The 288358-nt window shown below is 45.4% G+C and overlaps 1 protein-coding gene across 12 annotated transcripts; it reads left to right on the top strand.

Annotated features, from left to right (window-relative positions):
• Positions 1-59128: 59128 nt before the first annotated feature.
• On the top strand, positions 59129-286637 carry rgmb (repulsive guidance molecule BMP co-receptor b). 12 transcript variants are annotated; one of them, XM_038805198.1, is made up of 9 exons: positions 59185-59315; positions 79423-79487; positions 149051-149189; positions 150105-150127; positions 192580-192638; positions 269049-269086; positions 279890-280062; positions 281096-281634; positions 283803-286637. In XM_038805198.1, exons 4-9 carry the CDS (start codon positions 150112-150114, stop codon positions 284463-284465), a joined length of 1488 nt encoding a protein of 495 aa, XP_038661126.1. In that variant the 5' UTR covers positions 59185-59315; positions 79423-79487; positions 149051-149189; positions 150105-150111; the 3' UTR covers positions 284466-286637. The 12 variants fall into 12 exon arrangements, with proteins under 12 accessions (XP_038661127.1, XP_038661125.1, XP_038661136.1 ...); XM_038805197.1 differs by lacking the exon at positions 79423-79487 and having other exon boundaries at positions 59131-59315; XM_038805208.1 differs by lacking the exons at positions 79423-79487; positions 150105-150127; positions 192580-192638 and adding an exon at positions 276507-276641 and having other exon boundaries at positions 59131-59315.
• Positions 286638-288358: the final 1721 nt, after the last annotated feature.

The following is a 288358-nucleotide window of genomic DNA, read 5'->3' as shown; positions in this document are numbered from 1 at the left end:
TGTGGGGCCAGGGTTGGTGCGAATTTCTTGTAGAAGTCCACTGGAAACCTGTCGTATCCCGGCCCCGTCCCCGTCTGCATGGAACTGGTTCTCTCCATGATCTCTCCCAGTCCTATCAGTGTTTCCAGCTCCCTCGTCTATCATCCCACGTGACTGGCAAATCCAGCCATTCGAGGAACTGTTTAATCCCTGCGTCCCCATCAGGGGGTTCGGAGGTGTACAGTCCTCAGTAATAAGTCTCGAACATTCGGTTGACCTCTTTTTGCTCGATTACCAATCTGCCTCTGCTATCCTTCACCTGGGTTATCTCTCTTGTCGCTGCCTGTTTTGTCAGCTGGTGAGCCAATAGGAGGCCAGCTTTCTCCTCTGTTCGTAGAAGGTCCCCCATGTCTGACGGAGTTGGTGCACAGCTTTCCTCGTGGTTAGCAGGTTAAAGTCCATCTGTAAATTTTTCTTCTCTGCCAGAAATTCTGCAACCGGGATCTCGGAGTACTTTCTGTCGACCTCCAGAATGGATTTTGATCAGTTATTGCCCGGCCTCCCTCTCTTCCCTATCTCTACCTGCATTGTAGGCTATAATCTCTTCCCTAATCACCACCTTCAGCGCCTCCCAGGACGTGGAAAGTGAGACTTCCCTGTTCCGGTTATTTGTAACATACTCGCCCATGGCTTGTGATATTTTCTGGCAAAGACCTTGTCGGCCAATAAGTCCATGTCCAACCTCCATGTAGGGCTTAGCCTGTGTCCAACCTCACATCTACGTAATGTGGAGCATGGTCAGAGGTGACTATCACACAGTATTCCGCCCTTACTATACAGGAATAACCATTTTCCCCACTGCAAAGAAGTCTATCCATGAGTATGCTTTGTGGACCAGCGAAAAGAACGAAAATTCCTTCTCACCGGGGGTAGGAATCACCATGGGTCCACCTTCCCTTTCTGCTCCATGAATGTTCCCAGCTCCCTAGTCATGCCCACCCTTTTCCCCAATCTGGGATTTGATCGGTCTGTCAATGGATCCTGTACGCAGTTGAAGTCCCCCCCCCCCCCCCCCCCCCCCAATGATCAGTCGGTGTGTGAGAATGTCGGGGATTTCGGTCATGGTTTTTTTAATGAAACCTGTGTCCTCCCAGTTGGGTGCATACACATTTATCTGGACTACCGGTGCCCCATCCAGGACACCGCTGACCATGACGTACCATCCTCCTTGGTCCGTAACTATCCTTGTTGCAGTGAACCTCATCCTCTTACTAATCAGTATGGCTACTCCCTTGCCCTCGTCCCATAGCATGAATGGTATGTCTGTCCTACCCAGCCCTTTCTTACCCACAGTTGGTCCTTCTCCCTCAGGTGTGTCTCCTGCAGGAAGATTATGTCGGCCTTCAAACATCTTAGGTGGGCGAAGATTCTGGATCTTTTCACTGGCCCATTAAGTCTCCTGATATTCCAGGTGATAATCCCAGCACGAGGGAACGAGATTAGCAGAGAAGGGAGAGCAAGCGAGAGGAGTGCAGGGTAGGATGGAGGAAGAGCGAAGCAGAAAACCGTAGAGGTCAGGCGAGGTAGGGGCAGCACAGTTGCATAGTAGTTAGCACAATTACTTCACGGCTGCAGGGTCCCAAGATCGATTCCCGGCTGGGTCACTCTCTGTGCGGAGTCTGCACGTTCTCCCCGTGTGTGCGTGGGTTTCCCCCGGGTGCTCTGGTTTCCTCCCACAGTCCAAAGGTGATATGGAGATGCCGGTGTTGGACTAGGTTGAGCACAGTAAAAAGTCTTACAACACCAGGTTAAAGTCCAACACGTTTGTTTCAAACACTAGCTTTTGGAGCACTGAAAGACATAATTTCCTGCAGCATATGAGGTAGACAACATTGGCCGAGTTGCACGAGTATGTACCCCGTACCTGGAGGGTGGTGTTCTTTCGTGTAACGGTGGTATCCATGTCGATGATCTGGCACGACTTGCAGAGATTGCCATGGCAGGGTTGTGTGGTGTCATGGTCGCTGTTCTGAAGGCTGGGTAGTTTGCTGCAAACAATGGTTTGTTTGAGGTTGTGCGGTTGTTTGAAGGCAAGTAGTGGGGGTGTGGGGATGACCTTGGTAAGATGTTCATCTTCATCGATGATGTGTTGAAGGCTGTGAAGAAGATGTAGTTTCTCCGCTCCGGGAAAGTACTGGACAACGAAGGGTACTCTGTCGGTTGTGTCCCGTGTTTGTCTTCTGAGGAGGTCGTTGGGGTTTTTTGATGAGTCGAGCGCCATATCCCGTTCGTACAAGGGCATCTTTCAGCGTCTGTAGATGTCTGTTACACTCCTCCTTGTCTGAGCAGATCCTGTGTATACGGAGGGCTTGTTCATAGTGGATGGCTTCTTTACTGTGTTTAGGGTGGAAGCTGGAGAAGTGGAGCATCGTGAGGCTTGCGGTAAAGCGAAGTGCTGAGGTGACCGTCCTTGATGGACACACTCATTGGCGAGACCATGCAAACGCTGCGAAAACGAATGAACGGACATCGTGCGACAATCACCAGCAGGAATGTTCTCTTCCAGTCGGGGAACACTTCAGCAATCCAGGGCATTCATCTCCGGGTAAGCGCTCTCAAGACGATGTTCAGGGCGTGCGACAACGCAGAATTGCTGAGCAGAAACTTATAGCCAAGTTCCGCACACATGGGTGCAGCCTCAACCGGGACCTGGGATTCATGTCGCAGTACATTCATCCCCCACCATCTGGCCTGGGCTTGTGAAATCCTACTAACTGTCCTGGCTTGAGACAATTCACACCTCTTTAACCTGGGGTTACCCCTATCTCTGCATCTGAAAAGGTTTAATTACCTGCAAATGCTCGCATTCTAAGCATTGTCTGGCATCTTTGACTTTGTCTATATATATGTTTCTGGAACATACCTCTTTATTTCACCTGAGGAAGGAGCAGTGCTCCAAAAGATAGTGTTTGAAACAAACCTGTTGGACTTTAACCTGGTGTTGTAGACTTCTTACAGTCCAAAGATATGCAGGTTAGGTGGATTGGCCATGCTAAATTGCCCTTTGTGTCCAAAATTGCACTTAGTGTTGGTTGAATGGGGTTACTGGGTTATGGGGATAGGGTAGTGTGGGCTTGGGTGCTCTTTCCAAGAGCCGGTGCAGATTCGTTGGGCCGAATGGCCTCCTTCTGCACTGTAAATTCTATGTCTATGTCCATGTCTATGTCTATATCTGTGAGGGAGAAGTGAGACAGTAATCCCGAGAGGGGGTTACCACACTAGCAGTAAAGCTAGCGACAAAGCAGGGCCACAGCGCGCTCCAAACACAGGGGACGGTGCCAGGCAAGGGGGGGACCACTCAACAGAGATAGGAGAGCAAACGGATTTAGGAGCAGGGGAAAGAGGGAGATAAGGGAGGTATACGGGAAAGGGGAGAAAAAGGGGGAGAAAGGAAGGGAATGGAGGGGGGGTACACAGGGAAGGAGGGACAAACAAGGCTAGAAAAGGAATGGCAATAGCGTTACAAAATGCCACAACCAAGGGCTCGGAACAAGGAATCGCTGCAAGCATCCACACAGGACAGTCTCTGGGTGAAGGTAGACCCCAGAGTACAGGAGGCCACCCGCATGGCAGGCGCACAGTGGGTGACCATGTCGGGTGCCCCCTGGACAAAGGGAAACCCTGGAGCGCAGGGACCGGACCGCATGGAGAGAGCAGTGACAGTGGCCATCCTGGACGGCCCCCTAACAAAGGCAAACCCCGGAGGGCAGGTAAGTATGGTTAATCCCACAGGAATGAGGGGACAGAAGCCCCCCCATCAGGATAGTCACATGGAATATAAGGGGACTTAATGGCCTAGTGAAAAGATCCAGAGTCCTCACCCACTTAAGAAATATGAAAGCCGACATAATCTTCCTCCAAGAGACACACCTGAAAGAGCAGGACCGACTGCGAGTAAGAAAGGGCTGGGTGGGGCAGACCTACCATTCCTGCTATGGGACGAGGGCCAGGGGGATGGCCATACTGATCGGCAAGAGGACGATGTTTAGGGCTACAAAGGCAGTTACGGACCCAGGGGGACGGTACGTCATGGTCAATGGGGCCCTGGATGGGGCACCGGTAATACTATTGAACGTGTATGCGCCCAACTGGGATGACACAAGCTTCATCATAAAAACCGTGGCAGAAATCCCCGACGCAGCGACGGACCGACTAATCATGGGGGGGGGTGAGGGGAGTGGGGGACTTCAACTGTGTATAGGACCAAACGACTGACAGATCAAGCTCCAAAATGGGGAAAACTTCAAGCATGGCAAGGGAACTCAGTCACTTAATTAAACAGATAGGAGCGGTGGACCCCTGGAGGTTCACCCACCCGGGGAGAAGGAGTTCTCTTCTCCCCAGTGCACAACGTATACACCAGAATTGACTTCTTTGTGGAAGGGAAAACGGTGTTTCCAGGGATAGACAAATTGGAATACTCCGCAATTGTGATATCCGACCACGCTCAACACTACATGGACGTGAGGCTTGAGACGGGCAGGGCCCAATGCCCCACATGGTGATTGGACACTAGCACTCAAGGCCTTCAACGAAAATATATCACAGGCCACAGCAGAGTACATGGAGAAGACGCGAAACGGGGAGGTCTCACCCTCCACGTTATGGGAAGAGCTAAAGGCCGTAGTAAGAGGGGAAATTATCGCTTTCAAAGCTCAAAGAGATAGGGCGGAAAGGGCGGCTAGGCAGCAGCTGGTCAACTCCATACTGGAGGGAGACCGTAAAAACTCCGAGGCCCCAACCGTAGAGCTCCTCGTGGAGCGGAAAGAGTTACAAAGGAACATTGATCTGCTCTCCACCAGGAAAGCGGTTCACCAACTCCGCCAAGCATGTGGGACCCTATACGAACATGGAGACAAAGCCAGCCGCCTGTTGGCACACCAGCTGAGAAAGCAGGCAGCCACCAGAGAAATTGCACAAATCAGGGATACCAGAGGCACATTAGAAACAGACCCGGAAAAGATTAACAAAACCTTCTACCAAGGGCTGTACACTTCAGAGCCCCCAATGGGAGAGTCTGGGATGAAACGATTCCTTGATGGACTGGACATACCAGTCGTGGGAGAGGGCAGAAAACGGGAACTGGAAGCACCACTAGCACTGGGAGAGATCATGGACAGCATTAGCTCCATGCTGGCGGGGAAGGCGCCGGGACCGGACGAGTTCCCGACGGACGTCTACAAAATATTTGCGATAGCGCTGGCCCCGCACCTGCGGGGGATTTTCACAGACTCACTAGCAAGGGGCACACTGCCATCACGCTAGCACAGGCCTCAATCTCGCTGATACCTAAGAAAGATAAAGATCCAAAGGAATGTGGGTCACACAGGCACATCTCACTGCTGAACGCAGGTGCCAAAATATTGGCCAAAATCCTAGCCAAAACGCTAGAAGACTGCGTGCCAGAAGTGGTCGCAGAGGAACAGACGGGACACTGGCAGCCAGGGACTTATACACAGATGGCAGGGTCGCAACAATGGATGAACTGACGGAGAAATTCCAGCTAGCCAGGGGGAACGAGCTAAGGTACCTGCAACTCAAAAACTTCCTATGAAAGGAGACAAGGACATATTCACAACCGCCACGACAGACATTACTGGAAGACTTACTGGATGCAAGCATCCTGGATAAAGGGAACTGTAGCGACATGTATGACCGACTGGTAGAAAGGGCCGACACTGTACTGGACGTAACAAGAAAGAAATGGGAGGAGGACCTGGGGATCGAGATAGGGTGGGGATTCTGGAGCGAAGCACTGCATAGGTCAACTCCACCTCCACGTGCGCAAGGCTCAGCCTGGCGCAAATAAAAGTGGTACATAGAGCCCACTTGACAAGAACTCGTATGAGTAGGTTCTTCCCGGAGGTGGAGGATAGATGTGAACGGTGCCAAGGAGGCCCATCCAACCACGCCCACATGTTCTGGTCTTGCCCCAGACTTGCTGGGGGTGAGGGTGGAGCCATGCCCGAAAGTGGCGGTCTTCGGGGTTTCAGACCAGCCAGATCTATTCCTGGGGTGGAGGGCAGATGCCCTTGCCTTTACCTCCCTGATCGCCCGCCATAGAATCCTGTTTGGCTGGCGGTCAGCAGCACCACCCAGAGCTGCAGACTGGCTGTCCGACCTCTCAGAATCTCTCCAAATGGAGAAAATCAAATTCGTCATCAGAGGGTCAGACGACGGCTTCCACAGAACGTGGGAGCCATTCATGCAATTGTTCCGGGACTTGTTTGTGGCCAACGAACAAGCAGAATACTATCCAGGTAGACAAGAATCAGAGGAAAGTAGCCGAGGCGGGGGAGGGTGGGATAGACCGGGGGGAGGGGATGATAGCAGCTAAACCTAAGAGAAAAGAAAGGTGAACCACAGGAGAAGGGGAGGGAGGAGAGGGGGTGGAAGAGAGAGGAGACAGGGAACAATAGAGGAGATCCAATAAGGTGGGGGGTAGGCAAGAGAATGACAGCAAAGCGGAGGGCATGGGAGGGCATGGGAAACAATAATAAACTTGACATCTACAGGAGCAGAGAACAAGGAAAATCCAGGTGAAAGACGGGACGAACAGCCGAAGCGGAGGTGATCGCGAGACGACAACGGCAGTGAAAACCATGCAGGAGAAGCAAGTGACAACACCAACACCAGATCCATTTGCGTATTGCCCTCTGTAATTGTTCTGTACTTGTTTCCCCGGCGCCCAAATGTATATGTACCCCCCCCCCCCCCAGTTCTCCCCCCAATAAACAGATGCCTACATACGTGCTAAAAACAATACTGCCAATTGTATAGAGCTGCTGGTGTTGAGCTAGCAAATATTACCCTACCAGTTATTTTATTCTAACGTAATTTTTGTTGTTGTTTGTTTTGTTTTTTGTGCGTGGTCCCTTCTCCTCTATGTATATATATATATATATATATGTGTATTGTATTTTGTGTACATAATGGTAAATATACTTTATTCAACAACCCAATAAAAAACATTTATAAAAAAAAGTATATAAGTGATTGTTAGAGTCTGGTGACCTCAGAATAACTGAGGAGCTGGGCGAGAAGTTGCTTGTGCATGTTCAGACTGTTATTCATCTGTTATATATATTTGACCCACAATTAATGTTAATAAATCATTTATAGCTTTAGCTACAAATGTTCTTGTAATATAGAGTATAGATGTTTACAGCATGAAAACAGGCCCTTTGGCCCAGCCTGTCCATGCTGACAATATAAATCAGGCCATCCGACAAGAACATTACATGGTACCAGGGTTAGATGTTATTAAACACTGAGAAAAAAACCATAAAAGGTGGGAAAATTCCTTCAGCTCCTCGCACACCAACAAACAGGTTAAAATCAGGACAAAGTATTTCTGTGTAAAGGATGTGGTCAAAGGCACAAATTAAGGAAGTGTCCAGCATTTAGCAAGTTTTGTTCCAGAAATAAAGGAAAAAAATCACTTCGCTCAGAATTGTTACTCTAAGCTCAAATCTATATCAGTCAGCACAGTGGAAGACACAGTCCCCAGTGATGAAACATCATTGTTCAGTGGAGTAATAACAGAGAAGAATATTTTTTTGGAGAATCAAAACATTCTCCAGCACGTAAGAAAATGCAAACAGATGCTCCATTTAAAATAAATATGGTTGATGAGGACAAATAACTGCTGCCACTTGAAGTGAATGGTACAGTGATCCAATTGAAGTTAGACACTAGTGCCAAAGCCAATTTCATCAGCATGTCTGATTTTAAAAATCTAAAAATTCAGCTGATTGGAAGAAATCACAAAATATCTCTGAGAGATTATAATGGTTCAAGCATTAAATGTTATGGTGCTTGTGACCTGCATATGGTGGTGAAGAACACAGATTATTCCGTCCCTTTCTGTATTGTACCCGAGGGCTTGGATGCATTATTAGGTAATCAGTCCTGTGAAGAATTAGGTCCAGTACAATTAGTATATAGCATTCACAAAGCATTGGATCAACAACCCAACGATTCTGAGAACATTATCAGCACATTCAGCGATGTGTACACTGATTTTAGTGCACTACCATTCACCAATGAGATACAATTTAAAGAAGGTGCATTATGTAAAGCACCGATATAAACTATTAGGAGTGAAATTGCTGAAGATGTAGATCTGCATGTCAATCTAATTTCTACCCTATCACATGCATCAGACACGAAACCACAAGTTATCAAGAAGATAGAAGAACCTACCAGTGGGGTAAATGCCATGGTTTGTGAAACAAAAAAATGGTAATGCTCGTATAAGCATGGATCCCAAATATCTTAATGAAAAAGTGTACATATTGTAAACAATCATTACAGAAAGCAATGGACAGCCAATCTGATCCATATCTTGCAAAACCCCATGACCAAGCATTACCATTGTCACATGGTAGATCACCAGCCGAGTTACTCAAGAAAAGAAGGTTGCATACTTCCATAGTTGGAAAAGAAAGAGGAGAATGCAGTGATACTGCAGGAAATGCAAAACATTAAAGCAAAACAAAAGCAGTTCCATGATAGAGTGTCTAGAACGTTACCACCTCTGAGTAGTGATGACACTGTGAGAACAGAAGATTCAGACAATTGGTTAAGAAAAGCCATTGTACCTGAAGAAGTAGCACTTCATTCCTACAACGTACAGACAGAGGAAGGTTTGGTTTTAAGAAGAAATCATTGCACACTCTTGAAAACCAGAGAAGACTTTCACAACAACATGATAGATGCTGAATCTACGTCAGAATCAATGTCAGCTGCAGTGTCAGATAGTTCAGCAGTTACGGAACATGAGAATGTCATGGAGAACATTGAATCTACAAGTTTCGCTTTGGCCAGAGGGCACCGAACATGGCCGCCAATTGTGCGTACCACGTGGGTACGGCCCTGAACTTCAGGATCGCCATTTGTCCAGGGACCCTCCAAAGTGGCTGCTTGCGGCGCTATCTTGTTTCCTCAACCTGTCCTCACCCGCCGAAGCCCATACAAAAACTAATTCATATTTCCTGTTCTGTTCCTTTTGTGCTCTTCCCCACCCTGCTACATCCTTTCCCTGTGTCCCCCCATGCCTTCCCTTGCCTCAGCCCTGTGCCCCTCCCCCCTGACCAGGCGCTCCTTCTCTGCCGGGAGGTGCGGCACGGTCCCCCTTGCTTTCTCTCTTCCCGTGGTCGCTATTTCTGCTAGTGTAGTGGACCCCCCCCCCCTTCCCAGGGCTGGTCTACTCCATTCCTTGTGCCCGCTGACTACCCATTTCCCCTGTTTAAACCCTCATCTACCTTCCCTTGTCCTCGCTTCTTTCTATGACCCAGTCTTCCCTTTCTAATCAGAGCGAGACATTGCAGTCCCGCTCAAATGTGCTCACTGTCCAATGAGTCTTTGGTCCTTTCACAGTCTTTCTCTGCACAACCCTCATCATTGCCTTGCCTGTCCCTTGCCCAGGCTGTTGGTTCGGACAAATTCATTTGCTTCCTCCAGGGTGTTAAAGTAAAGTTCTTTCTTCTTATACATGACCCAGAGACTGGATGGGAACAGTATACCGAAAAGTATCTCATTCTTGAACAGGGCCGACTTTGCCTGGTTGAACGTGGCCCTGCAGTTTACTAGATCTGCCCCAAAGTCCTGATAAATTCAGATTTTGTATCCTTCCCAGGTGCTCGCTTTCGTCTGGCGTGCCCACCGCAGGATCCTCTCACGATCCTGATATCGGTGGAACTTTGTAATAATTGCCCTCGGTTGCTCCCCTGCTTTGGGTCTCGGCCTGAGCGACTGTGCTCTGTCGAGCTCTGGGGGTTTGGGGAAACTGTCTCTCCCAGCTAGGTTGCCCAGATTTGGGCAATGTAGCCCGTCGGATTTCTGCCCTCGATGCCTTTCAGCAGACCCACAATCAGAATATTTTGCCATCAAGATACGTTTTCTTGGTCCTCGACTTTCCCCTTTAAGTTCCCCTGGGCCAACCTTTTCACTTCTGTTTCCAGGACAATGACACTGTGGCTCTGGTCTGTCGACGCTACCTCCAGGTCAAGGATCGTCCTCTGCTGAGTCTATACTTTCTTCCCCAATCCTTCAAATGTCTTTTGCATGGTGGCCATCGCCTCCGCTACCATCACCTTAACCACCACCTGGTTTCGGATTTTGTATCCTACCCAGGTGTTCGCTTTCATCTGGCGTGCCCACCGCAGGATCCTGTCTCTGTCCTGATCGCCTCCTTCATGGCGGTCAGCTTCTTCATCCTTCTCCAGATGGTGGGGGAGAGGCTAATGCTTGAGTCATTGGCTGTCCTCGTTCCTGGGTGACTGGGGCCCCTTCACCTCATGGTTCTGTTGTTTCGTCCGCCTACTTCTTGTTCTTTCCACTTCTGCCATCTCTTTGGCTCCTCCAGCTCCTGTTAGCTGGCATTCCTTCTTGGTTATTCTCTTCTTGCTGCTGAGGTAGTTTTGTCTTCAAAATTTGGCCAAAATCTGACTAAAAGTGCCTTTTTGGTTCTGGTTTCGAGGACAGCCACCTGGTGTGCTCAGCACATCACCGTCACCGGAAGTCCAACTGTCTGAATTTATAACGTCAGTTATTTGAAGTGGGGGGAGAAGGGATAGCAAGTAAAGATTGTATTGCAAATAATTATACTCCATTGGAAGGAAGGAAAGTTTCTATTGAGAAGAAAGGGGGATGTTGTATTATGTGACAGTGTGCCATTAAATAAAGGAGCTTGAGAGAAAGCGTTCATGTGCGACCGGCGAAAAGCACCACCCATGGAATGAAGTATCTAGACTCGGAGAACACTCCAGAAATAGTCTGCATGGAGCAGCACCGTGCACGGCAATATCTGGGGTCCGTAGAATGTTAACGATTAACAATAAATGGCTAATGCTTAAACACTCAAGTCTCAATATCTCACTGAGACACCATAAATGAACCCATAATGCAATATGATGAACAGTAGAGACACACCTGTGATTCCATAGGATAAATCTTTGTTGAAGTGACTATTTAAAGTTAAATTTATCTTTTTATCTGAAGTATCATTTGCTTATTAATCCATATTTAATTTCCATTGGTACTGAATCATTAGAAAAAAATCTTGTTGGTAATTTCTGCATTCTGTTCTTTCAGTAGATTGGATTATTTTGGAGTATGATTTCCGAATGGGAATCATAGCAATGATTATAACAGTAGCTTAACATACAAGCATGGTTTGCCTTTTTTCAAAGAACATACTGCTACTTTTGGGGTGGGATTCTCCCCTAACCGGCGGGGTGGGCCATACCGGCGCCGAGGAGTGGCGTGAACCACTCCGGCGTCGGGCCGCCTGGAAGTTGCAGAATCCTCCGCAACTTCAGGGGCTAGGCCGGCGCCGGTGGGGTTGGCGCGGCACCAGCTGAGGCCGAAGCGCTTGGCCCCACGCCAACCAGCGTCTCCGCCGACCGGCACAAGTTGGCTCAAGCGTGGGAGTGCCAACGTGTGCTGGCGCATCCTAACGCATGCGCAGGGGGGTTCTTCTCCACGCCGGCCATGGCAGACCGTTACACCGGTCGGCACAGAGGGAAAGAGTGCTCCCACGACACAGGCCCGCCCACGGATCGGTGGGCCCTGATCACGGGCCAAGCCACTGTGGGCCAACCCCCCCCACTGGGTCCAGTTCCCCCCCCCGCCCCCTGAGGACTCCGCAGGCCGCTCGCAGAGCCAGGTCCCGCCGGTAAGGACCTGGTGTATTTCACGCCGGTAAGGACCTGCCGAAAACAGGCAGCCAGTCAGCCCATCGCGGGCTGCTGCCAACAGCCCCCGACCGGCGCGGCGTGATTTCCACCCCCGGCGAAAAACCAGCGCCGGAGAATCCGACAGCCAGCGCCGGGGCGGCGGGGCGGGATTCACGCCGCCCCGCAGTGATTCTCCGGCCCCGCGGGGGGACTGAGAATCCCGCCCAAGATGTGTTCTCCAATCCCGCTTTAGTTGTCCAAAACAAAGTGATATAGTAGGAACCATGGCCGGGATTCTCCCCTACCCGGCGGGGCGGGGGGTCCCAGCGTGTTGGAGTGGCGTCGCACTCCAGCGTCGGTCCGCCCCAAAGGTGCGGAAGTCTCCGCACCTTTAGCGGCCAAGGATTCATATTGAGGGGCTAGGCCCGTGCCAGAGTGGTTCCCACTCCACCGGCTGGCGTGAACGGCCTTTGGCGCCATGCCAGCCGGGGCCAAAAGGACTTCGCCGGCCGGCATAAGTCCGCGCATGCACAGGAGCGTCAGCGGCTGTAGACATCATCCTGGTGCATGGCCAGGAGAGGGGGTCTCTTCCGCCTCCGCCGTGGTGAAGACCATGGCAAAGGCGGAAGAAAACGACGCAGGCCCGCCCGTCGATCGGTGGGCCCCAATCGCGGGCCAGGCCACCGTGGGGGCACCCCCTGGGGTCAGATCGTCCTGCGTCCACCCCCCCCCCCCCAGGACCCCAGCACCCGCCTGCGCCGCCTGCACCCACCGGTAAGGTAGATGGTTTAATCCACGCCGGCGGGAGAGGCTTGTCAGTGGCGTGCCCGCCAACCGGCGTAACGCAATTCCCGTCCCTGCCGAATCTCGTGTGGCGGAGTGTTCAGGACACAGCGGGGGCAGAATTGACGCCGGCCCCGGGCGATTCTCTGACCCGGCAGGGGATCGGAGAATCCCTCCCCATTTATAAGATATTGGGCAGGATTTTCCAGTTCCTCACACCACAGGACTAAAAATTACTTCCCAAAGTCAACAGACCTTTCACTGATCCGCCAAACTTTCCCTCCCACTTGCAACAATTCCCATGGTGGACAGGGCAATAAAAGCCACCCCCCCCCCCCCCCCAACCCCCAACCCCCATTAGTCCCAAATCCAGTTATGATTTTACAACAATTTGAAAGTTTCATGGTTACATTTTAATGATACCAGATTTTTATTTCCAGATTTATTTTTAACTCATTACAACTTCCCAGCTGACATATTATGGGGTCTGAACTCAAATTTTCCGGATGGTTAGTTTGCATTACAAGTCCAGTGTTATAATCATTGCACTATCATAACCGTGTTACATTGACTTTGTGGTTATGTTGATAGCCAGGTAAGATAAAAACTATTCAGAAATAAATTGAAGCTGTTTTTCAGGCAAACAGAGGTTGCTTTTCATAGAATTTACAGTGCAGAAGGAGGCCATTCGGCCCATCGAGTCTGCACCGGCTCAATTTGCATAAGTGTTGTTTTCATTGATAAATTCATGAATGAGCATCTAAAATCAGGGTTAGGCCCTTTAAATATGTTTTTAAAAATAGGGAAACAACCCTCATTGACCAATTAATCAGCAGTATGTAGGGCAAGCTTTGGGCCTGCTCCAATCAAGATTTGCGAAGGGTCCCAGCAGTCACCAGGAAAACATTCAGTTTTGTTTGAAAAAACTGTGTCAGGAGGATCAGCATGGTTAAATAGTTACTCTGGAGTTCAAAGTTTTTTTCTCCTTTGAACTCTTTCAGAGTAACTATTGGGGTAAAACAGGCAGATGTTAGCCTTCTAGAAACACCTGAAGTTAGCGATTCAAACCACTTCTGTCGGATTGTTTCCAGTCCAGCGCAGGTGTCCAGAGGAACTTAGCGTTCCTGGGCAATTGCCAGGTAAACCCTTATGTGGGAACATCCAATAGGGATTCCCCAGAACATCAATCGGGATACGCCCTAAATGCGACATTGGGGAACCGAGAAGTTAATGGCCTGCAATATTTTGGCTTCAACTGATTCCTGTGTAGTCCTGATGGAATGTTATAGGTTTCATGGAGATCACTTCTCATTCTTCTAAACTCCAGCGACTATAATGCTAACCGACTCAATTGCTCCTCATTTTTCAGTCCCGCCATCCTGGGAATCGGTCTGGTAAACCTTTGCTGCACTCTCTCTATTGCAAGAACATCCTTTCTTAGATAAGGAGACTAAAACTATACACAATATTCTGGGTGCAGGCTCACCAAGGCCCTGCATTACTGCAGCAAGATATCCCTGCTTCTCAGCTCGAAGGCCAGCATACCATTTGCCTTCTTTACCGCCTGCTGCACCTGCATGCTTACCTTCAGTGGCTGGTGTACGAGAGCACCAGGTCTTGTTGCACATTCCCCTTTCTCAATCTATCGCCATTCAGATAATAATCTGCCTTCCTCCTTTAGCTACTGAAGTGGATAACCTCACATTTATCCATTTTATACTGTACCTGCCATGCATTTTCCCACTCACTCAACTGGTCCAACTTTCCTCATAAGTCAACCCATCCATCACAGGTATTATTCTAGTAAACCTTCTATGAATTGCTTCCAATGCATTTGCATTTTTCCTTAAATAAGGAGACCAATAGGAAAGGTGGACAGTGGGATGTTATTTTAGAGACAGGAATCAAACTTTGTCAGACAATGAGGAGCAGCAGAGTTCATCTCACAACGAGTCATCATGATCTTCCTCAGTCCTGTGGGCAAGACCCGCTTATCCTACGAAGTCAGGGCCAACACCCTGTGGTGATGCTAGTATGACCCTCGAAGGGGGGAGCTTTGGTAGTGGGAAGGAATGGAAGGCTAGAGGGAAGCTGGAGTAAAGGACTAAGGGGAGGGAAGTCTTTTATTTTATTTCTTCACCAAAATCCTCCAAACTTGCAAATCGTCCCCTAAGAAACAAGTCCTTCATTTCCTTGATTCCCCTCTTAACCCATCTCCGAAACCTCGCATCCATGATTCCCACGAATTGGCATCCCCCCTTACCCTGTCCCAACTTAAAATGTTGCCAGACCTTCAAAGTGCCCATCACCACCGGACTCACTGAGTACTTTCCCGGAGCCATTAGTCCCTCTTCCATCATCGCTCCCAGTCCATCCTCCCACTTCCCCTTATTCCCCTCCATATACACCCTGTCCTCCTCCAGGATCCTCCCATAGATTGCCAAAACAGCACCCATCTCCAGCCCTCCCTTTGACAAAACAGTCTCCAGCAACTAGGAGGCCGGCACTATTGGGAAGGTCGGGGAAACCTTCCTTGCAAAATTTCCAACCTGCAGGTATCTAAACCGTTCCCCCTGCGCCAACCCATACGTCTGTCCCAGCTCCTCCAAATGTTACCTAAACAACCTCCAGATCTTCAAAGTGGCCATCACCGCCGGACTCACCGAGAACTTTCCCAAAACCATCGGGAATGGCGCCGTTGCCAGCATCCGCAATCTCGACACCCTACATGAGCCCTCCTCCACCTTACCCATCGAGCCTCTCTCTCCTTTGTCCAGCCCCACACCTTCTCCACATTCGCCGACCAATAGTAGTACAGAAGGTTTGGGAGGCTTATCCCCCGCTTGCCACCCTCTCTGCAAGACCACCCTCCTAATCCTGGCCACCTTCCTCCACCCTGCCCAAATAAACGAGGAGATCAATTTGTCCACCTGCTTGAAGAAGGATTTTGGTAGAAAGACAGTCAGGCACTGAAATAGAAACAAAAGTCACGGTAACACATTCATTTTAACTGCCTGCACCCGTCCCGCCAAAGACGGAAGGAGGTTGTCCCGCCTTGACAAATCGGCCTTCACCTTACCCAGCAGTTATACCTTCGGTGTGAGGGGTCTCTGACAATGCTGTCCGCCTTCCTGAGGCAGCGGGAAGTGTAGACAGAATCAATGGGGTGGTGGCAAGCTTGTGTGATGCATTGGGCTGAGTTCACCACATTCTGCAGGATCTTACATTTAACTTATACCCAGAGAAGGCACCTCCCTAATAGGCTGGATTCGCCATCAGCGGGATCCTCCTTTTCACCATGGATTTCCCGACAGCCTGGGGGTGCCCACAATGGGAAACCCCATTGGCCGGCTGCCAGGACGCAGAATTCTGCTGCTGGCGGGTGGGCGTGGCACCAGAGAACTGGTGCGGCAGGACGTAGAATCCCACCCCACATGTCCATTATTTTCCCCATGCACTCCAACAGGTTTGAGATGTATAGTAACAGATAGTCCACACACAATGACACCCTATGCTCCCTGCCACCCCTTACAATGCTCTTCCACTCTCTTGACGCTGAGAGCGCAATAGCCAAAGGCTCAATAGCCAGAGCAGCAGCAATGGGGACAATGGGCATCCCTGCCTCGTACCCCTATGTAGCTGAAAATATCTTAAACTCATCGTATTCATCCTCACACTTGCTGTGGGGGCGGCAAACAGCAATCGTACCCAAGAAATGAATGCCAGCCCAAACCCAAACCGCCCCAGGATCTCAAACAAGTACCTCCATTTTACCCGGTCAAAAGCCTTTTCTGTGTCCATTGAGATAATAACTTCCGGCACCTTTCCCTTAGATGGAGTCATCACCACATTCAACAGTCGTCTAATGTTGCTCGATAACTGCCGCCCCTTAACAAAGCCTGTCTAATCCTCAGACACCACCTCCAGCCAGCACCTCTCCAACCACCTCTCCAACTTCACATCGGTGTTTAAAAGGGAGATGGGCCTATAAGCACCACACTCCACTGGGTCCTTATCCTTCTTCGGAATCAAAGAGCTCAATGCTGAGCCAGCAGGACAGGCAGCTCCCCCTGTGCCGAGTTATTGTACATCCCCAGCAAATGGGGCGGCGACACTGCTGAAAATTGTTTATAAACTTCCACAGGAAAACCAGACCCCAGTACCTTCCCCAATTGCATCAGCCCAATGGACTCCAATATCTCTTTCAGTCCCAGGGGCACCTCCAATCGGTGTCCCTCCCCCCTCCCCACCTCTGGGAATACCAGCGCATCTAAAAGGTGCCCCATCTCCGCTTACTCTCCACGGAGCCCGGTCCTATACAGCCCCGATAGAAGGCTTTGAATGCCTCGTTAATTTTATCTGGTGTTGTCACCAACCCTCGCCCCATCCCTCACCTGCACTATCTCCCGATTCCCCTTTGCCGCCCCATGCCCAGAGATGATGTCTGCCACCATCATCAAAGCCCTCAACACCATCTTCGCTCTTCGGTTTCCCCGCCTACGTCCACAGCAACCGGGGATCTTCATTCATGAGTGATGAGCTGCGTCAGTTCCTGCCCAACAGGGGCATTACCTCAAGCAGGAAAACCAGCTACAACCCCCGGGGAAACGGGCAGGTACAGCGGAAGAATGGGACGGTCTGGAGGGCTGTCCAGCTGCCCCCACGGTCCAGAAATCTCCTGGCCTCACGTTGGCAGGAGGTCCTCCCCGACGCACTTCACTCCATTCGGTCGCTCCTGTGCACCGTGACTAACAAAACCCTCCATGAACGTCTCTTTGCCTTCCCCAGGAAGTTAACCTCCGGGATTTCGCTCCCAACGTGTCTGGCAGCTCCAGGACCTGTTCTCCTCAGTAGGCATGTGCGACTCCACAAGGCGGACCTGTTGGTTGAGAGGGGTACAGCTACTCCATACCAACCCGCAGTATGCTTACGTAGCGTACCCCGATGGCCGCCAAGACACAGTCTCCCTCAGGGACCTGGCACCATCTGGTTCCACACACACCACCCCCCCCCACCCTGCCTTGGTGTCAACCCCCCCCCCCCCCCTCCCCCAGCGCACCCCATCGCAGCCCCCGCTCCAGGACAATCCGTCCTCCCCTTGCTCCCACCCGGAGATGAAGAGGATTTCGACATGCTCCCAGAGTCACCAAAGACCAAGCCGCCGCCTGAGTCACCACCAGCACTGCGGCGCTCTCGACAACAGATCAAGGCACCAGGCCACCTAAATTTGTAATATTCTCTGTGATTTTAAAAGCACATTGTCTGTAGATAGTTCTCCACCATCCCCGCTGGATTAATTTTTTAACAAGGGGTGAAGATGGTATTCACCACTGATGTATATACTGTATATATATGGGCTTTACGGTAAGGCCCCTGTACTACAGGTATGGGAGCAGATCCCTGCCTCCTGGCTACGCCCAGTGGGCAGAGTATAAATATATGTGCTCCCCATACAGCAGCCATTTCGTCAGCTGCTGCAGGAGGCCACACATCTCTGTGTAATAAAGCCTCGATTACATTCGACTCTTGTCTCATCATAATTGATAGTGCGTCACTCCTCCCTACTCCCTGACCACTCTCAAAGCCATCTCACCCACACTACTTCAGTTTACTCACATCCCAGCTAGCATGGAAATTCCCACCTGTAGAACTACTCAAAGGACCCCACCAACACCACCCAAACCACCCCTCCCCCCACTTCGCCTCTCGCGCCTTCGCCTTTTGGAAAGCCCCTACCCAGCACCCGCCCTCCCCTCACCGCTGGAGGCTAGAGCCTCTCCCTCCCTCTCTCCAGCAGGAGAAAGAAACTCAAGACTTTGAACCAACCCCCCATTGACCACAACACAAGAAAGACTTACATGTGCAAACACTTACAAACATTGTAACTACATATGCAAACCAGAATTCCCACCATTAGTTCCCATCCACAAACCATGCTTCTTGACAAAGTCATTTGCCTCATCTGGATCGTGAAATAATGTTTTTTGCCCTTAAAAGTCACCCAGAGCCTGGCTTGATACAACATCCCAAACCGGACATTGGTCCGAAAGCCTTGACCCTGTTAAAACCACCCCACTGCTTGGCCAGGTTATCCCTAATGTCCTAGTAGATCCAGATCCATTGACCCTCCAAACTACAGTCTCATGTCAAACCCGCCGACGCCAAAATACTGTCCTTCTGTTGAAACTTATGCATCCGAATGATTACCACCCACGGAGGCGCCCAGCTGTCAGCCTCTGTCGCAGCGACCAGTGGGTCTATCCACCTCCTGAACTTCTTGAAGACTCCCTCCTTGACCAATTTTGCAAACATCCTCGACACATAGTCCTACTTAGGTTCTGCTGTCTGGACCGATTCTCTTGATCGTCCACCTTGGCCTTCAACACCTTGCAGGCCTCTCCCAGCATCGCTACCTCCAACGACACAATCCGATCGCTGTGATCAGTTACCACCCTTTCCACCTCATGGATCGTCGCATCTTGTAATTCCAAACATTCCACCCAATCCAGAGTCCCAAGAAGACTACTGCCCCCTTAATCAGCTTGGACCTCTTTCATCTCTTGCCGATGATGCCTAAACTACCCCTTGATGAACTCCATCAACCACTCCACAGGCAGTGGATGATGGCGCTCCCGAATCCGCCATGCTTTCAGTTGCTCCTCCACCTCTTGAGCCAAGGCTTCACCCGACGATATTCCACTTTGGAGGAGAAACCAACTCCCTCCAATTATTTTGCACATTTTCCAAAAAAAACGCTTATTGACAGGGTAGAAAGGGCCAAAACCAAAGCCTCCAGGCAGGAGCCACCTTGTGTGTGACCAATCAGCTCATGGCCACCGCCAGACATCATCTGCATACTAATCTATTGTGATTCATGCATCAGGACACTCAGATCCCTCTGTACTTCAGAGTCTGCAATCTATCACCATTTATGTTTCTTTTTTTATTCTTACACCAAAGTGGATAATTTATCATTTTCCCACATTATGGGCGGGATTCTCTCATCCCAGGGCCGGGCCGGAGAATCCCCATGACTGGGCCACGCCCCCTCGACGCTGGCACGTCATTCTATGCAGAGCGGAGAATCAGCGGCATTGGCGCCGGTGCGGTTGGCGCGGTGCCGGTTGTGGGCCGCTCTACGCGGCCGGCACGGCGATTCTCAGCTCGGGATGGGCCGAGCGGCCGTAGTTAAAATGCTGAGTCCCGCCAGCGCCATCCACACCTGATCGCATCCGGCAGGAACTCTGCGTACAAGGGTCAGGTGGCGGCCTGTGGGGGGAGGGGGGGGGGGGGAGGTAGGCTCCGACCCCGGGGGGGGGACGGCCTGGCCTGGTGGGATCGGGGCCCACCGATCGGCGGGCCGATCTCTCTGTCCTCCGGCCTCTTTTCCTACGGGCCAGCCCCTGTAGCCCTGCGCCATGTTGCATCGGGGCTTGTGCGTTGAAGAAGGCCAACGCCCATGTGCACATTGGCGCTGGCACCACTGCGCATGTGCACGTTGGCGTCGGTGCCACTGCGCATGTGCGGATCCCGCGGGGCACAGTTCATGCCGGGGTCAGCAGTTGGAGCACCGCAAACCGCTCCAGCGCCGTGCTGGCCCCCTGTAGGGGCCAGAATTAATTACTCCTGGCAGCTGCCCGTTCACGCCGTCATATTTACAACGGCATGGACACTGCCGTGGGATGGGAGAATCCCGCCTTATACTCCTGTTTCCAGATTGTTTCCTCAACATATCTCTATCCTTTTGTTGCCTCTTTGTGCCCTCTTCAGAACTTGTTTTTCAAATCATCTTTGCATCATCTGCAGATTTGGCAACCATACTTTTGACCCTTTCAATTGAGGTCCCTTCAATGATTCCTGTCACACACCATTCATTACATCTCCTTGTTTTCCACTACTAATTCCCCAGCCTCACTTTCTACAGCAATACTTCTTGACAACTTTTAAACACCCATGCCTAAAATGAAATCCTTTTGTAATGACATACTGGTCAAAATATATATTTTCCCTTATTTGTAAGCATTTTAAATGTGACTGCCCATTGGTGCAGCAATTTTGGAATATTTTAGATTATGCTTAAGTTATAATAGTTTCTGTTGTTCAATTCTGTGGTGATTTAGAAATATATTTACCCGAATCTACGCTGCACAAGAAATCCTGTGATATGCATTGCTGCATTCCCCACTTGCCATTTCTCATGGCATATCTTTCTGCCAATACTGCCATGGATGGGCCAGGGTTAGGATCAGTACAAAGCTTGACTAATAAAACTCTTGGGAATATATAAACCTCGTGCATTGCTGAGTTCTCCACCTTGGAGGGGCATGCAAGTGTTATGGTGTCATTATTTATTTTAAATAACTCTTATTTTTTTGATCAAAGGCATTGTTCCAGTGACCTGACATAGAACCTTGTCAGAAACATATTGAAATCAGGTGCTGTGTATTAATTCAGCTGCATAAAATAGGTCATTGTGTTGTTGAACATTCTTGAATCACATCCCATGGAACCACAGACTGAAACACATGGAAAGGAATACACTTCACCCTCAGTAGTCTTTGTAATTGAGTGCAATGATTTTTTTTAAAGGCTTACTGTGTTTTATTTAAACTTGAAGTATCTTTTGACTTTACTCTCTAATTCTAAAGGATGAAAAAGCAACTCATATGAACAAAACATGATATCCAATACCTCCTACTCCACCCTGGAGATTCCTCTAATTAATTCTGTTTCAGATTGAACCCCAAGTGCTTTCTGGAATAAGGATGTGACACCATTTGACAGTTTTGTTGTTTTGCTTTTCATTATGAAGCACTGACATGTACCAAGAAGCAATTATACAGCAACTCACCTGGTTTTAAATTGGATATGTTTCTGTTCCCTGCAGTCATCCCTCAACAGCACAGATGGCTGAAACACTTGCTTTATAGGCAGTGTGTGGCTTCAACTATACCCAGCAGGCTGCCAGTACAGGCAAATAGGAGAAATCTGTTTGGTTTTCTTTCCTACGCTCCAGCTGTACTGGATTGCATAATACTTGAAATCCAAATATCTATTAGTTTGCACATTTTCTGTTTCCCGTTCTATCTCTTCCACAAATTCCAGGGCTAAATTTGTGATATTCCTGTCCTTCTTTCATTTGTGTCTTCGTATACTCTATTTTGCGTGTCACTTATATTATTAAATAAAATTAAAAGCTCTGTGCCATCTTTATCATTTGGAGATTGGTTCTACAAAAGGTTTTAGAAAGGCCAAAGCCAACAGTAAAGAACACCACCAAAGCTGAAAAACCTAAAGGTCAATCCAGCATTCCCATTAGGATAGGGTACCTGCAAGGTGCGCATCACAGAAAATCCAGGGCTGTGCACCGATGATTCTGTGAAATTGGCCACTTTAAGTGCCAATCCCAGCTGGAAACATGGGAATGCAGCGGTGGTGCGCAAAAATGACGAGATAAATCACAAGGCAATTGAGGCAATTCTGTGGTTGCATGTGCCCGGAGCAAGTCTCGCTTTGTCGAGAGAATTCCAGGAGAGGCTCGAAACAGAATTTGCACTGGGCACCAAACAGTTTCCGATGCTCCTAGACGTTCCAGCTGACATGTTCTGGTTCACACACTCGCTGCGTGTGAACCATATAAGCACATTTAAATAGTTTGTTAAATATGCAGGATCCGTTTTAAGCTGGATTCTCCCAGTCCCGCTATTCTTCCACCTGCTAGCGCAATGTGAAGCCAGCGCGAATCAGTACTGGTCTCCACTATCACTGAGACATGGTTAAGAGAGGGACAGGATTGGCAGCTCAATATCCCAGGATATAGAATGTTTAGGCGAGATAGGAAGGAGGTAAAGGGGGAAGAGGGTCTCTCAGGCCACTGGAGCCCTCTGGGTGGTCAGGGACAAGGCAGGGTGGCACCCTGGCTCACCCTTGCACTGCCAGGGTGCCTGGGTGGCACTGCCAGGGTGGCAGTGGCAGGGTGGCCGGAGGCCAGGGTGACACTGCCATGGGTTGGAGTCTGAGGGGGACTATTCCCATATTGTGGGGGTGACGGGAGTATGAAGGGTGGGGGTGAAGGTTGGGGCTCTTGAAAGGGGCGGTAAACATGGCGTTGGAATATTTTAACTATTATCTAGCACAATTTTAAAATTGAAATTAGGGTGTTTGTCATTAAATTTTATTTTGAATTGGCTTAAGAAACATTGCATGTGTGTTACAGTTTTCTCAGAAGCACAACCTTTGCACATTTTATCCTCTAAATTCTTCAGGTTTTGTTGTGCTTTTTACAGTTTTCCAGTGCTTTGAATTTGTTTAAAATTGTTTTGGATGGGCGGCACAGTGGCACAGCAGTTACCACTGCTGCCTATGGCGCTGAGGACCCAGATTCGATCCCGGCCCTGAGTCACTGTCTGTGTGGAGTTTGCACATCCTCCCCGTGTCTGCGTGGGTTTCACCCCCACAACCCAAAGATATGAAGTGTAAGTGGATTGGCCACGCTAAATTGCCCCTTAATTGGAAAAAAATAATTGGTTCCTCTAAATTTATTTTTTTTAAAGAAAAAAAATTGTTTTGGACAATTTGGATATGTGGCATAGTCACTAATCATAAAAGGATAAATATATTTTTAGGCATCCTGAAAGAAATGTGTTTTACTGTTTGCTAGGTCACTAGAGAGCCAAAGATAACTGAACTATTTTCACGGCATGAACAGCACAGGAAGAGATCAAAAAGAGAGAACAATAAAGAAGCCCTTCCAGTACAAACTTCCTCAAACGCTCAGAGTGCCGTAAGACATCAATGTGCAAGATATAAAGTTCCATAGTGATATAAGGCAAAATAAATAATGGATTAGTCTTGGACATTACATAAAAAATGCATTTCACAAAAGAAAATTCTCTACTGGAGAGAGTTGGGGATGTTCAGATTTGAGTATACTCAAGATTGAGATCAATAGATTCTTGGGTGCTTGGAGAATCAAGGGATGTGGGATAGGGTGGAATTGTGGAGTTGATGTAAAAGTTCACCAAGATCTTACTGAATGGTGGACTCTGGTCTAATCCTGCTCCTATTTCTTCTGTTATTAGAGCTGAAATGGTACAAGATGAAAGAAGTAAGGATATCAGCAGATATTAGAGCCGCATTGGCCACCAATTTAACCTGCAGGCTTTGGTACAATTGCCTGCCAATGACTGAGAACACTTGTTTTCACGGATTCCGGGTCAAAAGGGAACCGAGTGCACAGCTTATCATCTATTATTAGGATAATCACAACATATCTGATCAAAAGGACTACACTGGCAAAGGCAGTCAAAATATCTCAACTTTTATACTGTTAATTCATTCCAGGTGAGCTTGGCCAGCCCTGTAACCTATTTTCCCACTAAAAAATGACAAAGGCCCGGCACAGTTCTCTAATTCAACATTCCGGAATGTTCTTTTGGGTATCCACCCAACCGGCAACTTCCTGCTTCACCTAGTGCTGCCTCTCCACAGTCATTAACTGCATTCTCTGGGATGTGCACAACTGTTGTTCGTTGATGGCTTCAAAGTGGCAAAAACTGACCTACTGTTTCAAAAAAAGTTGACACTGCACTCAAAAAAGCAGACAATTGCATGAGTACAATTGCATAAGCCATTGACATGTGAACACAAATAGTGACATAAGTTTGTAATTTAAGAGGTGGGCACATCCAACATTCCTTCCTTTATACTGGAGTGAAATAAAAATATAAGCACAGGAAAGCCTGAGGGGGAAATAAAGGTGTTGAAGACATAAAATGTATTTGCTATCGGGTCTGGAGCCGTACTGGAGCTCACTCAGAAATAATTTTTGCATTTCATTTGGTGGATTTTCCACTAAATTGTAATCTACAATGAGCATGGATATTTCATCCATAAAGGTAGGAACCTTTGCTAAATTCAGTGAAACCATTTTCTCTTTCCCATTTGGGAATGTATTGCCGTTCATTACAGTTTATAACGGCTGGGAGAAAACCATTTTAATTAACTTTCTTCTTATCTTAAAAATAGGGATCTCTTTCCTGGTGATATGAGCCATGTTGCCATGCAGGCAGATAAATAGGCTTAAGTATCTTATCTAAAGGGCGCATACATGGATTTTGCTCAAGCTGCAACCAACCTTCCATATCAGTAAATGATCATATATGATTCTGTTAGGTTATTTTGCACTAAATTGATGTATGAAGCCCTTTGGAAGATATAAACGTGCAGATCCTTTCAATTTTCAGCTTCATTGTACACCATATGCATGCATGAGTTGCAATAAAAGTGCTATGAAGTTGTATGGGGGCTTGATGGCTGATCAGTAAACATGGAATAGGTTGATAAGCAGTATTACATGGCATGGAATGCTGGGCCATCTACCTGTTACATTATTTTGTTGTGTAATCTTTCCCAGACAGATTCATTAAGATTCTGCTCTTTTTCTGCTGGTCCCAGAGTCTGCAGATGATACTGAGCCTGACTATCACTGTCCAGCAAGTATGGAATGCTTCCCTTCTCTAAAAAAAAAGGGCCTAGAATGTCAAACTGAGCATTTCTCCACATGGACACCTCATGGTGCAACACCTTCACTTCAACACCAAATGCTCCTTCATTTGTCCCCAGACACCACTTAGTGCATCTACTGTGAGTTTGCTCGTTGATTTTTGCCTGCCACTTCTTCAGCCCATTCTCCATATAGTCTTTTCAAAGGATGTCAACCACTGAAAATCAATTTTCAGTTTTATATTTTCCCCCATATGCTGCAACTTTCCTTCAAGTGGTACAACATATTAAGTTTGAGCAGCGGTTGAGGTGAGAGTGACTTGATATGAAGGTTGCATTTGACCGAGTATGGCATTAAGGAGCCCTGGTGAAACTGGAGTCAACAAGAATCAGGAGGAAAGCTCTCCGCTAGTTGGAGTCATACCTAGCACAAAAGAAGATGTTGTGATGTTGGAGATCCGTAATCTCAGCTCCAGTACATCACTGCAGAAGTTCCTCAAGATAATGCCCTAGGTGCAACCATCTTCAGCGGCTTCATCAATCATAAGGTCAGAAGTGGGAATGTTGCTAATGATTGCAGAACATTTAGAACCATTCGCAATTCCTCAGATAATGAAGCAGTCCATGTCCAAATGCAGCAAGACTTGGACAATATCCAGGCTTGGGTGACAAGTGGCAAGTAATATTTGCATCACACAAATGCCAGGCAATGACCATCTCCATAAAGGGAGAATGTAACTTTCGCCCCTTGACATACAATGGCATTACCATCACCAAATCCCCAATTATCAACATCCTGAGGGTTACCTTTGACCAGAAACTGAACTGGACTAGCTATATTAGTACTGAAGCTGCAGGAGGAGGTCAGAGGCGAGGAATCCTGTCGCAAATAGCTCACCTCCTGACTCCCTAAAGCCTGTCCACAATTTACAAAGTACAAGTCAGAAGTATGTTGAATACACTCCATTTGCCTGGATGAATGCAGCCCCAACAATACTCAGGACAAAGCAGCCCACTTGATTAATATCCATTCCACAACCATACACTCCCTCCACCACCGGTGCAAAGTAGAACCAGTGTGTACCATCTACAAAGGGTGCTGCAGAAACTCACCAATGCCCCTGAGACAGCACCTTCCATACCCATAACCACCACCATCTTGAAGGGCAAGGGAAACAGATTAATGGGAACAAGACCCCTGAGAAGCTCTCCTCCAAGCCAATCGCCATCCTAACTTAGAAATATATCGCCGTTCCTTAACTGTGACTGAGTCAATATCCTGGAACTCCCGCGCCAACAGCACTGTCAGTGTATCTAAACCACGCGGACTGCAATGGTTCAAGTAGGCAGCTCACCACCATTTCTCAAGGGCAATAAGGATGGGCAATAATGCCAGCCTAGCCAATGAAGCCCACATCCCATGATTGAAAAAAAAATGGTCCAATCGCAATAACTATGGCTATTGGCTGACCTCAGAAGATAGAGCAAAACTGGACTGTGAGGTTTTAATGAGCCACATGCTTGAAGTCATCCACCTTTTATCTCAGTGTCGAAGCAGCAGGATTGGAATGCTGCAAACTTTACATATGCACTAATCACAAGCAGACAGATTGTTTGGGTTGGCTTTAGTTTCTATTCAAAGTGAACGCCCAGTCTAAACTGAGGTACATTCAGGAGTTCACTGACTATGTATTGAGAAATATTGCAGTACTGGCCTTAAAGGGCAAAAGCTGTGCATAATTACATTCCAGAAAAAAGTGGCAAAATTATGGTGCTTGCTCCAAAATGAGCTAGCCTAAGAAATGCTCGCCATTTCCTAGTTTGGCGTTGGCTAGAAAATATCAGTACTTACCATGCATCATCTCAGATCCTCACACTTCATTGCAACAGTTAGAAAGATAGCTGAGATTTCACCTCATGACTCATACTTCATCAGTGAGTAATATCAAATGGTAGAACCATAGAATTCCTGCAGTGCAGAAGGAGGCCATTCGGCCCATCGCGTCTGCACCAACCCTCTGAAAGAGCACCCCATCTAGGCTTATTCGTCCACCCCATCCCTTGACCCACCTAACCTGCACATCCCTGGACACTAAGGGGCAATTTAGCAGGGCCACATAGCCTCCACACCTTTGGACAGTGGGAGAACATAGAACAGACAATGCAGAAGGAAGCCATTCGGCCCACCGAGTCTGCACCGGCCCCACTTAAGCCCTCAGTTCCACCTTATCCCCATAACCCAATAACCCCTCCCAACCTTTTTGGACACTAAGGGCAATTTAGCATGGCCAATCCACCTAACCTGCACGTCTTTGGACTGTGGGAGGAAACCGGAGCACTCGGAGGAAAGCCACGCAGACAAGGGGAGAACATGCAGACTCCACACAGACAGTGACCCAGCGGGAAATCAAACCTGGGACCCAGGAGCTGTGAAGCCACTGTGCTATCCACTTGTGCTCCTGTGCTGCGAGTATGCGCACAAATTGCATCAGCTCGGAATACTTTTCTCTCCACCGTGGGACTAGGCAGTGATGTCCTATGTAACCCCTGTTGTTTCATCTCGCGACTGAGCCATTGGCCATCGCGTTCAGAAGTTCGAGGATATGGAAAGGGATAGTGCGGGGGTGGGGGGGTGATAGAGCATAGGATGCCCTTATATGCCGATGATTTGTTGTTATACATGTTGGAACTGAGTGTGTCAATAGGGGGAATATTGGAGCTGCTTCGGGTGTTTAGGTCTTTCTCAGGTGCAAATTAAATCTAGACAAGAGTGAATATTTTGTGGTGTCTCAGCCGGGAGTGGGGGCAGGGGTGGGGGGCTGCCATTCCGTTGGGCAGGGACTCACTTTAGATACCTGGGAGTGCAATTGCTCGGGATTGAGGGTTGCTCCATAGGTCCAACATTTCTAGTTTGGTGTGGAGGGTGAAAGCTGATCTGGAAAGGTGGGATGGTCTCCCTCTGTCACTGGAAGGTCGGGTACAGGCGATTAAAATGAACGTGTTGCCGCGATTTCTGTTTATTTTCCAATGCCTGCCATTTTTCCTGCCAAAGGCAATTTTTAGAGAGATTGAAGGAATGATTTCCTCTTTGATATGGGGAATTAGAAAGGTGCTACTACAGAGAGGAAGGCAGGCAGGAGGTTTGGGTCTTCTGAACCTGATGTATTATTACTGGGCGGCGAATGTGGAGAAGGTATGGAGCTGGGTCAGAGGGGTTGACTCTCAGTGGGTCAGAATAGAGGAAAGTTTGTGCAGGGGGTTGGATTGAAGGCACTAGCAACAGCGCCGCTCCCGACGGCCCTGGGAAAATACTCAGGGAGTCCGGTAGTAATAGCTTTGTTGCGAATTTGGAGGCAGTTTCGCGAGCACTTCGGGTTGGGGGCATGGTCAAGAGAAATGCCAATTCGGGGGAACCATAGATTTGAGCCAGGGCAGTGGGATGGAAATTTTCAGAGATGGGAAGAGAAAGGAATTAGGACATTAAAAGATTTGCTTCTTGGAGGTCGGTTTACAGGATTGAAGGAGCTGGGAGCGAAGTATGGGCTGGAACAGGGGGAAATATTAAGATACATGCAGGTTCGCGTCTTTGCCAAAAAGGAGATACAGAGCTTCCCGGTGGAGCTGGCCTCCACATTGCTGGAGGAGGTGCTGATGACAGGGGGACTGGAGAAGGGGGTAGAGTCAGCGGTTTACCAGGCTATTATGGAAGAGGAGAAGGCACCGCTGGATGGGATCAAGGCAAAGTGGGAGGAAGAGGGTATGGAGGAGGAGTTCTGATGTGAGGTGCTCCAGAGGATGAACGCCTCCAACTCGTGCACAAAGTTAGGGATGATACAGCTGAAGGTGGTATATAGAGCGCACCTCATACTGGCGAGGATAAGACGGCTCTTTGAAGGAGTAGAAGATGTGTATGAGCGTTGCTGGGGGGAGGGGTGGTGGGGGGGGGGGGGGGGGGGGGGGGGGTGCCGCAAACCACGTTCATATGTTTTGGTCCTGTCCAGAGCTGGAGGATTACTGGAAAGAGGTATTTAGGGTATCTCTAAAGTGGTGCACTTGAAACTGGATCCGGGTCCTCGGGAGACCATATTCGGGGTGTCGAACCAACCAAGGTTGGAAACGGGTGCAGAGGCAGATGTTGTAGCCTTCACCAGGGCCTCACGGTAGCATGGTGGTTAGCATCAATGCTTCACAGCTCCAGGGTCCCAGGTTCGATTCCCGGCTGGGTCACTGTCTGTGTGGAGTCTGCACGTCCTCCCCGTGTGTGCGTGGGTTTCCTCCGGGTGCTCCGGTTTCCTCCCACAGTCCAAAGATGTGCGGGTTAGGTGGATTGGCCATGCTAAATTGCCCGTAGTGTAAGGTTAATGGGGGGATTGTTGGGTTACAGGTATACGGGTTACGTGTGTTTAAGTAGGGTGATCATTGCTCGGCACAACATTGAGGGCCGAAGGGCCTGTTCTGTGCTGTACTGTTCTATCTATCTATCTACCTCGTTGATCACCCGACGGCGGATCCTGTTGGGTGGAGATCAACCTCTCCACCCAGTGCCCTGTCGTGGCGGGGGGACCTACTGGAACCCTTGACTCTTGTGAAGGTCAAATATGAACTGAGGGGATGGATGGAGGGGTTCTACAATTCATGGACATTATTCATCATGCACTTCGAGAATTGGATTACATCGAACATGAGGGGGGGTTCGGAGGGTTGTGAGGAGGGGTCTGTATGTGTTAATGGTGACTGTGGATGATTCCTGATTCCTTTTTGGTATTTGTTTATGTTAGCATGCAGGATGCTGTTTGGGGGTTTATTGATAGGATGGAATTGTTGTTATAGATATGGGGATTGACATTACATTCGTTACTGATTATTGTTTAGTGTTGGTGGGTGTAAATTTGGGAGAAAATGTGAAAAAGGAGAATTAAAATATTTATAATAAATAATTAATGAGCTTCCTTCCAACATAATTTCGGATGTGGGGATGTTCTTTGATGATTGCACAATGTTCAGCACCATTCGCGACTCCTCAGACACTGAAGCTGAAGACTTGCAAATACGGCAGGACCTGGACAATATCCAGACTTGGGCTGACAAGTGACAAGTAACATTCGCGCCATACAAGTGCCAGGCAATGACCATCTCCAACAAGAGAGAATCACCCATTGAAATTCAATGATATTACCATCACTGAATCTCCCACTATCAAATCATCTGGCTACCATTGACCACAAACTGAACTGAGCTAGCCATATGTATATTTAAGTACAAGAGCAGGTCAGAGGCTAGAAATGCTGTGCTGAGTAACTCACCTCCTGATTGCCCAAAGCCTGTCCACCAGGCACAAGTTAGGAGTGTAATTAAATACTCCCATTTGCCTGGAACAGTGCAGCTCTAACAGTACTCAAGAAGATTGACACCATCCAGGACGAAGGACTCCGCTTCATTGGTACCCCTTCCAGAAGCATTCACTCCCTCCACCACTGATGCACAGTTGCAGCAGTGTGTATCATCTACAAGATGCACTGTAGGAACTCACCAAGGCTCCTGAGGCAGCATCTTCCAAATCCATGACCACTCCCATCTAGAAGGACAAGGGCAGCATATATATGGGAACACTACTACCTGGAGGTTCCACTTCAAGTCATTCACCATCCTGATTTGGAAATATATCGCCATTCCTTCAGTGTTGCTGGGACAAAATCCTGGAATTCCCTCCTGTGGTAGGCTATATTAGGGGTATCGCGGTACTTAGGTGGGATGTACCTTATACTGTAGTATGAGTGGTAGAACCTGCCTGCTGGTTCCGTCCAGCAGGCAGAGCATAAGAGTCTGTGTTTCACCCACAGCAGTCATTCTGTACCAGAGCTGCTGGGGTAACTACTTGTTCATCAAAGCCTTCAATTGGACTACAATCCCGCTTCAGTAGTGAGTGGTCGTGCATCACCTCCCGAACAGCACAGTGGGTGTACCTACACCATATGGACTGCAGCAGTTCAAGAAGGCAGTTTACCATCACCTTCTCAAGGGCAATTAGGGATGGGCTACAAATGTTGGCCCAGCCAGCGAAGCCCACATCCCATAAAAATGAATTAAAAATAAGGAAAGCTTTCTAATTACACATGGGTATAAGAGGAAATGCCGTGTTGTAAAGTTTTAATTCTATAATAGAATCATAAATTAAATTTTTATTTGTTTGCACCACTTATCCATCTTGCCCATTCTTGTTGGCTGTGCAGCAAATCACCTTGTAATCTGCTTGATGATGAATGGGAAGACGTCAACTGACCAGGCCCAACGCAAGGGGAAGGGGTGGGGGATATGCATCTCAGGATTGTTTTGTGTTAATGTTATTAAGTGGAGCGAGAAGAGTGGCCATCACATGTGCTTCTGAAATCTTGTACAAACTTATTGAACCTTACAATAATAAGGGCAACCCTGGAAGTAATGTAAGTAGGTGCTGCATTACCCTCATCATTTTCCTCCTCCTTAGAATCAACTGCAGATGATCTGCAGTTTGCACCTTGTTCCTCCTGCAAATTTAAACCTCACTGCTGTGCAATGTTGTGTGGAGTGCAGCACATCACAACTATCCTTGATGCTCTGGCCATTGTGTAGTAAAGAATGTCTCCAGATCTGTTCAGGCACCTAAAGCACAACTCTGGGATGTAAATGGATTGCTTGGTCATGTATGGTCTTTATTTTAGCACTGTTAAATCATATTGGTCAGGTATCTGACTGATATCGTCAGCCAAATTGAATTGGCTATGCCTTGTCTCATAGTAGCCACATATTGGGTGTTCTTGCAGGTGCAAAGAGAGTGAGGAGCTTATCCTCCTGTGAGACCAATGCATTGTTGCAGCTCCCTCAGAGCTTTGCACAGGTCTGCAGAAATGTTTTTCTGTTTTTGCATGCTGGCTGCACATTGATGGAGTGGAACCCCTTGCAGTTAACAAATACTCATGATTGATCATGGGATCCACAGATTGCCCAATTTGTGCAGTTGATGATGCCTTGCAACTGGCCAGCAAATGTTCATTCATTTTGGCAGGCATTATTGCAGGCAAAGTTCATACCTGTTGGCTCTAGCAAACAACCAATTACTCATCTATCTAATGCAATTGTGGGCTGCTGACTGGGAGATTCTTGATGTGATTATGGCAGAGCTTTGAAAGGATCCAGCAGCTAAAACGTTGAAGGTGATGGGTACTTTGACAGCAACTGGTAATGTGTGGACATTAGGTCCAACAGGGACCAAGTCTTCTAGATGGCTGCAGATGTCTGCTATCACCTGATTCAAGAACCAGTGCCTCTTAAAGCACCGTTTTCCCAACATAGAGAGAAAAGTTAATCTCTGCCTATAATCTTGTGTCATGGGCGGTGCCTCCTCCGAATTAGTCCCCTGCTGCTCCCCTTCTGCTGTCAGCTGCATGTTTCTCAACAATAAGCTGCTGATGCTCATCCTTGGTTCAATGTAAGGCACCACCCATCCTGATATGATTCTGCAAATAGAAAAAACTCTTCAAATTGTCAGCAAAAGAAGTGTGAACAAACATTCCCGTTAGGAGTTAAGAAAGCAAATGAATACCGAGTATTTACTATAATATTTCCATGGGTTTTAAATAGTCACCTTAATTGCATTCTCTCCTTGTCTTTACTAATGAGCACCTTTGGGTGCTGTATTAAATTTGAAAATTGTGTTAAGATATCGCTCCAATTGAGTGATTGCCGTATATTAATGAGTAAACTGTCTCTCCCAAGGAGATTGTGTGCTTGTGTGCAATCAGCCTATCACGCTTGGTTAAAGGTAGAAATTAGCAGGTTGGAACCAAATTCCCAATGTACTTCTATTTTTGATTTAACCCCTTACTTGCACCCAAGTCCAGGTTAAAAGCACAACACCACCACCACCAACATGCCTCCCCTCCCCTCGCCCCCTCCCCTCGCCCCCTCCCCTCGCCCCCTCCCCTCGCCCCCTCCCCTCGCCCCCTCCCCTCGCCCCCTCCCCTCGCCCCCTCCCCTCGCCCCCTCCCCCTCCCCTCGCCCCCTCCCCCTCCCCTCGCCCCTCCCCCTCCCCCCTCCCCCTCCCATCGCCCCCTCCCCTCGCCCCCTCCCGTCGCCCTCACCCCTCCCCTCCCCTCTCCTCACACCACCCCTCCCCTCTCCTCACACCACCACTCCCCTCCCCTCACACCACCACCCTCAATGAATTTGCTTTCTAAAAATACTGGGCTAAATTTCACTACACATATTAGGCATGTGGTGGAAGAAAGTGAAAATCAAAAGTCCAACCCTGAGCAAGGCATCTACCATGCCTGTGGTCTTTGGAATAGGCCCAGGTCAGGATTTTCATGTGTGCATTTCATGGAAGCAGTTATCCCACTCGTATTTAAAGGCTGCATTGTCACTCTGGGGTTGGGAACATATAGTTGAGACATTTCCTGGCTCTACAAACCCCACATGGAAAATAGTGCTCCCAAAAGTCAGATTTTATTCCAGGATGGCAGGGTTCTCTGGGACTCTGGCCTATCACTCCCGGAACAAGTGTGAGAAGGTGGGTAGGCAGGTGGCCTTTCTTTGTGCCCTGACATGGTGTCCAATATTTATTTTTAAAAACAAAAAAAGAGAACCCCTCATCTCCCGACACCTCCCATGCCCCAACCACGCCGCTTCATCCTTTCTAACTACTCTCTGTGGCCCCACATACCCTCCATGCCAACCTATGCCCCTCTACCCACACCCCATGGTCCCCCATAACCTTCATGTAAACCTATACCCATTCATCAACTCTCCATGGACCCTCACCCTCAATGACAACCTGTACTCTTCTACCCAGCTTGCAAGTCTCTTTATAGCCCTGATACCAACTCATAGAGTCATAGATATTTACAGCATGGAAATGGGCCTTTTGGCCCAGCTTGTCCATGACATCCAGTTTCTATCACTAAGCTAGTCCCACTTGCCCGCTTTTGGCATAGAGTCATACCAACCCACGCCCAACCTACCATAACCCTTTACTCTTACATCTACTGCGCCAAATCACCCAATATCCACCATGTGTAGACCTTTGGGCACTTGATGAGATCAAATTAACCAAAAATAAATTACGTTTGCGGTGATGTCTGGATATTACATTTAAGGAGATGTGAACATGGAACATGCATGATAGTTGTCATGTCTGTATAGTTGAGATAGTCTTTCCCAGTGAAATAGCCAATAATAGGGGAGAACATGTGCACAATTCTCAAGAAACAAGGTATATTAAAAAATAGTTCAGCATTACTTTGTCATCCTGTTTAACTAGCGATGTCCATCATGTGTAAAGATGTTCTGCTGAGGGAGTATGAGCAGCTAGGGTATAAATGAAAAACAGAACTCAAGGGTAATAATCTACAGATTATTACCTGAGCCAGAAGCAAATTGGCATTGGGTAAATAAGATTAGAGAGATGAATGCGTGACTCAAAAATTGGTGTGTAAGAAATGGGTTTTGATTCATAGGGCACTGGCATCAGTACTGGGGGAAGTGAGAGCTGTACCGTTGGGACGGTTTACACCTGAACCATGTCAGGACCAGTATTCTGACAAATCATATAACTAGGGCGGTGGATAGGGTGTAAAATAAACAGTGGGAGAAAAGGATGACATGAAAGGAGGAGTAGTGATGTAAAGGGAAAGAGCAAAGTAGTGGAGCCGGGCAATCATTTGGGTAATGATCACCAGAGAGTGACAGGAAGGGACAGAGCATATGATAATAAGAATGCAGCAGCAGATAAGGCAGGAGATTTCAAAAATGGTCAAAAAAGACAGTTTACTGTCCTGAATCTGAAATCATGTGGCATTTGTAACAAAATGGATGAATTGTTCGCACAGAGATAAATATCTGTTACCTGATAGGCATTACAGAGACATGGTTGACAGGTGAGCACGGTTGGAACCTAAATATTGATGGGTAATTTGACATTTGGGAATGACAGGAAGCTAGGGAAAGATGGTGGGGTAGCTCTGTTAATTAAGGATGGCATTAATTCAACCCTAATCCACTGAGAGATGATCTTGGCTTGAAAGATCAGGATGCAGAATCAGCTTGGGTAGAGATAGGAAATAATAAAGGGCAGAGGTTTCTTGTGGGAGTAGTTTATAGGTCCTGTAACAGTAGTTACCTTGTAGGACCTAGAGGAAACAACAAATAAGGTATGTAAGAAAGGTACCACAATAATCATGGATGACTTCAATCTACATTTCGATTGGAAAAATCGTATCGGCAAAGGTAACCTGGAAAATGAACTCATAAAGTGTTTTGAGGACAATTTCTTAGAGTAGTACCAACCAGGGAGCAGGTTATCCTACACCTGTTAGTATGCAATGAAACAAGATGAATCAATAACATCATGGTATAGATGCCTCCAAATGATAGCAATCACATGATAGAATTTCATGTTCAGTTTGAAAGTGAGAAATGTAGGTCCATGACTAGTGTTTTGAACTGAAATGAAGGTAATTGGCAAAGCTAAACTGGGAAACTAGGTTAAAGGGGGACAGTAGAGTTGCTGTGGCAGACTATTAAGGAGATATGTAAGAACTCTCAGCAATGATTTATCCCAGTGAGAAAGAAAGGCTCTTTGGAAAGGATGTATCATCCATGGCTAAATAAGCAAGTCAGGGATCAGATTAAATTGAAAGAAACATTACACAAATCTGCAAAGATTAGTGGTGGGGCAGAAGTTTGGATAGATTTCAAGAACTAATAAAGAATGACTAAAAAGATAATAAGGAGGCAGGAAGTACAGTATGAGAGAAAGCTAGCGAGTAATATAATAACAAACAGTAAGAGTTTCTACAAATATTTGAATAGGAAAAGTGCAACTAAAGCTAGCGTTTATCCTGGAAAACAAAGAGATGGCGGAGGTATTTGAGGAGGTATTTTCTGTCTGTATTCACCACAATGGAAGACTTAGAAAATTTCCCAAAAATAATTGAAATCAAGACGTGAAAAGGAATAATGAATTTAAAAACAATCATCATCGGGTAAAATTTGCTGGGAAAACTATTATACCGAAAGACTGACAATTCCCCATGTCCAATGTGCTGCAGCCGTGGGTCTTTAAAGAAGTGGTTGATTAGGTAGTAGATGCATTGGCTATAAGCTTCCAAAATTCTTTGGATTCTGAAAGGGTTCCAGCAGATCAGAAAAGATGATGTGATGGGCGGGATTCTCTGACCCTCCGTGCCGGAATTGCACCCGGCGCGGAGACAGAGAATAACCGTTCACGCCGGAAATCCGGCGCTTCCGTGATTCTCCGCGCACCCACCAGGTGCGTGCCCAGGTGGCGTGGCGCCGGTCGGGGGCCATTGAAAGCGATGCTCCGTGCTCGACCGGCCGCGTGCCCGCCGAGTCCCACCGGGGTGGTTCACATGTTCACATGTGGTCCCACCCGGCAGGAACTCAGCATTCTGGCTGCGGGGGCCTTCCTGGTGGGGGCGTGCCGGGGGGTCCAATTCCGGAGGGGGGTCCTCCATGGTGGCCAGGCCCGCGACCGGGGGCTACCGATCAGCGGTCGCGCTCATTCCAAAGTAGGAAGCCTATGTTCCTCTGCACCGGGCCCCTGTAAGACTCCGCCACGTTGCACGGGTGCCAGCGTGAAGAAGGGACGCATGCCAGGGCCCTGCTAGCCTCCTTGAAAACGGAGAATCATCCCGGACCTTAGAGGAAAAAGTCCGGCATGATTCTCGCCCATTTTCCAGTGGGCGTGGGGATTTAATCCCCAAAAGGTATCCCACCCCGGTATTTCTATCATGCTGAGAGAGGACTATGGCATGAAGAATACGTAAACCAGCAGTGGTTGCTTAGCAAATGGGACCTTGTAAGTTAAAATATTTTTTATTCTCCTCCTTTTTCACATTTTCTCCCAAATTTGCACCCAACAATAAACAATAATCAGGAACGAATGTAATGTCAATCCCCATACCAATAACAACGATCCCATATTCCCACCAAACTCCAGACATTAGCCTGCATGTTAACATAAACAAATGACAAAAAGGAATCAGGAATTGCCCATAGTCATCATTAACACATACAGTCCCTCTCCCTCCTACCCTCCCAGCATCCCCCCCCCCCCCCCCTCTAGTGTCCGATGTGATCCAATTCTCGGAAGTGCACAATGAATAATGTCCATGAATTGTAGAACCCCTCCATCCTTCCCCTCAGTTCAAATTTGACCTTTTCAAGCATCAAGAATTCCAGCAGTACCCCCTGCCATGACAGGGCACAGGGTGGAGAGGTTGATCTCCACCCTAATAGGATCCGCCTTCGGGCGATCAACGAGGCGAAGGCTACAACATCTGTCTCCGCACCCATTTCCAACCCCGGCTGATCCGACACCCCGAATATGGCCTCCCAAGGGCCCGGATCTAGTTTCACATGCACCACTTTAGAGATCACCCTAAACACCTCCTTCCAGTAGCTTCCAGTTTTGGACAGGACCAAAACATATGAACGCCGCAACATTCACACACATCTTCTACGCCCTCAAAGAGCCGGCTCATCCTCGCCCTTGTAAGGTGCGCTCTACACACCACCTTAAGCTGTATCAGCCCCAACCTCGCACACGAGGTGGAGGTGTTCACCCACCGGAGCACCTCACACCAGAACCCCTCCTCCATACCCTCTCCCAACTCTTCCTCCTACTTTGCCTTGATCCCTTCTAGCAGCGCCTTCTCCTCCTCCAAAATAGCCCTGTAAACCGCTGATACTACCCCCATCTCTAGTCCCCGGGGTCTTGTAAGCTAAAGAAGCATTTAAGATTTTGTTTAGCTAATTTGATTGTAGTTGAAGGTAGGTAGTCTGAGAGAAGGCACTCACAGCTCGGCTAGAAGCAGTTGATTTAGAAGGCAGGAGAGGGGGCATCTCTCGTAGCTTTGCTAGAAGAAAAGCCATACCATAGAGTAATGGGTAATAAACCAAGTGCAGTAGTCTGAAGAGCAGCTATTAAGGGAACAAGAGAAATTAGGAAAAGTGTCCAAGACATCTTGAGTTAAGTGAAAAAGAGACCAAGATATGGTTCAGAAGAATTCAAGGAAGAGTAAACAATAGTTAAAGAGACAATTGCAGTAACCATATATAAAGTGAGCCTTCAAAGGTAAAACAAACATCTAATGTCATTTTAATATCATTTGGGAATCGAGAGTTTAAAGCATTTGTGAACAGTTTTTTAATCATAATTTTTATTATCGCAAGTCGGCTTACATTAACATTGCAATGAAGTTGCTGTGAAAAGCCCCTAGTCACCACATTCCGGCACAGAGGGAGAATTTAAAATGTTGAAATTACCTAATAGCATGTCTTTCGAGACTTGTGGGAAGAAACCAGGGCACCCGGAGGAAACCCACACAGACAAAGTGAGAGCTTGCAGACTCCGCACAGACAGTGACCCAAGCTGGAATTGAACCTGGGACCCTGGTGCTGTGAAACCATAGTGCTAACCACTATGCTACCATTCTGCCCATTGCACTGCAGTCTTGACAAAGAAATCCTAAAGGGGTTGGTGTGAAATCCTGCACTGGATTTGCTGTTAAAAGTGGAGCCAGAGCTTTGTTTAAAATGTCATTTGGAAAATCTGGTCTGGATTTCAGAATGCAAACCATAAAGGGAAAGATTCTCTCAGCCCCCGTTGGGTCGGAGAATCATTGGGCTGGGCGCGATTTGCGTGACCGGAGAATCGGCACCATTGGCGGCAGCATGGACAGCGCAGCACCAGACGGGGGCCGCTCTGCGTGGCCCCTCCAGCTATTCTCCGCTTGGGATAGGCCGAGTGGCCGCCCAAAAAAGCCCGAGTCCCGCCAATGCCACTCACATCTGGTCTTACCCGGTGGGACCTCAGCATCCATCCTGTCTGGGGCGGCCTGTTGTGGAATGAGGGGGGAGTCCGACCCCGAAGGGAGGGGGGGCCTCCACCGTGGCCTGGCCCGCGATCAGGGCCTACCAATCGGCAGGCTGGCCTCTCGTGGTGGGGCCTCTTTTGCTCCACGCCGGCCCCTGTAGCCCAACGCCATGTTGCGCCGGGGACGGTGCGGAGAAGGAGGCTACCGCGCTTGCATGCATTCACGCCAGTCGCAGTGCGCATGCGCAGACCCGTGGCGCCCATTTGACGCCGGTATCGGCAGCTGGAGTGGCGTGGGGTGGTTCTGAGGAAACATCCACAACATTAGAGTTCAGAGTGGAGAGTGTATTTTCCCACAGTCATCTTGTGTGCTTAAAAGATTCTTCGTGCTACTGAGATCATTGTAGATTAAGATGTACTTTGTAATCCTAAAATTTATCTGGAGTTGCTTTAACATCAACTGGGATCGTAACAGAACAAATATGATCTTGAAAGGACTGGCTCTGGTGGATCAAGGGGGATGTTTCTTCTTGAAAAAATTTTTTTTAATCGCTTATTGTCACAAGTAGGCTTCAAATGAAGTTACTATGGAAAGCCCCGAGTCTCCACATTCCGGCGCCTATTCGGGGAGGCTGGTACGGGAATTGAACTGTGCTGCTGACCTTGATCTTCTTTGCAAGCCAGCTGTTTAGCCCACTGTGCTAAACCAGCCCCTAGATAGAAGAATGAGAAGTGACCTTATTGAAACTGTTAGGAAAACAAAGGAAGTTTTAAGGGATTTATGTTTGTATTGGTAAACATTAAAAATAAGGTCCAATTTTAAGTGATTTTAATTTAATATTTCTGTGACTGGAAAAGTAAAACCTAGAGTTAAATTCATGCTGGAAAAAGATGATTGCGTGTGTGGGAGAAACTAGAACTCGGGGCCATAGTTTAAGAGTAAGGGGTCTGCCTTTTATGACAGACATGAGGAAAGAAAATTCTCTGCACAGGGCACTAGACAAGGATGCCCACTGTCCCCGCTGCTGTTCGCCCTAGAGATCGAGCCACTAGCAATTGCGCTCAGAGCGGCAAAAAGCTGCAGGGGGATCCAAAGGGGCGGCAGAGAGCACAGAGTCTCACTCTGTGCAGATGACCTGCTCCTCTACATCTCGGACCCACAGAGCAGCATGGACGGAATCATTGCGCTCCTGAAAGAGTTTGGAGCCTTCTCGGGCTACAAACTCAACATGAGCAAAAGCGAGATCTTCCCAGTACACCCGCAAAGTGGGGGGGGGGGGGGGGGGGGCAGCACTAAAGGGGCTGCCGTTCAAAGAAGCCCGACAAAAATTCCGCTACCTGGGGATCCAAATAGCCCATGACTGGAAAGGGATCCACAAATGGAACCTCACCAGTCTGACGGAGGAAGTAAAAAAGGACCTGCAAAGATGGAACACACTCCCACTCTCCCTCGCGGGGAGAGTCCAGGCGATCAAAATGAACATACTGCCCAGGTTCCTCTTCCTGTTTAGATCTATTCCGATCTACATCCCCAAGGCCTTTTTCAAAGCGCTGGACAAACTAATCATGGCGTTCGTAAGGGGGGGGGGGTAAAAATGCTAGGATCCCAAAGAAGGTCCTACAAAAAACAAAATCCAGGGGGGGGGCTAGCCCTCCCAAACCTGCAATTCTACCACTGGGCTGCAACAGCCGAGAGAGTAAGGGGATGGATCCAGGAGCCAGAGGCCGAATGGGTGCGTGTGGAGGAGGCCTCCTGCATGGGGACCTCCCTCCGGGCCCTCGCCACGGCAGCACTCCCATCCCCACCCAAAAAACACTCCAGCAGCCCAGTGGTGACAGCCACCCTCCAATCCTGGAACCAACTGCGGCAGCAATTTGGCCTGACCAAAATGTCAGACAAAGCTCCCATCTGCAACAACCATAGGTTCACACCAGCACTGACTGACACCACCTTCAAAAGGTGGAGGCAGGACGGAGGGACACTGACGGACGGCAGTATCGCAACACTGGACGAACTGACAGAGAACTTTCAGCTAGCCAGGGGGAATGAGCTACGGTATCTGCAGCTCAAAAACTTATTTCGAAAGGAGACAAGGACGTACCCACAACCGCCACAACAGACACTACGGGAAGACCTACTGGACACAAGTATCCTAGAGAAAGGGAACTGTAGCGACATGTATGACCGACTGGTAGAAAGGGCCGACACCGTACTGGATGCAACAAGAAAGAAATGGGAGGACGACCTGGGGATGGAGATAGGGTGGGGACTCTGGAGCGAAGCACTGCATAGGCTCAACTCCACCTCCACTTGCGCAAGGCTCAGCCTGACGCAGCTAAAAGTGGTACATAGAGCCCACTTAATAAGAACCCAAATGAGTAGGTTCTTCCCGGAGGTGGAGGATAGGTATGAATGGTGCCAAGGAGGCCCGGCCAACCACGCCCACATGTTCTGGTCCTGCCCCAGACTTGTGGAGTACTGGACTGCCTTCTTCGAGGCAATTTCCAAAGTGGTGGGGGTGAGGGTGGAGCCATGCCTGAAAGTGGCGGTCTTCGGGGTTTCAGACCAGCCAGATTTATTTCTGGGGAGGCGGGCAGACGCCCTTGCCTTTCCCACCCTGATTGCCCGCGTAGACTCATGTTTGGTTGGCGGCCAGCAGCACCACCCAGAGCTGCAGACTGGCTGTCCGACCTCTCGGAATCTCTCCAAATGGAGAAAATCAAATTCGCCATCCGAGGGTCAGACGACGGCTTCCACAGAAGGTGGGAGCCATTCACCCAATTGTTCCGGGACTTGTTTGTGGTCAACAAACAAGGAGAAGAATAGCCAGGTAGCCAGGAACCAGGGGAAAGCAGCCAAAGCATGAGAGGGTGAGATAGAATGGGAGAGGGCGGGGGGGGGGGGTAACAACGCATTCAAGGAGGAAGGAAAGGCGAACCACGGGGGGAGGGGGGTGAGGAGGAAAGGAAAGGTGAACCGCGGGGGGGGGGGGGGAGGAGGAGGGAAGAGACAGGGAACAACAGAGGAGAGCCAGGCAGGTGGGGGGGGGGGGGCGCGGTGGTGAGGGGGGGGGGGGGCAGGGAAACCTTAACCAACCTGACATCCACAGGAATAGAGAAAAAGGAGAACACAGGCGGAGGACGGGAGGGCCGGATGAAGCGGCAGCGCGCATGAGAAGACAACGGCAGCGAAATCCGACCAGGAGAATCGAGGGGCAAAACCGGCACCAGACCCACTCGAGGATTGCCCTCTGGAAGTGCCTCGTTGGCACAAACGGATGCCTACTTACACATATAGAGATATATCATATCCTGTGTACATAACGGCAACATATACTCTGTGCAAAAATCCAATAAAAAGGAAAGAAAATTCTCTTAGAATGTCATTAGAATGTGAAATTCTCTTCCCTAGGTGATAGTGGAGGCTAGGTCATTAAAGTTATTCAAGGCTGCATTAAACAGATTTTTGTTAGACAAGAGAATCAAGGGTTGGGGGCAGACAGGAAAGTGAAGCTGAGACCACAACCAAATCAACCATGATCATCTTGAATGATGGAGCAGGCTTGAAGGGCAGAATAGCCTAATTCTGCTCATATGTCCTCTGTTCCTGTGTTCCGATCAATCACTGTTATAAAACTAGACCAAGATTTATCTTGGCTTTAGATTGCCCAATATGTTAATTTCAGTTTTAGCTGATTATGTGAAATTAGCTGAAATGTTTGCTGAAATTCTCTTTCTGAAAAATTCTTGATTAACTTAATTCTCTTGAACTGAAAGCAACTGGCCCACTAATAAGTGTTAAGGACGCCTGGTCAGTTCTTAACAGTGGCTAAGAGACTTGACCAGAGTCGCAACTTTTTTAAGTTTTACGGCAGTGCGGAAAGATCGATTTGTTCCAGGAGTGATAATATAAGAAATAGGGATTGGTTATTTTACAAGCAGACTTTATTTAATCTTTTATACGTCAACTCTGACACTAACCGATTACATGTAATATCTTAACCTTAACACCCTAGTTCCTATTAAACAGCACTTTAAATGAACATGAAGGTCTCTTTCCACTTACCCAGACAGGCAAAGGAAATTCTTGCATTTACAAAGCAACTTTTCTTCTGTTGGGGACATTCATTCTAAAAGCTTTTCCAAAGCCTGCCTCGTTGACAGCTTTCATGACCTCTCGGTGAATTTCCAAAGCCTTCTCCCATACCTGTTCAAAACAGGATTATTTTTCTCTCTCTCTCTAAGCGCCACCCAGCCCCTCAAACAAAGGTTCCTCTGGGGTTTGAACCTATCATCGTTATCTCGGCTATTTGATTGCCCACTCCCATTTATACAAAAGAACAGAGTCATACAATTTTAACCTCCAAAGAGGCCAACAGAATCTGTAATGGGCTAATAGCTGGTCAGACAGGAGTGTCCTGAAGGAACATGGATCTGGGGCACCTGTGTTTTCCCACTAACAAGTTTCAGTCGGACTGGAACAATGTAACTCGGCCAGGTATGGACGTATCCCTCTGACTCTGTGCGAACAGTTTTTTTTCCTCAGCCTGTTTAACCCTTAAATTGCCTGTTACATCTTCAATCTCATTTCAGGACTTGAAACAGAACTCCAGACCTCACTCCTCACTCCCCCTCACCCCCCCCCCCGACAGCTCCCATGCCCCAACCATGCCACTCCGTCCTCTCTAACCACTCTCTGTGGCACCACATACCCTCCATGCCAACCCATGCCTCTCTACCCACACCCCATGGCCCCTAATACCCTTCATGTAAATGTCTACCCCTCGACAAACTCTCCATTAATTTTCATCATATCTCCATTCTTTTGAGTTAATAAACTAAAGACCTGACCTTATTAGCTCCAAACAGCTGACCCAACTATACCCCAAAATATCTACCCACCTCATGCACCTGCCACCCCACCCATCTACCACCCTACACAGCTGCCACCCTGCAACCAAATCGACCTCCCACCCTACTCCCTTAGGCAATTACTTCACCCACCCTAGCCCAAACCCATCCTCACCCAATGCCCACCCTACAAACTGACCTTACCCACCCCATCCCTTACCCACTTACCTTCTTTCCTTAGCTCTTCAAAGAAGCTTTGGCATATTTAAGCTCTTCACTCTGCTTGTGCCATACAAAGGGTGAGTGGTTTGTCTTCCCCTGACAATACAACGCTAAGAAGGAGCAGTTCCATTTCAGTTATGTTCACCATTTCTGGAGAAACAAGGACCAGACGTTTGGAGCTCCAGCATGGTTCATAAAAGTAGGGGCAGAGTGGCAATCCATCAGTGATTGCCACCCTCAGAAGTTTTGGACCATTATTCTGCCCTGCAGCAGTTTAATATCATTAATTATTTATTGCCTCTGTAATAAATTTGATATTTTTATGATCTGCCACTGCAAATAATAGGCTGATATGCAAATTAAAGGCCAGCAATGGAACTGGAAACAGCTATAGCATTAGAAAGGATCTGAGAAGTCAGGAAGAGAGCTCTTAATTTAGTGAAACAGAGATGGATACATTGCTGAAAAATGTGTGGGCAAAAAGATTAGGACTGTTTGGCACAAGGGGAAAGTGGCTATCTTGCATCATAGTGAAGGAAGGTGCCTGAAACCATTAGTGCCACCTTAACAACCGTTTCTAATCCCAGTATAGATCATAAGGGAAGTGATAGCTCACATGTACATGGAGGCCTTGGGCATCCTTCATTCTATCAAGCATAGAGCAGGCTTTTGCAGCTGTGCCAGGTTATCTTGGGTTTTCCCACCAGCTCGTCAATGATTTATCGTAAAATGCATCCAACCGACACAGCTTGGCAGCTGTGACTTCACAGCAAGCAACTTTCTCTCAGGAATTCAATTCCAGTAAAATAATTTGTCAGATCTTCCCAAAACCTGAACATGCTCATTTGAAGCAGCAAGCTGGATGAGGTTGGTTGTCTTATTGCTAGAATTGGGGATGTATCCAGCCAGAGACTTCAAATATCCCAGCTTCAATACACAGAAATCAGTCTTATACCTAAAATTATTTTCAGTATTGTTAAAGATTTCAAGGTACATGGAGTCAAGAAGGAGATGTGCTAATAGTGATTATCAAGCACATTCTATAATGTTATACAGGTGCCATTGTAATAAGCTGCAGTGACTTTATCATTTTGATTTAATTCATGTATAATGACATGTCCTGTGGGAAAGGAAGGTATTTTTCTGTATTGAGCAGCTGAGGTTCCCACAAAAGGTTGGTTGTTTTATTCAACATAGTGAATAGGTGTAGCCATGAATTTCTGAGGATGTATGGGCCTTTCCATGAAAGAGGCCTGGATATTTGCAACAATGGAGAGTCTCTCATTGTGAAAATAATGGAAGAGACTGAAAATCAGAATTCCTACACCTACCATTTCCATGGGAATGGGCTCAGGTCAGGATTTGTGCATATACATTTTGTGGAGGCAGCTTCTCACATAAATAGGCAACTCCGCAAGTATAATTTTGGTGACACAGATGTGTGAAACACGACGTGCGTAGATTAGACCAGGTAGAAGAAGATTTCAACTTTGTGCAATCCTTTGTCGAGGTGGATACCCTTTTGGGGAGGTAGGGTACCAATTTGCATGTGGGCCTGGGGCGCTTCTGAGGGAGATCGTGGGAGGTCATTGCCCCTTGTTAGAGTTTAGGTGCCCCATGAGATTATCAAAAGTGGGGGTGAATGTGTCCAAAAAGTGCAACAATTAATTAACTGTTAAGCTTATTGAAACTGTCAAAAGTGCCAAAATGAACTGTCAAGATGTCAAGGCATTTTAAACTCCTGACCTTTAAATCTTTGGGGAAAAAAGTCTGAGGTATTTAGAATAAAACACTGCTTGCTATTTCACTCTGTCTGTTGACAGAAGCCTGAGGGCTTGGACTACTGGATTACTGCTACATGACTGATTTCACAATCTTCTTTTTATAAAAATATTTTATTGAGGCATATTTACACATTAAACACAGTCACTAAACAATACAATCCAAAAGGGCTGCCAATAACCAAATCAATTAAATATCGAGCAATAATTTCACAATCTTCTATTGTCATAATTATCCATTTCACAATTTGATTGACAACTCCAAATTGCTACACACTGTTTGAAATTGAACCATTGAATGATGTGAAGCAGGGCTGCATTTTAGCACCAGTCCTCTTTAATCTGTTCTTAACCTGTGCCCTTAGCCAAGATGTCAAGGATCTCAAAGAGAGAATGTACCTCTGATAGTACCTTGATAGCTCATGTTTTGATCCACCACACCTTTGAGCAAAAACAAAACTTCCAAGAAAATAATCCAGGAAGTCCTTTTCGCCAATGATGGGTTGCAAAACACAAAATTTGCAGATCACAGTTGACAGATTCTCAGAGGCTTCCAAGCTGTTTGGATTGACTATCAGTTTTGGAAAGACTGAGTTTCCATATCAATTCTTGCCAAGTTTTAGCAAGGTTCAAATAGACATTTCCATCAATGATACAAAGTTGAAGCCTGCTGATAGCTTCAAGTACCTTGGAAACATTCTCTCCAGCATGTGATAGATAGAATTACGTGATCCCACAACCAACGGATCACATCTAACTTCTGTTGTCCCACCACATCCAGTCATAAATGGTGGTAAACAATTAAGCAAGACACTGATGGAGGAGGCTCCACAAATACCCCATCCTCAATGATGGGGGAGCCCAGCACATCAGGCTGAAGCATTTGAAGCTATCTTCAGCCAGAAGCACCAAGTGGATCATCCACATTGGCCTCCTGGTGAGGCCCCCAGCATTGCATCAACCAATTTGGTCATTCCATGTGACTGCAAAGGTTGTTGGCCATGACAACATTGGGCAATATTACTGAAGCTACAACACTGGCATCTTCCCGGCAATGTGGCAAACTGCCCAGGCATGTCTTGTCCACAAAAAGCAGGACAAATGTAAGGAAGACCTTTTATATGCAGTGGTAGAGCGTAGTGGAAGTCTGGATTTCATTGCCCAAATTGGTGGTGAAAGCAGAGACCCTAAACTCTTTTATAAAGTGCCTGGATCTGGACCTTAAGTGCTGTAAACTACAGGGTTATGGACCGGGTGCAGGAAGGTGGGATCAGAGAGAGCATCTGGATGTCCTCGGGCTGGCATGGACAAGATGGGATAAATGGCCTCCCTCTGTGCTGTAACCTTTCTATGATTCTAAATCCAACCTGGACAATTAGCGCCTCATCAGTCTCGTCTCAATCATCGACAAAGTGATGGAAAGTGTTTTTGACAGTGCTATCAAGTGGCACTTACTGAGCAATAATTTGCCCACTGATATTCAATTTAGGATCCAGCTGGGCCACTCAGCTCCCGACCTCATTGGAGCCTTAGTTCAAACATGGTCAAAACAGCTGAACTCAAGAGGTGAGGTGAAAGTGACTACCCCTGATATCAAGGCAGCATTTGACAAAATGTCGCACGAGGTTCCTTCCAAATGAGAAGTCAACAGGAATCGGGGCAAAAACTCTCCATTTATTAGTCATGCCTTACACAAAGGTAGATTGTTGCAGTTGTTCAAGATCAATCATCTCAGCCATGGCATGTCACACCACGAGTTCCTCAGCCTGGTTTCCTAGGCCCAACCATCTTCAGCTGTGTCATCAATGAGGTTAGAAGTGGGGATGTTCACTGATATTTGTGCAATGTTCAGCACCATTCATGACTCCTCAGTTATTGAAGCAGTCTGTGCCAATATGCAGTGAGATCTGGACAATATTCAGGCTTGGGCTGAATATTTGCATCAAACAAGTGCCAGGCAATGACCATATCCAACAAGAGAAAATCTAACCATCTCCCCTTGACATTCAATGCCGTGACCGTTGCTGAATCCCCCACTATCAACATCCTGGGGCTTGTCATTGACCAGAAACTGAGCTGGACCAGCTGTATCAATGCTGTGGCTACAAAAGCAGTGAGAGGTTGGAATTGTGTGGAGAGTAACTCACCTAACTTGCCAAAGCCTGTTCACAAGGCTCAAGTCAGGAGTGCGATGGCAACACCACCACTTCAAGTTTCCCTCCAAGTCACACAGCATCCTGACTTGTAATTATTCCTTCACTGTTGCTGGGTTAATATCCTGTAATTCCCTTCCTAATGGCTTTGTGAGTGTTCCTGCAACACATTCCCTACAGTGGTTCAAGAATGCAGCACACCACCGCCTTGTCAAGAGAAATTAGGGATGGGCAATAAAATCTGATTTAGCCAGCAACACTCCCATTCCATGAACAAACAAAGATAAATTCCTATTTATGACAGCTTGTCTGCTGCATTTCCTCTGATACAGCAGTGGTTTTACTTCAGGAAAGTACTTAACTGGCTTTAAAGTTCTTTGAGAAAATGCTTCTTTTAAAGGAGCATTCCTTAACCCGCAGGTATAGAGACATTCTCTGGCCTCTGTGCATTGATTGTAATTAGCATCCAGATCCCCCCCCCTCTCCCCTGATAGTCCTTCCTCCTTTATACCAGCAATGTAAAATATAATGTGCTCAGAAGCAGGTGCCATGCTTTCAATCTCCTGAGAGTGATTCCCCTTTAAGAAGTAGGTTGAACCCTTTTAAATCTCCTCTCACTTCAGTTCTCATAAACGATTGAAATGCGTTAAGTTGAAATAATAGCACCAGCAGGCAATATAATGTGAAATAACCTCCCACTCCAAAACAAACCACGTTATGATAATAATAATCTTTATTGTCACAAATACATTAACCATGCAATGAAGTTACTGTGAAAAGCTCCTAGTCGCCACACTCCGGCGTCTGCTCGAGTACACAGAGGGAGAATTCAGAATGTCCAAATGACCTAATAGCACGTCTTTCGGGACTTGTGGGAGGAAACCGGAACACCTGGAGGAAACCCTCACAGACATGGGGAGACCATGCAGACTCTGCGCAGAGAGTGACCCAAGCAGGGAATCGAACCTAGGACCCTGGTGCTGTGAAGCAACAGTGGTAACTACTGTGCTACCGTGCCGCCCATCTCCCCTCCCTCAAAATGACCTGCATTTATATAGCACTTTTCACAACCAAATCTCAAGACATTTTACAGCCAAGGAAGTACATTTTTAAAAGTGTAGTCACAGACTTAATGTAAAAAACATGGCTGCAAATGTGCATCCAGTAAACTCCCACAAACAGAAATGTGATAATGCCCAGAGAGTTTTTTGTCTCATATTGATTGAGGATAAATATTGGTACAGACATTAATGATAACTCTCTGCCCTTCTTTGAAATAGTGTCACAGGACCTTTGACATGCACCCGAACATGGAAGATAGGGTCTCCATTTAACGATTCGTCCTGAAGACAGCACCTTCGACAGTGCCGTACACCCTCAGTACTGCACTGAATTTCAGCTCAGAGTTTTGTGCTCAAGCCCCGGAGTGGGACTTGAACCCAGAACCTCCTGACTCAGGGGTTTGAATCTGACACCAGCATGCTTTTTCTGTCACTCGTTATTTGCATTGGACACCCCTGTTCTGATTGAGGTCTAATATAATTAAGGAAACGGTGAGAGAAATGTATCAGACAAAATATTCCTGCCTTCATTCCCATTGCCTATGTTGCCTGACCAACAACTCTGCATTGCACTTCGACCAGGGAGATGGAACATTTGGTCGGGCAATATGAAAATCGCTTATTGTCACGAGTAGGCTTCAATGAAGTTACTGTGACCACATTCCGGTGCCTGTTCGGGGAGGCTGTTACGGGAATCGGACCGTGCTGCTGGCCTGCCTTGGTCTGCTTTCAAAGCCAGCGATTTAGCCCAGTGTGCTAAACAGCCTAATATGTGGTCAGAGACTTAATAGGACACAATCTCAAGGTTGTCATGGCTGTTCTGGTTTTCAGCTGTATAGGGGATTGAATATCCAGGCTAACAGAACTTTCAAAAACCATGAAATACAACCTTTATATGGAAAAAAATAGAAAATTGAGGATATAGCTAATCATTATGGTTACTGAAGTCAGTGTTCAGGCAGAGGACTGTTGAGTGACCAGGCAAAACATTAGATATATTGAGCTTGAATGAGACAGTGTACAAGGCTAAAGGCAAAGGAGTCACAGCACGAACAGGAGTTATGGAAAAATATTGAGTTCAGAGTCACACATCTAAACAGTTAATGGTCTCCATCAAAGCTGTCCACAAATCTGTGTTTGATCTCCCCGGTATAGGGAAGACTAAACCAAGAATGACAGATTGGACAAATTATATGTAAATTTCCCTATAATGTGCAATACCAAAATTTCAAAAGGCATCTGACAAACATTTCACAGCAGAAGCTATTAGATAATTCTGAACTGTGGAGCTTTGTGATAAATTTGGGGAATGCATAAGTAATTGGTTGAAGGGTAGAAAACAACGAGTACTTATTAGAGGAGTTATTTTGGTCAGGGAAAGTACTGAATGGAATGCCTCGAGGCTCAGTTTTCTGACCAGTATTATTTCCAACTTCATCAATGACTGTGATTCAGTAATTCAGTGAAAAATTAGTCAAACCTGCAGACAGTAGCAAACTGGAAGGGACAGTGAAATTGAAGGAGGCAGCAAAGCAATTTCAACAGTGGACAAAACCTCGATATGGGAAGAAAAATTTTGCAATAAGGGGCTTTAAAATCTTTTTGGATAGGTGAATTAAGATGGGCCGAATGGTTCTTCTCACCTGTATTTATCTTGCAAATGAGTGAACACAGGGGGCATGATTTTTTGCCTTGGCTGCAAATCATGTTATGGCTGCTAAATCTCAAACTAGGGCCACAATGGGATTTGTGCAGGAGAGATCTCATTTTGAGATTTTCCCTGCCCCACACCAGTGACGTGATTAGGTTCATGCCAGAAAGGGCCAGAATCTGACTACCATTAATTTGCATTGATTTAAATATCATTAAATGACCTTACACCATAGTGTCCGGCCTTGTGGAATGTTTTATGCTTACATGAAGAGGAGTCCACAGCGAGTTGAGCGGAAGAAGAAGGTTAGTTTCTGGAGCTTCTAATACACGGCTGTCAGTGAATGAGAGTGAGTTCACGCAACTGAGTGAATGCTAGCTGGTCCCTGACTGGCTGGCTTTATAAGGTCACCCCAGCCTCTTAATGTGAAGCGAGTATTCCACCAAGGACTCTGGGATTATGATATCTCCGACTCCATAAGTTTTGCATGGGTACAGGTTATTACAGAATGCTCCCGCCTAGCAGCCTTTAAAAGCTGACCCAGACTGGGACTGTGGCCTCATTTGGAATCTTGGAGTTGGAAGTCGCATTGCGACCTTTACTTTTGTTGTCAAATTAAACCTCTTTTGGGTTTACCTTCTAGGGCCTCCTGAGCTTTTATACTGGTGAGGAAAACAACGGCTGTGACCCTGGATGTCCTGATCACTCCGGAATTCCCCAGCACAAAATAAGGGGCGGCGGGATTCTCTGATCCTGAGGCTAAGTGTTGACGCCGTCGGAAACGTTAAGAATCTGTTATCCTTATTTGGGGAGCTCGTATTCAGCAAGATCCTTGGAGTAGTTAATCATCCCTACCCCATTAGAGCCGTGCAAGTTATAAACTGGGCAAGTGGTGGAAGGGGAGCATTTCAGTGATAATGACCATAACTCTGTAAGATTTAAGAGTTATGGAAAAGGACAAAAATGGACCAGAAATAAAGGTTCTCAGATGGGGGAAAGCCAAATTTAATAGGATAAGACAGGATGCGGCTAAAGTTGACGTGGAGCAGCTACTTGTAGGAAACTCAGAAAATGGGAGTTATTCACAAAGACAATAGAGAGAGTACAGGGCCAACATATTGCCATAAAGGTAAAGGGTGGGACCAAAGGGTCCAGAGAACCCTGGATGTCAAGGGATGTGCAGAATTGGATAAGGGGAAAAGGAGGCTAATGGTAGATACAGGGGGCTCAAAACAGTAAAAACCTGAGAGGCATATAGAAAGTGCAGAGGGGTACATAAAAAAATAAATTAGGAGAGCAAAAAGGCAGCATAAAAATACACTGCCAGGCAAAATAAAGCAAAACCCCAAGGTGTTTATTCATATATTAAGGGCAGTAGGGTAACCAGGGAAAGTGTAGGGCGCATGAGGGAACAAAGTGGAAATCTATTTGTGGAGCCAGAAGATGTAGGCGAGGTTTTAAATGGGTTTTTGCATATGCGCTCACTATGTAGAAGGATGATAGAGGTATAGAAATCAGGGAGGGAGACTGATATAATTGAACAGATTATCATTGAGAGGGAGGAGGTTTTAGCAGTTTTAGCGGGCTTAAAACTGGATAAATCCCCAGGCCCAGACAAGATTCATCCCAGGCTACTTTGAGAGGCAAGGGGGAAGATAGAAGGGGCTCTCACTCTAACTTTCAAACCCACCCTGGCCACAGGGGAGGTGCCAAAGAACTGGAGGACAGCTAATGTGGGAATACTATTCAAGAAGGGAAGTAGGAATAAAGCAGGTAATTACGGCCAGTGAGCCTAACATCAGTGGTAGGGAAACTATTGGAACGAATTCTGAGGGATAGAATTAATCTTCACTTGAAGAGGCAAGGATTAATCATTAAAATCATAGAATCATAGAATTTACAGGGCAGAAGGAGGCCATTTGGCCCATTATGTCTGCACTGGCCCTTGGAAAGAGCACCCTATTTAAGCCCATGCCTCCACCCTATCCCTGTAACCCAGTAACTCCACCTAACTTTTTGGACACTAAGCGGCAATTTATCATGGGCAATCCACCTAACCTGCATATTTTTGGACTTTGGGAGGAAACCCAAGCACCTGGAGGAAACCCACGCAGACACAAGGAGAAAGTGCAAACTCCACACAAACAGTTATCCGAGACTGGAATTGAACCTGGGTCACTGGAGCTGTGAAGCAGCAGTGCTATCTGTGGTGAATGTAATTCACACTATTGTATTTCATAGTATTATGTCTTTGTGGGCTCTACCTGTGAGCTGCTGCGCGGCTCTGCCTATAGGGGGAGATGAGGAGCTTGTACAGGGCTCCACCCTTGGCTCTGCCCATGGCTCTGCCAATGGCCCCTCCCACTACTGGAAGTATAAAGTGCTGCAGCCATGTGAGCCTGCCCTCCGTTCTTCTGGTCGCAGGCAGGCTCAGTTGTAAGACTATTAAAACCACAGTTTACTTCCAATCGTGTTCCGAGTGAATTGATGGTCCCATCAATTTAATAGTCTTAGCAAACTTGAAGAAAACTACTATGGAATCAGCCCTCAAACCTGATTGACTAGAACTCGACCCGCAGGCTGCAGAGGCGAAGGAAATCTTCCTACACTGGCTCCGGTGTTTCAAGGCCTATGTGGCTGAATCGAGCACCTCCGAGACTACAGAGGAGCAGAAACTCAACCTACTGCACACAAGGGTGAGCCATTGCATCTCTACACAACTCAATTGTACCACCTCCTATACTGAGGCCCTTGCTATGCTCGACCGATTGTACGTGCGGCCGCTAAATGAGGTCTACGCGCGGCACATTTTCACTACCCGCCGCCAGCGCCCCGCAGAGTCGCTAGTGGACTTCCTGCGTGACTTAAAAGCCTTTGCTCGGGTCTGCAACATTCAGGCTGTAACTGCCTCCCAGCATATGAAACTCGCTGTCCGTGATGTATACGTTGCGGGGCTCCGGTCTAACTATGTGCGCCAGCGACTGCTCGAGAAAGGGGCCCAGAACTTAGAGGACACGCTGCTCCGCGTGGCCACCCACTCACTACGGAGCACCGGCGTGCCATTTTTGTGGCCAGCCCCAACACCCACGGCAGCACTGCCCGGCCTGCAATGCGACCTGCAGCAGCTGCGGTTGCAAAGGACATTATGCCAGAGTATGCTGGCGAAATCGAAACCCTCTAACTCCCCCGCAGTCCAAAGCACTCGCCCCCTCAACTCGCAGGCCCGCAGACCCCATAATGCTGCAGCGTGTCTGCCGACTCCGCCTCCGCCCGACAAATGCGACTTATGGGGGCCGCCACCTTGGCAATCCTCCCCCACGCGGCTGTCCATGTGCGAGTTATGGGGGCCGCCGTCTTGGACGCCATCTTCCTCGCCGCCCGCCACGTGCGATCCACGGGGCCAGCTATCTTGGGTGCCATCTTCTCCATCATCCGCCACGTGCGATCAACGGGGACCGCCATCTTGGCCATCAACCGAAGTTCACCTCGATGACTACGACCTCCGCAGACAGTCATCACGGGGCCACTCCAGCACTGCTGATCGAGTCGCCGACCACCCGCAACTCAATGCAGTCACGTTGGACCAGCGCGTCCGAAGCACACCCAGAGCTCGATGATGTCCATTCAAATCAATGGGTACAGGACATCATGCCTCTTCGACCCCGGGAGCACCGAGTGCTTTGTACATCCTGACCTGGTAAGACGCTGTTCACTCCCCATCTTCCCTGCACGGCAAACTATCTCCCTCGCCCCGGGCTCACACTCGGTCCACATACAAGGGCGCACCGTCGCGACCTTAACGATTCAAGGCGCCAGCTACTCTAATTTCCAGCTGTACTTACTCCCCGACCTCTGCGCCCCACTCTTACTCGGGCTCAATTTCCAATGTAATCTCAAGAGCCTCACACTCAGCTTCGGCGGAGCCCTACCTCCACTGACTATATGCAGCTTAGCGACTCTATAAATATACCCCCCTCCACTCTTCGCTAATCTAACGGCCAACTGTAAACCAGTAGCCACTCGCAGCAGGCGGTACAGCCTGCAGGACAGAGTATTCATCAGAGCCGAAGTCCAGCGGCTCCGACATGAGGGAGTCATAGAGGCCAGTAACATCCCCTGGAGAGCTCAGGTGGTGGTCGTCAAGACCGGGGAAAAGTTCCGGATGGTGGTTGATTATAGCCAAACCATTAACCGGTTCACGCACCTCGATGCGTACCCCCTCCCCAGATTGCATACATGGTGAACCAGATCGCCCAGTACCACATATTCTCCATGGTGGATCTGAAGTCTGCTTACCACCAGCTTCCAATCTGCCCAGAGGACCGCCACTACACGGCGTTTGAGGCAGATGGCCGCCTCTTCCATTTCCTTCGGGTCCCCTTTGGCGTCATGAATGGGGTCTCGGTGTTCCAACGAACAATGAACTGAATGGTGGACCAGTACGGGCTGCAAGCCATGTTTCCGTACTTGGACAATGTCACCATCTGCGGCCATGATCAGCAGGACCACGACGCCAACCTCCACCGATTTCTCCAAACCGCCCAGAAACTCAATCTCACCTACAATAAGGAGAAATGCGTTTTCCACACTACCAGACTAGCCATCCTTGGCTATGTCATGGAAAACGGAGTCCTGGGCCCCGACCCGGACATTATGCCCCCTCTTACAACTCCCTCTCCCTCATTGTCCCAGGGCCCTCAAGAGGTGCCTGGGATTCTTCTCTTATTACGCCCAGTGGGTCCCCCAGTATGCGGATAAAGCCCGCCCACTATTTAAGACCACACTCTTCCCACTGTCAGCTGAGGCCCGCCAGGCCTTCAACTGCACCAAGGAGGACATCGCCAAAGCCGCCATGCGGGTGGTGGATGAATCCGTCCCCTTTCAGGTGGAGAGCGACGCCTCAGAGGTCGCTCTCGCCGCCACTCTGAATCAGGCAGGGAGACCAATAGCTTTCTTCTCCCGGACCCTCTCCGCTTCGGAACTTCGATACTCCTCAGTCGAAAAAGAAGCTCAAGCCATTGTGGAAGCCGTACGGCATTGGAGGCACTACCTCGCAGGTAGGAGGTTTACCCTCATCACCGACCAGAGATCGGTTGCCTTCATGTTCGACAACTCGCAACGGGGCAAAATAAAAAACGATAAAACCTTGTGGTGGAGGATCAAACTCTCCACCTATAATTATGATATCATATATCGACCGGGGAAGGTCAACGAGCCCCCAGATGCCCGGTCTGGCGGCACCTGCGCCAGCACGCAAGACGACCGCCTGCAGGCTATCCACAATGACCTCTGCCACCCGGGGGTCACCCGGCTCGCCCACTACGTCAAAGCCCGAAATCTGCCTTTCTCCACCGAGGAGGTAAAAGCCATCACCAGGGATTGCCCGATCTGCACACTTCTATAGACCAGACAAGGCCCACCTGGTAAAGGCTTCTCGGCCCTTTGAACGCCTGAGCATCGACTTCAAAGGGCCACTCCCCTCGTCCAATCGGAATGTGTACTTTCTCAACGTCATCGACGAATTCTTCCGCTTCCCTTTTTCCATCACGCGCCCCGATATGACCTCCCACAGAGTCATCAGAGCCCTGCACAGTGTCTTCACCCTGTTCGGTTTCCCCAGCTCCGTACACAGCGACAGGGGTTCGTCCTTTATGAGCGATGAGCTGCGTAAGTACCTGCTCGACAAGGGCATCGCCTCGAGCAGGACTACCAGCTACAACCCCAGGGGGAAAGGGCAGGTGGAGAGGGAGAACGCAACGGTCTGGAAGACCGTCCTACTGACCCTCGGGTCCAGGAATCTCCCGACCTCCCACTGGCAGGAGGTCCTCCCCGACGCACTCCATGCAATTAGGTCCCTCCTATGCACCGCCACCAACCAGACCCCTCACGAATGATTATTTGTTTTCCCCAGGGGCACTACCACGGGGGCTTCGCTCCCATCCTGGTTGAGGACACCGGGCCCGGTTCTCCTCCGGAAACACGTCCGGACACACAAAACGGACTCGCTAGTAGAGAGGGTGCTACTGCTTCACTCGAATCCCCAGTACGCCTTTATTGAATACCCCGACGGCTGTCAGGACACCGTTTCCCTCCGGGACCTGGCGCCTGCAGGATCCACCACTACCACCACCACCACCGCCGAGGTACCCCTCACACTACACCCCACCCGACCCCCCAAGCCCTGCGCCCCCACGCCTATAGGTTTCCTGCCCATGCCCCGCGCCCCACGCCTATAGGTTTCCTGCGCCCCCCTTCGCCCGTCGCACCGGTCAGAAACGAAGCTCGGACCGAAACACCCCCGGAGTCCACCCTCATACCCACACCGATCGTCACCACCCAGCCACCTGAAGAGGCTGCAACCCCGGTACTCCGCCGATCCCAAAGGACGACTCGGCCACCGGACTGGCTCAACCTGTAGACCCGTCACCCCTGCCGGACTTGATTTTTCTTACAGGGGGTGAATGTGGTGAATGTAATTCACACTGTATTGTATTGCATAATATTATGTCCTTGTGGGCTCTGTCTGTGAGCTGTTGCGTGGCTCTGCCCATAGGGGGAGATGAGGAGCTTGTACAGAGCACCACCCTTGGCTCCGCCCATGGCCCCTCCCACTACCGGAAGTATAAAGTGCTGCAGCCGTGTGAGCCTGCCATTAGTTCTTCTGGTCGCAGGCAGGCTCAGTTGTAAGACTATTAAAACCACAGTTTACTTCCAATCGTGTTCCGAGTGAAGTGATGGTCACATCACTATCTACTGTGCCACCGTACTGCCCCGTTAGATCATGTCTAACAAATTTGACTGAAATTTTTGAGGTGGTGATTAGTTGCGTAGATGAGGGAAGTGTAACTGCTGTGGTCTACATTGATTTCAATAACGCATTTGACAAGGTCCCAAATGGGAGATTGGTCAAGAACGTAAGGACCTATGGGATCCAGGGCAATTTGGCAAATTGGATCTCAAATTGGCTTAGTGGCAGGAGGCAAAGGAAGATGGTTGAAGTTTGGTTTTGTGACTTGAAGCTTGTGTCCAGTGGTTTTCAACAGGGATCGGTGCTGGTTCCCCTGCTGTTTGTAGTGTACATTAGTGATCTTGATGGAAATGTGGGTGCTTTGATTATTAAGTTTGTTGATGACAAATAAAATGGTGGTGCGGTAAATAGTGTGGAGGAAAGCCTTAGATTCCAGGATGTTATGGAAGGGCTGGTCAGATGGGCAGAGCAATGGTAAATGGAATTTAACCCCTACAAGTGTGAGTTAATGCATTTTGCAAGGACTAACAAGGCAAGGGAATACACAGTGAAAGGTACAATGCTAGGGAGTACAGAGGATCAGAGAGACCTTGGGTGCATGTCCAAAGCTCCCTGAAAGCAGCACGATAGGTAGATAAGGTGGAAAGCATGTGGAATACTTGCCTTTATTAGCTGAGGATATGAGGATATAATGAGGATAGAATATAAGAGCAGGGAGGTTATGATGGGGCTGAATACAACGCTCGTTAGGTCACAGCTAGAGTACTGTGTGCAGTTGTGGTCGCCACACTGTAGGATGTGATTGCATAGAGAGGATGCAGAGGAGATTCACCAAGATATTGCCTGGGCTGGAGAATTTCAGCTGTGAAGAGAGAGGCTGGCTAGGCTGGTGTTGTTTTCCTAAGAGCAGATAAAGTTGATGGGGGACATGATCGAGGTGAACAAAATTATGAGGGACATAGATAGGGTAAATAGGGAGAAGCTGTTCCACTTAAGGTCAATAACCAGGGGACACAGATTTAAATCATGGAGCAGGCAATATAGAGGGGATTTGAGGAAAAATGTTTTCACCCAGAGGATGGTAAGAATGTGGAACTCACTACCTGAAATGGTGGTAGAGGTAGGAAACCTCACAACATTGAAGAAACATTTAGATGAGCACTTAAAACACCATAGCATGCAAGGCTACGGACCAGGTGCTGGAAAATGGGATTGGAATAGATTGGTGTTTGATGGTGGTGCAGACACGATGGGCCAAGGGGCCTCTTTTTTGTGCTGTGACACTCTATGACTCTATTAAAAGCGCCTTTGCCTTATGCCCATGACATCTTTGTCAATCTCTCCTGAGCTCCAATCTATCACCGACTTAAATTCTACCCTACACCCCCCTCGCCAAGTATATAATTCATCTCATTTCCATCCCTTCTCAGCTCTGTAAGGGGGTCAGACGGATTCAAAACATTATCTGTTTCTCTGTCCACAGATGCTGCTCAGTGTATCCAGCATTTTCTCTTTTTATTTCACATTTCCAGCATCCACTGTATTTTGCTTTCATCAAAGATATTGTGTGTGAGCTGGCACTTCTGAAATAAAATAAATTTCACTCTTCCAATTGGAGCTCACTTTGGCAATGCCCACAGCAGGAGTGCGGTGCAGTGGCAGCTGTGCAGTACGGTGTGAGAGTTGTAGTCCGGTTGGGACGAACTGGCGGAGTCGCGTCTTGTTCTTTAAAACATATAAAACTACAGCTCCCGCCATGCCGCTCGCTGCGCAGGCGCATTGAATGGTTGTAACATGGCTGCGCCCGTTATGTTGTTGAGAAGGATCTGAGCCTTCACGATCAGAGATGAAGCTGCAGCACTCCCCAGGTTAGAGTGGAAAAGAAACGCGCGAGCAATGCAGAGGTTGCTGCATACTGTTCGGTTTCTTTGGGAGCCTGTATTCCGAACATTTCTGACCTCCGATGTGGTAAGTTTTCATTCAGTTTGGGCTGTGTACGTTACAGCAGATTTACAATGTGTTCCTCAACAGATGCACAAAAATGGTTTAAGAATGCGATAAAACCTTCGATCAATGTCACAGATTATTCGCTGCAGTATTGGGGCTGAAAGGTGAAGAATGATGGGAGGCATCTTTCGATGTGATGTTGGGATTCTCAGCTTTACTTGGAGGGACAGAGGCCTCGAGCTGTGGACATGTCTTGTGATAAATAATAATCTTTTATTAGTGTCACAAGTAGGCTTACATTAACAATGCAATGAAGTTACTGTAAAATTCCTCTATTCACTTCGGCGCCTGTTCGACTACACTGAGGGAGAATTCAGAATGGCCAATTCACCTAACAGGATGTCTTTCAGGACTTGTGGGAGGAAACCGGAGCACCCGGAGGAACATGGGGAGAATGTGCAGACTCTGCACAGACAGCGACCCAAGTCGGGAATTGAACCCTGGTCCCGTGAAGCAACAGTGCGAACCACTGTGCTACCATGAAGTGGGAGTTCTGAGTACCGGGTGCGCAGAGAGTTCAGAGTCGGCAGTGCCAGTGCTGACATGAGGGGGGAACAGGTGGGCGACAGGTAGAACCTGGGCAGCTCTGGATTGGCCCAACAGTGAATCCATAACATCACTGCTGACCTTTGTGATGTCACCGAGCTGGTGAGCCAATGGGGGAATCACTCACTGGAGTGATTATTGTTGTTTACACTGGTCACAGTCTCAGGATATGGGTGTGGTGGTATGATTTACATAGCTGTCTGCCATTGGTGCAGAACACCGGCTTACCATTGGCCCTGGTTGGTCATGTGCCTCTCGACCGATTGGTTGAGACCAGTCATGTGACGGCTCTCCGATTGGTCGAGAGGCTGAGTTAACCACGCCTCCAGATCGAGGTCTAAATAGCCAGAAGGCCCGGCGGTCGTCCATTTACTGTAGTTGACCGCATGGCTAACTTCTAGCTTATTAAAGCCTAACTTTTGTACAGCAATGCGTCTCGCGTTCGATTGATGGTTCATCAATTTAATAAGCTAGAATTTTGAAGATGGAGCTCCGGATCAAGCCCGAATGCCTCCGCATCAGCCCGCAAACTCAGAACGCTTCAGAAATCTTTCAACATTGGCTGGCATGTCTCGAGGGATACCTGGCGTCTGCAAACAGCCCCCCCACCATGGCACAGAAGCTTCACATCCTCCACTCCAGCGTGGTCACGGCAGCCTACGCGATGATCAGGGAAGAAAAAGATTACGATGCGGCCATGCATAAGCTGAATGGACAGTTTCTTAAACCAGTCAACAGAGTATTCGCCCGACATCTGCTGGCCACCAGACAACAGCTCCCCGGTGAGTCATTAGACCAATTTTACAAGGCCCTCGCTGTCCTGGGGAGGAATTGCTCCTGCCTCCAAGTTTCAGCCACGGAGCACATGGAACTTCTGATCAGAGATGCTTACGTGGCTGGGAAGCAGTCTGCCGCTATCCGCCAGCGGATGCTGGAGAAAGACGACCTCAGCTAACTGAGGCACGGACTCTCTCCACCTCCCTGGAGGTCGCCGATTTAAACGCCCGCGCCTATGTCCCCAGCCGCGCTGCATCACCCTGGGCCTCCTGGCACGCTTCCCCACCGCCATCCGCCGCTCCCGACCTCCCTCAGGCCTGCGCCGCGGGATGCCCCGACAAGTCCACGGGGCCCTGCTGCTATTTCTGTGGGTTCACGAAACACCCTCGCCCGCGCTGCCCAGCCCGCTTTGCCCTCTGTAAGAGCTGCGGGAAGAAGGGCCACTTCTCTGTCTGCCAGGCCAAATCAGTCGCTGCTGAACCGCGCAACGACCGGGGATCCCCCCCCTCCGGGCCCTTGCTGGCACCTCCAGTATGCCGCACCAATCTCTTCCCCCCCCCCCGCCCCCGGGCCTCTGCGCCCGGCCTGCGTACCTCCCCCTCTCCTCCGGGCCCCCCCAGCGCACTGCGCAACTCTCTCCTCGCCGCCCCCGGGCCCCTGCGCCTGGCCTGCGCGCCTCTCTGCCCCCGCTCCGGTCGGCCCGCCGGCACCGCTAACCACGAGGGCACCGCGGGCGCCGCCATCTTGGGGCGCTGACTCCACGTCGGGTCCAGCTACTGCCAGTTCTGCCAGCTACTACTCGGGCGACGACGACTGTGATGATGGTTCTTCTCCACGGCTCGCGGCCATTCAACTCGACCAGTCACGACCACGCACACTCGCCAAAACAACAACGCTGATCCACCTCAACGGCTACGAGACGGGCTGCCTGCTGGACTCCGGGAGCACGGAAAGCTTTGTTCACCCTGCCACGGTAAGACGCTGCGCGCTCCCTGTCCATCCTGTAAAACACAAAATCGGGTTAGCCTCAGGTTCGCACTCCGTCCGCATCACCGGCTGCTGCATCGCGGACCTCACGGTCCAAGGGAAGGTTTTAAAAAAATTACAAACTCCTTGTCCTGCCTGACCTTTGCGCACCGGCACTCCTAGGACTGGACTTCCAGTGTAACCTGCAGAGCTTGACCTTCCAATTCGGCGGCCCTATACCCCCCCTCACTGTCTACAGCCTTGCGTCCCTCAAAGTGGACCCCCCCTCCTTGTTTGCTCATCTCACCCCGATTGCAAACCCGTCACGACACGGAGCAGACGGTACAACGCCCAGGACCGGTCCTTCATCAGGTCCGACGTCCAGAGGTTGCAGACGGAAGGGGTCATCAAGGGCAGCAACATTGCCTGGCGAGCCCAAGTGCTGGTGGTCCGGACTGGGGAGAAAAACCGGATAGTCATCGACTTTAGCCAGACCATCAACCAGTTTACGCAACTGGACGCGTATCCTCTCCCCCATATTTCCGCCATGGTAAACGATATCGCGAAATACAAAGTCTTCTCCACGGTGGACCTTAAGTCCGCTTACTACCAGCTCCCCCTCCGCGCGAGTGACCGCAAATACACCGCGTTTGAGGCAGATGGGCGCCTCTACCACTTCCTTAGGTTTCCATTTGGTGTCACAAATGGGGTCTCGGTCTACCAACGGGAGATGGACCGAATGGTCGACAAGTACGGATTACGGCCTATCTTCCCGTATCTCGATAATGTCACCATCTGCGGCCACGACCAGCAGGACCATGACGCCAACCTCCAGAAATTCCTCCAAACCGCAAAACTCCTTAACCTCACATACAATAAGGATAAGTGCGTGTTTAGCACCGACCGTCTAGCCAGCCTCGGCTACGTAGTGCGTAACGGAGTGATAGGCCCCGACCCCGAACGCATGCGTCCCCTGATGGAACTCCCTCTCCCCAATACCCTCAAATCCCTCAAACGCTGCCTGGGTTTCTTCGCTTACTACGCCCAATGGGTTCCCAATTACACTGACAAGGCCCGTCCTCTCATTCAAACCACGACCATCCCACAGTCGACAGAGGCCTGCCAGGCCTTTAGCCGCATCAAAGCGGACATGGCAAAGGCCATGATGTGCGCCACCGACGAGTCCCTCCCCTTCCAGGTCGAGAGCGACGCATCAGAAGTAGCTCTGGCGGCCACCCTGAACCAAGCGGGCAGACCCGTGGCCTTCTTCTCCAGAACCCTCCAGGCTTCCGAACTCCGCCACCCGTCTGTGGAAAAGGAAGCCCAGGCCATAGTCGAAGCTGTGCGACATTGGAGGCACTATTTGGCCGGCAGGAGGTTTACCCTCCTCACAGACCAACGGTCAGTAGCCTTCATGTTTGATAATGCACAAAGGGGCAAGATTAAGAATACAAGATCTTACGGTGGCGGATCGAGTTGTCCACGTACAACTGTGAGATCTTGTATCGTCCTGGGAAGCTCAATGAGCCTCCTGATGCCCTGTCCCGCGATACTTGCGCCAGCGCGCAGATAGACCGCCTCCGCTCCCTCCACGCGGACCTCTGCCATCCAGGGGTGACCCGTCTCTACCATTTCATTAAGGCCCGCAACCTGCCTTTCTCCATCGCGGAAGTCAGGACAGTAACCCGTGACTGCCACATCTGCGCAGAGTGCAAGCCGCACTTCTACCGCCCCGAGCGCGCACATCTGATCAAAGCATCCCGCCCCTTCGAACGTCTCAGCATTGACTTCAAGGGGCCCCTTCCCTCTAGCAACCGCAACATTTACTTCCTGACGGTGATCGATGAATACTCCCGCTTCCCCTTCGCTATTCCTGCCCCGACATGACCACATCGACCGTCATTAAGGCCCTCCTCTCCATCTTCTCCCTGTTCGGCTACCCCGCGTACATACATAGCGATCGGGGGTCCTCATTTATGAGTGACGAGCTGCATCAATTCCTGCTCAACAGGGGCATTGCCTCTAGCAGGATGACCAGCTATAACCCCCGGGGTAACGGACAGGTCGAGCGGGAGAATGGTACCATCTGGAAGACCAGACTACTGGCCCTCCGGTCCAGAGATCTCCCTATTTCCCGATGGCAAGAGGTTATCCCCGATGCCCTACATTCTATCCGCTCACTCCTCTGTACCGCAACAAATCAGACACCTCATGAACGTCTTCTTGTTTTCCCCAGGAAGTCGTCCTCCAGATCCCCTCTCCCGACGTAGCTGGCCGCCCCCGGACCCATCTTGCTCCGGAAGCATGTGCTGGTGCATAAGTCCGACCCGTTGGTGGAACAAGTCCAGTTACTCCACGCTAACCCGCAGTATGCGTATGTGGAGTACCCCGACGGTTGGCAGGACACGGTCTCCCTCCGAGACCTGGCACTCGCCAGCGTGCGGCCTTCCACCCCCTTCACCACAGACCCCCCCCCTGTTTTTTTCCCCCTGGCCACCCCTTCCTCGTCTACGGCGTCTCCACCACCAGCTCGGGTGACGGAGAGTGTTCAAGGACATTGCTCTCGGACTCCAGGACGTCAGCGGAACCACCACCATCGGCTGAACCGTCGTCACCTACTCCACTGCGGCGGTCTGTCAGAACGTCACGGGCCACGAAAAGATTGATCGAATCGATTTAATTTACAACAACTCCATGGACCTTGTTGGGACATTTTGTAGTATTGTTAATTGTCTGGGTCAGTGGGAAGCCAAAAAAAAAATAAAAAGATAAGAATTTTTTTTTGTCCCTTCTCTAGCTGCTACTCATACCACCAGTTCTCTCTCTCTTCCCCCCCCCCCCCCCCCCCCCCCCGGGCTTCTTTCTCCGCAAGGGGTGAATGTGGTGGTATGATTTGCATAGCTGTCTGCCATTGGTGCAGAACACCGGCTTACCACTGGTCGGTCATGTGCCTCTCGACCGATTGGTTGAGACCAGTCATGTAGCAGCTCTCCGATTGGTCGAGAGGCTGAGTTAACCACGCCTCCAGATCATGGTATAAATAGCCAGAACGCCCGGCGGTCGTCCATTTACTGTAGTTGACCGCATGGCTAACCTCTAGGTTATTAAAGTCTAACTTTTATACAGAAACTCGTCTCGCGTTTGATTGATGGTTCATCAATGGGGTTCATCATTTAGGACTGAGCTGAAGCGCAGTTACATCATTCAGAGGGTTGTGAATTTTTGGTATTTTCTACTGCAGAGGGTTGTGGACGCTTCATCATTAAATATATTTAAGGATGAGATGGACAGATTTTGGTGTCTGCGCAACTCGGGATATGGGGAGTAGGAGAAACTGGAGTTAAAGTCCAAGATCAGCCATGATTGTATTGAATGAAGCAAACTCAGTGGACTGATGTTGCTCCTATTTCATGTTCTTGATTCACTGACTTGGTGACCCAATGGAAGATCATTCCCTAATCTGATGTCACTGAGATAGTGAGCCAATGGGAGATCATTTCCTGGTCTGATGTCATGGGAGTGATGAGCCACTGGGAGATCACTCCCAGTTGTGATGTGAAAGAGTTGCTGATGTAAGGGAATGATATTCTATGCTGTGGCATCTGGATGTGTATTTCCCCTTTGGCTTCTGTTTTCTTATGCTTTCATTTCACAGTGAATCAGAGAGGATGAACAGGTTGCTTCTCTTTTATCCTAAAATGACTGAGGGATGGCCTATTGGAGGCCTATAAAATTATGATCCAAGTAGATACAAAGCGTGTGTTTCTACTTATAGGTTATAATTAGAGACTATCAGAAAGTCACCAAAAAATCAAATACAGAATTCAAATTAAACTTCTCCACCCAGAGAGTGGCCAGAAAGTAGCTGAGATTAATAGTATAACAATGTATTTAAGGGGAAGCTAGATAGGCGTATGAGGTATGCAGTTGAGGATTTTGCTGATAGTTACACGAGGAAGGATGGGAGAGTCAAATATAGGCTGATAGTACTTTTTAATCAAGTATCTTTAGGAGAGAGAGCTTCTTTCCTGACTAGTCTCTAGATGTGGTTATTTACATTCACTGTTAACTTTTCAAAATGTCCATAAATGCTGCAAGGAAAAATGGCAAAATGATGTGAAGAATAGCCACAATTAATTTTTATTCTGATAGGTAATGGTGAGTTTTATTTATTCATGCTATGTGACTATCAATGGCCAAGCCAACATTTATTGCCCATTCCTAATTTCTTTCAAGGTGGTGGTGAGCTGTCTTTTTGAACCATCCATGTCGTGCAGTTACAACCATACTGTGTTCGGGAAGGAGTTCCAGGGTTTTTGACCCAGTGGCAGTGATATAGCTCCAAGTTAGATTGATATTGTGGCTTGGAGGGGAAGTTGCCGGTCTTGGCATTTGCATGTGTCTGCTGCACTTGTTCTTCCAGGTGATAAAGTTCATGGGTTTGGAAGGAGCTTTAGTGAGTTACTGTAGTGCACCTTGTAGATGGTATATACTGCTGCCACTGTGTGCTGCAGTTAAATTACATTTAAGATGGTGGATGAGGTGCTAATCAGATGATCTGCTTTGTCTTAGATGGTATCAAGCTTCTTGAGTGTTGGAGCTTTATTCATCAAGGCGAGTGGAGAGTATTCCATTGTGAATATATATTCACAATATATATTGATGATTTGGATGAGTAACAAAGTTTGCAGGTGATACCAAGTTGGGTGGGAGGGTGAACTGTGACGATGCAGAGATCCTACAACATGATCTAAAGAGTTTGGGCGAGTAGGCAAATCTCAGTTTCACTATCTAACTGTGAAATGAAAGCATAAAAAAACAGAAGCCAAAGGAGAGCACAGGGTTTCTCTCTTATGCGCATGACTTGCTGCTTTATGTTACAGACCCGGTCGGGGGGATGACCGAAATCATGGCGGTACGAGGGGAATTTGGGCGATTTTCAGGCTGCAAGTTAAATACGGGAAAGAGCAAGATGTTTTTGATCCAGGCAGGGAGGCAGGAAAGGAGACTGAGGGCGTTACCTTTTAAAGTGGTAAAGGGGAGTTTTAGATATTTAGGGATTCAAGTGGCTAAAGAGTGGGGCAGGTCCACAAGTTAAATCCGGGCAAAGCAGTCGACCAAATGAAAAGGGATTTCCACAGATCGGACATGCCCCCGCTGACGCTAGCGGGAAGGGTCCAGACGGTGAAGATGACAGTCCATCCAAGACTGCTTTTCTTTTTTCAAAGCATTCCGATTTTTGTCCCAAAGGCTTTTTTTTAGAAAAATAAACGTGGCGATTATAGGTTTTGTATGGGTGGGGAAAACCCCGAGAGTAAAGAGGGCACTGCTGGAGTGGGGTCGCAGAGAGGGGGGCCTGCACCTCCCGAGCTTTATTAATTATTACTGGGCGACCAACATATTGACGGTCAGGAAGTAGGTAGTGGGGGAGGGATAGTGGGGGGGGGGTCGGCCTGGGAGCGAGTGGAAGCGGCATCCTGCAAGGGTATGAGTTTGGAGGCTTTACTAACGGCGCCCCTGCCATTTTCCCTGGCCTGGTACTCTACAAGCCCTGTGGTGGCGGCGGCCCTAAGGCTGTGGGGGCAATGGAGGCAGCACACTGGATTGGAGGGGGTGTCAGTGTGGTCTCCGATTTGTAACAATCACCGGTTTGTCCCTGGGAGGCTGGATGGGGGCTTCAGGAGGTGGCAGCAGGCAACGATTGAGAGATTTGGGGATTATTTATCCAGGAGGGCTTTCCGACCTTGAAGGAACTAGAGGAGGAGTTTGAGCTACCGGGCGGGAATGGGTTTCAATACCCTCAAGTGCGGGACTTTGTACAAAGGCAGGTTCCAAGCTTTCCTCGCCTTCCTCTGACGGGACTGTAGGAGAAGGTGATGTCAAAAACTGGAGTTGGAGACGGGAGGATTTTGGAGATGTTGATGGAGCGGGCAGGGACCCTGATCAGGGAGGTGAAGCGGAAGTGGGAAGAGGAGCTGGGAAGAGAGCTGGAAATGGAAAAGTGGGACAAAACCTTGGAAGAGAGTCAATTCATCCTTGTCCTGTGCCAGACTTAGCCTGATCCAGTTCAAAGTGGTCCTCAGGACCCACATGACGGTCGCCCGGATGAGCAGGTTCTTTGATGAGGTGGAGGACAGATGTGGCCGGTTTGGGGGGTAGCCTGGCTAACCATGTACATATGTTCTGGGCATATCTGAAGTTGAGGGGATTCTGGCAGGGATTTGCGGACATTATGCCAGATGTCCTGGAAGGGAGGGTAACTCCGAGTCCAGAACTGGCAATATTTGGCATTTCGGATGATCCGGGGGCCAAGGGGGGGGCGGGGGGGGGGGGGGGGGGGGGGGGGGAGAGAAAGGGAGGCCAATGCCCTGGCCTTCTCCTCCCTAGTGGCCCAGAGACGGATTTTGCTGGGGTGGAGGGACTCGGAGCCCCCGAAGTCGGGTGTGTGGGTCAGCGATATGGCAGGCTTTCTCAGCCTGGAAAAATATGAAGTTTGCATTGAGAAGATCAATTTGGGGGTTCGCCCAGAGATGGCAACCATTCATCGACTTATTCAAAGAAAATTGAACGTCAGCAGTAAGGGGGTTGGGGGGGCGAAGAAAACAGAAGGCATGGCAGTGTTAGATATGGACAGGGAACTCAGTATACGGGTAATTAGGGAATAGGACGGCGGTGGTTGGGGACATTGTTTTTTAGGGTTTTTTTGCGGCTGTCAGCCCACGTGGTTGTTTAAGAAATGTTAATGTGTTAAACTGTGAAAATTACAAATGCTTCAATAAAATATTTTCTCAACAAAAAAGAATATTGTGTGCAGTTTTGGTCTTCGTTTCTGAGGAAGGATGATCTTGCTCTCGAGGAAGTGCAGCGATTCCAGGGATGGTGGGACTGTCATATCAGGAGAGATTGACTAGGTTAGGATTTTTCTCGCTGGAGTTGAGAAGAATGAGGGGCGATCTCATAGAGACTCATAAAATTCTAACAGGACTAGACAGGGTAGATGCAGGGAAGATGTTCCCGATGGTGGCCCAGAACCAGGGGTCACAGTCTAAGGATTCAGGGTTTAACCATTGAGGACAGAGATGAGGAGACATTTCTTCACCCAAAGGGCGGTGAGCCTGTGGAATTCATTACCACGGGAAGTAGTTGATGTTAAAACATTGAATATATTATCAAGAGGTGGCTAGATATAGCACTTGGGGCGAATAGGATCAAAGACTATGGGGAGAAAGCGGGATTAGGCTATTGAGTTGGATGATCAGCCATGATGGTGATAAATGGCGGAGCAGGCTCGAAGGGCCAAAAGGCCTCCTTCTGCTCCTATCTTCTCTGTATCTTTGTAAACTCCTGACTCCTGCCTTGCAGATGGTGGACATGCTTTCATGAATCAGTAGGTGAGTTACTACAGAATTCCCAGCCTCTGATCTGCTCTTGTAGCCACAGTATTTATATGGCTGGTCTGGTTAGGTTTCAGTCAATAGTAAACCCCCAGGATGTTGATGGTGGAAAATCTAGTGACGGTATTGCTGTTGAATGGGAAAATGGTTAGATTCTCTCTTGTAGGAAATGGTTATTGCCTGGCACTTATTTGATGTGAATTACTTGCCATTTGTCAGCCAACGGGCGAGTATTATCAAGGACTTGCTGCATATGGACACAGATTGCTTCAGTATCTGAGGAGATGTGAATGATACTGAACATTGCAAACATTAGTGAGCATCTCCACATCTGACTTTGTGTTGGAGGGAAGGCCAATGACGATGCAGCTGAAATCATTTGGACCTAGGACTCAACACTGAGGGACCCCAAAGCAATTTTACAGTAGCAACTTGGCTTGATATAATTAACTAAATATCTGAGTCAACAAGGTATAACCCTGATGGTTCTTTTTCAAAATGAAATCTGGCTTAGAATTAACTGAATGCCAGGAGAAAGATCTATCTGTGCTTTAGCCAAGGCATATGTGAAGTTTTGGGAATCTGATTTAGGGAGTGGTGGGTTTCCTTCCAAATATTATAGTAGTGAAACTTTGCATTTATATATTTTGTCCACAACATTTTAAAGCAGGAATGATAGGTTAATACGAGAGTGTTAGTCTGACAGAAGTATTAGGGTGGAAGCTTTGATGTATTTGCTGGAACAGACTTCAATCATGTTTTTTCTATTTATTGGTTCGTGGGATGTGGGCATCATTGGCTGAGCCAGCATTTATTGCCCATCCTTGAGGGGAATGTACCACATTGCTGTGGGTCTGGAGTCACATGTAGGCCAGACAAGGTAAGGATGACAGTCGATGAATGGTTGCCATATCTGGGCGAACCCCTGAATTGATCCTCTCAAGGCGAACTTGATTTTTTTTCCAGGCTGAGAAATCCGGTCATAGTGCTGACCCACACACCCGACTTCGGGGGCTCCGAGTCCCTCCACCCCAGCAAAATCCGTCTCTGGGCCACTAGGGAGGAGAAGGCCAGGACACCAGCCACCTCAAAGCCTGTATATGTTTGCCTAAACGGGCAGCTAGAAGCTGGTGCAGGAAATGGAAAAATTCCCAGTGATGCAGGTGTACTCGTTGGACATTGGCGTTAAGGTCTATTTTGGAGCAGAGAATGTTTGTTTTACTTTTCACGTGCTCATGCACAGCCTAGTCAAGGATAGCACAATGCTGTCATTGTGCCCCAAAGGAGAAAATGTTGTTACCTCGCAATGCTTGGATCCTATTCCTTCATGAGCAGAAAAAAAGTCAAAACATCTTTGAGGGTGCTAGAAATATTGAAGAGAGGACTGCGCCGCTGAGGACCCGGGTTCGAATCCTGGCCCTGAGTCACTGTCCTTGTGGAGTTTGCACATTCTCCACATTGAAATTGGCCGGTACGATGTTGTGGGCATCACAGAGACGTGGCTGCAAGGGGATCAGAGCTGGGATCTAAATATCCAAGAATATATGTCCTATCAAAAGGACAGGCAGATGGGCAAAGGGGGCGGGGTTGCATTATTAATAAGGAATTAAATCTATAGCAAGGAGTGATATAGGATCGGAAGGCATTGAATATCTGTGGGTAGAGTTGAGCAATTGCAAAGGTAAAAAGACCCTGATGGGAGGTATGTACAGGCCCCCTAGCAGTAGTCAGGATGTGGGGCAGAAAATAAATCAGAAGATAGAAAAGGCATGTAAAAAAGGCAATGTTACAATAATCAAGGGAGACTTCAATATGCAGGTGGACTGGGAAAATCAGGTTCGTAGTGGATCCCAAGAAAAGGAATTTGTGGAATGTCTAAGAGATGCTTTTTTGGAGCAGCTTGTGACGGAGACTACTAGGGAACAGGCAATTCTGCATTTGGTGATGTGTAATGTGGCAGACTTGATTAGGGAACTTAAGGTGAAGGTACCCTTAGGGAGCAGTGACCACAATATGAAAGAATTTACCCTGCAGTTTGAGAGGGACAAGCTGCAATCAGATGTATTACAATTAAATAAGGGTAACTACAAAGACATGAGGGAGGAGCTGACCAGAGTTGATTGGAGAAGGAACCTAGCAGGGAAGACAGTGGAACAGTAATGGCAGGAGTTTTTGGGAGTTATTAGGGAGGCACAACAGAAATTCATCCCAAGGAGGAGGAAACATGCTAAGGAAAGGACAAGGCATCCATGGCTGACAAGGGTTGTCAAGGACAGCATAAAGGCTAAGGAAAAAGCATACAAAGTGGCGAGGATTAGTGGGAAACCAGAGGATTGGGAAGCCTTTAAAGCGAGCAGAGGACAACTAAAAAAGCAATAAGGGGAAGAAGATGAAATACGAGTGCATGCTAGCTAGTAATATAAAGGAAGATACGAAGAGTTTTTTTCAATATATAAAAGGTAAGAGAGAGGCAAAAATAGACATTGGATGACTAGAAAATGTGGCTGGAGAAGTAATAATAGGAAACAAAGAAATGGCAGACAAACTGGATAGTTTCTTTGCATCAGTCTTCATGGTGGAAGACACCAGTGGGATGCCAGAGCTCCAGGAGAACCAGGGAGCAGAGGTGAGTGCAGTGACCATTACTAAGGAGAAGGTTCTGGGGAAACAAAGGTCTGGAGGTGGATAAGTCACCTGGACCGGATGGACTACACCCCAGGGTCCTAAAAGAGATAGCTGAGGAAATTGGAAGCATTAGTGATGATCTTTCAGGAAGCACTGAAGGCAGGAAGGGTCCCAGAGGACTAGAAGGTGGCTAATGTAACACCACTGTTTAAGAAAGGAAATTATAGGCCGGTTAGCCTGACTTCGGTCATTGGTAAGATTTTAGAGTCTGTTATTAAAAATGAGATCGCGAAGCACTTGGAAGTGCATGATAAAATAGGACTCAGTCAGCACGGCTTTGTCAAAGGGAGGTTGTGTCTGACAAATCTGTTAGAGTTCTTTGAGGAGGTAACAAGCAAGTTAGACAAAGGAGAATCAGTGGACGTGATTTATTTAGATTTCCAGAAGGCCTTTGACAAGGTGCCGCATTGGAGACTGTTAAATAAGTTAAAAGCCCATGGTTTCCTATTATTACTTCTCCAGCCACATTTTCTAGTCATCCAATGTCTATTTTTGCCTCTGCTCTTACCTTTTTATATATTGAAAAATCTCTTCCTATCTTCCTTTATAATACTAGCTAGCTTGCACTCGTACTTTATCTTCTCCCCCTTATTGTTTTTTTAGCAATGGTGTTAAGGGTAAGACCCTGGCATGGATAGAGGATTGGCTGACTGGCAGAAGGCAAAGAGTGGGGATAAAGGGGTCCTTTTCAGGATGGCAGTCGGTGACTAGTGGTGTGCCTCAGGGGTCTGTGCTGGGGCCACAACTTTTGACAATATATATTAATGATCTGGAAGACGGTACTGAAGGCACTGTTGCTAAGTTTGCAGATGATACAAAGATCTGTAGAGGGACAGATAGTATTGAGGAAGCAAGGGGGCTGCAGGAGGACTTGGACAAGCTAGGAGAGTGGGCAATGAATTGGCAAATGAAATAGAATGTGGAAAAGTGTGAGGTTATGCACTTTGGGAGGAGGAATCTAGGCATAGACTATTTTCAAAATGGGGAAATGCTTCGGAAAGCAGAAGCATAAAGGGACATGTTCATGATTCTCTTAAGGTTAATGTGCAGGTTCAGTTGGCAGTTAAGAATGCAAATGCAATGTTAGCATTCATGTCAAGAGGGCTAGAATACAAGACCAGGGATGTACTTCTGAGGCTGTATAAGGCTCTGGTTAGACCCCATTTGGAGTATTGTGAGCAGTTTTGGGCCCTATATCTAAGGAAGGATGTGCTGGCCTTGGCAAGGGTCCAGAGGAGGTTCACAAGAATGATCCCTGGAATGAAGAACTTGTCGTATGAGGAACGTTTGAGGACTCTGGGTCTGTACTTGTTGGAGTTTAGAAGGATGAGAGGTGATCTTATTGAAACGTACAAGATACTGCGAGGCCTGGATAGAGTGGACGTGGAGAGGATGTTTCCAATTGTAGGAAAAACTAGAACCAGAGGACACCAGCTCAGATTAAAGGGACGATCCTTTAAAACAGAAATGAGGAGGAATTCTTTCAGCCAGAGGGTGGTGAATCTGTGGAACTCTTTTCCGCCAAAAGCTGTGGCGGCCAAATCACTGTGTGTCTTTAAGACAGAGATAGATAGGCTCTTGATTAATAAGGGGGTCAGGGGTTATGGGGCTGAGAAAAAATATCTGCCATGATTGAATGGCGGAGCAGACTCAATGGGCCAAGTGGCCTAATTCTGCTCTATGTCTTAAGGTCTTATGTCTGCATGGGTTTCACCCCCCACAACCCGAAAGATGTGTTGGTTAGGTGAATTGGCCATGCTAAATTGCTCCTTAATTGGAAAAAAAAATTATTGACTAATCTAAATTTATTTTAAAAAAGAAATATTGAAGAGCACTGCATGTAGCAGTCACTGAAATAATGAAGCCTGCCAATGCTAACCTGGCTCTTTAATTGTATATGGGTGAGAACATGGAAATCCTAGGTCACTATAGTGAAAATGTGATATTTCAGAAATATTGATTGACTCGACCTCGCTAGCAATTTGAAACTCATTAAATGTGCAGTTTTGAACACGGCTTTAATGCATTCAACAGCAAGTGCACAAAACTGCTTCATTCCCTTGCTGGAGAGCATTTCCTTTGAATTATTAACAGCACATATTAAGACTGAACCAACCTCCTCCAGGTTTTTACTCATGGGGAGGCAAGAGTGAATTGAAACCCATATAATAGTGGCAGCTTTTACCAAGCCTACACATTTCAATTTTGCTGCTAGATTTTTTTTAAATTGATCAATTTTCAACAAGAAATGCCAGCTCTTTGTGTTGCTTCCTTGAGGAATATTAAGATGCAGATTACGTTTAGAAAGAGGATTTTTTAAAGGTGTTGATCATTTTGATACCCTTGTCAGATTTTCTGTGTAAGGCTATATGGATAAAGTAGCAGGAAAGGTACTTGAATGTTATTTTCCATACATACCATTGTTCGTGAACAAGGTGTTTAATTTGGGGAAGAATTTCCCTCCATTTACTAATATATAATAGGTACCACAATGCAAGAGGAAGGCTGAAAAGCAATTGAAACAATATAGTTTTTGATTTCAGGTTTTTGGGCTAAATTTTACATAAATGATAGAAGTTTTGCCCGATGTCTTGAACTGACGAGAGCTCCGAATTGCCTACTTTCAGAAAGGCCCACAGCATTAAATGCCAAACAATCACTTAACTGAGCAGTGGTGGACCTTCACCAAGGACAAGGGGTAGATGGCCTGCCTGCTGAGAACTGCCTGGCATTCGTTTCTCGGCAGCACCACCAGTGAGGCAGTGGCTGATGCCGGTAATGCACTGAACCATGGCTTAGGATCACCAAGGGATCCATACCAAAGTTGAGTGATGGGGGGAGGGGGAAGGAGAACGGTGATTGGCATCAAGGGCAGGGGTGTACCTGAGTGGGCTTCTCTCTTTTTGATGCTATGTCCCTTGATCAGGAACTGAGGGCCTTTGAACCAGGGACCCCTGCTCTCACCAAGAAAACCCACAAACAACTTCTGAAGTGGTTGGGGTGGAGCATGATGGTGGGAGTTGGGGTCGGTGGGGCCAGACAGTTTTTTTTTCTATGAAAGCAGAAAAGCAGGTGTGCTTGACTCGACATTTGGTGAGATTGCCACTACGCCAACCAACCATTGCCTGCCCCAGCACTTTAGTCTTTTCCAATCCACCTTTTACCTTTGGGCTGCTTCCAATGAGATACAGAATTCTGCTTTTATTACCTGCAATATGCGAGTTACCTGTGAGGGCACTACAGGTCACAGCAGCTTCTGAACAATATCCTAATGCACGATATTGTGCCAATCTCAGGCCTCTTGTTTGCAGCACTGCTTCTCAGTTCAGATGAAATTCTGTGTCCAAATGCGGGGGCTTGGAGGTAAGAAAGGGGGAAAGCTGTTTTAAATTAATGGGGACCACCACTTCAATAATGCAGTGGTTATGTTGCTAAATATGGGATGAAATTGTTGTAAATGCTCGCAGTTTGCACCTTTCTCTGTCTGGTAGCAAGTGAGCCACAAGTCATTTCAGGGTTTGTCCCAATTTCAACATTTACGTAATGGTGCAAGGCATTCCTTTAAACTCCGAATGCCCTCTTGATTTTTTTCTTTAATAGGCATGTGGACAAAATATTGCAATTTATTGCAAAGATTGAAATATTTGACACTGCAGATGTGTCATTAACTTATTTTAACTAGAAGAACAAGTTCTGAGAACAAGTAGTACAACTGACTATAGTTCAGAAAATTTGGGTTTAAATTGAAAATGAACATTGAAATATGATGCTACTTGGTGGCCTTTGTTAATTGTTGGAGTACTTCACAGCTATAGTGTGTTTAACTTTAGTTCGATACAATGTGCTTTATTTTAGTGCGTTTGGTGTGCTTTATTATAGTGCACTATAGAGTTCTTTATTTTAGTGCACTATGATGTGCTTTACTTTAGTGCACTATAGAGTGCTTTATTTTAGTGTGCTTTATTTTAGTGCGCTATGGTGTGCTTTATTTCCTCACCTGAGGAAGGAGCAGTGCTCCAAAAGCTAGTGTTTAAAACAAACCTGTTGGACTTTAACCTGGTGTTGTAAGACTTCTTACTGTGCTCACCCCAGTCCAACGCGGCATCTCCACATCATGGCTATCATTGACACCGCAAACTGCCGGCTCAAAGTGGAGAGGATCTCCAGGAAGATCGCTTATTTTACTGGGCTATAGTGCACTATAGTGAACTTTATGAAAAATTAAAATCGCTTATTGTCACAAGTAGGCTTCAAATGAAGTTACTCTGAAAACCCCTAGTCGCACATTCTGGTGCCTATTCGGGGAGGCTGGTACGGGAATTGGACCCGCGCTGCTGACCTTGTTCTGCATTACAAGCGAGTTGTTTAGCCCACTGTGCTAAACCTTTATTTTAGTGTGCTTTATTTTATTGGGCTGCAGTGTGCTTTATTTTACTGGGCTTTGTTTTAGTGCACTATAGTGTTCTTTATTTTGCACTAGAGTGTGCTTTATTTTAGTGTGCATTGGTGTGCTTTGTTTTAGTGTGCTTTATTTTACTGGGCTATAGTGTGCTTTATTTTACTGGGCTATAGTGTGCTTTATTTTACTGAGCTATAGTGTGCTTTATTTTACTGGGCTATAGTGTGCTTTATTTTACTGGGCTATAGTGTGCTTTATTTTACTGGGCTATAGTGTGCTTTATTTTACTGGGCTATACTGTGCTTTATTTTACTGGGCTATAGTGTGCTTTATTTTACTGGGCTATAGTGTGCTTTATTTTACTGAGCTATAGTGTGCTTTATTTTACTGGGCTATAGTATGCTTTATTTTACTGGGCTATAGTGTGCTTTATTTTACTGGGCTATAGTGTGCTTTATTTTACTGGGCTATAGTGTGCTTTATTTTACTGGGCTATACTGTGCTTTATTTTACTGGGCTATAGTGTGCTTTATTTTACTGAGCTATAGTGTGCTTTATTTTACTGGGCTATAGTATGCTTTATTTTACTGGGCTATAGTGTGCTTTATTTTACTGGGCTATAGTGTGCTTTATTTTACTGGGCTATAGTGTGCTTTATTTTACTGAGCTATAGTGTGCTTTATTTTACTGGGCTATAGTGTGCTTTATTTTACTGGGCTATAGTGCGCTTTATTTTAGTACGCTATAGTGCGCCTTATTTTAGTGCGCTATAGTGCACTTTATTTTAGTGCGCTTTATTTTTTTACACTATAGTGCGCTTTATTTTAGTGCGCTTTATTTTGCGCTATAGTGTGCTTTATTTTGCGCTATAGTGTGCTTTGTTTTAGTGCACTATAGTGATTTTTAGTGCACAATAGTGTACTTTATTTTAGTGCGCTACGGTGTGCTTTATTTTAGCGCGCTACGGTGTGCTTTATTTTAGCGAGCTACGGTGTGCTTTATTTTAGCGCGCTACGGTGTGCTTTATTTTAGCGCGCTACGGTGTACTTTATTTTAGCGCGCTATGGTGTGCTTTATTTTAGCGCGCTATGGTGTGCTTTATTTTAGCGCAATATGGTGTGCTTTATTTTAGCGCAATATGGTGTGCTTTATTTTAGTGCGCTATGGTCTGCTTTATTTTAGCGCGCTATGGTCTGCTTTATTTTACTTGGCTATAGTGTGCTTTGTTCTGGTGTGCTTTGTTTCAGTGTGCTTTGTTTTAGTGCACTATAGTGTTCTTTATTTTGTGCCATGGTGTGCTTTATTTTAGTGAGCTACGGTGTGCTTTGTTTTAGTGTGCTTTATTTTACTGAGCTATGATCTTATGGTCTCATAGATAGGTTCTTGATTAATAAGGGGATCAAAGGTTATGGGAAAAGGCAGGAGAATGGGGATGAGAAAAATATCAGCCATGATTAAATGGCGGAGCAAACTCGATGGGCCAAATGGCCTAATTCTGTTTCTATGTCTTATGGTCTTATAGTGTGCTTTGCTCTAGTGTGCTTTATTTTATTTTATTGTGCTTTATTTTAGTGTGCTTTATTTTACTGGGCTATAGTGTGCTTTGCTATTGTTTGCTTTATTTTAGTGTGCTTCATTTTACTGGGCTAAAGTGTGCTTTACTTCAGTGTGCTTTACCTTAATGTGCTTTATTTTAGTGTGCTGTACTGCGCTGTGCTGTGCTTTACTGTAGTGCGCCATTGTATGATTTGCTCTACTTTAGTGTGCTGAACAGCGATGGTGTACTTTACTTTGAAGTGGGGAACTACTGGGAATTTGTTTTCCTTTTCTGAAAATATTGATCTTTGTAAAATAAGTTGCCACCGTTGTACTGTCTTCTTTCCTTTTCTCTCTCTCAACAATCCCGAGCAATTGGGGATGGGGAGTAAAAAGTGACTTTGAATGTGATGCTCACATGTCATGAAATAATTAAAATATATGTATCTGGCTGTCCAGCCAGTAAGATCTTTTAACAATCCCAACTGGGCAGTTCGCATTCTTATGGTGCACCTCAGCCCAGTCTGTGGTTAGAGGTAGCGATTTGTCACAGTACGAGACCAGCCCCTGAACAAAAACCACATGGTTATATGGTGTGATGATTTTTCTTTGAGCTGCCAAACTTGACACCCAACATGTGATGGACATTTTAGTAGACTGTTCCCTTTAGTTAAAGATAGTTTGGAATTGGTATAAAATAAATAACGTGTCCTGGTCAATGTTGACCCACCAGGGAAAGAAAAAATTAAGAATAAAAGCAGAAAATGCTGGAAAAGCCCAGCAGTTCTGGCAACCAACATTTCAAGTCCAATATGACTTTTCCGGAACTGGAAGAAAAAGGTTGAACTAGTCATTCGCCTCTTTGCTGTTTGTTTTACGTTGCTGGCGCTGAACATGGTGTAATGAAAATGCAACTAATTCCGCCCCTTAAATCTGTATATTAACCCAATGCGAACCTTAGCTCAAGTGAGAAAGAGTATTGCGAGGCTGCGGAGCTTCCAAATCTTTCTCCCGGAGCTATGATATAATAAATTGCTTCTTTACTCATTAAAAAAGGCCTGCATGTGAATATTTTCACCTCTAACCATGTTTGCTGACTTAATAGTCGTTATTCCACTCCAGACATGCCTGGAATTATAACGTGACATAGAACTGAAGCAGTCCATTTGGCCCCTCATGTTTGCTGATATTTTTCTTTACGTTCCCCAAGGAGCTTGAAGGTTTGGCAGTTTGGGTAGCAGTATTTAATAATCACACCATTGGATTGGGAATCTCATGTTGCGACAGATCACTAGCCTTAATCATAGATTGGAAAGTGCATCATAAGAGTATTAACCATCTAATTGGGCTTGTTACAAAACCCGTCGTACTGTCATGCTGGCAAAACTGCCAGTGTGTGTTGGGAACTCGGTCTTTGTTTAAGTTGAATTGTTACTTTATTTTGGCCATGGTTGTGAAAGGCTAACTGTGATTTTGGAACTTATGCCCATTTTACCACCAGCTCTTTTGCCACACAAGGCCTGTTTTTAGACCTATTTATCTAAGTTGTCCCATCTGTTTGGCTGAAGTTGAGGATTTCTATGTGAGGGAAGTTGTGAACTGACATAACAGTTCATCTTACCATGAGGAATGTTTGCCGAGAATTGGTGCTTGCCTCTCTTTTAGATATGGTGATAATATAACTTAACATTCTTTTGCATGATTAGTGGAAATTAAGGTTGTTTTCGTTTAACTGATTTACTCACAACTTCCCTATTATTTCCAGGCAGTTTTCCTGTGATAAATCACCTGACCTCCAGTGATGGTTTGTCCGGCTTCTGTTCCTTGATTGTGAGTAGTCAGTAGTCATCCCATGCGGCACCCTTGCCTGGTTACACCCACAGTGACTTGACCTAAACTAAAATGGCAGGATTTTTCAAAAGACCTCCCACCACTGTTTCCCGCCCCTACTGTGATAGTCAAGTACTGTTCTACCATCTGGGGAACAAATTTAAGTCTGAAAATTTTTTAAAGGTTACAAATAGTTTAAAAACAGCTTTGAATGGTATGGAGTAAAGTGACTATTCAGGGCAGGCTGGCATGAAGGCAATAAATATTGAACTCGCAGACTGACCTTTGCAGGCTCTGAGTAAGGTCACCTGTGGGTTGTGAGGTCAGGTCACTTGTTGAATATTTATGGTCTTTAATGAGTTTCCACTGTGCCACTGCAGTGTTACCACACTTTCATTACTGCTGGTGGATCTGGCACAGGCTGCTTGTGTTCCACTTGAAAGCTTTTTGCAGTTGAACACATTGGTAGCATAAGATGTTTGCTTAAGCCCCACAGAGCTCACTGTCACATTATGCCGCATACAGAAAAAAACTCACTGAACTGAAACAACTTACTCTCAGGAAAGAGCTAACCCAAATGTAACCACTGTCTTTATCATCACCATGCACCCAGTGTTATTTCTATACTGAATATAAAGTGGTATGTCTTATTTCCAGTGTTGAAAATTTACTAGTTTGATGTACCTGCTTGTGTTTGTGCATTGGCCAATAAGAAGTATCAATAAAATAACTCTTATGATCAATATGTAATCTTGTGATACTGCCGCACTTTATTAGATATCAGAGTGACTGGCAGGTGATGCTTGAATATTTGAATATGTTTCCAAATCCTTTGTGGGCTAACTATAGATATTAGTAACCATGGTAACAAAACATGCACAAGATTCCATTATCTAGGCAGCATCTGTAAGGCATTTTGTCTTCATGGATAATGATTCCACTTCCAAATTTTAGTTTTTAAAGTAATGACCGAGTTGCTATATCCTGAGCTTGTGCAATGTCTTTCCTGTGCTCCTTGTACAAATGCAACCAGATGCAGACTGAAGCTATTTTCCCATATTAATCAACAGCACCCATTCTTCTCCATCTTCTAGTGTAATGGCATTAAAGAGAAAGAACAGAAGAACTTGCATTTATTATTATGTCTCTAAGGACTTTGTATCTAATTAATTTCTTAAAGTGAATTATTGTTATGTATTGAAAGTGGCATCCATTTTGCACCTTGAAAATGTTAGTGTAATTTGCTGCATAAAAAGACCATGTCAGATCAACATAATCGGCCATTCCAGCTCAAATTATAAATAATGCAACCTTACAAAGCCTGCAAATAATGGAGGGACAGGTACAAAGTAAACATTATTTATAAAGTTGGGTGACAGTACGAAGGGATGTCTGATCACTGAACTTATTTGTAACCCTACACAATAGGCAGAAACATAAATAACAAATATCCTATTTCAACTGACATAGTGCTATGCCATGGCTGGATTTAAAAAATATTAGCCCACAAGTGTTTTAAGATTACATAGCTCCCAGACAGTGCTTGCAAAGCATGTCACAGATTAATAAAACGTTGTTAACTTTTATGATTCTCCTTCTGGGAGTTCTACTCGAAATAAAGAATTTGTATTGATCTATCAATTTTAAATATTTATTTATTTGGCACAGTATGTTCAGACCGTGCAGGAAGGCTTTAAAGATTTAACTAAGGCAGGAGTTATGCTTAATTTTGTATTCAAGCCGTTGCCAGACAAATCTTTTAAAGAGCTTGCTGACATTCAGTTCTTATTTCAATAGACCTAAGGAAGAAAGGGTTCACATTCTGTGTTGCTCTGTATCACTGAGTGTGTCTGCTTGAACAATCAAAACATTACTGGTACTTAAGACTTGGCTGAAGCTGTCATCTGTTCATTCACTTTCCTTCTCTGAGGGAATGGACATCAGTTGCAAGAAAGAACAAAGCAAAGCTAGAAATATCCACGATAAAAAGCAGACAAGCACTCGAGTACACAGCATTTAGAAAAATAGAACCTTTCATAGAGGTACTGGTACATTTCTAAATGTATATGTGCTCATTCTGAATTTTGTTTAACTTTGCCAGAGAATACCAATTGACAAGTCAAATCAAAAAACACTTGTGTTAAACCTTATTTAGATTAGTTTAGAGTCTGACTTTACAAATTAGACATTGTGTGAGAGCTAGAGCCTCATTTCCATTCACGGACTTGTTTTCTTTTTAAAAAAGCATGGGAAAGAATTTCCTCCATTGTAATTAGGAAAAAGAGGAGAAAGGTTTGGAGCCCCATTTGCCTTAATTTTAACCCTTGATGACGGCTAGGAGAGGTCAGGAGTTCAAAGCGAAAAATTGGAGAACGTTTCCCTGACCCATTGCCATTTATTTCCGTGATGAATGTTTTAAGGTGCTTAAGTGTCCTGCTGTGGGGAAATGGATCCTTATTAACATTTTAAAATCAGGTTTCCACAGAGCTTCGAGAGCCTGATTTATAATTACTGGTGCTCTGAGGGTTTCCTGAGGTTTGAGAAACCAGGAAGTGAAAGGGAGGCAGGGCTGCTGGCTCTACAAGGTAGTGCTTTTAATAGCCATTCCAGGAGGAAGGGGAGTGCTGTTCCTGGCACCTTTCAGAAAGTCTTTAGCCTTGTCCACCCAAGGTTTGATATCCTGTCTCTTTGTTTTGTTGTGCTGTCCTTTCTACTTTCTGTGCCGCCATCATTGCCAATCTATACCCCACTCCTCCCCCAATTGCCAGAGATCATCCCCAGGGGACCCTGGGGTATACCCCCTCCCAGTGGTTTACCAACTAGCTCCAGGAATGCAGCTGCTCAGCTGGAAAGGGAAGAAAGAAATGCTAATGAGCTGCTGCTTTTAACTTTGGCAGGAGATCTGTGTCCCAAGCCGTAGCCAGATTCTATGGCCTTTCTTGTCCCTCCCCCACACCCCTCTCGCCTCTTAGTAACAGCCATTCTGTCAGCCCGACCCTCATACAGGCCTGAATTTTCCTGAGAGGAATTGAATGAAGCATAACTGGGCCTACAGTAGGTTGAAGGCACAGCATTGGAAATTAAACAGGACAGGAAGGACTGTTCCCGTGTTATTTTCTCTATCCATCCAAGGAATGTCCAATAAAAGGCACCTGAAATAAGAAAGAGTGGGGTCTTTGCCAGGCCCTTCTTGGGACTATGGGGTTTGTGGGCACGATGTGGGGTAAGGTTGGAGATGGGGCTGGGAGCAACCCAAGGATAGAAAGTAGCTGTACATATGCCACCTTTTTTTCTCAGCTTGGATTTTTTAAATCCAAAATTGTACTTTGTTCATAGTAAAACTACATTACTTAATGGTTCAAATTTGATATTATAGAAAGTATGAAACAGATCAGTTTCTTTTGACATGATATATGAAGTGTCTCACTACACTTAGGGGCTGGTTTAGCTCACTGAGCTAAATCGCTGGCTTTTAAAGCAGACCAAGCAGGCCAGCAGCACGGTTCGATTCTCGTACCAGCCTCCCCAGACAGGCGCCGGAATGTGGCGACTAGGGGCTTTTCACAGTAACTTCATTGAAGCCTACTCGTGACAATAAGCGATTTTCATTTCATTTTCATTTCACTTGCCATTGCAGGTTATACTTACCATACAAATTCATGTCCAACATTCTTTCACTTGTGCATACAGTTCGTGGGGTTCTACACAGGTTCCAGTCCCTTGGTGTACTGCAGCTGCAGAGCTTTAAACAGTAGCCTTTCCCCATTGGGCCTTTGTGACGGCTTCCCCAAGCTTTAGTGTGTCCTTCATCTGGTACTCCTGCACTTTGGAATGTGTCAGCTTGCAACATTCAGTTATCAACAGCTCTTATAAACTTGAAGACAAGCAGGTTTTCGGCATATCAATGATCATCCTTCACCAAGTTAATGGTCCACCAGCAGCAGATGACGTGTGTTGCTGACAACAGCCTATAGAGCACTGAGTCCTGCATTACTGAGCAGCTCAGGATGTGCCACAGCACATTCCATCTTGTTGGGGGAGACTGTAGAAGTGAAGAGACGATCTGACAGATAGAGCCCTTCTCGTTACCAGTCATGCTTCGTCTTGGAATTTCATGCTGATGTGGCAGTTATTTGCCGAAAACTGCCTATTGGATTTCTGATCAAAGATGTTCATCTGCGCAGACCTTTCCATGAGGGGCAGATGATACTGCATGGTCCAACTGACTGGAGCATTCTCTGACAACGTAGCCAGACACAACCATTGCAAAACCAGGGACAAATAGAACTTCAGCATCTTGGTGTTTTCATACCGAGGGTCACGCACTGCATGAGGGTTATTCAGTCAGGCCCCACATTCTCAACCTTGCCCCTCGCCTGAAGTGTTGTGACCCTCAGATTAAATCCTCATTAGTCAGCTCTCTTTCAAAAGGGGAGAGCAGCCTATGGTCCTTGAGAACTTGGTGACTTTTCACTGTTTGATGCAGCCACGCACCAACGTAGCCATCAGCATCAGGTAGCTCTGAAGAAAAGTCATACGGCTCAACACCTCTTTACCTATCCTTAGGTGACAGATCTGCTGAGTCTTTCCAATTAAAAAAAAAATTAGGATCAAGATGAGGTTGGGTATGCTTTTTGCCCCCTAAATCTAGAAATTTGTATGTTGTGTCTCTGTGGACACTATCCATATTTGGTCCCTGAAGTGAGAGATGGCTCAAATAACTGGGGTATGAGCATACCTGTGCAATGTAGAGCAGCAATGAGAGAGTCTCTTGTCTGATAACCAGGTTCTTACTTACACTGGAGAGGGAACATCTCCAGTTTCTGTTTCACCATGCTTTTACACTCCTTCCAGTTTTTTTACGTATACCCTGGCTTCTCCGAACCAAAGCCCCAGCACCTTCAAGTAGTCTGACCTGATAATGAAGGGGGCAAAGGATCGCTTGGCCCACTTCCCAAAGAATATGGCTTTACTCTTACCGTGATTTACTTTGACCAGTTCAAATTGAGTGCAGATGTCCATCAGTCAACAATAGATCACAGCAGGAACCTTGTTCGCCACCAGCAGCCCATAGTTCCAAGTTTGGCAGCCAGGTGCACACCTGTTTGTGGTCCGCTAAGCTTTTGATAATATTACTAATTATGGGGTTTTATATTGGTCTGAAGTAACATTTATGGATTTTACCATAACAGCCTTTCAAACAGTTCATTTTGAATTTCTGCTAGTCAGACAGTTTACAGATAAGCAAACTCTTTGCAAGGAACGGGTGTTAATGGATTTTGTTACCTTAAAAAAAATCTTTTTATTCTCTCTCTATATTTTCAACCTTTTCATCAAATAAACAACAAAAGAAAAAACAAACAGAACAACAAATACAGTAACGATCCCCCAAACAAAAACAGCAGCCCCCTCAATATACAGACCCACAAAATCCACCTGTGCCTTCCAGGTTAAAAAAAACAGTCTATCAGTAAACAGTGTATTCACAAACAGCAATAACCCCGCCACCCCACCCCCCCCCCCCCCATGTTAAATGGCAACCAATTCTCAAAAGTGCACAATAAACAGTCCCCATGAATTGTAGAAACCCTCCTTCATCCCCCTCAACTCAAATATCACCTTCTCGAGAGTCAGAAGTTCAAGTAGGTCCCCCGTCACGCCGAGTAAAGGGCGGAGAAACTGACCTCCACCGCAACAGTACCCGCTTCCGGGCAATCAGCGACATGAAGGCTACAACATCTGCCCCGCGCACCCGTTTGTTGCTCTGGTCGTTCCGATATCCCGAAAATGGCTTCTAGGGGCACTGGTTCCAAGTTCACGAGATGATACTGAAAATCACCCTCGAATACCTCTCCAGCTTCGGACAGGACCAAAACATATGTATGTGATTTACGGGGCCCCTCCCACAGCGCTCACATTCGTCCTCCACTCCCTCAAAGAGTCGGCTCATCCTCGCCCTCGTGAGATGCGCCCTATACATGACATTCAGCTGTATCAGCCCCAACGTTGCCCATGAGGTTGAGGCGTTTACCCTCCGGAGCACCTCACACCACAGACCGTCCTCCATAACCTCCCCCAACTCTTCCTCCTACTTGACTTTAATCCCCTCCATGGCTATCTCGTCCTCCCCCAAAATCCTCCCGTAGATCGTTGACACCACCCCCTTCTCCATTCCTCCTGTCGTCAATACCTCTTCCAACAATGAGGGGTTGGCGCTATCGGGAAGCTCTGAACCTTCTTCCCAGGAAAGTCTCGGATCTGCAGGTACCTAAAACCTTCCCCTTGCCCCAGTCCATACTTCTCCCCCAACTCTTGCAACCTCGCAAGATCTTTTAATACCCTGGTCCCCCTCTACTTGTCCCTCCGAATCCTCCCATCTAGCCTCACCGGCTCAAACCTATGATTCCCCCTGATCGGCATCTCCCCAACCCAGCCCCGAACTTAAATTGTTGCCTCAACTGCCTCCAAAGCTTCACTGTTGCCACCACCACCGGACTCCCAGAGTACTTGCCCTGGGCCATCAGGAGCGGCGCGTTGCCAGCGTCCTCAACTCCAACCCCCTACACAGACCTCGCTCCATTCTAACCCACCTTGCCAAGTCTGCAATCCGCTTTCATCCTCCCCACCAAGCTAGTAAAATTGTACCTAAGAGATCCCCCACCCCGGCCAGCGCCACGTGCACCCCCAAATACCTGAAGTGGGTTGCCACCCTGCGAAACGGCAGCCCACCCAGTCCCACTCCATAAAATATTCACTTCCAGGATCAATTTATATCCTAAAAAAGACCCAAATCTTCGGAGAAGTTCCATTATGTTCCCCACCGACGTACTCGGCTCTGATATCATCAAATACCCCCATTCTACTCTATCAAATGTCTTTTCCGGGTCTAGTGCAACCACCACCTCTGTCTCCTTTCCCTCAGGCAGCGTCATGATTACATTTAATAACTTCCTAATATTGGAAAATAGCTGCCTTTCTTTCACGAACCCTGTCTGGCCCTCCACGATCACCTTTGGGAGGCACTCCTACAACTTAGCCAACAGTACCTTTGCCAGAATCTCTGTGTCACCATTCAATAGCGATATTGGCTTGTACGACCCACATTCCATCAGGTGCTTATCTTTCTTTAACAACAGAGAGATCAAAGCCTGCCCAAATGTTTATGGTAGCACCCCCTTCCCAATCGCCTCCTCAAACATCCCCATTATCAAGCGGCGCCAATTTGTCTTTAAATTTCTTGTAATACTTCACTGGGAACCCATCTGGTCCTGCCACCTTCCCCACCTGCATCCTCCCAAATGCCTCCTTTACCTCCTGTTCCCCCACCGACCACTCCAGTGTGGCCCTGTCTTCCTCCTCCAACCTTGTATACTCCAGTCCGAGCAGGAACTCTCGCATCCCCGTACCTCCCCCGGTGGCTCTGATCTATACAAATTTTCATAAAGCACCTCAAACATCTTATTAATCTGGTCTGTGCCACCACCAATTTCCCTGTCCTATCCCTACTTGGACAATTTTCCTCGCCATCACCTTCCTCCAAAGTTAGCCTGCCAGCTTGCCCCGCCTTCTCCCTTATTCGTAAATCGCTCCCCTAGCCTGCTTCAGTTGGTGCACCGCCTTACCCGTAGACAACCGATCAAAGCTAGCCTGAAGCTCCCTCCTTCTGTCCAAAAGGGGCGGATCTGCATAACCCACATACCTCCTGTTCACCTCCAACATCTCCTCTATAAGCCTTTGATGCTCTTCCCTCTCCTCTGTATCCACCTTGGCCTTAAATGATATCACCTGGCCCCTCACTATCACCTTCAGGGCCTCTACCACCTTCAGGGCCTCTCATACCACCGCCTCTGATACTTCCCCCTTGCAGTTAAAACCCACGTACTCCTCACTCACCTACACGATCTTCTCACAGAAAATTTGTGCCCCCCCCCGGCTCTTGCACCAGATTCCAATCCCTTCCCACTAATAGCTCGTGCAAATCCAAGTCTGGAATGGCCCCAAGCACCTTCCTCACAAATCCTGCATCATCCCAGTTGGGGCCATACACACTTGCCAAAGTCACCAACCTCCCTTCGAATGCCCCAGTTACATATCTATCCCCATGGTCCGCCACCACCTTCTCCATCTGGAACCTCACTCTCTTACCCACCAGCACCGCTACCCTCTGCCCCCTACTGTCAATTAAAAACTTGGCTCACCCAGCCCTTCCTCTCAAAAACACCTCACTCAATATCGGTGTGTGACCGCCCCCCTCCCCGTAAGTCGTGGATTTTCTTACTTAAAGGTACCGTAAACTGTGGGTTCAAGGAATTGTATTTGTTTTAACTGCACAGCACAATGGAGAGCTTCTTTCTCCACTTTAAAGAAATAACAAAAAATGTTGAGCTCAGCAGCTTGAATTTAGTTTTACAACTTGGGGTGAATTCTCCACCTCCCCAGCTGTGTGTTTCTCGGCAGTGTGCTGTTGCTGGCACGGGATTCTCCATTCCTGTTCTGCCCAATGGGACTTCCCATTGTAGCCACCACATGCCGCCTGGAAACCCGTGGGCGAGGGAACAGAGAATCTCACCAGTGGAGAATTCACCCCCTTATCTTTAAACAAAACCATATGTTATTAGATTTAATTGATTAACCAAATATGTAGGGCAGAACATCTATCTGTATTCGAGGTAAACATTCTTTTTCTGACATTATGACTGGAAGTGTCATCAACATGTGTTCTTAATAGCTTAAGTATTCAAGGAACTTGGACTAAAATATGTTGTGTGAATGTTTACAATAGGTTAGATTATTGATGAGAGGATATAACATTGTACAACTGATACATATCTCCAAGGGTGTACCATTTTTTCACAGTGGAATGTACCTCTGGAGTCCCAGGAAATAAGGGATGGAAATTTATATTCCGTCAACATGACTCTAGTTATGGCGGTGGGGGTGGCACCAGATGAATTTTACCTTAATCCAATGAAAGAGGGTAATTTGGACTTTTTCCAAATAAAGGGTGAGGAGTAGTCAGAAGTAGGGCTGAAAGTTGAAAATCAAAGACTTGGTTGGCACAGTTTTACCACGGCTTCTGTCATATGATTCTTCTGAAACACATCATACCTCAAATTTATACCTCAAAACCCCCTGAAACTTGCAACACCGTCCCCTGATCCAGACATTCCAAATTTAGGGCCTGCAATGACAATGACCCAGGCATTTTCTCCTCTGGTAAACTGCAAGTCCAGCACAGAAGGAAGGGAGTGGGAGTGTATTTGACCTGAAAAAGCCTAGTGCTTCTTTCAATTTTTCTTCTTACTTTTTTGATAGTACTTATGCAGATCAGGGTAGTGGTTACCTCGTGTAAATTAATGAATGTATTGGATCTTAGTTGTTCAATTATAAAATTAGTACAATGAAAGTAAATGACATTTAATTTTAATGCTTTTCTCTTGAGCCCACTTTGTAGCTCTAAGCTTTAAATCAGCTGTTGTTGATTTTCATGCATAATACATTAAACCCATGTGGCCATTTGTGGTGGCAGGACTCCAGGGTAAGGATGATCCCATGTTTCTTGCTGTGGTAAGGGTGAGATGAAGCAAAAAGGGGAAGAGAAGAAAAAACCTCAACATTATCAGACTGCAGGAAAAGCTATAATAAACATGTTACCTAGGTGATGTTTAGCCACTGCGAAAGCTGCTTTCTGTTTTCATAGAATCCCCATAGAATCTATGGCACGGAGACGGGCCCTTTGACCCAAACTGTTCCATGCCAACCAAAAAGCCCATCTAAGCTAACCCCATTTGCCTGCATTTATAGAATCATAGAATTAGTTATTTGAATAGTTGTTCATAGAATAGTTGTTTGTGGAACTTTAACAGCTCAGTCTCTGGAGAAGCATAGAATTAATGATGCAATTTCTTCAAAATTATTTATTTTTCGTCATTTGTTTAGACGAGGAAGAAGTTCCCTTTCGGTCACAAATGCCCCTTTTTTGGGCTGCCTGTTCCACTTAAAAGTTTGTAGAAACCATTGTGCTTTCCATTGCTTCAGACCTGTTGAAATGTTTAACAAAAGCCATAGTAATATGCAGTGCCAGTGGTGAAGATTATTGTGCTGCCTTAGCTCTTCTGCAAGGTTTTGTGTTTGCTTATTATTGAGATGATTGTGTTTTTTAAAAAACTTAGATGAACCTTGCAAATTGGAGTAATGTAATTCACATCCAAAGTCATATCACTTTCACTTTACTGAAAATGTATCTCTGCAGGAGAAGCAATTAATAACAGATTGTATGTTACATTATTGTTTAGAACTGATTTCTTCTTGGGATTTTGGCTTCTAACAGTGGTCAAATCTTCCAGCAAACCTGACCAATGTCCTTCCTTAGCCATTAGATCTCATTGTACATTGATTTGAATAAAAAATAACTAACATCATACAATCTTGAATTATAAATTCATTCGGTAATGCAAGTTGTTAAATGCCAAACAAAGGATGGTTGCATTTGCTTGTATTTTGTTTGACAAAGCAGCTGCTAAAGGCAAAACAGCTACACTAGGACATATACCTCATGGATTTTAACTGGAGCGAGAGAGAGAGATAACTGTCCATTTACTTTGTGTGGCAGTTTTATTGTTATCTATTCTCTGATGTTTTGAGGATGAAAAGCTGCATTGGAGAGACTCCAACATAGTGTTTTGTGACGACGATGGGTGATAGGACTACTGGGGGAAGAGGAAAAGACTGGGGATCTCTGCCTCAAGTGACCTTTTCTGCCAGCTGGTCTCCGAGGAAGATTGATGTTAGCCATGGGATACTCGGGGTCTGTAAGGACGAAGCATTGCAAAGATGAGGAATCAAAATAGAATTTTGGCTGCAGGTTTTAAAAATTTTGTTTTTTAAAAATTGAAATAAAGGATTATTAGAAAACAGTATTAGCTGTCATGCAATGTGAGATTAAGAAGGTTAATATAAATTGGAAACGCAAGGTAAAATAATCAGAAATAAAGGACATTACCTTGTTGTTGCCCTTTATGAAGCTGAAGCATTTATCATTTACTCAGTTAGGCACCAAGTGCAGTTGCACTTATGTGGTAAAACTCCTTTAAAATTATGCTTTGTTAAGAAATTAAAATGTCGTCATTATTATGCAATTAACATATCTTCGACTGGGATGCTTTGTATGGAAGTCATTTGCAAGCATTTTCTGGAATTTGGGGTCCTGAAGCAAATTTTCCATCTGTGGAGCACTTGAAACGGACCGATGAGACCATTCCATAACTTTAACAAGAGAGGCAGCTGTGAAAGCAAACCTTTTGCAGTGGAGGTCACTTGGATAAGTTGATGTTTTAAATGTCTGAAGCTACAGACATGATCACTTTGTTTTCTTTTTTGCGTTTTTTCTTTTAATGGAAATAAGTAGAGAGCAGCAAGCTAGTTACCCGACAAAATAATTTTCCATTCCCAGCTGACCCAGCACTGTAACACAATACAATTTTTTTTACATCTAAAGATGCTGACCCAGTGTAGTCAAGTGCTCAGTTATGTAGCTGACTTTTCCATAGTTTTACTTGGATGCCTACCAGAAATACAGACATAAGAGGTTGTGATTCAAAAATGTATTTATAAAGATGCAATTTTACACTTGGGGTAACCTGATAGTTTAGAATTATTCAGAAGATCATGTGTTTAAGATAGATGGAACTCTCTTCATGTTTGCAATTAGTAAGAATTTGAATTACTACAAACTCTTGTAATTAAATGTAATCATATGTATATTGCACTGATACTAAATAGTTAGATGAGTAGTAATACTATTTAACCCCCCAAAATGTATTTCTAATTAAAATCATTCTAGCAGCTACTTATACTGTTCCAGTCCTGACATAATAATGCAAAATGATGTATGCACTGCATTCTAAATACAGCATTGCTTCAGAAGCAATGTTACAACAAACTAAAGAGATTAAGTGCTTGAGCAAATGCCACAAACACATCTGCAATAATCATTGTCATATCAGTTTGGAAAAGCTCTGACCATTAAGCTGGAAGATTGTGTTTTCAACGACTTGAATATACGGATATACAACAACAAAATCAGTTTAAACGTTATAATTTGTGGGCAGATAGGGTAAAGAAGGGTTAAAATGCCCTTAAGTTGTAGTTAGTTGTAGTGTTGAAAGTAAACTTTGAAACTAAACTTCTCTTAGTTTGAAAATGAAAATTTATTTGAAAATGTTATTTCTTATCCGGTGCTAAACAATCTTGAGTAGTAGGCCATTGAATTCCTGAATCTCAGTCTGCCATTCTTGCTGATCTGTATCTCAGCTTCATCGATCCATCTCTGATGCATATTACTGATTCTCCCTAATGCATCTTTAGTAGATGAGGCTAAGATTTGTTCACAGCGCCGTGCAGAATAGGTTGATCTTATTGGGGCAAGCCGGTCTTTTTCAATTCTATCAACAAAGAATAGTGTGCAGTTAGAAGTTCGTGGCATTGTCTGCCACTTGAAGTGGAGCTATGGGAACATGTTTTTTTACCCCCCCTATTGAACTCAGTCTTAAAAATGTGAATTGTCTTGGCATCCACTGCTTTTTGGGAAGGGAGTTTCAGATTCCTGCGATCCCCCTGTGAAGGATTCATTGTTTTGCTTTTGAAGGCTCAAAACTAATTTTAAGTTTGCAGCCATTGTTCTGGATTTTCCTGCAAGAGGAAAAAGCTTTTCTAGATCTGTCCTCTGTTGTAGCCCTTCCAAAGTCAATAAATCCTTTCTAAGTTACCGTGGCCAAAACTGAAGGCTGTTCTATAGATGGAGTCTGACAAAATGGTTAGCACAGGTGCTTCACAGCTTCAGGGTTACTGTCTGTGTGGAGTCTGCACGTTCTCCCTGTGTCTGCGTAGGTTTCCTCCGGGTGCTCTGGTTTCCTCCCACAGTCCAAAGATGTGCAGGGTAGGTGAATTGACCGTGCTAAATTGCCCCTAGTGTCCAAAAATGTTGGGTTGGGTGGGGTTACTGGGTTGCGGGGACGGGGTGGAGGTGTGGGCTTAGGTAGGATGCTCTTTCCAAGGGCCGGCGCAGACCTGATGGGCCGAATGGCGTCCCTGTGCACTGTAAATTCTATGATTCTATGACAGACTCCGTGCACCTGAAGATAACTGCTTCCTTTTTGTACTTCAGCCCCCTTCATATAAAGGACAACATTTCATTAGCCTCTTTGATTACATTTTGTTCCTGTGCACACTAGCTTTTTAAGATTTAAGAAATAGGAGCAGGAATAGACAATTCAGTCCTTTGAGTCTGCTCTGCTATTCATGAGATAATGGCTGATCCTGCTTCAACACTATTTTCCTGCACTATCTCTGTATCCATTGATGTTTTTAGTATTTAGAAAACGATTGATCTCAGTCTTGAACATACTCAATGAATGAGCCTCCACCCTTTGAATGAAGAAATTCTTCTTAATCGCAGCTTGTTATTCTGAGACTGGTTCCAGACACCCCAGCCAGGGGAAACATCCTTCCTGCATCAATTCTTTTGAGCCCTGTAAGAATTGTATATTTGAATGAGACTACTCATTCTTTTAAACTCCAGAGAATAAAGACCCAGTCATCCCTCATAAAACAATCCCTCCGTCCCAGGAATTCATTTTGTAAACCTTCATTGCACTCCCTCGAAGACAAGTGTATCTTTACTTGGGTAAGGAGACCAAAATTGTACACACTACCCCAGGTATGGTCTCACCAAGGCTCGATATAATTGTAGTAAGACAGCTTTGCTCCAATACTCAAATCCTCTTGCAATCAAGGCCAACATACCATTGGCCTTTTTATTTGCTTGCTGTAGTGCATATTAGCTCTCAGTGACTGGTGAACAAGGACACCCAAGTGTCTTGAAGATCAACACGTTCTAGACATTTAGGGGCCATGGGGCTGTTTAGCACACTGGGCTAAATCGCTGGCTTTGAAAGCAGACCAAGCAGGCCAGCAGCACGGTTCGATTCCCGTAACAGCCTCCCCGAACAGGCGCCGGAATGTGGCGACTAGGGGCTTTTCACAGTAACTTCATTGAAGTCTACTCGTGGCAATAAGCGATTTTCATTTCATTTCATTTTTCATTTAAGTGCTTCTCTGCTTCTCTGTTCCTCCAACCAAATGGATATCCTCACATTTCTCCACATCTGCCAAATTCTTGCCCACTTGTTTAGCCTCTCTAAATCCCCTTGAAACGTCATTGCATCCGCCTCATAACTCACATTTCCACCTATTCTTGTGTCATCTGCAAACTTGGAAATATTACCCGTAATCCCCACATCAAAACCATTGGTCTAGATTGTGAATCGCTGGGGCTCAAACACTGAACCTTGCGGTACCCCACTAGTCACAGCCTGCCAACCTGAGAATGACCCATTTATTTTTACTCTTTTTTTTTCTGCCCATTAACCACCTCTGAATCCATGCCAGTATATCTTCCCCAATTCTATGTGCTCTAATTTTGTTTACCAACTTCTTGTGTGGAATCTTATCAAAAGCTTTCTGAAAATCTAAATTTACCACATCCATCGGTTTCCCCCTTATCTATTCTACTAGTTACATCCTCAAAAATCTCCCATTAGGTTTGTTAAACATTATTTCCCTTTTATAATTCTATGTTGACACTGCCCAATCCTACCATTATTTTCTGCGTGTTTCTGAAGAAAGGTCGTAGCCTTATGTCTTGCACTCGTCAAGTTGTTTCACAAGAATACTGATATAACTGGAAAACAACAGTTAATACACAGGAATAAAAACAGAAAATACTGAATAAACACCGGTCTGACAGCATATGGGTGAGTTTCGAGTCCATGTGACTCTTATACAGAGCTGAAGGGGGCTAGAAATGTGATGGGTTGTATAGTTGGAGAGGGGTTTGAGAAGGTCAGAAAAGGTCAGAGATAGGTTGGAGCTCAGGCGAGACTGACAAAGATGTCATGATCCAATAATAAAGGGAGTATTAATGGTATCATTTAAAAAATACATTTTTTTATTGAGGCATTTGAGGGCAGCACGGTGCCACAAGTGGAGAGCACTGTGGCTTCACAGCACCAGGGTCCCAGGTTCGATTCCCCGCTGGGCCACTGTCTGTGTGGAGTCTGCACGTTCTCCCCGTGTCTGCATGGGTTTCCTCCGGGTGCTCCAGTTTCCACTCGCAGTCCAAAGACGTGGAGGTTTGGTGGTTTGGCCATGATAAATTGCCCTTAGTGACCAAAAAGGTTAGGAGGAGTTATTGGGTTACAGGGAAAGGGTGGAAGTGAGGGCTTAAGTGGGTGGTGCAGACTCGATGGGCCGAATGGCCTCCTTCTGCACTGTATGTTCTATGTTCTCCACCTAACCTGCACATCTTTGGACTGTGGGAGGGAACCGTAGCACCCGGAGGAAACACACACAGACACGGGGAGAATGTGCAGACTCCACACACGCAGTAACTCAAACTGGGAATCGAACCTGGGACCCAGGAGCTGTGAAGCAACAATGCTAACCACTATGCTACCGTGTTGCCCGTTTTAGGACTAAAGAAGGTGCTGATTGTGGCATAAAGGTAAGATAGCAGAATGTGTAAATAGGAGAACAAAGGCCAGTGCTCAGTGAAAGTAAAACCAGACAGAAGACCCTATAAAGGAGGAGGTGGGCTGCTTTGGGATAAACAAAGAAAACAAAAAAGTGGTTAAGATGGAAGATTCACGAAATTTGTTGAGCTCACTGTTGAGTCCAGAATGGACATGTGGACATGAGAGCAATATGGTGAATTGAAATGGCGAGCAATAGGAATGTTAGGGTCATGCTTGCGGAGTGAGCGAAGGTGGAGCATGACTGAGCAAAGGTGTTATGCAGTGCAGTCACCTAGGTTATGTTTAGCCTCCCAATGTAGAGGAAACTGCATTGGAAGCAGCGAATACAGTAGACCAAATTGAAGGAGGTGCAAGTGAAATGTTGCTACATCTGAAAGGAGTGTTTGAGGCCTTGGATGAGGCGGGAGGATATGAAGAGGCAGTTGTTGCACCTTCTGGGCTTGCATGGGAAGATTCCGTGGGAACGTGTTGAAGGGTGGACCTGGGTGGCACGGAGGGAGTGGTCCATGCAGTATACTGACAGGGGGTGAGCCGAATATGGTGGCATCTTGCTGGAGTTGGTGGAAATGGCGAAGTGTGATCCTTATGGTGGCTGTTAAAATGATAAATGAGGACCAGAGAAATCCCATCATGGATCTGGGAGGAGTGAGGGAAGAGGTGCGGAAGATGGGCCGGATACAGTTGAGTGCCCTGTCAACCACAGTGGAGGCAGGTGTGGAAACTTGGTTGAGGAAAAAAGCAGACCTGTCAGAAGCGCTGTTTTTGATGGTGGCATCATCGGAATAGATGTGGAGATAGAGAAACTGGGAGAATGGTATAGAATTCTTATAGGGCATGGGATGTGAGGAGCTGGTATTGAGGTAGCTGTGGGAGTCCGTGAGTTTGTAATGAATATTGGTAGTCAGTTTATCACCAGAAATGGAGACAGAGAGGTCAGGGAAGGGAGGGAGGTGTCGGAGATGTACCATGCGAAGGTGAGAGAGAACTTCCCATCCTGTCTTTGACCCTTTTTTTCCAGCAATACTCAAGTTCTGTACTATCAAACAACTGTTTAGTAAGTACACGGGGAGTCCACACCGAGGAAAAATAAGAACAAAGTTTTATTAACAAACGATATATGTACATTTCCCGGTAGACCCGGAACATACACTGGGTAATTGAGATACCCCACCTCTAGCAGGGAGCTCGCACTCCGCAAGCAGCATGGGGAAGGCGAGCATTCGACGTCGAACTGGGCAACGTCCTTGCAAATCTTGGTTAAGACGCACCTTTACACCGATGTCCGGTAGAATCAAACGCAGCCATGTACGAAGTCTACGAGCCATTAACAGTTCAACGGGGGCTACCCCAGTTAATGCGTGTGCCGTGGTTCTGAGAGTAAAAATCATGCCAGTCTTGTATCCATCGAGCGGATATCTGTTTCCTGAGCCCCCCTTTAACTGTCTGCAGGGCCCCCTCTGCCAAACCATTTGATGCCTGATGATATGGGATGGTGCAGACATGCCGAATCTGTTGCTCTTCACAAAAGTGGCAAACTCTACACTCGTGAAAGAGGCCCTATTATTGGTCACAAGTACCTCCGGAATTCCGTGGGTGGAAAAATAAACACGCAATTGCGTGATGGTGTCGCCCTGGAGGTGATTGCCATTTTTTGGCTGTTCACCAGGACGAGAAACATTGAACACAAGATGAGAACGGCAAAATTGGCATGCATGTGGGTCCATGGGCACCTCGGGCACTCCCAAGCGTGTAGGGGTGCCGCCACGGGTAGTTTCTGGTGCTCTTGACAGATGGAGCACTGCTGGGCCAACGTCTTGATATCCGTGTCCAAACCTGGCCACCAGACGTAGCTTCTTGAAAACATCTTGATTTTGGACATTCCAGGATTTACGCTGCAAAGGTCCTTTAGCACAGCAGCCTGTCCCTTAGCCAGGACAACCCTGGTGCCCCACAGGAGAATACCATCCTCCATGGTCAACTGTGAGAATTTTGAGGAGAAAGCCTTCAACTCCCTCGGTAGCTGCCAATGCTGCACACTGTTTAGCACCAGATGACGCACCTTGGCAAGTACAGGGTCGGCTTGCATCCAGTCACGAACACGCGAGGCAGTGACGGGCAAGGAGTCCATGAAATTTAGGACAGGAATCACTTTGTCCACTGGAGGACAGTTCGCGGATTTGATCTGCAGGGAAAGATGGCCCAATGTATTAGCATGCGCAATCTGGTTCCCTGGGCGGCATTCTTAAGCAGCCAATGACAGAGCCCGGCACCGAATCCTTACAGATGCTATTGGTGGGATTGCCTTGTCTTCACAGAAGAGGCCTAGCAATGGCTCATGATCATTGATGATAAAAAAAAGTGGTGGCCATAGACATAATGATGAAATCGCTTTACACCGAATACGAATGCCAGCCTTTCCTTTTCGATCTGGGCATAATTTATTTCGGCCGTAGCCAGTGTCCAGGAGGCAAAAGCAATCGGACGGTCACGACTGTATCCATTCAATGGGTTAAAATTGCCCCAATGCCATACAGTGAATCATCGCAAGTGACATACGATAGTTTGGGGGAGTCAAAATGTGTCAACAGCTCAAAGAGGACAACCACCACTTCACCATGTTAACCGATGTACTCTGGGCCTTGCCTCAAACACATAGCTAGTGCTTTTATAATGGCAAGTGGAGGGGGGAGGGCGAGGATGGTAGCCAAATTCGGAGTAAGGTGCCCATAACAATTCACTAATCCAAGAAAAGAGCGGAAGTTCCATGGCGTCTCACTCGGTTCTATATAAGAGACAGGCAAAAAAGAGCACACTCAGTAAGCTTTGTGCACGTTGGAAGTCGAGACATCTTGAGCGAGAGATGGCCAGAGTGGGAATTGGAATTTGGTAATTTGGATCAGTGTGGTAATTCGGTGCAGAGTGGGGGGGATGTGCTTTTTCCCTTTTTGGTTTGTTTTCTTCTTCTGGCTTTGTAACTGTTAATCTGCAGGGAGAGATCCAGAGAGCATTCTGTAACTGTTAATCTGCAGGGAGAGATCCAGAGAGCATTCTGGGAAGGTAAGTGATACAAATACCTTTTCAAATTGTAGGGGGGAAAAAGAAAAGTGAAATCACAGTAAAGCTGTGACCTGATTGGCTGGTTGGAAATCTATTAAACACTGAAAAAATAACTTAATTAAAACTTATCAATAAACTCGGTAGAGGAGTAACTAAACCTGATGGCAGAGATTGGTATTTAGCATTTAATTTTACAGTAAAAATCTAGCATCAGGGCCATATAGTTAATTGTAACTCAATCTAACAATAATTCAAGTATCTGTTTTAAATGAATTAACTAATGCTTAAATGTCACTCAGCGGGGTGCATTGCTCCAACTGTGAGATGTGGCAGATCTGTGACGCTTCCAGTGTTCTGGTTAACTACATCTGCAGCAAGTGTAAGCAATGGAAGCTCCTCACAGACCGGTTGGAGCAGCAGTTGGATTCACTTGCGAGCATGCAGGTGTGGAATGCATCATAGATAGGAGTTATAGAGACATGGTCACACCCAAGGTACAGGCAGATAGATGGCGTCCTCCTCTCTAACAGGTATACCGTTTTGGATACTGTTGAGGGGATAGCCTATCAGGGGAAAACAGCACCAAGGCAAGAGAAACCTGGTTATCGAAGAGAAGCTGACGATGCTCTTCAGTGAAAAACTGTTCAAGTTAAGAAGCAAGATTGAGAGTGACCTCTCCGGCCTGTTCAACGAGCGTAAAATTCCACATCCTGTGACTGCTGAAGCCAATCTGGCACGACTGTTTGAAAACCAGCTGTCCCTACCAGCAAAATAGCTTAATAGTAACTTGCAAAGTGCAGGAGAGTGATAGTTATAGGGGACTCTATAGTAAGGGGCACAGATAGGCGCTTCTGTGGACGTGAAAAAGACTCCAGGGTGGTATGTTGCCTCCCTGGTGCCAGGGTCAAGGATGTCTCCGAACGAACACAGGACATCCTGAAGGGGGAGAGTGAACAGTCAAGAGGTCATAGTACACATAGGTACTAACGACATAGGCAGGAAGAGTGAGGAGGTCCTGCAGGAGTTCAGGGAATTAGGCAGTAAGCTAAAAAGCAGGACTTCTAGGGTTGTCATCAAAGGATTACACCCTGTACCATGTGCCAAGCTAGAAATAGGAGGATAGTGCAGCTAAATATGTGGCTAAACAGGTGGTGTAGGAGGGAGGAAGGGTTTCAGATTTTTGGACCATTGGGATTTCCTCCGGGGCAAGTGGGACCTGTACAAGAAGGAGGGGTTGCATCTAAACTGGAGGGGTACCGATATCATGACTGGGAGATTTACTAGATTCACTCGGGAGGATTTAAACTAGTATGGCAGGGTGGTGGGATCCAGAATGTGAGCTTAGAAGGTGTAATAACTGGAGGGGAAATAGAGAACCAAAATAAAAAAACAACATCGTCCTCAGGCAGAGCAAAAAAGGTGAAAAGTGTGAAAAGTTCAATGCAGGATTGAGGGTATCGTACCTTAATGCGTGCAATATATGGAACAAGGTAAATTAACTTGTTGTACACACTGAAATTGACCGGTATGATGTTGTGGGCATCACAGAGACGTGGCTGAAAGTGGATCAGGGCTGGGAACTAAATATCCAAGGATATGTATCCGATCGAAAGGACAGGCAGAGGGGCTTGCATTGTTAGTAAGGAATGAAGTTAAATCGAAAGCAAGGAGCGATATAGGATCAGAAGGCATAGAATCTCTGGGTAGAGTTGAGGAATCGCAAAGGTAAAAATACCCTGATGGGAGTTATTTACAGGCCCCCGAGCAGTAGTCAGGATGTGGGGCAGAAAATAAATCGGAAGATAGAAAAGGCATGTAAAAAAGGCACTATTACAATAATCATGGAGACTTCAATATGCAGGTGGACTGGCAAATCAGGTTGGTAGTGGATCCTCAGAAAAGGAATTTGTGGAATGTCCAAGAGATGTTATTTTGGAGCAGCTTGTGACAGAACCTACTAGGGAACAGACAATTCTGGATTTGGTGAGGTGTAATGAGGCAGACTTGACTAGGTAACTTAAGGTGAAGGAAACCTTAGGGAGCAGTGACCACAATATGAATTTACCCAGCAGTTTGAGAGGGAGAAGCTGCAATCAGATGTAACGGTCTTACAATTAAATAAGGGTAACTACAATGACATGAGGGAGGGGTTGGCCAGAGTTGATTGGAAAAGGAGCCTAGCAGGGAAGACAGTGGAACAGTAATGGCAGGAGTTTTTAGGGGTTATTCGGGAGGCACAACAGAACTTCATCCCAAGGAGGAGGAAACATGCTCAGGGGAGGCCAAGGCATCCGTGGCTGACGAGGGAAGTCAAGGACAGCATTTAAGCAAAAGAAAAAGCATACAAAGTTGTGAGGATTAGTGGGAAGCCAGAGGATTGGGAAGCCTTTAAAAGCGAGCAGAGGACAACTAAAAAAGCAATAAGGGGAAGAAGATGACGTATAAGTGTAAGCTAGCTAGTAATATAAAGGAAGATAGAGATTTTTCAATATATAAAAGGTAAGAGAGAGGCAAAAATAGACATTGGACCATTGGAAAATGTGGCTGGAGAAGTAATAATAGGAAACAAAGAAATGGCAGAGGAACTGAATAGTTACTTTGCATCAGTCTTCATGGTGGAAGACACCAGTGGTATGACAGAGCTCCAGGAGACCAAGGGGCAGAGGTGAGTGCAGTGACCATTACTAAGGAGAAGGTTCTGGGGAAACTGAAAGGTCTGAAGGTGGATAAATCACCTGGAACGGATGGACTACAACCCAGGATTCTAAAAGAGACAGCTCAGGAGATTGGAGAGGCATTGGTGATGATCTTTCAGGAATCAGTGGAGGCAGGAAGGGTCCCAGAGGACTTGAAAGTGGCTAATGTAACACCCCTGTTTAAGAAGGGAGGGAGGCAGAAGACGGGTAATTATAGGCCGCTTAGCCTGACTTCGGTCATTGGTAAGATTTTAGGGTCCATTATTAAAGATGAGATTGCGGTGTACTTGGAAGTGCATGATAAAATAGGACTGAGTCAGCATGGCTTCGTCAAGGGGAGATCATGTCTGACAAATCTGTTAGAGTTCTTTTGAGGAAGTAACAACGAAGTTAGACAAAGGAGACCAGTGGATGTGATTTATTTAGATTTCCAGAAGGCCTTTGACAAGGTGCTGCATCAATAAGTTAAGAGCCTATGGTGTTAAAGGTAAGATGCTGGCATGGATAGAGGATTGGCTGATACAGAGAGTGGGGATAAAGGAGTCTTTTTCAGGATGGCAGCCGGTGACTAGTGGTGTGCCTCAGGGGTCGGTGCTAGGACCACAACTTTTCACAATATACATTAATGATCTGGAGGAAGGAACTGAAGGCATGGTTGCTAAGTTTGCAGATGATTCAAAGATCTGTAGAGGAGCAGGTAGTATTGAGAAAGCAGGCGGGCTGCAGGAGGACTTGGACAGGCTAGGAGAGTAGGCAAAGAAGTGACAGATGGAATACAATGTGGAAAAGTGTGAGGTTATGCACTTGGAAGGAGAAATGGAGGCATAGACTATTTTCTAAATGGGAAGATGCTTAGGACGTCAGAAGCACATAGGGTCTTGGGTGTCCTTGTTCACGACTCTCTTAAGATTAACGTGCAGTTTCAGTCGGCAGTTAGGAAGGGAAATGCGATGTTGGCATTCATGTAAAGAGGGCTGGAATAAGACCAGGGATGTACTTCTGACGCTGTATAAGGCTCTGGTTAGACCCCATTTGGAGTATTGTGAGCAGTTTTGGGCCCCGTATCTAAGGAATGATGTGCTGGCCTTGGAAAGGATCCAGAGGAGGTTCACAAGAATGATCCCTGGAATGAAGAGCTTGTCATTTAAGGAATGGTGGAGGACTCTGGGTCTGTATCTGTTGGAGTTTAGAAGGATGAGGGGGGGGGGGGATCTTATTGAAACTTACAGGATACTGCGTGGCCTGGACAAAGTGAACATGGAAAGGATATTTCCACTTGTAGGAAAAACTAGAAGCAGAGGACACAATCTCAGACTAAAGGGACGATCCTTAAAATTTAGGGTGATGAATCTGTGGAATTCTTTGCCGCAGAAGGCTGTGGAGACCAAATCACTGAGTGTCTTGAAGACAGAGATAGATAGGCTTGTGATCAATAAGGGGATCAGGGGTTATGGGGAGAAGGCAGGAGAATGAGGATGAGAAAAATATCAGCCATGATTGAATGGCAGAGCAGACTTGATGGGCTGAGATTCTGCTCCTATGTCTTATGGTCTTGTGTCTTTGCCCTACTTATGTTGGCAAGCTAGCAGCTTAAATGCCTTTTTAAAAAGTAGCAATGGCATCTCCCTTTAAAATAAATTTGGTTCCAAATTTTAATGTAGTTATCAGCCAAGCATTTTGCACCTGTCTCGGTGTTAATTATTTTATGTGTCTGTTAGTGTTAGCGTTCTCTCTATTATTTACAATTACTTTCTCAGTGTTCAAGATGTTTTACCTATCATAGCAGTGGCCCCAGCCAATTGCAAATTAGTGAAGGGAAAGAACGTAAATGCTGACTTTTAATTCCATAATCTCTATTAGAACCAGGGCTACAACATGATCAATAGCAACAGGACAGATAATTATTTTTTATTCATTCGTGGGGACATTTATTGCCCAGCCCTAGAGGTTTTCCATTGAGTGGCTTGCTAGGCCATTTCAGAATGTAGCCCATTGTATTGGCGGGAGGAACCCTGGTTTAATGGAATACTCTCGACTTGACTGGATGAGTGCAACTCCAACAACACTCAAGAAGCTCGACACCATCCAGGACAAAACACCCCGATTGATTGTTGTCGCGTCTACAAACATTCAGTCCCTCCACCACCGACGACAGTCGCAGTCATGTGTACCATCTGCAGGGTACAGTGCAGCAACTCACCAAGGCACCACCTTCCAAACCCACAACCAGTACCATCTAGAAGAACGATAGCAGATACTGTGAACCCCACCACCTGTTGGTTCCCCTCCAAGTCACTCAACACCCCGTCTTGGAAATACATCGCTGTTCCTTCACTGTCGCTGGGTCAAAATTCTGGAACTCCCTCCCCAACAGCACTGTGGATGTATCTACACCTCGGGGACTGCAGCGGTTCAAGAAGGCAATTCACCACTACCTTCTGAAGGGCAACTAGGGAAGGGCAATAAATGCTGGCCTAACCAGCAATGCCCACATTCTGCAAATGAATTTAAAAAAAGAATCTGGTAGGTAGGTGTTGTTTGGGAACAAAACTAATTCTGGAGGCCTGCTTATGGCCTCACAAATATTCTCCCAAACAAATTTTCTTGTAATTTTTCTGAAGAGGTCTCCAGTGGTCCCTTTTAGGACAGTTCGTAAAGGTAAGGTTCACCTGAGCGCCTGGTGCAAATGGGTGGAGAATGCACAGTCCACACTTCACCCACCCATTGATACCTGAAGTTTTCAGTCAAGGTTGTACAGCCAGAAGAGGACTCCAAAAAATATATGCAAGTAGACTTGAACCTGATAAAAGGTGGGCAGCCTGCTTGTCCATTTATAACCCTTAACCTCACCTTGATTTCAACTGCTGACAGCCAGTTTACACGGAAGTAATTGTGGTTACCACTGCTGCCTTACAGTGCCAGGGACCCAGGTTCAATTCCAGCCTTGGGTGATTATCTGTGTGGCGTTTGCACTTTCTCCCCTTGTCTGTGTGGTTTCCTCCAGGTGCACATGGTCCAAGGAAGTGCAGGTTCGGTGGATTGGCCGTGCTAAATTGACCCTCAGTGTCCAAAGGTTAGGTGGGGTTACTGGGTTATGGGGATAGGCTTGGGGCATGGGCCTGGGAGAGGTGCTGTTTCAGAGGATTGGTGCAGACTCAGTGGGCTGAATGACATCCTTCTGCACGGTAGGGATTCTATGGTTCTATGACTGGGTAGCTGTCAGTCGAGTATCGTCTTTTGGACATCTTTCATGATATTGCCTCCCCATCTGATTATGGTATCATCATTGCATAAAAGGAAAAGTTGTTCGTACTTGTTAACTTTGGAAAACCACTCTTGGCCAGAATTTGCATGGAATATTTCAATTTTGATATTTTGCATCAATCTTCACAATGGAGGATCCAAGTAACATCCCAGAAGCAGTTATACTGAGGAAATGGAAGGGAGGGAGGAATTCAGGAAAGTTAGTCACCAAAGAAATGGTACTAAGTAAATTGTTGGAGCTGCGGCTGACAAGAGCCTAAGTCCTGATAGGCTTCATCCTCCGGTCTTAAAAGACGTGTCTCGTGAGATAATGATGTATTGGTTTTAACTAGATATAGGGAAGATCCATTAGATTAGAAGATAGCAAATGTAACTCCATTATTCAAAAAGGGAGGAGACAGAAAGGGAGAAACTACAAGGCAGTTCCCTTGCATATGTCTTAGGAAAAATGTTAAAAGATATTACTAAACATAAGCTCAGGATAATCAGGCAGTGTCAACATGGTTTTGTGAAAGGGAACTCATGTTTTACCAACTTATTGGAGTTTTTTGAAGAAGTAACATGTGCTGTGGATAAAGGGGAACCAGTGGATGTACTGTACTTAGATTTCCAGAAGGCATTTGAGAAAATACCACATCAAGGTCATTGTGGAAAATTAAAGCTCATGGTACAGAGAGTAACATATTGGTAGGGACAGAAGATTAACTGGCTAACAGGAAGCAGAGAGTAGGCATAAATGGGTCTTTTTCAGATTGGCAAGATGTAACAAGTGGTGTGACACATGGACCTTTGTATATGATACCGCAAAGATAGGTAGAAAAGTAAGTTGTGACGAGGACCATAAGGAGGCTACAGAAAGACAGATAGGTGTATAATGTGGGAAAATGTGAAATTTTGGGAGCATGAATAAAAATACGATTATCTAAATGGTGAGAGATTGCAGAGCTCTGAGGTGCAAAGGGATCTGGGTCTCCGAGCACATGAATCACAAAATACTAGTATGTAGGTGCAGCAAGTAATTAGGAAAACTAATAGAATGTTATCATTTACTGGGGGGGGGGGGGGGGGGGGGGGAGAATTGAGTACATGTTGTACAGGGCACTAGTGAAACCACATCTGGAGTACTGTGTACAGTATTGGTCACCTATTTTTAAGGAAGGATGTAAATGTGTTGGAAGCAGTATAGAGAAGGTTTATTTGACTAATACCTGGAATTGGTGGGTTAGCTTATGAGGAAAGATTGAACAGGCCAAGCTTGTATTCATTGGAATTTAGAAGAGTAACCTGTCACTTGTTTTAAACATAGAAGACCCTGAGGAGTTTTGATAGGGTGGATGAACAAAGAGGATGTTTGCTCTTGTGGGAGAATCTAGAACAAGGAGTCACAGGGTCGCCCGTTTAAAACTTATAAAATGTGAGATGAAACAAAGTTTTCTCATGCAGAGGGTCCTGAGTCTTTGGAGCTCCCTTCCTGCCAAGGTTGTGGAAGCAGAGTCTCAGAATATTTTTAAGGCAGAGGTGGATGGATTGTTGATAAGCAAGGGGGTGATTCGTTAATGGACGTAGGCGGGTTGCAGATTTGAGGTTGCTATCAGATCAGCCATGACCTCATTAAATGGCAGAGCAGGCTTGAAGGGGCTGAATGGCCTCCTCCTGCTCTTTGTTCTTATGTTTGTAATTTTACCAGTATGAAATAAATCGGAGTTCATTTGTTCATGCCATTAGAGGTCTTGATTAGTGATGGTACTTCAGGGTTTCTGCCAAGCAGCTTGGTAAAGGATGAAATGGTGATGCAGATAAGAATTAGTGTTGTTCATCTAAATCATTTGGCTCTGCGTTCAATGACCAGGTGGTCCAGAATGAAGAGCTATCCAAAAAGTTCTAGAATAAAAGCAAAATACTGGGAATGCTACACACATTAACTCTGGTTCTCTCCCCACAGATGTTACCTGAACAGCTGAACATTTCCAGCATTTTCTATTTTTATTCCAGAAACCTCTAGCTTCCCTTTTATTTTTTTAATATTGTGCTGAATCCAGTTTTGTTTTATTCCCTCTACGCTCATCATTGATGGCCGGCATGGTAGCACAGTGGTTAGCACTGTTGCTTCAGGGTGCCAGGGTCCCAGGTTTGATGCCCGGCTTGGGTCACTGTCTGTGCGGAGTCTGCACGTTCTCCCTGTGACTGCATGGGTTTCCTCCCGGGTGCTCCAGTTTCCTGAAAGACGTGTTTGGTAGGTGGATTGGACATTCTGCTTTCTCCCTCCATGTACTCAAACAGGTGCCAGAGTGTGGTGACTAGGGGCTTTTCACAGTAACTTCATTGCAGTGTTAATGTCAGCCTACTTGTGACAATAATAAAGATTACTATTATATTGTCAACAAATGAAAATCTCTATATAATTTATTGATAATTAAGCATGCATTACCTTCCAATGAAATGCACTATTAGCATACAAGCATTAAAGAGCTTTCATCAGAAATATGATTTTTTTCTACAACAAAATTCCGTTGGGGATAATATGACTGCTAAAACATGCTAAAGAAGTCAAGACATTCTCGAAATGTTGACAAATAGAACTATATGGAAAAATCTGAAGCAGTAGCAGCGCACATACAAACCGGTCATTATGTGGAGAATAGAGAAATGTCGGTCAAACAAAGTTTTCTTTTGAAGCAACCTAGCAATGTTTCTCGACACAGAGATCATCAAAATCTTTTCAAAGATCATTCATTCCCAGCTATTGGAAAGGAATTAAAAGATTTCTATGTCCTGTTTATCTAATTCTGTCTGGTGACTAGTGTGATGTTTATTGAGGCAATGGAATTAACCATATCAAAAGTAGTTTTGTTCTTGTTGAGATTTATGAGGAGGATGCAAGATGTTTTGGGGTTGCTCTGTGCCTTCTGTCTTCTGTTTTGTGTGGTGCTCCTTCCGCTGTAGGACGTACTACACTAATTCAATTTTTTTCTGCACATTTGAGTGCTCTACACACTAGACAGGGTTTTGCAAGGCTCAGGCCAGAAAGCCGGTTAGGAGAACACAGACATCAAGGGCTGGATTCTCTGATCCCCGACGGCGAAATCGCATTCGGCGAGGGGACAGAGAATCCCCGATGATGCCAAAATTGGGGGGCGGTGCCGCTTTTGCGAGACTCCGCCCCCTGAAAAGCCTCGTACCCAAGGAGTACGCTGCATGTTGTATCCTGGACTGAGGCCCGCCCCGCGATGCTCCGTCCCCGACTGGCCGAGTTCCCAACTGCATGGGACACGTGTGGTCTCATCCATCGTGAACTGAGCGTGGTGGCTGCGGACTCAGTCCAGCACAGTCACTGTCTGGGGAACGCTGACCTGCGGGCAGGGGGGGCTTTATTCGGGGCTGTGGGGGGGGGGGGGGGGGGGTGGGAGGTGGTCCAGGCGCGAGGGCGGCTGAAGGGGGGGGGTCTATTTTGCAGTCTGTGTCCGCGGGCTGCGTCCGCCATGAAGCACGGCGTGGCCGCTGTAGGCCGCTGCCGTGCACATGCACGGACCCGGCAATGCTCGGGCCATATTGGCAGCTGGGCTAGAGTTGGGAGCTCTACGCTGCCTCCCTGCTACCCCCCCCCCCCCCCCACGTTTTCACGCCGGCGTGGGGGGACTTTATCTCCCAAATGGAGAACCAAGCCCCATAACTGCCTACTCCCTCTTGTCTCTTATGTATCAGACCATCTGAGGCAAACTTCATTCCATAGAATTCCTACAATGCAAGGAGGCCCTTCGGTCCATTGAGTCTGCACCGACCCTCTTAAAGAGTACCCAATCTTGGTCCACTCCCCAAGCCATTCTTGTAGCCCATAACCCCACCTAACCACCACATCCCTGGACACTCTGGGACAATTTAGGATGGTGAATCCATCTAACCTACACTTCTTTGACTGTGGCAGTCATCTTTCCAATTCTTCTATACGGCTCAGAAACTCAGACTATGTACAAACGCCACCTCAATACCGTGGAAAAGTACCATCAACGCTGTCTGAAATGGGTTCTCCGCATCTGGGAGGAAAGACCATGTTCAGATCAAGAAAGCCCGAAACAAAAGGAGTGCAAAGGAAGTGCTTCAAAGACACCCTGAAGGCCTACCTCAAAAAATGCAACATAGATGTCAACGCCTGAAAAACCCTTGCTCAGAAGAGTCCTAAATAGAGGAACCGCCTGATTGAATTGACACAATTCTTCACGGACAGCCGATGGCAAGTGGAGACCTGGAGAAGGAACCTGAGAAAGGAATAACAGCGATCTAGAGTCTAAGGACCCGCCTTCCACAAACACCTGCCAAGTGTGCAGACATAGGTGCAGGTCTAGGATCAGGCTCATCGGCCATGCAAGGACCCACAGAACCTATGACTAGTAACACAGAGTTTCTTAGGTGATATACATTCTCATTGGCGAGTGATCATCAAAGACAAGAAGATAGGGGGATTCGTATTGAAAACGTCCTTGCGAATAACTTATTACGCTAAAGTGAGGCTGGTTTCTCGAGGATTTGAAGAGTAACCGCGTTCTGAAGTATGGGGATGGGGAAATCACATAAAATGGCTTGGACGGAATTTCCTCTGAGATCCCACAGTTTTAGGGTGGGGCTGACAGGGCCTCGGACAGAAAGACTGCCTATTCACCAATTAGGTACCTTCAGTGGCCATTTTCCCACCCAGCGTCAATTTTTAGATTATTGAGGGTGGGCGGGGCACAGTGGCTCCATTGAAAGACCCCTTCAAACTGGAGGTGCCCTCCCTTCACAGACAAGAGAACTTCGACCCTCCCTGCTCCCTCCTCCCTGGCTTACCATCCCACAGCAAGAAAGAGAGAAAGGAAATCTCTAAAATTAAGTGGTTGGATACAATTCATCAACTGTCAGATTGTTTCCTAAAATGGAATGCATGTACAAATAAATTGTTAGGACTTCTAGAGGAAATGTGTCTCACAATATAATGCTTTGTGAATTAATTTGTTTTGAAATTTTGGTTGTATGTATAAACTCTAATTTTTATTTAAACAGGGAGTCTGTTGGTTTATATTGATTAATGTTTAATTGTATGCAAGTGGTGGGCACCAACTGGACATTTATTTGTGCTCCGGTAAGTAGGAACAGACTAAAATTCTAGTTGCATTCGGAGGTACATGATCAGAGGTACATGCTTGTAGCATGTGTATCCTTGTAGATAAAGGCTTGTAAATGTGCGTTAAGATAGGCTCCAGTTCTATCCTTCGCCTCTTTCTGGACTATATGATAAATAAGCTTCAGTCAGTGATGCTATTTGCTTTGCGCAACAGAGCCTGAGTCGAGTACATTTGTAATACGAATCAAGAAGCAATCCTAAAATAACGGCAACTTCATGCTCAAATAAAGTTTTTATTTTGAAAGGTTAGCTTTTATTGATTGATGTTTGAATAAAAGGATTGTTAGGGTGCAAATTGATTTAAAGAAAAACTTCTCAGTTAAAAATAGCTATTTTTACTTAAGGACTAATTAATTTCGGCAACAATATCAGTAATTAAAAAATAGTAAGTGCTATGTGAATTTAATGTAATGTTACAAGCAGACCTGTATTTGGAATGTACTGTAGTTGTATGTATTTCTAAACAGTAGTTTGTCAAGGGAGATGAAAATATCCTAATAATAAAATTTGTTTTCCAAAGTGAGAGATCAACTGATGTTTACATCATCATTAGAGATCATTAGATTACAGTACATTAGTTTTATTCTTAGTCGCAGTACTTGAGAGGCTTCACTGTCCAATATTCATAATCTTTCATGCAATGAGAACATTTCCACATATAAATCACAAGCACAGTAGTTAGATCAGAAATTTGAGACTGATTGCATTAAACTTTCTGTTCCATCATATAGAATAATGACTGTATTTTTTGTTCTCTCAACTATAAATGCTTAATTTTATAAATTACAGGGTGGAAGCTGTTGCAATCAGCAATAACTATTCCGTGCAATGTACAATTTATTAAATTCCCTCAGGCAATTCATTTTAAATTAAGTGACTGTTTGCAGAATTGGTAATAATCCTTCCCCTTGTTTGTCCCAGTCTGCCTACATATGTCACATGGTGGGCATGATGCTGACATTGAAGTTCCGTTTTTGTAGTCTAAAATGTTCATTTAGGTGATTTTAATTGATTTGCTCTTTTTAAAAATTAATTTATGGGATGTATTTTACCACTGACTAGGCCAACATTTGTTGCCCATCCCTAATTGCCACCTTGAGAAGGTGGTGATGAGCTGCCTCCTTGAACTGCTGCAGTCCATGTAGTGTAGCCATACTCTTGTTTTTTTAATTTAGAGTATCCATTCTTTTTTATCCTTTTTAAGGGGCAATTTAGCATGGCCAATCCACTTGCCCTGCATATCATTTTAGGCTGTGGGGAGAATGTGCAAACTCCACACGGACAGTGACCCGGGACCGGGATCGAACCTTTGTCCTTCGCGCCATGAGGCAGCAGTGCTCACCATTGTGCCGCCCGGTGTAGCCATACGCACTGTGCTATTAGGAAGGGAGTGCCGGGGTTTTACCCAGCGATAGTGAAAGAACGGCGATATATTTCACTAGGCCAATCCATGACATCAAGTTTTCCGTCAAGTTTCTAATCATTTGATAATTGGCTAAAACCATTGAAAAGTAGTTTTAAAAATGTTATATACCATTATTCAGTAAGAGCAAAGGACCAAAAACAAAGCTTTTAATTACATTTTAAGTGATAATTTCTAATAGCAGTAGATAATGACGTTGAATTAGGAGTTGCCTTTGTTGGAACTTAGAGCCAGTATGAAATAATCTGCTGATTAGGTTTGAATAGCATTGGTTTTAATATAAGAACTAGGAATACAAGAATACTAGCAGGATTAGAATATTTGGCCCTGCAAGCCATCATTAAAATCATGGTTGATGTACTATGTCAGCTACATCTTTCTGCAGTATCCCCATATCCCTTGATAATGTTAGTATCCAAAAACTATTGACCCCTGTTTTGAATGTATCTAACAACTGAGCATCTATCGTCCTCTGAGGTAGAAAATTTGAAAGATTCACAACGCTTTGGAGTGAAAAAAATGTCTCCTCACCTTATTCCTAAATGGCCAATGCCTTATTCTAATCTGTGACTCATTGTTCTAGAACCCCCCCCCTTCAAACCAGTGAAACATCCTCCCAGCAGCCACTCTATCAAACCTGTTAAGAATTTTAATGCTTGATGGATCACTCTGCATTCTACTAACTCTAAGGAATATAGGTTTAGTCTATTTAAATCTCTTTACATAGGCAATAACTTTATTCCAAGAATGAGTCCAGTAAACTTTTGTTGCACTCTTTCTTAAGTGTATCCTTCCCTGGGATGTGTGTCCAAAATTGTACACAGCACTCCAGATGTGGTCTCACCAAAGCCCCGTACAATTACAGGATAACGTCATTATTCTTGTATTCCAATCTCTTTATAATAAAAATTAACATACCATTTTGTTTTCCTAACTGATTATTATACTTCAATTAACCTTTTGTGATTTGTGTACATGGTCCCCGCTCAATAGAAGCTTTACCAGTATCTCACCATTTAAAAACAATACGTTGCTTTTCTGTTTTTCCAACCAAAATGGTTAACTCCACCCATCATCATATTATATTCAATCTGTCATTTTGAAAAGAAAGATTTGACTTGCATTTACACATTACCTTTCGTGACCTCCACCATCCGTTTTCAGCCAATGAAGCACTTTTGAGTGAGTCACATTTGTAATGTACGAGAAGGACAACCAATTTGTGTACACAAACATCTTTTCATGATGTTGATTGAGGGATATATATTGATCAGGACACGTTTATAACTCCCCTACTCCTCTTTGAAACATTTGTCGAAGGACCTTTAACATCTACTTGAGAGGACGGATGGGGTCTTGGTTTGACATCTCGTCCAAAAGATGGCACCTCCAACAGTACAGCACTTAGCAACCCAAATCTGTTCTATTGGTTATTCATAAGAGGAGAGTATTGACCTCTCTCAATCAGCCCTGCCTTGCAAAACCAAAAACAAAATGTTACTGTTAGGTGTGAGTCCACGATTGGGCAGAACCTGCTGAACAAACCCAAGTGATCTAATAGCTACACTAACCACCAATTAAGATGGATTATTTGAGCTCTTAATGTGGCTCAGTTACATATTCCAGAAGTGACATACATTCGTATACAGGGACCTGATCTCCACAAGAGAATATGTTCAAGCCTTGCGCCCTTTTTGAATTATCCAGGAGCTGGGAGGATCTCTGTTGCTTTCTCCATGGCAAAGCCTGCGCTAATTTGACATGTCAACCAATCAGTACCCTTTGTCACCTGTTTATAAATTGTGAAATTTGATATTCTTGCGTTTGTGCTGATGAGAGCAAATAAAAAGCTTGTCATTTCAGCAGTATTCCAAGTTAATGTATTTTTTTTCTTTCCCCATGCTGCCAAACATACTGGCGGTATTCTATACTCCCGATAAAATCGGGATGGGCCGTCGTGAAATCGGCTGAGGTTCACGACGGCCTTGGGGCCCGCTCCCAGCACCTAATTCACCCCACCCGGGGGGCTAGGAGCGGGCCTCCGTCTTTCCCGGCCGCGACTTTGTCGCGCGGCAATGACGTGCAAAACAGCGCATTTGTGAGGTAACCCCGCGCATGCGCGGATGACTTCATCGCGGTGGCCGTCTGTCTCCTCAGCTGCCCGGCAAGACGTGGCGGCTTGATCTTGCCGGATGGCGGAGGGGAAAGAGTGCGTCCGTTTTGGTGGTGCTCCCGTGCCAATCGGGCCCCTAGATGCCCCAAACGGGCACCTGGCGCCCGTTTCATGAATGCAGCGACCAGGTGTGGTTGCTGCCGTGGTGAAACGGGCGTGAAGGGCCGGCCGCTCGGCCCATCGGGCTCGGATAATCGCCGTGAAAAACGGCAAGCGGCGATTTTTCCGAGCCAGGGGGGCGGGGGCGGTGGGGGGGGGGGGGGGGGGGCATCGCTGGGGGCGCCAGGGGGGGCGTGATAAATGTCGGGAGGCCCTCCCACGATTCTCCCACGCCACGTGGGGAGCGGCGAATTCCGCCCACTGCCTTTCTATAAGATCTTTTTCAACTTATTCACTTTCTTCCTATCCTCACAACATGCACTGTGTGCGTGAATGCAGGTGTCCACTAAAACTAGTCAGTGAAAGCTTTACAAGAGGGAAATAAAGATGATTGTTTTTTCTTGGTGGAGGGGACCTGAGATCCATCAGCGCCTGTCCAGATGAATTCAATATGTGCAGGATCAGAACAATAAAGTATGTACAAGTGAAGTGGAGCACACTGCAGAGACTGAAATACATTTCATTTTTTAAAAAGTTTTTTACATCTTCCGGCGATACATGCCACCGTCAGGAAATCAAGAGAATCAAAGCTACCCGTAACATCTTCTGGAGATTTTTCCAGGGTCTACAAGAGTGCCATAAATTGTTTTGTATTTTGATTTTTCACTGCTCCCTCTCTTTGTATCTGCTTGGGACGATCACAGACAACATGGATAGGATTATGACCGTACTGTATGAAGAATCATTGAGAAACATTTGATATAAAGTAAATATTTTCTGTTGAAAGCCTATTTGAAATCTTGCTGTCAGTAGTGAAGGAATATTACAATCAGTGTGAATTATTATACCATGACGTGGTGGACAGGCTTGTGCATTCAGACCGTTTTTCAAGCAGTGCATTTGGGAGTACTTTGCTCCTTGTGAGGCCACCCGTGGCAGCAAGAGTCGGGCGGGGGAAAGCAAGGGTGAGGAAGAAGGTGCCAGGCAAAAGTCTGATCAAAAACCTGTTCAACAGCAGAACAAATGAAGACAGACTGTGTCTCACCAACTCCTAAGATCGAAGAAAGCTGCAGCATCAAGGTGGTCCCGGTCACCATGGTCTGACACGTCACTGAAATATGGCCAGCAACCCATCAAGGCATGTGGACAATGATGGTACCCTATTAACCTGCCTTTCTGCCTTCAGAGATCTATGGACAAGCACGCCACGGTCCCTTTGTTCTTTGGAGCTTCCAGTGTCAGATCTTTCATAGTATATTACCTTGTTAAATATACTCCTTCCAAGTACATCAACTCACTTTTCAGGGTTAAATTCCATCTGCCACTTATCTGCCCGTTTGACCATCCCGTCTATATCTTCCTGAAACTGAAGGCACTCAACCTCACTGTTAACTACCCGGTCAATCTTTGTGTCACCCGCAAATGTACTGATCCTACCCCCCACATAGTCATGTCATTTATGTGAATAACAAGCAAACAGGGAGCCCAGCACAGATCCTTGTGTTACACCACTGGTCACTGGCTTCCAGACACTAAAGCAGCCATCTATCATCACCCTCTGTCTCCTACCGCTAAGCGAATTATGAATCCACCTTATTAATCACCCTGTATCTCATGTGCATTTAATGCCGAAATTGTCCTCTGAGAGTTTTGCTGCCGGTCCTAGTGCTTTGATGTTGATTTGATTTGATTTATTATCACATGTACCGAAATACAGTGAAAAGTATTTTTCTGTGGTCGAGGGAACGTACACAGTACGTACATAGTAGAGAAAGAGAATAATCAACAGAGAACATCGACAAGAGTGATTGGTTACAGTGTGGAACAAAGGGCCAAACAAAGCAACTACATGAGCAATAGCAGCATAGGGCGTCGTGAATAGTGTTCTTACAGTGAACAGATCAGTCCAAGGGGGTCGTTGAGGGTCTTATAGCTGTAGGGAAGGAGCTGTTCCTATGTCTGGATGTGTGGGTCTTCAGACTTCTGTACCTTCTGCCTGATGGAAGGATTTGGAAGAAGGCGATGCCTGCTGTGGGTGGGGTCTCTGATAATGTTGTCTGCCTTCCTGAGGCAGCAGAAGGTGTATACAGAATCAATGTGGGGGTGGCAAGCTTGTGTGATGCGCTGGGGCTGAGTTCACCACAGCTGGGCTGGGCTGAGTTCACTACTTTTCTTTAGTCACATCAACGAAGGAAAAACACGGAATTAACTCTTAATATTCAACGTTCTTCTCCATTGATGGGTGGAGAGCTCTTCCTTTGCAGCTAGGGTTGATGGTAAATCTCTAATCCTCCTCGCAATCAACGTTCATCACTCCAATCACAGCATGTGAGATGGATTGACCGCCCTGCTCCTCTGTCCAGTTCAAGTGCATCCATCATGGTGGGGTTAAATATGAATGCCTGGCACTCCTCTATTCTTCACCCTTCACCATTGTTGTAAGTCGTTTTATCCAGAGCCGAAGGGGATAGTGAGTTTGTCTTTAGATGCTTCTGCAAAGATCCCTTTAATCTTTAGGCTGACTATCCTTTGGTCTCATGAAGGGTTACTGTGGCCTATATATCCTTCCCAAGCCTCCACCCTCGTGGGAGGTACATGTCAGGGAGAACGATATAGAGCTGCCTGTGACCCACAAGCATTCCCTATTTTACTGCATTTTGTGAAGGGGCATAATGTACCCATTTCTACCTGTCCAATCTCAAACACATTGAGTGACCCTTCTGTCCCCATCCACATTCATCCACAGGTTGCACAGCATTACTCAGGTTTACACTTGCTGCAGTCTTTTTGCTGCACCCCATGGCTGTGGAACCCTGCTGCAACTTTGTTCACAGATCTCCTTGGTTAGCCGGGAGGGTCTTTTGCAACCAGAAGCCGGGAACCGTTCGTGGACCATGTGGAGGAGCTTATGTGGTGGGGATATCCTCTGAGTGGCCTGATCATTCCCTTTTTAGTGGTATGCAGCTTCTGAATGTAACTGAGATTCTCTCTCTGTGGATGGAAAAAAGATTTTTTTCAGAGCTGGGGTGACCTACTAAATCTCGGGCCAGATACGAAATTGGACAGACCTGGTGCATCAGTTTTGTTAGTGGGCTGGCCACCCCGTGATTGCAGTTGGATGATCACTACAGACCCGTTCGGGTTCCCACTGACTCTGGTCCCGCCGGATCCTTGATGCAACTAAATTACACCCATAGTATTCTCAGTGTATCCTGTGTTAAGTAATGGGTTAAGAGACATTGCAATTAGTTGCCTCATGTTTTGCAATTTTTCCAGATCAAACCAAGGAGTGAGTGAAAAAAGGTATATTTGGCTGAACACAGGTTAAGATGGCTGGATATGACTATGGGCAGCACGGTAGCATTGTGGATAGCACAATCGCGTCACAGCTCCAGGGTCCCAGGTTCGATTCTGGCTTGGGTCACTGTCTGTGCGGAGTCTGCACATCCTCCCCGTGTGTGCGTGGGTTTCCTCCGGGTGCTCCGGTTTCCTCCCACAGTCCAAAGATGTGCAAGTTAGGTGGATTGGACATGATAAATTGCCCTTAGTGTCCAAAATTGCCCTTAGTGTTTGGGTGGGGTTGCTGGATTATGGGGATGGTGTTGAGGGTGGTGTTAACCTTGGGTAGGGTGCTCTTTCCAGGAGCCGGTGCAGACTCGATGGGCCGAATGGCCTCCTTCTGCACTGTAAATTCTATGATGATCCTCCCTTATTTTCTGAAAGGGAAATCGTACGACCAATGGAGAAGTGCAATAGTTATGTGGACTAAGGTAACTGCTTTGGGAAAGAGGAAACAAGGTATGGCATTGGCTCTTTCTTTAACCATATGGCAGTAAAATCCGAAACAAAGTGCTTTCTGAGCTGGAATTGGAAGAGTTAGACTCAGAAGAAGGTCTGGTGGACTTTATTATTTTATATGGATAAGATTTATAAGAACGATGACTTGTTAAGGTGCGAATGAAGCATGGTCGGATTTTGATAAGTTCCAGGAAAATGGAGGATTATCCATGGAAGACTACATAATGGAATTTGGCAGACTATATAAAAGGCTGCAGAAAACCAACCTGGAATTTCCACAGTCTGTGTTGGCCTTTAAATAACTTGACGGTGCTAGAGTGAGCAACATGGATAGACTCCTGGTTTTGACAGGAGTTCAGTTTACGGATAAGGATACCTTATTCGAACAGATGACAAAAGCTTTACAAAGTTTCTGGGGAAACATTCGATTCCGATGGCTCTGATGACCCAAATAGATCAACCTGGCAATAAGCCAGAATATGGAAGATGCACTACTAACAGGATGGCGAAATCGTATGGGTACGAAAGGCCTCAAGACTATAAAGGAGACCGAGACAAGGAAATTATGAAGACCGAAACCCAGTTAGAACCTACAATAGGAAGATGAACCCCAGAAAGGCACGGGGCATGATAAATCAATGTTTCGATGTGACTCTCAATACCATTAGGCTTTCAACTGTCCAACTCGTTATGATAGAGTGTTTGAAGCGACACATGACATTGGAAGAGTCAGAAGCGGAAAAAGATAGTGACCAGAAAGAGCATTGTCCTATTACCAAGCAGTTTTTACGCCGGTAATGAGGGTTTTGGTTGCAGAATCCTTCAACTGTGCTGTATTGGACAGTGGCTGCACCATCTACTTTGTGTGGGATTGACTGGTTAAAATGTTATCTGGACTCTTTGATGGCTGAAAATCGTAGCAAGGTTAAGGAATTTGAAAGTTCCACAAGTTCAGGTTTGGGGATGATAATACTCTGAAGTCGCTGAAAAGAGTGGTATCCCTTGCATATTGCTGGAGTGAATCATTTCATAGCACGGATGTTGTATCAAGTGAGATACCTTTGCTTCTGAGCAGACGTCGATGAAGAAAGCACACATGAAACTGGATATGGAACAGGATAAGGCAACAGTTTTTGGAAAGACGGTGGACTTACAATTTACACAGTCGGGACACTATTGTATTCCATTACTGACAAATAATATTTCAAGTAGAGTGGTTAAGGATGTGTTAATGGCAGTTGAAAATGGGACTTTAGCTGATAAAAAGCTTGTTGTAGTAAAACTGCATAGGCAATTTGCACATCCGTCTCCTCGGAGGCTGAAAAATTTATTAAAGGATGCAGAGGTAAGGGATGACGACTATACTAAACTGATAGAACAGGTTAGTGATGGCTGTGAAGTTGTAGGAAGTACAGAAGGACACCAGCACGACCGATAGTAACCCTACCTTTGGCCAGGGATTTTAATGACATTGTGGCCATGGACCTTAAGATCTGGGATAAAGCAATAATATATTTATTTTGCATTTTGTAGATTTAGCAACCAGATTTAGTCAATTCAACGATTGTACGAAGTAAAGAAAAGAGAGTAATTCTGGATCAAATCCTGGAAAAATGGATTGGGACAGGAATGGGTCCCACCGGCAGAATTCCTTACGGACAATGGGGAGAATTGCTAATGATGAGTTTAGGGATATGTGTGAAAACACGAATATCAGAGTTATGAACACGGCTGCAGAAAGCCCATTTAGTATGGTGTCTGCGAAAGAAACAATGCTGTCATCGATGACATGCTTTGGAAAATTTTGGCAGATCGACCAAACTGCAGGCTCAATTCAGCTTTAGCATGGCCGGTACATGCAAAGAATTCATTGCAGATGGTTGGGGGCTATAGTCCTTATCAATTAGTGTTTGGTAGAGATCCTAAAATTCCGTCCATTTTGGATGACCAGCCTCCAGCTTGGGAGGGGACTACAATTAGCTCTGGTTTTGCTGAACATTTAAATGCATTACATAGCAGTAGACAAGCTTTTTGGAAGCAGAAGTCTCAAAGAATTGGCAGAGCTTTAAGACATAATGTACGGCCATCAGATGCCGTTTTTCAGCAAGGAGACATGGTATACTACAGAGAGACAATTCTAATGAATGGAAAGGCCCAGGGAAGATCATAGGCATAGATGGCAAAACAATTATTTTGCAACATGGTAATCAAACTGTTAGGGTACATTCATCAAGGATAATGGGTACCAATTACAAATTTTCAAATTTAGACAGAGCAGACAGACATGACGAGGAACCAGAGTCATCTGGTACGCACATGTTACGGAACTATGAGGACCAGTTAACTGATATAGACAGGGTTTCTGTCGAGGAACACAACACTTCTGATAAATTAGAACAGGCCATTTTCCGAAAGGGCAACTGCCAAAAGTTGGTACAAAAGTGACATACGTGCCTGAAGGGTCTAGTAAATGGAGGATGCAGCTTGTTATTAGTAGAGCAGGGAAGGCTACTGGAAAGTATAAACATTGGTTGAATGTACAGCATTCAGGTGAGAGAGTTAAAACAATGGATTGGGAAAACGAAGTTCAAAAATGGAGGGCACAGAAACGCAGAGTAGTGGCCAGTTCAGATAGTAACATCAGTTAGTGAAACAGGTTCGCAGGAAAAGGTTGAGACAACTATTGAAAGGACATCCCACAACAGAAGGAAAGATCAAACAGTAGCAGTACAGAATGAGATACCAAGCGGGAGAGGGGACGTAGTTTATCAAGATCTCGGAACATGAGTAAGACTACGAATACTAATAGGAGTAGAAGCCCACATGCACGTGAGATTTTGGTGGCTTCAAATAATTAGATGAAAAAGTTATCAAAGATGGCTAAACAGCAAGAATTGCATAGTTGGAGTGAACTTTGGGTATACACGGAAGTACCGGATAGGGGACAAAAAGCTCTATCCCACAGATGGATTTGCACGGGAAAAGGTTCTTCCAGATGGAACTTATAAGACAAAGGACAGGCTTGCGGCAAGGGGATTTGAAGAAAACTTAGAGATCAGGATTTAAGGGTAGATTCACCTACAGCAGGAAAGGTTATTTTAAAGATTTTCATGGCTCTATTAGCCACAAAGGCATTGGATGCAAATCTATAGATATAAAGCTGCCTTTTTTCAGGGGCATCAGCTTCAGAGAGACATTTTTTTCTCCGTCCTCCTAAAGAAGCAGCTAACACAGAAGGGGTACTCTGGAAGTTGAACAAATGTGTATATGGATTAAATGATGCATCTAGAGTGTGGTACTTTTCGGGAAGGTCAGTTTTGTTAAAGTTAGGCTGTTGCCAGTTGAAAGCAGATCCTGCAATGTTTTACTGGCACTATAACGGAAATCTTTCTGGCAATCTTTATGATGCATGTCGATGATTTTTTGTGGGGTGGGACTAGTGATTTCGAAGCTATTGTAATCTCTGATTTGAGAAAAGAATTCAGAAGAAAAGGAATTCTTCTTTGAAGAAGTCAAAGAAACCCTGAAGAATTCCAGGGTTGGAAGTCAGGCTTTCCGGTGCATTTAAATATATTGGTTTGGAAATCGGACAGACTCAGTTAGGGGCAACTTTACATCAGCAATCTTATTTGGAAAGCATCAGCCCAATAGCAATTAGTCGTGGCAGGGTTTCACAAAAGGATGCAATGGTTTCAAAGATAGAAAAGAGCAATTGCGAAGTTTAGTTGGGCAACTGAACTGGTTAGGTAGACAGACTAGACCGGACGTGAGTTTTGATGTCTTAGAGTTGAGTACAAAAATGAATGATCCCAAAGTGGAAGACATAATAAGAGCAAATAAAGCGTTGGGCCAAACTAAAAATGCAGGAGTGTGTTTTGAAGTTCCCGGTTTTAGGTGACCGTAGGCACTTGAAACTCATAGTTTATAGTGATGCGTCCTATGCAAATTTATATGATGGGGTTTCAAGCGCAGGAGGTTTTATAGTTTTCCTTTTGGGGAACAATGGTAAATGTTGCCCTCTTGTGTGGGAAACAAAGAAAATAAGGAGAGTGGTCAAAAGCACTTTGGCTGCTGAGACGTTAAGTCTTGTGGAAGCGGTGGATATGGCCTTTTATATAAGTCAGATATTGACAAAAATTTGGGGATTAGGAGATTTGGGTAATATACCTATTGACTGTCACATTGACAATAAATCCCTGTGGGAAAATGTGCACTCTACAAAAAGTGTCAATGAAAAGAGGTTGCGGATAGTCATCGCAAGTGTTTGAAGCAGATGGTTGGACAGAGGGGAAATAACAAAAAATTAAATGGGTCGACAGTAGCTATCAACTGTCAGACTGTTTTACAAAAAGAGGGGCTAGTTTACAGAAACTTTTGGATATTGTTAATGATGGGCGCCTGTTTCTGTGATTTTCTTTCTCTTCCAAACAAAAAAAAACTGACAAGAAAGTGGGGGGGGGGGGGGGGGGGGGGGAAGGGGGAATCACGTGTGTTTTAGTTTCTTGAAATTTTGTTTTCACCTAATTGTTTTTTTTCTCCAAGGAAGGGAGACTGTTAAGTTAAGGGTTAAGAGACATTGCAATTAGTTGTCTCATTTGTGTTAAGTGTCCAATAATTGCCACTGATATGTAAAGGGGCTTCAGGTGTCCTCAGGGTCAGGTGATGTGTAGAGTTTTGTGCAGAGTCCTGTTGGGAGAAATAAAGGTGTGTTGGAGAAAAGGAACAGAACTTTTGTCTCTTCGTACCACAGCATTGAATATGTCTAACATCCTGCAGTTTCCATTCTCAAAGGTCTTGAAGAAAATATTTTTTTTAAATGTGTATTTTGGAATTTAAATTTACAGTGTAAACTGAAAAAACAGAAACTGCTGAAGGAAATGAGGATATCCATAAATAACACAACTCTACTTCATATGCCATAAATCTCAAATACTGAGCGTATTTTTTTTGTCTGAATTGCAAAGCATTGCGTGTAACTTTTTTACTCGCTCAACCTCTTAATGCATCTTGTAATAACCTTCAGTAGATTTATTTTGAACTTGAAAATTATTAATTATTTGTTGATTTGTATGCTTGCAGTCGAGCAGTTCACTGAATACAAGTTACAAACATTGTGATGTAAATAAGTGCAAGGGGCAGCACGGTAATGCAGTGGTTAGACTGAGGCGCTGAGGACCCAGGGTCGATCCTGGCCCTGGGCATTGTCTGTGTGAAGTGTGCACTTTCTCCCCTGTTTGCGTGGGTCTCACCCCCACAATCCAAAGGTGTGCAGGATAGGTGAATTGGCCATGCTAAATTGCCCCTTAATTAGAAAAAAAAGAATTGGGGTACTCAAATCGATTTTAAAAGTAAATAAGTGCAAGGGTGTTGGTTCTTCAGAACTCTGACAGAATAGTAGTTAGTATTTGACAGATATTTGCATTAAGCACTGGAATAAGCGGTTAAGCAGTGTAAGCCATTTTACTGTTTTTAAAAAAAAAAGTATTTTCAGCCAAAATCCTGGGGACATATTGTGTGCCTATGTTCCAAAAGTGCTGTGCATAACTTGCTCAGATTGGCCTGTGATCTTCTTGCACTTCATTAGACTTGTGAGACTTTCCCGTTTCTGGATCTCTTTCACACAAGATAACAGCAACTGAGTTTACAATTTATGCTGGAGAGCTTCTTATGGGGGACAATGGCACAGTTGTTGAGAGTGTCACCAGCTGCATATATCCGTTTCCTGATTGAATGACCCTGAAGCACAAAAGATGTGCCAAGACATTACCAATGGGCCTTTTCATAGTGTAACACAGATGGCTAAAGCAGAGTCCAAGAATCACAGGAGAGGTTTTAAAAAATGGAGCAATACTTACTTTGCTGCAGTATCCACAGATGCTTGTGGCTTTCTTTTACTTAAACAGAAGGTTAAAATTGAATCCCACTTGTTATATCACCCATTTGTTTCTTGAACAATGTTACTGACTTGCAACATCTTTATGGCTTATAAATGGGCTTGTGTGTAATTTGTACTATGCAGGAGTAAATGGAAGGCATCCATGTACAATCAATTATGGCTATTGTACCTTTTAACTTTGTACTGGTCCAGATACACATCACAGAAGATTAGCTTTATCACTGCTATGTTCGGAGTACATGCTGTCTTCTCAGATGTGTACATTATCTTTTTTTATCTGAGTTTTGATTCCTGCATCAAACCAAGGATGATACCTTTTTGGTACATCTGTTTATATTTTATATATATAAAATTGATATGTGGTGCACATGTTTAATAGAAAAATCATTATAAGTATTCCGCTGAACCTAATACTTCTGCAGATGACCATAGAGGTATTTTCAATGTTAAAGGTTGCGCGGCGCATAGTATCTGCTATTTTATAGAAAATCACCCAGTGATTGCATAATCTGGCCATAGGATTCATACAAGTTCCTCGGAACACTTCTTTTTATAATCTATTATTTTTAAAATTATGTTTTTGAAATTAAGTTATCTTTTTTCAGTTTGGTGATAGCCATCATATTGTCTTCAATGCCTTTTTAAAAAAATAAATTTAGAGTACCCATTTTTTCCAGCTAAGGGGCAATTTACTGTGGCCAATCACCTACCCTGCACATCTTTGGGTTGTGGGGGCGAAACCCACGCAAACATGGGGAGAGTGTTCAAACTCCACACGGAGTCTTCTATGCCTTTGAATGCCTTTGTAAAAGTTTTACTTGAAGGTCTCAGCTTCACCCAAAGGCCGGGTAATAATTCATTCAGCAGATTTTAACTCTTAGGAAGTGAGCGAGCAGACTCTTGGACCTGGGAGTCCTCATGGGAAACCTGGTCAGTTGTAACAGAAGGCACCCACTGACACTCGAGTATGTCTTCGGAGGTGGAGTTGATGCTGGCAGGTTTTCTAGATGGGAGTGTATTAAATGTCCCAGATTTTCCTTGTGGAAATTGGAGAAGCACACATTATCTGGGTGTATCTGCGTTATACTCTCTCTTTGTTTCAGCATTCTTCTTGCAGAGTGCAGGCAGAGACTACGCAGTATTCCGGCTATGCTCTTGCTAAGAATTTTAAATATTTTATTAGAATTTTCCAATTATAACAATTTAACAGTTAGACATATAAGACTGTTTACAGAATGAGACAGTTCTTGTGTACAATTTACATGTACCCCTTTCATAGGACCTTCTTCCCCTCCTCCCCCTATTTTTAATCGGGCTCCACCTTGGCCCCTTCTGCCATGGGTGTTCTATTCTTTCTTTCATTTTGTGATTGTTGCTGTTGCCCCAGTGGTTTTGCTGGAGGGGGCTCTCTGCCTCCCCTGCACTAGCTTTATTCCCATGACTCTTCTGATACTGGTTTCCTACCTTGCCGCCCCCCTCCTCCCCCCCCCCCCCCCCCACCCGCTTCCCTCCTGTTCAGTGATCCTGCTTGCCCTCATTGATTCCTCTTTCCCCCCCCCCCCCCCCCCCCCCTTCCTATTCGCTATTGGCTTCGAGCAGGTCTTGGAACAGGCTGATGAATGGCCCCCACGCTTTGTTGAAGCCCTCATCCGATCCTCGGATGGTGTATTTGATGTTCTCCATGTGGAGAAATTCCGAGAGGTCTTGCCAGCCAGTCTGCAGCTGTGGATGGTGCCGCTGATCTCCAGCCGAGCAGGATTCTCCAGATTACGATTAAGGAAGCAAAAGCAAGAGCATCGCCCCTTTTCCCCATATGTAGTTCTGGCTGTTCCAACACCCCGAAGACTGGCACTCTCGGGCACAGCACCACTCTCACTGCCACAACCTTGGACATCACCCTGAAGAAGGCTGTCCAAAACCCGACAAGTCTGGGGCAGGCAAGAACATATGGGGGTGGTTGGCTCCGGGTTGTGGTTAGGTGCACTCTGTGTGCATCACTTTAAACATTGCAAGTTCATTCTCCCATTTCTGTCTTGCTCCGTCAAATGATGTTCTCGCCCTTTCTAAAGGTCGTCCATAAATATCCCCACAGTCCCCTTCTCCATATTGTCCGCATCCAGTAGTTCCTCCAGCAATGTGTCTCTCGGGGGCCCTAGGGCACCTCGTCATCTCCTTGTGGAGAAAGCTTTTGATTTGCAAATGTCGGAGCTGCTGTCCATTCGGTAGCTACAGTCTCTCTGTGAACTAGTCTAGGGTATCGAGTCTGTCCCCCCTTTAAATGTCCCTGATCACTAGCGTTTCCCCATCCAGTCTCCATTTCTTAAAAGTGGTGTCTAGCGTGGCTGGTGGGAATTTGTGGTAACCGCAGATGGAGGCCTTGGTGGACATCTCGGTTAAGCTGAAATGTTGTCTCATCTCGTTCCATGTTTTCAACGTGAACGTGATTACCACTACTAGGTGGATGTGTATTTTGCCGGGGGGATGGTAGTGGGATGGAAGTGCTTCCATGGCAAGGGTCCAGAGGGTTGTTGCCTTACAAGAGGACTCCTCCAACCTCACCCATTCAGTGGTCGGTTCCCTTACCCAGCCCTTCACTCTCTCTCGGCTGTGGCTGCCAAGTGGTAATACTAGAAGTTCGAGAGAATCAGGCTGCCATGTTTCTTCTCCTCTATGGTGTAAACTTGGGGACTCTTGGATTCTCCTCAAAACATACAGTGAACATCTTAGCAACTATCAATTCAAATACAACCCCCAAAGAATAAAACACTAAGTAATCCTTACTAAATTCCCAAACAACATTCAGCAGACAAAAGACCCTTTTAACACAAAGATCAGATTTAAATTCGCTATTGAGAGCAGTTACCACGTTGAAATCAGCAAATGAACATTGATAAGCTTGCAGAGATTCACACACATCCTGCCGTGATTTCAGCTTCTCCAAAACTCAAATAAACCAAACCCACCCTGCAGCAGAAAGCCCAGCTCCACCCATTCTCTGACATCGCTGCCGTAATAAACATTCATTTCTTAAAGGTACAACCACTACAGTTATTCTTAAAAAAACACCCATTTCTTAAAGGTACTCTCACATGACACTTGTCATTGTTTGAAATCCGACCCACTACTGTGGTGTCATCAGCAAATTTGAAAATCGAGTTGGACGGGAATTTGACCACCCAGTCATAGGTGTATAAGGAATATAGTAAGGCGCTGAGGACACAGCCTTGGTGGGCACCGGTGTTGAGGATAGTCGTAGAGGAGGTGTTGTTGCCCATCCTTACTGATGGTGGCCAGTAGCTTTTCGAGGGTTGACTTTCAAGAAGGCTGCTCTGACGTCTGCAATGGTGATTTCAGATACAAGTTCAACCGAGGCTTCTGGGGTGGAGAGCTTGCTCTCGCTGACCTCTTGTTCAAAGCGTGTATAGAATGCATTGAGCTCATCGGGGAGGGGTGCATTGGAGCCGGTGATTTTACATGCCTTCACCTTGTAGCCCGTTATCTCTTGCAGCCCTTGCCATAGTCGGCGGGAGTCTGTGTGGCTAGCCGAGGACTCGAGCTTGGTCCGGTACTGACTTTTGGCATCTTTGATGGATTTCCTAAAATCATATCTGGCTTTCTTGTATAGGTCAAGGTCACCTGACTTGAACGCCTCAGACCTAGACATCAGCAAGCAGTGGATATCCCTGTTCATCCAGGGTTTCCAGTTAAGAAACACACGGATTTGTTTCTTTGGCACACAGTCTTCTACACATTTACTAATGAAGTCAGTTACTGTAGTGACCGGGCAGCACGGTGGCCTAGTGGTTAGCACAACCGCCTCACGGCGCTGAGGTCCCAGGTTCGATCCCGGCTCTGGGTCACTGTCCGTGTGGAGTTTGCACATTCTCCCCGTGTCTGCGTGGGTTTCGCCCCCACAACCCAAAAAGAAATGTGCAGAGTAGGTGGATTGGCCACGCTAAATTGCCCCTTAATAGAAAAAATAATTGGGCAATCTAAATTTTTTTTTTTAAAAGTTACTGTAGTGACGTACTCGTTCAGGTTGGTCGCAGAGTTTTTAAATACTGACCAGCCCACTGATTCTAAGCAGTCCCGTAGGAGATCATCCGATTACTCAGACCAACAATGCACAACTTTCTTTGACGGATTCTCCCACTTCAGTTTTTGCTTATAAGCCGGGAGCAGGAGCACAGCCTTGTGGTCAGATTTGCCAAAGTGTGGGTGGGCAATAGAGCGGTAGGCATGTTTGATATTTGTGTAGCAGTGGTCCAGGATGTTTGGGCCTCTGGTGGAACAGGTGACGTGTTGGTGGTAACTTGGTTGTACGCTCTTGAGCTTGGCCTGATTGAAGTCCCCAGCTACAATGAACAGGGCCTCGGGATGTTTCGTTTCAAGGCTATTTGTGGTGGTGAATATTTCGTCCAATTCTTAACTGTGGGTGAGATGCTACCGAATTTTGGGCTAATTTTGACTAAAAGTGCCTATTTGACTATGTTCTGGAAGAGAGCAACCTGATAAAAGCAAATTGCTGCGGATGCTGGAATCTGAAACAAAAGGGAAAATGGTGGAAAATCTCAGCAAGTCTGGCAGCACCTGTAGGGAGAGAAAAGAGCTAACGTTTCGAGTCTGATGAGCAACCTGATGTGCGTCTGCTCAGCACATCACCGTCACCGGAAGTCTTGCTACGGCCTTACTTTTTTTTCAATTAAGGGGCAATTTAGCATGGCCAATCCACCTAACTTGCACATCTTTGAGTTGTGGGGTTGAAACCCACGCAAACATGGGGAGAATGTGCAAACTCCACACGGACAGTGACCCAGGACCGGGATTCAAACCCGGGTCCTCAGCACCGCAGTCCCAGTGCTATCCACTGCGCCCCATGCTGCCCTTTACTATAAGGTCCATTGACCTCGGCCGGGAATTTCCGGTCGCCGGGCGGACACGGGCCGGAGAATCCCGGCCATTGAATTTGTTCGACTGTTAACATTGTTGGAACCAACAATTCTACGGACACGTGCTTGTAGGATTAGAATAGCGGTTTTAATATACTCGCAACAGAGCCAGCCTATTAGCCATTGAACTTTCGGTGAACTGGCCGGCTGACCATGTGGCACTGATCTTTATACAGCAGCTTCCGGGGGAGGAGTCCTGGGCAGAGCCAGGGAGAAGCCCCGTACAACTCGAGCATATCCCAGAGCTACTCCCCCTGGAGGACAGGTAATGCAACTGCACTTACAATATAGACACGTGTATATACAGATTATAATCCGGTGTGAATCACATTCACCACAAACATGCCCTCACAATTTCTTGTGGTTATTAGAATTCTATACATTGCCTCTATTTTATTATCATCTTTGAATTTGGAGAGCACTCCATCTAACCCTACATCCAAATCACTTCTTTAGAATGTGCTCCAATTTGGTATGGCCATCAACATATCCCTTTATTGTCATTCCAATTAGTTTCTTTACTAGTTTCAAAGCTCATGCCAATTAGCAAAAGACCTGCTAATATTTCCATTGCGGAGGAGAGAGCCGTTCGGGTAGGGAAAAGAGTTGCTGCAGCACATGTAGGTGAGAGAAATTGTGTGTAGAGGGAGCATGGGCTGATCTGGGAGAAAGAAGAGTTCAGGGCACGGACCAGGGAGTCACCTTGTGCTTTGGCACTATGCCTTTGTTGAATGAGGATGACCACCCTGGCATATTTCAGAGATAGCTGCAATTCACATGATGAGAAAGAAATAAAAGGTTGAATTTAATTCTTGTGTGAGTGAATAGTTTTTAATGAGCTAAAATCTCGCCCTACAATCAAAAGTGGTGCCTGGGGATGAAAAGGCCAGTTGAGAGGCTGGGAGAACTGGAAGACGTGGATGGGAGACTGGAACAAATACAACCAAGATTTTTGTAATGTTTACTGTAACACTTAAGGGTAGTGTTAGTTTGGAAAGGCTAGGATTGTTCTCCTTGGACCAGAGGAGACTGTGGGAGATTTGATAGAGATGTACAATATAATGACGAGTTTGAATAAGATAGACAAGAAAATATTCTTCCCATTAGCTGATCATGCAAGAAGCAGGAGGCACAGATTAAGGTTTTGGACAAGCGGTGGAGAGAACATGAGACAAAACCCTTTTTATGCAGTGAGTGATAATGATCTGAAACTCGCTGCCCATGATTGTGGTGGAAGCAGAGTCAATGATTTCAAAAGAAAATTGGATGCCAGCTACAGAGACCAATTAGGGCAGCGGGACTGACTGGATTGCTCCACGGAGGAGCTGATATAGATTTTATGGACTGAATGGAATTCTTTGCCGTGAGTGACTCTATGACTTGCTATAAAGCTTATAAAGCTGTAAACCTACAATAAACAGTAGTGCCGATCACTCGATTTACCCAATGAAAGAGTCCTGTTTTTGTGTGTGTGCTGTGACCAAACCTGCCTCTTCCACAGAAGCACCATGAAAGGATTAGATACAATGATGTAATTTCTACCACCAGTGAGGCAATTTCCACAGACACAATAGTATGTGAACAGATCATTCTGATTTAAGTTTCAAAATCAGGAACCTGCAATGTTAAATTATTGACACTTCTTTTACCTACATTGGATTGTACTTGTTCTAATTAGGGACATTTGAAGTGACCTGAAGATCAATCTAGTCAATCTGCAGATTAATACTGGTGGGCTGGACCTTCCATTCTTCCTGCTATTCTCTAGTGTAAAATATTACGTCACATTTTTAATGCAGCAAGTTAGGCTGTTAGGAGCTCTCCATTACTACCGACACAATGAAACAGATGACTGGCTGATGCATGTTGTTGGAGCTATTTTTGTGGCTATCCTCAATTAGACTTTAATACATTGTGCTCAGACAATTGAAATACCGTTGTTAATGTGACAGGAGCCGTGATTTTGGGCTGGTTAAAAATTTTCTAACACAGGTGTGCGAATGAAACCTCAGCACTGAATTGTAAAAGTCTCCAGTTCTACATATTATTGATCGCTTTTGGTTCCCCTATTTGAATCTTTTACATATGTACAGGTACAAACACCCTACACACATTATAAAGATAAAGGGCACAGAATTGACATCAGTAGCATTTATTATGTGGACATTATGGGTACCGTTCAGCAACAGAAATGGCACCTGACATGTACATGCACAATTCTGCTGTAACCATACTGGATGCCATCGTGGTGTGTGAACTGAGCTTTTTAAAACCATTCAATGCCGTGGCAAGCCACTGGATCAGCATTTGTGATCCATGATTGCCCTTGACAAGGTGGTGGTAAGTTAACTTCTTGACTCTGTTGTGTTGGAGACATTCAGATTTTATAACTTGAACGTTGTGAAGGACTGATCAGCCCAGCCTGATGTTACTAACTGCATGTCGAATTGGACTGCTTCAGTATCTGAGGAGTTGCAAATGGAACAGAACACTGAGTACGTCAGCCAATTAGCACGTCTGACCTGATAATGGAGGGAAAGTCATTGATGAAGTAGCTGAAGTTAGTTGGGCCTAGACCACGACCTGAGGAACTCCTGCAGTGATGCCCGTGGGCTGAGATGACTGGCCTCCAACAACCACTACTATCTTCCTTTATGCTAGCTTTGGCTTACCTAATTCCCATTTGCATCAATTTTACTCGGGATCTTTGTGCTGCTCTCTATTAAATGTTGTCTTGATATCAAGCGCAATCACTCTCGCCTCATCCTTGGAATTTAGTTTATTTTGTTCACCTTTGAGATTTGAAGCTAAGTAGTTTTGGTGGAATGCAAACTGAGTTGTGAGCTGGTCATTGATGGGTAAGTGCCTGCCATAGAGCACCTCCATCACTTTGTCATTCACATATCCACCATACACAACTTTTGTTTATTACTTGTCCCATCTGGCCTTCCATCACTTTTTATCATTTATGTTCCACTCTATCATAGATTCCTCCTTTAGCTATTTTTTGCAACCCCCCCCCCCAACCCGGCTTTTCACTGTGCTGAAAGCCTATTACATTTCTAACTTTTCCAAGTTCTGATGAAAGGTTATTAGCCGAAATATTTTTTCTCTTCGCAGATACTTGAATCTTTCCAAGCATTTTCTGTTTTATTTCACATTTCCAGCATCCACAGAATTTAGCTTTTTTTTTGATTACTGAATGAACAAAAATACCGGACGTGACCAGGGAGTGAGTGGTCACATACAGGGCGGCTCCTGCTTAAAGTCACAGAAAGAGCTCTTCTTGCTCAATGCTGGATGGAATTGTGATGAAAAGGGGTAGGTGAATGTTGGAGGAGTAATTTCCCCCGGGAGTGGTATGTCTACTGGTTACCAGATCCAATCGAAAACTGTGAGAGATTTGGCTGAAAAGTTGGAACAAGCTTGTACTGCAGCAGCCACAGTAAACATGCAGGCGTGGAAGGGCTGATGCGATCTGGAAGGCCCAGGTGGACGATTTTGTAGTGAGTCGGGAGATTTTGGTTGGAGTGGCGGGGGCAGAGTAGCGGGGATTGTTATTTCGGGACCATGTGCCCACTGGCTGGACATTCAGTTAGATCGGGATGAGAGCAGAGGCCGGGGTGGAGGTTGATTCAGGGTTGTTGGCGGATGGGAGATTTTTGTGATGAGTGCGGGGGCGGCCATTAAGGAGTAGATGGAGGTGAATCCGAATGGGGAGGTGTCGGCGGCATTTTTGGGAAGCATTGAAGGCAGTGTCTGGGGAGAAATTATTTTGTTTACGGATGTTGCGGATAAGAAAAGGAGGGTGGAACATGACCGTCTAATGAGCAAGATAATGGAGGTGGACAGGGAGTATTCCAGGGTCCCCACCACGGAGGGATTGGCGAGGAGAATAGGTTGCAGGGGCAGTTTGACAGGCTGACAACGAGGAGGGTGGTAGGGCAACTCGTATGGCAAGAGGGGTGCAATATGAGTATGGGGAGAAGGCGAGCCTCATGCTGGTGCACCAGCTGCGTCCAGAGAAATATTGAAGATATGGGCTGGGGATGTGGTCTCGGAGCAAGGGAAGATAAATGAGGCATTTAGGGAGTACTACTAGGGACTTTACGTGGCAGACCCGGGGGGAGGGGGAGAAGAAGAGAGGAGGGAGACATGGGCTGATTTCTGGATGAGCTGTAATTCCCCAGATGGACGAAGCAAAGAGGCAGGCGTTGGAGGAGCCCCTGGGGCTGAGGGAGGTGCTGGGTAGTATCAGGGGTATGAAGTCAGGTAAGGCCCTGCGCCGGATGGATGCCCGGCGGAATTTTATAAGGAATTTGCGCCGGGACCTGGCACCACATCTGTTGGGGGCGTTTAATGAAGCACTGGAGAAGGGGAGTTGCCGGAGACGATGACGCAGGCAGTAATCACACTAATCCCCAAAAAAGGGAAGGATGTGGGTCGTATAGACCCATATCACTATTGAACACGGATGTGAAAGTATTGGCTAAGTTGGGGAGGATGGAGGACTGTGTCCCGGGGGTGGTTGCAGAAGATCTGACAGGCATTGTGAAGGGCAGGCAGCTCGCAAGTAATATAAGACAGCTGTTGATATGGTAATGAATCCGTTGCGGGCTCTGGTACCGGAGATAGTGGGTGTCCGTGAGTGGCGGTACTTGTTAAAATTTGGGAAGGTTTGGGTTTGGGCCTAGATTTCTGGCATGGGTGCGGTTGCTGTATTTGGTACCAAGGGTGAGGGCGACTGATATGAGCTCACAAGCTTTCACTAACACGGGGTACGAGGCAGGGGTGCCCACTGCCGCCGTTGCTGTTTGTGCTGGCCACAGAGCCATTGGCGATGGCTCTCAGGGGGTTGGCGGAGTGGTGGGTGATTATGAGGGAACAAAGGGACCATCGGGTATCGCTCTATGCTGATGACCTCTTGCTGTATGTTTCGGATCATTTGGAGAGTATGGAAAGGATTATGGGCGTGCTGGGGAGGTTTGGAGGGTTCTCGGGATACAAACTGAATGCAGGGAAAAGCGAGGAATTCCTGGTGATCGAGCTGGGATAGCAGGCTAATTTAGGGGTATACCATTACGGTAGCGAGGGATAGGTTAGGTATTTAGGCATTTAGATAGTGAGGGAATGGACGGGACTTCATAAGTGGAACTTAACGAAGCTGGTGGAGGAGGCCAGGGAGGATCTTAGGAGGTGGGATACACTGCATTTGATGTTTGCGGGGAGGGTCCAAGTGGTGAAAATGAATATTCTGCCGAGGTTTTTGTTTATCTTTTTCGAACTTTGTATGGGTGTGGGAGGTCCAAGGGTGTGAAGGTCCCTCTGGGGGGGGGGGGGGGGGGGGGGGGGTTGGTGCTGCCAAACTTGCTTCATTATTATTGGAGGCAATGTGAACAGGGTGCGGTGGTGGTGGGAAGGAGATGGGGTATAGTAGGTTAGGATGGAGGAGCAATCTTTTAAGGGGTCTATTTTTGAGGGCTATGGTGATGGCTCCGAGTAGGTATTTGGGGAGCCCAGTGGTGCAGTCCACGGTGAAGATGTGGAATCAGCTGAGGTGGCGTTTTAGGATGGAAGGGATGTCGGTGCCAACGCTGCTGTGCGAGAATCATGGGTTTGAGCCGGGGGAGATGGATCGTGTATACAGGAGGTGGAGGGAAGTGGGGCTGGTCAAGGTGAGGGATTTGTAATTGGAGGAAGGGGTCGCAGTCCAGAGGAGCTAAGAGAGAGGGTAGAGCTGCTGAGGGGGTGAGAGTTCAGGTATATGCAGGTTAGGGACTTTGCACGAAAGGTCTGGACGGGATTCCCTACGTTGCCGGGATACACCCTGCTGGAGCGACTGCTGCTTCTGGATGTGGAAGGGGAGGAAAGTATTGGGGCTTTAGAGAAGTGGCTGGGGGAGCAGGGAGGCGAGCGGATGGTGAAGTAGAAATGGGAAGCGGAATTGGAAGGTGAGATCAATTGGGGAGTATGGAGTGAGGCACTGCGAAGGGTAAACAGGACCTCTTCTTGTGCAAGGATAAGCCTGATACAGTTTAAGTTGGTGCACAAGGTGCATATGACTCGGATGAGAATGAATAGGTTCTTTCAGGGGGTAGCAAATAAGTGGGAGGTGTGGGCGGAGCCAGCGAATCACACACACATGTTTTGTAGTTGCGAAAAATTGGAAAGATTCTGGGTGGGAGTGTTCACAGTCATAGCCAGGATAGTGGAGGAGGAGGTGGACCCGGACCCTTTGGTGGCGATATTTGGGGTTTCAGAGAAGCCGGAGATCATGGAGAGGAGGAAGGCCGATGTTGTGGTCTTCGCCTCTCTGATTGCACGGTGGCAAATTTTGCTGGAGTGGTGGTCGGCATCGCCACCGTGGGTAGCGGTTTGGTTGGGTGATCTGTACAACGTCCTGCGATTAGAGAAGATAAAATATGAGTTAAAGGACTCAGCAGAGGGGTTTGAGAAAAGGTGGGGAATGTTTGTGACCGTGTTTGAGAAGCTGTTCGTTGCAGGGGGGGTGGGGAGGAGGGGGTGAAAAAGGGGAACAATTTGTACAGACTGTATAGTTGATTTTTGGAAAGTATGTTTCCTGGGGTGTTTATTTCCTGTAACCTGCTTTGATGCATGTTTGTAACAAAATACATTTTTTTTAAAAATGCAAAGTACCCTGAATTGGCTGTTTCAAAGAACCTGAGATTGGGGGAAATGCATAAATTTGTTTGCCCAAGTTGGTGCAATGTCTATGTTTTTATTTTTCCCTGCTCTCTGCATACCACCTGTGGACGATGAAGACGCTTGCCCTTAATTATATCCTTATAATTATCAATAGTGCTCTGAAACCAATCTCTGGGAGGTGGAAGTTTTTCATTCTTTACCTGTCTCCCATTGAAGATCAGTGCTTCTGTTCAGCTTTCTACAAGACCATAACTGAAATTGCAAACTAGTTAGGTGTTATGCCATGGGTATAATCCCTTGTTCTATCATTTTGACTGTGCTGTCTCATTCTTTGATCAAATTAATTGTCTTTCCTCTTAGAACCTTAGTTTGGCCACACTTGGAATATAGTGTTCAATTCTGGTCGCCACACTACCAGAAGGATGTGGAGGCTTTAGAAAGGGTGCAGAAGAGATTTACCAGGATGTTGCCTGGTATGGAGGGCATTAGCTATGAGGAGCGGTTGAATAAGCTCGGTTTGTTCTCACTGGAACGACGGAGGTTGAGGGGCGACCTGATAGAGGTCTACAAAATTATGAGGGGCATAGACAGAGTGGGTAGTCAGAGGTTTTTTTCCAGGGTAGAGGGATCAATTACTAGGGGGCATAGGTTTAAGGTGGGAGGGGCAAGGTTTAGAGGAGATGTACGAGGCAAGTTGTTTACACAGAGGGTAGTGGGTGCCTGGAACTCTCTGCCGGAGGAGGTGGTGGAAGCAGGGACAATAGTGACATTTAAGGAGTATCTTGACAAATACATGAATAGGATGGAAATAGAGGGACAAGGACCCAGGAAGTGTAGAAGATTGTAGTTTAGATGGGCAGCATGGTCGGCACAGGCTTGAAGGTCCGAAGGGCCTGTTCCTGTGTTGTACTTTTCTTTGTTCTTTGAGATAATGATATTTGTTCAAAATTGAATTTAAGATCCGCTTCAGGTGATTTAATTGATCACCTATCTGTCTCACTGCAATCAGTCCAATTTCACTGAGATCTTCTCACTATTGTCATCTCAGAAAACGGGCTCAGGATAATGGTAGAAGGAATCAGCCCACAATCTTCGGGTGGCTAGGTTATTTTATTTGGAATTATACCTCTTCTGAAATAGCAACTTTAAGTATGTATCTAATTTTGGGGGCTTACTACTACAGCTTTGCCCACTATGAGTGGCAGATTCAAGAATAAAATTCATGTGAAATATTGCATTGCTCTCCTCAGCAATTTTCTCAAAATGCTTACTTTGCAAGTTTCATGTTGTACACCCAAATTTGCAGCGGCTCACAAGTATCTGGTGTGGGTGAAATATCTTAGAAACCGACTTTTGAGTGATCGATCGCAGGATGTAAGATTTCCTGAAAAGAATAACCTGGAGCCGAGAAAGGGGCCGGCTATCCTGCTAGGAATCTTGGTTATAAATGTTCAGATTCGTCTCCCGCAGTCTAACACTGTTTTAATCTTGAGGTGAAATTCTGATTTTAGCACCAACTTTGCCCATATAAAATGGCCACATAAATGTTCTGGGAACTGGTTTTCAGAATAAGTTTTTTGTTTTGTATATGCTTAGTTTCATTTTTCTCCATGTGTTAGTTTTTGGCTCGGTGGTCCTTCATCTTTTTTGGCCCTTTTAGTCTCTGAAAAATTAGAGATGTGGTTAGATATCCCAATATAGGAAAAATGGTGTACAGTCTTCTGTTAATTCAAAATCATTGTTTGCATGATAAGAGAATTGGAAGTATATATTAATTCAAATAACTGACTTTGAATTATGATCTTTAGTTTTTAATTGGGATAATCAGCAGTTTTTGAGGAGTCAACAAATGGCAGGCATTTTGACCATTCCTTCTCAGTAACACTGTAGGTGCTTTTTATTCTTTCATCGGATGTTGGCGTGTTAGCAAGTTCAGCATTTGTATCTGCACCAGCCAGATGGACTGCAGTGGTTCAAGAAGGTGGTTAACCACCTTCTCAAGAGCAATCGGGGATGGACAACAAATACAGGGCTTGCCAGTGTCGCTCACATACCATGAAATAATTTTTAAATAATTTGATGGGATGCTTCTTAACCAACAGCAAAGTCCGACTGTAATTTCATGTGCCGCTTGGACTGAAATCTTAGTGACAACACAATTATTGTTCCCTGCAGGAGACAATGTTCCCTGCTACTAAGCAATGCAAATAGATTATAGGCAGTTGTTTGTTCTGTATCTGAAATAAAAACTGCAGAGACTCAACAAGTTGGTTGTGCTTATTTGGGGAAGGTGAGCCTCTGTACAATTCCTTGTGGAAGGCTTTGAGAATGAGAATAATAGAATACTAATTCAGAGATTAGCTTATTCTCACTGGAGTTTCCAAATGAGATTGTTCCTTTCCAATGTCTTTTTAGTTTGCATAGAATCACAAGAGTGCTCACAGCACAGATGGAAACCATGGGCGGGATTCTCCGAGCCCGCCCCGGGTCGGAGATTTGGCGGGGATGCAGGATATTCCTGCCATGCCGCTCCAACGCCGGACCGCCGATTCTCTGGCAACCAGAGAATCGCCGCCAATTGCGGTTGCCACGGCACCGGTCGGGGGCTGCTGAAATAGGTCCCCGCGGCGCTTCTCCGCGGACGACCGGCTGAACTCCCGCCGGCTAGGTTTAGATCTGGTAACACCCAGCGGTCCTGGTGGGGGGCGGGGGGGATCTGACTCTGGCGGGGGGCCTCAGCAGTAGCCAGGCCCGCGATCAGGAACCACCGATCAGCGGGCCATCGTGTTCTGGGGGGACCCACCTTACTCCACACTGGCCCGCTGTGTGTCTCCGCCATGTCCATGCGCCGACCCGCTAATGGCCGCCGTGCGCATGGGCAGCCTCGCAGTCTGGACAGCAGGGCCCCGCCGGCAGCCAGAGCTGCGGGACGCACGCCGGAGCCCTGTTAGCCCCCTGACATTCAGAGAATCACCCCGGACTTTTGAGGAAAATGTCCGGAGTGATTTTCGCCCGTTTTCCGGCGGGCGTGGGGGCTTAGTCCCCAAAAGGGAGAATCCCAACCCATATTTGAGGTGGCTGTCTGTAAGAGCAACTTAACTCGTCCCACAACCCTACCTTTCACCTGTAGCTCTGGCAATCTTTTTCTCTTTAGATAGTTATCCAACTCTCTTTTGAAAACTATGATTGAATCTGCCTCCACCACATATCTGGTTTTCCACCTGTCTTCATTATTCATGGTTGGCTAAGAGCCCAGATCAATGAGCATGAGCTCAGCATGGATTCTGTTTGACAATTGAAGTTGACTTTACTTGCTGGACAGCTTTAAGTGATTATAATAAGCTGTTGTGACTGTGATCTATTTTTGCCAATGTCTCTCTGTGTTTGGATAAGATTGAGAGGTGAAGTGTTTGAAGTCTCTATTACTGTACTTTAATGATTTGTCTGACACTTCTTAAGGTTTCGTAACAGCAATTATTTTTTCAAAGGATACTTTATTTTTTTCTCAGAATAACACGTCATTGTTATACTGCTCATTCTTTATGCACATAATGCACACTAGGATGCAAGGGGCACAAATTGGTATGAAGAGTGAGGAGCCCTGGGGAGTAGTTGGCAGGCATGAGTTGGCATGGAGTTGCTGTGGAAGGTATGAGGGGGCATCGGGATTGGGTACAGCATGAGAGGGTCTGAGGGTTAAGGGCTAGAAGATCACTGCTATTATTAAGGGGAGGCAGTGGCATAGTGGTATTATCGTTGGACTAGTAGTCCAGAGACCCACAATCAGGGTCTGGGAACCCGGGTTCAAATCCCGACATGGCAGATAGTGAAATTTGAATTCAATAAAAATCTGGAATTAAAAGTCTGATTGTCGTAAAAACACATCTGGTTCACTAATGTCCTTATGGGGAGGAAATCTGTTATCCTGACCTGGTCTGGCCTACATGTGACTCCAGATCCACAGTAATGTGGTTGACTCTTAAATGCCCTCAGGGATGGGCAATAAATGCTGGCCCAGCCATCGATGCCCATGTCCCATGGCCTTCTAACCAACCTATCCCCAGTACTCACCTGCGCCTTGGCTGCCTAGGATCTGTTCTAGGGATAGCAGGTCTGACTCTATCCAGGCACCCTCCACCCTGCATCTGCCTAAGCAAAAATTACTTTAATTTTATATTGTCTTTTATCAATATGTATCACTTCACAGTTCCCTGCATCAAACTTCATCTGACACCTATCCGCTCATTCCATCAGCTGGTCTGTCACCTTGAAATCTATCGCTAATTTCCTCAAAGTTCACAATAGTTCTAACTTTTGTGTCCCGTACATTCAAGTCCAGGGCATTAATATGCACGAGGAAAACAGTAATCCCTGGGGAACTCCAGTCTGAAAAACAACTATTTCTCTTTGTCCTGTCACTCAGCCGATTTTGTATCAATGCTACCATTGTCCCTTTTATTCCATAAGCTTCAACCTTCCTGACAAGCCTGATCTGCCACTTTGTCATAAATCCTTTGGAAGTCCATGTACATCGTATCAACCTCATTACCCTCATTAACCCCGCTCTGTTACTTCAAAAAACCCAATCAAGCTGGTTAAACCCTTAAAAATCTGCTGGCTTTCCATAATTAATCCAACCTCTGCAATATGATTTGTCAAGTTTTCATTGTCTTTAACCATGTTCAAGTGGAACTCTTTGTTTGATCTTTTTGTTGAATTAAATTGTGTTTACATTTAGTTTAAGGAAGTTAAGTTCAAAGTTTTAACAACCGGTGGTTTAGGTTTTTCAAAGTATACATGAGGAAAGAAAGGAGAGAAGAGTTTGGATATGTTATAGAATAAATATAGACCACGTCTTGGGTCAGTCTCCATCCTGATAGCATCGCAATAGCAGTGGAAAAAGCAATGGTTAATAAAAGCCAGACAAAGATTTGCTACATAACGTAGTTTGGTGAATATTCCAGAGAGTGTGCAAAACCAATGTATGGAATGCCCCTCAAATGTTCTGCCATGTATACTTGCATAATGCAGCTTTACATAAGGAAGTGTGCACTACAGATCGTTCAATGGCCATGCTGATTTATTTATTTTGCTCTTTCAGATCCCACCTCCAGCATCTCGTGGCATCATGCTCCTTCATTTTGGTTGAGGGGAAAGCAGGTGAATGCCCTTGGACCTTTGCTGCTGCATGTTATTGACATGCATTGTGGCTTTCTTTTTGAAAAACTGTGTTTATCATATTGGGATAAGCAACTGCCATCTTGATGCTACAGCCTAAACTTTGTGCACAAGTTACAGAAAGGGGGTCCACCTTGAGAGGCCGATCAAAGGCCCAGTCCCCCATCAACCTTGCCAGCATCCTCGCCACATACACAGCTACCGACACGCCACATACACACCTTCAGTGCCTTCAGATAACCCAACAATCCTCGCATTTTGCCTCCTGGAGCGGTTTTCCAGGACCTTCTCCCTCAGCCTCTTCTGATTTTCCCACATCACTCCCAACTCCTCCATCAATAAAGCAATCTGCTCCTCATGCTCACACACCGCCTCCTCCACTTTCTGAATCACCCAGCCGTTGGACACCAGCCTCTGCTCCTCTCGCTCGAACTCAGATCGCATCAGCTCTGCCATCTTGGTCATGTCCTCCAGGGCCTCTTTCCTCTGCTGCTGGAACTTGTTATTCAAGAACTCCACCAGTTGTTCCATCTATCACTGGGTGGGCAGCGCACCCCCTTATCCTCCACCAACATTCCCTGTGGCGCATCACGAAAACTCTCCTGCTCCAACTGCACTTTCTTTCTTGTTACGTTCCTCATCCGCTGATCCATGCACCAGCCACACTGAAGGAGTGTTACCATCCCTGGGCATTCCTGCACTGAAAAAATCCATCTTGAGCGGGAGCTACCAAATGTGCGACCACTGACTCCATGGCCGCTACCTGAAGTCAGCATTTTCTGTTTTTATTCAGAGTTCCCGCTTCTGCAGTATTTTGTTTTTCTTTCTTGTTCTATTCAATCCTGAAAAAATAACACACTTGAAATGAGCAAGATTAGTCAGCATCTGAGAAAGAAAGAAGGGATAACATTTCAGCTGGGAATCTTCATCAGAATTATAGAATTCCGTAGCTGGAGCATATGCGTTGAACATCCAGCTCCACCTGTTGTATTTGAAAGTCACTGGCCAAAGTTCCAATAAGTTAACTCCGATGTGTTGAGTCAGATCCATTTCTGTTTTCCACAAGTCATAGGCAGCAAAATGGGAACTTTAACAAAGGCTTTGTTTAGATTTTCAGGTGGGTAAGTACCAATTGGCTAAAGTTGAAATTCCAACTCGAACCATTCTCTTTCTGGTCTGAGAGATGCCCCATAATATCGTTGCTGCTCTTTTAAGTCATGGAGCATTGGAACTTTGGCTTGGGGAAGCCCAGTGCAAGTTTTTACACTGTACCTCTGGGGAACTAATGTCGGTGATGGAATAGGGAACAATCTTCCAGAAGATAAAGTTTAAAATAAAAATGTGTTTTTGCATTCTGCTTCAAATCAAGATCATATTTATTAGTTGCTCGTAATTTTTCATATGACTTATTTTGTCAGTAGATATCCCTTGTATAAACATAAGCTCCACTCCTGCTGCCAGCACTTACAGTAATGCTTCTGATAGTATACAGTAGCCTTTGGTTTTAAACAAAAGTTGAAATAAGTTGTTACACTATTTTAGAAATTGGACATGTTTTTAAAGTTACATTTTGATTACTGCTTAATGTGCAAATTGTCAGATTGCTAATAATATCCAAAACAATTGGATATTTTGAAAAGGCCTTTTGCAAACCTTAAATATTTTTCTTTGTTACTCATTTCAAAGCAGCTAAGGTTGTTCCAAAGTCAGAAATTCATCTTGAAACCTAATCTTTAATGGGTTTGTTTTGACTGATTCATATTAACTCTCTGTGTACTGAATCAGTGAATGATGAAAATAGGTCCTGAGGCAGGACCAGGGGACAGAAACTAGGGTAATGCCGGAGTACTTTAATAACTAGAAGCCTGTCATATCATTCAGACTGAACCATACCTCTCTTGTTAATGACAGATGGGATGTGAAATTTCTAGGGAACACCATTCTTTTGTTTCATTCTTCTGTTAATTTTGGAATCGGGTCCAGTGAAACAGATGACATGAGTGTTGAACAACTATTTAAGCTGGGGCAGTTTGTCTAGTTAATCGATTCTCCTTGCAAACTGCATCTTCTGTAGCTGATTGCAGTGTGATAATTTCTTTTGGTCCTGGTAATTTTTTTCAAATGGGGAGCATTTCAAAATAAGTTTGATAGTCCAGCATATTTCTGACTTTGAATCTACAATTATGTGTAGGTTAGGAAATGTGGTTTGCTCAGTATTTCTGATACCCTGTCATCTTGCTGGCTGACATAAAGTTTTTCCCACATCAGTCCGACCTTTGGAAAGAGAGGCGAGATCTCCAAATATGCCATCTTCTTTCCCTTTTGTCAGCTGGGCTGTGTAGTAGCTGTCCAACCTCCAAGCCAGAAAGCTGTGATACAAAACCCACTCTAGAGACTTGAGCACAGAATCTGGTTTGCTGGACTGGGGGAATGCAGCACTGTCAGAGGCGACCCCTCTCAAAGCACTATTTTGAAGAAGAGTAGAGGAGTTCTCCCCTGGTGTTCTGGCCAATATTTATCACTCATCCAACACTTAACTTATTAAAAGCAAATTACTACAGATGCTGGAATCTGAAACAAAAACAGAAAATGCTGGTCTGACAGCATCTGGGGAGTGAGAACAGAGGTAACATTTTCAGTCTGGATGTCACTTCGTCAAAGATGACAAAGAGTCACCCAAACTCAAAATGGCAGCTCCATTCTCGCTCCTCAAATGTTGCCAGACCTGCTGAGATTGTCCAGCATTTTTTGTTTTTATTGTGATTTGAAACTGATTGTCTGAGTCACTAATACATTGCTGTTGGTGGGAATTTGCTGTATTGGTTGATGCATTTCTTGCATTTTTGCAGTGGCTACATTTCAGAAAGTACATCATTGGCTGTCTCTTTAGGATATCCGAGGGTTGTGAAATGTGATATGTAGATGCAATTCAATTTTACTCATAGGAAAGTGAAAAAATAGGGGCAAAGTGGAAGGAGGGAAAATAAAAAACTTGGGTAGTGGAGAGATAAAATATTAAAATTAATTTTGTAATTCATTTGTGGTAGTATTTTTTTTTAAAAAAGATTCTTTCCCTGGTCACACAACAAAATCTGGTGCAAAACATTAGCCCCACACATAGTTCGAGATTTGAGATAGTTATGGATAATTTATTAACTAAAGAGGAAACCAGTTGTAACGAGCAGTTCTAAGACGTATTAGAAAGACCTTTTGCTCAGATCGCTGAATATGTTATGAAGGGTAAATGGAATTCCTTAATAGTGGCCTTGGAAATAATGTTCATTTATGTACCCAGTGACCTTGATTTCCAATTTCAAAACATATTTAGTGTGTATATTAGAGGTATATAGATCGTGAACACAACATAGGTGCCCTCCCAAAGCTCCAAACACATATCATAGAAATGAACACTGAACCGACTGGCTGAATTTAATCTGCTAGCAATTTGCAGGATGGGGCGCCATAACGCATTTCAGCAGAGATGGCAATAGCTATTTCTACTCTGATTAATGGGATTAGTGCTCAAATGTGTTGAATTTCTGTTTCCTGTGTTGACTGAATTAATGAAAAATGTATTACCTGCATATAACAGAAGAATCTTTACTTAGTGCGACCTTGCTCATGGACAATAAATCATCGCAAATAACCCCTCTGATGGAAATGTTGGTTTAAAACTCAATAGAGTAAATCTCATCGAAGTAGTACTTCCAACAGTCATGTAACAAAGATTACTTGTTAGTCATGTGTTTTTTTGGAACACAGGTGCAGTGGTTTGTGAAAAATGCTTTTTTTTAAAAAAAAAAGCACCAGGCTATATCCTGTTTTAACAGTTGGGTGGTTTAATAGAGGCTGCCACTTCTATGATCTGCATAAGACGATGAGCTGCATTTTTGCTGAGTTGGGATAACTCAGGAGCCCTTTAAAAATGGTGGGTGGGTCCAAATTCCAGGATTCCTGACCCCATTCACAGGGTTTCCGATTTAAGGTATGCTTTTAAGGTCGCAGACTGGTTTCGGTCGTGACCATGTACCCTGCACTCCCGATGTGTCTGGCTCCATTGGTATGTCCTAGTCCTCTGCAATTTTCACGGAGTCGGGCTAGCTTTCAATGAGTTGTGCTGCACAGCACCTCAGAGGTGTCATGAAATATAGTCTGCATGAGGGAACCTTCTGAAAGGTAAGTGCAAAAGGTCCCCCTCATGCCCTCCATGCTAATAAATGGCACTTCCATGCCAATTTACCCATTGTACACTATTCGAGCAATGAATCCTACATTGAATGCTACAAAGGACGTGCAAAACAAAAGGTTTAAAAAAGTGATGTATTAATAAATTTCCATTTTCGTAAAACAAACCATTTTAGTACAGCCCAATAGAAGTTTAATCATCCAGACCCTCTAAAGTATTAATAACTGAAACTGCAAGCACTTGAAACCGCTTTATCTTGTGTAAATAAGCATTTTGAAATTGGCAGCATAGATCAGAGAGCCAGAGCTATCAATCAAACAGTGTTCCTTCTGGTACTCGGTTGTTTAGCAGAGTAATGAATTTCTGGACCCTCAGCCAAACTTCATTATGTATTTTTGGCTTTCGCCCAGGCACGTCAAGCCTTCAAACATTTTCCCAAGTTGGCTGGCCCGACAGCAGACCCCCCCCCCCCCCCCCCGCCCCACACACACACACACACACACACACATGTGCACCCACACACAATGAAAATGCTGTCCTTCAGGACACTTTCCCCCAAAGTGTGTGGGCAATTCCTAACTCCTGTTACCCACCCTGAGGATGAAATTCCAGCCCATGTGTTTGACTGGATTCTCTACCTGTACACTGATTCACAGCTAGTAACTGCTGTCTCAGATGGGGCTGCTTGAATTACTGTCAATTTAATCACATGCCAAAAAAACATATCACAACATGAAATAAGTTTCTATGTGCATAGCATTTTCCCTTTCCTTTGAATAGTTTGTGTTTAAATGGTGATGATGGGTAGCATAGTGGTTAGCACTGCTGCCTCACAGCACCAGGCATCCCGGTTCAATTCCAGCCTTGGGTCACTGTATGGCATTTGTACCTTCTCCCCGTGTCTGGGTGTGTTTCCTCCGGGCGCACCGGTTTCCTCCCACAGTCCAAAGTTTTGCGGGTTTAGTGGATTGGCCATGATAAATTGCCCATGAGTGTCCAGGGATGTGCAGGTTTGGATGTGGGGTTGCAGGGATAGGGCGGGGTGGACTAGTGGGTGCAGACTCGAGGGGCAAATGGTCTCCTTTTGCAGTATCGGGATTCTATGGGGATCATTGCCGATGATGACAATCTGTGATTCAACTCCAATTTAATACAGCTGCTGGGATTATATATGACTGAAAAGTCAGATATCTGTGTGGAATATTTTTCCAGACACAGCGCATTATGATGTCAGATTGACCCGAGGACTGGCTGTTCCTAGATTTCCTTTGGGTTCTCTTTTCTTTGATGAGCTTGATACACAGAATCATAGAAAGAGAATTTTGACTGTCTGCAAGGGTAACTCAGCTACTCCCACTCCTTACCTTGTTCCCTTCGCCTTGCACATTTTTTTCTCTTCAGAAAGCCATGATTGAATCTGACTTCACCACACCCCCAGATAATGCATTCCACATTCTATCCGTCTGCTGTGTGAAAGAGGTTTTTCCTCATGTCACCATTGCTTCTTTTGCCAGTCACCTTAAACCTCTGATTCTCGGTCCGTCTGACAATGGTAACCGTTTCTCCCTATGTACTGTGTCTTGATCCTGCATCATTTGTGAACACTTGTATTAAATCTCCTCTCAATCTTCCCTAAGGAGAATAACCCCGCCTGTCCAAGTAACAGAAGTCTTTCATCCTCCAAATTGTTGTTATAAATCTTTTCTGCACTCTTTCTAAAGCCATCAGATTTTTCCTCATGTGCGGTGCCCAAAATTGGACAAAATACTCGAGTTGAGGACATACCAGTGGTTTCTAAAGGTTTACCGTAACTTCCTTATTTTACTCCATGCCATTATCTATAAAGTCGATCATCCTTTATGCCTTATTAATTGCTTTCTCATCCTGTCCCAGCTTCAGTGATTTGTCCATATAAACCCCTCCGCTCCTCTGCTCTTGCATTCCCTTTAGAATGCACACTTCATTTTCTATTGTTTCTCCTTCTTCCACTGACCACAATTTATCACTTCACAGTTCTGTGCATTAAAATCTCACCCGCTGTGTGTCCACCTATTCCACCAACCCGCCTGTATGTCCTCATGTGGTGTATTTTTAATTTTAATAATCTTTATTGTCACAAGTAGGCTTACATTAACACTGCAATGAAGTTACTATGAAAAGCCCCTAGTCGCCATATTCCAGCGACTGTTCGGGTACACAGAGGGAGAATTCAGAATGTCCAATTCACCTTTTGGGACTTGTGGGAGGAAACTGGAGCACGCGGAGGAAACCCACGTAGACACGGGGAGAATCTGCAGACTTTGCACAGACAGTGACCCAAGCCGAGAATCGAACCTGGGACCCTGGTGCTGTGAAGCAACAGTGCTAACCACCGTGCTACCGTGCCGTCCATCATTAGCCTCGCAATCATTCACAATATTTCCATGTTCTGTGCCTTCTGCAAATTTTGATCTTGTGTTCAATTCACCCAAGCCTGGATCATTCCTATAGATCTTCAAAAACAACTCCAATACTGTCTCCTGGGGAACTTCACTATGTACTTTCCACCAGTCCATAAAACAACCATTGCCACTACTCTCTCCTACTCCGCCAACATCCTATCTATGCTGCCACTGTCCCTTTTATTCCATGGTCTTTACCTTTGCTGACAACCCTGTGGTGTGACATTCTATCAAATGCCTTCTGAAAGTTCATGTAGAACATATCCACTTGATTATCATCATTAATCCTTTCTATTACCTCAATAATAAACTTAAAAAAACAATTCTATGCCCTTAAAATTCCTTGATGGCTTTCCATAATTAATCCATATTCTGTTAATTTTGTGCCAGATTATCAGATGTTAAAAGCTTTTGCATCACCAAGGTTAAACTGACTGGCCAATTGTTTCTGGGTTTCTCCTGAAATCCTTTTTTGAACAAGAGAGTAAGATTTGCAATTCTCCAATCCTCTGATACCGTACCGTCTCTATGTCAAAGGAGAATTGAAGGATTATAGCTGGTGTCTCTGAAATTTCCACCCTTATTTCCCTCAGCATCCATGGGATGATTTGATCCAACCCTGGTAATTTATAAAATGTAAGTATAGCCAGCCTTTTGGATATCACCTCTTTACCAAATTTTAGCCCATCAAGTATCTCAACAATCTCCTCTTCCACAATGATATTAGTAGCAACTTCTTCCATAGTAAAGACAGATGCAAAGCATTCATTTAGTACCTCAACCATGCCCCCTGCCTCCATGTGTAAATTGTATTTTTGATCCCTAACTCCTTTTACCAGCCTTTTACTATTTCTAAGCCTAGAGAAGACTTTTGGATTCTCATTTATGGTAGCTCTCTCCTACTCTCTGCTGATCTTGTATCCTTTTTCAACTCCTCTCTGTACGTTTTATATTTAGTGTCTCTGGCTGGAGGTATCACATTTCCCAATTTTCCCCGCTCCTCGCCAGCGACATCACGAGGTTCATGCTCACAATGGGTATAAACCTCATTTGAATAGATTTCCATGTATTTAAACGTTATTAGTAGGCCCTATGGCATATAATCCCCCCTCACTAAATATTCATACCCCATCAAGTCGGCGAGGTTTACAACAGGTTTGGTCAAACCAGAAGCAGTTGAGGGGATTGCTACCGGGGCGGGTGTACATGCCCTAGCGCCGCCCCAGCACAGATCAACACTGCCAGGTTAGCACAGTGCCAAGCAGTATCTGCCAACATGTGCCTGGGGTAGTACCAGGTTCATGCACTTGGCGGGAGTCCCATTTGGGGGGTGGGGGGGGGGGGGTGAATTAATTGATGTGTGGTTGGGGGGGAGGGAAGCAGACACTTACGGGGTGGGCCATGGGATGCCAGAAAGGATGGTTTTGGGGTTGGGAGAGGAAGGCCGAGGGTGAGAGGCGGGGGGATTGCTGGTGACTATTGTCAAAGGTTTGGAGGGGGAAGAGGAATGCTGATGAGAAAGGGAGGGAGGGGAGCACTAATGATGACTGTTGGGAGGTGGGGACCTCTAATCCCCAGTACCTCTGTGCCGGAGGTTGTTATGCTGTAGTTTTGATCGGGACTCTCTTTAAAAATGGCACTCCGATTCCTGTGGAGCCAGTTGGCGGCAGTATCAGATACCGCCAGAATGATGGCTTAAACCATGCCCACTTTTTTTCTCTTAAGAGGCTCCATTTTTTTGGATAGAAAATGCGTCTGTGCAGCTGGAGATTTACACTCCAGTTTTCAGTCTGAGCCTCACACTTCGCCAAATTCTGGTAAGATTTTGCCCATTGAAAATGTCAGAATATAAAATGCTTTCCTCACTTTCCCTTTTTTTTCCTTTTTACTCTCTCTTAATCCACTCTTTCTTTCCCTCTCTTAATTTCTCTTTCTGTACCAGATTGGCATTGAATTCCCCACTCCAATTCACCCATTTTGACTGTCCTTCCTCTGTTTGCTTCTTAATCCTTTAATCTCATTTGATAGTTACTTGCTTATTTTGTCACTCACAAAGGTTCCCAATACCATGTTGCAGCTCCCATTTCCAATAATTTTGTGGGAATTTTTAATAAACCTGAATGTACACAAATTTGACCAGGCACACTGCGAGATACCTTGCTCCAACATAATCTGGAACATTTACATAGTGCATTTATGACTTTTTAAAGATTAATTATTATTTATTTTTCTGAAGGTTTATAGTTTGAAAGAAAAGTTTGAAATTTCCAGAAGCAAATTTGACGCAGACTGTTGAGATGCATCTATGTTGGCTGCTTTAGAAAGCAACATCAGAGGCCATGAGCTAAAGAACTGCTTCCACTAGCTAAGGCCCAAAACCAAGCTAAATAAACATGTTGAGGGGGGGGGGGGGGGGGGGGGGGGCGCAGTTACTACTACGAAGATGCTTACCTGTAAATATGTATGTTAATTTTTGCGTGTTTGTTTTTGTTTGTTTTTTTTTGTTTCTCTCTCCTAACAATTTGTAATTTGTTCAATATAAAATACGAAAACTGAATAAAAACATTTATAAAAAAAAAAAAAGAACTGCTTCCACACAGTCGGTGTTAGTTGTACACGTTGTTGTGCATGGGCCGAGAGAGAATTAAATGGAGAATAGGAATTAAGAGAGTATGTTGATGTATAAAAAAGAGGATGAAATGTGATAGAGGAATGATGCATTATAATCAAGGTTATTAAATGTTTAATTTCTGATTTAAGGCACTGATTATTGTATATTAGAATCACACCTGTTTCATGTCATTCAGAATGATTTAAGATTGCTTCAAGATGATTAAAATCACATTTTAACGACCAATGTTGCTAATGGTAAACAATCCACGCATCATTAGCTTCTAGGTGATTTTCTAGTTGTTCACAGCAGCGAAAGTTCTTATTAATAAATATAGTTGCTTCTCATACTTATCAGTCCTGTTCACCAATTTTGCAGTTCGATTGAAAACCCTGAGACGTTGCCTTTTCAATGGAAATATAAACATGATACTGGTCCAACAACATTGCCTTTTGAAATGGAGAAGGATTGTCTGCAGACTTCACCTGTGTATCTCCAAATGATGGAATTCTGAAAAGTAAGTCAACCATTTCCTTGTATTATCATTTTGGAGTACTCCTTTCTAACAGCTGATTTCAGCTGTACTAATAGACTTTTGGAAACAGGCCACCCACCTGACTTCTTATTTGGGAAGAGAGTCTGTCCTGGATACATGCCCTTGGCAACAGCAGAGTCTACATGAAGACCTAATGATTTCCAAACATTTGTAATTTCCTTTGACTTTAACATTTGTGCCACACGTGTCAGGCAATGAACATGTTGACCCTCTTGCTCTCTATTCTTGCAAGAGGCCAAACAGTTTACGCACCAAACAAGCACTCTACACTGTATGCTATGATTCAACACAGTTTTATTGTATACTTCAATCAAATACACAATTCATGCAATTCTTATGTTTCACCAGTGATTACAATAGTCCCAAGACTCCCAACTTGGACTCAGATAGATATTACCCGGCAGGAACTGGCCAGGTTCTCTCCACAGGGCTTCTTCTGTCACTGAGTTCCCAACTCGAGGGTTGCTTCTGCGATGTTCGTCCTAGGTTTCGTTGATGAATGCTCTGAGAGCTGGGTATTTATGCCTATTGCACGTACAAGGCAAGGGTCGCATCCTTGTTTTCTATCGATAGTTCCGACCCAAGACCCAAATGGCCCCATATTAGACATCTGTTCTGACGCCCGGCATCTACTTGGACCTTGTGGTTTGAACGTCTCGCCCATTTCTCTCCACCACGTGACATCTTGCGGCTTTTTAACCAATGCCTGTGTTCTGTGGTTTTGACGTCTCGTTCAGAATGGGCCTTAATGACATTTGTGGTTATTAGATCTGTACTTTGGTTAGTATATCTTATGTGTCACCGCACTTTATATACTACTCGACAGATTATGAACCTTGCTTCATGTGTGAAGTAAATTATCTTTTATTCATTTAGTTTGCAGATGTCTCTTATCAAAGGTCAGTTTTCTTGCAGATACAGAGTTTTTTAAAGTTTGTTTTGTCTAAGCAAATACAGAGTACTGAGTTGAATTCAATACAAATTACAGCTCTTGATATTTCTTCTAATTGAATACACGATACAGGAAAGTTGAAAATAAAACAAAATGGCTGTTCAAAGCGATAGTGCAGAAAAAATAGCGTCAGAGGTTTAAGGCAGATGATTCCAGAATGAATTGTTCAAACTGGCACGTACGTTTTTAAGATTATTGTTATCACTAATGTCTTTCCCCTTTCTGGCTGTGATTGGGTTAAAGTTATTACACAGTTAATTCAATTAGATTATCCAGCAGAGGGCAGCAGAGCAAAGCTACTGATCAGCTGTTCTGGGGGAATTTGCATACGTGCAGTGCGGTCAGCCTAAGTTGAAGGTGAACCGGCGAAGGAGACCCAAGGAGTTTGAGTGAAAGCAAGCATCCAGCAGAGGGCAGCAGAGCAAAGCTACTGATCAGCTGTTCTGGGGGAATTTGCATACGTGCAGTGCGGTCAGCCTAAGTTGAAGGTGAACCGGCGAAGGAGACCCAAGGAGTTTGAGTGAAAGCAAGCATCCAGCAGAGGGCAGCAGAGCAAAGCTACTGATCAGCTGTTCTGGGGGAATTTGCATACGTGCAGTGCGGTCAGCCTAAGTTGAAGGTGAACCGGCGAAGGAGACCCAAGGAGTTTGAGTGAAAGCAAGCATCCAGCAGAGGGCAGCAGAGCAAAGCTACTGATCAGCTGTTCTGGGGGAATTTGCATACGTGCAGTGCGGTCAGCCTAAGTTGAAGGTGAACCGGCGAAGGAGACCCAAGGAGTTTGAGTGAAAGCAAGCATCCAGCAGAGGGCAGCAGAGCAAAGCTACTGATCAGCTGTTCTGGGGGAATTTGCATACGTGCAGTGCGGTCAGCCTAAGTTGAAGGTGAACCGGCGAAGGAGACCCAAGGAGTTTGAGTGAAAGCAAGCATCCAGCAGAGGGCAGCAGAGCAAAGCTACTGATCAGCTGTTCTGGGGGAATTTGCATACGTGCAGTGCGGTCAGCCTAAGTTGAAGGTGAACCGGCGAAGGAGACCCAAGGAGTTTGAGTGAAAGCAAGCATCCAGCAGAGGGCAGCAGAGCAAAGCTACTGATCAGCTGTTCTGGGGGAATTTGCATACGTGCAGTGCGGTCAGCCTAAGTTGAAGGTGAACCGGCGAAGGAGACCCAAGGAGTTTGAGTGAAAGCAAGCATCCAGCAGAGGGCAGCAGAGCAAAGCTACTGATCAGCTGTTCTGGGGGAATTTGCATACGTGCAGTGCGGTCAGCCTAAGTTGAAGGTGAACCGGCGAAGGAGACCCAAGGAGTTTGAGTGAAAGCAAGCATCCAGCAGAGGGCAGCAGAGCAAAGCTACTGATCAGCTGTTCTGGGGGAATTTGCATACGTGCAGTGCGGTCAGCCTAAGTTGAAGGTGGTTTGTGGAAGGGCTGTTGGCAAGTGACAGTTAAACCCGAAACACTTCGTGAGTGTTTCCCACCCTACCTCCTCCTCTAACCAACCCCCCCACCCCACGGTGGTTGGGAAGCGGGAGCAGGGGCCTGTCGTGAAGGTGAGTGAGTGCCTTTAAATTTGCTTAACTTTCAGCGGGAGTAGGGTTTGAGGTAATATCAGGTAAGCTCTTCCTTTCTTTTTCTTTTTCTTGTTTTTTTTTAAAATCTAGAGGTGATGTCAGGGAAGGCAGTACAATGCTCCTCCTGCAGAATGTTTGAGGTGAGGGACGCCGTCAGTGTCCCTGCTGATTTCATCTCTGGGAAGTGCACCCAACTCCAGCTCCTCAAAAACCGTGTTAGGGACCTGGAGCTTGAGCTGGATGAACTTCGGATCATTCGGGAGGCAGAGGGGGTCATAGATAGGAGCTTCAGGGAAGTAGTTACACCAAAGACTGGAGATAGATGGGTAACTGTAAGAGGGACTGGGAAGAAGCAGTCAGTGCAGGGACCCCCTGCGGTCGTTCCCCTGAGTAACAAGTATACCGTTTTGGATACTTGTGGGGGGGACGACTTACCAGGGTAAGCCATGGGGTACGGGCCTCTGGCACGGAGTCTGTCCCTGTTGCTCAGAAGGGAAGGGGGGAAAGGAGTAGAACATTAGTAATTGGGGACTCAATAGTCAGGGGCACAGATAGGAGATTTTGTGGGAGCGAGAGAGACTCACGTTTGGTATGTTGCCTCCCAGGTGCAAGGGTACGTGATGTCTCGGATCGTGTTTTCCGGGTCCTTAAGGGGGAGGGGTAGCAGCCCCAAGTCGTAGTCCACATTGGCACTAACGACATAGGTAGGAAAGGGGACAAGGATGTCAGGCAGGCCTTTAGGGAGCTAGGATGGAAGCTCAGAGCGAGAACAAACAGAGTTGTTATCTCTGGGTTGTTGCCCGTGCCACGTGATAGTGAGATGAGGAATAGGGAGAGAGAGCAATTAAACACGTGGCTACAGGGATGGTGCAGGCGGGAGGGATTCAGATTTCTGGATAACTGGGGCTCTTTCTGGGGAAGGTGGGACCTCTATAGACTGGATGGTCTACATCTGAACCTGAGGGGCACCAATATCCTGGGGGGGAGATTTGTTAGTGCTCTTTGGGGGGTTTAAACTAATTCAGCAGGGGCATGGGAACCTGGATTGTAGTTTTGGGGTACGGGAGATTGAGAGTATAGAGGTCAGGAGCACAGATTTGACTTCGCAGGAGGGTGCCAGTGTTCAGGTAGGTGGTTTGAAGTGTGTCTACTTCAATGCCAGGAGTATACGAAATAAGGTAGGGGAACTGGCAGCATGGGTTGGTACCTGGGACTTCGACGTTGTGGCCATTTCAGAGACATGGATAGAGCAGGGACAGGAATGGTTGTTGCAGGTTCCGGGGTTTAGGTGTTTTAGTAAGCTCAGAGAAGGGGGCAAAAGAGGGGGAGGTGTGGCGCTGCTAGTCAAGGACAGTATTACGGTGGCGGAAAGGATGCTAGATGGGGACTCTTCTTCTGAGGTAGTATGGGCTGAGGTTAGAAACAGGAAAGGAGAGGTCACCCTGTTGGGAGTTTTCTATAGGCCACCTAATAGTTCTAGGGATGTAGAGGAAAGGATGGCGAAGATGATTCTGGAAAAGAGCGAAAGTAACAGGGTAGTTGTTATGGGAGACTTTAACTTTCCAAATATTGACTGGAAAAGATATAGTTCGAGTACATTAGATGGGTCGTTCTTTGTACAATGTGTGCAGGAGGGTTTCCTGACACAATATGTTGACAGGCCAACAAGAGGCGAGGCCACATTGGATTTGGTTTTGGGTAATGAACCAGGCCAGGTGTTAGATCTGGAGGTAGGTGAGCACTTTGGAAACAGTGACCACAATTCGGTGACCTTTACATTAGTGATGGAAAGGGATAAGTATACCCCACAGGGCAAGAGTTATAGCTGGGGGAAGGGCAATTATGATGCCATTAGACATGACTTAGGATGTGTTGGTTGGAGAAGTAGGCTGCAAGGGTTGGGCACACTGGATATGTGGAGCTTGTTCAAGGAACAGCTATTGCATGTTCTTGATAAGTACGTACCAGTCAGGCAGGGAGGAAGGGGTCGAGCGAGGGAACCGTGGTTTACCAAAGAAGTGGAATCTCTTGTTAAGAGGAAGAAGGAGGCCTATGTGAAGATGAGGCATGAAGTTTCAGTTGGGGCGCTTGATAGTTACAAGGAAGCGAGGAAGGATCTAAAGAGAGAGCTGAGACGAGCAAGGAGGGGACATGAGAAGTCTTTGGCAGGTAGGATCAAGGAAAACCCAAAAGCTTTCTATAGGTATGTCAGGAATAAAAGAATGACTAGGATAAGAGTAGGGCCAGTCAAGGACAGTGGTGGGAAGTTGTGTGTGGAGGCTGAGGAGATAAGCGAGATACTAAATGAATACTTTTCGTCAGTATTCACTCAAGAAAAAGATAATATTGTGGAGGAGAATGCTGAGACCCAGGCTATTAGAATAGATGGCATTGAGGTGCGTAGGGAAGAAGTGTTGGCAATTCTGGACAAGGTGAAAATAGATAAGTCCCCGGGGCCGGATGGGATTTATCCTAGGATTCTCTGGGAAGTCAGGGAAGAGATTGCTGAGCCTTTGGCTTTGATTTTTAGGTCATCATTGGCTACAGGAATAGTGCCAGAGGACTGGAGGATAGCAAATGTGGTCCCTTTGTTCAAGAAGGGGAGTAGAGATAACCCCGGTAACTATAGGCCGGTGAGCCTAACGTCTGTGGTGGGTAAGGTCTTGGAGAGGATTATAAAAGATACGATTTATAATCATCTAGATAGGAATAATATGATTAGGGATAGTCAGCATGGTTTTGTGAAGGGTAGGTCATGCCTCACAAACCTTATCGAGTTCTTTGAGAAGGTGACTGAACAGGTAGACGAGGGTAGAGCAGTTGATGTGGTGTATATGGATTTCAGTAAAGCGTTTGATAAGGTTCCCCACGGTCGGCTATTGCAGAAAATACGGAGGCTGGGGATTGAGGGTGAATTAGAGATGTGGATCAGAAATTGGCTAGTTGAAAGAAGACAGAGAGTGGTAGTTGATGGGAAATGTTCAGAATGGAGTTCAGTTACGAGTGGCGTACCACAAGGATCTGTTCTGGGGCCGTTGCTGTTTGTCATTTTTATAAATGACCTAGAGGAGGGCGCAGAAGGATGGGTGAGTAAATTTGCAGACGACACTAAAGTCGGTGGAGTTGTAGACAGTGCGGAAGGATGTTGCAGGTTACAGAGGGACATAGATAAGCTGCAGAGCTGGGCTGAGAGGTGGCAAATGGAGTTTAATGTGGAGAAGTGTGAGGTGATTCACTTTGGAAAGAATAACAGGAATGCGGAATATTTGGCTAATGGTAAAATTCTTGGTAGTGTGGATGAGCAGAGGGATCTCGGTGTCCATGTACATAGATCCCTGAAAGTTGCCACCCAGGTTGATAGGGTTGTGAAGAAGGCCTATGGTGTGTTGGCCTTTATTGGTAGAGGGATTGAGTTCCGGAGCCATGAGGTCATGTTGCAGTTGTACAAAACTCTAGTACGGCCGCATTTGGAGTATTGCGTACAGTTCTGGTCGCCTCATTATAGGAAGGACGTGGAAGCTTTGGAACGGGTGCAGAGGAGATTTACCAGGATGTTGCCTGGTATGGAGGGAAAATCTTATGAGGAAAGACTGATGGACTTGAGGTTGTTTTCGTTAGAGAGAAGAAGGTTAAGAGGTGACTTAATAGAGGCATACAAAATGATCAGAGGGTTAGATAGGGTGAACAGCGAGAGCCTTCTCCCGCGGATGGGGGTGGCTAGCACGAGGGGACATAGCCTTAAATTGAGGGGTAATAGATATAGGACAGAGGTCAGAGGTGGGTTTTTTACGCAAAGAGTGGTGAGGCCGTGGAATGCCCTACCTGCAACAGTAGTGAACTCGCCAACATTGAGGGCATTTAAAAGTTTATTGGATAAGCATATGGATGATAAGGGCATAGTGTAGGTTAGATGGCCTTTAGTTTTTTTCCATGTCGGTGCAACATCGAGGGCCGAAGGGCCTGTACTGCGCTGTATCGTTCTATGTTCTATGTTCTATTAAGATCCATCAAATTTTAATATGAGGTGATAGAAAATATGTCTTTCTTAACCTTATCTGTTGTCATGAAAACAGTTTCTGGGAATATTGCCCAAAAACTTTGACTGAGCCAAATGTATCCTTGGTTTCGTCCAGCTTCCTTACCTTGATGTTTCTCATGAGAAACAGCATTTTTTACTGTCCTGTTTGAAATGTGGGTATTTTAATAAACAATTTCAAGAAGCCATTTTAAATCTTGGGCCATTATTCTTTTACACTCGTTGTATACTAAAAAGATTGAATCTACCTTTTTAGTTTAAATCTATCAGTGGTGTAGATGCCAGTCTGCGCAGCTGAGCCGTTTCCTGTACTTTTAGGCTGTTTCCAATCTGTTTTGCAAATCTTTCTGAACATGTAATTTCAGATGCTTGTAAGGTTGGCTATTTTTCCCATCCTACTTTATTTGGTCATTTTGTATGAACGGAGGCTTATGGCTGCAACCGTATACAAGAAATAATCTAACCATCGCCCCTTGATATTCAGTGACATTACCATCGATGAATCTCCCACTTTCAACATCCTTTGGGTTACCATTGACCAGAAACTGAACTGGGCTAATCATATAAATACTGTGGCTACAAGAGCAGGTCAGGAGCTAAGAATCTTGCACCAAGTAACTGCTTCTCAGGCTGTATTAAGTTGTCACCAGACTTTTGTTTTACTTCTGATGTCTGTCCTCTAACCTGCTAACTTTAAATCAGTTTCTTGCAGCTTCCCCTTTATCTCAGAGCATTTTCTCTTGAATTCTCCTGATTGTTCTTTGTTCTTTTAATTTAATTGTCTTCCTGAGACATTCTATTTGTCCCCACCCCCTGGTTTTCAGGAATTTAGTTTGTTCTTTTGGGAACTCTTGTTTCTACAGCTCCTTTGTCTTTTCCAAGGCTGTATCTTCCAACTAACTTGAAAGTTCTTTCTGTCTCGGTTGGCCCCTGGTTGCTAAACAACAGCTTAGTTTTCCTATAAACACTGTTTGTTTTCGTGTTGTAAACCCTCATTACCATGCATGCATCTAAACCAAACTAAATCATTAATCCATTCAAATACAGAAACATAAAATTAAACTTGCATAAAGATATGCCCAGTTTCTAATACCAACAAATACAGATATAGATCATTTAAAACTACCTGTTTCCTGACAGTTTTTCTCACTAAATTTTGTGTTATCAGCAAACTTGAAAATATTAACCATTTACCTTATTAACCTTGAACTATAACCCTTTGCTTCCTACCACTGACCAATTTGGGGTCCAACTTGCCTGTTTCCCTTGGATCCCAAGGTGGCTAATTATTTAATTGTGTGTTTGGAAGACCAAGGGAGCTATTTTAATATATCATACAGGTTAGACAGGTGGAGTAATTATGCCAGCCATCAATGGTACCAGGAAGAGACCCAACCCATTTTCATAGAGGTCTTTCAGTTGACTGGTCAGCCATCAGCACTTGAGGAGCATTGAGCACAACTTTAAAGGACCTGCAGCAGTCCTTTTAGAAAGTATTAGATCTGGGTGTTCAGCACTGCGTTCTGCTGGGTAAGACATGTGGTCTGCCCGATAAAGCATGAAAACAGTACAGAGTATTACAGATGGTGTAGCACCTACAATCAAATATCTGAATGAAGATCCCAGCTAACCATTTCAAGGTCCACTCCAAAATCAAGTCGGGTAGACCTTGGACAGTTTGTAATTCGTTGGTTATGAAAAAAATCTGCTATACCTCCCTGTTTCCCAACATGACCATGGCAATAGACAGACAAAATGTTTTCACCCAGAGGAGTACAATGGGATGCTGAGATTGTGGTGTATCATCACGTTCAAGTTATGACGAATGGCACTTACAACGGTAATACATGACACCCTGTTTTGAGTTCACAAAATCGGCTTTGCAACGCCATACCGCGAACATGTGAATCTGTATGTTTCCAAATTTGTTCTTAAAATTGATATTTTATAATTTATTGCTATTTTTTTAATTGAATGAGTATACAATTATGGGTTACTTTGCTGAATATAGGGGGCTGGATTCTCCTTGGCCCCTTGCTGAAATTGCGGCCGGCGCGGGGGCGGAGAATCCACTTTTACGCCGTAATCGGGCCCGGCGCCAGTCCAGCAATTCTCCGGGCCCCGGAAATTGGTGTGACCGCGGAGTATGCCGCGCGACTGGCGGCCCATTGTCAGAGGCCCGCCCAGCAAACCTCCACTCCTGACCGGCCGAGTTCCCAAAGGCGTGGAATTAACCACTAATTGCCGGTTGGGATGCTGGCGTGACAGCTGCGCACTCAGTTCGCGGCTGCCCAGGTCGAAGGCCGGGGGGTGGGGGAGATAAGAAGCCGGGGGGGGGATTAGATCTGCGGGGTTAGATGCTCGGGCGCATGGCCGATCGGGTGGGGGGCCTCCTTTCTCGGTGTGGCTCCGCGGTCCGAGTCTGCCATGGAGCTCAGCGCAGCCGCTGGAAGCCGCCATCGTGCACACTCCGAACCAGAAGTGCGGGGGACCCGTAACCGCAGCTAAAGCTGCGAGTTTTACTCCCGGTCCCTGCTAGTCCCCTGCAGGGCATTGAATTAGCTCAACTTGGTTATCAGAATTTCGGAAGTAAAACTCAACCATTTTTACGCGGGTGTGGGGATATAGACCCATTTTGGGACAATCCAGCCCAGGGCATTTGAAATGAAATGAAAAAATGAAAATCGCTTATTGTCACGAGTAGGCTTCAATGAAGTTACTGTGAAAAGCCCCTAGTCGCCACATTCCGGCGCCTGTTCGGGGAGGCTGGTACGGGAATCGAACCGTGCTGCTGGCCTGCTTGGTCTGCTTTAAAAGCCAGCGATTTAGCCGAGTGAGCTAAACCAGCCCCTGATTTGGCCTTGGTTCAGGAATCAATCCCCGATTTGTGTAATTTTTATGAGAAAATTGGCTGTCGCTTACAACGTTTTGACTTACGACACTATTTTAAGATATATTTTTCAGGAACAAATAGCGTCGTAAGTCCGAGGACTTGCCTGTAATCATTAGTCAGTATTGTTAGTTATCTAACAGTGGTCAGATATTTTTGTAAGGATACCTTGTTACGATCTGTACTGATCTGCATAGGCATTGTGAATGATCACATAATGCATCCCAATGGGTATAATTCAATTGTAGCAGCAGGAAATCACATACTGGACCAACATTACCCAATCCTCAGCAATGCTTGAAAGATGACCAGAAGGAATCAGAGACCCTTCTGCGGTCAGCTCCATTTCTTGCAATATATAAAGGCTGTTGCGATTCTCTCTTCCTCCCAGCAGTGCATCCCTGCCCGTGGCTTCCCACTAGCGTGGGTGGCTTCAATGGGAAATCCATTGACAAGCGGCGGGAGTAGAGAATCCTGCCGCCAATGAACAGCGCACTGCCAAGAAATACATGGCGGGGGGGACCGGAGAATCCAGACCAAGATCAAATAAGATCACAGCATTGCTTGTTAATATTTTGAAATGATCTGAAATAGAAAAATTTAATTTGCATCTTGTGGCTTAGTCTGAAACTAGAGTACAGTTATCTATTGTTTACAGTTCATCTATTGATGTCGATGGTTTAGTTATCAACCTATCAAAAGTACAAATAAGGGATTTGAGTCATGGGTGTTTACAGCATGGAAACAGGCCCTTCATCCCAGCTTGTCCATGCTGCCCAGTTTCTATCACTAAGGTAGTCCCACTTGCTCGCATTTGGCCCATTTCAGTCTATACCCACCCTGCCCATTTAACTGTCTAACTGTTTTTTTAAAGGAAAAAATTGTACCCGCCTCTACCACTGCCTCTGGCAATCCATTCCAGATGCTCACCACCCACTGTGTGAAAATATTTCCCCTCTGGTCTCATTGTATCCCTCCCCTCTCAAGTTAAACCTATGCCCTCTAGTTCTAGGCTCCTCTATCTTTTGGAAAAGATGTCGACTATCTACTTTATCTATTCACATCATTATTTTATAGACCTCGATAAGATCACCCCTAAGCGTCCTACGCTTGAGGGAAAAAAGTCCCAGCCTATTCAGCCACTCCTTATAACTCAGACCATCAAGTCCTGGTAGCATCCTCGTAAATCTCTTCTGCACTCTTTCTAGTTCAACAATATCTTTCCTATAATAGGGTGACCAGAACTGAACACAGTATTCCATATGTGGTCTTACCAATGTCTTGTACAACTTCAACAAGACGTCCCAACTCCTGTCTTCAATATTCTGCCATTCATCGTCCCACTGGCCCAATTGGTCAAGATCCTGCTGCAATCTTATGTAACCTTCTTCCCTATACACTGTGCCACCAATCTTGGTTTCATCTGCAAACTTACTAACCATGCCTCCGACATTCTCATCCAAATCATTAATATATGTAACAAATAACGGTGGACCCAGCACCGATCCCTGAGGCACACCCCTGGTCACAGGCCTCCAGTTTGAAAAACAAACCCCCAGAACCACCCTTTGGCTTCGGTCACCAAGCCAATTTTGTATCCAATTGGCTACCTCACCCTGGATTCCGTGAGATTTAACCTTTTGCAAAACCTACCATGTGGTACCTTGTCAAAAGCCTTGCTAAAGTCCGTGTAGACAACGTTGACTGCATTGCCCTCATCTACCTTCTTGGTTACCACTTCAAAAAACTCAATCAAATTTGTGAGATATGATTGTCCCCTTACAAAGCCATGCTGACTTTCCCTAATTAGCCCTTGCCTGTCTAAATGCCTGTAGATCCTGTCCCTCAGAATACCTTCTAACAATTTACCCATTACAGAAGTATGGCTAACCGGTCTGTAGTTCCCAGGCTTTTCCCTACAGCCCTTCTTAAACAAGGACACAACATTTGATACCCTCCAATCTTCAGGCACCATTGCTGTGGCTGTCGATGATTTAAATATCTCAGCTAGGGGGCTGGCAATTTCCTCCCTAGCCTCCCACAAAGTCCTGGGATACATTTCATCAGGTCCCGGGATTTTTTTATCGTTTTTTTTATAAATTTAGATTACCCAATTATTTTTTCCAATTTAGTGTGGCCAATCCACCTACTCTGCACATTTTTGGGTTGTGGGGGCGAAACCCACGCAGACACGGGGAGAATGTGCAAACTCCACACGGACAGTGACCCAGAGCCGGGATCGAACCTGGGACCTAAGCGCCGTGAGGCGGTTGTGCTAACCACTAGGCCACCGTGCTGCCCTGGATTTTTTTATCTTGATGCACTTTAATACCTCCAGCACCACTTCCTCTGTAATATGTACACTCCTCGAAACATCACTTTTTATTTCCCTAACTTTTGTGCCTTTCCCAACAGTAAATACTGATGAGAAATATTCATTTGGGACCTCTCCCTTCCCTCGTGGATCTGCACATAGATGACTTTGTTTATCCTTAAGAGGCCCTACCCTCTCCCTGCTCACCCTTTTTACCCTTTATGTATCTGTAAAAGCTCTTGGGATTTTCCTTTGCCTTATCTGCCAAGACAATTTCACGTCCCCTTTTTGCCCTCCTGATATCTCTCTTAACTCTACTCCGACAAGCCCTATACTCTTCAAGGAATCCACTTGATCCCAGCTGCCACTGCATGTCATATGCCTCCTTTTGACCATGGCCTAAATATCTTGAGTCGTCCAGGATGTACTCCTTCTACCAGCCTTACCCTTCACTCTGAGAGGAATGTGCTCACCCTGAACCCTAGTTAACACCTTTTTGAAAGACTCCCACTTACCAGCTGTCCCCTTGCCTGTACACAGGCTCCCCCAATCAACTTTTGAAAGTTCCCAGGCCTAATACCCTCGAAAGTGGCCTTCCCCCGATTTAGAATTTTAACTTTTGGGCCAGAACTATCATTCTCCATAGCTATCTTAAAACCAATGGAATTATGGCCACTGGCCCCAAAGTGATCCCTCACTAACACTTCCGTCACCTGCCCTTCCTTATTCCTCCAAGAGTAGATCAGGCTTTACCCCCTCTCTAGTCGGGCCATCCACATATTGGATGTGGAATTCGTCCTGAATATACTCAACAAATTCACAAATTCCTCTCCATCCAAACCCCTAGTGCTGTGGCTGTCCCAGTTAATTAAAATTAATTTGTAACTGTTTATTAAAATAAAAGATTTTATTTTCCTACTGTCCAGTTTATTACATTAAAATCTTCATGCATGGAAAAAAACAATATTATATTCACCATGTGGTTTTGTGGAAAGATTAACGGTCACATCAGAAGAACATTAATCAGGGAAACACATGAACAGACACTTGGAGTGGTCTGAGTTAATTAAGGAGAGTTAGCATAGGTTTGTAAAAGTCAGATCATGCTTGATGAATCTAATTATTTTTTTTCTGAAGCAACAAAGAAGGTTGATGAAGGGAAGGCAATAGATGTTTTCTGTATCCATAAACGTTTGACAAAGTAGCACATTAAAGGCGGTCAACAAAACTGAGTCTCATGGAATAGGAGGGTAGTGTCAGTTTGAATAGAAAATGGCTTAAGGACAGAAAATGGCTTAAGTACAGAAAACAATGTGTCATAATAAATGGTTATTTTTCGTACTGGAGGATGGTAGACTCTGGTGTTCCCCAAGGGTTGTTGCTAGTACCACTACTTTATACATATAAATGACTTGGAATCCAGCAGCATGGTGGTGTAGTGGTTAGCACTGCTGCCTTATGCGCCGAGGTCCCAGGTTCGATCCCGGCCCTGGGTCACTGTCCGTGTGGAGTTTGCACATTTTCCCCATGTTTGCGTAGATTTCACCCCCACAACCCAAAGATGTGCAGGATAGGTGGATTGGCCACGCTAAATTGCCCCTTAATTAGAAAAAATGAATTGGGTACTCTGAATTTAAATAAATAAATATATGATTTGGAATACAGTTGAATTTTGAAATTTGCTGATGATACCACGTGAGAATGGTGCTGCTCGACTCCAACAGTACATAGATAGGGGTGAGTGTCACACTGACTTAAATGCAGAGAGGTGTGAAGGATTAGGAGAGGCAATATAGAATTGTATAATAGACTTGTACAGTTCTAAAGAGTATGCAAGGGACAAAGGGGTCTGAGGGTTCATGTGTATAGATCTTTGAAGATGGAAGAGCTACTTGAGGGTGTGGTTACTGAAGCGTAAGAGATTTGGGCCTTAATATATGGAAGTATTGGGTAAAAAAGCAGGGAAGCTATGCTGAACCTTTATAGAGATTAGACCCCAACTAGAGTATTGTGACCAGCTCTGCTCACCACACTTTAGGAAAGATGTGAGGGTGCAGAGGTCCAGGGCGGCATGGCACACAGTGGTTAGCACTGTTGCTTCACAGCATCAGGGACTCAGGTTCTATTTCCAGCTTGGGTCACTGTCTGTGCGGAGTCAGCACACTCTACCTGTGCCTGCGTGGGTTTCCTCCGGGTGCTCCGGTTTCTTCCCACAAGTCCCGAAAGACAGACTATTAGGTGAATTGGACATTCTGAATTCTCCCTCAGTGTACTCGAACAGGTGCCAGAATGTGGCAACTGATGTGTTGGTCTATGTGGACTGCGTTTGATGCAGTGTAGCGAGAGACAGACTTCCGCAACACAATTTTATTTAACATCTAACTATTTTACATGATCAACTGTGGGTTGACACTATGCTGACTTGACTGGAGACCTGATGCTAGCCTGGCCAGACTTGCTGACTGCCCCATGGTGTTTGCACAGGCTATGCTCACGAGCTCTGACTGTCTCAGAGGCTGGATCCCGAGAGAAAGGGAAAACTGGTGCCCTCTTGCTTTATAGTGGTCGTGTTCTGCCTGGTGATTGGCTGCTCTGTTCTGTGTGCTTACTGGTCATCCCGTGTGTCAATCACTGCCTGTTTGCACTCCATTATATACATATATTATGACATCTCACCCCCCTTTTGTTTTTGTAGTTTGTGTTCAGATAATAAATATTAAGGTGCATGTGCGTGAGGATGTGTATATGTGCGTGACCATATACAGAATGTGCTAAAATGGACTTGCATACATACAAAGGTGTCGCTAGTGCAGATATAGAGCAGATGAAACGGTAAAATAAACGATATTTACAGAAGTCAAAATAATGAGGTAACAAAATTGTGCAAACGTTCAGTCTATAACTTTAGTCTCTGTGGCGGGCGACGACTTCTGGTTGACCGCCTCAAGGGTGGATCAAGGGCCGCCTGCACTTGGATAGGTGGGACTGCCGCCTATGCGGTGGTCGCAGAGGTCGGCAGGATTGCTGGTAGATCGGTGGCCTCTTGGCAGGGCGCGTCCGGAGGCAGCAGTGTGTGAGGTGGGACATCACGGTTGGGTGGCGGGCGTGGAACTCTGCACAGCGCCCGCCTGTTGCGTGTAAGAAGGAACTATCAGCCATGCGGACAAGGGACAATCTCGGGGCCGCTTGCTTGACCACCACAGCTGTGGCGGACCAGCCGCCGTCAGGCACCTGTACACTAACGCGATCAGTTGGGACCAGCACGGGGAGATCCGTGGCATGAGCGTCGTATGCTGATTTCTGTTGGGCCCGACATCTGCATCTTTTGTATGACCGGGAAGTTTTCAAGATCTGGAATGTGGATGGCTGGAACCGTGGTTCGCAGAGTGCGATTCATGAGCATCTGCGCTGGAGACAACCCAGTGGACAGCGGGTTGCTCTGTATGCCAACAACGCCAGGTTGAAGTCTGAGCCCCAGTCTGCAGCCTTACACAGTAATCTCTTGATGATATGGACCCCTTTTTCGGCCTTCCCGTTTGACTGCGAGGTAGTGGGGGCTGGAGGTGACAGGATGAAAGTTGTATAGCCGGGCAAAATCAGACCACTCCTGGCTGTAAAAACAGGGGCCGTTGTCACTCATCACCATGAGCGGTATCCCATGTCTGGCAAATGTTTCTTTGCATGCCTTAATCACAGCCGCCGACATGAGGTCGGACAATCTCACTACTTCGGGGTAATTGGAAAAGTAGTCGACCAGGAGGACATAGTCACGCCCCTTGGCGTGGAAAAGATCGACACCGACTTTGGACCATGGGGAGGTTGCTATCTCATGTTGCTGCAGAGTTTTTTAAGGTTGAGCTGGTTGAAATTTCTGACATGTAGGGCAGTTGAGGACCGTGTTGGCAACGTCCTGGCTGATGCCCGGCCAGTAGACTGCCTCCCGAGCTCTGCGTCAACATTTCTCGACCCTCAGATGACCCTCGTGGAGTTGGCCGAGCACAATAGCTCGCATGCTCTGTGGAATCATGATTCTATCAAGCTTCATAAGGATGCCGTCCACCACCGTCAGGTCTCTCCTTGACATTTTAAAACTGGGGACACTGTCCCTTCTGCCAGCCTTTCGTGAGGTGCTGCATCACCCGCTGGAGCAGAGGATCCTTGGCCGTTACCTCACGAATTTGAATGACCCTCTCATCAGAGGCCGGAAAGTTGGAGGCACAGAATTGCACCTGCGCCTCGATTTGGCATACAAAGTCAGTTTGCTCATACGGTGTGGTGATAGACCTGGAAAGGGCATCTGCAACAATGAGTTCTTTGCCTGGGGGTGTAGACCAGTTCAAAATCTTAGCGGCGTAGCTTGAGAAGGATTTGTTGTAACCGTGGCGTTATGTCATTTAGGTCCTTCTAGATTATGTGGACTAATGGCCTGTGGTCCGTCTCAAACCGTGAATTTTGGGAGGTCATATACATAGTCGTGGAACTTGTCGATTCCCGTTAGGAAGCCCAGGCATTCCTTCTCAATTTGAGCGTGTCGTTGCTCAGTGGGCGTCATGGCTCTGGAGGCATACGCAACGGGGGCCCAGGAGGAGGAGTCATCCCTTTGGAGGAGCACCGTCCCAATACCATCCTGGCTCGTGTCAGTGGATATTTTTGTCTCCTTGGCAGGGTCGAAAAATGCCAGCACCGGGGCTTTGGTGAGTTTTGCCCTCGGCTCACGCCATTCTTTCTCATCAGCGGGCAGCCACTGGAATTCCGTCGACTTTCTGACGAGGTGGCGGAGGGTTGTGGTGTGGGACGCCATGTTGGAAATGAACTTCCCGAGGAAGTTGACCATCCCTAGAAAGCGGAGGACCGCCTTCTTGTCCTCTGGGCTCTTCATGGCGTTGATCGGCGAAACCTTGTCAGCATCTGGCTGCATGCCTTGTTGCGAGATGTGGTCGCCAAGGAATTTGATTTCTGATTGACCGAACAAGCGCTTAGCCCTGTTGAGTCAGAGGCCATGCTCGTAGATTCTGTGGAATACCTGCTTGAGGCGATCGATGTGTTCTTGAGGAGTTGTGTAACAGATTATGACATCGTCAACATACACGCGCACCCCCTCGATTCCCTCCATCATCTGTTCCATTATGTGGTGAAATACCTCTGAGGCAGAGATGATGCCAAAAGGCATCCGGTTGTAGCAGTAGCGACCAAACGCGGTATTGAATGTGCACAGCTTGCGACTGGATGCGTCCAGCTGTATTTGCCAGAACCTCTTGGAGGCGTCCAGCTTCGTAAAGAATTTGGCATGAGCCATCTCGCTGGTCAACTCTTCTTGTTTTAGTATCGGGTAATGTTCTCTCATGATGTTGCGGTTTAGATCCTTGGGGTCAATGCAGATTCAAAGCTCCCCTGACGGCTTCTTGACGCAGACCATGGAGCTGACCCAGTCCGTGGGTTCTGTGACCTTTGATATGATGCCCTGTTCCTGGAGGTCCTGCTACTGCTGCTTGCCGGCACCCGATGTGGTGCGTGAACCACAGGGGTGGCGTTTGGTTTGAGCAGGATTTTGTATTGGTATGGGAGTGGGCCCATACCATCGAACACGCTATGGTACTGCGTGATGATGTCATCAATTTGAACCTGGAAATTTTCATCAGGTGATACCCACCCAGAATGGGGATTTGAGGCACTCGGCATCAGGATCTATTGGGCTGTCGGGGTTGGAGTCTGGCATGGCCTGCTGTATTGAACGGACGTTTCTGCACCATGGCTGGGATCGCTGGATGCTGGGCAATGGAGCAGATCTGCAAAGGGCTGCATAGTGGCCAAGCTTGCCACACTGTAGACACCGTCATGATTTTGCCGGACATTGCCGCTTTAAATGGGCGGAGCCACAATTTGGACACGTATTGACTTCAACGTCAGCGCGTAACGTGCGTCAATGCGCAGTGCGGTCGAATGACGTACGCACCTGCGCAGGCTGGTCGTTGGACTCGCCGTCCCCTCGGTCGTGGCGCTCATGAGCTGGAGCCCGGGAAAAGTGTGTGAAATGGCCACTCTCATCGAGACTCAGGCCCTGCATTTATGCGATAGCGTGCACCCGTTCCGCCTCGTGTGGGGTTAGCTTTGCCTTCTCTGCGGCCCTGATGTGGGAGTACCGATTTTTAGCATGCTCGTGGAGAATGCACGTTTCGATGGCAATGGTGAGGGTGAGCTGCTTGGAGCTGCTGGCAAAGGGAATCGAGTGGACCCCGAAAACGATCTGATCCCGGATCGTGGAATCAGTTGTCGAGTCATAGTGACATGACTGCGCGAGGATACGGAGATGGGTCAAAAAGGATTGGAAAGGTTCATCCTTATCCTGAAACTTCTGCTGGAAAATGTACTGTTCAAAGCTCTCACTCACCTCAATGTCGCAGTGGCTGTCGAACGTCAGCAGGACTGTTTTAAATTTAGTCTTATCTTCACCTTCAGCGAATGTAAGGGAGTTGTAGATGTGGATGGCGTGGTCCCCGGCTGTGCAGAAGAAGAGTGCGATCTTCCTGGCATCTGATGCGGCCTCGAGGTCGGTGGCTGTGAGATAGAGTTGGAACTTTTGTTTGAAGATCTTCCAATTTTCACCGAGGTTGCCGGCGATGCGGAGCTGCGGAGGAGGGCGGACATTTTCCATGCGACCCTGCTTGCTTGTCAACGCTGATTCACTCAAGGTAGATCCGTCAATTTTTAGCATCACTACCTGGTACCATGATGTGTTGGGCAGGCTGAGTCTATGTGGACTGTGCTTGATGCAGTGTAGCGAGAGACAGACTTCCAACACTTGATGAGATGCAATACGATTTTATTTTAACATCTAACTATTTTACATGTTTAACTGTGGGTTGACACTATGCTGACTTGACTGGAGACCTGATGCTAGCCTGACCAGACTTACTGACTGCCACATGGTGTTTGCACAGGCTATGCTCACGAGCTCTGACTTTCTCAGAGGCTGGATCCCAAGAGAGCGGGAAAACTGGTGCCCACTGGCTTTATAGTGGCCGTGTCCTGTCTGGTGATTGGCTGCTCTGTTCTGTGTGCTTACTGGTCATCCTGTGTGTCAATCACTGCCTGTCTGCACAACATAAAGACATAGATGTATATTATGACCGCGACTAGGGCCTTTTCAAAGTATCTTCATTGCAGTGTTAATGTAAGTCTACATGTGACAACAAAGATTATTATTATTATTATTAGAATAATTCAATGGATGAGAGATTTGGTTACAGTATCTGGGGTTGTTTTCTTTGGTATAAAGGGAATCGGGGGGGATTTGATAAAGGCATATAAGATTATGACAGGTTCAGAGAAGACAGATAAAAGCTATTTCCATTAGCTGATCGTGCAAATACTAGGGGATACAGATTGGCAGTTTTGGGCAAGAGATTTGGGGAATGAACTTTTTTAGTCGAGTGGTAATGACCTGGAACTTTTTGCCCATGAGGGTGGTGGAAGTGGAGACGATCAGTATTTTCAAATGGAAATTGGGTGCATGTCTGTGCAAAATAGAAATTGCAGCTAATGTGGAATGAGACTGACTGGATTACTGTGCACAGACCTAATGGCCAAATTACCTCTTGTTGTGTCTTAATGATTCAGTGACTCCATGACAATAATTAGAACTTATTTTGTAAAATATTGTGTCTATTTCTTTAAGCCTTGTTCTGATGCTACCACAAACAGGAGTTGGGTGAGTTATTGATGTAGGAAAGCGATTTTGAATGTTTTATTAAGCCTCATCTACATTACCGGGAGAGAGAAAGGGAGGTGGGGGGAAAATGTCTGAGGAGTTTGACTTGCTGTAACATGAATAATGGCTGACTTTTAGCTCTACTGCCCATCTGCTACCACTGCTAACCAGTCAAAAGCAGAGCTATGCTAACTTGCTTCAGTCCACCAGTGAAGTTTTTAAAGTTGGTACAAGGTCAGTGAGATATTGATTCCTTTCCAACCTGAGAAATTTCAAGGAGAAACAATGGAACAAATCTGTATTTTTCTTTAATTGTCTAACATGTTGTCGTAACTCCTGTAATACTGTCACTGGTGTGCAGTTGAAGTGGTGCGTGATTATCTCATCCTTCATGGCAACTACTTAATTTTTTGCTTCGTGCTAAAATAAACTTTATTGAAAAAGGACAAAATTTACAGTTCCAACTGCAAATCAACTGATATACTGAAAGGGTTAGATGAATAGACTGGTATAGATCAGTTAAGCAGAATGGCCTGTTTCTTAGCTGTAAATTCTATGTGGCTATGTACCTTTCTGGGGCATATGTTTAATACTTGCCAATTTTACAGTTGCTTTGTACTTTTCCTTTTCCTTATGAAGATGTCCATATGAGGGAATTTGTGGACATAGTTTAGCTTAACTGGACGAGAAGTGGCTCTTTAGTTTTCTTTAAGCTACCACTGTTAGTTAGATAGCTACCTAATCAAACTGTCAGGGGGAATTCAAAACCCTACTCAGAAGCCTTATTTTGTACCTCTACAAGGCATTTAGAAAGACATTTTACAACCTAATGGCGAAAGTGGTAAATGTAAGTTTATTATCCTTTTATTTAGAAAGGAAAACTTCATGGAATTTCAGTTCCACAATGCTTACTTCTTCTCAAAACTTAAAAAACACAATGGTGAGTGTCAGTTGTGAAGTGAGCAGACACTGTTGCTTAGGTTGACATTAAAACTGGAGCCTTTCAACTGAACCGTGAAGAAAAACAGCACCTCAAAGGTAGTAGAATAAGCCCAAGAAATTAATATTCGTTTTGAGGAGACAGCTTGCTCCAAATATCTTTCAGTGCTTCGAAATAAGAGCTGCTTTGACTTTGTCTAATTCTATAAAGACCATCTACCTCGGAATACCATCTTTCTGTATTGGGAAACATTCCTAATAAAATCCCTCAAAAACAACCTACTGTATTCAGATGTATTGATTAGATTTTAATTTCATTTTAAAATTCCTTCTTCACCTTATTAGACATAATGGGGCTAATTTTGACATTTGATGATAGTGTAGAATGGGCAATATCAATTCCTGATATGTGTTTCCACTAACTACAATGAAAACAAAAATTAAGAGAGGGGTACAGGAGGCAGGCAGGTGAACCTATGTCCCACATTTTACATTAACCTCAAGTATGGGCTGTTTAATACACTGGGCTAAATCGCTGGGTTTGAAAGCAGACCAAGCAGGCCAGCAGCACGGTTCGATTCCCGTAACAGCCTCCCTGAACAGGCGCCGGAATGTGGCGACTAGGGGCTTTTCACAGTAACTTCATTGAAGTCTACTCGTGACAACAAGCAATTTTCTTTTCATTTCATTTCATTACCTCCACTTATAGCTGAGGCCACATTCCGGCATTTTTTTATTCAAAGGAAAGATCCAAATTGTATATTTTAAATAAAACCAATATTATCAGTTAACAAATTTATATATGGGCAACTTGACCTTGAGACTAACTTCTCCTGTATATTTTTGTTTGCTAAATGATTTTCAAATGCCTGCACCACACACTTCTTCATGCATTCACCACATTTTTCTGAATTGGAATCAAGATGGAAGTGTTTAACTGACTAACCCATAGGTTGCCAATCGTCCAGGATTGGTCTGGAATCTCTAAGACTTTGGAGATCAATTTTCAGGACAGTGCTGTGTGCAATCCTGGAGAAATCTCTTCGGGGCTTGACGTTTTTTTTGTGCCATTTTCTTTGAGCGTTTCTCTTTACCAGATATAGAAATGTTGGAAAATGTGGGGGAAAGGCCTTTTGGCTGGTGGTCAAGCATCATCCAATTGGGTGATGAGTCTTTGCGATTTCAAATTGGCGTAGGAAAGCGGTAGGTCACAAGGATGGATGTGTTGGCCGACTAATGACTGGAGCCTGGAGACAAGTCATGTGATGAAATCTCCAGGGATGCAACCGGATGCTCCGGTTTCTTCTCGCAAGTCCCGAAAGACGTTTATTAGGTAATTAGGTCATCTGAATTCTCACTCCATGTAGCCGAACAGGCGCTGGAATGTGGCGACTGAGGGCTTTTCACAGTAACTTAATTGCAGTGTTAATGAAAGCCTACTTGTGACAATAAAGATTTTTTTTAAATTTAGAATACCCAATTCTTTTTTTCCAATTTTAACGGGCAATTTAGCATGGCCAATCCACCTACCCTGCACATCTTTTTAGGTTGTGGCGACGAAACCCACGCAAACACTGGGAGAATGTGCAAACTCCATACGGACAGTGACCCAGAGCTGGGATTGAACCTGGGACCTCAGCGCCGTGAGGCAGCAATGCTAACCACTGTGCCACCGTGCTGCCCAATAAAGATTATTAATCACAGTTGGCAACCCTGTAAACCGGACAGGGTGAATTTTCCAAATTCAGTGAACTGAAAAGTATAGCTGTCCGGATGTTTATCCTTTGATTTGCAGTCCTTTGCTACTTTTCCTGTCTGTTGCTGCATCTAATGCTTTGTGGCTGTGCTTTTCAGGTAATACATCTGGAGCTAGGCCCACAATTCCACCTGTGATGGTTTTCATTTCTTGCTTTTTGAGTATTAGGAGGGGAAAGAAAACGAACTAGAGGTTATGTGCTTTCTCAGAGGGAAAAATAAGCAAGCAAGCTACCTGAGGCCACACACACAACTTTAGTGGTTTAAGTATGGGAACATGTTAGCTGCCTACTTCAGGAAGGCGGATGACTTTGGAAGACCTTAAATGGCGAGGCAGAAATATATTTTGAGTCAGAAAAGGCGCACGTTAATGTTTTTAATTAATTTCTTGGCTGGTTTTTATTCCTTTTAAATATCCTTGCATTAAAAGCTGTTTTATTTTCACTTTTAAGCTGTATCAAGTTTGGCAAGAGCTAACAATGGAATGCAGACTGGTTTGCAATTACAGTACTGTAAAAATCATAGTTGTTACGGCCAACCGGAATAGATCCCAGCCATTTGCTTCATTTTATATATACACATTACAGTAGGGATGAAGAATCTTTTTTTAAAAAAAAAGAACTTAAAATCTTATCTTTTGAAAAATCTTTAGAAACAATCATATCTATCAATATAGCCGATTACCAAGCGGTTTGCTTGATGCTAAAACATGGGTAAAGCTATAAGCACCACCAAGTTTGAACATTAGCACCTGATGAAGTGATTTTCACACCTAACAATAAAAGCTTGTTGCATGGATTGCCAAAATTGTGGAACCTGAGCATTTAATTAGGTTTTTAAAAAACTTGGAAACATTGCTGAACTGGTTACTAAGTCGTTTTTTTTATAGCTAGACAAAAATACTTGGAAAAATACTTTAGATTGATTGGCAAAAAAGGATTGAATAGATTGACTTTGGAGCAGCTGTACAGTTACTAAATAAATATTCCATACTGTCAGTTCATTTGTATGTTTTATTCATTTAACTCCGATACCATATGGAAAATGTAGAAAATTTGTGCTTTTTAGATTTTATTCTCTTAAACCATTTTATTTTTTAATGATTATTCATTTAAAGCAGGGGTGGGCAAACTACGGCCCACGGGCCGCATGCGGCCCGCCAAAGGTCTTTATGCGGCCCACCAAGTCATTAAAAAAATTTCTTTAAAAAAATTTTTTTTTTTTTTAAAAGGTTAATGGGGGGGGGGGGGGGGGGGGGGGGGTGGGCTGTTGGGTTACTTACTGGTATAGGGTGGATACGTTGTCTTGAGTAGGGTGATCATTGCTGGGCACAACATTGAGGACCGAAGGGCCTGTTCTGTGCCGTACTGTTCTATGTTCTATATGAGGCGCCCAGAATCATAACCGGGTGAAGTAATTATTTTACTTAATATACTATGCGGCCCTTTAAAATTGTGAATTTCTGAATGTGGCCCTTGCACGGAAAAGTTTGCCCACCCCTGATTTAAAGTGTTCTTGGCTGCACTGGATTCTGGACGAAGGTGTCAGTGGTGGCTCAGTGGGATACCTGTACAAGTTGTCCAATAATGAGGGTAGCTTTCACGGGCAAGGCAAGGTGATTTCAGGCACATGCTGAGGGTCAAATCCTCTAAAAGTGACGCTGGGTTTCCGTTCTGAAAGAACCTTCTTTCAATGTTCATTGTTCATGACCATTGAGTTTTGTATTCTGTTCATACATTGTTCTTGAGTACTGATGTGTTTCACTCAAAGAACGTCAGAAAAAGACTTTGCAAAACGTAGCTTTGTGCAGTTTATATGAAAATAGTCCCATTTTCACTCCAATGTGGCCTTGTTAGTTAGTCAAGTTGCAGACTGCTAGAAATTCGTTTTGCAGGGAAATTAAAGCTATGAATGTTTAAAAAAAAATAAGTTACACTGCTGTTACTAGTTATGTTATAGTTACATAGTATTCTCAGAGGTAAACTTGGCATCAATATGTGGCCTGTCCATGCATCAGCTTCACTTTGCAAAGTCAATATGCTCAGGAGAAACACTTTTTTTGCCAGTGCCGCTGCTTACCAAATGTAGAAATCTGGGATCTGTAACAGCCTAGGAAAGGGAATAATAATTTATTCCAAATGTAACCTCAAACGTGTCAGTGAAAGTATGCACTAGCAGTTTGAAATGTGCCTCATGTAGAAACCAGAATGAACAGTGTTTTGCCATAAAAAGCTAACTTCCTCGCACTCAGTGGGCTTACTTGGTATTTTTACAGTCCCTGAAGATGATATTTCACACTAGTGAAAATAAAGTTACATTATACATGTGTGAATATCACCTCAGCGTCCAATGTATAGGTAATGGGACAGAAATAACTCTTCAAATCAGGATTATCCAACCTTTTCATGTGAGGGGCCAGTTTTCAATTTTTTTGCTCACTCAAGGGGCCAATGAGAAAATGTCAGAAAGATAAGGTTGGGAAAACATTAAACATGAATTTTTTAAAAACCAATGTTAAAGCAATAAATCGATCCTTTAAAAAAGTAAGAAATAAAAATGACCGTTAAAAGTGCCAAGCAGCAGAGTTAACCAATTAAACATTTATTTGCCTTTTCAGCTCAAGAAGCAGAACTGTACCGGCCTCCCCGAACAGGTGCCGGAATGTGGTGACTAGGGGCTTTTCACAGTAACTTCATTGAAGCCTACTTGTAACAATAAGCGAGTTAATTATGATGATTATTGTTGTAGAGAGACATACCAGACCCAAGGTCGTGGTAACCAGAAAGCGGTGGGGACGAGGGCCGAGCTAAGGAGGTAGGTTTAATTAAACTGATCTTTTGTTTGCATCTGATGGCATCTACTCTGAAATGGCCTCTGCAGTATTCATACAAAAGTGAGAGTCGGAAGTGGGTTGCCTTTCAGCCTGGGTTATCCTCTCTCCCAGCTGGTTTGTAGATACGTTTTTGGAGAGGGAGGACATGTGTGCCTGGCTCACACCAGTCTCTGGGTTCTTGCTCTCACTCTCTCACACAGACTCTAGCCCGCACTCACTCGCTTGCAGACACTGACTTGCTCACACACACACACGCTCGCATACATATGCTCGCACATGCACATTTGCTCATGCACGCGCCTGTGCACACGCAAACCCCCCCCCCCCCAACACACACACACAGACTTTCACGCTCACGTGCACATTAATTTGCTCACACACGCTTCGAATCATAGAATCCCTACAGTGCAGAAGGAGGCCATTTGGCCCATCGAATCTGTACCGACCCTCCGAAAGAGCACCCCACCTCGACCTACACCCCTGCCCCATCCCTATAACCCAACCTAATCTTTTGAACACGATGGGGCAATTTAGCATGGCCAATCCACCTAACCTGTACATTTTTGGACTGTGGAAGGAAACCGCAGCACCCGGAGGAAACCCATGCAGAAAAGGGGCGAACGTGCAAACTCCATACAGACAGTCGCCCAAGGACTGAATGGAACTCGGGTTCCTGGTGCTGTGAGGCAGCAGTGCTAACCATTGTGCTACCGTGTTCACACTTGTCAGGGAAAATTAACTCTAACTTTATGAAGAATCCTGATTAGAAGATGATATGTACTTGAGTGTTGAATACAACAGGTGATTAAAATAACTATTCTCCTTTTTGTTCAGGGTTTCCCAAACTTTTCGAGCCACGGAGCCCCTAGTGACCGCTCAAGAGCATTGGAAAATGCAAAACGTTGATTCCCAATTTATGCCCTAAATAGGTGCGAACACAGATTCAAATGTAAATAAGTATTTTCTAGCTACATCTATGTACATATTAGGAATTAGGAAGAGGCACACAATCACAAGTACATTTGCCAGCTACATGGCCTCCTCCCATTAATCCCCGGCCAAGCCACCCTCCCATTGCCCTTTAAAATTAACCCCTGGAAGTAGTACCCATTTTTGGTGTGGCTAACCTGGTAATAATGAATAAGTTCTCTTGTTAAAAAAAAACTTGAGTCATACATTTTGTCATTTTTAAAGGGAGGAGTTATCTGGAAAGTTGATTCTCATATCGGACGCACTCTCATTTCGATCCTTCCAAACACGTTCACCTTTCACACATTCACCTCACACATTCACCCCCCCTCTGTCACGCAAACACTTACCCTCTCTCACACACATTCTCATCCCTCTGTCACACACACTCTTGTCCGTCTCTCTCACAGAGACTCTTGACCCTCTTTCTCACAGACACTCTCCCCCATCTCTCTCACATTAATTCACCCATCTCTCTCAAACACACCTCTCAAACACTCGCTGTAAGGCCTGCATGATCCCAGGCCTGTCCGCCGGCTCGGTGCGAAGCTGGCTCGCTCACTCCAAGGACTGCCCACTCATTGTGAGGCCTGCCCATTCGTACTCAGATTAACCTGTTTATTCTTTTTAAACTTTGCGTGTTCGAACCCGTGTTTTCCAGTCACATGGTGGCCATCAGTTTCATTGTCCCCCTGGAGATATTTCGGGTCCACTGACAGCAGTTTTGGGACCCCTGCCCCAGATGTTTAAATTGTAAATTATTTTGTCCGTGTGGCTCAGAAAGAATAGTTAAGTTGAAGATGAATAGATGATAATGTGTCTTTATCTAATGTGCTCTTAGTTTTTTATTTGGCGGCAAAAGTTATAAGAGGGAACAGCAGATTGTGACGTCTTACAGGATTTGAAGATTAACCTTTAAACCAAGGTTGGACCTTGGATCTGCACTTTTAATTCTTACTATGCGGGTAAGATGCTAGGTCTCACACTGGATTGGCTATGTTACATTTGGGAATGAGGGCAGAGTGATTGATCAGAGGTCACTGATTCTGTATGTGATCGAACCGCTTTGTTGTGCCTGTCTCAGTGACCCGGCAAGTCCGTTAAATCTTGCAAGAGGTCTCTCATGCGATTTGCAATGCTTGGAATGCCTCACGAGATCTCCTGAGACGGCGTGATCTGGATCTCGCCCCATTTACACATGAAGCTCATTTAAATATGTCGCTGCCTGATTCTCCTGAGGCCTGGGAACGAACGCCTGGGAGATCTCACCATGGCACTGGTCCACGCAAACGTGGACTGGATGTAATGGCACCTTGGTGGCCATTGGAGATACCTGGGTGGTCAGGGACAGGGCAGGATGGCACCCTGGCTTTCTCTCTGGCGCCTGTGCACCTTGGCAGTGGCAGGCTGGCACCGTGGCAGTGGCAGGCTGGCACCTTGGCAGTGCCAGACTGGCACCTTGGCAGTGCCAGGCTGGCACCTTGGCACTGACATTGTCCCTGACATTGCCACGGTGGCTGGGAGCTCAGGGTGGCCATGCCCATGAAAGGGGAGATGAGGGATGTGAAGGGTGGGGGGAAGGACCGGTATGAAGATGCCTCAAAGGTGGTGAAGGGTGAAGGGTGGGGTTCCTGAAAGGGGGGGATAGGCCCGAAAAGTGAGGGGCCGTCTGCGACCCCATAGCCAGGTGTCCTCACTTGGGGGTATGTGGGGTAATGCCCATACGTGTGGGAGGTGACATTGCCCATGGGTGGGGGGTGTGGGGGGTCCTCAAGCTCACTTGGAAATCGGGGCACCTTTTCATAATGGCGCCCTGATCTCTGAGAAACCAGCTTCATCGTTGAGTTCAGCTCCCCATTGTTGAGAAAATTTCTAAGTGTGGGCTAGACTGGGGAGAAATTCCCCAAGGCCCATTAAATGACAAGTGTGGGTAAATACCAGTGTGATTTTCACCCAAGGAGGCGGTGACCCTGCCAAGCTCGCCCAAAATGATATTTAGAAATTCTTTGGTTAAGTCTTTAGTTTATCTTTGAAGACAATAGAGAAAAGAGGAGAAGGCAGAGATGAATACGACAGGCAGCACAGTGGCGAAGTGGTTAGCACTGCAGCTTCACTGCGCCGAGGTCCCAGGTTCGATCCCGGCTCTGGGTCACTGTCCATGTGGAGTTTGCACATTCTCCCTGTGTCTGCATGGGTTTCGCCCCCACAACCGAAAGATGTTCAGGGTTGGTGGATTGGCCACGCTAAATTGTCCCTTAATTGGAAAAAATGAATTGGGTACTCTAAATTTATTTTTTAAAAAGGATGAATACATACAATGATAAAACAATAAACATGTATACAGGTGAGGAAGGTATTTTCACCCCTCCGATTAATGTTTTATACCATCATGTTCCACAGCATCTGACTGTGTCTTGATTAATTCAGAAGTTTTGCTCTCATTACCTTATCTAAAAACATTCTAGGTATTAACTGAAGGGCAGAATTTAGTGGAAAGGATTTCAATCTAGTCGATTAAAAACTGTACTTGGGTGAGGCTGGGAAACCGGACATGGGATGGAAGCTGTGAAGCTATAGGAAGGATTGACTAATGGAATCGGTCTGTGCTTGTTGTTGTCAGAAAATATTGACCAGGCCCCTGGAAGTTGGCAGATATGATTCCTAAATCGCACCTTGGATTTTTACTCACAGCCTTTTATGTGGAATTCATAATAATGCTGAAGTTTCACCTGGAACAAAGGAAGCAGAAGATTATATTGAATCCTCTCCCAATTACAGGGAATTAAACAAAAGGCTTGGTGAGGACACTTAAGTAGTATTAAGACCCCACATAGGGCAGCATGTGGCACAGTGGTTAGCATTGCAACCTCCGGCTGTTGTGCTTTCTTTTCTATTCTGTCTTTTCTGGGCTCTGTTCCAATTATAGCAATCAGTGAATTTGCCTTCTTTCTATGTTGTCTATCTCCGAATCCTTAGAATCGGCAGGTATCGAAAGGATACCACTACAAGTTTCAACCGGCTATCGATCAAAGAGCCAAACACCAGTTAGTTAGTTCAAGGTCACGGGTACTTTATTTACACACAATTAGACATGCAACATAAACACTACTAGTCAACTACACCTATCAACTAAGACAACCTGTACTTAACTTCGGGCACCCGGCTTAGGTCAGAAAACAGTGGCCACTGTTCAATTCTGAATCTCTCGGGTTCGAAGGAGTAACTGCTGCTCAGCTGGGCTCATCCGTCTGGTAGCGGGCGTTGAACTTGAACTCGCTTCTGGTGTTGCTGCGATTGGCGATGGCCGTGACCGGGGTACCAAGGCCAAAATAGAGTGAACATATGGCAAACTCTTCTTTTTATACTCTTTGGGGGGGGGGGGGGGGGGGGGTTTCGCGCTCTTTTGGGTAGTCCTTCGATTTGGGCCTTACTAATTGGGTGATCCCTGATCACTCTGTTCGATTCTTTAGCCAATAACTGGGCAGGGATCTGGATGGCTGGGCGTGTCCCAAGTGGTCACTGACCCCATTGTTTGTGTTTCCCTTGAACAGGGAGTGGCGCCGAAATGTCTGGGACTGTCCAGGTTGCTTGAGTACCAGTCCTTTGTATTGGTGAACATGGGCCATCAAATGCTAATCAGCCCTATTACAATGCTAATTGGACGGAGTTTCGATACCATCTGCACTTTTGCTGGCAAATATGCATTTCAGGCTCTGAGCCTGGCTGAGTCTTGACTTGTCCATTTTACCCGCCAAGCTTTGCGAGTTCCTCTGCACCTAGTTGGAAGTGGCCATCCCAGATGGCTACACGGCGCTGAGGATCCGGGTTCGAATCTCGGCCCTGGGACACTGTCGTGTGACGTTTGCACATTCTCCCCATGACTGGTTGGGTTTCACCCCCGCAACCCAAAGATGTGGAGTTTAGGTGGATTCGCCACGCTAAATTGCCACGAATTGGAAAAAAAATAATTGGGTACTCTAAATTTATAACAAAAAAAAGACTCCACATAAGATCCCAAAATCGACTACAGGAATAAACCGTTCATGCCAACCATCCAATGGCCTTCGATAAACCATTTTCTGTCCTCCATTATCACAACTGGGCCTTCTGCCAACATATAGATGGAGTATCCCTAATGCACAATATTCTCCAAGCTTTCATAGTGCTCTCAATAATTCAATGTATAGCTGATATCTCTGCAAAGCATTTGTGTGAACAAAGTCTTTGCTCTGACTCAGCCATTTAGGTATTCCTGCTAAATATTAATAAGATATTAAAATATAAATATATCTTGTGTTTTCCACTCACCAGACACAGATGAGTATGCTGGGAACTATTTGTGGGTTTATACAACTGTCTGTAAACACTTAAAGTAAACCACCTCTGTAACTTAAAATTGTGGTATCAGGTTTTGCTCAGTTTTTTACTCGATACCTTTTTTGGCTCAGACACTGGGTTCCTTTCATAACCAGTTGAATCAAGTTTTATTTTGCTATTGAAATCCTCCTATACTAATAAAAAGTAAGGTGTGGTTGAAAGCTAATTCAAACAGAGAGGCTGAGTTCATAGTTTTTGACTATAGTTGTTTACAAAGGAGAGATGACATTACCCTGTTGTACAAATCACCTTCTGTGTTGGTTTAACCACAGGCCTTAAACAATCATTAACTTTGAGCAGTAATTTCACTCTGGTTTAAGGTGTGAACAAGCTTGGTTTGGCTCAGCAAAGAAAGTTTTTGTTATTCAAATCACACATTCAAAGTGATTTTTAAAAATCAAGACTAAACAGAATAACAGTGTGCTACAGATTTTGTAGTACGAGTCTTGTTAATGTTTTTCAATCAATACTTCAAACTAAACTGTGATAGTAAAACAATGGGGCAGATTTGGATTAATATCAGTCCTTCTTCGCAAAGTGACTGATCAACATGAGTGAGCATTGGCAGAGGATAGTACAGGAAAAAGCCCTGCAGTCGTTTCAGAAAAAGTACAATGTTGTGTTGAAGGTATTAACTTTCTAAACAGATGAGCTAAGATGGGTTAAATCATTTTCCTTTACTGCATATTTTGTGAAAACAACATGTTGTCTTGAATAATCTTGTTCTCATTCCATTAGGTTGGATTGGATTGGATTTGTTTATTGTCACGCAGCTCAACAGATCATTAAGTACATGGGAAGAAAAGGGAATAAAGGAAAATACATAATAGGGCAACACAAGATATACAATGTAACTACATAAGCACTCGCATCGGATGAAGCACACGGTGTAGTGTTAATGAGGTCAGTCAATGAGGGGGTAATTTAGGAGTCTGGTGACAGTGGGGAAGAAGCTGTTTTTGAGTCTGTTCGTGCGTGTTTTCAGACTTCTGTATCTCCTGCCCGATGGAAGAAGTTGGAAGAGTGAGTAAGCGGGTGGGAGGGATCTTTGATTATGCTGCCCGCTTTCCCCAGGCAGCGGGAGGTGTAGATGGAGTCAATGGATGGGAGGCAGGTTCGTGTGATGGACTGGGCCATATTCACGACTCTCTGAAGTTTCTTGCGGTCCTGGGCCGAGCAGTTTGCCATACCAGGCTGTGATGCAGCCCGATAGGATGCTTTCTATGGTGCATCTGTAAAAGTTGGTAAGGGTTAATGTGGACATGCTGAATTTTCTTAGTTTCCTGAGGAAGTATAGGCGCTGTTGTGCTTTCTTGGTGATAGCATCGACGTGAATGGACCAGGACAGATTTTTGGAGATGTGCACCCCTAGGAATTTGAAACTGCTAACCATCTCCACCTCGGCCCCTTGATGCTGACAGGGGTGTGTACAGTACTTTGCTTCCTGAAGTCAATGACCAGCTCTTTAGTTTTGCCGGCATTGAGGGAGAGATTGTTGTTATTACACCACTCCACTAAGTTCTCTATCTCCCTCCTGCATTCTGACTCGTCGTTATTCGAGATCCGGCCGACTATGGTCGTATCATTAGATTGTAGATGCAGTTGGAACCAAGTTTTGCGACGCAGTCGTGTATGTACAGGGAGTAGAGTAGGGGGCTAAGTACGCAGCCTTGCGGGGCCCTGGTATTGAGGACTATTGTGGAGGAGGTGTTGGTGTTCATTCTTACTGATTGTGGTCTGTTGGTCAGAAAACCGAGGATCCAGTTGCAGAATGGAGAGCCAAGTCTTAGGGTTTCGAGCTTTGATATGAGCTTGGCTGGGATTATGGTGTTGAAGGCGGAGCTGTAGTCAATAAATAGGAGTCTGAGGTAGGAGTCCTTGTTTTCGAGATGCTCTCGGGATGAGTGTAGGGCCAGGGAAATGGCGTCAGATGTGGACCGGTTGCGGCGGTATGCGAACCTCAATACGGTAGTCATTGAGGCACGTTGCCTGATTCTTCTTTGGTACCGGTATGATGGTGGTCTTCTTGAAGCAGGTGGAGACCTCGGAGTGGAGTAGGGACAGGTTGAAGATGTCTGTGAATACCTCTGCCAGCTGGTCTGCGCAGGCTCTGAGTGCATGACCATGGATCCCGTCCGGGCCCATCGCCTTCTGCGAGTTCACTTTCAGGAAGGCCGATCTGACTTCGGAAGCTGTGATGGTGGGTATGGGTGAATTATGGGCTGCTGGGGCACTCGACAGCGGATTGTTGGTTACCTGCTCGAACCGAGCATAGAATGCATTGAGTTCATCGGGGAGGGGTGCACTGCTGCCAGAGATGCTGCTCGGCTTCGCTTTGTAGCCCGTTATGTTGTTTAGTCCTTGCCACAACCGCCGAGAGTCTGTCTGTGACTCTAGCTCGGTTTGATAGTCTCTCTTGGCATCTCGGATGGCTTTGCGGAGGCCCTACCTGGATTTCTTGTATAGGTCAGGGTCGTCTGCCTTGAACGCCTCAGATCTGTCCTTCAGTAGGGAGTCAATCCTGCGGTTGAGCCATGGTTTCCGGTTGGGGAACGTACGTACTGCTTTCTTTGGCACGCAGTCGTCCACACATTTGCTGATGAAGTCTGTGACGGTGGTGGCATACTCATTTAAGTTAGTCGCTGAGTTCTTAAATATGGACCAGTCCACTGTCTCTAATCAGTCACGTAAGGGGTTGGCCTTATTGTTAAAATACTGTGGATGCTGGAAATTTGAAATTAAAACAATTCTGAAATTAAAGCAGAAAATGCTACAAATACGCAGCTGGTCTGGCAGTATCTGTGGATGGAAAAAGAGTTGCAATCCTGAAGAAGGTTCTTTGACCTGCTTGAAATGTCAACTCTGTTTGTCCCTCAGGGTATTTCTGAGGGTGTTAGTGTGAGCGCAATGCATGGCGGCCTGAAGTATGCAGAGCACCAGATCATGAGATGCCATTTTGAAGCCTGATGCTCCATCCAAGTAATAAAAACAGAAAGTCCTGTAAATGTTCAGCAGGTCTGGCAACATCTGTGGAGAGAGAGACGGAGTTAACATTTTAGATCAAAAACCTTTCTTTCTTCAGAGCACAGTGGCGCAGTGGGTTAGCCCTGCAGCCTCACGGCGCCGAGGTCCCAGGTTCAATCCCGGCTCTGGGTCGCTGTTCGTGTGGAGTTTGCATGTTCTCCCCGTGTTTGCGTGGGTTTCACCCCCACAACACAAAGATGCACAGGGTAGGTGGATTGGCCATTCTAAATTGCCCCTGAATTGGGAAAAAATGAATTGGATACCCTAAATTTGTTTTTTAAAAACACTTTCTTCAGTACCCAACTACTGACCTATTTTAAAAATACATAGTTGAATATTTGTGCAGCAGAATGAAAGGCTCCCACCAGCACTAGTGAGAGGGATCATCCGCTACCTACAGGTTAAGTTGTTGATTTCTTCTGGGTGTAGCTGCGATTTTACAAGTGTTGCTTTCTTGTGGTATTTAAAATTGCAAAAATCTGCAGAAAGTGCTGTGGCAAGGACTGAGGAATTTTTGATGACCAGTTGCTCCAGACATGGGTGTAATAGCAGTCTGCATCTCTTGGAATACAGTATGACTTTCAGAATGACCAAAGAGCATACTGAGCAGGGCAAGCTATTGGAAGAGGGAGAAAGCAGAGATGGGCTCTCAGCAAGAGAGATATTCGCCCAAGAAACATGTCCTCTACCAGCTCTTTATTGAGAAACAACATGTGACACGTTTGCACTTCAATAAGGACGTCCTATTCGAAATCTGCCACCTGCTGCAGTCACAACTGCAACTTCAGAGCAGAGCGAGAACAGCATTGCCCAATAGCTGTGAAAGTGACCGTAACCATTATAAGATATTGTTGTAACCTGCCTACTTACCACTGGCTGGGGACTAATCCCACAATCCTTAGGAGTATGAGCTTTCCCAATGAGGGGGCGGAGAAATCATTAGCAGGTCTCTGCATAAATAAAGCTGGCCAGTATGGAACCAGCTAGAGAGGAGTGAGCAGCAAGGGAGTTACTGCTGCTGTTGTGTGTGTGTGTATATATATTATATGTTATTGTAAATAAAGTTTTTTCTTTTTGTTCTACAAACTCGTGCTGGATTCTTCGTGACCCTCACAAAAGATATATAACTATTTGGAGCAGAATTAGGCCATTCAGCCCATCGAGTCTGCTCCGCCATTCTATAATGGCTGATATGTTCCTCATCTACCTACAATGCTACAGACCAAGAGCTGGATTGTGAAATCAGCCAGAGCATCTCCTCCCAGAATACATAACCTAGGAGCAGGAGTAGGCACTTTTGCCTCCCAAGCCTAAACACCCTCAATGTGATCGTGGCTGACCCCATCCTGGCCTCAACTTCACTGTCCTGCCCGTTCTCCAAAACCCTTCAGCCCATTACCAATTAAAAATCTGTGTAACTCCTCCTTAAATTTACTCACTATCCCTGCATCCACCACACTCTGGGGTAGCAAATTCCATGGATTCACAAACCTTTGGGAGAAGTAGTTTCTACTCAAATCTGTTTTACATTTGCTACCTCTTATTCTAAGATTATGACCTCACATTTTAGAATGCTCCACAAGAGAAAGCATCTGCTCCACGTCTACTTTATCGATACCTTTTGGCATCTTGGATGCCTCAATTAGATCTCCCTTCATTGTTTTAAACTCTCGAGAGTATAGGCCTAAACTGTTCAATCTCTCCTCATTCAATAAATCCCTCATCACTGAAATCAATGTAGTGAACTTCCTCTGAACTGCCTCCAATGCCACTACATCTATCCTCAAATAAGGGGACCAAAACTGTGCACAACACTCCAGGTGAAGTCTTACCAAGGCCTTGTATAGTTGTAACAACACTTCCTAACCTTTATACTCAATTCCTTTTGCTATAAATGCCAACATTCCATTTGCTTTCCTTATTATCTGCTGCATCTGCATGCTCGTTTTCTGTGACCCATGCACGAGGACACCCAGACCAAAATGCATGACTTCACATTTATCCACGTTAAACTCCATCTGCCACATTTTGGCCCACTCTCCTAACCTATCTGTATCCATTTGTAAGGTTCTTATTTCCTCATTGCAACTTACTGTCCCACCTATTTAGATCGTAAATAGCTGGGGCCCAAGGACCGAACCCTGTGACACCCCACTAGTTACATCATGCCATCCAGAAAAAGACCCATTTATCCCGACTCTCTGCCTCCTGTCCGTCAGCCAGTCTTCTATCCAAGCTAATAAATTACCCCTAATCCCATGTGATCTCACCTTGTAACCGTCAGTGCGGCACCTTGACAAATGCCTTGCCGAAGTCCGGATATATTACATCTACAGGATCCTCATTATCCACTTTGTTTGTTACATCTTCGAAGAACTCAAGCAAATTAGCTTAACATGATTTGCCTTTCATAAAACCATGCTGAATCTGATGGATAGCGCTTTAGCTTTCCAAATGTTCTGATATTGCGTCCTTGATAATTGATTCTAACAATTTTCCAATAACAGATGTTAAACTAACTGGCCTGTAATTTCCCACATTCTGCCTCCCTCCCTTTTTGAATAAGGGTGTTACGTTAGCATTTTTCCAATCCACTGGAACCTTGCCCTTGTCTGTGGAATTTTGGAATGTCATAACCAATGGATCCACTTTCTCTGCTCCGACTTCCTTTCATACCCTAGGACCATCAGGCCCTGGGGACTTGTCTGCCCTCAATCCTGAGAGTTTGTTGAGTTTTATTAAGTATTTTAAGTAATATATTAAGTTGAGCTTTAAGTATTATATGTCTGTTTTTATGCGAAGCTGGAGGTATTTGCAACACCTGACAATTTACTTTTCACTGTTGTGTAATGGTGGTCAGTGACATTCTACCCAGAGAGTTATCGACATTTTGTTCTCTCTTGCCAAAGACAAACAAATGGAGTGAACTTGCAGCTTTGTTAGGAATTTAGCCTTCTCCTTGTTGCAGGATGCTATTGAATGCAGAACACACCTCTTTGCAGGCACCAGATATTAACTTTTCCCTGCACCACAATTGAAAGAGTCTCCACTAGCGCACCGCTAGCTGCTGTGTAACTATATGCAGCCAATCATGCAGTTCAATCAATGCTTCACTATCCTGGCAGCAGTCAAGGCGGTTTAAGTTTGAAGTCATTCACTGTGCCATCAGCATTTGAGTCATCATGGCAAAACAAAGGGTCACTGGGTGGGTAAGGGTATCCACTAATCAGATAGCTGATGATTCCTCTGTGCAACCCACACATATGTGTGAAGCATGCAGACAATGAAAGCCATGTTACTACATGAAATGTGATAAGAATGTTGACTCGATGTTTCCACTGCTCGGGCTGTTCTGGTGGAACCCTGCAGTACTCAGCAGAGCATTTGTCAAGATGGTCAGCTGCATATTGAACAATCTCATGAGGGGACAACCTTCCACCAGTTATAAGGTGAGAAGCAGGAGCAGGTAATGAAAGAGGCAACCTAATCAGCCCCTTTCTGTCCAGGTTGTCTGTGAAGAACTCATCCAAGTTTGACACCAATATTAGCGACCCCAATTCACCAACACTCCAACACAGACTTTACCTTTTCCCCGATTCTGACCATCACAGTGTACTTGGTCACAATGCAAAAATAAAAATCACCACAAAATAAGCATTCAAAACCAAATTTAAGACCCAATTTGTGTCGTATTGAATACAAAAGTGAAGCTTTGTACAATCCCTTACTGCCTTTGCCTGTCCTAGTGTTTCTACACAGTGCTATGCCAGTGACCGCAGCATGACTGGTGGAAGACTGTTGACTTTCACTGGAAGAGTCTGCGGGTGGCCTAGCAGGACGACCTTGAACAACTGTGGGCTTAGAAACCTGGCTACAGACTGCACCATCACATCATAATTCCCCCACATCCACAACTCTGATGACAGCACTCGGCTAGGTTCTGGATGGCTTTTGTTTGTGCTGCAATGGAAGCTGTGACATCAACCATCAGATGCGGTATCATGGTTGGGATCACAAGTGTGCAAATGGTGTTAGCTACTTTTCCCAATTTGTATTATAAATGTGCAGCACTATCTGTACTTCATGCAAATGTTTCCCATTTTGTCTATAGTATTTCTTTCTCTGGAGGCATGATCTGTAACACGGAGGCATCTGAATTTATGGCGAAGAGCTTTTGCTACCTTTATGGACAGTACCATTTGAAACATTTCTGGAGAGTAAAATTCTTGTTTGAACTCAGTGACAACATAATCAATTTTTGAGCAGTATATTTCATTGAGGGTAAAAGAAGCACTTTGCTGGGTAGAAATAACTTCTAAGAAATGGATTGCAATGTTTAATCTGTTCAGTGATTTATAGTGCAGTGATGAAGTATTTATTATGTCATCTGATAGTGGAAACAGTTGGACTCTTTAAACTGTAACGTGTTTATTAATATGTAGGTCAGGGTTCAAAAACATTTTAATATTTTCATCATGTTTGTCTGCCTTTGGAAATAATTTTTAAGAGATTCCATTTCAACAATTTTGGAAAACATCAAAGACGGGCTGAAGATCGAGGTGTGGATCTATTTTGGTAATTAAGAACTGCAGCCCTTGTTCGAATACAAAAGATATATTGTCATCTTAGCAATTAACTCTTGTGTGTGCATTTTGTATTTATGACGTGAAACTTGATTTATCTCTTGATAACTTGGATCATGTGTTTCTGTTTTGTTTGAAATGTTTCAGGTTATCATAGTACAATATGGATGAGTCAAATAGTTCATAATCTTTGTTGTTAAGACGGCAGTAATTGAGACACTTGAAAGTACGGAACAGAGGGAAGTAGATCCTTGGAAAATAGGCGACAGGTTTAGATAAAGGATCTGGATTGGCTGGGAGGGCCGAAGGGCCTGTTCCTGTGCTGTCATTTCCTTTGTTCTTTGTTCTTAAACTTGATCTGCACCTGTAGATTTACAGTTCCAGTTAACTCCAATCAAAGATTATCCTGAAGTTCTATATTGATCAAAAAGAGGTTGTTATTGTGTTGCGATGGAGACAAAATGAAGATAAATTATGTTTTTTAATTTGTTATTATTTTGAGGATGTTACATAGAATTACATTGGCCTGTTTCTGCACTGTAAATTAATTCAGCCAACTGGTCTATGGCAGTTTATGCTCCACACAGACCTTTAATGCTGTCCCCTGAGGTATGTCATGATCCGTAATTTTTTCCCCCTCTGCTTTCATTTGCCAGTAACACAAGGCAGGCAACTATCTACATCACTCTTGAAATGACTGCCCCAAAACAAATGATAGCAGCCTAATTGTGCCTTATCCCTCAATTTCCTTTCATCTCTTAGGGGAAGCACGGTAGCATGGTGGTTAGCATAAATGCTTCACAGCTCCAGGGTCCCATGTTCGATTTCCGGCTGTGTCACTGTCTGTGCGGAGTCTGCACGTCCTCCCCGTGTGTGCGTGGGTTTCTTCCGGGTGCTCCGGTTTCCTCCCACAGTCCAAAGATGTGCGGGTTAGGTGGATTGGCCATGCTAAATTGCCCGTAGTGTCCTAAAAAAAAAGTAAGGTTGGGGGGGGTTGTTGGGTTACAGGTATAGGGTGGATACGTGGGTTTGAGTAGGGTGATCATTGCTCGGCACAACATCGAGGGCCGAAGGGCCTGTTCTGTGCTGTACTGTTCTATGTTCTATGTTCTTTGGGATGCATCTAGCCTGAAATAGGATACTCCCCGGAGTAGAGAAACTATAATAGCCAAGTTCTCCGACTGTTGGAATTCTCTTTTCCCGCTGGCAGTGCACTCACGTCCACGGGTTTCCCAACAGGGTGGGGTGGCTTCAATGGGAAATCCCATTGACGAGCGGTGGGAAGAGAGAACCCTACCGCCAGAGAATGCCGTGCAGCCGAGAAACACCCGGCTGGCGAACCAGAGAATCCCGCCCAATATGTACACTGATGCTCCAATGCATTGCTCCACTATGACCATAATTTATTTGGCATAAACCATTTCAACTGTATTTGAGTGCCAATTTGATGTGAACCTGTTGAACATATTTTGAATATCTAATACAATGAAGAGTACTTTGAATATTTAGATCCACTTATATTTTCCAGAATCAGGACTAATTCTAAGATGGAAGTTTAGCCTGTGTTGATAATACTGAAAGTGAATGGATACAATGGAATGATCTAACTGTTCATGTCACTAAATATTTACTTTCTCAACATCACTGTATTTATGCTTTGGTGCCATTCAGTGTATTTAGCTCTTCAATTAGTTTATTCTAAACTAACGGACTCGTCAAATGTTATTTGATCGCAGCACTGCGCGTTAAGAGAATTGTCATTGGAGGCCTAACAGATATGTTCAGATTTGGAAAGTTACAGAGAAACTTGCTTGAGTACAACATGGCTTTGTTAGCTCAATCTGTTTGTGCTTCAAGCTGCTATTATTGAGCCTCAGCTTCAGAAAGTCTAAACAGTACATTTTCAGAAAGCACACAACACCCAAGTTAATGGATGAGCTCAGAACACCCTATTAATCAGGTTTAGGTTTTTGTATAATGTGATCTAAATTTTCAGATATATAGTTGAAATCTGTACTTCCTTGTCCACCAAAAACTGATCAACTCATTGCTATTTATGGGATCATGATAATGCATGTAAAATTATTACTACTTTCACCTAACAATCACTTCTCTGCTCAGTAAGTTATTATATTAAGCATTTTGGGAGATTGTTCTTTGAGCCATATATGTTCAAGTTTCTTTCCTTCCCTTTCTCTCTCTCTCTCCCTCTCTCACACTCACACTCCCACACACACACACACACACACACACACATAAAATACTGGCCAAAAGTTATGACATTGGAAGATGACCAGTAGAATAATAAGTCCAGTGATTGAAAGGATGATAAAGTTCACCTTGAACTGCATTGCAAAATTACCATAATACTTGGTTCATAATACTTGAAGTACAAATAGCATACTTATCTGCATGTTGGCCTTTTTACCCTTCCGAGAACAAAGATAATGTCACTTTAATAACCGAGCAGAGTTTTATTTGATCGTCTCATTTCCTTTCTGTGTTTGACTTATTTATCCAGCAGCCTGTTTAATCTATATCAGATTAGTACAATGTCTGTGATAAATGTGGAGAGAATTGCATATCTTCTGATTGGGTAGCAGTAATAACTAGCGTGTATGTAAGAAGTATGGTAGACATGTGATCGATGGTACTGCAGGATTCGTCACAGCCTCATAATTCAGTCAACTGCACATTCTTCACAAGTGAGAATCGCGCTTGTTATTACTGCTTACTGGTTGTAATGCTCAATCCCTTTCATTGATTGACAGTCGGCCAGATGATATAACAACAATGCTTTTCCTGCACACATGGCCTTTACCTGAACCTGTAACTAAAGATTTGGAAATCGAAATCAACAGCAGTGACTGCCCAATTATTCATGGTCCTTCCAGATGGTTCTGGCAGTAATTGGGTCAGTTGAGAAAGATAACATGGGCAAAGCATGCAGTCTGCAGGAGCTTCATCTAGATCTCTGAACCGCTGTACAGTTATTTTACACAATCCATAATTAAAATATATAGCCACTGTGACTCTTCATTCTAAATTGTATTTCTGCTTCTCATGATGTGTTTTCGTGGAAGCTGTCCTAATGATTTAGTGGGTAAATTTACTGACTGTTGGAATTATTTAGGACAGAAAGAGCCCATTCAGTCTATCATGTCTGTGCTGGCTCTTTGAAAGTGCTGTCCAATTACTCACCCTCCTCTTTTTTTTTCTCTCCATAATGATGCAGTTTATTCCCCATTAAATATTTATTCAATTCCCCTTTGAAAGTTAATATTGAGCCTGCTTCCACCGCCCTTTCAGGCAACTCAGGTATTCCAGATTACAACAATTTGCTGCGTTAAAGCATTTCCCATCTCCCTTTCGAACTATTGCAAGTTATCTTAAATCGATGCTCATCCTCATGCTTTTTAAAATTCATTTACGGGATGTGGGCGTCGCTGGTCGCATTTATTGCCCATCCCTAGTTGCCCTTCAGAAGGTGGTGGTGAGTTGCCTTATTGAACTGCTGCAGTCCTTGAAGTGTGGGCACACCCACTGTGCTGTTAGGGAGGGTGTTCCAGGATGTTGTCACAGCAATAGTGAAGTATCACTGATATATTTCCAAGTTGGGGTGGTGAGTGACTTGGAGGGGGACATCGAGGTGGTGGGGTTCCCAGGTATCTGCTCTTGTCCTTCTAGAAGGTAGTGGCTGTGGGTTTGGAAGATGCTGTCTAACGAACCTTGGTGAGTTACTGCGGTGCATCTTGTACATAATACACACGGCTGCCACTGTTCGTTGGTGGTGGAGGGTTTGAAATTTGTGGAAGGGGGAGCAGTCAAGCAGGCTGCTTTGTCCTGGATGGTGTCAACTTATTGAGTGTTTTTGGAGCTGCACTCATCCAGGCAAGTGGAGTGAATTCCATTACACTCCTGAGTTGTGCCTTGTGGGCTTTGGGGGGGGGGGGGGGGGGGGGGGTCAGGAGGTGAATTACTAGCTGTAGGATTCCTAGCCTTTGACCTTCCCTGGTAGCCACTGTATTAATATGGCTATCCCTGTTCAGTTTCTGATCAATGGTAACCCCCAGGATGTTGATTCAGCAATGGTAATGCCCTGAATGTTAAGGGGCGGTGGTTAGATCCTCTCTTGTAGGAGATGGTCATTGCCTGGCACTTGGCTGGTGCTAATGTAACTTGCTACTTCATAGAATCATCATAGAATTTACAGTGCAGAAGGAGGCCATTCGGCCCATCAGGTCTCCGGCCCTAAGAGCATACCACCCACGCCCACACCTCCACCCTATCCCCGCAACCCAGCAATCCCTTTTTTGGACACTAAGGGCAATTTAGCACAGCCAATTCACCTAACCTTTGGACTGTGGGAGGAAACCGGAGCACTCTGGGGAAACCCACGCAGACACATGGGGCGGGATTCTCCCATTTGGCGGCAGAGTGTCCACGCTGTTGGAAACGCCGTCGCATTTCACAACGGCGTGAACGGGCCGCTGGGAGTACCAATTCTGGCCCCTACAGGGGCCAGCACGGCGCTGGAGCAGTTCACACTGCTCCCATCCCAGTGCAAAATATGCGCCGCACCAACCTGCGCATGCGTGGTTGCCTCCCTCAACGTGCTTGCCCTGATGCAACATGGCGCGGGAATTCAGGAGCCGGCGCGTAAGAAAAGAGGCCTGGGGAGCAGGAGGCCGGCCTGCCGATCGGTGGGCCCCAATTGGAGACACCCCACCATTGACCATTGAGCCTGCTGCATTGAATATGATCCTGGGCTTCCACTGCATTTTCCAGCCTGCTCCCCATATCCCTCAATTCCCTGAGAGACCAAAAATCTGTCTTTCCTCGCCTTAAATTTATTTAATGATGGAGCACCCAGAACCCCCGGGTGAAGAATTCACTTTGAATTACCTTTGAGTGAAGTAATTTCTCCTCATCACAGCCCGAAATGATTGGTTCCTTATCCTAATACTCTGGCCCTGTGTTTTTTCCCCGGCCAATAGAAACAATCCAATCTCTCGACATCCACTCTATCAAGCAGCACTGTGACACAGTGGTTAGCGCTACTGCCTCACAGTGCCAGGGACTCTGATTTGATTCCAAGCTTGGGTAACCTACTTTCTCCCCGTGCCTGCGTGTGTTTCCACCGGGTGCTCCGATTTCCTCCCATAGTCCAAAGATGTGCAGGTTAGGTGGATTGGCCATTCAAAATTGTCCCTGAGCACCCAATGATTCGGTGGGGTTATGTGGTTACTGGGATAGGCGGGGAGTGGGCCTAGATAGAGTGCTCTTTCAGACGTTTGGTGCAGACTCGATGGACCGAATGGCCTCCTTCACCACTGTAGGGATTCTGTGGCAGCCCCTTCAGAATTCTCCAGGTTTTAATAAGATTGTCTCTTTTTCTTACCTCCAGAGAATATGGGCCCAATTTACTCAGCTTCTCATCATTTGGCAGCCCCTTCATCCCAACGAGCAAGTATATATCTTTTCTTCAAATATAGAGAATTAAACTGCACATAGCACTTCAGATGCAGTCTCACTGTCCAACTTTTTTTATTCACTCAGGGGACGTGGACTTTGACCATAAGAAGTTGAGCAGAAGTAAGCCATTCGGCCCACCAAATCTACTCCGCCATTCAATGAGATCATGACTAATTTGATGAGATAATCTTCAACTCCACTTGCTTGCCTTATCCCCATAACCCTTGAATCCTGCCACCGCAAAACCCACATGTGCAAATTCTGACCAGGCCCTTTCCCACCCCCACAAAAATGGTAGATTCTGTGATTGGGAGCAAGACTTTCACTTTTTTTGATCTCTTCCATTTTCACAATGATTGAGAGGCTGTCGTTTGTTACGAAAATCCAGACTATGGTATCCAATTGTCACATAGGAACTGAGGAACTGTTCTATGTCATTTGGCTCATCGAGCCTGTTTTCCGACATTCAATGAAATTGTGACTGATCTGTTTCTGAACTCCATCCTTGGCTGTATATTAATTTATACCCATAGTTAGCAATCTCAGATCGAAAATTATTATTTAAGCTTGTGCCTACTGCTTTTTATGGATGAGAATTCCATACTGCTAGCATCCTCTTTGTGAAGGGGTGTTTCTTACACTCTCCTCCTGATTAACCTGCCTCTGATTTTAAGGTCCCTTTGTCCTAGACATCCACACGAGTGAAAAATGTTTATCCTATTCTACGCTATCAAATCCTTTCTAAATTCTAAAAGTTACATATGTACATATAAATTAGGAACAAAAATGAGGCCATTTCGCCCTTTCAACCTGCTCCAACATTCAATAAGATCATGGCTGACCTAATTGTGGCTTAGCACTAATTTCCTGCCTACCCCGATACCCTTTTGACTACTTTGTCAGTCAAGAATCTATCTACCTCTGTCTTCAAAATGTCCAGTGACCCAGGACCCTCCACTGCTCTCTGAGGAAGAGTTTCACAGACCAGGAACCCCTGAGAGAGAAACAAATTCTCCTAATCTCTGCCTTAAATGGGAGATGCTTATTTTTAATAGTGTGCCTAGTTTTGGTCTCTCCCACAAGGCGAAACATCCTCTCAGCATCCACTCTGTTCAAGTTCCCTCAGTAACATATATGCTTCAATAAGGTCACTTAATCCTTCCTTCGCAACTCCATAGATGCAGGCCCAACTCATCCAACTTTTCTTCATAAGATAACCCTTTCATTCCAGGAATCAGTTGAGTGATTCTTCTCTTAACTATTTAAGGAGCCAAAATTGTACACAGCAATCCAGATGTGCTCTTACCAATGCCCTGCACAAGTGTAGCAAAACATATCTACTGTTATATGCCATTCCTCAAAAAATAAATGTTAAACATTCCATTTGCCTTCCAAATCAATTGCTGTACCTGCATACTAACTTAAAAACATAGGGAGCAGGAGTAGGCCATTCAGCTCTTTGAGTCTGGTGTGCCATTTACTATAGGAACATAGGAATTAGGGGCAGAAGTGGGCAATTCAGCCTTTGAAGCCTGCTCTGCCATTCAATCAGATCATGGCTGATCCCCTCCTGGTCTCAAATTCACCTCCTCACCTGTTCCTCATATCCATTTAACCGTTTTTAAAATCTGAAATATATCTATCTCTGGCTGATCATTCAACTCATTTGCCTGTAGACAATACCAACACCAGACCCATTTGAGTATTGCCCTCTGTAATTGTTTCTCTGGAACCCAAATGTATATCTACCTCTCTCTCTCTCTCCTCTCTCTCTCTCTCTCTCTCTCTCTCTCTCTCTCCCCCCCCCCCCCCCCCCCCCCCCCCAACAAACAGTTGCTACTTATGTGTTGGAAATAATTTTGCCAGTTGTAGATTTGCTGCTGTTGAGCTGGTGCATAATACCCTACCAGTTATTTTATTTTATATTTTATTTCCTTTTTAATTATTACTTTTTTTGGGTATGCTTGTGTGTGCCCTTCTCTATATATGTATATATAAACATATATATATCTTATTCTGTGTACATAACGGTAAATATACTTTGTTCAAAAACACAATGAAAAAAAATTATTAAAAGAAACTCATTAGCCTGTCCATTCCTCTCCGCTCCCCCCCACCCCCATCTTATCCTTTCATCCCTTTTGCTCCAAGAGCTATATCTAACTTCTTCTTGAAAAAGTACAGGCCGGAATTCTCCCGTTCTTCACTGGTCCTGCTGGCAGCGCACACCTGGCCGCAGGTTTCCCGGCAGCGTGGGGTGGCTTTAATGGGCAATCCCATTGACAGTAGCGGGAACAGAGAATCCCGCCATCAGCGGATGGCGTACCGCCTCCTGCCGCGGAGAAACGCGCAGCTGGGGGACCGAAGAATCCAGTCCACAATGATTTGGCCTCAAGTACTTTCTGTGGTAGTGAATTCCACAGGCTCATCACTCTCTGGGTGAAGAAATCCCACCTCATCTTAGTCCTAAATGGTCTACCCCGTATCCTCAGACTGTGACCCCTGGTTCTGGACACATCCACCATCGGGAACATCCTTCCTGCATCTACGCTGTCTAGTCCTGTTAGAATTTTATAGTTTCTATAAGATCCCCCCTTCTGAACTCCAGGGAATATAACCATAACCGGCTGATCTTTCCTCATACATCAGTCCCAGCATCCTAGGAGTCAGTCGTGTAAACATTCTCTGCACTCCCTCTATACAAAAAACTTCCTTCCTCAGATAAGGAGACCAAAACTGTGCACAATTTTCCATGTGTGGTCTCACCAAGCACAATATAATTGCAGCAAGATATCCCTGTCCTGTACTCGAATCTTCTTGCTATAAAGGCCAACATACCATTTGCCTCCTTTTTGTGATTCATCTACCAAGACACCCAGGTCCGTCTTAATCCCAGAGTTCTGCAATCTCTGACTTTAGATAGTATGTTGCTTTTCTATTTGTCCTGTCAAAGTGGAAAAGTTAAAATTTTCCCACGTTCTAGTCTATCTGGCAAATTTTTGCCCACTCATCTAACCTATGTATATCCCTTCTCAGACTTCTTATGTCCTCTTCACAACTTACTTTCCTATCTGAATGTTAGAATATAGAACAGAATTCATACAGTGCAGAAGGAGGCCATTTAGCCCATTGTGTCGGCACAAACCCTCTGAAAAAGCACCCTAGCGATGCCCACTCCCCCACCTATGCACTACAGTGAAGATAGATGCAAAATGTCTTTTAATTCATCGTCAGTCCCCACAATCTAGAGGACCAATGTTAGCTTTACTTTTTTTCTTTTTAAATACCTATATAAACTCTTACTGTTTTTACCTTTCTAGCTAGTTTTATCTCGTACTCTAATTTATTCTTCCTTATTGTTCTTTTCTTCATTTTTTAATATTCTGTCCAATCTGGGGCTGGTTTAGCAAAGTGGGCTAAACAGCTGGCTTGTAATGCAGAACAAGGCCAGCAACACTAGTTCAATTCCCATACCGGCCTCCCAGAACGTGTGCCGGAATGTGGCGACTAGGGGCTTTTCACAGTAACTTCATTGAAGCCTACTTGTGACAATAAGCGATTATTTTTCTTTTTTTTCTGACCAGCCACAAATCTTTCAATTTGATACTATCTTTAACTTCCTTAGTCAGCCCTGGAGGCACATCCTTCCCTTCGAGTCTTTCTCATTGGAATGTATCTGTGCTGAGTATTATGAAATATTTTCTTAAATGTCTGCCACTGCAACTCTACTGACCAATACCTTAACCTGGTTTCCCAGTTCATTTTAGTCAGCTCTCTTTATACCCTCATAATTAACCTTTCCAGTGCAACAGTGTCTTTCCTGTAACAGTGAAGTGAAGCAGCACTCTAGCTGTGGCATAACTAATGTTTTATACAGTTCCAGGATACCCCCTGTGCTCTTGTATTCTATTTCTTAGCTACTAAAGGAAACAATCCCATTTGTCTGTTCACACTTTATCTACCTATCCTGCTACCTTCAAGGATCATTTATTTCCTAATCTTGTTTACCTTCCCCAAATGTTTTACCTCACACTTCTGCTGATTGAATTCGATTTGCCTCTTTTCTGTCCATCTGACTGGTCTGCTGATCACTTCCTGCTATACAAGGCGGGAATATGTAATCTATTCTTATAAATAAACCTTGGAGCCTTGTAGCAGGTTGGTAAATCTGAGCTTCAATCCTTCGAAGGCTAATACCTCCTTTCTATACTGCAGTACCCAGAACTGTACACAGCATGTCTGATGTAATCTAACCATGACTTTGTACAGCTCTAGATAACCCCTCTTGTCTAATTCAGTCCTTCCAGTTATAAAGCACATCATTCCATTATCGTTTTTTAAAAAATCTGACTATTATTTAGTGATCTGTGTATGTGGATCTCTGAATCTCTTTGGACCTCCAATGTTCTTAGCTTTTCATCATTTAAATAATATTTGGATCTTCCACTTTTTGGTCCATAAAAGATTACCTCAAATTTCCCTGAGTCTAAATGCGCCTGCCACAGTTTTACCGACTCACTTAATCTGCCAATGTCTCTTTGTAATGTTATGCTCCTATCTGCACTGCTTACTATATCACCAATCATTGTGTTATCAACAAACTTGGATATATGGTGTGTTATAAATATAGTAAATCACTGAGGCCATAATATAGATCCTTATTAGGCAACACCAGTCATTTCCTGCCAGTCTGATTAGCTGTTAGCCCTTTTTCTGTTTTCTGTCACCTAACTTGGGTCAATAATTAGACATTAATTTAATGAGCTTTAAATGTTGAGTTAACCAAATTGACTGTGAAGCAATTCAGGATCTCCTCCAGTTGTGAAAAGCACGACACAAATATAATTTATTTCTTGTACATCCTTTACCTCACTATATCACCCATAGTGACAATTACTCATTTAGGTTCTCATTACATGGGGGAATCAACAAAAGTTAAAATCTTTTATTCAATCTAAAGTTTTCATTAATCTACTTAGAATTCCAATAAGAAACAATCCTGTTGACCATTTCTCAGTTCTGGTTATCTTTTTTAAATGTTTTTATAGGTTTTCACAACTTTTATGTTACAGTTTGTATGATTAGTTTACAGGTTTCATAGCCACACATAGTGTTTGGGAAGACAACTAAAAACTGACGTACACGACAAATATCAACAAAATTACAATGAGAGAACTGGCAAACAAACACGGATTACTATACATTCAACAACTTATTTCTCCTCCTTCCATGGCCATGGACCTGACTCGGCTACCGTTCTTGACGCTAGCCCCAGTGTGAGTTGCCCACGTGTTGCTGTTCCCTCTGGTTTTCCACTTGCCCTCGGGCCCCATCCCCTGTGGTCATGCTCATGGCTATTTTTTCCCGGGGCCTTTGTGGTCCCCCCCCCCCCCCCCCCCCCCCCAACCTTCCCTTCTGCTCAGTGTCTCTAGTGCACCTTTCTACCATCCCCTACTGGTTGCTAGCTGCGAATAGGTCTTGAATTAGGTTTGTGACTGCCTTCCACGTCTTGTGGAAGCCCTCCACTGACCCGTGATGGCAAATTTTATCTTTTCCAGTTGGAGGAATTCCAACAGGTCGGCCAACCAGCCGAGCAGAATTCTTCAGTAGGCGATTAATGAGGCAAAGATTGGGCCCCCTCCACATAAAGTGTTCTGGCTGGTCTGATACGCCAAAGACTGCCATTTTGTGGCCTGGCTGCACCCTCACCCACATCACCTTGGACATTGCCTCGAAAAAGGTTGTCTAAAGCCCCACCAATCTGGAGCAAGCCCAGAACATGTGTGTGTGGTTGGCAGGGCCTGCCTCGCACAGTTCACATTTTTTCTCCACCTCTGGGAAGAACCTGATCATTCGGGCTTTGGTTAGGTGAGCTCTGTGTGCCACTTTTAGCTGCATCAGGCTCAGCCCTGCACAAGTGGAAGTGGAGTTTGCCCAATGTAGTGCTTCGATCCAGAGTCCTCCTCGCCCGACTTTGATGCCCAGATCCTCCTCCCAGTTCTCCCTCGTCTCATCCAGGGGGGATTGTACATCCTCCAACAGTCCCCTTTGTTCCCCTTCCCCAGGTTGCCCGCATCGCAGTTCCTCAACCAGTGAATGTCTCGGTATCTGGGGGTACGCTGTGGTTTCCCTGCGGAGGAAGTTCCGGACTTGTATGTACCGCATCTCGTTCCCTTTGGGTAGTCGGAACTTCTCAGTGAGCTCCTCCTAGGTCGCTATCCTGTCATCTCTGTACATGTCGCTAACTGTCAGTGTACCCTCGTCCTATCTCCACCTTTTGAAGGTGGCGTCCATTGTGTGGTTGTTACAGATCGGGGCTCCAGCTGATATTTTGGTTAGACCAAAGTGCTGTCTCATTTGATACCATGTTTGAAGCGTAGCCGCTACCACTGGGCTCCTTGTGTATTTGGTTGGCGGGGGTGGGTGCGCAATCGTGACTAGCGCTAGGAGGGACGTCCCTATACAGGAACCTGATCATTCGGGCTTTGGTTAGGTGAGCTCTGTGCGCCACTTTTAGCTGCATCAGGCTCAGCCCTCCACCCTCACCCATTCCGCTTCTGGTTCCTTCACTCTTTCTGCAGTGGCCGCCCAGTTGTAGAACCGTAGCTTTGGGAGGGCCAGGCCTCCCATACATTTTTCCTTTGTAAAACTCTTTTTTTGGATCCTCGGGTGCTTATCCCCTCCCCACTCGAGTTCCATGATTAGTTTGTTCACCATATTAAAGATGGCTTTGGAGATGTAGGTCGGGAGTACGTTCATTTTGATTGTCTGTACTCTACCTGCCAGCAATCAGTTCTGGTTCTGAAGGAATGGTCAGTCAGCAGGGCTATAAACACTGTATTACCATACCAAACTCCTAAACATCATCAGTTCATCAACATTTGATCCTAGAACAACAATGCAGGGTGTTTTTTTTCCTGAAACTACTATATCTGTAATTTCAACTTATTTTAGCTTCGTATCTGTCATAGGGAAAATGCTAGAAGCTGTTATTAAAGATGTTACAACAGGGTACTTAGATAAGTTCAAGATAATCAGGCAGAATCAACATGGTTTTGTGAAAGGGAAATCATGTATAACCAATTTATTGGAGTTCTTTGAAGACGCAACAAATACTGTGAATAAAGTGGAACCAGTGCTATTGGAAAACGCCGCAAGCCACAACAGAGTTTGCGCCATCCAAACTACTGATGGGGCGCCGCCTCCATGCCCGACTGAGTTTGGTGATCCCGGACATTGGTGGGAAGGTCCGCTACGGCCAGGTGAGGTCTGAGGTGGACACGGCCTGCCATACGCCCCTGCAAAGTTTCGCCCCGGACGATTCGGTGCATGTACGGAATTTTGGCGATGGTGCCACTTATATCCTGGCCGTGGTGTTGTCACAGACCAAATCTGTCTCCTACAAAGTGTGAGCACAAGGCTGCTAATCGAACAGGCACGTGGACCATCTCTGCAGCCGCGTCCTTGATTTACCGGGCCCAATGCCAGCTACCCGGGTTCCACATGTTTCGCCGCCCCCATTGCCACCGCTGGCCCTGGCTCCACCAACTGTTGACGTCAAGGACGCAAAGATGCCAGACGCAGACCCATTCAACTCTGACATGAAGATTCAGCCAACGACGGAATCCACCCAGCTGATTCCCAATGCCACACCTGCTGCACCAGCTCCACCCAGGCGCTCCATGCGCAAGCGTCGGTCCCCTGTCTGGTATACGCCTCTGGACACCACACACATGACCCCCAAAAGCCAACCCCTGGCAAAGAGAATGAGGGGCCCCTCGTGCCTGTCCGCGGACGTCACTCCAGACTTTTGTGGGGAGGGGGAGAAGTGTTACAACCCCTCCGGAGGTCACGGGGTGTGGACCATCCAGTTCCTCGTGACCTCCACAAGAGTATGGACTTCCCCAGTAATGGGACGGGGCTTCCCCTTTTAGGAGGCCACATAGTATAAACACCCTAACCTAAGCGTTGATTGGGGAGGGAGACCCTTCAGGGAGTAGAGAGAGTTAATGTACGTGTCTATAAACCATTATTAAAATTTTTTTTTTACAGTAGCCAATTGTTTTTCTTTCCCAATTAAGGGGCAATTTAGCGGGGTGAAACCCACACAGTCATGGGGCGAATGTGCAAACTACTCTTGGACAGTGACCCAGGGCTGGGATTCGAACCCGGGTCCTCAGTGCCGCAGATAAACCAGTATTTTTGCAACCTACCCATCGTTCCATGTGTGTTCACTCTGTGCGGATTCTACAGAAGCAGTTCAGAAAAGGTTTACTAGTTTAATATCAGGAATGAGGGGATTGTCCTATGTGGAAAGGCTGGACAGGCTAGGTGTGTATCCACTGGAGTTTAAAAGAGTAAGAGGTGGCTTGATTGAAAAATATACAGTCCTGAGGGGAATTGGCAGGCGTGGATGTGGAAAGGATGTTTTTTCTTGTATGAGAATCTAGAACGAAAGGCCACTGTTTGAAAAATAAGATTTCGTCCATTTAAGACCAAGATACAGTATTTTCTTTCTTTGAGAGTAGACTTTGCAATTCCCTCCCACAAAGGGTAGTTGAGGCAGAGTCTTTAAATATCCTTAAAGCAGAAGTAGATAGATTCGTGACAAGCAAGTTGATGAAAGGTTGCTGGAGGTGGGCAGGAATGTGATGTTGAGGTTAACATGAGATCAGCCGTGACCTTATTGGATGGTAGAACAGGGCCTGTGTAGCATTCTCCTGCTCCTAATTTGTATGTTCCTATGTCTTTTGCTTACATTAATCAATGACAGTAACAATTTACTTTGTCAAAATAGTCCAAAGGACATAAAAAGGAGGCTGCTCAGGTTTACTCCTGGCACTTCTTGTAAAGACAACTAAAGCTTAAGTGCACTCACTGAACTTTGAAGAATGTCTTCTCTTTGTTGCAATCTTTTTTAATGCATAAAGCAGTCATTTTACTCTTCCTTCTTTCGGTTGTACATAATAGGCAGAGTACAGACTGTAATGAACCAGTGCATGCTTGCAAAAACAAAAACAAAACATCTAATTTTAGATGCCATTCCGTAATTGAGCAGCACTTGCTGAATAATCCTGAGTGTGCCAATAGCTACATAAACAACCGATTTAAGATCATGAGTTGAGCTTGTGACGTGGATGATGCTTGCCAGAAGTGACATTCATTCACAGGCAGGAACCTGCTCGCTGCAAACAAAAGGAATATGTCCAAGCCTTGGGTCTTGTTTGAATTACCTGGGAGCCTATAGCTCACCATTGCTTTTTCCATGGCGACAACTTGGCCAGTCATAGTTGGCTTGCCATCATGCAGCACCCTTATCTTCTGTAGTATAAATTGCAGTGATTATTTGAAATGTGGCCTTGTGTTCGTCCTGATGAATACAAGGAAAAAAGCTTTGGCAACATTGCACTCTTTTCAGAAATGTTCAAGTTTTGTACTATGTAGTTCTTTCTTATTTGCATTCATCTTGTGTGCAATCACTGGGAATCTGTGTGTGTGTGTGTTGAAGGTTCATGAATACAACGTCCTCAATTCCTCCCCCATAAAGACGTGCTATTGTAGCTCTGTTGCCTTAAGGATTAAGAGGCTCACATGACCAACACATTTTGTACTTTATCAGTGATTCTGTCCCCCAGAACGTGATCAAACACAGAAGTGCAAATGCTCAGCATCAACACCGCTAAGCACTTATACCTATTGCATGCAACATCTAGCTTCTGTTACATCAAACACGAGTTCTGACAATGAGTGCACCGAGGGTAACACAAACAGCATTTTAATTGTAAACCAATCACCTCATCCCATGAGTTCAAGGCAAACAGCACCCTTTTCAGTACAAATATTACAATTGTCCTTCAAACAACACATCAATCACAAGATGAAGAATTAGCAGCTCTGCATAAAATTCATCCGTTTATTTTAATAATGAAAGAAAAATTCAAAGAAACACTGGTACACACCTGTATTTTAAGGTGACTTCTATGTTTGGATATATATAAATTATACAAAGTCCTTTACACCACATCAATACTAGCATATCATTATGAAATGTCTCTTTACATTAATATTTATCCTTCTTGTGTTGCTTATGCAATTATACATTGCCAAAAATTTCTTATGCACAATTTAATAATGCAGCATTTATATTTTTATGATGCCCTTTGGATAATTATAACCATTTCATAAATTGGGTGTTTGAAGTGACATCAAACAAACAGAAGCGTTATGTGTTTCATTACTTGTAATCTTCTGTTTAGCTACATCAATGACTTGCAACTTCTCACAAAACTTCATCTTGTGGCTTTTGATTGGAAGTCAACAAAAGCAGCATCCTTAGCCCTTCCTCCTGTTGATGGCACCATCAAACTGGCTTTGGGGACCAGTTAGTAGAAATGATAAGTTAACATGTTTTTCAATTGCTAGTTTAAAACACCAAGCTGAATGCTTTTACTTCTTGAGGCTATGCAATTTGATGGAGTAGTGAACCAAACTGAAACCATTGGCCCATTTTGGCTTAATTCATATCAGGCCTTGTGTCAAATATGTGTGCTTTGGGTCAGAAAAAATCAAAACCTATTAATAACAGTTTCACATTATTATGTGGTTCTATGACTGCCCTTCAATCTACTCTAAGGAATCCCTACAAGGAAATGCCAGCAGCCAAGTGCCAGCCAAATGCACTCTCCGAAGTACCAAGACAGGTGGCTCTGCATGACATTCCTATAAATGTATCAGCTACCGCGAAACTATAATAAAAATAAACTAAACAAATATGCTGGAAAGAAGCCCTGAGGTGATGTCAGAAGCACATAATGAATCTCAAAATTGCTGAGTCCCTCATACACAGGCAATCCATTTCTACAATGCGAAAAATAACACCATCAAATATTGTGGCTGCGATTCTCTGGCCTCATTATGCTCAAGCAAAACGAGGCCGGTGAATAGCGGGAGATGCAAAAAACTAGAATCGTGCCAGTTGCCAAACAGTTTGCGATTCATCCAGCCTGCTTCCGGAGGCAAAATTGGGATCTCGCTATCGCGTGGCGAGAAACCAATTAGCACCATCTAAGCCCTATTTCCATACAATTAACGAGAGCCACCCCATATCCAACGGCCTCCCGTCATGCAGCAGCCTCCGCAACAAGTGGTCACGCTGGCGCCGATTAGTGCTCCTATTAAAAAAACGTGAACCTGGCGGAAGGACATCTGTGGCGAGCCAAGGAGATGAGTAGCCATCTTTGCTCACAGCCCAGGGTACGGGGCATGCCACCCCAGTGTTCGGCACGGGGGTGAGGGGATGGTCCGCAGGAGTAGACCGCCACGGAATGTGGTGGTGGGGGGGGGGGGGGGTGTGGGGGGGCAACCACGTGTGGCACCATGCCAGCCCCTGGATTGTGTGTACCCATTCGGGGGGGGGCAACTCTTATCCCTGCCCGTCTGCCCCACTAACCTCCCATAACTGCCATGGACTGCCGAGGCCTCTGGCTGTTTGGCTGAAGGCTATTGCTAATAGGGAATTGGCAGTTGTGGTTAAATGAGCACTTCACACAACCCAAGTGGATTCCCGTGGGTGGGCGGGCCACGTAGCATGTGGGAGTCATTGCCTAGCCTTCCAATCACACCTTGATGCCTGGACACTGTGCTTGAACACTGCAGGAGGCAACACCACACAAGCAACAGCCAACATCCGAACACTTGGGGGATGGAACACAGCACCGGGAACATGACAACGTCCGGAGGGTGGGTGAGTGCCACAGGGAGGGGGGAGGGGGCAATGCCTAGAGAGATGGAGAAAGGTGTTCGGAGGTTGCCGCGCATTGCAGAAGAAAATGACAGGGGCACCAAACCAGTTGTGCACAAAGGTGTTTATTGTGTTTTACACTTCCTCACCCTTCCAATGGTGCTGCTCTGTCACCCCTCCAGCCCCGTCACCCCCCCACCTACCATCCCCTCTCCTGGTACCTTCAGTTATTATTATTTATTATTATTGATCCTTGATGTGCTTTACCCTCCTCTACGTCTCAGTGTGTCCCCAGGATGCACATCTGAGATGGAGGCAGCAAGTTGCTTACCTCGTCCTGTGCCCTTTGATGCCACTGGCGGGCCTCCTCTGGGGCTCTGAGGCCGGATGGCCCCGGCTCAGTTGTCAGCAGCACATGCACAGTCATGCCGCCCTGTTGTGTGCTGGCTGTGAGGTGTGGCCTCATCAGAGGGAGAGAACTCGGGAGAGCTTGTGACCACCGTCGCCACTTCATGGGATGGGTCCGGGTTGGCACCCGGCGTCCCCTCCTCCCGCTCGGTGCCAATAGAGCCCTGGGGTTCACCTTGGGACGGAGGGGCAGCTGGTTCGAGTCCCGGCTGCCCCTGCATCACCTGGCTGTGCTAGCCCTGGCTGTTCACCATGGACGGCACCTTGGTGTTGACGCTCTCGGCGATGCTGCTCGGTGACTGGGACATGCTCTGCAGCGCCACGGCAGTGCCCACCTGCGACTGGGACAAGCTCAGCAGTGCATCGGCCATACCCATCTGAGAGCGGGACATGTCCCACAGAACCTCATCAAGGTCAGCCTGGTACTGGGTCACATCCCCCAGCGAAACGGATATTCTGCCGAGACCCTCAGCCATGACCTCACCGACTGCACGATGCCTGGGACACCTTCACTAATGGTGCTGACATCGTGCATCAGGGTCTCCACAGCTCCAGAGGCCGTAGCCTCTCCAAGCGGCTATGGATCTGCTGCAGTGATGTTGACATCTCCCTCTGAATGTCCCGGCGCACCCTAACGTCTCCATTGGCTCCGGGATTACTTCTTCCAAAGGCTCAGCTCAGGGGTTCGCATGGAGATTTGGGGGGAGTGGGTGCTCGCGTTGGGGCGGAAAGGTCTCAGAGAGGGGCAGGGGCGTTTGTGTCTACTCACTAATGCTGCCCAGTGTAGGTTGTTGACCTTTTTCCTACACTGGAGGCCGGTCCTCCTGCTCACACTCTCTGAGCTCACAGCTGCCGCCACTTTGTCCCAGGCAGCACTGGCTGCCCTCCTGGACCCTCTGGGGAACAGAATATCCTTCCTGGCCTCTGAATGATCTGGAAGAAGGAACTGAAGGCACTGTTGTTAAGTTTGCAGATGATACAAAGATCTGTGGAAGGACCGGTAGTATTGAGGAAGCAGTCTGACTGCAGACCGAATTGGACAGGCTAGGAGAATGGACAAAGAAGTGGCATATGGAATACAATGTGAAAAAGTGTCAGGTTATGCACTTTGGAAGGCGAAATGGAGGCATAGACTATTTTCTAAATGGAAAGATGCTTAGGAAATCAGAAGCACAAAGGGACTTGGAAGTCCTTGTTCAGGATTCTCTTAAGGTTAACGTGCAGGTTCAGTCGGCAGTTAGGAAGGCAAATGCAATGTTAGCATTCATGTCGAGAGGGCTAGAATACAAGAGCAGGGATGTACTTCTGAGGCTGTATGAAGTTCTGGTCAGACGCCAGTTGGAGTATTGTGAGCAGTTTTGGGCCCCGTATCTAAGGAATGATGCGCTGGCCTTGGAAACGGTCCAGAGGGGGTTCACAAGAATGATCCCTGGAATGAAGAGCTTGTCGTATGAGGAACAGTTGCGGACTCTCGGTCTGTACTCGTTGGAGTATAGAAGGATGAGAGGAGATCTTTTTGAAACTTGCAGGATACTGCGAGACCTGGATAGAGTGGATGTGGAGAGGATATTTCCACTTGCAGGAAAAACTAGAAGCAGAGGACACAATCTCAGACTAAAGGGACGATACTTTAAAACAGAAATGAGGAGGAATTCCTTCAGCTAGAGTGTGGTAAATCTGTGGAACTCTTTGCCACAGAAGGCTGTGGAGGCCAAATCACTGAGTGTCTTTAAGACAGAGATAGATCGGTTCTTGATCAATAAGGGGATCAGGGAGGGCGGCATGTGGCACAGTGGTTAGCACTGGGACTGCGGCGCTGAGGACCCGGGTTCCAATCCTGGCCCTGGGTCACTGTCTGTGTGGAGTTTGCACATTCTCCCCCTGTCTGCGTGGGTTTCACCCCCACAACCAAAAATCTGCTAGTTCGGTAGATTTGCCATGCTAAATTGCCCCTTAATTGGAAAAGAAGAATAATTGGCTACTCTTAAATTTTATTATTTTTTTTAAATAAGGGGATCAGGGGTTATACGGAGAAGGCAGGAGAGTGAGGATGAGAAAAGTATCAGCCATGATTGAATGCCAGAGCAGACTCGATGGGCCTATTTCGGCTCTTATATCTTATGGTCTTATTTAACTAGTGGCACGGGAGCACAGTGCATCAGCATGGTAGCACAGTGGTTAGAACAGCGCTTCACTGCTCCAGGGTCCCAAGTTCGATTCCCAGCTTACAAAATTAAAATTAAATTAAATAACCTTTTATTGTCACAAGTAGGCTTACATTAACACTGCAATGAAGTTACTGTGAAAAGCCCCGACTCGCCACATTCTGGCGCCTCTTCAGGTACACCGAGGTAGAATTCAGAATGTCCAAATTACCTAACAGCATGTCTTTCGGGACCAGTGGGAGGAAACCGGGGCACCCGGAGGAAACCCACGCAGACACGAGGAGAACGTGCAGACTCCGCACCGACAGTAACCCAGCCGGGAATCGAACCTGATGCTGTGAAGCCATGGTGCTAACCACTGTGCTACCGTGCTGCCCTTTTTGAGCTTGGGTCACTGTCTGTGCGGAGTCTGCATGTTCTCCCCGTGTCTATGTGGGCTTCCTCCGGGTGCTTCGGTTTTCTCCCACAAGTCCTGAAAGACGTGCTTGTTAGGTGAATTGCACGTACTGAATTCTTCCTTAGTGTACCCGAACACGCGCCGGAGTGTCGCAACTAGGGGATTTTCACAGTAACTTCATTAATGTAATTTAATTGACTTAATGTAAGCCTACTTGTGACACTAATAAATATTGTTATTATCACTTCTCTGAGAGATGTTTTAAGATGCTGCAAATAAATTAATTTTTGGTTATGTAACAAATAGAGCAGCCAACAGCCAGTCAAAAACAACCATCTAGCTTTTCTAATCCCAATTTCCAGCACTTGGTCCACAGCCTTGCATTCCTTGGGATCGCAAGTGTGCATCTAACTACTTATTCAATGTTATTAGGGTCTCTGCCTCCACCACCCTTTCAGGTAGTGTGTTCCAAACACCCATCAACCTCTGGGTAAAACATTCTTCCTCATATCCCCTCTAAGCCTCCTGCCACATACCTTAAATCAATCCCTCCACCAAGGGGAAATGTTTCTTCCTGTCTGTTCTATCAATGCTCCTCATATTTTATACATCTCAATCATGACCCCCTCAGTCTCTCCTTCTCTAAAGAAAACAATCGAAGTCCATCTAATCTCTCTTCATAACTAAAACTCTCCAGCCCAGGCAAGATTCTGGTAGTTCTCCTCTGCACCCTTTCCAGTGCTATCACATCCCCCTCCTGTAATGTGGATTCCAGAGCTGCACACACTACTCTAGCTGTGGCCTAACCAATGTTTTATACAGTCCCAGCATAACCTCCCTGTTCTCTAACATGCCTTCTTATCATGGAAGTAACATTATCCACCTGCTCTGCTACCTTAAGGGACCGGTGTACATTCACACAAAGATCCCTCTGATCCTTGGTCCTTCCCAGGGTCCTGCCATTTATCATGTATTCTCTTGCCTTTTTCTGCCCAAGTGCATCACCTCACACTTATCCGGATTGCATTCCATTTGCAGCCTTCTGGTGGCAGCTCAAGGTGGTGCACAAAGCACATCTGGCCTGGCCAACCACACCCACATGTTCTGTCCCTGCCCTAAACTCATTGGGTTCTGGACAGCCTGCTTCGAGGCCATGTCCAGGGTAATGGAGTTACAATGGCGTCATGCCCATTTGTGGCAGTCTTTGGGGTGTCACAATATCCAGAGCTCTTCATGAGTAATTGGGCGGGCGTCCTGGCATTTGCCTCTCTGATCGCCCATCAGAGACCTCTGCAGCGCCATTCAGAGCCTTGGAATGGCTGTCAGATCTGGCTGAATTCCTGAAGTTAGAAAAAATAAAATTCTCAGTCAGGGGGTCTGAGGAAAGATACCAACCTTTTTGAGAGGGCATGTGGGGTGGGGGGGGGGGGGGGGGGGGGTGCCAGGGAGAAGGGAAATATACACATGACACAGTGGAGAGATGGAGAAAGGCCCTACTCCTGGAGGGCACAGGTCCCTCCCACAAGTAAAGAACCGGGGAAGCTGAACATCCTACTCATCCTCTAAAATCGACGGTTCGACATGTCTCATCCCGTCACGATTAGTGTAAATAAAATGTCCTCTGTGTAACTATGTACACCATTGTAAATAAGGAAATATGATTATGAAGACTATCACCTCATTCCATGAGTTCAAAACAAACAGCACCATTTTCAGTACAAATATTACAATTGCCCATCAATATATGCTACATATAATTTGTTGTTGATGTAGTTGTTGTTCTTGGTTTTTTTTACTTGTGTTGTGTAAATGTTGATATTAAGTGTTAAAATTCCAATAAAAATACTTTTCAAAATTCCATTTGCCATTTCCATTTGCAAACCTCCATTACTCATGTAAACACCCCCAAGAACTACATATTTCCAGATCCCAAGGAGTGCCCAGCAAGCCGTTCTTGCACCTTCACTGCTGGACATAAGCACATTGACAGGCCACAAATCATTATTTTACAATATTCAATGTGTATTAACCAATTTTCCAGCAGACCTTAAGGATCCACAGTGTCTATGTATCATGGAAAGTAACATTATCCAAAATGTGCCTGACCCAATTGGCCATATAAATGTTTTTTTATAGATTTAGAGTACCCCATTTATTTTTCCAATTATGCAGCAATTTAGCGTGGCTAATCTACCTGCCCTGCACATCTTTTTGGGTTGTGGGGGTGAGACCCACGCAGACACGGGGGAGAATGTGCAAACTCTACATGGATAGTGACCCGGGGCCGGGATCAAACTCAGGTCCTCGTCGCCGTGGGGCAGTAGTGCTAACCACTGTGCCGCCTGGCCGTAAAAGGACAAAATTGTTTTTTAAATTATTAGCATTTGCATCAACTTTCAACTCTAGAAAGCCACAAGGTATAAGTATTGGTTAAATACTAATAATCTTATTTTATTGTCTGCTGCTGTTTGTATGCTAGGTCACATCAAAAAACTTAAAAGGCCCCCTTGTATTTATATTCTATTTAATCACTCTAATGGCAATTATCATGGTGACGCTGAAGGCTGTACTTGATTATTGCTGAAAATTAGCTGCCTCTCAACCTGATTCAGCTTTTCTGAAGATTAATTTGGCAGCTGTCTGAATCACTGGCAGATATAGTCTGTCCTTACTGAAAAAAACCTGTTGTATACAGTTGCTAAGCACGATGTGTTACGAGAGTGGCCATGGGGCTCAAATCACACAAGCGTTTCTACTTAGTTTCCATTTTTCCATTCAATTATCCTGTGTGTAGTAGTAACATCAAAACTGGTAAGTCCTTTTGAGATCATGCCTGGGTTTCATAAGTAAGAATTTAATTTTAGAAAAGGCCTGAATTCATTCAAAACCTCCAGAGTATATCAAATCCATGCTGAGACCCAAAGCTTTTCCATGTTTTTGAGAAAGGTTAAGGTGATTTTTAGATGTAGTCGTATAAAAGCAAACGTAAGTCTCGATGTCTTTTTCTCGCGGCTGTATTCAGCCATTACATTGTAGATTGTGTATGATGCTGCAGTTTGTATTGACGTTGTAATGGCTACTGTAGAACTACTTGAATGACAACTTCAGCAAAGCCTGTGCACTGTACGGAACACATGGCTATAATTACAAAGACTTCTTCTGAGTTCAATACCTGTGCTGAAGAAATTGCCCTGGAAGGACATACCCATTTAAGCTTCACTTTTGAAGTTGAAACCAAGAGATTTAAATCTGAACTTTGGATTTGTTTAATTCTATTGCCTCCCTGAAGAAGAGATTTGATCAATGAATATTCTGCCTTTTAAAAAAAAATAGTCAATTCATTTATTCCAATTGATAGCACAGATGGACAGACTACCAAGAGTTTTGAAGATTCTTTTTCAGTTGGACCACGACAAACATAAAAGTGTTGTATTTTTATAATGGTGTACAGACACCAATCACTCGTACAGGATTGGGTAAACACATTGTGACTCCAATCATTAAGATTAGGCATTTGAGAAAAGATAAACAAGGACAGAAAGCTTGAAGACTTCATCAATCTTGTGTGTGCTTTGCTTTAAGCAAAAGTGTTGAAGTGAAATCTGGATTGCATGACACACTTCCTTTCATAGAGTTTTACAGCACAGAAAGTGGCCCTACCCCTGTCTATGCCCTTCATCATTTTATACACCTCAATCAGGCCCCCCTATCAGCCTTCTCTGTTCTAAGGAGAACAACCCCAGCCGAACCATAGCTGAAACTCTCCAGCCCAGGCAACATCCTTTGCACCTTTTCTCGTGCAATCACATCCTTCCTATAGTGTGGTGATCAAAACTGCAGACCATACTCTATCTTTTGACCCAATGAGCATTTTCTACAGCTTCATCATAACCTTCCTGCTCTTACATCCTATGCATCAGCTAATAAAGGCAAGTATCCCATATGTTGTCTTAACCACCTTTATTTACCTGTCCTGCCTTCAGGGACCCACAGGCATGCGCCTCAACGGCTCTCTGGTCCGCTGTACCTCCCAGCATCCTACCGTTCATTGTGTATTCTCTTGCCTTGATAGTCCTCCGAAAATGCATCAACTCACACTTTTCAGGGTTAAGTTTCATTGGCTATTGTTCTGCCCATCTGACCTTTCTAATGATGTCACCCTTTAAAGGCAACATCCCCCATTTCCTTTTAAAGATTCTTCCCCCCTTCCAATACTATTACAATTCACAGTGGCCCGTAACGTCCGCGCTCCTGGGCGTCATAACTGGGGCTACCCTAAAGATACGATGTGAAACGTACCACCCACCCTCTGGAAGTCCCAGGTGAGGATTGTATGGCAATTATCAGGGAGGTTAAAACCTTTGTTGGGTAATTGCCTTGCAACGTTTCCCATCGTATCTTTAGGGTAGCCCCAGTTATGACGCCCGGGAGCGCGGACGTTACGGGCTACTGTGAGTTGTAATACTATTGGAACAGGCACCATCTGAAAGGACAATATAAATCGCAAACTTCGAATGGTTCTGACTATCTTAGTAATAGTTACTCAGAAAAAGTTGGAATAGTTAAAATGACTTCTAATGTCTTTACAACTGAAAGAGAAGATGACCAGAATGCACAATAAAATACTGTAGCGCACTCAAAGTGGCTGGAACTTCAAACTTACCTGCTTTAGAAAAGCTAGTGCCATAAGAAAGGCGACATGTCTTCCTTACCTCAATTCTCCTGCCGTTAATTCAAGGTCTTGGCACCCACTGCACTCTGCTGCTCTTGCCTGGCCTGAGTCCGAAGGTTGGACGAGAATGGAGCGGCTTGATTTTAAGATTAAAAACTGGGAGCGGAGCAGCCATTCGACAATTGTCACTCCATGGAAGCAACAGGGCCAGTACATGTTCGTGTTTAGTTACCATTACATGAGTGCGTAGAACTGATGAATCTGTGAGTCTCTAAAGCATAAATGTTGTCCGTTGATATGCCTAGATCTTGTGATGGCATCTTTGTCTGGAGGCTCCTTTAATTGCTCACAGTGCTTTATGGGATTATAATTCTTGGATGTTGTTCCTGATTGGGATATGGATGAGAAGCACTGTGAGAAGCGGTTCTCACAGTGAACTACTTCTCACAGTGGTTCACTGTGGTGATGGTTGAGAAGCTGGAATGGATCTGATTTGTTCTCTGTACACCTCACCCTTGCATCTCTGTGTGTAATGCCTTGGTTCTGAACAGATCCTTGCCACTTCAGCTGATTACTACATACCATCTAAGGGATCCCAGATACTAATTTGTTGTCCTAACTATAAATTGGACTTCTGGAGCTTCATTTTTATTGTGCATTCTGGTCATCTACTCTTTCAGTTTTAAAAGATGCTCTCTAGTTTCTGAGAGGGTAGAATGTGTAAGAGCAGGTAGATTAGTATGCACTGGTCTATTAAACATGAATTCTGCAGGTGATGGAGTTAATTGAACTTTGAGGTGTCACTTTCTGATGTAACACTGCAATGCATAAATCTTGCTTGGTTTGTCTATGATTTATGAGAATTGGGAATTTCACAGTGCAAATCATTCAGCTGGCCATTAAATCAAAGATAATGAGAAATAGTGCAATCAATATTCCACTTCTCACACATGTCCTGAAATGGTTTACTGGTACATTGTGGGCTAAAAAACCTGGAACTTGTTAACACATTATAGGGGTGTAGATGTTCCCATAGTGACTCAAAAGGAAGGACACCACCACCTTCTCAGATGCAACAAAAGCTATAAGACATAGGAGCAGAATTAAGCCATTCGGCCCATCGAGAACGCTCCGCTATTCAATCATGGCTGATATTTTTCTCATCCCCCTTCTACTGCCTTCTCCCCATAGCCCCTGATCCGCTTATTAATCAAGAACCTATCTATCTCTGTCTTAAAGACACCCAGTGATTTGGTCTCGACAGCCTTCTGCGGCAGAGAGTTCCACAGATTCACCATCCTCTGGCTGAAGAAATTCCTCCTGATCTCTGTATTAAAGGATTGTCTCCTTAGTCTGAGATTGTGTCCTCTGGTTCTAGTTTTTCCTACAAGTGGAAACATCCTCTCCACATCCACTCTATCCAGGTCTCGCAGTATCCTGTAAGTTTCAATAAGATCCCCCCTCATCTTTCTAAATTCCAACGAGTACAGACCCAGAGTCCTCAACTGTTCCTCATACGACAAGCTCTTCATTCTAGTGATCATTCTTGTGAACCTCCTCTGGTCCTTTTCAAAGCTGTGCAATAAATGCTGGCTTTGCCAATGTGCTTGCATCTTGAGAATGAATATTGTAGTAAAAGAAAAATAACATGAAAGCTAGATCCTGTCCTGCTGTGCACTTCCAGGAGCAGTCACTGAGAAGTGATCAGGAGAGAAAGCCCTAACTGATTTTTCTTCTGTTTCCTGGTCCAGGGGTACTGAGAAGCCACATCCAATGCTCCATTTGAGATTTGTTAACTAAGTACAACCTGGCGATTAAACCTGGGATTTTCTCAACCTGTATAAGGCAATATCCAAACAGTCAGTAAATGTATCCACTAAGCTGTTATTAGAGAACAAAAAGAACTTCATCACAATGTCCCAAAGCAATCAATGTTGTAACATAGCAGACAATTAGGACATATCAATGTCTCACAAACGGAAATGAGATAAATGATTCAATAATCTTCTATTAGTGTTGGCTGAGGACTAAATATTTGCCATGATATCAGAAGAACAATCCAGTCATTCTACAAGAAGTACCAGGATGGGATCTTGTACATCCACCTGAGAGAGCAGAAAGGACCTCAATTTAATGCCTCACCAGAAGTAGACTGCTGTGATCTCCTCCAGTGAAGGAGAAGTGATGATTTTATTACGTAGTGGGTTTTCTTTTGGATTGGAGCATTTTGGTTGGGGTTTGGTGGGAGGGGAAGGGACTCCAGACTGAATCACAGATTTACTTGTGATGTTTACTCTTCCATTATAAAAAGTGAAGTTAGGTTATGACGGATAAACAGAAGAATCTCTTCAGCAAATTCTAAATGTATTGTCCTGAAGATCACTCAATAAGAGACTGCCATAAAATGTCACTGGGGGTACCATAGGAGCAAGGTACACATTACAATAATATCAAGTGGAAAACAATGAGATGCTCAGCTCCTGCTCATTCTTCTGTTGGATTCATTTATTTCTCCAGGTATCTGACCCTGAAGAAGGTTCTGACTCGTGATATTTTCCAATTAATGAGAATATCAGATCAAGATTTTGTTCAGAAATGCATATTTGTCAGGTCAGTAAAGTTGTTGACAATGGACAGCCATTGTGTACAAAATGATTTTAACCAGAATCCTCCAGAATCTGAAACTATGGGAATAAATTATTTTCATATTTTATGGTTAGTATTTTACCTGCGATTTAATTTTAATTGTAAGGTATGTAAAAATATGCTGCTCAAATGATCATAGGCTCCCTCTTGCAAGGTTGTTACAGAGCAAACCACCTGGATTAATGCATGGTTTTGTTTCAGCATATAACCTTTTGGGCAGCACGGTAGCATGGTGGTTAGCATAAATGCTTCACAGCTCCAGGGTCCCAGGTTCGATTCCCGGCTGGGTCACTGTCTGTGCGGAGTCTGCACGTCCTCCCCGTGTGTGCGTGGGTTTCCTCCGGGTGCTCCGGTTTCCTCCCACAGTCCAAAGATGTGCGGGTTAGGTGGATTGACCATGCTAAATTGCCCGTAGTGTCCTAAAAAAAAAGTAAGGTTAAAGGGGGGGGGGGGGGTTGTTGGGTATCGGGTGGATACGTGGGTTTGAGTAGGGTAATCATGGCTCGGCACAACATTGAGGGCCGAAGGGCCTGTTCTGTGCTGTACTGTTCTATGTTCTATGTTCTAACCACGAGAGTTGGAGGTCAGCCAGGGAAAACTGTCAGATTTGCTGATGGTAAAGCCTTGGTAGCAAATGCCACAAAGGGACTGCAGTGGTTGGTAGGTGAGGTTAATGCTTCAGTAGTGGAATATGGCATGAATATCAATGTGGGTAAAAACAAAGCCAGGAATGTGTCTGGGAAAGCGGGCGAAAGAATTAACATTGAACAATTGACAAACATTTGGATCTGGTGAGATAATTTGAATAGTTGGGAAATATAATGACTGAAGATTACAGATGTGCCAAGGAGGTGAGAGCTAGGAATACGGTGAGAGAAGTGGCATTTAATATGAGGAAGGAGGGGTTGGATTTTAAGCTCCAACACTTTCTGGTTGGCACTGCTAGAGCTACAGAACTGCCGGTCAATCCAATTGGCAGCTGTTTGGCTCAAAGAACATAGAACATACAGTGCAGAAGGAGGCCATTTGGCCCATCGAGTCTGCATCAAACCCTCACTTCCACCCTATCCCCGTAACCCAATAACCCCTCTTTACCTTTTTGGTCACTAAGGGTAATTTAGCATGGCCAATTCACCTAATCTGCACATCTTTGGACTGTGGGAGGAAACCGGAGCACCCGGAGGAACACCAACACGCAGTGAAAAAATAAAGTTACATGAGGCGACATCGGTACATGACCCGCTCTCAGTCCCACTTCTCAATGCCTTTGCAAACTCCTCCGCTGCTTCCGCCATCCCAAAATAAAAGTCCTTGGATTTGTAGGTCACCCTCAACTTAGCTGGATATACAATGCGGCACTGCACCTTGCTGATGTACAGTGCCTGCTTCACCCGGCTGAAGGCCGTCCGCCTCCTCGCCAGCTCCACCGTAAAGTCCTGGTATATGCGTATACCACCTCCAGCCCCCTGCACCACCCGCTTCTGCTTTGCCCAGCACAGGACCACCTCCTTCACACTGTACCTACGGAAACACAGTTAGGGAAACACCCTTTTTAAAAAAAAAATGTTTCCAATAAATTTAGAGTACCCAATTCATTTTTTCCAATTTAGGGGCAATTTAACGTGTTCAATCCACCTACCTTGCACATCTTTGGGTTGTGGGGGCGAAACCCACGCAAACACTGGGAGACTGTGCAAACTCCACACGGACAGTGACCCAGAGCTGGGATCGAACCTAGGCCCTTGGCGCCGTGAGACTGCAGTACTACCACTGCGCCACCGTGCTGCACTTACAGTTACTACTCTTGACGGCTCACTCGCCTTTGGTATAGGCCTCCACGACCGATGAGCCTGATCCAGTTCGTATCGGGAGGGATCGTCCCCTTTCCCTAATTGCTCCACCAACATCGTGGCAAAATACTCCTTCGGCCTCGGGCCTTCCACCCCTTCAGGCAAACCCACGATCCTCAGATTCTGCCGCCTGGATCTGTTTTCCAGGTCTTCTATTTTGGCTCGCAGACCCTTGTTGGTCTCTATCACCTTCCGCAACTCCTTCCCCATTGAGGTGAGTTGATCAATGTGCTGCGATAATGCTTCTTCCACTTCCTTCAGTGTCTCACCTTGCTCCCGCACCTCCGCCGCTGCGCTTGATACCGCTGCCGTCATCGGGGCAATCGCCTCCTCCACCGGCACTTTCAATACCACCCCCATCTCCTTCTTCATCACTTCCATGTGCTTTGTGAACTGTTTTTAAAGTTCCACAGCCATCGCCTTGGTCATTTCTTCTGCTGTGAGCAATGCAACCTCCCCTGGTGCCCCAGCCCCTGCTTTCCATACAGTTCCTGCACCGACTTTTCCACTCACCAGCGGACTTTCATTAACCCCCCTTTTCACGGCCATTGTTTTTCCCAGACTTGGACATTTCTCCTCATTGTGCCTTCTTACAGCTTTTTCAGCCTCCGTTGCCCCTGGGACCGGGCGTTAAAACCCCAAAATTTCTATTCCCGAGTGGGAGCCCTCCAGTGTGCGGCTGCCTCCTGCCCGCCGTCACCGGAAGTCCCACTTCTGTGTAATTATCTCATTTTCAATCATAAATATAGTTTGAGAAATGCAAACGTGTCCAGAGAGAAATACAGTAGTATTTTGATGAGAAGTCAGTTGAGATTTTCTTTTGAAGCAATGTTGAAAAAATAGTATCTGATTCAACTTGCCAAATTTGCGATGAGCATCTAAGAACACATAGGAAAGGTAAGAATCAGAACTAAATATTTAGGGATGGGCAACAGATACTTGCCTATCGAGTGATGCCCATGTTCCGTGAAAGAATAATAAAGAAACTGAATTAGGCCAATTTGAAGAACACTGCATTAGAACAAAGTATAATGGAATTGATAAAGTGGAAGCACTTTTCTAGAACAGGAATGTAGGTTTTAAAGCAATAACAAAGTCCGTTATTGTTGCCAAGTTGCTGATATTGGCAGATGAGCATTTAATGACATTTCCTGTCTGCTATTTTAATGGTTGGATGCAAATAACCAGATGCCAGTGGGTGGTGTTTCCCTCACCCAGGCTGGTTACTGGCCGAGTTCAAATTACCCATCTCAGTTCTTTTTTTCATTAGCCACACTGATTTTTCTTTTGAGATCCAGATAAGTTTCTTCAGTATCATTTGATCGAGCCCAAATTAAAATTACAGACAGAAGAATGCCATAGAGGTTTGTTGAACTTTTCGTCAGCAGTTATTCATAAACCATGAGTTTAACAAAATAAGAACAATCACACTAAATGGATTTGGTGTTGAAATGTTCTATTAAGTTAGTTGTGGCAATATGAGATATTTTAGCCACGAGAAGCAACGAGAACAACCAGTATTTATAAAGCACCATTGATATATTAAAACCTGCCATGGCACTTCAGAGAAGCATTTTCAGACAAAATTTGATACTGAGCCATATCAGGAAATAATCGGGCAGATGGTCAAAAACTTGGTAAAAAGTTTTAAGGGTTTTTTTTAAAGGCGGAAAGAGAGATCAGAGATGTTTAGGAAGGGTGTTCTGGAGCTTTAGGCCCATGGCAGCTAAAGGCATGGCCACCAAGTAGAGTATTCAAAATCAGGAATGCTCAAGAGGCCAGAATTGGAGGAGCACAGATATCTTGGAGGATTGTTGCTGGAACAGATTTGAGAGAACGAAGGACAAGGCCATGGAGAGATTTGAAAGCAAGGATAAGAATTTTAAAATTGAGGCAATGTTTGGCCAGGAGCAAACGGAGGACAGCAAACACAGGAACTATTTCATGCAAATAAGGATACAGCCAACACAGTTTTGGATGACTTTAAGTTTACAGAAGTTGAAAGTGGGAGGTCGGCCAGGAATGCATTGGAATAGTCAAATATAGAGGTAGCAAAAACATAGATGAAGGTTTCAGTAGCAGGTGAGTTGAAACGAGTGGAATTGTGCAATGTTACAGAGATAGAAATAGGCAGTCTTAGTGATGGTGCAAATATGTGGGCGGAAGCTCATTCAGATATGACACCAAGGCTGCAAACAAACTGGGTTAGTCTCAGTCAGTTGTCAGGGAGAGGTGGTTAGGGAAAAGAGATTGTGGCAAGGATTGAACATAATGACAATATTTAATTGGAGGTATTTAATATTGGACAAGCATTATTACAACATGAGAGTCAGTGGCAGGATTGAAAGGGGTGATGGTGAGGTAGAACTGGATGTTGGCAGCCTGCATGTGAAAACTGACAATGATTTTGTATGATATTAATGAAGGGCAGCATCTAGATGAGAAATAGGAGGTGATGGAGGGTTGATGGTTGGGGTTACTAGAAATAACTGCGCAGGTGTCGGAAGATAAGTTATTGCAAGTAATTCTTTGGCTTCAATTAGATTGATAAAAATGGAACCAGGCTAGTGCTGGCTCACAGCTGAATAACAATGGATAGTTGTTGGGAGAGGTCAATGTTGTCAAACAGAAAACATTGGGCGGGAATTACCGGCTATTCACACTGGTGGGATATTCCGGCCACATGCCAGTGCCCGGGATTCCAGGCAACATGCGGTGCAGTCACCAGGAAAGCCCGTTGTCAACAGCAGGGTCTGTAGATCCCGCTAGCGGGCTGTCTCCGTCGCTGAAAATAACGCGGTGGGTTGGTCAGTAAATTAGCCCATTGTAGCCAAAATGTCCACATGAATGGACACAGCGAACTAAGGTTTATTGGAGTGGCGAAGATTAGGAGAGACATTTCTGCGTCTTGAACAAAGGGTTGGGAGGGGACAATATGAGAGAATCCAATGTTAAGGTCTGGGATTCCAGTGGTGAGATACAATTATCGTGTAGACAGGGTGAAGCACTGGTGATTAGAGGCAGTTGTGGAGATGTGGTGGATTCCAGTAACCATTCAAGGCAATATATCATTGGGTATAATTCTGGAGATTGTCCAATGGAAACCAAAAGCCAAAGAGGAATGACAAATCAACTATGAGTCAGCAAAGGTTAATTTTGGGATCCAGAAGAGGTGCTTAGTGACTTTGGGTGTTAGTGTTGTGTGCCAGCAGACCCAATATACCAAAGAAGGACAAGTGAAACCCCAAGAGTATTGAAGTCCAGGGAGCCAGAGAGGATGAACTGTACAACCACAAGATTGGCACATGTGAGGGAACTAGTCTGAGTTAAAGTTGTAGGGAGGTGAGGAGTACCCAAGCTCAAGATGTTTAAGTGCTGGTTCAAGTCAGTCCAGGTAATGGAGGATATCTGAAAGATAAGTGGTATCATAAACTACAAATGGTAAGTGGAAAAGCAGAGGTCATTTAGAGGGAGCTGAAACAATGGCAAGGAACGGATCAGAATTAGCGTGATCTAGGGTGAAAAATTCCCAGCAGGAAATTAGGCTCAGACAGTTGGGGAGAAATAAATAAAGGAGGGATGTGTCACAATAATAATAATCTTTATTAGTGTCACAAGTAGACTTGCATTACATTGCAATGAAGATACTGTGAAAATCTCTGAGTCGCCATATTCCGACGCCTGTTCGGGTACACTGAGGGAGAATTCAGAATGTCCAATTCACCTAACAGCATGTCTTTCGGGACTTGTGGGAGGAAACTGGAGCACACGGAAAAAACCCACGCAGACACGGGGAGAATGTGCAGACTGCACATAGACAGTGACCCAAGCTGGGGCTCGAACCTGGGCGCCTGGCGCTGTGAAGCAACAATGCTACCGTGCTGCCCCAACTATAATTATAATTTTTTTGCAAATCGGGTATAGCCATAGCATTGATCATTTCCAAGATTTTTGGTCATTAACTACAAGCTTTTTAAGTTTCCTCATATGATCCCCATCTGTGCTGCTGATGGAGAGAACATAGGTGAGTTCTCCCCTGTTTTAGTTAGGCCTATTTAACTTAATATAGCTTGGATTTCTCTAATATGATAACCTGGGTTAATTCATGCAATTTGTAGGCGGCAAGGTGGTATAGTGGTCAGCACTGTCTCATAGTGCCAGGGACCTGGGTTCGATTCCAACCTTAGGCGACTGTGTGGAGTTTGCACATTCTCCCCGTGTCTACGTGGGTTTCTTCCGAGTGCTCTGGTTTCTTTCCACAGTCCAAGGATGTGCAGGTTAGATAGATTAGCCATGCTAAATTGTCCTTAGTGTCCAAAAGGTTAGGTGGCGTTACTGGATTACGGGGATAGGTTGGGAGGTGGGCCTAGGAAGGGTATTCCATGGGCTGATGCCCATCGTCTGCACTGTAGGAATTCTATGGTTTGAACCCATGATTTTGAATCATCTGAAGCATCTGTTAATCTATTCTCATATGGGGGCGGCAAGGTGGCACAGTGGTTAGCACTGCTGCCTCACAGTTCCAGGGTCTTAGGTTCAATTCTGGCCTCGGGCGACTGTCTCTGTGGAGTTTGCACTTTCTCCCCGTGTCTGCGTGGATTTCCTCCAGGTACTCCGGTTTCCTCCCACAGTCCAAAGATGTGCAGGTTAGGTGGATTGGCCATGCTAAATTGCCCCTTAGTTTCCAAAACGTTAGGTGGGGTTACGGGGATAGGGTGGAAGCATAGGGTGCTCTTTCCAAGGGTTGGTGAAGAACCGATAGGCTGAATGGCCTCCTTCTGCACTGTAAATTCTATGTAATACCTATTTATTGTGCTTCATTATCTGATCATGGGAATATGGGGGGGGGATTCTCCGAGCCCCGCGCCAGGCCAGAGAATCGCCGCAACCGCGACGCGCCGGCGCACGATTCTCCGAGGTGCGGAGAATTGGCGCCATTTGCACCGCCAATTCTCCAGCCTGGATGGGCCGAGCGGCCGCGCCGATACGACAGAGTCCCGCCGGCGCCATTCACCCCTGGTCGCTGCCGGCAGGAACTCTGGGCGAACGGCCGGGGGGACGGCCTGTGGGGGGGGTTGGGGGGGGGGGGGGGCCTCCAATGGGGTCTGGCCCGCGATCGGGGCACACGATGGCGCGAACACTTGGGCTCCATATTGGAGAATCGCCCCCATGTTTGACATTTTGTTATAACATTTTTAAGATCACAGTTAGTGGTACCTAAAGTTAAATCATGATGTTATCTTTCTTCCAGCAATCAGAATAAAAAAAATAATAATTCTTGATATTTTTAAAAAGCTTTGTTGTTCTTTGTCGGAGAAAAGATATTCATCAGTTGAGAGTTCTTAGTCTTATTTCATAATATATTATGAAGAAATTTTTTAATATATTACGCTGTTTTCCTAATGGATTGTAAAGTACATGCTCAGTAACTGTTTGACTGTGAGGACATTAATTCCGCTGCACCAAGTCCTTTTCTACTCCTTGGTCTTGATGTGGGTCAATATATAAAGGTTTCTTTTGATTCTATTCACAATACAAGTGTGTAGAAAAATGTAGATACTTTATAAAAGCATTGTTAATCTGACAGGTCAATGCTTCAATTCAGTTAGGGCTTCTATGTTCCAAGTTTGCTTCAGTTTCCATTACAAGACAACCCCACCTGTGTTTTCCATGCAACCTTAATATAATGAATTTGCATGTGGACCCTGCAAAATGCCATTACATCATCCATTGTCTGCTTCATTATTTGAATGGAGCCCAATCTCCATGTATCATTCATTTTCTGACCTACAGCAACACATTTTTACATGTGTATCTGGCTTTTATGCATTGGCTCACTCTGTCAACTAGAGTCCCTTCAGAACCACTTAAATTTATTATCGGGTGGGATAGGGAAAGATTACGGGCGAGATCTTCCGGCTGTTGTCGATGGTGGGATTTCTGGTCTCGCTGACGGTGCACCCGCCGTGGGTTTCCCGATGGTATGGAGTGGATTCAATGGAAAATCCCATTGACAGCGGCGGGACCAGACGATACGGCTAATGGCAGTGTGTCTCCTGCTGCTGAGAACATGTACACTGAGAATCTTGCCCTCAATGTTTGCATGGGCCAAGCTCAAGTACCATCACCAAACAATTTTCCACCCCCAACACACATGCGCACAAACACATGCGCACACAAACATGCCCTATTTAGATATGGCATTTTCATTTACTTCTGAAGTTGAATTGTCAAGGAAGAGTGCAATTAGCACCAAAGGTAAATAATCTAGCATTTTTTTTGAAGTTGCTTACTTTTTCACTGAGAAGGAAATAGCTTTGTGAAGATCAATAGTTAATGTACAAAGGACAGGCTTTGTGGCACTGAGATAAACCACACAACTAATGAGCTTGCTCCACTGAATTATTGCTTTGCAGTTACTGAGACCAAGCCTTGTGCTAGTTGGACAGTCATCTAATGAATTTGTAATTAATAGACAGACAAAGTTTGATGACTATGCCTCTCTGTGGTTTTGCAACCTGCTTTTAACAAATTGGCTATTGTGCAAGCGTCACAGGATGGCTAACCAAATAAATCCAGCTCACTCTTTAATTTAGAATAGATTAGTTATTTATTTTTATTAGGTTCAACTGAAAAGAAATTATCCCTTCACAAGTTTATTTTCTAACCCAGATGCATTCTGGAATGAGGGGCGCGATTCTCTGCTCCCCACGTCGGGTGGGAGAATCGCGGGAGGGCCAGGCGACTCATTTCACGCCCCCCTGGCGCACCCCGCGATTCTCCCACCCCCCGCTCGGAAGAATCGCCGCGCGCCGTTTTTCACGGCCAAGCGGCCTGCAGTTTGCGACCGTTTCACGACGGCGGCAACCACACCTGGTCGCTGCAGTCGTGAACATGGGAGCCAAAGGCCCGTTTGAAGCTTGTGGGGGGCGGAGAGGGGAGTAAGCACCACGGCCGTGCTCGGGAGGGGACTGGCCCTGCGATCGGTGCCCACCGATCGTCGGGCCGGCGTCAAAAAAGGACGCACTCTTTCCCCTCTGCCGCCCCGCAAGATCAAGCCGCCACGTCTTGCAGGGCAGCGGAGGGGAAGACGGCCACCGCGCATGTGCGGGTTTGAGCCGTTGTGACGTCAGCCGCGCATGCGCGGGTTGGAGCCAGCCAACCTGCGCATGCGCGGCTGACGTCACAGAGGCGCCGCCATCGCGTCATTCTCGGTGCGCCGCCTTGACGCAAGCGTCAAGGCCCGGTGGCCAAGAATAACGGAGCGCCACTCCTAGACCCCCGGGTGGGGGTGAATATGGTGAGAGGAACAGCCTCCGCGGCCGTCGTGAAACTCGGCCGAGTTCACGACGGCCTTCCTGATTTTTCCCGGGAGCGGAGAATTCCGCCTGAGGTGAGGTAGGATTGGAGGAAGTCCATACTGGCTTGAACCGTCTGGGCTATATATTTTGGAGGGGATTTTCAGGCTGTTATCACCAGCAGAATCTTCCGGTCCTGCCGACGGCGAACCCTTGCTGGGGGTTTCCTGTGATGTGGATTCAATGGAAAATCTTTGTGACAGTGGTGGGACCAAAATATCCTGCCAGCCTCCCGCTGGTGCGAAAACGCCACAGGGGCGAGGAAAATGCCCCCTACCTTGTTTTTGTACTGTGTCAAAAAAACTGGACAACCTGGTGCATCTCTGATGCATCCTTCCCAAATTATCTCAATAGTCTTCTCTGCTATCTGAGTGATAGCGTGTACGAATGTGCGGCCCCCACCCGACTCAAATTTTGGTCATCCTTCTAGTTTGTTGTTAGACAGCTTGTCTTGCAGAACAGCTCAAAGTAAGTGAGACTGATTGTTCCAAAGGGTAATGCAGATTTTGAGGCAGCTTAAGTGGTGGGCATACTGAACGGGAGAAGCACCATGGTCTGAGTAATACAGCGCATCCAGTGTTACCAGATAAAAGCATGTTTGCAGCATGGAAACAGGCCCTTCAGCCCAGCTTGTCCATGCTGCCCAGTTTCTATCACTAAGCTAGTCCCACTTTCCCATATCCCTCTATACCCACCCTGCCCATGTAACTATCTAACTGCCTTTTAGAAGACAAAATCATGCCCGCCTCTACCACTGCATCTGGCAGTCCATTCCAGATACTCACCACCCTCTGTGTGAAGAAATTTCCCCTCTGGTCTCTTTTGTATTTCTCCCCTCTCACCTAAAATCTATGCCCTCTAGTTCTAGACTCCTCTACCTTTGGGAAAATAATAAGAAGTCTTACAACACCAGGTTAAAGTCCAACAGGTTTGTTTCAAACACTAGCTTTCGGAGCACTGCTCCTTCCTCAGGTTTGAAACAAACCTTTTGGACTTTAACCTGGTGTTGTAAGACTTCTTACTGTGTTCATCACAGTCCAACACCGGCATCTCCACATTTTGGGAAAAGATGTTGACTATCTACCTTATCTATGCTCCTCATTATTTTATAGACCTCTATAAGATCATCCCTAAGCCTCCTACACTCCAGGGAAGAAAGTCCCAGCCGATCCAGCCTCTCCTTATAACTCAGACCATCAAATCCTGGTAGCATCCGTGTAAATCCCTTCTGCACTCTTTCTAGTTTAACAATATCCTTTCTATAAAAGGGTGACGAGAACTGAACACATGTGTGGTTTGATCAGTGTCTTGTGCAACTTCAACAAGACGTCCCAACTCCTTTAAACAAAATTCTAACCAATAAAACCTAGCATGCTGAATGCGTTCTTCATCACCCTGTCCACCTGCGACTCTACCTTCAAGGAGCTCTGAACCTGTACCCCTCGATCTCTTTGTTCTGTAACTCTCCCCAACTCCCTACCATTAACTGAGTAGGTCCTTCCTAGACCCAGAATAGGGTTCGTGCATGTTCTGAGAGTAACGACTACAGTTAGGTGTTTGATTAGAATGAGAAGGGGTTGCGGTGTGGGTGAATCATGGTCCATTGTCCCAATGCGATTGGGGAGAAGCATGTAGATTGGGAATGGGAGCAGCTTAGAATGCTGAATATGGGTCAAAGCCATGAGGGAGAGTGTTGTAGCAAGGTCACAACCTGAGAAAAATAGATAGCAAGATTCTTCCTTTATTTGGCTGGATAAGCTCATTGAAAATCTTCCAGTATTTCACTCATAAGATGCTTCGGGCATTCATATTTTCTGCCATCCCCTCCCAGAGCTACTAATGCATCTGTCTGTTCATCATGCTGGCATTTGAGGGAAGAGGACTGCCACAAGGCCTTCATCTGTTTGATCAGGACCTCTAGCCCTGCAGTGCTGAATCTTGTAGGAAACATGATTGACACAAGGTTGAAAGAATTGCAGAAATGTTCAGACCAAGTTAAAGGACCCCATCTGATGAAGGATCCTTGACCTGAAATGTTAACTGTTTCTCTCTCCACCGATGATGCTGAGAATCTCCAGTATTTTCTACATTTATTTATTGAAGGATCCCTCGCTTTCTTTAAACACCTTCCTGAGATCCTGCCTTCTAAAAAGGCAAGCTACAGTTTAACACAGGTCTTGCACCTGTGAAATTTAATTATTGTTAGTTTGCGTCTCTCGCTAGTGATATATGGCAGGCTCAAACTGACTGTCTGCTGGCCTGCTGTTCACTCCCAGTGTCCAACACTCAAAAATCTACCTTACTGTGTCACAGAATGGTGGATGCAAGTCTGTAAATTCCACAGTTGAGTAATTCCTGCCTCAGGTGTGCTACCTTGAAAAAATGCATGATGGAGGTGAAGCTTAATTTTCCTGGTGTAAGGGCGACCAGGTAGAGGGCAATTCTCTGGCCGCATTGTGCCGGGCACAAATCCTGCTATGTCAGGAGAATTGCGGGAGAGCCCCAAAATCAGTTTCCCACTCCCAGCTCACTCCAACTGGTGCGATCAGGATCTCACAGAGAACGGTTGAGAATCTGATCGCAACTAATTTGCATTGATTTTAATCCTGTTAGCGAGATTAACATTGAATGCAGCAGGTTCCAGGTATTCACTCCCCCATCCCACAGCTGGAAGTCACCTGGTGTGAATTGTTACTGGTCCCTAAAAGTGGGGGCCAGGCGCCAGAGACATCAAGGGGTTGGGTATCCTTTCTAAACTTAAATCCAAGATGCCAATGGGGATCCTTCAGGGAGGTGGGGGTCAGTGGGTTTGGGCTGTGCTGGAAGGGTTCAGGTTGGGGTCTTTTCCGGGATGGGGGTTATGTGGCAAGTCTTACCTCTGTAGCCTTGAAAAGAGTTTAACGATCTGTCAGCTGAAAATAAAAATCTTCCCTCTGTAGCCTTCAAACCTTTGATAGATATCAAGGGTAGGATTCTCCCGTACCCGGCATGGGGTACCGGCGGGATGGAGTGGCGTGAACCACTCCAGCGTCGGCCCACCCCAAAGGTGCGGAATCCTCTGCACCTTCAGGGGCTAGGCTAGCGCCGGAGTGGTTTGCGCCCCACCGGCCGGCATGGAAGGCCTTTGGCGCCACGCCAGCTAGGACCAAAGGGACTCCGCCAGCTGGCGCGGGTCCGCGTATGTGCAGGAGCGTCAGCGGCTGCTGATGTCATCCCCGCGCATGCGTAGGAGGGGGTACACCTACGTGTCGGCCATCATGGAGGCTGACACGGCCGGCACGTAGGAAAAGAGTGCCATCACGGCACAAGCCCGCCCGCAGATCGGTGGTCCCTGATTGCAGGCCGGGCCACCGTGGGGGCACCCTCCAGGGCCAGATCACCCCGCGCCCCCTCCCAGGACCCCGGAGCCCGTCCGCGCCTCCAAGTCCCGCTGGTAAGGGACCTAGACTAATTTACGCCGGTGGGACTGGCAAAGAACCAGCGGGACTTTGGGCCATCGCGGGCCGGAGAGTCGCCGGGGGGGGGGGGGGGGGTGCGCTGTGAGCGGCTGGCGACCGGCGCGACGCAATTCTCGTCCCCACCGAACTTCCGGTGCCAGAGAATTCGGCGGGGGCGGGGTTCACGCTGTCCCCCTCCCCCCGCCGATTCTCCGACCCGGCGGGGGTTCAGAGAATCCTCCCCCAATGATCTGTCAGATGAAGGTACAAGTCTTTCCTTTGATGTGTTGGAAACCCTTGAAGTGCCTTTTTCATATTCAATTTCACTCCCCTTTTAACTTTTTCAAGCCTCTGGGCTTGCTGAGAAGCCTAAAAGATTTGAACTACATTGTTTACAATCGATTTCAGGGCCCATTTCCTTTTACAAGCCTCTTGATTGACAGGTGCAAGCTTTTTCAAATAAGAATTAGGTTTTTAATTATAGCTCTTCATGGTCCATTAACTCGTATTTCGTTTTTTGAGCAGGTTTCTAACAGCAATTTTTTCATGGCAGCTGTTTCTTTGTTCTGAAGTGCTTCCTAGGAAGAGCAGGTGTTCTGTCTGACTGTTTTCTGTTGGGTGTTTCCTCTGTTCTGATGTCCTTTCTAGAAAGACCAGGTGTTCTGTCTGAGTGCTGTCCCCAGTTTGCCACTGTCAGGATGCTGGGGGCAGTGCCAGGTTGACACTGCTGAAGGGGGGTCCTTTGTTGCCAAAGTAATGGGATGCCACTCAAATTGGAGGGGAACACCTGCCAGTGAATTAGAGGGCTAGCCATGGTGTGAATCACCCCTGGCTCCATAACAATTTCTAAGTGTGGATGGGTTGTGCTGATCCACCCGGTGGAAATCGCGCCTAGTTTAACGCTGGAGACCACACCGAGATGCCAGTGATGATGAGGGGCAACCCTTGGGAAACAAAGGGAGAGGATTAAACCTCAAAAAGGCAAAAATGATTTGGAAAATATCATACACTGAGACTGAATGGAGAGAAATTCTCCAAAATCTGTTTCCCATTCGTGGCCAATTGCTGACTGGTGTACTGACAAATATACTAATTAACCAGAGAGGCAACCTCTCATGCAAAAAACTATATCAAATTTTGGTCGATGTAACACTCTACGTTAAAGGAGCTAAATGGAAGTTGTTTGTGACAGCAGAAAAATCCGTTTGACACTGCGACAGAAAGAAACCGCACACCCATAGGTAAATACCAATACTGGTCACCAGAAACTGACCCTCCAGATTATTCATAAATTACTGTTTAAAGCTCGCATTTAAACATTCTGTGCTTTGTGAAGAACAATTGCATGAAAAGAAACCTTAGTCTGGCAAGATGAAGGCTTGATAAAGATATTGGACATTTATCTGCCAAAGTCTGTTGATTTGTAAATTTTTGTTTCCCTAAATGGTGTACTGTAAAGGTTCTCACTAGGAGAATAAGAATCATGTGAATACACATTGCTGATTTGTAGTTTCCCATGGGGAAGGAGGTCCCGACTGTGCTGAATAGATTGTGCTTAGCACCTTACCCTCCCCCGTGCAACAATGCAGGCCTCCTACGAGCAGTGCTGCATCAGTATCCATATGGATAACATTTCCTTTGTGTTTTTGTGCACCCTGTGAAGCCTTCTCTCCATCAGTCAACACAACAGCAATTACACAGCAGTGTGCACGCTGACCCCAATTGACATCTTGTAGTTCACTGTTTTGGACAGTTAAATAGTTGTGAGGTAAAGATAATGTATTAATTTAGTTATCCCTTCCTCACTGAGAGACGATGTATAATATAAGACCGTTGCTCTGTTCTTTTGTTAGTATTGGTGACTGTAATTTAAAATTTGATTGTTATTTGGAGCATTACTTAATTTGTAATCTTTCTTCACACAGCACTATCATTACACCAATAACACAATGTAAAACTGTTTTTACTTCCAAAACAACATGAGGTACTGGTGCTGCAAGTATTTGCACAATCCAGATTTCAGGAGAGGGTGGGGAAGTATCTGAGAACAAAGGCTTTTCTTTGTGTGAAATCACTAAAATTCACACAAAGAAAGGAGGGGAATTAGGCAGGGAAGTCACTTTGTGACCTAGACACTCCCTCTTGGGTCAAGAAGATAAAATATCTTACCAAGTGATGGTAATAAATATAAAAAACTCTTGGCTATAAAATATTATTTCAAGAAAACGGAGTATGTAGAAATTAGGTTTTGGGTTATAAGCTATTAATTACAGACATTTAATTCTAGCAATAGTACCAATAACTGCCTGTATTTCTGGAACATTCCTTTCATAAACCAAAGCATCTAAGAACTCTGTAGAGGCAGAAGGAAGGTTAACATCAAGTAGAATTTAAAAATTAAAGAAATCGGACAGGGGTCTGAAAGAGACGTGCTAAATTATTCTTTACTTTACTAGGACTGAGGAGGAGAGGAAAAGAGGTGACTCAACAGACGTTGTCGAGATTATGAAAGGTTGTGATAGGGTAATTTGGAATAAATTGTTTTTGCTGGTCAGCAAGATAGTAATGAATGGACACTTTCTGGATAATCACAACATCAATTTTAAGGGTATTGGGGGAAAAAAAGTGGTATTTGATATTTATAATAGGTTTGTGAAGGCGACTTTTGAAAGGATGAGAAATAAATTGGCTATAGTAAACTGGCCCGAACTGTTAAATAAATTTACAGATAAACAGTGGGAAGTATTCTAAGAGTATATTTGCTGTAATATAAAACCAGACAATGACTTAAAAGGCAATGATTAAACTTTGTAGATTTTTAAAAATGTGGCCAATAAATGAGGTACAGTATACAATATCAGGCTAAAAGAAAGCAAGGGACTTGCTGGCTGAAAATATTTTAATAAATGTATACATTTAATAAAAGAAAGAGTTTGGAAAAAAGAGGAATGGATGTCTGTTAAAGAAGGGTGCAGGTAAGATTATGATGGATGAAAAGAACATAGTAGGCTTGTTAAATGAGTAACATATGTCTATTTTCATAATGGGGAAAATAACAAAATACCAAGGAAACCAGGGAATCTAAAAGTAAGACATGGGGAGGAACCTAGTGGATGTAATATAGGTTAGAATAAATGGTTATGTAGGAAAGAATACGTTGCAAGGATATTAAAAGAAATAGTAGATGCATTAGTCATAACTTTGCAAAGCTTTCTAGATTCAGGAATTTTGCCTTTAGACTACCTATTATTTGAGAAGGGAAAGAGAGAGAGAGAGAAAAATAGGGTAACTATTAGAACTGTTGGTTCGGGGCTGCACAGTGGTTAGCACTGCTGCCTCACAACGCCAGTGTCCAAGGTTCAATTTCGGCCTCGGGTGATTGTATGGAGATTGCACATTCTCCCTGTGTCTGGGTGGGTTTGCTCCGGGTGCTCCGGTTTCCACCCACAAGTCCCGAAAGACGTGCGGTTAGGTAATTTGGACATTCTGAATTCTCTCTCTGTGTATCCGAACAGGCGCCTGAATGTGGCGACTAGGGACTTTTCACAGTAACTTCATTGTAGTGTTAATGTAAGCCTCCTTTGGGTTGTCTCATGGGTTTCCTTAGGGTACTCCAGTTTCTTTCCACAGTCCAAAGATGTGCAGCTTAGGTGGACTGGCCAAGCTAAATTGACCCGTAGTGTCCCAAAGGTTAGGTGAGGTTAAGGTTGAGTTACGGGGATAGGGTGGGACGTTGGCCTAGGAAGGGTGCAATTTCAGAGGTCGGTGCATACACGAAGGGCCGAAAGGCCTCATTCTGCATTGTAGGGATTCTATGATTCTAATTGTGGAGATCATTTGAGCACTTGGATGGTTAGTGCTGTGTTCTGTGTTATAACTGTTGCAATGATGTGCACAGACCATTTAGTTGTTTAACTAGAAAGATGATTTATTAACAAACACCTGGGAAAGATAACTGACGAACTATAATACAGCCGATGGCTACTAAATGAATTTAGTAAATTCTCCTGGAGCTACTCTAACTGTGACTATCCTCTTATACGACCGACTACCAACTGGCGGGTGTATCAAGTCACATGGTAGATCTCTATCACCACCTGCTGGTTGGAGGTTGTACCGATACTATGTGCATTGATAGACAACTGTATACATTGGTGTGTACATGCATATTGCCACAGTTATCAGTTAATCAAAGAACCAGCATGGATTTGTGAAGAATCGCTCATATATGACTAATACGGTTGAATATTTTTAGGGAAGTAACAAACATGTGGATAGGGGACTGTTTCTGGATGTTGTCCATATGGACCCCAAAAGGGTGCAAATAGCATTCTACACAAGATATTATTAACATAATCGAGGTGTAAAAATATTATTGGGGATTGGAAGCTCTGAGAATGATTGGCTGAAGACTGGGGAACACTCTTACTTCTCTTAATGTTTAAAGACAGGCTCAAAAACAGGGTCTGCTCTGGGCAGCCAGCTCCTCCTGTCCTGCTAATGTTGCCAGGTAACAAGTAGCGCAGGCTTCCTCCTGCAGTGAAGTTTAAAAACCGAAGCAATGACAATGATATCATCAAGCCATGACTTATGAATCTTAAGTGGACCGCTGCATTCTTTAACCCTGGGCCTGAAATGCCTCTGTAGACATTAAGACATGACAGTGTGGCAGACTGAGGATGAGTTGCTTGATCCTGATATTTTAAACCCCAATGCTGGTGGTGGGTTAGGTTAGAATTTAGGTAAAAGGGTTTGTTGGTGGCATGCAGCAAGTCGTATTCCCTAGTAGCCGGTGCTGGGGCTTCAGCTATAAACCATATATATCAACGGCTTGGATGGTGGAATAGCGTGATGTATATTTAAGTTTTTAGAAGGTACAATAAGTTGTGCGGTGGGAACAGGAGGTTGCTGTGAGCATAGTTGAAGCTAGCTGAGAGCTGATTTGGCATCATTCCATGTTATTTGAACATCAATGATGTCAGTTGACTGCTGGCAGGCAAATAAATGTTCACAATTGATGTGGTTTGAGTGCTGTGTGAATTAATTTCAGTCAGTCACTATACTTGATCACTTTAAATGTCTAATGATAACTATAAAATTGCTTTGGAACGTACAGTGCCGAACCCCAGTGCAAGTTAACACTGTTATGTTCAGAATTCTGTCACATTTTTCAGGTAGGGAAAGGATCAAGCCTAGACTGATTCGGCACATTTCTCTCAAAACATTTCCAAGTGTTGTCTTCGGTGGGAAATGCAGTGCGATTCCCGCTGGGTGGTTGGACGCGATCCAGATTGCAATTCACTCACTTCAAAATTCTTCTTGGTTGGCAGTGGGGGTGGGGGCTTGCACTGGAAGACTGGGAGGAGGCAGGGCCTAAACATGTCAGCAGGCCAGGCTTCACAGAGATATAAAAGTGGCAGCAAAGCCCCTTCCTACAGCCATCTGCCCCTCCAGAAGCAGACTATGATCCTAAGCCACCTCCAAAGAACACGATCCGGCAGACTGGTCAAACCACTGCAATGTCTTTCCCTATGACTGATGACAGCGACTTTGGGCAGGGGATTTAAGTGGATGTGGGATCTTGTGTAAATGGCCAACATTCAAGACTTGGGGGGAGATGTAGTACAAACGCTTAATAGATAATATGCTAATAGCTAAAATACAACATCAGTGATGTCTGATCACATGTGACTAGAGCCCAGGGCGAGATTGTCCTGGAAGGAGCCTCGAGCTTCCCTATCTCTCTATATGGTTCATAAATGTTTGAAAATTCCAGGAAGCCTTGTTTCCAGCAGTCCATGTTAAACACCCTGGGCCTGTTTGCTATGGTACCGAACAAGTCGGGCAGCATCTGCAGACAGAGAAATTAAATTAACGTTTCAGGTTGATGATCTCTCTGTTCTGATTCAGTGGGGAAATAGAGTGAGGGGCATTGATTTATGATCCACCTGCAAAATGCAAAGGAGCACAGGTAGGTGTGGTAAGCAGGGCAGGAAGGTAGTGGTTTCCCAGTGGTAGTGCTTGGCACAAGGGTCAGAAAAATAGGAAGATGGGACAGTTAGCTCTGCTGCCAAGAAGACTGCTGCTTCTGAGGGTTGCGAGATGATATTTTGGGGCTGCGAGCTCCAAGACTGTAATGGCTGCCATGGAGATCGGACTCAGTGTGAGCAGCTGTAAACCTCACATTTGTCGTCTTTGGTGGGAACGGGCAGATTTTTGAGGCCTGATTGAAGCTGCAAAAAAAGGCTGTGAAATGTTAGGCGTTTGCTTTTTTGAAAAAAAATCCCTGCAGTTAAATATTTCTCACCACACTTGAACCTCTCTCCCACCACCTACCCAGCAGCTGAAACAAAAGGCCTTCCTATGTTAACTTGCAAATTACTGTTCATGATGAACTGATCGTTACAGAGGAGGAAGAAAATAAGTATCAATCCCCCACAGAAAACCAGTATTTATCACTGATGTGGAAGTGATTTCAATGCAAGGTTCAGTAATTTCAGGAGTGGCAGTTGTTAACACTGCTGCCTCACAGCGCCAGGGACCCGGGTTCAATTCCAATCCTTCGGTGACTGTCTATGAAGAGTTTGCACGTTTTCCCCATGTTTCCTCCAGGTGCTTTGGTTCCTTCCCACCGTCTAAAGATGTGCAGTTTGGGTGGATTGGCCATGATAAAATTGCCCCTTAAGTGTCCAGAGATGTGCAGGTTAGGTTACAGGGTTAAGGGGATAGGGCAGGATAGGGTGCTCTTTTAGTGGGTCGGTGCAGAATTGATGGGCTGAATGGCCTCCTTCTGCACTGCAGAGAGTCTATGATTCAAATGATTGAGTTAGAAACTCAAATAGGCAGGTTTTCATTGTTAATAGTTTATATTTATAACAAAGGGATTCCTGGAAGCATTTGTTGAAGTCCCTATATTAGCTGATGTGTAAGGTGAGGAAAGACTTTTTGAGCAGCTGCAATGTTCATGGGAATAATACTTCATGGAAAGTTGGAAACAGGGCCGATTTAGATATATCATCCCTTTGGAAGGTAAAGACGCCATGGTCCCAGTTGACTATAGACTGCTTTCCCCCCTTTGAGGGGAAGAGCTGACTGGTGGTGATTTAACCTGAGGATCACCACACCTCAGGTGAGGGGCAATGTTGAGAAGGGGGCCGTCATGAATAACCTCAACCGGTATGGGAATTGAACCCACACTGCTGACCTCGCTCTACATCACAAACCAGTTGTCAGCTGAGCCAAAACGACCCCAAACTGTACACTTTTACTTGCATCCCTTTGTCGCGGTAGTTTCAGTGTCATCAAATTTAAAATACCTGTGAAAAAGCAGTAAGTAATTTAAATGAGGAATAGTCACTTTTCAGAAATAAGTCAAAGCACAAACGCTCCAAAGCCAGTTCCAAATGAGGTACACTGCTGTGAGGAAGATAAGGCAGCAAATTTATTAGAGGTAGCTGTGCATCATTACCAGCATTGTGAAAGAGCTTAGTTAACATGCATAGCTGAAGCTTAAACACCCATCCTGGCTAGCAACTGTTTCCACTGATGATGATTCAGCCTCCACACAGTTAGCTCAGCAATGTCTCACAGCCAGAACTCCCACTGACATCATGAGCACCTATTGTACAGATGCAGTTCCTTTTTTAAGTGATTGCCAGAGACTTTGGTTTGTCTTTTTAAAGGAGAGACAGTGTTTTGTGTATTGGAATGACCGACATAGTGAACCAGTGGTTAGTCTCAGTTTGAGCACCATAGATCCCTACAGTGCAGAAGGAGACCATTCGGCCCATCAAGTCTGCACTGATCCTCCGAAGGAGCACTCTACCTAGGCCCACTCCCCACCCTATCCCCATAACCCTGCACGTTGCTCATGTGCGAATCCAGCTAACCTGCACATCTTTGGACTGTGGGAGAAAACCGGAGCACCCGGAGGAAACCCACGCAGATGAGGAGAATGTGCAAACTCTACACAGTCACCCACAGCCAGAATTGAACCCGGGTCCCTGGCGCTGTTAACAGTAGTGCTAACCACTGTGCCACCTTGTCACCCCAATTTAAACCCTTCCCCTCTACAAATATACTGCTGCACTGTTTTGGCTTGTTTAAAAAAGATTGTGAAGTATTATGAGAGCTAATCCATGTTAAAGGGTGTTTCTTAAATTCTGATTTGCAATGTACAGCATCAGACAGTTGTGAAAGTTTTGAAAATGTGCAAGGAATATATGTTTTTGGGGACATAAAACGTAGAACATTACAGCACAGTACAGGCCCTTCGGTCCTCGATGTTGCGCCGACTTATGAAACCAATATAAAGCCCATCTACACTATTCCATTATCATCCATATGTTTATCCAGTGACCACTTAAATGCCCTTAATGTTGGTGAGTCCACTACTGTTGCAGGCAGGTCATTCCATGCCCTTACTACTCTCTGAGTAAACAACCTACCTCTGACATCTATCCTATATCTATCTCCCCTCAATTTAAAGCTATGTCCCCTCGTGCGAGACATCACCATCCGAGGAAAAAGGCTCTCCCTGTCCACCCTATCTAATCCTCTGATCATCTTGTATGCCTGAATTAAGTCACCTCTTAACCTTCTTCTCTCTAACGAAAACAGCCTCAAGACCCTCAGCCTTTCCTCATAAGATCTTCCCTCCATACCAGGCAACATCCTGGTAAATCTCCTCTGCAACGTTTCCAATGCTTTGACATTCTCCAGATAATGTGGCGACCAGAACTGCACGCAACACTCCAAATGCGGCCGCACCAGAGTTTTGTACAGCTGCAACATGACCTCATGGCTCTGAAACTCAATCCCTCTACCAATAAACGCTAACACACTGGTGCGCCTTCTTAACAACCCTATCAACCTGGGTGGCAACTTTCAGGGATCTATGTGCATGGACACCGAGATCTCTCTGCTCATCCACACTACCAAGAATCTTACCATTAGCCCAGTACTCTGTATTCCTGTTACTCCTTCCAAAATGAATCACCTCACACTTTTCTGTATTAAACTCCATTTGCCACCTCTCAGCCCAGCTCTGCAGCTTATCTATGTCCCTCTGTCACCTGCAACATCCTTGCGCACTGTCCACAACTCCACCGACTTTAGTGTCATCTGCAAATGTACCCACGCATCCTTGAACGCCCTCCTCTAGGTCATTTATAAAAATGACAAACGGCAGTGGCCCCAAAACAGATCATTGTGGTACACCACTAGTAACAACTCCAGGCTGAACATTTCCCATCAACCACCACCCTCTGTCTTCTTACAGCTAGCCAATTTCTGATCCAAACCCCAAATCACAGGAGACAGCGCACATGTGCACGATAGTTGGGACCTAAATTTTCACTAGCTATGAATGAAGGTCCAGTCAATGCAGAATGATCTCCAAAAGAACTACATTGTCCTTCAAGTGATGAAGAAGCACGGGGCAGCACGGTGACTCAGTGGGTTAGCCCTGTAGCCTCATGGCGCCGAGGTCCCAGGTTCGATACCGGCTCTGAGTCACTGTCCGTGTGGAGTTTGCACATTCTCCCTGTGTTTGCGTGGGTTTCACCCCCACAACCCAAAGATGTGCAGGGTAGGTGGATTGGCCACGCTAAATTGCCCTTTAATTGGAAAAAATGAATTGGGTACTCTAAATTTATTTTAAAAAAGAAGCACAGTTCACAATACATGCCTCGATGCAGAGCAAGAATTTTTAAAAATAGGCTTTAGTGTAGCACTTTTTTTTTTCTTTTTCTCAATAGGTTTACATATTTAGCAGTAATTTTATTCAGAAATTCCATTGTTAGGATGAATTTGTACATGTGATAGAGGTGCATAGTCTTCCTTGTTGCCGATGTTTTAACTCCTCATTGTTATTTTATACAATGTAACTTTTATGTAGGAGTGTCTCATGCTGGAGCACATGCTTGCCTGCAGGGAATTTGATTGATTTCACACAAAGTAAATACAGTCTGCATCTCCTGAGCAGTCTAATTATTTTGTTAAAAGGGAGAAGGCATAAGCCCTTCAACTTAATATTAAATTAATTAAATAACATTAAATAGCCGAGATGAATTACAATAAGTAATTAGTTTCAGGAAACATCAATTGAGCAAATATATTTCTGTATACAGTAGGCTGAATAATTGTTTTGTGTGTAGTAAATTAATTGATTCTGCATTTGATAACAGGACCATCGTAGTGTGTTTGTTCTGCAGCCAAAGCTTGTTAAGTACATGTTAATACTATGGTCATGTGGCAGGGTTATTTCCAGCTTGTGAACCTGTTCAATGCGGCAGCGTGCTTTCTGGCTGAATTTTACGAGAGGCAGCCAATTAACAGGTCACCACCTCACTTACCATCCAATTAGAGTCAGCGGGGCGGGTTATGGATACGGGAGCTGCAGACAGTGTGGTCCACTGAGGGGAGACTGACGGCCCTCAATGTTTGACCAATAACAATGCTGCTGAGGCCCAGCCAGCAGGGAAGCACGAGAGCCACCCTGAATCGAGGATAAAAACAGAAAATGTTGTATGAATTCAGCAGGTCTGGTGGCATCCGTGGAGAGAGAAACACAGTTAATCTTCCCAGTCCATATGACCCTTCGACAGGACTTGGACTTGAAAGGCGAACAGTGTTTCTGTCCCCTCAGATGCTGCCAAATCTGCTGAGTTTATCCAGCATTTCATCTTTTTATAAGAACCTGGGGCCGCTGAGACCTCATTAGGTCCATGACGATCGGAGACACCTGTCTCAGGGAATTCCACAGTCAGTGGCAAGGCAGTGATGTTGGAATACAGTAGCTTTGCCATTTTCTGATGGAAACATTTAGATTACTGCCTCTATCTCTTGCCGTTTAGCCGCCTACTCTCACTTGCCGGGATGCGGACACAGAGGGGGGCTGTATGGTGCTGGCATTTTTGCTGCAATTCTGCAATAATCACCATTAAATGACTCCTTAATTAGTTTGATTTAATTGCCACTGTTTCTTGGCAGGTTGCTGTCACCACTATGCGCCTGCATCCGGGACTATGCATGTTGGCGAACCAGTCCGGCATTTTTAGTGCAATTTTCCCTGCCCCTCCGCTTGCAAAGCCACTAGAAGATCCTGCCCGATGAATCAGGTTGTGCTTATTAGTTCTTGGAAATTAGAATTATAGAATACCACAGCACAAGAACAGGCCCGCCAAATCTACATTGGTGTTCTGTTTCATTTGATCTGTGTAGTTGAATCCCATTCGCTGTGCATATACTTTAATATTTCCATTTTTCAAATAGCTGCATGCGTAATTCCTTGTTAAGTAAATGCTTTGACAATGCTTTGTGGCAGATTTTCACATTTTATCCCTCAACTATTTATACAAGAATTCTAATCTTCTCTATTTTTATGATCATACATATGTTCCCATTTCCTTATTTTAACAATCATGAAAATATGTGATATTATTGTAAGCAGTTTTTAAAATGGCAGCAGGTTGAGTAGTTGCACATGTGCGCAGTGTGTAAAAAGAAAAGTGAGTGTGTGTATATTATGTACTGAAGTATTAATAGATTAGCTGCAGCAATTTACTTGTGCTTTTGTGGATGTCATAAAATTACAAGGCCAAAGCTGAAGAGGTTCATGAATATAATTAGAACCACAAGCTTGCATTTACTGCAATATAGATGTATCTTTTGATACTAAAACTAAAAAAAACCTCACTGTGTGATAGTTCATACTAGCTAGCTGAAATGTGTCAATTTAAACTATTTTATTTCTATTCACCCCAAATAGCAGAATATTGCACTATATAGATATTATATAAAGCTTTATCATTTGTGAAAATAAATAAGAATGTCCAATCAGTTATACCTATGGTAATAGCCAAGTGTAAATAAGCTTGACTTCCTTTACCTGTCTTCCAAGAAGGTCTGGTAATTGAAGTTGTTCAAACAACCTCTTTTATATGATTCTAATACACAATGTAGTGATATCAGCACTGAGATAGAATTTATCTGAAAGTAAAATATACTTTTTATTGCACACTTATGCTGCAGAAAAATGGAACACAAGATAAATAAAATGTGTTGAAACATTATACTGAGGGGTGGACGAGATTGTGCACACTATATCATCAACACTAGAGAATTTACTGTTAAGCTTTTGGTGGTGATTCATTTGTAATATTCTTGAGACTCTATATTCACTGCACACATCCCCCAACATTCACTGCATCCTTCTGTCCACAATGTTGGTCTTTGCTGGCTTTTGACTCACTGCTATTATAAATGGATTCTAAAGCGCACTCATTGACTCCCACCATCTCTCACTTAGCGTTAATAGTACTACTTCAGAGCTAACAACATTCATGAACGCTAACCTTAGTTTTAGAAAATATTTTTCATACTAGTTAATGATCTGTGACATTGTGTACAATCATACTAAACATAGCCCCAAAAGCATCTCATTACTCCCCTTTTCTATTTTGTGTGCTCTCTATATCAATTTTATTTTGTTAATTTCTTGTATTTTCTTTACAAATCCCAATTTACTTTTGTACTTCAAATAATTATATTGTGTGATTCCTTCTACTGTTTTCAGTGTTGACTTGTGTTTTCAAATTATATGTCCTAAAACAAAATAAATTGAGATTTTTAAAAATTAAATCATCCGGACTTTTAAATGAGACATGGGAGCAAGTCGTGATGTTGGATAGTGTGCAGCACATGGAGAGAGCAAAAAAGGTTAAGTTAGCTAAGTTTCTGGTTATGCGGGGCCCATGGGAGTAGGGCTGAGTTGAACAAGAGGCCCAGAAGTGAGTAAGGAGCAAGTGAAAGGCATGGTACACATGGAAATATGGAAATTATATCACTGGAGGAGACTATTTGGAAGATCCTATATGTGGCAGTACTAGTTCTTCAACTATACTGTCTAACCCCATTCCTAGTACTTCCCCATATGTATTTATATTATTCTTCTGGCGTCACAGGCGCTGGCTTGGAGGGCTGAAGGGTCTGTTCCTGTGGTGTAGTGTTCTTTGTAAGGAGGAGCCCAGTACATCTGTGTAAAGACAAGGCTGAAGCATTCACAATAATCTTCAGCCAGAAGTGCTGGGTGAATGATCCATCTCAGTCTCCTTCAGAGGTCCCCAGCATCACAGATGCTAGTCTCCAGCCAATTCGATTGACCCCACAGGATGTCAAGAAACGGCTGAAGGCACTGGGTACGCCAAAGGCTATGGGCCATAACAATATTCCGGCAATAGTACTGTTACGTGGACTCCAAAACATGCCGTACCCTAGCTAAGCTGTTCCAGTACAGCAACAACACTGCCATCTACCCAGCAATGTGGAAAGTTGCTCAGGTATGTCTTGTGCATAAAAAGCAGGACAAATCCAACCCGGCTAATTGCAGCCCCATCAGTCTACCCCCAATCATCGACAAAGTGATGGAACATAGAACATACAGTGCAGAAGGAGGCCATTCGGCCCAACAAGTCTGCACCAACCCACTTCAGCCCTCACTTCCACCCTAATCCAATAACCCCTCCTAACCTTTTTGGACACTAAGGGGAATTTATCTTGGCCAATCCACCTAACATGCCTGTCTTTGGACTGTGGGAGGAAACCGGAGCACCCGGAGGAAACCCACGCAGACACGCGGAGAACGTGCAGACTCCGCACATACAGTGACCCAGCAGGGAATCGAACCTGGGACCCTGGTGCTGTGAAGCCACAGTGCTAACCACTATGCTACCATGCTGCCCTAAGGGGTCATCAACAGTGCTATCAAGTGGCACTTAATAATAACCTGTTCACTGACACTCAGTTTAGGTTCTGCCAGGGTCACTCAGCTCCTGGTCTTGGTTCAAACATGGACAAAAGAGCTGAATGTCAGAGGTGAGCTGAGATGCCCTTGACATCAAGGCAGCATTTGATTGAGTATGGTGTCAACGAACCTGAGCAAAACTGGAGTCAATGGGAAAACTCTCCACTGATTGGAGTTATACCCAGCACAAAGGAAAGATGCTTGTGGTTGTTGAAGGTCAGTCCCAGGACTTCACTGCAGGAGCTCCTCGGGGTAATGTCCTGGGCCCAATCATCTTCAGCTGCTTTTTCAATGACCTCCCTTCCAACTTAAGGTCAAATGTGGGGATGTTCACTGATAATTGCACAATGTTCAGCGCCATTCACTCCTCAGACACTGAAGCAATCCACGTGCAAATGCAGCAAGACATGGACAATATTCAGGCTTGGGCTGATAAATGACAAGTAACATTCATGCCACACAAGTGCCAGCCAATGACCATCTCCAATAAGAGAGAATCAAACAGTCGTTCTTTGACATTCCGTGGCATTACCATCACTGAATCCCCCACTATCAACATCCTGAGGGTTGCCATCGACCAGAAATTAATTGGATTAGCCATATAACCTATATGGTTTAGCATGGTGGGCTAAACAGCTGGCTTGTAATGCAGCACAAGGTAGCAGCGCGGGTTCAATTCCCGTACCGGCCTCCCCGAACAGGCGCCGGAATGTGGCGACTCGGGGCTTTTCACAGTAGCCATTGAAGTCTACTTGTGACAATACATTATCACTACTATTAGTAGTAGGAGGAGCAGGAGTACACTCAAGAAATTCAACACTATCCAGAACATTCCACAAATGTTCACTCCCTCCACGACTGACACACAGTAGCAGCAGTGTGTACCATCTACAAGATGCACTGTGAGAACTTACCAAGGCTCCTTCGGCAGCACTTTCTAAACCAATGACCACTACCATCTAGAAGGACAAGAGCAGCAGATACCTGGGACCCCCACTACCTCGATGTTCCCCTCCAAGTCACTCACCATCCTGACTTGGAAATATATTGTCGTTCCTTCACTGTCGCTGGGTCGAAATTCTGGAATTTCCATCCTAATAGTACCTACACCACACGGACTGCAGAGGTTCAAGAATGCAACTCACCACCTTCTCAAGGACAATTGGGGTTGCGCAATAAATGTTGGCCTAGCCAGTGAAGCCCACATTCCATAAAAATGAATTTTTAAAAAACTAAGGAGAGTGGTGATGTGTTGGGCAGGGTGGGTCTATGTGGACTGCGTTTGATGCAGTGTAGCGAGAGACAGACTTCCAACACTTGATGAGATGCAACACGATTTTATTTAACATCTAACTATTTTACATGTTCAACTGTGGGTTGACACTATGCTGACTTGACTGGAGACCTGATGCTAGCCTGACCAGACTTACTGACTACCACATGGTGTTTGCACTGGCTATGCTCATGAGCTCTGACTGTCTCAGAGGCTGGATCCCAAGAGAGCGGGAAAACTGGTGCCCTCTGGCTTTATAGTGGTTGTGTCCTGTCTGGTGATTGGCTGCTCTGTTCTGTGTGCTTACTGGTCATCCTGTGTGTCAATCACTGCCTGTCTGCACTCCATTATATACATGGATGTATATTATGACAAGTGGCTTACGTTGGTGAAACCAGAGTGAATTCAGCAAGTGATGGGCCTAATGCAGGCATAAGGCATTTTACGATAAAGATTAAAGTTCCTTTTGAGCTCTCCCAGAGACATAATGCGTGGACGCCATGGTTACGGTTGTCTCGGCCACATAGGCAGGAAGGCCACCCCAAGTTTGTTGAATTGCCGGCTCTGTGATGCCTCGGCATACCTGAGCCACAAAAAGAAAATCAGCCAGTGTTCCTGTTCTTTGTTGTTATTCCCTGTCTATGTCAGTGAATTCTAGAGAGAATTAATCGTCTTGGCCCATAACCAACGAATGGCAATTTGAATGATGTAGCAGAGGATTGCTGACACTCACAGAACTAGACCCCAGCATCAGCCAGTACTTCAGCAGTAAAAGTGAAAACATTGCATTCGAAAAAAGAATTTTAAGATGCTTAAGTACTGAGTGAAATAAAGAAAAATAAATGCATTTGTAGAGCTCCTTTCACTATCACCTGATTCAAAATCTCACTGTCCTTTTTATTTTACTTGATAGTACTACCAAGGCAAAGAATGTGCCAGAAACTTATGGAAGGAGTTTTGAATGACAAGTTAAACTATTTAATAACACAGTATCACTTGCATTGTCATAGCGCCTTAGTATAGCTATAAAGTCACCAGGTGGTTCAATCCATGGCATGTTCACAAATGTTATGATAATGTGTCTCATTAGTCATCGTATCAAAAATGTACTTTGAATGGTGTGAGCAGTTTAACTAACCAGTTTTCACTCTCTTTGAAGATGATGCACTCTGGGAGAAATGAAACACTGAATGCAATTATCACTCCTGTGGTTTGAGATTGAATCCATAATATAATGTTGTAATAACTGTATTACCACTATTTATTTTACAGTTCAGAAAGCTGAAATAAATACCAGTATTATGATCATAAAGTAGTGAAAAAGGAGGCAAATTCACAAAATACCCATTACTTGTTATGAGATTTGTACATTTACAAATCCCAGTTATTCCTCTAGTTGTTGCATCTCAATTACTCAATATTAATCGGGGTGGCACAGTGGTTAGCACTGCTGCTTCACAGCGCGAGGGACTCGGGTTCAATTCCGGTCTTGGCTGACTGTGTGGAGTTTGCACGTTCTCCCCAGGTCTGCGTGGGTTTCCTCTGGTGCTCCGGTTTCCTCCCAGAGTCCAAAGATGTGCTGGTTAGGTGGATTGGCCATGCTAAATTGCCCGTAGTGTCCTAAAAAGTAAGGTTAAGAGGGAGGTTGTTGGGTTACGGGTATAGGATGGATACGTGGGTTTGAGTAGGGTGATCATTGCTCGGCACAACATTGAGGGCCGAAGGGCCTGTTCTGTGCTGTACTGTTCTATGTTCTATGTAGGGATTCTATAGGCTCGATCCAATGGCTATGCTGCACCCAAAAAGCAGATTTCTGTGGCACAGTATCTACCTGGCTCACAACCCCTTGCTTTCTGGCAAATCTGCATATTAGAGCGAGACAGCCAGTCTCACTGGAATGTGCAGTTTCTTGAGGCACCCAAGACTTAGGGATCTACCCATCCTCACAAACAGGGACCAGACGGAATGGCACACGGCCGGGGGGGGGGGGGGGGGGGGGGGCGTTTCCTATGGTATCGGATGCCCCAATGTGCATGTTCTTTAGTCAGGGTGGTACCCTGGCACTGCTGGTGTCACCTGGGCAACATGGCACTTCCAGCTTGATGGCATTTTTGTGTTCTGGCGATTGGGCCAGGGGTGCCCTGCACGGATGTTGGGGGGTGAGGTGACCAGGAACTCCCATAGTGCGTTGGGATTTGGGGAGGGTGGTGTCAGGTGTTGCGTTGGGGCCCCGGAGTTTGGGAAGCCATTTTTGAATGGTGTCCCGGCCTTTACAGTGAGAGTTCCTGCGAGCAGCACTGCTCAGTGTAGGAAACGGTGCTATGTGTGGCATTGGCCGGGCGCTCCTCGCTGAGGCTGCTTATTTCACGTGGGTGGCGTTGTATCACCATGTGTTTTTTTTAATAAACAATTTTATTGAGGTAGTTTTTGACTTTGTAAACAGTTACAAACATCAACAGAAAGAAAGCAAAAAAGGCAAAAATGTGCAAACATCCATGTACTTTCAATACTTCAATCGTAACATACTGCACAATCCCGCTCCTCTCCCACCGGTACTACCCGCCATTTTTTCCCTCCTACTCTACTCTACTCTACCCCCTCCCCCCCCTGCTGACGCTCACTCTCCCGCAAAGAAGTCAATAAATGGTTGCCACCTCCAGGCGAACCCCTGTACAGATCCCCTCAAGGCGAACTTAATTTTTTCCATACCCAGGAAACGCGACATGTCCGCAAGCCACAACTCAGTCTTCGGGGGCTTTGAGTCCCTCCACGCCAATAGTATTCGTCGCCGGGCTATCAGGGAAGCAAAGGCCAAAACATCGGCCTCTTTCTCCCCCTGGACTCCCAGGTCCTCCGAAACCCCAAAAATTGCCACCCCTGGCCTCATCACCACCCTTGTTTTTAGCACCCGGGACATGATCCCCGCAAATCCCTCCCAGTACCCCCTCAGCTTAGGGCATGCCCAAAACATGTGAACGTGGTTCGCTGGTCCTCCCGCGCACCTAGCGCATTTGTCCTCTATCCCAAAGAATTTGCTCATCCAAGCCACCATCATATGGGTCCGGTGAACGACCTTAAATTGAATCAGCCTGAGCCTAGCACATGTCGCGGTCGAATTTACCCTACTCAGGGCCTTTGCCCACAACCCGTCCTCCATTTCTCCGCCTAGCTCCTCCTCCCATTTAAGTTTCAGTTCCTCTGTCTGGGACCCTTCCTCCCTCATGAGCACCTTATAAATACCCGAGACTCTACCCTCCCCTTCTTCCCCCCTAGAGACTATTCTGTCTAGGATCCCCATTGGCGGGAGGCGTGGGAAAGATGGGACCTGTCTACGAACAAAGTCCCGCAACTGTAGGTACCTAAAATCATTTCCCGTTACCAGCCCAAATTTCTCCTCCAAGCTCCTCAAACTCGCAAAGCTCCCTTCCAGGAACATATCACCCACCCTTCCCACCCCCGCCCGCCGCCATACTCGGAACCCCCCATCCATACTCCCGGGGGCAAACCAATGGTTGTCGCAGATTGGCACCCAGACAGACGCCCCCATCTCCCCTACATGCCTCCTCCACTGGCCCCATATCCGCAGGGTCGCCACCACTACCGGGCTGGTGGTGTACTTGGCCGGCGGCAGCGGTAGAGGAGCTGTGACCAGGGCTGCCAAGCTGGCGCCCCTGCACGAAACCGCCTCCACCCGCTCCCAAATAGACCCCGTACCCACCATCCACTTCCTTATCATAGCGATGTTGGCCGCCCAGTAATAATTAATCAGACTCGGCAAAGCCAGCCCTCCCTCGCTGCGGTTCCTCTCCAACATTGCCTTCTTCACCCGCGGGGATTTTCCCGCCCAGACAAAGCTCATGATCATCCTGTTAACTCTTTTGAAGAAGGACTGTGGGAAAAAGATCGGGAGGCACTGAAAAATAAACAGAAATCTAGGGAGGATTGTCATCTTTACAGTCTGCACCCTCCCTGCCAGCGACAGCGGGAGTGCATCCCATCTCCGAAACTCTCCCTTCGTTTGCTCCACCACCCTGGCCAAATTTAGCTTGTGCAGCCTGCCCCAGTCTCGTGCCACCTGGATTCCCAAATACCGGAAATTTTCCTCAACCAGCCTAAACAGTAGCCCTCTCAATCTGTTCTCCTGGCCCCTTGCCTGTACCACAAACATTTCACTCTTGGCCATGTTTAATTTGTATCCTGAGAACTGGCCGAACTTCCTCAGCATTCCCAGTATACTTCCCATCCCGGCCACTGGGTCCGACATGTACAGGAGCAGGTCGTCTGCGTAAAGAGAGACCCTATGTTCTACCCCGCCCCTCACCATCCCCTTCCATCCCTCTGCGGATATCAGCGCAATCGCCAACGGCTCTATGGCCAGCGCAAACAGCAGCGGGGAGAGCGGGCAGCCCTGTCCGGTCCCTCGGTACAACCTAAAGTACTCCGACTTTAGGTTAGTTAGTCCTGACGCTGGCCCTCGGGGCCTGATATAATTTGATCCAATCCACCAATCCCTCCCCAAACCCAAACCGTCCGAGCACCTCCCATAGATAGTCCCACTCCACTCGGTCAAAGGCCTTCTCGGCGTCCATTGCCACCACTACCTCTACCTCTCTACCCGCCTGGGGCATCATTATCACATTAAGTAATCTTCTCAGGTTGGCCGCCAGCTGCCTACCTTTCACAAACCCAGTTTGGTCCTCCCCAATCACCTCCGGTACACAGGCCTCCATTCTAACCGCCAGTACCTTTGCCAGGAGCTTGGCGTCAACATTAATCAGGGAGATTGGCCTGTAGGACCCGCATGCCTCCGTGTCTTTACCCCGCTTCAATATCAGTGATATAGTGGCTTGCGACATTGTCGGCGGCAGGGTCCCTCTGTCCCTTGCCTCATTGAAAACCGTCGCCAAGACCGGGCCCACCACCTCAGAAAACTTCCTATAGAACTCTACTGGGTATCCATCCGGCCCCGGGGCTTTTCCCGACTGCATGGCCTTTAGGCCCCCCAATACCTCCTCCACACTAATCGGGGCCCCCAGCTCATCCACTCGCCCCCCACCTACTGTTGGGAAGGTTAACCCGTCCAGAAACCTTTTCATCTCCTCCGGTTCTTCCGGTGTCTCCGAAGTATACAGCTTGCGATAGAAGTCACGGAATACCTTATTCCATCCTGCCAGGTCCTCCATTTTGCGCCCCTCCCCATCCCTCACTCTACCTATTTCCCTGGCCGCCTCCCTCCTCCTGAGTTGCTGCGCTAACAGTCTGCTAGCCTTTTCCCCATGCTTGTACACCACTCCCCTCGCCTTCCTAAGCTGTTCCACGGCCCTACTCGTGGATAGTGCCCCCAGTTCCGCCTGTAGTCTCTGCCTCTCCCTGAGTAAACCCTCCCCCGGGGACTCCGCGTGCTCTTCATCTATCCGACCCATTTCCCTGACCAATCTATCCATCTCTGCCCTGTCTGCCTTGGCCCCAATTGAAATCAGCTCCCCCCCGCACTACTGCCTTTAGCGCCTCCCACAGGGTCGCCACTGAGACCTCCCCCGTGTCATTCACCTGCAAGTAATTTTGCATACACCTCCGAAGCCTCTCACAGATCTCCTCCTCCGACAGCAGTCCCACGTCTAGCCTCCATTGCGGGCGTTGGTAGCTCGCTCCCCCGATCTGCAGGTCTACCCAGTGCGGGGCATGGTCTGAGATAGTAATTGCCGAGTATTCCGTGTTCTTTACCTCCCCTATACAATCCCTGCTTAGTACGAAGAAATCTATCCTAGAATATACTTTATGGACGTGCGAGTAAAACGAGTAGCCCCTTCCTGTCGGCTGTCTATCTCTCCAGGGGTCCACTGCCCCCATTTGCTCCATAAACCCTTTCAGCTCCCTTGCCATTGCTGGGAGTCTATTCGTTCTGGGACACGACCGATCCAAAACCGGGTCAAGGACCATGTTAAAGTCCCCCCCCATTATTAGCCTGCGAGAGTCCAGGTCCGGGATCTTCCCCAGCACTCTTTTAATGAAGTCCACGTCATCCCAGTTCGGGGCATATATATTCACCAGCACCACTCTTCTCCCCTCCAGTCTGCCCCGTACCATCAGGTATCTGCCCCCCCTGTCTGCGGCTATGCCCTCCGCCTCAAATTGCACCCGCTTGTTGATCATGATTCACCATGTGTTTATCGGCGCTGCGAGCACCAAGAAACGTGCGGCTAAATGGGACTTTGTTCCCATTTAGTTGAATTGCACCCAATAATTCTAATGATTATTCTGAATGTTGCATGAACAATCTTTTGAAAACAGACACTGATTCAAATGAAACCTCTTAAAGAAACTAAAGTAGGCCTTTGTTTGACCTTGCACCAGATCTATAGGTATATGCAGTCTAAGGATATGGTTAATTTGGAATTGATAAGCCGATCTAATAGGATAATGTTTATGATAATGTGATGATGTTTATTGGACTGATAATTTCTGTCAACAAAATCTCCAATCTAGCAGCATTTTACAAGATATATGTTGGAAAGTGTATCCTATAAGGTAAAGCCTTTTTCACAAAATGCTATACTTGTAACCACAAACCACACGTAGGTTCAATGAAAGGAACCTGTTTCAGATTTCTTGTATTTATTGAGGTTTGGTTACTTTTGGGGACAAGTTAGACATACAGCTTTAGGTCTGTACCATTTCTCAAGATAAAGCAACATAGTTAAATAATAAGAAGGATTGAGGTGTTGTAATAGTGTGCTTGCTAATATGTAAAGTATTCTTTAATATTTGATTATGTAAATAGTTAGGTAATTTGATGCAGCAGCCATCTTAGTTGCTTTTGTACAGTGAGCAGCTCACGTAGCAGCGTTAAGAGGAAACCTCCATGAAAGATCTGTATTCAGCATCTACCTTTGCCTTCGGCTTCATTTGTATTAGTCTCGAAAGAGATAATTCAACACGGTGGCAGCAGTAGTGAGCTGTCAACCCTGAGCAGCAGCTGAAAAAAACAATTTAAATTGAAAGCTCTGCCTGAAGTGCTGCAGTTGAATCACCATTTTCATGTCGGAGAGTGATTTTCTGCACATTGGAACCGAGTGCTCTCCTGGTTTTTCCCGAGCTGGCAAAGAAACTGAACTGCAGTTTCACCTGTAGAGTTCAGTAAACCATCTTGTTTTGGCCCACAGTCCTTCCCATCACTGCTACCTTTACCTGCGATTAGCCAACTCCAATCCAGGGGCCCCTCTCACCTGCAAGCTACAAGCCTGCATTGCAGCAGCAAAGCTCAGGCTACGGTTTAGTTTCCGCTCTGAAGTCAGTTTGCTGCAGCTCTCAAAGCAACAGTTCCTTGGGGATAAAGAACAGAAGGCTGAGGCAATGGCAGCAGGATTTTCATGGCTGGACTGAAAAGCATCTGATGTCCCAGGAGAGCTCAGACTGTTTAGACAGAGGATTGAACTATACTTCCAAGTCCATGAGATTGTGGAGATGGAAAAATAAACTATAAATATTGGGATCATCATTGGGAAAGAAAGTTTGTGCAGAATTAATGCCTCTGGTCTAGCTGAGGGCTACCAGAAAATCCAGCAAAGCTAGAGACACCATTGGAAAAGCAGGTGAAGATTAAAGTGGATTTCAGGGTACACTGCCTGGAATTCATGCGATACAGACAGAATGTCAACAAATTCCAAGACGATTTTTTTCAATTGATGCAGATAGAGAAGGGGCGATTCCTCGGCTGAACGTTCGGAAGGCAGGCAAGTCTTTTCTCCTTTTTTGTCCTGGAGTACTCTTTTATCTGCCTAACACTTATGTGATGCGTATCAAACAAATGGGGGTCAGAAAATAGTTTTCACTATTTTGTCATTCTAGGTTCCCAGCAGAAGTTGGGCACTTAAGGATGGTGGGAACTTCCCACATGACCAGTGTTACCTCCCGCGGGGGCACCAATGGGGCATCATGTTAAGGTTTAGGTCAGGTCAGGCGTCAAGAGTCGCCCCAAGCATTCAGGGAGCAGGAAACAACAGGTGCGTGGTAAAGCATGGAAGCCTTTGTGTTGTCCTTCATTCTACAACAAGCCAGAGGCCCCATTTGGAGTTTTAGTTTTGGGGTTAATTAATTAATTAAAACTAGCCGAAAAATGCAAAATTGTGGGGGGCTGGTGCTTAAATTATTAAATTGTAAATTATGTACTTGTCTTCATGACCTGCTTAAAAATTGTCCGCTTACCGGACATGCCGGTATTTGAATAGATTTGAAGAACTATACCTATATGTGGAATTAGAATTCAGATGGGGTGGGGGGGGGGGGGGGGGGGGGGGGGGTCAGTGGTTACCAATCCATTTGAAAATGGGTCCTTCCCCCAAAAAGTGATTTGATAGCCACAGATATCAGCAATACACATATGCTGGTCAAACCTTTCATGAGTCCAATTACTGATTTTAAAAAGCTGCCAGTTTTTACACATTGCTTTCACCCCGACCACATGACAACCTATATGACATGCTTACATCAAAAGGTGTCAATGATTATGTATCATTCCACACTGCATTGATTATGTTGGGAGATACTGATCTGATTGACATGCATGAAAATAACTCCACTTTCTGTATGTAACTCCCATAACGTGGCTATAACCTTCCAGTCTAAGGCTGGGGTCTTTCCCAGTTAGCTATATATTAAATAAATCTTCATGGCCTTTCGGCTTATGAATGAAATTGATCCCTCTTTCTCTCTGTGTTTCTCACAATTGGAGCTTTTGCATCTCCTATTAACTTTTCTCATTTAGAAGATTGTATATGCCTTATAATTGCTGTATGCTTGATTTTAAGAATTATTCTTCCCCACTAAACAAAGGCTGAAAGTTACATTACTACAATATAAAGAAAATCAATAGCAATATTACATTAGCAGTTTAAAATTAGTCTTTCTTTACACGAGCACTGGGCAGGATTTTCTGCTGGCAGCACACACTCTGGGAAAACTCTTCTAAATTCAGCATTGCCTGGGTGGAACATGCACCACTCCGTTTTCTCAGCTCTATAGCGGTCCAACTAATAGTGGTCCTTGAAGGGACTTCTGGCGGCAGATGACCACAACAAAGTAAACTTTTAACTTGATGTATGAGTCAAGAAATGCAGGAGGATTGGCCTGGGCTTGCTCCTGTCTGGTCCATCTCCCACCCTCCACCCAGAATCTTCCTACATGGCCTGGGTGACCAGGGTTAAATTTGTCCCCAAAAGTAATTCCTGGAAGAGAAATCAAATAAAGAAAAATAAAAACTGGATTGGCAGAAATCTGAAAAAAATACGCAGCACAACAGACTCTATGACCAGGAAAGGTAAATTAAGTAAGAATTTTAACTTTGTATGCCACTGATTTTGGAGGAGCAACTATTCCCGTACCAGCCTCCCCGAACAGGCACCGGAATGTGGCGACTAGGGGCTTTTCACAGTAACCTCATTTAAAGCCTACTTGTGACGATAAGCGATTTTCATTTTAGGGGCTGGTTTAGCACAGTGGGCTAAACAGCTGGCTTGTAATGCAGAACAATGCCAGCAGCGCGGGTTTAATTCCCGTACCAGCCTCCCCGAACAGGCGCCAGAATGTGGCGACTAGGGGCTTTTCACAGTAACTTCATTGAAGCGTACTTGTGACAATAAGCGATTATTATTATTATTATTCAGGAAAATGGGAATTTAGCCCTGGAGTTAAAAATCTCACAGGCTTAGCCCTGCAGAGGTATTGTAAAATCTGACATTTTTATTCGAGTCCCAGTATAATTTTTCTAAAGTTCTGGTAGACAGCAACTGTAAAATTCAAAAGATCATGCACCTGAGGTTGGTCTCAGCAACATATTTATATTTTTGAAGGTTTAAATAACTTTTTTATTTGTTTGAAAAGCATATCTTAAGACAGCAATTATTTGGACAGATCCATTCTCGGTGTGTTAAGTTACCCATGTACCCAAGTAAAGAGTAGTCTTTCAGTGGATTTTGGGTTTATTATTTCCTAGCAAGCATATTTTTAAAAATTGGATAAATACTTGGAAATCCTTCTCTCTCGCTTTTCAAAATTTATTGAAAGCATATTTAATATTGGAATATTGCTGGTCTGATTTGAAGCTTCAACCAATAGCAGATTAAATGAATGAGAAAGAATGCCATTAATAACAAAATTTTAAAACCTTATGGTCAAAAATTGTTAAGACAGGCTGTATAAACATTTCCAGGAAGAAAAATAAAGTTACTGTTGACCTTGCAAATACTTATGTAGCTATTTTTTACCCAAATTCAGGTAGAATGAGTGCTACTTCAGCCATGCTTTGGAGGTAAGCGCTGATTCTAACTGTACATTCCAAACGACACTCCCATGCCGCAAACAAAACCATAATCCTGACAGTACAATTAAACAATCATTCCTACCATGCAAACTAAATATTCTTAATGGTACAAATTAAACCATGCATAAAGAAAATTATTATCCCAGTAGTATTATCCAAACAACAATCCCAGCAACTCTGAGAAACCATGATCTGAAAAGTGTACCATCTGAAAAATAATCTTAACCATGTAATCCAAATAATGATCCCAACTGTACAATTCAAAGAATCATCCCAACCTTGTAATCCAGTCAACCCAATTGCACAAACTAAAATGATCCAACTATGCAAAGCAAATACTGTCCTAACTTTCTGATCCAAGCATTGATCCCAATAGTACACTCCAGTGATCCCCGACTACAATCCAAACAATGATACAACTGTACATCTCATAATTTATATTCTTGATGAGTAAAACAGATACTCATGCTCCACTTCTCTCCACTCCCAATATACTTTCTGGCCCAAATTCCCTTTGCATTCTTTTTCCCTTGGCTTGCCTTCTCACCCCACTTTGCATTCTCTCCACACACACCTTCCCCTTCACCCTTCCTTTACATCCTCTCCTTTCCCTACTATATCAAGTCTTTTGGCTAAGGCAGTAAAGCAGTTCCGTTCCCCTGCTTAAGGTGCGTCCAGTACCACTGGCTTCAACTGCTGCCTCTGTATACTGTAGATTAGAAGAGCCATACAGCCACCAGTGCATATAACTGGAGAACTGGGCTAACAGGATTAAAAAAGCATGGTTGGAGCAGAGTGCATCGGAGCGGAATGGGGTGAGAGTGGAGATGGTGGCCCAGTTACATTGATCTGTGTCATTGAACACGGCTTTACTGGTCAGGCTCTCAAAAGCTGATTGGTGTGGTGTGGACTGCTGGCATGTATGCTTTGGCTTCTGTATCTTCATTCCTATTGAAGAATTCGGAGAGCCTCCAGGTTCAACTTTTTCCTCAATAATATATTCTACCTGCTCTTCGAACTGGTGTCCAGTTTCCAGTCCAGGTGCAAGCTAAGTGAATCCTAATAAAGGTGGGTGGGGGAGGGCATTCATTTACTATTCTTGCTTTCGAACTTAACTACATTCGGCAAAACAACTTTTAAATGGTATGTAGTCTGTGGCTAATGGCTCTCAAAGCAAAATGAGAGGAAATTGCTTTGATTATTGGACTTACTACACTGAGCACTTTCCAGAATCCACAGCAGTGCGTATGCAAAATGAATTCTAAAAGCACGGCCAGTTTTTGTAGTTTGAGTAACTTCAACAGAAAAATGCTTTGATTGGGATCTGCTTGTGTAATTGCTATATTCATGTGTTACCTGGGCTTTCTGAGCATTGACTTTGCCCAATCAAATGATACTGTTTTGAGACAGTAACCTAATAGAAAATAATGGTGATTTAGTAAGTGATTTAAAGAAAGTAATTTAAATGAGTTGAGATGCTGGTGGGTGGGGTTTGGTTTGATAATGTCGGCAACTAACAGTAATGAACTCTTCTTAGTAAATTTGAACCCCTTTTTTTCAAATAAGAACTGCAATTCGCATATTTTTTTTCATAACATATAATACTGAATTTTTAATGAAAGGTAAATGTGGCTGCCACTATGACAGTGTATTTTCCTGATTTGGGTTTTTCAAGATTGATTGAAACTGAAAATTGTCTTGTGTGATGTAGAACAAGTATATTATGGCATGGAGGTAAGGAAATAGGTAGATTTCTATACTCTAAGGGTGCCCAGAGGTATAGGGAGAGTGCTGGAGTATGCTGTTGAGATAGAGGATCAGCCATGATCCTAGAATCCCACACTGCAGAATGAGGCCACTCAGCCCATTGAGTCTGCACCGACCTCCAAAAGAGCTTCTCACCTCGGCCTACTCCCCACTCTATCCCTGAAATCCCACCCAATCTTTGGACACTAAGGGGCAAGTTAACATGACCGATCCACCTAACCTGCATATCTTTGGACTTACTGGAGCACCTGGAGGAAACCTATGCAGATACGGGAGAACATACAAACTGTGCGATCATTTTGAATGGTGAAGCAGGCTCGAAGGGCTGAATGGCCTCCTCCTGCTCCTATCTTCTATGCTTCTGTGTTAACTAAGTTCACATTTTTGTTTATATTTAGAGTGCCCAATACTATTTTTCCAATTAAGGGGTAATTTAAATGGCCAATTCACCTACCTTGCATATCCTTTTGGGTTGTGGGGGTGTGACCCACGCAGACACAGGGAAAATGTGCAAACTCCATGCAGACAATGACCCGGAGCCAGGATTGAATCTGGTTTCTCGGCGCCATGAGGCAACAGTGCTAACCACTGCGTCACCATGTAACACAAACCAGATTCACATGGAGCACAGGTCAGAGATTGATCTAAAACATTATGGCCCCAATTCTCAAACCTGAGTTCTCTTTGAACCTGGGCACAGATTTTGCCGCAGGTAAAATGACGGACGAGCCCAGAAATACTAAGCCCTGCCCCTGAACATGACACTTCCTATTCTTGCGGGGTCGAGACTGAAGTACTGACTGGAGTCAGGCCAGGCTTCGAGCATGCATGGTTTACGGATGCAGCTAGCCATTTAAGACATCTGCCAGAGTGTTCATATCAGGCCAGCCCATCTGACGTTAAGGGATTTATTTGGATAGCCAAGGTACTCCTGTGGAGAGGTAAGGTACCCCTTTGAATATGGTCCCAGGACACCTTTGGGAGATGAAGTCTCCCTTCAAGAAAGGTAATGCACCCTTTCGGAGAGATAAGGCACTCTTTGGAATTGTTAAATATAAAAGAGATTGTGCGAATAAAAAAATGCATCATTGCATTGGTACAGTCAAACTGTCAAAGATCTGTCAGAGTAACTAGGTGAGTTTATATGGAGGCTGTAAGGGAAAAGGGTGGTTGGTTTGGGCATGGGTTGGAATGAAATGGCACTAAGTTGGTAAAGGGGCTATAAAGGACCATTGAGATGTGGGAGCATGGGTATGAGGGGCCATAGAGGGTGCAATTAGGGGGCATGGATTGGCTTAGGATGTATGAGGGACCATGGGGGTATCCGGCGGCATGGAGGAGGCCTGGGGTGTGTTTTGAGATGGGGGATGATGGCTGGAAGTCTGTTTTTAGTTTCATTCTTTTATTTAATTCAACAAATTGCTCGAGCACAGAGGCAGGCTGTCCAGTCAGCCTGCCTCTGCACCCATCAGCCTTGAGGGGCAGCAGGCCTGACTTCTAATCCATCGTGCTTTCGTGGAATGAAAGCCAGGTTTGTGGGCTGCCATTTTTAACGGTCGAGCTTGCACAGGCCTGAATTTTCCCATCTCTGCACGCCTGACTCGGAAGTGAAACTCTGGGTCCTGCAGTCTATCGAGACACAAATCGGTGCATTATTTATTTTAGATTTAGTTAGAATATCCATTGCAGTGATAGAAAGCACTTCCCTCCTCTCATATGCTTTTCTTTCATATATATGTTAGATGCAGAAACACCTGAATTATTTAATCTTAATAAAGGAAAAGTTATTTGCATTTCTAGCCTTTCATAATATAAAAATGTCCCAAAGGGCTTTAGTAGAACAGTAGAACAGTACAGCACAGAACAGGCCCTTCGGCCCTCGATGTTGTGCCGAGCAATGATCACCCCACTCAAACCCACGTATCCACCCTATACCCGTAACCCAACAACCCCCCCTTAACCTTACATTTTAGGACACTACGGGCAATTTAGCATGGCCAATCCACCTAACCCGCACATCTTTGGACTGTGGGAGGAAACCGGAGCACCCGGAGGAAACCCACGCACACACGGGGAGGACATGCAGACTCCACACAGACAGTGACCCAGCCGGGAATCGAACCTGGGACCCTGGAGCTGTGAAGCATTTATGCTAACCACCATGCTACCGTGCTGCCCTGTGCTTTGTTGTGAACTTCTACATTTTGATGTATTCACCTTTGTAATGTGGGAATTGTGCAGCTTATTTATACTTTGTACAGTCCCACAAACAGCGATATGATATTAGGCCAAATACTGTCAATTCCCGCCATGTCCTCGAAGAATGCACTCCCTGCAAATGTCCCTTCATTGTTCATTGCGCCTATGCAGTCTCCACGTGCAATTTAATTTTTTTAAATGTTTATATTGACTCCATTGATGTACCATTGTAAAATTTGGGGATGGCTGGAACATCTCAAATTCAGTTCCATTATAACTGATTATAACTGTTCTCTGTTCACGATTTCACCCTTCGCAAAATCACGTGGGAACAGAAGCCCTAACAGCAAGTTTGGGTGGAAAGGAAACTTGGAGGTGGGGATGTTCCCTAGTGCCTGCTATCATTGTACTTTGAGGTGGTCGAGGGTTTGGAAGGTGCTGTTGAAGGAGGCTTGCTGCTATGCGTTTTGTAGAAGGTCGACATTGCAGACATTATTTGCTGGGGATGGGGAAGTGGGGGAACGTATGGATGTTCAAGGTGCTGGATGGGTAGAGTCAAGCAGACAGGGTTTTCTTTCTGGATACTGTCAAGTTTCCTGACCTATGATGTGTCACCCATCCAGGCAAGTGGGGTGTGTTCTGTCACTGATTTGAACCTTGTAGGTGGAGTGGCTTTGAGGAGCCCAGAGGTAAGCCACTGACTGGAATACCCAGTATCTAACATTTTGTAGGCACCACAGTAGTATGTAATGGGTCATGCTGTGTTTCTGGTCAATAGTGACATTTTATAATTCCATTGAGTGTCAAAGGGAGATGGTTAGATTCTCTCTTATTGGAGATGGTCTTTATCCAGCTTTCTGTGGCATGAATGATACTTGTCATTTATCAACCCAAGGCTGAATGTTGTCCAGGTCTTGCATGTACTGTTGACAATCATATCAGATGATTGGCGAGTGAAATGTATTGTATCCTGAACTAGCTCCCAAGTTGCTATCTGTTATTTTATGCCCCATTACTGAGTTTCAATGTGTGTGACCAGTTTCTATGGTACAGCCATCCTGTTGATCAAAGACTATCATAGAATTTACAGTGCAGAAGGAGGCCATTCGGCCCATCGTGTCTGCACCGGCTCTTGGAAAGATCACCCTACCCAAGGTCAACACCTCCACCCTATCCCATAACCCAGTAACCCCACCCAACACTAAGGGCAATTTTGTACACTAAGAGCAATTTATCATGGCCAATCCACCTAATCTGCACATCTTTGGACTGTGGGAGGAAACCGGAGCACCCGGAGGAAACCCACGCACACACGGGGAGGATGTGCAGACTCCGCACAGACAGTGACCCAAGTAGGAATCGAACCTGGGACCCTGGAGCTGTGAAGCAATTGTGCTATCCACAATGCTACCGTGCTGCCCTTTGATGTTAGGCCACAGCTAGAATATTGCACCCAGTTCTGGTCACCACACTTTAGGAAAGACGTGAAGGCCCTTGAGAGGATGTAGAGGAGATTTACCAGAATGGTTCCGGGAATGGCAGATTTTTGCTCCAAGGTTAGGTTGAAGAAGCTGGGATTTCTCTCATTGGAGCAAAGGAGATAGAGCGGAGATTTGATGTAGGTGTAGAAGATTATGACAAGTTTAGGTAAGATAGACAAAAGCTGTTCCCATTAGCTGATGCAACAAGGACTAGCGGTCACGGATTTCATGTTTTGGGGCAAGAGATACAGAGGGCAATATAAGAAAAAATGTATTTATACAATGAATACAATAATGACCTGAAGTGGGTGTTGGTGGTTTAAATGTTGTTGGGTTGTTCGTCTGCTTTTGTTTGTTTATATGAAAATGCCTTGAATAAAATATTTTTAAATAAAATAATGACCTGAAATTTGCTGCCTATGAGAGTAATGGAAGTGGCAACACTTTCAAAAAGAAATTAGATGGGCACTTGAGGGAAATAAACTTCAGAGCTATGGGGTTAGAGCTGGGAATGGGACTGACTGGATTGCTCTACACAAAGGATGGACTTGATGAGTCATATGGCCTCCTGTGCTATATAAAATGTCAAGGTGTCAATTTTGGGACAAAAACCAGTGTGATTCCCCCCGGTCCCAGCGGTTTTCTAGGGACTTTTGGGGCGGGGGGGGGGGGGGTCTCCACATGAAAAATGCCATGCCTGAGACGCAAAGCATCTGATTTTCACGCCCTAGGGGTCACCTGAACACTAAAATCAAGGTGGCGCTGCATTTAGATGGCTCTGTGTTTAGATGGCTCAACAGCACTTGCTTTCTTCAAGTCAGGATGATGGCAACGAAGAAACCAGCTCCACAATTCACGGAGCGGGTTCACACCCATATGCTGGATGACATGGAGGAGAAATGGGCAACAATCTGCCTGTCAGCTGGCAGGAGACACCCCGACCCCTTCCCCCCGGGTATTCTGGCTTCCTTCCACAAGTCCCGAAAGACGTGCTGTTACGTGAATTGGACATTCTGAATTCTCCCTCTGTGTACCTGAACAGGTGTCGGAATGTGGCGACTAGGGGCTTTTCACAGTAACTTCACTGCAGTGTTAATGTAAGCCTACTTGTGACAATAAAGATTGTTATTATTACATAAGATTTACACAGCACTGAAAGCAGATTCCAGGACCACCGGCTCTAACTGCGACCTTCACTCTGTTCCATGAGTATAGCCTTATGCTCCAGGCAGCTGCCCAAACATCCTCTGTCCCCGAGGTCTCCCTGGTGCTTTGTAGGCACAGTGCTGCTCGCCTCCTTTCTTCCTCCCTCCCAGAGGTCATGGGTCTAGTTCTTGTTTGTAAATTGCAGTGGTTATTCATTACGGTGTAATGTCACTCCTGATGAGGGCTGAAGATGCAATATTAAGTCCTCTAAGCAGATGCTAAATGATTCAACTTCATGTTAATTAGGTTTGCACCCTTCCTGGGCATGAATCTGACCACATAATTGGGAGACCGGGAAGATCACGTTCTGAAATCTCGGTGGTGTAAATCCAGTTTTGGCCTCTGGCGCTATTTAGCGGCCGTGATGGGATTTATGCCCATGACTAACTGACCCGTCAAATCGCGCCCTCTGATCCTAAGTGGAATGGGTTTTAATACACAACCCTATGACTGAGAGGAATGAGTATGGAGCTAATGCTGACACTGATGAATATTCCAGGGACAGACAACTTGCATACCACCCCCACCACTCCTCCACCCCTCAGCTGAGGTTCAGTGAAGCTATTTGCAATATTCCTCTATCCCTCACTGAGATTACCTTATTCAGCATAGACCAAAGATAAAATGTTTTGCCTTCCTAATCTGACTTATTGAGCGTTTGGCGGGAACACTGAATGTTTATTTCAAAGGGAGTGCTCAGGATGATACTTAACCCTTAATCTCAAATTTATAATGCTATTTAATGCTCTATTTCAACAAAAGCTGCTCTTTTTTGTGGAGTGATGCAGGACCTTTTGATCAGAATTTTACAGATCTGCACCTTGGCCAAAATGAATACTTAACTAAAAGGTGCTTTGTGGCTGAAATGTAAATGTAGTCAATTTTTTTACAAGCTATGTCATCCCCTACAACTACAATGTAATAAACCTTTTGTCACTGCTGCTCTAACCTCAATGCAATAACAGTTCAGTTCATGCCACATGACCCTGTCTTCTGTTGCTGTGACAAGTCCTTGCAGAAAATTAATCTCTTACTGAGAATTAAATGAAATGGTCCCCATGACCGACTTCAGTGTATATTGTAGAGAAGAAGAAGATTACAGTCTGTGTCAAGAGCAGAGCATATCTTGGGATGAATTGAAGCTAACAAAATATTTCATCTCCCTTAATTTTCTTTGTCCGAATTTTCTTTACCTGGTTTGTGTCAGTTCACCCCACAGAATATTCCTGTTGATTAGCCACCAACTGTAACATTCTCAAATATATAGCGCCGCCTTTGAAAAAGTACATATTATTTGTGAGTTCTTTGTTGATAAAAGATCAATGCACTGTGTTTGTTGTGCCTGCTCCTGTGGGCGTTATACAGTCAAGTGTGACTGAACACTGAAGTGTTTTTCTGCTCCGTGCCCTAACCTGCTGCGTACATGCCGCCTCCACGTCCCACCCTACAATGTGCATGCCCCAACACACCTTGTTCATGGCCCCCAACTCGCCGTGTACACAACTCCAACACACTATGTATATGCACCCCAATTCGCTATGTACATTCACTCAAATTCTGGATGTACACACCCCTAACTCAGTGTACACGTCTCCAACTCACTGTGTATCCTCCCTCAAACACATTGTGTACAGTGTACTCTTTCCCCCAGCCTGCCGTGTACTCTTTCCCCAACCTGCCGTGTACTCTTTCCTCCAACCTGCCGTGTACTCTTTCCCCCAACCTGCCGTGTGCTTTATCTCCAACCCGCCTTGTGCCCTTCTCCAACCCGCCGTGTGCCCTTCTTCCAACCGGCCGAGTGCTCTTCCTCCAACCGGCCGAGTGCTCTTCCTCCAACCGGCCGAGTGCTCTTCCTCCAACCTGCCGAGTGCTCTTCCTCCAACCTGCCGAGTGCTCTTCCTCCAACCCGCCGAGTGCTCTTCCTCCAACCCGCCGAGTGCTCTTCCTCCAACCGGCCGAGTGCTCTTCCTCCAACCCGCCGAGTGCTCTTCCTCCAACCTGCCGAGTGCTCTTCCTCCAACCCGCCGAGTGCTCTTCCTCCAACCCGCCGAGTGCTCTTCCTCCCACCCGCCGAGTGCTCTTCCTCCCACCTGCCGAGTGCTCTTCCTCCAACCCGCCGAGTGCTCTTCCTCCAACCCGCCGAGTGCTCTTCCTCCAACCCGCCGAGTGCTCTTCCTCCAACCCACCGTGTGCTCTTTCTCCAACCCACCGTGTGCTCTTTCTCCAACCCACCGTGTGCTCTTTCTCCAACCCACCGAGTGCTCTTCCTCCAACCCGCCGTGTGCTGTTTCTCTAACCCGCCGAGTGCTCTTCCTCCAACCGTAGTACCCACGCCCCACATCTACTTGCCTACAAAGCACAGTAGACTTTCCCATCCTGCTAATGATGCGCTCGCATGAATTAGGAGCAAAAGTAGGCCATTTAGCCCCTCAATTCTACTCTGCCTATTGATAAAATCATGGCTGATCAACTCCACTTTCCTGTATATCCTCATAATCCTTGAATGTTTTGTTGATTAAAGATCTATCCAACTCAGCCCATTGCCATTTTTATGGTAGTGGGCAGTCGTGAGGTCATCCATCCTCAACAGCACGACACTTTGTTAACCTATTTAGATCATGAACCCATAGTGCAGGTGGATGTCTGATTGAAACTTAACAGTTTCCGAATGAGTTTGCCTGGGCTTGGGAAAGACATTGTGAAATGGAGGTTACAGTTGACCTTGCCAGCTTTTTATAGCACCCCTTGATAGCCAGAAAGAGTAGGAGTGCTGGCCCAAATCTCAAGGAGGTTTTTGGGCTCCCTATGCTGATCATGACTTCTCTCTCTCTCCGCGCAGTAATTGGTGACCTCCTCTATCATCTCCAAGTCCTAATCTAGGGCTGCCTCCCATCTACCTGCCCTTTCTTCCCCCATATTGGATGAGCCTACCATTCAGTATGATTATAGATGATCCTCTGCCTCAACTGCACTCTCCTGCCTTCTCCGAACAGTCAATTCCCTGAGAGATCAGAAATCTATCTTGTCCCTGCCGTGAACATACTCAGCAATGGACAGAAACATAAGAAATAATTTGAAGTTTTGGCCAGGACATGAGGGAGAATTCTCTTGCTAATCTTTGAAATGATGCTTTGGGATCTTTTACATCCACTTCATATAGCACTCTCTCAGCAATGCATTGGCATATCAGAATGCATTAGATACTCACATTTCCAAGGTGGGATTTGAATGCACTGGTTTTACTGGTTCGAAGATAAGACTTCCACAAACTTAGCTATGGTTAACTGAATGCAGTGGAGGGCTGTAACTCCCCTACCTCCCCGGCACTCTGCCCAGCTCCCCGTAGATATTGGACACATTAAGTCTAGAGTTGATAGAAGTGCTAAGATCAAAAGGAATAGGAGCATGAATAAGCCATGTGGCCCCTCCAGTCTGCGTTAAATTCAGTAAGATTAAACACAATTTTCCTTTCGTTAATTCGTGATGGCTCTTCCTAATCGGATAATGATTTTCTAAGTACTCTGTTATTAGTTCCTTAACAATGGATTCCAGCAATTTCCTGATGACTGATGCCTGGTTAACTAATCTGTTTTTCTTGTTTTCTCTCTCCCTCCTTCCTTGAATAGCGGGGCTACATTTCCAATCCATTGGCACTGTTCCAGAATCTAAGGAACTTTGAAAGATAATGACCGTGATTCTCCGAAATCCCGGCCAAGTGTTGACGCAGGTGTCAAAACCGGCGCGAGCGGCGCCGGTGTCAACCAGCCTCCAAGCCCAAGCATTCACCCCTTCCTAGGGGGCTAGTATGGCGTTGGAGTGCTGTGCGCTCGAAGGCCGGCGCGAGTCCGCGCATGCACGTGGGTTGCCGTCTCCGTGCCAGCCCCCGGGCAATATGGCGGAGCCCTACAGGGCATGGGGAAATATAGGCCCCCCCCCCCCCCCAGAATCAGCCCACCCGCCGATCGGTAGGCCCCGATCGAGGGCCTAGCCACAGAGGAGGCCGCCCTGGAGTCGGATCCCCCCCCCCGCCCCCCCAACCTGGACAGCCCCCGCAGCCAGACCTCCGAGGTCCCGCTGGGTAGGACCACATACAGCTCACGCCAGTGGGACTCGGCAAGCACTCAGCCCGTCGAGCACGGAGAGTCGCTGGGCGGGCCCCTTTCAATGGCCCCTGACCGGCGCGGCAGCGACCTCGTGGGCGCAGTTAGCGCCGATTCTCCAGTCGCCGGAGAATCAGCGGCCCGGTGTCGGAGCGGCGTGGCGCGATCCTCCCCCCTCCCCCTCCCCGCCCCCTTCCTCCCTCCCCTCCCCCTCCCCCTCCCCTCCCCCTCCCCCTCCCCTCCCCTCCCCCCCCTCCCCCCCTCTCCTTGGCGCCGTGAGGCAGCAGGGCTAACCCACTGCGCCACCATGCTACCCCTACTTTTTCTTCATTAATATAAATTACTTTAGGTTCCTGACTCTTGTTAGATCCTAGGTTACGCATTATTTCTGGTTTGTTTTTTGTATCTTCTACTGTGAAGACAAACACACAATATTTGTTTTAACAGCCCTTTTCCTGAGTCCCCAATTTCTCCTGTCTGGCCTCCTCATGGACTCACCTTTACTTTCACTGCTCTTCTTTTTTCACACATTTGTGAAAACTCTTGCAAGCTGTTTTTATAGTACAGTAACCTTGGCACAATTATGAAGTTCTGTGGAACCTGTAAACTGTATTATTTTATACTTTAATTTATGCTTTAATGTACTATTGAACATTAAAAGTTGAAAGAATATTGTTCTTTACTTCCATGTACTTGCATATTTGTGCTGTATTCCATTGGTAAATGGAACTCCATTAACTGGCATTGTTGATTCACCGGCACCTCCAATTCCCTGTGCATGTCGGATATTAAATATTTTACTGTACCTGCTAGTTTGCACTCATTCTGTTTCATCCCCCATTATCAATTTTTTCACCACCTTTCCACACTACTCTGCTTATGTCATAATTTATCATCAGCCTATCTCACTCCTTTCCCATTTGTTTCAGCCTTTTTGAAATATTAAGTGCCCCGAAGGAAGTATTTACTTCCCAATCATGTCTCTCTGATGGCTATTAGTTCAAACCTATTTGTACCGTTGATTTGTTTACAAACGTATTAGAAATTCAGATAAAATGCCTTTAATTTTAATCTTTTACCATTTTCCCCTGATTTGGTCCTACTCACTGATGTGCTTTTACCATTGAAGTCTTCCTGTCACACTCTGTTTCTTATTAACCAAATTGCTACAGTGCTCTATGACCTTAACTAATTTTTAGATTTCTAAATTTCCCTTCACCTGAACCTTCTGCCCCATCACCCACCCACCCAAGTTTAAAGCTCTTATCTACAGCCCTGGATATTCGATTCATCAGGTCACTCATTCCATTCTAGTTTGTGTGGACGTTGTCCAATGGAACAGTATCCCAGGAAACCAAGCCCCTGCGGCAATTTACCGGCCGCATCCCACCGGAATGGGGATGGGACACAGCAGGTAGATCCCGCAAGAGGCCTCTTCTAGGATTGCTAATAGTTGTTCCACCTCGCAAGATCTAACGAGATCTCACGAGATGTCACAATCTGGCTGCCGCCCAGACCTGCACAGTCTCACTTAACTGTGGCATGAAAGTTCTGTTTTCACATTGAAATTACCCTCCATTGTGTTGTGTAGCGCTATCGCTATGCTAAATGGGATACATTTTGAACAGATCTAGCAACTCAAAACTGGATATTCATGAGATGTTGTGGGCCCTTAGCAGCAGAAGAATTGTTTACAACCAGAATTGGTAACCTCACGGCCTGGTACCATTACCATCAAGTTGGGGAATTAACCCTGGTTCAATGAAGAATGCAGGAGAGTATTCCAAGAGCAACACCAGGCATACCGAAAAATGAGGTGGCAACCTTGTGACAGTTCCATCGTGCCTCAAAAGATAATTGTGCAGTAGGCACAAAAAAAAGCAACATAGAATACCCTCACAAAATGGATTCTGGAAATTCAGGTGACTTCTTGTAGTTTCTGTATAGGAAAGATAATGGGCGGAATTCTCCGCTCCCCACGTATCGTGGGAGTGCCTCCCGACATTTTCACGCCCCCCTGGCGCCCCCGGCGATTCCCCCCCCCCCCCCCCCCCCCCCCCCCGGCTCGGAAAAATCGCCGCTCGCCGTTTTTCACGGCGAATGGTGATTCTCTGAGCCCGATGGGCCGAGCGGTCAGCCCTTCACGCCCGTTTCAACACAGCAGCAACCACACCTGGTCGCTGCATTCGTGAAACGGGCGCCAGATGCCCGTTTGGGGCATCTAGGGGCCCGATTTGGACAGGAGCACCGCGACTGTGCTCGGGAGGGGACAGGTCCGCGATCGGTGCCCACCGATCGTCGGGCCAGAGTCCAAAACGGACGCACTCTTTCCCCTCCGCCGCCCGGCAAGATCAAGCCGCCACGTCTTGCCGGGCGGCTGAGGAGAAAGACGGCCACTGCGCATGCGTGGTTCGCGCCGTCTGCGTGATGAAGTCATCCGCGCATGCGCGGGTTGGAACCGGCAACCCGTGCATGCGCGGATGACCTCACAAATGTACCATTTTGCACGCCACGAGGCCCGCTCCTAGCCCCTCGGGTGGGGGTGAATTAGGTGCGGGGAGCGGGCCCCGAGGCTGTCGTGAACCTCGGCCGAGTTCACGACGGCCTCCACGATTTTGGCCACCAGCGGAGAATTCCGCCCAATGGGTGGGATTCTCTGGCAGGATCCTCCCCTTCGCCGGCAGCGCATTCACGACTACGGATTTCCCGACGCCGTCAGGGTGGCCACAATGGGATACCCCATTGGCCGGCTGCCGGGATGGAGGATCCCGCTGCCAGCGGCGGCACACCATGCCAGAAAGCGAGTCTGGCGGGATGGAGAATCCTGCCCAGTATGTCTGGGAAGTTACTTACAATGCAAATGAGTTTCCCAGGTGCTAATTGTCTACCCGTTACCATTTCAGCGCAAGAGGTTTAAATGACAATGGCTACCAGACCTTTTGGCCCCTTGTCACCCATGTGATGGGATATTAAATAAAGTATTTCAGTGCGCTAAATATACCTGGAATGGTAATGAGATATCACTCATTTCCTCTCCCCTCACATTGTTTATCAATCACACCAGGTCTAACCCATTGTGTGAGCAATGGGATACATCGGATACTGCCATCACAAGTCTGAAACTAACTGGAGGTGGAATGAGGTCAATGCCTCATTAATCCACAACAGAACCCAGTAAGACAATCTGGGACCCAATACCTCTGAGGGAGAGATCATTCCAGCTAAAGGCACAATCCTGTCTTGAAAAGACAGTTTTACAAGCACCCTTGGGTGGCCCATTCACAATTTTACAAATTAACATCTTTAAGCACCTTCCAAACCCGTGACCTCGACCACCCAAAATGACCAGGACAGCAGATGCATGGGACCACCACAACCTACAGGTTTCCCTCCAAGCCACTTACCATCCTGACTATATGGTGGCACCTGGTTCAATTCCGGCCTTGGGTGGATTTCCTTCCACAGTCCAAAAAATGTGCAGGTTAGGTGGATTGGCCATGATAAAATTGTCCCTTAGTGTCTAGGGATGTACAGCTTAGGTGGGGTTATGAAAAAAAATGAAATTAAAATCGTTTATTGTCACAAGTATGCTTCAATGAAGTTACAGTGAAAAGCCCCTAGTCGCCACATTCCAGCGCCTGTTCGGGGAGGCTGGTACGGGAATGGGGATGGGACGGCGGGGTGGGCCTCTTCCTTTCAGTGGCGGACGCAGACTTTATGGGCCGAATGGCCTCCTGCACTGTAGAGAGTCTATGATTCTATATCGCTCTTCCTTCACTGTCGCTGAGTCAAAATCCCTCCCTAACAGCACTGTGGGTGGTCCTACACCATATGGACTGCAGCGGTTCAAGAAGGCAGCCCATCGCCACCTTCTCGAGTGTAATTAGGGATGGACAATGAGTCCTGGCCTAGTCAGCGAAGCCCATATCTCTTGACTGCATTTTTTAAAATCTGAAGCCCCCATCCCACAAGCTCACACACCTTGCCTAACCCCTCCCACCATGACCTTATGAGCTGTCCAAACCCACCTCTGCCCTGACTCTACCTATCTTGCAGCTGACTCTAGCAACAAATGTTATCGGTACCAATGGTTGACATTAGCGGGTTGGCCTGCAGCTCTTGGAAGTGTGACTTTCTCGCCAAATGTGGCGGCAATTATCATCCCGTTGGACATTTATGTTGCTATGGGGCCACGCGATGGGATGGGAGTGGATGATGCAGCCACCTGCATCTGTATCTGCCTATGACACCCATTACTGGTCATAAAATTCAGCCCTTTAATTGTTTCTCTCTCCACAGATTTCCCTGATCAGATGAGCATTTCTTGCATTTTAAAAAAATAATAAATTTAGAGTACCCAATTCATTTTTTCCAATTAAGGGGCAATTTAGCGTGTCCAATCTACCTACCCTGCACATCTTTGGGTTGTGGGGGCGAAACCCACGCAAACACAGGGAAAATGTGCAAACTCCACACTGACAGTGGTCCAGAGCCGGGATCGAACCTGGGACCTCAGCGCCATGAGACTGCAGTGCTACCCACTGTGCCACCGTGCTGCCCTTCATTTCTTGCATTTACTGTTTTATTTTGGATTCTCACATTTGCAGTATTTTACTTTTGGTTTAAGTTTGTGTTGAGGTAGCTATCCTTAGCTGGCGCGGTAGTAAATATACTAAAAATTGTCTTTGTACCCTCCGAAGGGCCAGGAATAATCAACTTCTGCTGAAAAACCTGCAGCTGTCAATATGACAGGAAAAGGCTTGGTTGCAATTTTCCCAAAGTTGATCGTCTGTCGACACTCACTTTCTCATTTGGGAAAGGTACCAGAAGGTGACTGATGCCTGTGTAAATGTACCTCAGTATGAACTAAAACCTTCAGGAGGGGAATAAATGGAAGCCATTTGTTTTACACCATGTAATCCAAGAAGATCCATGTTTGACAACTGACTTGTTTATGTGTACCCTAATATATTCTCTTCAGAAAATTTGGATGGGAATTTTTTTTTGTGGTGTGTACTCTGATCCTTTGATATCATTACAAATTGCCCATGTTAGCTGAAGCTAAACCGGTGTGAAGATATCTGATATACTGCCTTTAACAAGTGTGCTGATCGTAACTGTAGAAATACATTGGGAACTGTTTGACACGAGCCTGAAAGAAGTCTTTGTGTGATTTGTTGAACAGAGAGACAGCTAGTAGGCAAGAACAAGCATCCTTAACTTGACTACAAACTGATAGGATTCATGCCAGATAAGTCACAAAGAGTGGAAATGCCTATAATCTTACCTTAACAGATTTAAGATTAGTCTCATTTAGCTTGCATTGCTAAGCAGCGAAACAAATTAGCAATGTAAATCTGCAGGGTCTGCTAGTGGGGAGAAATCCACTTTTTATAGATTATTAAAGAATTATGCCGTTGGTTGAAGAGCATCCTTAATTTTGTACCAATCCAGAAACCGGGAAAGCTAATTTGTTTTACAGATGAGCTTGGTTGCCTAGTGATGTGTGAACCATCGTGCTGTCAAAGGAACTGCTTTTTATCTCTGAGTGAAATGAACGTCTTCTCTGTTATGTTTCAGATGATTAAAAGCGCTGTGGAGCTCAGAAGCATTTTCTGGTGAGTTTTCTTTTTCTCCCTTTTCCTCTTTGTTCCCTCGAAAGCAATTCATCACTTTGTCTTTCACTTTGCTTTTATCCCTGCACAGTACGGAGAGTCACGGACAAATCCATTTTCTTTTACCGAGGCTACAGAATTTTAACTGCATCTGTTGTGGTTACCCCTACAAGTAAAAGATTGTTTTAGCTTTGTGGCATCAATACATTTGTCTGTCATTTTTATCTTGTAGTCTAAGAACATTGAGTGCATATCCCTAACTTTGCCAATTGGAACTTATGGAGCTTAAACATGTTGTAAGTGGTTCTTCTCCAAAAACAAAATTGTGTGTGTGTATAAAGAACTGCTAAATTAGGCACTTGAAGATCATTAAATATTTATGTGATAATTAATCTTTCATATGTGGGTGTTAGTTTAGAACAATCTCAATCAGATATACAAATTCTACCTGCTTTGTTGGCCTGTAAGAAATTCCACAATTTTGAATTAATTCCTTAGATATCTACCAGACTCAAAAAGGTATTTCCTCTCATTTTCTTCTCTGTAATGTTCAGATATGGGAATGCTCAGGTCAATCAACGTGTTGTACATTGTGGACTTGAAATTCCAGTTGCATCATGGATTCTGAGACTTCCACTTTCTGGTTCTGATGCTGACCTGGCCTTTAATTGTGGTTCTCATCTAATTTAAACAGACGGGGTAATGCAGATGGTAGTGCATAGTAAGGTGAAAAGCCAGTGGAAAGTACTGCAGGAGTGGAAGCGAAGCCCAAAATGTGGCCATAGATGGATATGGGATAAGTGCCCAGCAAACACCTGGAGGGGTTAGTGAGGTGGAGGAGAGGGGTAGCAGATGTGGTGGTGGGAGAATTAGTGGGAGCAGCAATCATTACTCTATAGTTCCAGAGGTGAAATTCTAACCTGACAGTGGGGAGTGGAGACTCAGCTTGTAATTAATCTTCTTCCAGAAAATAATCTTTTTTTTTTATTGTCACAAGTACGCTTGCATTAACACTACAGTGAAGTTAGATAATTTCCTTTAACTCAATAAGATAACCAAAGGTGCCTTACAGAAGTCAGCCCCTCACTCCAAAGCCTAATGACCTGGATTTCAGATATCACAGCGCAGTGTTGATGTTTAAGAACAACACAGAAAGGTGGTAAGAAGAAGCACTTGCTGTAAATCGGTATCTGCACGTTAAGACCAGTTGATGTGCAATCCAGTATTTCAAAGTAAGCCTGTTCTTTGCTTTCTGTGTTTGAGAGAATACTTGGAGTCAAAGAACAAAACAGGCCCTTCGGCCCTCCAAGCCTGCGCCGACCATGATACCTGCCTAAACTAAAACCATATGCACTTACAGAGTCCATATCCTTCCATTCCCACCCTATTCATATATTTGTCCAGATGCCCCTTAAATGCCGCTAACTTACCTGCTCCCACCACCTTCACAGGCAGCGCATTCCATATATTGACCACTCTTTGTGTAAGAAAACTTGCCTCGCACATCTGTTCTAAACTTTTCCCCACTCACTTTAAACCTATGTCCCCTAGTACTTGACTCTCCTACCATAGGAAAGAGCATCTGACTATCCACTCTGTCCATGCCACTCATAATCTTGTAGACCTCTATCAGGTCACTTCTCAACCTCCGTCATTCCAGTGACAACAGACCGAGTTTATCTAACCGCTCCTCATAGCGAATGCTCTCCATACCAGGCAACATCCTGGTAAACTGCTTCTGTACCCACTCCAAAGCAACCACATCTTTCTGGTAGTGTAGCGATCAGAATTGTACACAATATTCCAAATTAGGCCTAACTAAGATCCTGTACAGCTGTAATATGACTTGCCAATTTTTATATTCAATGAACCGACCGATGAAGGCCAGTATGCCTTATGCCTTCTTGACCACCTTATCCACATGCGTTGCCACTTTCACTGATCGGTTTACATGCACGCCCTGATCCCTCTGCCTGTCAATACTCGCAAGTGTTCTACCATTTACTGTGTTACTTCCTACATGCATTGGACCTTCCACAGTGCATTACCTCAGGATTAAACTCCATCTGCCATTTCTCCGCCCAAGACTCCAAGCAGTTTATATCTTGCTGTATCCTCTGACAATCCTCTTCACTATCCGCAAGTCCACCAATTTTTGTGTCTTCAGCGAACTTACCAATCAGACCTCAGACCAGCTACATTTTCTTCCAAATCATTTATATACACAACGAACAACAAAAGTCCCAGAACTGATCCCTGCGGAACGCCACGAGTCACAGCCTTCAATTCAGAAAAGCACCCTTATACTGCTACCCTCTGTCTACTGTGACCAAGCCATTCTGATTCGATCTTGCCAGCTCTCCTCTGATCCCATGTGTACAGCAGTACTTAACAGGAGTGCCAGTCTAGATGATATGCTCACATTTCTGACATGAATCTTCAATTTCCCCAAAAGTAAGGATGCTACCATGAGTCAAGACTGACATCTTAATTTCATACAAACATGTCAATCAATCATTTGATAATCTTGGAGAATAAATGAACATATATAGAAAAGAGATGATGGACACAATTCTACCACCGCAATTGAGGGAGGGGCCCAAATCCCTGCGTGAGTCACCTGACGTACGGTGCCCGGCACGATCTAGGTCACGCCCTCGCTGGGCGTGGTCCAGGTAATTATATTTAAATGATCCATTAGGCTCATTTAAATATGCATAGCCATCTTGACGCTACATTCACCCGGCGACCAGGAGTCACTGGCAAGGCCTCAACCGGACACCGATTTGTAAAGGTAAAGTCACCATAGTCCCAGATGACCATAGGCTGCTTTCCCCTTTGAGGGGGAGAGCTGACTGGTGGTGATTTAACCTGAGGATAACCACATCTCAGGCAAGGGGCAAAGTTGAGATAGCGGGCCCCTCATGAATAACCTCAGCTGGAATTTAACCCACTCTGGGTTAAAAGGTCTCACTCTGTATCACCAAACCAGCTGTCTAGCCAAGTAAGCTAAACCAGCCACCAACTGATTAGTACTGGTCTCCACAAGTGGCGATCAGGCGCGATGGCCAGTCGGGGGTCTCAGAGGCCATTGGAGCCCCCCTCCCCCGAGTGGTCAAGGACTGGGCGGGGTGGTACCCTGGCATTCCAGCACTCGGGCACCTTGGCAGTGCCAACCAGGCACCCTGGCAGTGCCAACCTAGGCTGACAGTGCCAGGGTTTCAGGTTGGCAGTGCTGTGGGTCGGGGCCTGAAGGGGCCATGCCCATGAAAGGGGGTGATGGGGGGGGTATGAAAAGTGGGGTGGGTGAAGGGAGGGTGTGAGGGGGCCTCATAAGGTTTTTGGGTTGAAGGTGGTGTCCAAAGAGGGGGGCCTTCAATGGCCCCATAGTGGAGCGTCCTCACATGGGGGGCAGGGGTGGGTAATGCCCATGTCTGCAGGGGTGGCATTGCCTGTGAATAGAAGGTGTGGGGGACCCTCAAGCTCACTTAGAGATTGGGCACCCTTTCAAAATGTTGCACTGATCTCTGAGGAGCCGGTTCTGCCGATTGAGTTTAGCTCCTCACTGCTGAAACAATTTCTAAGTGTAGGCTAGACTGTGGAGAAACTCCCCAAGTCCCAAAGAAACGATTAAATGTGGATGAGTCCAGGTCTGGATCTCCCCAAATAGCCAGCGGGAAACATCCTGCCAAACTCACCCAAAATGACACTTAGATATGTTTTGGTTGAATCGCGTCCAATATAAAGGCAAATTACGTTGAGAAGGTGAATGGAAGAGCGGTCCAGGTCACTCTGCATCCTCCATTCTTCCTAATCTTTTTGATCAGGATGATGCCCGAAAATAGAAAAAAAGCAGATTATGACAATTTACACAGAAAGGTCAACTGTAACAAAGTAATTTGCCAAGGAAACGGCTGGAAATGTGCTATCCTTGGTCAGACGTTTTAATGTGCTTTATATTAGAGGTATAAATGAACTGAATATTGGTAAAAGTGTGCAATGAGTAATGGACAGAGAGAAAGGGAAACGGTCCCTCTCAAAATATACAATGTAAGAACGATTTGAGAATTATAAATTTCTAGCTTGAGCCATTTCAGCACGACTGAAAGTGAGTAGGGTGTATATCACTGGGACTTTGAAAATAGTACTGAATCAGTACAATGCCCTGAACATGTACATTTGGAAAATTACAGCCCTGGCTAGAGTGGCTGCAACAAAGAATAACTACAGGTGACTTCTGGGCTCAGGTACACCACCACATACAAAGATAGGTTAAAGGAAAGGATATTCTTTGAAGAATAAGGTATGTTGGAAGTGAGACATGATATGAGTATTCAAATTGGGGTTGGAACCTGATAAATTGAATATTTGATGGTACACAATCATCATAGCAAGATTTTGAAGGAAACATTATGGTTCATCTCTCTCTTGGGATATCAAACCTCTGGAATAAATAACTACTTAATTTGAATAGTGTGTTAACAGTATATTGATTTGAAAGGGAGTTACTTAAATTTATTACACCAGATATTGGAGCTACACACACACACTGCACACATATACAAATTAAGAGATAGACGTTTCAAAGATTATTTGTCTAGAAATGGGAGGAAATGATATAGAACAGGGCAACCCTCTCTCCAAAATGTAACCAGTAGCTTAGGTTAAAGGGGAAATGACTAGGTAATCGAAGTCTATAATTTATATTCTGTAATTCCCTGAATTCCTCAGCTGAGTTTTAAAGCCCCTAGGTTCTCATTGACATTTTTAATATTTCCGTAAGATAGTTATCTGGATCTCACATTCAATCTTTTTGAAACGAATAAAGCATTTAGTCAGAATGAACAATTTTATTTAACCTCTAGCCAAATTGTTCTCGTATTTTCATTGATGCTTTTATATTTCTCTTTTGCCTACCTTTTCCAGTGCTGTACTTTTTTTTTAAATTTAGAGTACGCAATTATTTTTTCCAATTAAGGGGTAATTTAGCGTGTCCAATCCACCTATCCTGCACATCTTTTGGGTTGTGGGGGCGAAACCCACGCAGACACGGGGAGAATGTGCAAACTCCACACGGACAGTGACTCAGGGCCGGGATTCGAACACGGGTCGTAGGCAGCAATGCTAACCACTGTGCCACCGTGCTGCCCTTTCCAGTGCTGTACTGATTCTCTGTCTGAAAGAAAAGATCATCAGGCTGTTTCCCAGCTTCTCCCAAATCACTTTGGAACCACTGGCTCCAGTTGCCACAGTTTCAATGATTACATCCCTCCCTTCCAATAGATTAGTTCCTTCACTGTTCTTGGCTGTGCTGATGTGAATTCATCTGTGATATATATATATATACACTATCATGGGTACAAATCTGCAACGGTACACTACAGTATCTGCAGTAGGAATGGAGAGGGGATCTGGCAGGGTTGCTCCACCGGACCCCTGTTTTTACCTAGATGTCCTGCTGTGGGATCTGAGGGACTGCAGTGAGATGTCTTTCCTAAAGACAGGAGAAAGAGGACAGCCTCTCAAACCAAGCAAGAGTGGATGGAAATAGTTGAGGGATTTAGGAGGTCCGGAGGGCAGGAAAGGTGAATGTCATTGGAATTACTGGTGCCTAGGCCCACACTCTGACTTTTCCAGCACCGCAGTCCTCAGGTCAACACACTTTGCAGCTCCACTCTTTCCTCTCTCTCCAGACATTCACGTTCCCATTTGGTTAGCAATCACACTCGCTCTCATCCTATTGCCCTTTCATATTCATGCCGCACAGTCACACTTCACAAACGGTATCCTTCCCTCCACATATGACATTGCATACACCCATAATTCTCTACTTTCTCCACTTGAAGACGAGAGCAAATTACCTTGGAGAGTGACTGTTTTGGTTAAAACAATAGATTCAAGGAAGGTTAATTTGTCTAACAGAGACACAAAAATGACTGTTCTGAACTGCGTAGGAAACAACACGATTTATTCCAATATCCACACACCACCTCTGCTCACCCGTTGTCCTGTCCCATTTACGTTGTTGCCATTTAAAAAAAAAAAAATTGTCACAAGTAGGCTTACATTAACACTGCAATGAAGTTACTATGAAAACCCCTAGTCACCACATTCCGGCGCCTGTTCGGGTACACATTGGGACTATTCAGAATGTCCAAATTACCCAACAGCAGATCTTTTTGGACATGTGGGAGGAAACCGGAGCACCGGAGGAAACCCACCCGGTCACGGGCAGAACATGCAGACTCCGCACAGACAGTGGCCCAAGCCGGCAATCGAACCTGGGACTCTGGAGCTGTGAAGCAACAGTGCTACCCACTGTTCTACCATGCCACCCTCTGAATCTGGAGGGGAGCAAACAAGCCCCAATCTTCTAAACAGCTCTCTTATTGTTACTCTCTATCCATGCTGGGGGGATAATGATGTTTTTCTGATTTCCCTTCCACTTAAACTACATTTTGTTTTCTCCCCTAGCAACCTGGCCAAGCAGATTGTGAGTGTAATTGAATTATTGGGATATCAGTATAGTTGAAATGTAGATCAGGTTCAGATAAAATTATTCAATAATTACCTTAGATATGGCAATACCAAATTCCCTTATGAATTATTCAACACATAGACACCTCCTTGGACTTTTATTTTAATTTCATAAGAATGCAAGTTTCTTTTAGGAACCTCTAAAGATCATAAAGCCATCAGACCCATCGTTCAGAGTAGTATTTGCAACTTTCATTTGAAGTCTTGATTTTTCAGGGGCCGGTTTTAAAGTGCATTTAATGTTGAAAGGGAGAAGTTATGAAGTTATAGTAGAAAAAGTACATGTTTCTATTGTTGAAAAAATTCAAATGTTTCAGTCTTCCATGAGTTCCAAGAATTTCCACTGGAATGCCCAATAGCACATATCTTTTTATATTACATTGCCGACAGCTGATATTTCACTCATGATATTAGAACATTCTGGATAATCTAATGGCCAAAGAGTTTTTTACGATGATCAGGACACAAAATACTGAATTATTAAAAGCACTCAATTGTTTCTTGTACTGTCACTTTAACTAAGCAGTAATTTTGGAAATTCAGTTGGTTGTTTGAATACCTCTGTACTAACTTCAAAAAATACTAATAGTTTTGGATTTCTCTCTCTCACTATACACACAATGTTATGGGTGAAACATCAACTAGGTGTGATTCATAAAGAAACACTTCCACTGCAATTCCTATATAACTGACAGTTTGCTTAAATAATTGCAAGTGATCTTTTCCAGATACAACACTACAGTGTTTAATGTGTCCAGAGAATTTGAAGCCTAATGCTGACACTTAGATTTACTTAGAAGATTTACTCATCAGTCACAATAAGTTTGTTGATGTCAAAAGAAAACTGTTTTTGAAGCCTCCTACTTTTCCTTCTTATGTATGCAAGGTCCTGTGGACTGGGAGAAGTGATGGAAGAATGGAATTATTTTCATCCCTGATGATTTTGGCAGATTGGACATACCCCTCTCCAGACCAGACAAGTGTCAACTGGGGAGAAAGGGATCAAAGGAAAAGAGAAAATGTAATTTTTAAAATGCATACCATTGTAAATATTGATCACCGTGAGGATTCATGAACCTGCTTTCATAGTCAGACGAAACTGATGCATTGGAAGTTCTTACTCATAGCAATAATAATGCCATGAAATTAGAGTGAGCAGTTCCATTTTAGTGGCACGAGTACTTAAACCTCCAGGATTAGGATTACTCAAATTTGTCACTAAAATTAACAATTTTGCTAATTCATGTAGCGATGCAATTCTAATGCCACATTATTGTTGAAGAGTAAAGGTAGGTTTCCTCTGCATCTAACCTGCGCTAAACCTCACCCAAGAGGAGCTGAATATATTTGCAATCACTGACATCCCTACTTTTTTTGGAAATTATAATATTAAGCTACTAATTTTTAAAAACATGCATTTATAAAGTGTTTTGTCATGGCTCTCACACATCTCAAAACATTTCACATGCAATAAATTACTTTGAATTGCAGGAACTGTTATGTAGACAAATCTGGATGCCAATTTGCACATGTTAAAATCTGACAAAGAGCTATGAGTTAATCTGTTTTACGTGGTGTTAGTTCAGGGAAGTGAGTTATCCAGGACACTAGATCTCCATCTCCACTTCAGATATTGCCAGGCAATCTTTTATGTCTATCTGAACTATTTGAACAGCAGATGAAGCTTTGATTTAATATCTCGTCACTCGGATGTTCCCCTCCCAAGTCACTCATCATCTTGACTTGGAAATATATCACTGTTCCTTCACTGTAACTGGGTAAAAATCCTGGAACACCCTTCCTAACAGCTCTCTGGGTGTATCTACACTGCACGGATTTCAGCGATTCAAGAAGGCAGCTCACCACCGCCACCTTCTCAAGAGCAATTAGGGATGGACAAAAAATATTTGCCATGCCAACGCCACCCACATACCATGGAAAAAATTTAAAAAATAATCTGAAGGATGACTCATTTGAAATGGAGCACTGCACCAATGGTTGAAGCTGCGTTATATGCTGAAGAATATGACTGAAACTAACATCCTGTTACTTCACTCAACAGAAAACCAGGACAACCAAGAAGCACCATTTTATGCCATCTTGGAAAAGAAGCATGGCATGATGGCGTAGTGGTTAGCACTGCTGCCTCATGGCGTTGAGCACCCAGATTCGATCCCGGTCCGGGTCACTGTCCATGGGTCTCACTGTAGAATTTGCACATTCTCCCTGTGTCTGTGTGGGTCTCACCTCCATAACCCAAAGATGTGCAGGGTAGGTGGATTGGCAATGCTAAAATTTCCCCTTAATTGGAAAAACTTTAAAAATCAAATAAAAATCTTGGGGAAAAAATTGCCTTCCAATTGTCTCATATAATTGTGAACAATATACCTAATATCAACGGGCCAGCATATAGTTCCTCACCAGAACTGCAAGGTTCCACTGCCCACGTGATAGGGTATGAGAAATTAATTAGGAATACGTTTTTTAAAGCCAACTTTGTGTTATTGAGAAAAATAAACCATGCTAGTTATACACGGATTGCTTACAAATGAAATATGTTCTGAAATTCTAGGTACAAATTAAATTCCTCCCAGATAAAAAGATGCCGTGGAGATAGACAGGGAGTCGATCCAAGGCGGTGTTTCTAAGCACTTCCGACCCATGAGTTGGGAATGGTATGGAAGTCTGGGATCAGTGCATCTCTCACACCACAACTTTAGGAACCTATGGGTATCAAAGTGAGAGTGAAAAGGGGATTGTTTATTTTCATTATAGTTTTGTTTTTAGATTACTCGCAGTCATGTTGCTTGTCCACCACATGGTGTTATAATTAAATTTTCCATCAAAGTCGGTTCTGTATCGATATAATAATCCTCGCGTATTTTAGAAAGTAAAAACTATCTCGGGAATGTCAAATTTCTATTGAAATGAACGATTTTAGGGCGCACGGTGCAACTTTTTCACCGAACCGTGGCGTTAATTATTGAAGAGAATTGATGCTGGTGAAAGTTACTCCATGACAGAGCCGCTGCGCCCTCTGTAGTCCCTGTCAACACACGCAGCCTGACTGACTGACTGCTGTTGCTGCTCCCAAACTCTTGGTTCATCATTTAAACACACCAATTTGCAGCCAAATTGACGTCCTTCCAACACTGCGACTTCTGCAGCTAACTTGCAGCACAAAGGAGAATGTGATCCCCCAAGATATGCTGTCACTCGGTTGAAAGATGCTGGTTTATTCTATGCGAGGTCGGGGATAACTTTTTTTTGTTTTGTTAGCAAAGTAAACTGTGTTTGCCCCAGGCTGGGGGCTGACTGTGTGCAGCCTGAGCCAGCACTGATGGTTCAACATTGCGGTTCACAGCCGTGATATCAATCATATAGTGAATATCATCAGACAGCAGTCTCGAGCTCTCCAGCTGAAACCAAATGCACAGCATTTTAATCCGTTTCTTCCTGGAGGGTGTTCTGTAGACCAGTGTTTTTTGAACATTGTTGGTTTGGTCTTTTTGAATTGCACAGTTCCCACACCTGTTGTGTTAGTGGGTTCAAACGAAGTTGCAATTATCAGTCAGTTGGTTTATTTTAGGGTTTTTTCGCAGTAACTTCATACTTGTGACAATAAAAGGTAATTATATTATTTAATAAATTATTTTTCCCCTTTTAATACCCATTTCATCACACCGCTGGTTGGAGTGTAAACTGATTCTGTATGAATTTACAGAACCTTGTTAAAACTGCGCAATGTCGTTTGTATTTTTTTGACCTCGCCTTTCATTATTATTTCATGTTACTATTCTGTTTATTATTCTGTATTGCTTCCTGTTGTTGTTCTGCTTCCCATCAAATTTTTTTGGACCCCCTTCTCTTTCTGGGTTTTTGCATTCTTCCCTTTGCTCATTCCTCCTCCTCCTGCTGTGGCAGTGGCAGCTCCAGCTCTGACTCCACTCTGGGCCCTGATGAAGTCATGCGCTCCGGTGCAGCCCAACCTGCGAGAGCGGAAACTCCGGAACGCTGGCCCGGGAGAGGCTGATCGACAGCGTCAACCTGCCAATCGGGAGGCGGCGCCCGGGGTAGGCGGGACGGCGCCTGGCCAATAGGCAGTGAGCGCTGTGTGTGTGCAGCCTGGCGTGTGTGTGCTGGCACTGGGTAGCGGAGATTGATGGTGTTGGGCCGGAGCTGCTGCTCCTTATTCCACTAAAATAACAATGTTGTTTGCGCCACCGTGTTTGTGATTAATCTGCCTCCGTGCGTTTCTCGCTCCGACAGGACGAGGAGAGGTTCCCGCAGCTGCTGCCCCTTCTCGGTGAAGCATTTGAGAAACTCACTGCAACCTGGATGGATGGGCATGGGGAGAGCAGGATTTTACTACCCCGGGGCTGAGCGCCCTTACACCGCCTTCACTTTCCTGCTGCTTTTCATTTCGACGTGTACCAACACAGGTAAACCCCCCCAGCACCGCGCTGTGGTGTGAAAGGCTGCAGCTGAATGTTGTGCAAGGTCCTGGCCTCCGATGCTGCAAAATCAGCGCTTGGATGGGTTGTATGTGTGTCTGCCTGCTGCAAACTTGCAGAGGAATCTCGCTCTCTACCTCCTCCGCCTTGTAAACTTTTCGTTTGATAAATCCCCCTTTCTCTCCCTCTCCCAGTGCAGAGACTGCATCTTGTATCACTAACCGTTTCTTTTGGTAGCAGCCAGGAAGTAAATATTTTGGATTAGAGTCTAACGTGCTGGTTTCACCTCGGGAAGAGTTGTGGTTGTGAGGGGGTCTGTGTATTGGGGTTGGGAGGGAACCTGGGAATTTTCACACACAGGAATGGGCTCTTGCTCTTTGCTCCAGTGGATAGGGGAGCTCCAGTTACCAGCTGCAGGGAATGACTGGATCGCTTGTTCCAGTTCTCGGCACTCCTTTATTTTTGTCTATTCGTAGCTCCTCAAACATTTTAACTTCTTCATCGTGACTGAATCTCCTCTAACCCCTGAAGCCACCGCCTGATTTATCGGGAAGAGCAGATCAATCGTTCTTTTGTCTGTATTACAAATGTGTTGCTAATGGGCTTCCTCGCACGGGTTGGTGCCCCCCATCCCCCAGCATTGTGTAAATGGATGTGAAGGTGACACAATGTCCTGCTTTTTTCACACTCTCTTTGGAACATTTTAACTGCGGATTGGACATTATGGTGCTGGCTGGTCACTGGAAGCAGCTCCACATTGAAGCTGTTACAGAAAGTTACCACGCACTTTGTTTTCAATGTCACTTTTGCAGGGAAGTTGGAGAAATGTGCAAATCCTGCCTTGCATCATATTGGAAGCTGAACACGGAACCGCCCAAACCCAGGCAACGTTTCAGTCAAATTGCAAGCTGGAGAATATAATTCTTCCCAGTTGTGATTTCTATCACTTGGTGCCAGTTTGGGGGGACGTCTTGTTTCAATCCTGTGCAAGTTGACGATGTTTTACCTTTTGTTTTTGCAGCTTACTGCCAGCAGCAGTATCAGTGCAGGATCCAGAAGTGCACGACCGACTTTGTAGCCCTCACCTCTCACCTGAACGCCGCTCTGAATGCTTTCGCCTCCGAGTTTTGCATCGCCCTGCGCGCTTATGCCCTGTGCACCGAGCGCACGGCCAAGTCGTGCCGGGGCATTCTGGCCTTCCACTCGGCCGTGCTGGGCATCAGCGACCTGATGAGCCAGAGGAACTGCTCCCGGGAAGGGCCCACGTCGATAGCAGTCCAGGACCTGGTGCCAGTCAGTCACAACATGGGCTTCTGTGATTACGAGAACCGGGCTGGGCTGGTGCGTGGTCACCGGGCTGCAGCGGGCACCGAGCCACAAGCTGGACGCCGCTATGTCTTCTGCGGCTTGTTTGGCGACCCGCACCTCAGGACTTTCAGAGATCACTTTCAGACTTGCAAAGTGGAGGGAGCTTGGCCCTTGATTGATAACGACTACTTGTCAGTGCAAGTAACTAACGTCCCTGTTGTACAGGGATCCAGCGCCACAGCCACTAACAAGGTACATACAGGACTCTGTTCTTTGGTGGGCTAGCTTTTTATTCTGAGGAGGAAGGGTGGGGGTCAACACAAACAAGGTGAGGGACTCCTTGCTGTAAAGTAGACAGTATACTAGCATCCTTAGGATGGGATTAGTAGAAGAGAATCCCCAGCTGTCATTTTTCTAAACTGTTGTGTTTCAATATCTCAGGACTCTGCCTACTTTTTGTGCCCATCAGACTTCCTGTCTGAGTGGGAGATGGTGGTGCAGAAAGGACTGTAATAGAATCTATTGTGTTTTTAACCAGTGAATTCTATTATAATTTCTGTCGCTACTTTACTCAATATTTCTGCTTAATACTTTCTCAAAGTATCATAGAATCCCTACAGTGCAGATGAAGGCCCTTCGACCCATCAAATTTGCACCCAACTTTCAAATGAGCACTCTGCCCGTTTACAAGTGTGTACCCTTACCTATCCCCATAGTCCCAGAACATAACCTGCACATCCCTGGACCTTAAGGGGCAAACTGGAGCACCCGGCGGAAAACCATGCAGACACGGGGAGAATGTACAAGCGTCACAAAGACAGTCACCCGAGGACGGAATTGAACCCGGATCCCTGGCACTGTGAGGCAACAGTGCTAACCACTGTGCCACCATGCTACCCCAAAATAAAATAGTATTAACATCTCTGAAGCAGTATGATCCAAAGGGAGTGCAGAGTTTCAGATCATGAGAAAAAATCTACTGCTTGTAGTTTTAAGTATTTGGAACAAAATATTTGGATTCTCATAAGTGCATTTGCAAAGTTTTCTTTCATTTGTGATTTCGCATTTTGTGAAAAAATGTGTAGACAATGACCCCGTGACATGTGTATTGTGGACCTTTCACACCGAGTCCCTGAGCTCATTATGATGCTAACATGGCCTAACTAGAATTATTTCAATTCTTGTGTGTGTTGTGTTCACACATTTTGATGAGCTCCCATATAATTTACCACATCAGGAGTTTCTTTACATTGAATTTGAAAGCCTCCCAATGTTCTTTTTAGCAGTAGTTGCATGGTTTATAACTTTCTGAGGAAAGGTTAATTGAAAGACGGATCAATTTGCTAATGAGTATACTGTATAATCAGTGATGTGTTTAATCCTAGTTACTGCTATTATCATATCTTTAGGATGTATTTAATCAAAATCTGCTATTAGCATATTAGAATTTGTGTCTTTTATACATAACCAATACAAATTTGGACCAGAAAAAACTAACATACAGGAATACCTTAAAAAAAAATCATGCGAATGTAGACATAGGATTTTTTGATGTGAGTGCGTTACATATATTTAGGTGAATTTTTGATTGAAGACAACAGCCGTTTGAATATTTTTTGCTGTGCTTGAAATGCATATGGTTGTCTGCTTTGACCCTGCAAGAAAGCAGGCTTAATGCTCAACAGGCTCTTCCAGTGAGCTAACAGCATACATGGAATCCTGATAACTTTATTGGTAGGCTTATAGCAGAAATCTAATTACAAAATGGTTAGATTACAGCATTTGTCTTCTGAAGGGAATTAGTATTTTACCATGTCTCACACCTGGATGACTGATTTAAATAGAGCACTTTGATTTGTTTATATTGTCTTCTAAAAGAGCTGCCTTGTCCATATTGTGTGGATAGTATATACATATTCCACTATTAATTATACACAAAAATGAACTACAGCTTGAGGACAAAAAAACCAACTTTATTAAAATCATTCCTCAGATTCAAAAGTTTGTTGCTAGTTTCTTGTTTAAATAGGCCCTTCAGAAGCTTAAAATGTGCAGGAAGTCTATGCAGGAGGGCATCGGGTTTTCCCAGTTGTAAGCAGTGTCACTCACTTTCAGATTTTGTCATTTTACCTAACCTGGGAGGAGATCTGAGACTGGGATTGTTAATGTGACAAAATTAGGCGCCCTAATTTTTAATCCTAAAAAAATCTTGCATAATTAGAGATTATTAATCTTCCATTGATACACAAATAATCCATGCAGGGTCAGGAAGTGAGAGTAGCTACCCCTACTATACATTAATAGCAAGAGGGTTTATGAAAAATTATTTCAGTAATGGACATTTGAGATGTGATTTACTTAGTTATTCTGTGTCATATTTGTCAAAATATACTGAGTGTGCATGGTTTCATTCCTTTCAGATAACCATCATATTCAAAACCTACCATGACTGTACAGATCAGAAGGTTTACCAAGCGATGACAGATGATCTGCCCGCAGCATTCATAGATGGTACAACAGTGGGAAATGGCTGGATAAAGACTTTATGGATAGTTGAAAAAGTTAGTGGTAAACATGTGGAGGTGCATGCAAAATACATAGGAATGACCGTGATAGTGCGCCAAGTGGGACGCTATTTAACCTTTGCATTGAGGATGCCTGAGGCATTGGCCCTCTCTGAGAACGACAGCCAGGGCCTGCAGCTTTGTGCCCGTGGCTGCCCAATGAATGAACGTATTGACGAAGGTGGACACCTCCCTCTTCCAGCCAATAGTCCAAACCACCTGCACCACACCCAGGCCCCACCAAAGGGTGTTTACACATTAGAGACTGCAACAGCTAAATGCCATGAGAAAATCCAAGTAAAGGATGTCTATTTTCATTCCTGTGTGTTTGACCTTCTGACAACTGGAGATGCAAACTTCACAGCAGCAGCTTATAGTGCTCTCCAAGATCTAGAGACATTGCACCCAAAGAGAGAACGGTGGCATATTTTCCCCAGAAGCAGTGTTGCCCAAAACAACAATGTATTATTTAACATTTATGTTGGACTGTTTTCTTATGTTGTGATTGTGATTTTGTAGGTTTTCTGTTTATAAAAAATATTAAATATATATTGTTATAATATATTCCGAAAAGTATATATGTATATACAGTATATATGATGGGATGGCAATCCTGAGTAAACATAAGATTGTACATACTGTGTGATTTGTTATGTAAGTTCACATGAAGTTGGTTGTAGTATTATGTATTTTTTTCAACGTTTTTTTAATGAATGATGTACGAGTTGTGATATCCATGCAGTAGGGTCTGTTGTTACAAAGGGCACTTTATGTTTCTAATTACTGACACTTCAAATGGCTACCAGTTAAATGTGTTCAAATTTACTTTGCTGCCTGTCAAATCAGAAAGTTTGATATACAGCCTCAGAAGGATTCCCAGATGTGCTTCTTGGGTACAAAATAGATAATTGTTTGTGTAAGTGTAATTGCCTAAATATGTAAATAGTTAACTTATTTATAAACAAAATGTCCTGCTAGAAGAACCTTGAGCAAATTCTGTGCTATTTCTGTGTTCATTATGCTGTGATAGTGGTGCCACCTAGTGGATTGCACTTGAGTTACTTCAGTGTTCAGGTGACCAGTGATTATAAACCTAATTTGTTATTTTAAAAAGGCTGCTAAATGCCTTTTATATTACACAATGTGTTGAGAACACCCTCGCCCCACCACCCATCCCACCTGGAAAGGAAAAATTAGTAGCTTAGCGCTTGAGTGAAATTATGAAAAGGTATGTCATAGAACTTTCCTCCAAACCAGTAACTATTTTCTTGGGTATTTCCACAACAGCTACCTTTTCAAATGTTTGCTGCTTAACAGTAATGGCGATGCCTAGCTTTGTTAACTATGATCTTCTCTTTTTGTCTTTTAAGGTTTCATTAGTCGAGGTCCAATAAAGTTGCTCTTAGGTCTTGGCCAATCTGCATTTTACTACTAAGAGTATGACAAACAGTCTGGGTACACTGACGGTTTCCACATCACTTGCTGCCAGCTCAATGCTATGATAACAGCAGGTGGATATTTCCGTGAGGAAGTCATGGCTGCAAACGTAGCCATAACACTTTATTGGGCCACCAATGTGCTTTGCATCTTTCTAGAACTCTCTCACTTCCACAATGTTGGTAAACAGTGCAGAATAGGAGCAGTAAATTAATATATTGGCTTCTCAAATTTATAAACCTTTTCAGAGCAATTCAGTTGGGAGTGAGATCTTGCTAAGTGAAAATCAGTTGTGTGCAAGTTGGTCTCATCAAAATTTTATAAACCCTCAAAAGAAATGTTCTTGCAAACGTCTATGAATGACTTAATGCAGCTTTTACCGTAGATGGACCTGTAGATGATTTGGATGGTATTAAATACATCCGATAAGTGCTTCATTTTCCAGTGATCGCACTCTCAGCCCCCTGTAATGGTTTACTAATTCTTGGCATCTAGGTACAAAAAGGAACCCCCTCTAAAATACATGTGTGATGATGCAGTCTTTTCCTTGTTCTAATTTAGGGAACACCTACAGAATATTTTAAAAGATACCAATATATTTTCCATAGAATCCCTGCAGGGCAGAAGGAGACCATTCAGCCCACCGAGTCTGCACCGACCCTCTGAAAGAGTACCCTACCTGGGACCTAGACACTAAGGGGTATGACCAATCCACCTAACCTGCACAACTGTGGGAGGAAACAAGAATACCCGGAGGAAACGCATCAGACACATTGTCCAGACTTTTTCAAAATTAGGCTAAAATAAACATGAGTAATTTCAGGGCTCGCCATTAAGGCTTGCTTGTGGGAGAAAGGTAATAAAGGAGCCTGTGTGAGTTAGAAATGAGCTGTGATGATTGAGCTACTATGTAATTGCGTAGCTGAATTGCTGGAAACTGCACTATAGCTGAGCATGTATCACTTCTGAAGTATGTATTTTCTCGACAGAATAAAAAATAGGAGTCATAGATCAGCTGTGAATTGATGTTGAACCCCGATTTTTCTTCTTCTGCCTTTTCTCCTTTGTGCTAAAATTCCGGGGATTTCAGTAACAGATCAGCCTCACCAAGTTTCTCTTGCACCACTCTGCTTTTGTACTCACCTACCATTCCTATTTCATAAAGTGGTAAACCTGCAAGTTTGTATATTTAAAATTGCTATTGAAGTCAAACATGCTGTTGAAACATGCATTAAAGTTCTGTTAGGAAGTGCATGTCTAGTGTCTCGTTATTGAATTAAATAGATAATTGCAGCACTATTAATATTTCCATTAACTGGAATTAAGTAATTTGATTTTATTCCTTCACCAGGAATGGTCTATGTAAGGGTCCTTCCTGTTTATTTCTTTATTGTCGCTTTTTATTTTGTTGCTATCATTTTTGATCCTTGGGTGATTAATGAACATGTATCTTTAAATGAAGCAGCAGAAAGAATGAGAAATTCAGAAGTTACAGGAGAGAATCTTCTACTGGTTTGAACAGGAGCTTCAGACTTTTGGCACCAGAGAGAGACAGATGGGCTGGGATTTGGTTTGATTGGCTGTGGGCCAACGAATTGTCCCAGAAAATTTACTTTGCCCGGTAGCAGTTGGTGATGGGTTTCTGTCCCGGTGGATAATTTTCATAGCCCCAAAGAGTTCCAGTTTGGCTCCTGGAAGCAAGGAAACAAGAACTCTCCATATTTTCTTCAGAAAGATAGGGTGCTGTATGCTTGAAACTGCAGAGAACCTGAATGAAGCTACAGGAAACCCATTGCTGGCTGTAAACAAAGACCAGGGGCTGGATTCTCCGGTCAGTGACGCCGAAATCACGTTCGGCGACCGGCCGGAGAATCCTATTTCCTGACCGAAGCGGGGTTGGCGCAGCTTTGGCGATGCTCCGCTCCCTCCAAAGTAGCATACTTGCAGAGTACACCAGGCCTGAGGCCTCCCCCCTGATGATCCACCAATGCTCCTGACTGGCCGAGTTCCTGACGGCGCAGGACACGTGTGGTCTCATCATTCGGGAACTTAGCGTGATGGCTGCTGACTCAGTCCAGCGCCACCACAATCGGGGGAATGGGCAGATCCGTGGGCAGGGGGAGACATTATTTGGGGCTGGGGGCGCACGAGCCGGCCAAAGGAGGGGACTATTTCGTGGGCCGGGTCTGCAAGTGGCATCTGCCATGAAGCACAGCGCGGCTGCTGCCGTGCACATGCGCAGCCACGCACCCGGCAATTCTCCGGGATGTATCGCAGCTAGAGTCGGGTGTTCTACGCTGCCTTCCTGCTAGCCCCCAGCAAAACAAGGAATCGGTGGCCGTTTTGCGCCAGTTTTCCTGATGTAAAATGCCACCGTTCCCATGCCGGCATGAGGACATAGCTCCAGAATCGGAGACTCCAGCCCCAGGTCTCTTTCTCCAGAAAGGCTGTGAGAGCTGTATTTCTGAAACTACCGCAGCCTGAATGAAACTACAGTAAAAGCCTCAAACTGAGAGCAAAGTTGGAAGAGGGGTACGATGCTGAAAACCACCATCTGAAACAAAGACTCCTTTTACTTCAGTTTTTTTTTTAACCCCTTCCCCTTATGTCTGCGTGGGGGGGGGGGGGCAAGTTTAAGTGGGGAATTAGATAATATTTATTGGTTAATTCACTTGTGTTGTGACTTTGGATCAAGTGGGGCTGAAATTGACCACGCACTCGCCCAGAAGAATGCAACATAATTTGGGGATTGGGTCTGGGATATTTTTTTTAAAGTCACCAGGTTTGTAGTGATATCACAGGATGGCCCTAGAAGCTGCTGAGAGGTTTCTTCAGGCGGTCAACTTGTAAGCTAGTCAAATTGACTGGGGTATGAAAAATAGAGGTTCCAGCTAGAGCCAGGAAGGTGGAGATAACTGACGCGATTGCTCAGCATTTAAAGTTGAAAGAGATGCTGGAAACACAGGAGAGCCCTC

This window comes from Scyliorhinus canicula, chromosome 8 (genome assembly GCF_902713615.1).
Source record: "Scyliorhinus canicula chromosome 8, sScyCan1.1, whole genome shotgun sequence".
Lineage (NCBI taxonomy): Eukaryota > Metazoa > Chordata > Chondrichthyes > Carcharhiniformes > Scyliorhinidae > Scyliorhinus > Scyliorhinus canicula.
This window is presented reverse-complemented; position numbering and strand designations above follow the sequence as displayed.

Bases quoted from the DNA above. Each gene is read 5' to 3' on its own strand.
- rgmb (XM_038805196.1), top strand. From the start codon at position 185,982: ATGGTCAGCTGCATATTGAACAATCTCATGAGGGGACAACCTTCCACC. The intron at 186,039-192,579 runs GTGAGAAGCAGG...TCTTACCTCCAG, and splicing joins AACCTTCCACCAGTTATAAG to AGAATATGGGCCCAATTTAC. The intron at 280,063-281,095 runs GTAAACCCCCCC...TTGTTTTTGCAG, and splicing joins TTCGACGTGTACCAACACAG to CTTACTGCCAGCAGCAGTAT.